At 41.4% G+C, this 288,358-nt stretch overlaps 2 protein-coding genes across 5 annotated transcripts; one reads left to right on the top strand and one right to left on the bottom strand.

The window, feature by feature from the left end:
- The first annotated feature begins 31,335 nt into the window (after positions 1-31,335).
- LOC144272245 (testis-specific serine/threonine-protein kinase 6-like) lies at positions 31,336-32,169 on the top strand. Its single transcript, XM_077830201.1, has one exon. The coding sequence runs from the start codon at positions 31,336-31,338 to the stop codon at positions 32,167-32,169; it is 834 nt and encodes a 277-aa protein (XP_077686327.1).
- A 28,024-nt stretch (positions 32,170-60,193) lies between these two features.
- On the bottom strand, positions 60,194-210,183 carry MYO1B (myosin IB). 4 transcript variants are annotated; one of them, XM_077829809.1, is made up of 30 exons: positions 210,049-210,183; positions 187,793-187,908; positions 153,071-153,165; positions 146,609-146,713; positions 143,086-143,132; positions 137,169-137,232; positions 120,630-120,728; positions 120,132-120,235; positions 119,311-119,458; positions 118,409-118,527; positions 114,668-114,754; positions 114,274-114,339; positions 100,887-100,991; positions 98,186-98,248; positions 96,058-96,258; positions 93,576-93,802; positions 92,429-92,629; positions 91,856-91,949; positions 91,074-91,223; positions 88,716-88,784; positions 85,977-86,063; positions 85,600-85,686; positions 82,667-82,753; positions 79,100-79,174; positions 78,584-78,718; positions 77,287-77,393; positions 73,313-73,445; positions 72,253-72,405; positions 70,884-71,011; positions 60,194-60,317 (listed from the first exon to the last, which is right to left on the bottom strand). In XM_077829809.1, exons 1-30 carry the CDS (start codon positions 210,181-210,183, stop codon positions 60,194-60,196), a joined length of 3,411 nt encoding a protein of 1,136 aa, XP_077685935.1. The 4 variants fall into 4 exon arrangements, with proteins under 4 accessions (XP_077685935.1, XP_077685937.1, XP_077685936.1 ...); XM_077829811.1 differs by lacking the exon at positions 82,667-82,753; XM_077829810.1 differs by lacking the exon at positions 85,600-85,686.
- Between the last annotated feature and the right edge of the window lie 78,175 nt (positions 210,184-288,358).

The raw sequence follows: 288,358 nt of genomic DNA, 5'->3' as shown, positions 1-288,358 counted from the left end.
GCAGCAGGATCACAGACTGCTGCTGCAGCCCCTGTTTAACTGCCCTCCCTCCTCCCCAAGTTCCATAGCCTCCTCACCCAGACACCCAAGAACGCAGGGGTGTGGGGGAGGCTCCGGGCACCAAACCACTCCACCTCAGTGGACAGCCCAAGCAACAGAAGGCTATCATTCAACAAGTTTTGAAGTGGCCTTTTCCTTCCCTTCTACCCTCCTCCCACACCCCACCTGGGCTACCTTGTGAGTTATCTCCCTATTTTTATAATCAATTAATAAAGAATACATGTTTTTTAAACGATAGTGACTTTATTTCCTTTGCAAGCAAGCTGTGATCGAAGGGGGGAGTGCGGGTGGCTTACACGGAATTTAGTGGCAACCAAGGGGGTGGGGTTTCATCAAGGTCAAACAAACGGAAGTGTCAGACAGTACCCTGGCCAGTCATGAAACTGGTTTTCAAAGCTTCTCTGATGTGCAGCGCTTCCTGCTGTGCTCTTCTAATCGCCCTGGTGTCTAGCTGTGTGTATTCAGTGGCCAGGCAATTTGTCTCAACCTCCCACCCCACCATAAACGTCTCCCCCTTACTCTCACAGAGATTGCGGAGCACACAGCAAGCAGCAATAACAATGGGAATATTCGTTTCACTGAGGGCTGAGCGAGTCAGTAAACTGCACCAGCGACCCTTTAAACATCCAAATGCACACACTACCACCATTCTGCACTTGCTCAGCCTATAGTTGAACAGCTCCTTACTACTGTTCAGGGTGCCTGTGTACGGCTTCATGAGCCAGGGCATTAAGGGGTAGGCTGAGTCCCCAAGGATAACTATAGGCATTTCAACATCCCCAACAGTTATTTTCTGGTCTCGGAAGTAAATTCCTTCCTGCAGCCATTTAAACAAACCAGAGTTCCTGAAGATGTGAACGTCATGAACCTTTCCCGGCCATCCCATGTTGATGTTGATGAAACGTCCCTTGTGATCCACCAGTGCTTGCAGCACCATTGAAAAGTACCCCTTGCGGTTTATGTACTGGCTGCCCTGGTGGTCCGGTCCCAAGATAGGGATATGTGTTCTGTCTGTAGCCCCACCACAGTTAGGGAATCCCATTGCAGCAAAGCCATCTAGTATGACCTGCACATTTCCCAGAGTCACTACCTTTGATAGCAGCAGCTCAATGATTGCGTTGGCTACTTGCATCACAGCAGCCCCCACAGTAGATTTGCCCACTCCAAATTGATTCCCGACTGACCGGTAGCTGTCTGGCGTTGCAAGCTTCCACAGGGCTATTGCCACTCGTTTATGAACTGTGAGGGCTGCTCTCATCTTGGTATTCCTGCACTTCAGGGCAGGGGAAAGCAAGTCACAAAATTCCATGGAAGTGCCCTTATGCATGCAAAAGTTTCGGAGCCACTGGGAATCATCCCAAACCTGTAACAATATGCGGTCCCACCACTCTGTGCTTGTTTCCCAGGCCCAGAATCGGCATTCCATGGCATGAACCTGCCCCAGTAACACCATGATCTCCAAATTGCCGGGGACCATGGTTTTAGAGAAATCTGTGTTCATGTCCTCATCACCGCACTGCCGTTGCTTCCTCGCCTGGTTTTTCAGGTGCTGGTTCTGTATAAACTGCACAATAATGCACGAGGTGTTTACAATGGTCATAACTGCTGTGGTGAGCTGAACAGGCTCCATGCATGCCGTGCTATAGCGTCTGCTCGGGCAATCCAGGGAAAAGGGTGCAAAATGATTTTCTGCTATTGCTTTCATGGAGGGAGGGAGGGTTGACTGACGACATTTACCCATAACTACCCACAACAAATTTTTGGCCCCATCAGGCATTGGGAGCTCAGCCCAGAATTCCAGTGGACAGTGGGGACTGCGGGAACTGTGGGATAGCTACCCACAGTGCACCGCTTGGAACGTCAACGCTTGCCACGGTACTGTGGACGCACAGCGCCAAATGAATGTGCTTGGTATGGATGCATGCACTCAACTTTATACAATCTGTTCCAAAAATTGACTTCTGTAAAATCAGAGTACTGTCGTAGTGTAGACATGGCCTGAGGGTGAGATTTCCCTGTATTCAGTTTCTTAAATGTGTTAGGCTTAGACTTGCGTGTTTTGCTTGGTAACTTATTTTGTTTTGTCTGTTATTACTTGGAACCACTTAAATCCTACTTTTTATATTTCATAAAATCACTTTTGCTTTTTAATTGACCCAGAGTAAGTAATTAAGGCCTGGGGGAGCAAACGGCTGTGCATCTCTCTCTGTCAGTGTTATAGAGGGCAATAAATTTATGAGTTTACCCTGTATAAGCTTAATACAGAGTGAAATGGATTTATTTGGGGTTTGGATCCCATTGGGAACTGGTTGTCTGGGTGCTAGAGACAGGAGCACTTCTTAAGCTGTTTTCAGTTAAGTCTGCAGCTTTTGCAGGACATGGTTCAGACCTGGGTCTGCGTTTCCAGCAGGCTAGCGTGTCTGGCTCAACAAGACAGGGTACTGAAGTCCTAAGCTGGCAGGAAAACGGGCTCAGAGGTAGTCTCTGCATGTCAGGTGGCAGTCCCAAGGGGGTCTCTGTGACCCAACCAGTCACAGGCATATTTTACTTCATTCTTATTTACACAAACTGAAATGCATAGACATCCCAATTCCCTTGCAGTGCTAGGCACAATGGCATGGACTGAAGGACTTGTCCTCCTAACTTTGAGGATGAGTCCTGTCTCCACACACTATCTACCACCCATTTCACATCCCAGCATCTCCTCACACCCAGTTCCATGCCCTCTGTACCCTTTTTCCACCTTTCAAGCCCCTTTTTCTCCCCAATTAACAGGACATTACAGGCTAAGGGCCTATGAGTTGGGGCTGAAGGATCGACTTTTTTAGACTACTGCCTGGCCTCATTGCTAACATTTTAATGTAGGATAGCACCCTAGAGAGTCTTCCTTTTTTACAACATATACCAAAAGCCTATATTGGAGGTGATAAGATGAGAAAGGTTTTATCAGTCGATTGCAGATACCGTGTGCTCATTGCATTGGCTGCTTTTCCTCTAGCCTGTTTGTACAGATTTCACATAGCCGGTACGGCATTTTAGTTCCTGGGGGGAAATAAATAAATCACTCCAATCAGCTGCATTTCTTGAGGTGCTGAAAACAAACTGCAGTGGAAATGTTATCATTTGGAACAGATTTAGCCCGCAGGATCATGTGTTAATTTAAACTTTAGCATTTAAAAATAGCTTCCCATGGCACCATGTAAATACAGGATGTGGCCAGAGCAAGCAGATACAAATCAAGTGAAGTTTTATTGCTTGAAGTTGTTTATTTCTACATTTGACAGTTACTGAGAAAAACTCACCTCTTTATTCTCCTGAGCCCCTCTGTGCAGCCAGGCACTGGAACAATACTCTGGAATACAACGGACAGTATACAGATGTATATTATCACCTCAGTGGTTACTTTTCTGTCTCAAACTACTTCCAATGCAAATGTCAATGGCAAACAGATTGGTTACTGTTTGATAAACTCATTGGGCCTGATTTAATGCTGCTAACAGCATTGACCACATGGCCCCAGTTGCAGAAAGCTGGGCCACTGCGCTCGCACTCTGGCTGGGAATCCCTGCAAACTAAGGCTGATCACAAATGTTTTGCTAAAACTGTTTTTTTGATGGAAAATTGGGTTTCTTACCAAAAACATTGTGGAAAGTGGCTGTTTTCTGTGTAAATCTTAGGGATTTATCAAAATATTTTGGCCAAAAAAATAGAAGTAATTTGTAAATATAATTTCCTAGGTTTTTAAAAAGCAAACTAAAAAAAAAAAAAACCAAAAATTCCATCATGGGGCATCATATATTGACACCCCCATGGGTCATCAGCAGAGTTGGAACCTTTAGATCCACCACACAGACCTGTGCCACTTGCAGCCAACAGAGTAACCGATAGCAATAGTAGGCTGTCATTCTCTATGTGGACCAGCACTGCAGATGGCTGACACTCATGTTTGCTGGTGAGTTGCACAGATATTTGCTGACAGCAGAGGAATGGTGAGCCTCGGTGTGACGGGTTCGGTCACAGAGACCGCCTTGGGACTGTCACCTGATGTGCAGAGACTACTTCTGAGCCCGTTTTCTCTGCCAGTTTTGGCCTCCAGACCCAGCCTTGTTGAGCCAGACACACAAGCCTGCTGCAACACAAACTCAGGGTCTGAACCACGCCCCCAAAGCTGCAGACTTAACTGAAAACAGCTGAGCAAGTGCTCCTGTCTCCAGCACCCAGACACCCAGCTCCCAATGGGATCCAAACCCCAAATAAATCCATTTTACTCTGTATAAAGCTTATACAGGGTAAACTCATAAATTGTCCACCCTCCATATCACTGATAGAGAGATATGCACAGCTGTTTGCTCCCCCAGGTATTAATTACTTACTCTGGGTTCAATAATAAACAAAAGTGATTTTATTAAGAATAAAAACTAGGATTTAAGTGGTGCCAAGTAATAACAGACAGAACAAAGTAAGTTATCAAGCAAAATAAAACAAAACACGCAAGTCTAAGCCTAATACATTTAAGGAACTGAATACGGGGAAATCTCACCCTCAGAGATGTTCCAATAAGCTTCTTTCACAGACTAGACTCCTCCTTAGTCTCGGCCCAATCCTTTGCCTGGTACAGTTCTTATTAGTTCCAGTTCAGGTGGTAACCAGGGGATTTCTCATGACTGCCAGCCCCCTTTGTTCTGTTCCACCCCCTTTTATAGCTTTGGCACAAAGCGGGAATCCTTTGTCTCTCTCTGGGTTCTCACCCTTCCTTCTAAATGGAAAAGCACCAGGTTTAAGATGAGTTTCAGAGTGGTAGCCGCGTTAGTCTGTATCAGCAAAAAGAACGAGAAGTACTTGTGGCACCTTAGCGACTAACAAATTTATTTGGGCATAAGCTTTTGTGGGCTAAAACCCACTTCATCAGATGAATGGAGTGGAAAATACAGTAGGAAGATATATATATATATACACACACACACAGAGAACATGAAAAGATGGGGGTTGTCATACCAATTCTAATGAGACAAATCAATTAAGGTGGGCTTTCTCCTGCTGATTTGATTTGTCTCGTTAAAGTTGGTATGGCAACCCATGTGTGTGTGTATCTTCCTACTGTATTTTCCACTAAGTTATATATTCACAGCTGGGAACTGTGACAGGGTAAGACCAGATGGCTATAGAAAAGTAGTGGGAGATAGATATATCAGCTGGAGGCTAAACAAATCCCTGGTACCAGGATAAGTGAAATGGCAGCTGCTCCAGGTCAATTAAGACACCTGGGGCCAATTAAGAACTTTCCAGAAGGCAGGGAGAATGCTAGGTTGATTGGGACACCTGAAGCCAATCAGGGGCTGGCTGAAACTAGTTAAAAGCCACTCAGTTAGTCAGGTGGATGTGCATGTCAGGAGCTGTGGGAGGAAGTTGTGCTGTTGGAGAGACTGAGTAGTACACACCATATCAGGCACAAGGAAGGAGGCTCTGAGGTAAGGGTGAAGTGGAGCTTGAGGAAGTGAGGGCTGCTGTGGGGGAAGTAGCCCAGGGAATTGTACATGTCATGTTTCTAAAAGGTCAGCTACCATAGCTGATACTATTATGGTCCCTGGGCTGGAGCCTGGAGTAGAGGGTGGGCCCGGGCTCCCCGCCCCAACCTTTGCCCCCTGATTAATCACTGAGACTGGGAGACAACAGAGACTGTGCAAGGAAGGATAACTTCTCCCCACCTCCCTCGCTGGCTTATGATGAAAATGGCTCAGCAGACTGTGACCCTTGTCTCTAGAGAGAGAAGGGTTACGTGGAGGGCCACAATGAGCCTCTGAGGCTAGCGAAATCCGCCAGGAAAAGCGGGACCTATGGAGGCAAGGACAGAGCTCTGTCACAGGACATAATTTGGTCTGCAGAGGTTTTATTACTCGTAATGATTCAGGAGAAGGAAAAAGAACAGCTTGACTGCCAGAGCCCAGAATGAAATTTCAGACCAGGCACTTAGGAAATCTTTTTTTTTTTTTTTACTTCTACAATAACCAGACTAGATCTTGTCCATGGAGAAAGAGACATGGAACCTCTCGATGCTATTTGTACAGTCAATCACATTTTAGGGTAGAATCACACTTCAAGGGCACTGTGGACTTAACTATGAATTCCTTTGCGATTCAGCATGTATACTTCATCAGTATCATTACCATGATTTGATTTCCCCCCCTAATTTGTTCAAATAAAAGATACCATCAGCTTTACATGCAAATGTAAGAACAATGAATTTCACAATCTTGTTATTTTCTTAGATAAAGATACACGGCTGCATAGTCATCCCTAACAGGCTGCAAAAATAAGAAATTTTGGCAATGATGAGTCCACACTAGGATAGAAGGATTTGGGAGGATGGAGGAAGGGAAAGCATTTGTTTACATGTCTTAAGCAAGTCAAACTAGATATGAAAAAGTGTGTACCACATATTTATGTTTTGCGTTAAATGTAACAGGGTTAAAGCTAAAAGGAATTCTATAAAGAACGAGCTATCAGAAAAATGTCAGAGTATACAAAAAACAAAGAACCACATTTTCTTTGATATCATTGAAAAGAATCATTCCAACACTCAATGAAAGTGACATTATTTATTTGAGTTTAACTTCTTCGTGTGTTTAAGAAAAGATTGTGCTGCGAAAACTACAGGAAAAAAGTAACCTGCTATGTAACCCCCCGTTCCTCCAGGGATGGTTCTAGCAGTCTGCAGGGAACAGCCATACCTATTGAGGCCCTTATTTACTGCTTCACTCATTCCTCACACTCTTTTGCAGGAAACCGCAGGGCTTCAAGTGAGGTCTACCAGCAGGTGCACTGGGACTTGAGCAGGCTGCAAAGGAATACAAACACCAGCTAATTAAGTCTATTGTTAAAACAATGTGTTTCTTGCTGAGACTGAGTCATCTGAAAACGTTGCAAGATGACAGATTTCATTTGTGGGGGCAGAGTGCCATCTTCATTCTGGAGCTGTCCTTTCCCCTCCCCCACTCCATTACTCTTTCATTGTAGAACTTACAGTTCCCAAAATGAGCGAGCAGGGCAGTGTTGGGTTTTTTTTAAACAAACATTTTTCATGGCCACATTTCTAAGCTCTTCCTTAGGTAAAGTCATTATTGATGGGAAATAGCCCGTCACTAATGTTGGGAATATTAGCTCCTAAAAGAAATAAAAGTAACAAAGAAGATTTGTAGCATCCTTATCCAAAACTCTATTTGTAATGAACACCTGCCCCCAAGAGGCCAGAGGGGATATTTTTAACTTGTGGGTACCAACAATAGATAACCACAAACCATTTTTTCCATTCGGTATGCAGCCCTGCCAGCAGAACCCCGCACCCTGGCATGAACAGCTTGAATGGTGACTGTTGATAAATCAAGCAGTATATTTACAACGAAGTTGACTTTTGGACCCTCCTGGGAAAACAGATGTGCTCCACAGCAATGAGAAAAGTCAGCTTATTTCAACATCTATATTCTCTATGAAGCAACATCACAGATACTAGTATAACCTTGATTAGCCAGTTAGGAAGGACACCCCAAACTTCAGATAATTGAGTGAGCTGAATCTGCATTCAGGATCTCCTGATCCAGTCTACTTCTCTCAGAAGTTTCTTTACAATAGTCTTTTATGAAAATGAGTAATGAACCTTCTTCCAGTTACATTATAACATGCATACATTTATAAATGAGAATTCTAGAACACAAAATTCTTTACTCAGCTTTTGAATTCAAATAAAATTTAACACACTATTAATATAATCCCATGGTGGCCTTTTTGCTCTCAAAGTTACACCCCTCTCTTTGTTTCTCAGAAGTTTTTTTTTTTTTAGATCTTCTCTGTATTAGCTCAGAATACCCTTTAGAAACAGGAATTGTCAATATGGTACCTGTAAGCACATCGAGTTCCCACCTTCCTCCCAACAGGATGCGCGCACACACACAGCCACACAGCACATAGTCCAAAATTTCCCCCTTCCAAGAGTTTGGCTTTATTGATCATCCAAACTAGCCTACACCTAAACCTTATCACCATTCTCGACAGATCCTAAGCTAGGCTTTCCATGTAGGACCTCCTCTGTCCCAGTCCATAGCTCTTTTTACCTCACTCTCTCTAAACCCTCTTCTATTTTGGTTGAGGCTAATTAGATCCACTTATCAGTCTCAGTCAGTAGTAATTACTCTGAATCTATAGACAGGGTTCTAGCACCTAATTTTAGGGCAGCTCAGCAAAGGAACCCAGTTACCTTCCACTGTTCCAAATCCCATTGTACCATTTTAAAACGTTTGAAACATCTGTTCTGGGAGTCCATGACAGTGCATCTTCCCATCAATTCTACAAATGCTGTGTACAACAGATTGCCATATCCTAGTTAGGGACCAAAATCTGAAAGCCTTTAATTGAGCAAAACTTCCATTACATTATTATAAAATGTGGCCAGTTATAATGTGGGAGACAACAAAATCTCCTTCATATCACACATACCACTCCATAAAAAATATATTTTGGTTTGGGATAATCAAGTAAGTAAGTAATATGCGGAAGAAATGTAAGTGGTATTCATTAGGGATGGTTAAAGCACAGCTCAAAACACTCACACATTTCTCTGAATCAACCCCACATTGATTTTACACCTCCTTTAACTATCATAATTTATTCTGTTAAGAACCGTTTACTTCCTGATTCTCCTCCTTCTGATAAAGCTCTTGCTCCATTTCTATTCCCATTCTACTTCCTGTACCTGTAAAGGTGCTTTCCCAGGTCCAGTTGTGTTGGGTCCTGGCTCTCCTTCAATTCTCATGTGCTCTGCAGTCTGATAAAACCCAAACTGCATTGTGTACTTTAGTATATTCACCAGATCTGTCTTTGCATGACTGTCTTCTGTCATGCATTATTTAGTTCTGCAAAACACTTTGAGACACACTACTTATGAAAAGTATTTCACAAAATACAGCTATATTCTAAGTATATCCAAAAAAACTATGTTTTGCCTCCGTAAACGAGTGAAAACAAGGAGGAGTACTTGTGGCACCTTACTAATTTCCCCATGCTAATTTGCCCCTACTGTTACTCACACCTTCTTGTTAACTGTTTGAAATGAGCCGCCCTGATCACCACTACAAAAATGATTTTTCATCCTGTTGATAATAGCCCACATTAATTGATTTGTCTCGATCCCTCGCAACAGGGTAAGGCAACTCCCATCTTTTCATGTACTGCTATATATATCTTCCTACTGTATTTTCCACTCCATGCATCTGATGAAGTGGGTTTTAGCCCACGAAAGCTTATGCCCAGATCAATTTGTTAGTCTCTAAGGTGCCACAAGTACGCCTCATCATTTTTGCTGATACAGACTAACACAGCTACCACTCTGAAATCTGTCACCAGTAAATGAGTAGTTATTCAATATTTCTTTTTATCCTTCTCATTCAGTGTGGCCACAGGCCTCACTTACCATGTACCATCTATATCCTGCTCTGAATACAAAATTATTTATTTCCTTCCGGGTGTTTCTGTGGCACTCATCACTATAGTATCTGAATGCCTCACATCAATACTCCTGTGAGATTAGGTGAGATTATCCCCATTTAACAAATGGGAAATGGAGGCACAGAGAGATTATGGTCAACATTGTCACATGTCCACTAATTTTAGGAGGTCAATTTGAGATACCTAGGGTGACCCAAGAACCTTTTGGTGACAACTAGCAAAGGTCCCAGGAGATACATAGGGTCAGTGTGATGAGGTGTCCTCCACACACACCTGGAAAGGATTAAAAGAGGCCAGATGGACCAATTAACCTATTCGACTGAAGGCTGAGGAGAAAGCCCGAATTAAGGGAAGCTCACGTGTACGAGAACAGACAGGTTTCTATAAAGCCAGGGAGCTGATAGCAGGAAGGAGGCTGCAGGGATCTAATCTGCGGTCATTCCCTGGGAGAAGGGGGGTGTGTCTGAGGGCTTTCGAGACAAGTAGCCTCAGTTGGAGGAGGGAGTAGAGAGGCTGGCAAACCCCAAAGAGAGGGGAGTGCTGAGGTAGGAAGCAGCCCAGGGAGTAAGCAGCAAGGTTGGGGACTGAGTTGACCTTGGCTGCGTGTTGTAGGGTCCCCGGGCTGGAACACGGAGTAGAGGGTGGGCCCAGGTTCCCCTACCTGCCACTGGGGAAATGGAACTGGCAGGGCAGTGAACTGGAAGATTGCCTGGATCACTGTGGGAGTGGCAGAGACTTTGAAGGATTATACCCCAGAAGGGGGAAACACAGATAGCGACATGGCTGGAGGGTCAAATCATGATGATGATGCTGTGGTTCCTAGACTTAGAGATAGGCTGCAGACCAGAGAGAGAGATGGCGTGCAACTGTGGGATGGGACATCGACCTTATGAGCTAATCCCCAGAGTGACCAGGAGGAGGCACCACCTGCAGTGAGTAGAGTACCCTGTGACAGTCAGATATATGCATAATTGTTCACCTACAGGTGGCATGTACCAAGAACCAGTAGCCCAATGGTTGTCAGAATCACTGCAAAATGTTCATACAGATAATATTGAAGGAGTTAAGTGTCTATATTAAAATGCATGTTCTTAAGGTCTTGGAATTAAGGCAAGTCACCAGGAGGTGACATGTCTTGGATGTGTTCCTTTCAGACAGGAGGTAGCAGACGCTTATCTCCCTGTCTGGTCACATGTGTACTATATGCTTCACAATGTAGGTCTATCTGCATACTGAGCCACAGGCAAAAGAAGCAACTGTGAAATCTACAAGGGAGGGTTGCCAGTTTATGACAAAAGACAAAGGATTGTTGGGGTATATCTGGGGATACAAGGAAACACACAGGGTCCTTCACCTGCGAGAGGCAAGCTTGACAGCATACTTCCTTATGAAAGCAGGATCACCGCCAAGCCTGGCTGTAAAATGCTGCAAGGACTTTGGGTAAGTGTCACTCTACAAGTCAGGAAAGTATCTAGTTAATTAAGTCAAGGTTCCAGAATGCGTGTTATGATTTTATTTTATATGTAACCATTTGTTTCTAATACTTTCACTTGCTATTACTTGAATCTCTTGTGCTTTGTTAAATAAGCTTATACTTGATTTCCCTATAAACATATCTCAGAGCTGTGTGTTAAGTGGAGCAGTGACCCGAGGTGCAACTGCTAAGCTGGGGTGTACATTTTATTTGGAAGCAGTGAATCTGTTAATAATGTGAGTGTCCAGTGATCAGGGGATGAACACTCCAAAGAGATGCTCGGAGGGCTTGAGGGGTGGGGTTTGCCTAACGCTAATCTATAGAGAGAGATGGGGTCTGTGAGGCCTAGAGGAGAGCATCTTTTGTTTCCCGTGACCAGTGGAGCTGGGGAGCTGACCCCCCACAGGCATAACAAGGCTGCCTCATGCTAAGGGCAGATGGTCGTGCAGTACATCACAACCCTTGGTACCCCCAGGAGGCATCACACCTAGGACCCAATTTTTCATCATACTTAGCATTTGTATAGCATTTTATATGTTCAAAACACAGCTCCCGTTGATTTCAGTTGCACCCGTGAGTGCTCTGTATTTCTGAAAATCAAAATCGCCCCCCAGGTCTCAGGATGGACACCCAGAAGCTGAGGAACACACAATGAGTGACTCCCTGTGAATAGTTTGGTTTAAGTGACTTTGCACAGAAATTGTGTGGCAGAGGCAGGGATAGAATCCAGTTCTCCATCATTGAACTGCCTTAATCATTACACTGTCCTCTCTCTTCCTCTGTGCCTATCTACACCACAATACCCAGTTCCTACCTTCTCCCCCGCCCTACACCCAGCTCCTACATGCCTCTCCTTCTGCTCCTATCCAACACCCCTTCCCACCTCCGCTCCTGGCCCCCTCCTCCTGAGCTTCTATTCAACCCTCTGCCCTGGCCCGCACTCCCTCCTCCTGAGCTTCTAACCAGTTCTGCCTCCCACATTTGCTCCTCTCCAATCCCCCACTCCAGCTCCTGGCCCCTTCCCCTGTACTCCTCTCTCCTGCCCTGTCCACCCCCAGTAGGCTGGCTCCTGGTCCCACCACATCTGCTCCCCCCTCGCACTCCATTGACTTTTCTCTTCCCTCTGCTCCCCCGCAATTTCTGGCTCTTGCAACCCCTTTCCTCCTATTCCCCCCATCCGAAAAAAAATCATCGCCACCCCTCAGAATTCAAGTCAGGGTGATTCCTCTTTCTCCTCCACACTGCCTGACCTCTAACAATAAGCAGTAACAACATAGGGGAGACTGTCTTCCTGTTCTTAGTTCTTGTGTCCGGCACCAGCCCAGGACACAGTAGCCAGAAGTAATAACTGAGGGAAATTGCCTGCTGCCCTGGACTGGAGCACACTCAGTGCCAATTGAATCTTTGAAGAATTTAGATGCCAAACTCGAACAAGTCTCTACTGAGCATGTGCAATCTGAGATTTTGCAGAGGCTCATAAACTTGGTCAAATTAGGGCAAATTTTTACAGGGATGGCAAAAGGCTCATCCCTGACCCCCTGCTAAATTTCATGTCCCTGCTCTAAACCCAGAGGCACTAGAGCAGGGGTGGGCAAACTTTTTGGCCTGAGGGCCGCATCGGGTTTCTGAAATTGTATGGAGGGCGGGTTAGGGGAGGCTGTGCCTCCCCAAACAGCCAGGTATGGCCTGGCCCCTGCCCCCATCTGACCCCCCTGCTTCTCACCCCCTGATGGCTCCCCCAGGACTCCTGCCCCATCCAACCCCCCCGTTCCCTGACGGCCCCCCTGGGGACCCCTGCCCCATCCAACCACCCCTTCTCCCTGACCGCCCCAGACCCCTCACCTCCACCATCCCATTCAACCCCTCCTCTCCTTCCTGACTGCCCCCATTCAACCCCTGTTCCCTGCCCTCTGACCACCCTGACCCCTATCCATGCCCCTGACCACCCCCCAACTCCCCTGCCTTCTATCCAACCCCCTGTTCCCGCCTGCTTACCATGCTGCCTGGAGCACTGGTGGCTGGCAGTGTGGCTGCACCAGGACAGGCAGCCGTGCCATGCAGCACAGAGCACTGGGTCAGGCAGGGCTCTGCAGCCCCGCCGCCCAGAGCATTGTGGGCCAGGAGCTCAGGGGCTGGACAGGACAGTCCCACGGGCTGGATGTGGCCCGCGGGCCCTAGTTTGCCCACCTCTGCACTAGATTTTCTTAATGAAACAGTGGTACGAATGTTTTTTAACATGGCAAAACAATATATGTTTCTTAATCTCATTCTGACAAACAGCTTGGCCGTTTTAGCTGAAATTTCCCAGAACAAATCAGCCTGAGGTGGACACCTGCCATGAAAAATTTCAGCCTGAACAGTTAAAGTTTGGCAAAGTTATAAACAGCTGAAACAGGGCTTTACAGTGGGGACTGTCAGGCAAGCTTAACTATAGGCAGCACGACCAACCCTGCCTCTAATAAATAATGAAACACCATCGGTTCCGTATGTGACAATTAAAAACAGGACTAACACGGGTAACCTACAATGCCTTATGGAGAGAGACATCTCATTGTAAAGCCTAATCCTTCATCACACAGTTGTGCTGTCAAGGTCTGAAGTGAGGAGAGGCTCTTGCTGGACCAGTGTCACAACCTTAACAAGTTTTGAATATGGACATCGATTCTGCAACACATACTCATGCGCTTAACTTTACTACTGAGAGTATTCTATTGAAATCAATGGAACTACTCGTGGTAGTAAAGGTAAGCACAGGCATAAGGGTTTGCAGGATTGGCACTGTGTTTTAGGTCCATTTTTCTACATTACGCTCCATGATAAACATTAAATAGTTTCCTGTTAATTACATGTTTTCAAAATCTAATCTATCATGTATTTACCAGAGACATGAACAGCCCAGGGAAAGGAGGTAGTTGGCTTAATAAGATAGCAGTGAAATTTGCGATAAGAATCTGTATTACCCAATGTATTTCAGTACTAAAAATCAGTGAATGCTTAGTATCTGTTCACTGTATACAATACTATATTCTACATCTTGTGAAAAGAACATTGTTTTTGCCATGTGGTATGTACATTTCTTAAAAATACATTTCACCATCTAGGTCACTTTCTTAGTTAATGTATTTTATTAATTATGTGTCTCTCCTATGTATGACATCTCATAGGGTGAAATCCTGGCCTTATGGGAGTTTTGCCATGGACTTCAATGGGACCAGATTTTCACCCATAATGTGCCTCTTTAACTTATATGCAATGCAGACATTTGAACACCAGAGGACAGTGTTTGAATGAATTAAAAAATACAGAACAATTGAAATGCACTTCAAAAACATAATTTAAAATACCTACTACTTATTACCACACATATTCCTGGAAGCAGAGTTTTGTAAGAGACTGACACAACAAATTAATGTAAAAGATAATGAAGACTAGAATGATTTAGGAATAATTAATAAGTGAGTTCATTCTGTATGAACTTATATTTGAGTATGTATTAAACCTTCTTACCATGATTCATTCTTTTACTGATGATTTTAAATATGCTTCTTTCTCTTTTAGCTGTGAAAACCCAATGATGACTATAGTTTTTTGACTCTTCTCATCATTTGAAATCATCTCTCTTTTCTTCTTCATGTTGATTCTTATGAAGATTCAATATCTCTTCCTAAACCCAAGAAACTTTGTACACATAATAGACAGTCACTGCAATAACATGAAAAAACAACAAAGTCAACAACTTGTGACTCTTATGACAGCAAAAGGCTGAGCTTACAAAAAGAGGAGGAAAGATATCAACTCTTCTTGCAGGTCACTGCAGAAGGGTCAAAGCTAAATGGATATGAGCTGTAGCTCACAAAAGCTTATGCTCAAATAAATTTGTTAGTCTCTAAGGTGCCACAAGTACTCTTTTTCTTTTTGTGGATATGAAAAGAAAATTACACTCATCTCTAGAAGCTGGTTCATCAGAATTAAAGCATACTGGTGGTATGGTGTGGGAGAACCCTTTGCCCATACTGTACCTGATCTGTGCCTAAAGAGATGCCCTTCAGTCTCCAGAGATATCCATCTACTGTATACACCAATTATAATGGGAAGTGTTAGGCATCTTTAATAACAAGCAGCACTATCAACCCCACCTATCATCCAAAGACTATAAAAGGTCAAATTTTGCCCTCAGTTTTATCTATAGAACTGCACTTGAGTCAATATACTGAAGTGAGGCCAGCAGCTGAAGTCAATCTGCTGTTGAGTTACCAGATTTAACTCTACCAGGCTCTAAATGGAAGTTAGTGGGGTGTACACATGTAAGCTTGCCCCAGAAGATTTTTGAAAACAGACAAATTGAGTTTAACCCTTCAGTCTGTAAGAACCTTTTAAGCCTTGATCCACAATTCACTGGGATGGGTCTGTCATACTAACATCAGCTGCAGTCACTCAATGGATCGTAACAGGCACTTCAGAGATATTTCAGTCAAAGCAGTCAGTAATGTTGTGCAAAGCAGTCAGTAATGGCTCAACTGGGTAAATCCATAATTGCATGTAAAATGTTTCTAATTTCATGCTAGCCCATTCCAGCTCCATAGGAAATACTCCTTTTAAGTTAACAGGACACACTTCATGAATATTACAGTGAGCACATATTAAGGATTAGACCCATAATGGACTAACAGCTAAGGAGTCATGTCCCAATCAGCTGGATCAACATTTCTCTTTCATGCTTTTTTCATTTTTTCCTTTGATTACAGCTGTAAAAGAGAGTCAGAACAAACGAACCTATCACAAGCTTATTCAAATAACACAAAGAAACTACATTAATGTCAGAAAATCAATAATGAAGCTTAAAATCCAGGCTCTTGCTCTGGCATGAATTCCCACCATTTTATACCTTTTTAGTAGGCACAAGATGGCAGTGAAAAGCTCAGATTTTCAGCCTTCTCCCTATATTTTCTGCATTTTATGAGAAGTAACATTACCTAAATATTCCAGGAAACAGAACAACATGTTGAAGACATCCCCACACTACCTGTAAGCATTATATGGGAGAAGCAGCATTCTCCCATGGCTAGAGCACTGGACTGGAAGTCAGGAGACGTGGGTTCTAGCTCCAGCTTTGCTGATGACCTTGGGCAGGTGACTTTTTCTTTTATTCTCTTCCCACCACTGTGTTTGTCATGTCTATTTTGACTGTAATCTCTTCAAGGCAGAGACTGTCTCTTGCTATGTGTTTGAATAGTACCTAAGACAATGGGGCCGTGATCTTGATTGGGGCCTCTACGTGCTACTGACATCCAAATAAATAACAAATAACTTTTTCCTCAGTCTTCTCCCCTGCACCACCTACCCCCAAATCATGTGCCACATGACAACAGCCTTTGTTGCCCCTCCCAGATAATATTTTCCCAATATTTCCACTCCAGGAGTGGAAATTCTATACCTAATTCTTGCAGCTAAATCTGGATTCCCCAAAACAAATTTCTAAATGCCTCAATTCATTTTTGCTGCCTACCTTTTGAATTTTTCTGCATGGGTTTTTGCAACAAGATGACCAAAACTAATGCAAGGAGAAAGTGCACTGGCTTTTATATAATGCTACTAAAATCCCTTGCATCTTGTTTAAGATAGCTGAATTTTCTTTTTTGGCTTCCCACTCAAACTACTCACATTGTTGTTTAGATATTTCTCCTGAGAAGTTTTGACTAATTTGTAATCCAGGATTATGTACAGTGTTTTAAATTATTGCTCCTGATGTGCATAACTTTGCCCTTGACTAGATTTCATTTCGGTCAGACTGCTGCCATGATGTCCAGTTGCCTAATTTTATTAAGTCTTTCTGGAATTATTCACAATCGTCCATAGTACCGGCTGCAATAGCTAACCTAAATAATCGTGCACTGTCAGGAAATGTCACCACTTCATTATTTAACCCCACTTGCTAGAGAATTATTGAACACCAGAAGTCTTAGTAATGATCCCTGAGGCACCACATTGTTAACTAAGGCTAAGTGTGGTTTTATGGGAACCACAAAGAAACTGATCCAAATCCTACAAACCCCAGTAATGCCCTAGAAATAGATTCAACTCACTTGGATGCTTCACTCCATATGTCCGCTTCACTCAGGAGGCCCCAGCACCTTTTTGCTTACCTTTTGTACTCACCAGTGGTGCAGAGGAGAGGCTGGTGGTCTTTATATAAGCACCTCTTGAAGCATTTCAGGTTAGCCAGCTAGCCCACCTCACTAGACATATTTTGCAGGATGGTATAGTCACCTACGCCTACTACTTTCCCAATCTACAGGAAGCATTTCTGGAAGAATGGCCTTGAGCTCACCCTGCCATTCTCCACTTGCAAGACCAGAACATGCTGCTCCAGTCCTGCAGCTGGCTCTACTAGTTACTCCTGAGGGAATTCTGTGCCCCAAAATTAGAAATTCTGCACACAAGATTTTAAAATGCTGCAGATTTTATTTGTCAAAATAGCACTATATAATCATGCCAGTTTCAATTATTTTGGTAATTGATTTCAAAATACAGGTCAGCAAGTCTGTCTGTAGCAATACAGACACAAAAAAATTCCACTAGGAGTAGAGTGGTAAAGAAACCCCTACGACAACCCAGTTCCTGTTTCTCTGCCCCCACCTCCCCAGAGCCCAGCCAGGGGGCCTGACACTCACACTCCCTCCTCCCCAGAACCTAGTCACAGCTTCTGCCCCCAGCCCAGACACTCACACTCCCTCCTCCCCAGAACCTAGTCACAGCCCCCGCCCTCAGCCCAGACACTCACACGCCTAGTCCCCAGAGGCCAGCTGTAGCCCCCACCCCGCCCAGACATTCACACGCTCTACCTCCCATAGCTCAAGGATCCAGAAGGAGAAATAACCTGATTATGGGTCCTGGGGTTGCATGCAGTTTCCTGCATGCTGCCGCCTCCTTCCTTCAGGGTGTGCTAGGAATGGCAGCTGCTGGGAACCCTCCAATTCCCTCCCCCTTCCTTGTCTTCTGTTTGCAAGCTGGGCTCTGCTGGGTCCAGCAGCCCCTACTGATGGCCAACATCTCTGCAGCCCTTTTCTGTGGGGGAAAAAAGGAAATTCTGTGCATACATTAATTTCTGAAAAATTCTGCATTGCGCAGTGGTGCAGAATTCCCCTGAAGTATCTAGTAGCCCTTATTTTACTCTGGGGTGGAGATCCCCAGACTGAGATAAGAGCTGTTGCAGAAAGAGCACAGGAGCAATTATTGATCTTGCTGCTATAAATGGGGGATGGGTGGACACTTCTGAAAGAGTTCAGGAGGTGGGTTGGTAAAAACCATTGCCTCTCCACCTCAGAAGACCACTAAGAGGTATGTGAGTTGGTGGAGAGGGGTAGAACCTAGGACTAAAATTCTCAGCCTTAGAGTCGAAGGTTCATGTGAATAGGGCATGGGTCTGGAAATCAGGAGTCCTGGGTTCTTGTCTCCTCCTTAGCCATTGACCTACAGCAACTCCCTTAATGAAAAAAATTCAAGTCTTCACTAATTTTAGGTACCCCCAATTGGAGTGCTCAACCAGAGACACTTACTGCCTGATTTCCAGAGTTGCTGAGTGCTCACTGCTGCCACTGAGCTTTGGGTGCTGTTGCTGTTGGGGACTAAAGCTGTGCAAATAATTGATATTTCAGTTTAGTGGCTGGAGTGAAAAAAAATAGGATCAGGTCTACCAAAAATAATCTTATTTTTCAGGTGAAATGAAAAAGTTAAAAAAAAATGGTTTCAGGTCAAACATTTTGTTGTTCAACCCAAAATGAAACATTTAATGGCCATTTTAATCTTTTTTAAAAAAAACTTTTTAAATAAAATTGAGTGAAATTCCAAAACAAAATAGGTTTCTGAAACAAAGAGTCAAAACATTTCATTTGGGGAAAAATATTTCGTTCAATTGAAAAAATTCACCAAAATCAACCCAAATTTGTGAATTGTCTTCGCATTTGTCAGCAAATTAATGATTTGCACAAAAAAATGTTTCCTTGCTCTGGTTGGGACTGTTTTTCTACCAGCCACTTTTAGATCTCCATTCTGTTGACACTGGGCAACTCTTCCCCTTCGCCCTTGGGGAAGTTTGGTAAAAAATCCCACTCCAAGTACCATGTATGCAGGAGTCACTTCAGGGAAAAGCCAAACAGCACAGCAATAGCTAGAAAGAAAACCCATCTCAGCATAAGCTAAGGGGGAAACCCCTCTTTAAATGAAATAAAAATCAAAAGGTCAATACCTGAAGTCTGGAAAGGACAGGGGTCAGCTCCTGAGAGGCAAACAAAACCTCTCTTCCCTTTCCCTCAGCGAGGCCTGAAGAATCTTTTCAATTCAATAGACCTTCAAACATTCAACTCAAAAGGGAAAAAAAACATTTACAGCTGGTCTCCCTTAGCTCATAGGAATCTGGCCTGACTTCCCACTCACCACAGGGGTGAACAGCTTGTAGCTTCTCTTTCCCAAGAACCCTGTAGCTCTTGGGCCTCAGGGCCCCTGATCCCTTTCAGAACCACAAAAGAAATCCTCCCCCTTCCAAGGCAGCCAGCCTGCTGAAGCCTGCATCCTCCCTTTTGTCTTCTGTTCCTCTCTTGATTATTTCCCCAAGTCTGGGCATTTCTGGCAGGTGTTGTGGGGTGAAGCCATCATTTGCCTGCAGGTCAAATCATTAACCCCTTACTGCCCTGGCCCAGTGTAAGATTTGTACATGCCATCACAGGCAAACCAGAGCACTGGCTGTGTGGCATAGTACCAATACCATTTAAACTGGCCTATGATTCAATTCTATATTCCTGGAACACATAAAATTCCCATTTGTGTGAATAGGAGTTCTGGATGCACAAGGAACACATAACCAGGCTCTTAATTTGCTGTTACAACAATATTGTCAATAAACTTGAACATTGGAAAAGCAACACCACCTCCCTGGTCAGCCCATGCTGCAGAATTTACATTGCAGCAGGAGAGTGATTACCAGTTGTGACGCTTTGGGGTTCAACCCAGACCAGTAAGGTCCTGTGTCACAGCCTGCCCTGCAACTATGGGTGCCTGCAATAGTATGCTGCTGTGGCTCACAGCCCTGACACGGATGGGTCACATCCTGGCTTCCACTGCCGTTACTTTTTACAGAGTGATGCCAACACACTCCCCATCCCAAATTTCCCCAAAACCATCTGTCCTGTGATGTCCAGCCCCCTACTGAAGAGCCTCAGAAGTCATTATGTTTGTTGCTCTTTTAAAGAGACAATATACTGCAGCCTGTTAGCTTAACTGAGGATAGTATACCCTTCCCTTCAATCCAGGCACTGGATTGGTTTATAGTAAAACTAAAACAAGTTTATTAAACAACAAGTCATGGGTATAAGTGATATATCCATGTATAGGTACATCAGGTAGAAGGAGTAAGGATAGAAATGGTCACAAACAAACAAAAGTAAAAATACTCTTCTAAGACTAAAATTTAACTTCCGCAAGTTCCAATCTTTGCCTAACCAGGTTTCTCACCTATAGTCAGTTCTCGGAGACTTCAACCCAGATGCACTTTTCTCAGCTGTAAAAGGGCCCTGGCCATGTGTCTCTGCCCAGTAAAGGATAATCCTTTCTTTTCATAGTCCCAGTGAACCTTAGAAATGTATTCTTTGGAAAGTAAACCCAGCCAATGCGTCTCTCTCTTGTTGAGGTGTAGATGCCATGCTGTCTTCCCAAAGTTCATTGACCCTGCTTCAAGAAGCAGGAAGGCTTCCTAGGGTACAGTCTGCATATGTTAAGCATTCAGCTTTCCCTGCTTACTCTTCTGATGGCTTTGTTTACTATGCATGTCAATGTACTTTTCTTTGCCTTTGGTCACACCTTGCCTAATTTACACTGGAGACACGTTCAAGCAGGTGGAACCCTATTCCCTTGTCTGGAACAAGAGTGGCTTAGGCATTGCTCGCCACATACACTTTAAGAACACATTTGCAGCACATATCTGTAAGGTCCTGTGTGGATGTACATATTTCACACAAGAACATTAATGATCATTGAGTTACTAGTGTTCCAATGACATATTACATACCACCTTTTGGGTATACATCATGACAACAGTATGCCAACTGGCATTGGGGAGGTCACAGCAATTGGGAGGTCACAGTCGCTCTTACTCCTTTTTAGAGAGAGGCTGAAAGAGAAAAAGACAGCCAAAAGGGACAGAAGTAGGATGAGGATCACATCTACTTCTGAACAGTAAAAAAAAAAAAAAAAAAGTTACAAAATCTTTTGATCTGCATAGGGAGGGGAAAAAACCCAGCTCGGAGTATTTAGACCATCACCCAGTTCTTGGGCAAAAGAATGTAAAATTATACAAAATGACCATATCTATCCTACCTGTATGACTTTCAAACCAAACCCAACCCTGCCTTTCTCTACAATCACCACTGCTGTCGCTGCTCACAGGGAACGGAGAGCCTCCAACAACACCAGACTCTGTCTCAGGCTGCTGCCACCTCCACACACAGATTCATAAAACATTCATAGACAAGGCTCTGTGCTCAGTTATGTTTGTTTCTGCTTCTGCTTCTGCAAGTACAGCTCTGCCAAACAGCAGCGTTACTGGGCTAAAATAAACTAGCAGGAATAATCACACCTGCAGTTACAGTAGATTTGGAGTAGCCGTTCTACTACAGAAAAGGGACCCAGGCAATGAAGCGTCTTTGAGCAGTCTGGATTTGTTGTTTCTCTGGTACATCCCTTTTAAAGGGCCGGCTTGCTTTCCAACCGCACCAGACCAGCACTGGGCGTGCTCAGTTATTCTAACAGTTCTGAGATTGGTTGCTGAATAGCATTTTGCAGTTTTAAAAAAGGGAGAATAACATTTTTGAAAGAAATAAGACCTGCTGCTATGGGCTGTGTTGCTTCCTTGTTATCTCCTATCAAAACATGCCTGCCCTGTGTTACAAACCGAACCTCACTTGTATTTGTTCCATATGGTAATAACCTGAGCGTGCTATTGGACTCAAAAAGGTACAGTATGTGATTCTGGCTGCAGAGCCAGACCAATACAAATCTTAGTGCCAGCACTAACCTAGTCACAATGTTTCATATGGACCATCAATAATGAAGACAACAAGCTGTTTTCTTTTCAGCCCAGGGCTCTCTTTCCAAATGACCAAAAAAAAAAAAATCAAATACATTCAGAAATACGAAACACCAGAAAAATGTGGGAAAACTCATTTTAAAAAGCTAATCATCCCATTTATGGACAGCAATAGGATCCAATTATTCAAACACAGATGAACAGGAATAATTTATGGTGCCCATTTGCAGTCTGAGACAAGGTCTGTAAGTCAGAATATTAATTGTCAGCTGCCTTTAATTCTTATGTATATGTTTTATCTACATATATACGTGCTGATCAATGAGATACCACAAAGATTAGATAGAGAGGTGACAGGTGCCTTAGAAATACCTAAGGCCCTGATCCTGCAAGTTACAACATGGGCAGAACCCCCTCAACTCACCTGAAGCCTCACTGAAGTCAAAGGGGCTCTATGCAAGTACGTTCACGCATTGTAACTTGCAGGATCAGAGTTCAAGGTATAGCGCAATAGAACTAGGTGCTACAGTTCTTTCATTAATAGAAATTGTTAGAATTAGGTTTCTTTATGCCATTGGTGTACTAGGTAGTGTTCACGCACACAGGAAATCCCCCAACCCAACAGCCCTGCAATCAGATCCTTGCCAGCCAACCCCTGAGCCCATGCAGAGCCCTGTTGATTTCAGTAGGACTCCACATGGCCCTTTACAGGGGTCTGATCATAGGACTGGGACATAAGACAAGCAACACATGTTGTACACATTTCTCATATATTGAATACACCCAAGCTAACTTTCCACAGTAGTTTATAATGCACTTAGTCCTAAAAGCTTTGGATATTTAAAATAAACTTTAGGTAAATATGCAAGCTGTAGTGTCCTTATCTGATTGACCAGAAGCCCCAAACCTTTTGAGGTTTGCCTATCATTAATATGGAGAAACTGCTTTAGACACAACCCTTGCTAATGGTGTGATTATCCTAAAATAAGTTTTTACATATTATCATCTCTTTAGTATGTGATGCCGTGTGTGAAACTTCCAGGAAACACTTTACTAAATTATTAATTCCAAATACAGGGCCAAATGCTGCACTCCCTGTTCAGCTACACCATGCATTGTCTTCACCTAAGGACAGTAAAGTTTGGCCCACAGTACATAAAAATGTTGTTCATGATTAAAAAATTAGAACATTTTAAAACTAAATGGAAAACAGAGGTTTCCTTTGAAATAAACCACAGTCAATCATAATAGGGACTTCAGCGATAAATAAGAATGCAAAGAAGTGGACAAATGATCCTAAGTAAACAAGTTCTCATGACTGTTTTGTTAGCTCAGTTGTTTGCTGTAGTGAATGACAGCTGGTACTTCACAGTCCAATAATTAAACTGACATAGCTCTAGCAATCCGGGAGCTCAGGGAAAGGGCAGCCACAGCAAAACACACAGCACAGAGACATGTTTGATTAGCTGAACGTTGAGATTAATCTGCTTTTGAATTCCCAGCAACTAACTCCACCATAGGAGAGATCGTCTCACAAGGGAAGCACCTCTCATTCCCTAATGAAAGGAATATACATCTGTGCGGCCTCCCTAGGGTAAAATTACAATGATTACCTAATACAGAAAGTCAAAACATCCTCCAGCCACATGACAGGGGCCTCCCAATTATACCCCCAACTTCTTTCTCTCTCTTTGCTCTGAAGCTCCTCCAAGGGGCCTAAGAGGCACTGATTTGTTTGTTGGTCAAGCTCTCATCAAGATAAAACTGTTTTGGGTTTACAAAATACCTTGCACTTATGCAGTGACTGTCATGCAAGTGTAAACAGAACTCTCAGAGGATGGTTATTGTGTTATAATTTGTAATACACCTGAGGGTCACCATGTCCCCAAACTACTGAACAAGATTTAGTAATGATCCATTACAGTGGTAGTATAATTTAAACAGCAGGAGAGGGCTGGTGAGGGGGGGCAGGTTTTACATCATAATAAAGGGTTATTTAATGGTAGCCAAGATAATACAACTGCTTGTCAAAAAAACGAGGATTTTATTAACTAGAACAAACAGAACTCGATTCCACCTCCCTACAATAACATTAAATTGATTAATACATATAATAAATAAATTTATAATGGTTCAAATATACACACACACCATAACTTACTGCTAAGTGTACTTAACGAAATATAACCCTCTTAATAAAGAAATATTCCTATAGCTATCTTTGTATACACAGGCTATTATTTTATAGGTTATTTTTTCCAATTTAAGGTTCCCCTTTCCCCAAATATCTCACTGGATGCTGTCTAGCACCCAAGTAGTCTTTGAGCCTCAAAATGCCTCATGACTTCTTGAAGAGATGAACTCGACTCCAGTGATTCTTGCTTGCATGACTGCACGTTAGACCAAATCACTGGATCAGAAGGACCTTTGGATCTCCTGTTCCAGATCTCCAGGGCCACATGAATCAATGATAGGAGATGACTGGAACCGATGATTAGGAACAAAGAGGAAAGGATGCTCAGGAACACACCATCCAATGTGGACTGACTTGACCAGCCACCTTTAAACTAAAAGAACCCTCATCTGCATGTCTATCTTTCCTGCCCAATCTTAGCCTCTCACTTACTCTCGGTTTCTCTCAGTCGGGGTTTCCCCCCATCCCTCTGGCTGCTCCCTGTTTGACTCAGTTTACTCACAGAGTCTCTGTTTCTCTCAGGCTCCCACACTGCCTGCCTCTATCCTTCAACCATCCCTCTCTTCTCCTCCAACTGTCACTTCCCTCTGAGAAAGTGAGAGGAGGTGGCTGCTCACCTCAGAGGGCGGAGATGGCCTACCTCCTCTCCACAGAACAATGACAGTGCATTCACCCTGGACTTACCCTAAATCATATGTCCCCATACAGGGTTGCATCCCTTTGCCATATTTACACAAGGATCTCAAAGCACTTTACAAAACAGTGCATAAAAAGATTCCCCATTTGTAAAAAGGGGACAATGAGACACAGATTAAATGACTTGCCTGTAGCAACATAAAAAGTCACTGACAAATCCAGAGACTAAATCCAGGTCATCGGAGTCCCAGATCTCTCTCGTACCCCCATTTCTGTTCCTGCTATAAGTTAGGTTACATTTTCAGAAGTGCCTCTATGACTAAGGAGTCAAAATCCCATATTCAGAAAAGACTTGAGCATTTAGGAACCTACAGGAACTTTTTTAAATGAAACTTTGGAGCCTAAGTCATTAGGTGTGTTTGAAAATTTTAACCATATGTCTCAGAACAACAGTATTGCAGGCTTATTATTATTTAGTGAGGAAAATATTCTTTATTCTTTACAAAAGTTTGGTTTAAGTTCTAACTTAAGTTAGAACTCAGAGCTCTTTCCTCCTCCTCTGTCTAATGGTATTCTCCAAAGAAGAAATATCTCATTCCTTCCTCTTGCTGTCTCAGTTGAGTGCTTCTTCTGAAAGTCACATGTCATACTGCAGACTGTGGGTTAGGAACCAGGCTAAGAATAGAGCTGAACAAGAACATCTGCACCATGAACAGCAGCAGCTAACATCAGTTTAGCCTTGGGTTTACAGAAAGACCAGAAATATATGTTAGTATCACATTGGATACCCCAAGATTCCCCATCTGGGGAAGAAGCCCTTCCCCACCCTATTCTTCAGCTGGGCTCTTCTCTCCTAAACATCATGGCATCGCTTTATGGGAGCTTGAGATTTATAACGCATCTATGGTTTCTAACTGGTAGGTATTGTTCTGAGTAGAGCATGGCTGAGAGAACAGCTCAGTTGCCAATTTGAACCTGCGTAGAGCAGCCTCAACCAAGTTTGCTGGAAACATGAAAACTGGGAGCTCACTTCAGCAGATGTAGGTTTACCAGTATTACAAGGTACAAAGCCACAGCAACCTTTACCATTTGGGTATCGTTCATAGCAGCTACTCCATTTTTTCTCCCACAGTTCTTTGGGCCACATCTCTTCTAGGAACATCACAAACGGGCTTCCCCTAAAAGATGATTTTGCTATGGACCCCCTGTGATCACCATGTATTCCACTACTTGAACTACAGTTCAAGCCCTGCTTTAGCCCAAAGTACTGTGCATCATCAGAATCACTATGCTTACACACATATGGAATGGTACCTACCTATTCACTGAGAGATCTGAGGACTGCTTTTCTCCCTGGCACTAATATAACAAGAAGGGAATCTATGTAACCAATGGGAACATGGGGCATCATCTTCCCTCATAAAAATTCCTCAAATCTACTACGTCAGCTCAGTGGTGTTTAGTCACCTAGGAGTGCTCACTTCTTACTGAAAGTGCAGCCTGAACCTCATCTGAAGTCACTGTGGTTATGAATCACAGTCTAACTGCAAGTGCCAGGAATTAATCTGTAGCCCGCAGAAATAAATGACTTTCCACAGCTCTCTGGCCTACTGAGTGCTGTGCTGTTTTTCCTGTGTTTAAATAAAAGCATTCGTGGCATATGGTTCAAGCTGCAGTTCTTTCCTAACTTGAATTTTTGTCAGTTTTTGTTCCTGGATTTCTTTTCTTTTTTTAATTGTCATCTTCAGTAGTTTGGCCAATTGTTTCTTCTTCATGCTCTCCTTCCCCACCCCCATGCTGCCAATGTCATCCAGTGAAACCAGGAAACTGGGCAAATTCTTCTGCAGAAAGAAGTTTATGACTTAACCACTTCAGAAGCAGGAATTCTAGGTTTGCTCGTTAGACTGCCTGCATGGAAAGAGTCTGTGGGCAGTTTGCATCTGGCACCACATGGACATAGGAGACAAGAAACCTCCTCCCTTATGCCTCCATACAGATGTGATCCCCTAGTAGCTATACTGAATCCACACTCTTCAAAGAAGTTGAGGACGGAATGGGAGTAAGGGACCCACTTCCCACCCCACCAGCCAGCAGAGTTGTCCACACACTGGAGGAAGCAAATGTTCCACCTTGTAACTGACTGGTGCAGCATTTATATCGCTCCTCTGTCTCAAGGCATTTCAGGCAGTGTGGTGCCTGGCTAACGCTGGATGACTCCTCCAGCTGTTACTGGAGTGACGCTTCTCTGCATTAAGCCTGATAAAAAGCTGTGCTTTCAAGGCACAGTGAATTCCTGTATTTGCAAAAGGATTTAGAAAAGAAAAGATGGCTCTTGGAGAGAGGGTTTGGTAAAGCCAGCAAGTACTATAGCAGATAAAAATTAACATTGTGCTTATAATGCAGTAGGTGCCAGCAAACGCACCACTGTAACCAAAGCTGCTTTAATAACTACTGTTTGTTCAAGTGGTTATATAACTCAGTGACTTTAAAAAATACTGAAATGACTGAATAAGGGAAGATAGTGCTCAGTCCTGGACTGATTTTTTTTTTCTTTCAGCACTGATTGGCAAAAGTATTATTAGAACCATGAAGGGTTTTGTGGTTTCAGACTTTTTTTTAACAAACTAAATAAAAAATACAATTTTCAGGCAGCTGTTCCCTACCATGGATTAGAACCTTGGAATACCTTGAAAAACCAATAGCGCTTAAGAACTGAAGGTAGGTAGCACTGTTTCCTCTGAGTCAGTTACTGGATCTGAAATCCGGCAGGCTGTTTGAGGGGCATTTTTGCTGATGTCTTTCATGAGAGACCCAAAACAGAGGTCATTAAAGATCCCACTTCACTCTTCGCAAAAGTAGGGCGGCTAATGCTGCAGTTCTCACCAAGTCCCAACTCAGGCAATTGCTTCCTGCCTCTCCAAATACCTCCTGCCCCTGCTGTTTCAGTTAGATATAGTGTTCTTCACTTCCCTTGCTGGGGCCGTATTTTATCCCCCTCCTCCCTGCCCCATTGAGTTAGTAACAAGTGGCCCATGTGGGTAGCTGGAGGCATCAGATGCCCCTTTTGTTGCCCTTACTTAGGGCTACCAGTGACGTTATGCGTGTGCAGGCAAGGACTCCATGTGATTGCCCAAATCCCTTATTCTCTTCAGTACCTAGGGCTCTCTTGTCGCCTCCTTGGGCTGTTCAGAGTGTCTAATTAAAAAATTAGAAAATACACACACAGAATCCAGACAAGCTACATTTATACCAAGAACCACAAAGACCATTTACCTTCAGCAAACAAGTGCTCAAGAAAAGAAAAACTGGAGAGGGAAGTTAAAATATTTCATATAAATATACCCTATCAATAGTACGTATTCTAAAATACATGGTACATTTATTCAAATGTAACCTCAGAACAATGATCATTACCTGCAACAAAACTAAAAATCTAAAATTTAGTAGATCTCTAAGAGGCCTTTGGTCCGAATTTTCTTATGCAGCCCCAATTATCATCTTTTTAAAAATTCAAAGGACTATGATTCCAAGTTCAAGAGCTTAGGCGAGAAGGAGTTCTTTGGGGATTCTTCACTGGAAGATAAATTGAGAGCCCTCCTCTAAACCCTTAGGAGGAACCACTATAGCTGTAAATATGCTCCTCCAGCTGTGACCAGAGATTTTGTCTCAGTTGCCTGAAATGCCTTAAAACACTTTAAAATGGAAATTTGCAGAAAAACTTCAGGATAGGGTGTAAATTTGGAAAAATTATAAGCTGCTTAATTGAATGTAAAAGGAGTGGTGATCGTATCAGGACCCTTTGGAATGCTCAGAACAGTAATTAGTTTTAGGAATAAATCTGTAATTAAATAAAAATTAAGAATAGTTTAAATTAGAAAATCTACTAATGATGACTGTAGGCTGATGTAATATAGTGAGAGATCCCATTTCTAGGGCACACAGGAGTCCATTGCCTATGATGCAATAATTCCACTTCCTGTGGGGAATGACTCAGCAAAATCCCATAGAGATACATTGAAGCCCATAGGAATACATGGGACTTTCAAACAGGAAGTAGCTGTTCAGCTGCAAAACTCCATAGGAACACATTGAGCCCATAGAAGTCTATGAGAGGAGGAGGAGCTACTAGGACACATGACTAATTAGCATACAATCAACATATGCTAATCTCTAGAACCTGATTGGCTGAGCTTGAGTGTCAGGTTGGTACACATGACATAATTTAGCATATGCAAATCCCTGAAAGCAGATTGGCTGAATTACGATAATAAATTATAGCTAATGCGCTGCAAATCGTATATAAAGGCGACCGCCAGCAGGCTAAAACCTTGTAGGGGACAAGGACCTGAAGGAGAGCGGAATGCTGCAGGACACGTGGAAGAAAGACGACGCTCACAGAGCTGCAGCAACCACGCCCGTGGAACTCTGCTGGATAAGAAAGCTAAAGACCCACAGTCACCAGCATCAACAGCACTCGCTAGCCTCAGACAATGCTCACTGGCGGCCATCGCTCACAAAGCAGCTACTACTGCAGCAGCACCACAAGCCATAGCAAAGGCTTCTGTAAGGAGCTAATGGCCTTTCCACCCTAGCAAAGCAACTAGAACAGCACCGCGACCCACGCTCGCTGGCATCGTTCCCGAGCGGCCACGACCGGCCCGGGACCCACGCTCGCTGGCATCGTTCCCGAGCGGCCACGACCGGCCCGGGACCCACGCTCACTGGCATCGTTCCCGAGCGGCCACGACCGGCCCGGGACCCACGCTCGCTGGCATCGTTCCCGAGCGGCCACGACCGGCCCGGGACCCACGCTCGCTGGCATCGTTCCCGACCGGCCACGACCGGCCCGCGACCCACGCTCGCTGGCATCGTTCCCGAGCGGCCACGACCGGCCCGCGACCCACGCTCGCTGGCATCGTTCCTGAGCAGCGACGACAACCCTGCGACCCACGCTCGCTGGCATCGTTCCCAAGCAGCTCTTGCAGCAGCAGTAACAGCAGTCCACTGAGGGTTCCAAGGTTGCCCCTGGCAATGGCCGTTTCTGCCACCCAGCCAGCCGAGGCCACTGCAGCAGCTACCTCCCGTATCTGCTCCCTGAGGAGAAGCTTCTCCTCAGTGGAACAGGCAGCTGCTTGAACAGCGGCACAGATTGCTACCAGCGCTCCCAAAACACAGACCGAGCAGAAGGCCCTCGAAGATGGTTCAGAGGGATTGTTAAGAAAGCCCTTGTAAGTCCAATCTTCCTTTTATTTTACCATCCCCTAGAATGTATGGGCTGCAAGTGTAAATAAAGTTGGATTTTGTGTCTGAGTGAGATCTGCTTCTACCCATTTAGTAACCACCAAGCCAGCGCTTCCTAGATGCTTATTTTTAAGTTTTTAATATTGACCGGTTAATTAATATATTGTTACATGTTTAACTATTATATTGTTATAAGGTATAGAGTATTAAGTGAATGATCATATTGTTATATGCCATAGAGTTAAATTGAAATTATTATTGTAGGGTTGTGTTTTTATTTGTCGCGTCGCTTCATTCCCTTTTTAACTGTAACCTTATTTTATCTATCTCTATTCTTTTACTGGAACCACTCATTTCTAAATAAATATTACTTGTGTTTTCAAAGATTCACTGCCTGGACTGTCTATTCTTGATCAGAGGGCTGTATCCGTGTCCTTTCAAGGGAAAGTTAGCTAGCTGCCGCTTTCCCTGGAACCTCCTTTAGGGCAGGCCAAAATCTTAATTACCGGAACAGATAAATTCAAAATAAAGGTTTTAAATTAAGAGCTGCATTTGTAGGCAACATCACTGGCTAAATACAATTGGTTTCAAATCTTCTGGTAACACAGCCTCAGAACTACAAAATAAATATTCACAGCCACCCAAAACAACTTGCAGTTTGGCAGGGTATAAAACCATTCTTTTTGTACCACTTTGTGTAAATCCTGACTTGAACATATCTAGTTTTCTGTGCAGAATATGCATCAGTCTGGCAAAACCCAAAAATTGCTCCTTCCAGGATGCTCATGACTGAGCTCTTATTATTTCAAGGAGCCTATCCCAAACTCAAGTGGAAGAGACAATAACCTCAGGAAAATTAACATGAGGAGCTTTCCCCCTTGCTTTTGTACATGATATGCCCAGGATCCCAAAGAGGGGAGGAAGGAAAGGGAGCTAACTTGACACCCTTGGCAACGCACAAAGGGAGTGGCCCATGACACTCCTAGCACATCACAATACCCGGGTGAGCAGGGATGGCCCTAGACCAAGTACCCAGTGGGAACATGGGAGGGGGTGAAAGTCAACAGCTGCCACGCACAATGGGTTAAAGCTTTCAATCCCTGGAGCAAACACCAGCCCCAATCAAGCCCATCAGAACCCATCAAGCCACACTGCACCATGTCAAGAACCTCCGGAGGAGACAAACTGCTTAACGAGCTTGGCTACAAGCTAGGCCAGACCCTGGGTGAGGGCAGTTACTCCAAGGTGAGGGTGGCCACCTCAGCCAAGTACAAGGGCTCGCTAGCTATCAAGGTGGTGGATCGGTGCCGGGCACCCCCCGACTTTGTACACAAGTTTCTACCACGGGAGCTCTCCATCCTGCGGGTGATCCGGCACCCCAATATTGTGCGGGTCTTTGAATTCATCGAGGTCTGCAATGGGAAACTCTACATCGTGATGGAAGCAGCGTCCACTGATCTGCTCCAGCTGGTGCAGCGGCTGGGGAAACTACCTTGTGTCCCTGAGGCCCGGGACATCTTTGGACAGATTGTGAGTGCCGTGCGCTACCTTCATGACCGGAACCTGGTGCACCGGGACCTTAAGTGTGAGAACGTCTTGCTCACCTCTGATGGCCGCCGGGCAAAGCTCACTGACTTTGGCTTTGGCAAGGAGGCACATGGCTACCCAGATCTGAGCACCACCTACTGTGGATCAGCTGCCTATGCCTCCCCTGAGGTGCTGCTGGGCATTCCCTACGACGCCAAGAAGTACGACATATGGAGCTTGGGCGTGGTGCTCTATGTGATGGTGACCGGCTGCATGCCCTTTGATGATACCCACATCCACAGCATGCCCCGCCGCCAGAAGAAGGGGGTCCTGTACCCTGATGGTCTTCCCCCTCTGCCTGAGCCCTGCAAAACCCTCATTGCCCAGCTGCTCCAGTTCAGTCCAGCCTCCCGGCCTGGGGTGGGACAGGTGACCAAGAACAGCTGGCTGAAAGGGGATATCTAAAAGGGCAAGGCTCCCCCATATATTCCAGCCCTAGGACATGTGCAGGGACAGCTGGGGCACCAACCCTGTGAAGCTGCATGTTAAACAGATATTGACAATGAGGAGCTGGAAAGGACTAGGGTCATTTACAGGTGCAACAGCCACATGAAGCTGATAGTAAGATTTAAAGTGATGATGTGACCACATGTTGCTAGAAGACGGTTAAAGGCCCAACCACCCTATGCAGCTGCTGCAGGTTGGATTTCAAGGTACCGGGACCATGCTGAGCTAGTGGCAAGAATGATGAATGGGGCTGTTTAAAGAAGCATTGACCACAGGGAACATTGGAGTACCATCAACTTGCCAGTGGCAGCAGGAAGGAGATGGTCTCCCCAGCAGGCAGGTTTGGACTTCATCACAAAGCCTGAAGGCAGCAGTGTGTGGATGAGATGGTGGGACAAATAGCAGCAAAGATCTTTGTGTCACCTACTCCCTAACGGACAATAATAAACTCTGAAGTTCCCATGTGGCTGACTTTCTGTGCTGCTCCCTGATTCCTTTCTGCCAAAAAGCATCTTGAGTCTGAGTCACCTGATAGCATTTATAAAAGGGGCCATGGCCAGGGCTTTGCGGGGGCTGGAGGAGACCTTTTTAATCTCTTTCCCACTGCTCTTCAGCCTGTTTTCAAACACCATTTCCTAGGTTGCTCCTTACCTCACTCATTTGGAGGGAGATTCCCTCTTTTTGGAACCTGGGATCTGAACAGTCTCCAACTTTGGTGATGTCCAAAATCCAGATCTGATTCCAGGGCCAAAACTTTGGATTGGGCTCAATCAGAGCTGCATAAAGCTGGAAAATGATAGCTATTTTGCTAAAAATGGGGACTTTTGCATTTCCAGCTCCAAAAGGAACTTGAGAACTGCACATAAAAAGTTAGCAACTATTCTTAAACCAGGCCCCAAATCTCTGCTATAAATCTCCATAGCCAAACCCCCACTTGCAAAGACTCTTTCACTTATGGGGGAAAGCGCCTAAAAGACCTTTTAATAAAATCTTTAACGTTTCCCTTATTCAAATGAAGCCTGACTCAAACTTCCACTGAAGTAAATGGAAAGGCTCCCATAGAGACACGTATCAAGCCCACAGTCACATCCTGTTAGACAAACGCTTCTGTTGTTGTTTAAACCAACCAAAATCAATGATAGCAGCTTCACCATCCAGGATCCATCTTTCACTAACCAGTGCACATGGCTTTGCAAGAAGCAAGGTCAATTTTTTTGTTTGTTTAAGAAACAAATTTTGATTTCAAGCTTCTGAGCTTTATAAAAGTAGGGGGTTAAATAAAACCACACTTAGCAGTGTACATTTCAATCCAAAAGGGTTGTCCAGAAAATGGTCTCTCTGCTGCATGATGGAAAATGCGTTCCTTGTGAGATGACTGTCCCCTCATCTCAATAAAAATATAACCTCTTGAGTTTCAGCACCGGAGGGCATGGATTTATGGAGTCATTAGTGCCTCTGCACATTTCAGCTTTTTTTTATTCTCAGCAAAGAGTGCCAGGGAAGATCTTTTATGGAGATCTCACTGCAGGAGGTAAGTGCCTCCAAAGGTGGAAAAGTCCCCGCAAGGCAGTGCATCTGTAAAATTGCAAGGGAGCAGTCTCCATTAGGTGGCTATTCATACTGATCATCTGCAGTGGATGAGAAAACCCCAGCATGGATGCAACCACCTACATAAGGCGGGGATCAATTCTACAAGGACATGCTGTCCATGGGGTATTCTAGGGAATTCTCAGGCGGTTTGAGGTTTGGATAAAGATCCAGAGCGTGGATGCTCATCTGAACTTCCAGAAGCCAACCACCCCCCACCCCATGACACTCTCCTATAATCTGTCCCTAAAGAAAACCACCTCCCCTATGGCTGTCTTCATTGGGGAAGTAGAAAAGGCGGTCCCCTCCAGGGTGCTGAGAGGGCAAATAGCAAATCTGTCACCACACGTACGCTGCAGCTCCCCTCAGACAGCAGCTCCCCTTTTGTTTTCTCAGTGTTGACTCTAGTTTATCCCCTTTCCCTCTCTCTCTTCCCCTTGGCGACCTCCAGGTTTCTCTCCATTTGACTGTCCACTGGGAGTTAAAGTAGGAGGTTTGGATAAACATCCACAGGTCACACTCTACGGCACTCCATAGATGGCCTTATCCTCCAGTGAATCCTTCTGTGCTCCCTGCCTAGCCCCAGGGTGGTCTCAGTTTCCCAGCTCAAGTTCTTAAGGGCATTTGCCTTCTAATGCATCCCCTCATTGTCCTCAAACAAGTCTCTGCTGCCCTCTCCCCCATTCCCCCGGTGTTCCCAATTCTTTCCCACTCAGTCGTGAGGTGGGAACCTGGTAGTGTAAGTAGGGTGGAAGCTAGGGAAGGAAGCAAGGCTAATGGCATGAAAGAGAAGTAGAGAGACAAGAAAGCAGGAGGCTGGGTAGGTCTTCAGGGAGCTGTTAGGCAGGAAGAGTGATTGGGTATCCGGCAGGATGGGAGGCACAATGCCTGGGGAGGTTGCAGGCAGAGAGGGGCTGGGTTACCCTTTGCTGGAGAGTCCCATCCCTATTGGATGGGATTTCTCAGCACAAGGAAGGTTCCTTAGCATGGTCGGTCTGTGGGCTGGACCATGTGGTAGTGGTAGGAGAAAGGAAGACAGCTGTCCTTCCCATGAAGATCTGCCGTCCTCAAGGATTGGGAGGGAGGAAGGGGTCCCCCTGTGGCAGGTGGGGAGCCAGTCAGCTGTCCTCAGAAGACAATGGGATGGAACGGGAGGCAGGAAGACACTGCCCTTCTCTTCCAAAGATCCCAAAGTTAAGTGGGGAGCAGTGGGAGGCCCTGGGAATAGGGAGAGGGGCTGCTGGGGGAGGAAGAAGAAAGGAGAACATCTTGGGGTGAGGAGCTGGGACAGCAGGAGGAGTTGCTGTGTTTGGGACCAGAAGGATTCCCTGGGTTGAGGAGAGCTGGGTGAGGTATGAGAAGGGCCCACTAGGTGAGGAAGGGGTTACTGATTGCAGGGGCTGTTGGCCTCCCTGGCCACTTTCCCTTGTGCCTCTTCTCCTCTGTGCCAGGCTGCCACAGGCCCCAGCTTAGGTGCTCAGAGAGGGATAGGCACCCTCAGGCCTCCTGCCTGCACCCCACATGGTGGCCACTGCTAGCTGCAGCCCAGAATTTCCCTTTTTAAAATAGTTCTGCCAACTGCCAGAGCCCCTTGGACAGGGGGTTCAGAACCCTCTACAGAGGAATGTGCCAGAGAGTGTAATTTTACCCAGACCACCCCAAGGATCCTGGATGCTCAAAGCATTTAGAGGAAGCAGTGCTGGGAATTTTCCAGAAGGGCCACACCAAGCTGAAGATCAGTGAGCTGTTGGAGAGAGAGACAGACATGTTTAAGAGCAATATGTAACACCATGGTCTGAGCAAGCCCATAGGCTCTGATCCCAACACCAAATATACATGCCCAACCCCACCCAGCCATTACACTGTCCTCATTTCACATCCCTCCAGGAAACTCACATCTTCTCTGAGGCCTACAAGTCAATGTCATTCATTACTTGTCCCATGACATGCACATCCCTACATTGAGCTTCATGTGATTTTATTGCTGTAGCCCTCATCCTTCCCAACCCTTGCCTGCTGTTTGATCATCCTCATTCACTTTGCCACATGAAAAAATGTAAACTGAAGTTATCCTAGGCAGAGATTTTGTCTGACCTCTGGGAAGAAACTAGCACTCATTTCAGATGCTATAAAATAGTAACGTACATCGTTCTGTGATATCACAATTATCATGTGTGATGTCACATTGTTCTGTCAATCATGACATTTTACATAGGTATTTGATGTGGACACAGTGGCAAAAGGAGGACAGACACATGCATGGAATTAAGTGGCAGGCTGAAAATTTTATTAAATTTTAACACGGGGAGAGGCATTATGCACCCATCACCCATACTCTCCTGTACCAGGCATTTAATTGGTTTTAGTGCAGAGATTACAGTGCTCCTTACCATACAGCCCGTAATTGGTGCCAGGGTTACAGGGCTGCTTACCATATAAGCCATAATGGAGGATAGGCTCTCCTCAGCCTGGCCCCCAGCACTCAGCTCTCTCTGAATCCTCGTTCCCCCTTCCCCGCACTCCCACAAGGTGCACAGAGGGTGCAGCAGGATGGGGACCTCAGCCCGCAAAGGCCACAAGGTCTCACCTGTGACATGAGCCCAAAGCCCATCATCAAAATCCCAGCTCTTTTTCCTGTTGGAACTGTTCATTTTACTCTCCTAACCGCACTGGAAACTGGCCGCAAGTTGCAATGAATAACCACCACCAACCCAATGCCTCAGTTAGGTACTAAACGTGTTCCCTACTCAATCCACCGTCACTTGCAGGTTCTGTGAGGAAGGCAAAAAGATCCCTGGTCCTCTGCCAATTAGCCCCGGGAGAAAAAAAAAATCCTTCCAGACCCCCTGAACAGGCAATCGGCGAGACCTGCAGCAACTATCAGGCTGGGTTCCCATTCCTAGTTCAGGTGGGAAATGTGGGCTGCTGGAGAGGAGCCAAAAGAGGCTCCACATGGCCCCCACACTGAGTTAAATCCTGGGAGCTGGGGAATGCTGGCCAATAAGCACCTCTCCCTCAGCTGGCCAATGGATGCCAGCGACTCCCAGGGGGAGGAGCTACCCAGGGGCCTTTGGCAAGCGTCTTCCTCTCTTGCTACTGGGACTGTCCCCCTTTCACAGCCAGCCTCATCCATTTCCCTCACCCACTGATGTGGGTGGATGTCATTTCTCTGAGTGGCATCCTCAGCCCGGGTATGGGGGCATTCAGTGCTCACATTTGTACTTAACTGGATTTCCCTTTTTTCTCCTTCAATCTCTCTGACTCAGAGTTCCCATCTATGAAATGAGAATACCTACCTACCTCACTGAGGAGTTTTGAGCATTAGTGACTTTGTAAAGTGGTCTGAAGATGAGAAGAGCTAAGTGATAGCATTGCTATTACTTATGACTTATTATTGAAAGATGCTGAAGATTTCCCACTTAGCGAAACATTTACAGAGTTTGTACTTTCACATTCCATCCCCTTATAACTTACAAGAGGGTTCCAAATTCAGTGGCAGCATCTTGGAAGCTGCTAGCCTTGTTTCAGTTCAATCCCCATTTACAGTAATTTGTATACAAGGAAAAATCCTAGCACTTAAGAAGCCTTCATGTTTCAGCACATGAATGGGAGATCTTTATAAATCCATGCAGTGCCTTCCTATTTGTTGTGATTCATCTCTGAATTCAGTGCTGTCATGAATTACAAAATAACTGTGTTCTCCAGTCCGTGCAACAATTTTCCTTGTGTAAGCCTTCTGCCAGGTGATTAAGGCCAGCAAAGAGGGCTGAGTTTAATATATCTAAGGTTCCTCTTGACAAATAACTAAACTGGCTTGAACCTCAGTGCCCCGCCCAGAGGGAAACTAAAAGCACTCTCCCCAGCTGCCCTTAACAGGCAGAATTTCCCCACTCACAAGCACTCAGACTGTGTACAAATAAGGAAATCCTTACTAGTGGAAAGGGAACACAGCCAAACCAAGCACAGAATATATATGCAAATCAGAAGTAAAATATATTCCTCCCTTCAGGAATTTGGCAGTAGTAAGTCTAATTCCCTCCCCACCCTCAGGTGAGAATGTGATAATCCCTTGGCTAAACCACCTCACCCATCCACCAAACCCCTCTCACAGTTTGGATCAGCTAGTAGCTGTAGTTCAAGTGCTTCTTTGTGGGTTTCTCTGCAGTCCCAAGGGAGCTGCTTGCATGGTCATGCCAGGAGGTGCTACCACCTGACCCGGCTTAGTGATTGTCCACGTGTTTGTTGACCCACTCAAAGAAGTCTAATAGATTGAGGCTGCATGATTTCCCTTTACAATGCCGTGTTGACTCTTCCCCAACACATCATGTTGATTTATGTGTCTGATAATTCTGTTCTTTACTATAGTTTCAACCAGTTTGCCTGCTACTGAAGTTAGGCTTACTGGCCTGTAATCAGGGCTGTCCTTACGCATATGCAAAGCATGCAAATTTTCTGGTGCCCTGCGCAGCTGCTCCAGCCCCTGCTCCAGCTCTTCCCCAGGCTCCTGCCCCTGCTCTGCCTCAGCCCCGCCCCCACTCCCCTGAAGACTGCAGCCAGGCTGGACCCTGCACTCACAACATGGTAAGTGGAGTAACCCGGCCCCAGCCTGCTCTGCTCCCCTGGCTCCCAGCCGCGGGCCGGTGAATTCCCTCTCCCCGAAAGCCTGGGAGCCAGGGCAGCAGAGCAGCCTGGGGCAGCAGAGCAGCCTGGGGCCCCAGGCCTCTGCGGGTGGGAGTGGGGGGGCTGCGTGGGGCCCTGCCCCAAGCCTCTGTGAGGGGGGGCCTGGCCCCAGGCCTCTGCAGGAGGGGTGGGGGGCTGGCCACTTCCTGCGGGAAGTGGAGTGATCCGGCCCCAGCCTGCTCCACTCCCCTGGCTCCCAGGCTTAGGAGCCGGGGCGGGGGCGGGGACCGGCCCCAGCACTTGCTGGGAGCCACGGGAGTGGAGCAGCCTGGGGCCGGGTCACTCCACTTCCTGCGGAGGGGCTGCGGAGGGCACCAAAATAGCTAGGGGATGGCCCGGCCTGTAATTGCCAGGATCACTGCTGGAGCCTTTTTAAAGATATCCACCAATCATCTGGTACAGCGGCAGATTTAAGAGATAATGCAGGTAAGAGAGATGTGTGTAGACCTTTTGTTGTTTTGAAATCCTCTTCTCTTACGTTATGCTTTGTTCCTGCTGCTAAACAATGCTTGTGTTTTAGGAAACTGTTTTGGGTCACTATAATCTACTGGTCACAGACCCTTGCAGGAATGCACCGCAGCTGCGGAATCCACTCCGACCTGCTGAGGAAGCGCCGTCAATACACAGGGTCCTGTAGCTTAGGACCTGGTCTAAGTGTGGAAAAACAGGGTGATTCCATCCCAAGGAAGGTAAAAGCATGAGGTCTGACATGCACAGTTCCAAGAGGAAAAGGAGCTGGGATTTTGATGGTGGGCTTTGGGCTCATGTCATAGGTGAGACCCGCATGTCTACACTGCTCTCAGAGGTGTGACTGCAGCACAGTTGCAATACTCACGGTAGCCTTAACCTAGCTAGAACGGCTATAAATAGCCATGAAGACGCAGTCGCATGGGCTGTGGGCTTCAGTGCTGGCTTACACCCAAGTATGAACCCAGGGTCCTGGATGGACCTGTACTGCCATGTCTTCAGTGCTATTTTTAGCTGCACTAGCTAGATTAAAGCTAGTATGAGTATGCCAGCCCCTGCTGCAATCACACCTCCGACTGCAGCACGAACACACCCAGGGAGAGGTCGGAGCGGCAGCTGGCCCTGTAACAGTAACAGTGATTCATTTTTGTTAAGGTGTTGGGTAGGCAGGGCCTCACCTGAGTCCACACAGCTCAGCTATGGTCCTCTGCAATGGCTCTTACAGTGAAGCAGTAAGGTGCCATCTCTTGCAGTGACACCTTCAGTCTGCATGGCCTCTCACAGTAAAGTCCCCACAGGAGGGGAGCCAAGAGCAGGCAGGATCTTTGAGCAGTCTCGGCCATCTTGGAAACAAGCTCTTTGCCACAAAGTAATAATTCTATCCCTACCTCAGAGCATCTTTGGGAGCTCACTGCCCCCAAAATCCAAGCCCATGGTAGTTATGGTGACTCCTCAATGCCACTAGAAGAATTGTGGGTAGGTAGCCTATGCAAATGAAGCTCTCTATGGCATAAATTTTCACCAATAGACAGAGTAGACAGCTCTTTCCATTCTACAACTTCTGGCCATAGGGTTATAAATTATAAACAATTCGTCTGGGTGAGAGGCACACTTCTCCAGAGCTTGTATGTTTTGTTTTTTATCACAATTGAAAATTGATGCTGCACAGGCCTTTCAGAAGAGTAGTCATGCAAAAATCAAGGGTGAGGAGAGGGAAAGGGGCCATATCAGGGCACTGGAAAATCTCTCCGTGCGCAAAAAAAAAAAAGTTGCACACATGAGTACATGTGAAAAGCAAACCTATGCCGCTAGATAGGCTGGGTCAGGACAAACTTCAAAGGGAGAGCTCACAGTGAAGGAAACTTTTCCCATGGGGCCAGGGTGTGGACCCCAGTTCCTTTTTTCAGTAACAAAGCAACTTTGACAGGGGATTTTGCCCAATTGCTTTCTTCCTGGTAAAAATGCAGTTTACTCCGGCAGTCAGTGGTCTAGTTTGCTCTTGTAACAAACACTCCCCCTCCCCCAAAAACCCCCAAACCCTAATACGGGTGCTGTTTATTCAGTTTAGATTTCCATGCACAGAGCAGAGTAAAAAACCATCCCATTTCCACTCTACTGCAATGGATCATGAGCAGTTTAAGTTCAAAAGAGTCTGTTCAGGCTCTGTAAGACCCATTTGCATTACGTCACCTCTACTCCTTTAAAAAAAAAAAAAAAAAAGAACACAGCTAATAAAATTAAAGGTTCAAAACCCAGTGCTATTCATCTGACCTCAGCAACAAATTCTCCTAAACATTTGCATCTGTTGAGGATATGGGTAGATGGGACACATGACTAATGTTTCAAGAGGATGTTCCCCCTTGAGTAACTTGGGAAAGCAGCTGGGGTTAAAAGGACACGGATACAAATGAGACGCACGAGGCTTGTAATGCTACCCTTCAGTACTCTTTTCTTTCTCCATGCAGTTGGTAATCTCAGAGGGCCACTTGCTCATGATCTCGGAGTAGTGGGTGGAGTCATGAGACCATAAAAATCGTCAGTTACAAATTGGATAATAACTGATTTTTAAAATAAACGTCATAAAAGATCCCCATTAAAGACACTGAACTTGATTCTGATCTCACTTAAACTAGTGGGAGAACGGTTGTGAATGACATCAGAATCAGCCAAAATTCAAGAGAGACTTCGCCAGGCACTCAAAAAACAACAGAATCACTTGCATAATTACTGCTAGACTCTATGACTTACTTGTTGGTCTTTCATACATTCCTACCCTTCCTTTTAAAATACTCTTGTATTTTTCCCAGGTTTGTTCTCATTTTTATTGTCTGCCATGTTTTGAGCTTTTCTCAAACTGGGCATATTTCCTCTTTAGGAACAGAAAAATAATTCAAACACTTCTCAGAACTGCGCAATAAATATATCCAACGGCCACTTACCAGCGCCTCTGCAGATCGGTTCCATTGGTCTAAGGGAATCGTGTAATATTATGTCACAGAAGTTTCTTGGCAAAGGGCCCATTGTTCTTTGCAAACCGCTCTCAGACCTGACAAGCTCACTGCCCCAAACACGTCGTATGGATATTCATCTATATAACATGTTAGGTATCTACAGAAAGCTGATAACTTGTCAAAATTCATAATCATTGTGAGGCGCATGTACAGGTAATATTTAAAGAATAATGTATTTATATGGAAAGTATGCCTTATGGACTTGAAGTAAAAGTTAATCACCAAGGGATAATATGTCTCCATGATGGCCCATTCAGTCAGCAGGGAATTGTCACCCCGCCTATTAAGCCAGGGATGCAATGCAAGGCTCAATTGTTTCACCTTGCTCAGTTGCAAGACTTTCAGTGGAAGACCATCAGAGACAACTGGAAACAATCAAAACCTCTTGAAGGTAAAAAAGAAAGGAACAAGAGATTGTTACAAGACAAGAGATTCACAAGCTTATCCTTCACATCAGCAATGACCTAAAATGACACAAAAGGCTTTTTCAGTGTAACACAAAGGAGAGAGATGTCCTCTAAATCCTTTCCCTGAGACAACATCTTGAGGAGCAAGGTGTTCTAGTGAAAAATTGAATCCTGGTTCCTGTGAAGCCAGCCAGTTCTGGAACAGACTGATCTTTGGGGAGAGACCCACTTTACTGGATAGGAAAGGTAACTATGAATAAGTGTAGACCCAGGTTGGTGATTTATGATTTTGTTTCATATTGTAACCAGTTGTTTCCATCACTTTCTCTCACTTGTAGTTAAGTCTTTACCATCTCTTAAATAAACCTACTTACGTTTAAACCTACAAGTGCAGCGTGGCTTATAAGTAAAACTGGGGTGCACTGTACCCTTAGGATGGAATTTCTGTGAGTAGCCAGAGTCAGGGGCTGGATATTATGGGGGAACGATTCAAAGGGATTGTGTTGCACCTATCGTTAACCTGCAAGGTGAAGACAGGACTGGCATAGCCCAAAAGAGAGTACTTGATTGGCTGAAAGGCTGGTGGTGTCCGGGAGTTGACACCCAGCCAGGCACAGGCAAGACTCACTCACACCAGAGGCAGGGGGTAACAAGGTGACTCCCAGTCTTGAGTGCCCTGAGAATCATCACTGTATGTACCCGCAAGTGACAGGAGTTTTGCACTGGGAGAGAAATCCATGCTGGAAAATCCCACAGGATTCACACTGTCCAAGTCAGATCTAAAGCTTTGGCTACACTGGGGTTTTAGCAACTGGGTATATTGCATGCATACAGACCCCTAGCATAGACACAATTTACACAGGTGCCGTGAGATTTGTACCAGTTTAAACTGTATCTACAGTAGGGGTTTGCACTGGTACAGCTACAAACCCAATGTAGACAAGACCTGATTTGGGCCTGATCCTGTGAGGTGCTGAGCACCCAGTGTTTGATGAGGGCACTTACCTCCCTGCCAGATGGTGTCTTATTTTCTACACATAACCTCCCTACGAATCTAATTCTGAATATACACCAATGTAAAACATGAGTAGCTATATTAGTATCAATGGATTAACACAGGTGTTGGAAGAAGTCTCTTTGTATTATAGTTCTGTCCTTTCTACGGTGTTTGCAACATTTTAGTTTAACTTCCTCTGCAAAGGAAGGGAATTCTGAAGATCTACCCCATAATTAACATGTTACTTATCTTCTCTTCCAGCTCAGTGAGAAAGAAATGTAAAGACAGGACGGAACATTTATCTGTGCAGCAAGCCCCAATCAGCTCCCTGCAGCTTACTAAATTGTCCTTTAATATCAGCTGTTATTAATGGCCCACCAGTCACTACTAGTTGCCACCTATCACCCCAGCTATGCAAACACCCCTAGCAGCATTGCCAGTTTTTAAAAAGTCTACATCTGTAAATGAGTTACACTGAATCTCAGCATTTGGGGGGGAAATAAAGAACAGTGTTCCCTAGGCTTCCTGAAGCAGCTTTGTCAGTAAAGAGAATTCGCATAACCATTTCAGAGAGACCATTCCAGACTGTGGTGTAATTTAGCTCCTGCTACTGTGTTGTCTCTGAATTCATCTGCACCGGGCATGAAACAGTCTTAATTTCTTTCCAGTCCTGCAAACAAAAGGAAATGGAAATAACGCACTCAATGTTGACATTGAGTCTCCCTTCCCAGCTAAATAACATTTGTTTACAAGATTTTAGGTCATTGCTGATTTGAAGGATAAGCTTGAGACTCAGATATTAAAAAGTCCAGGTTTTAAAATCACATTGAAAAATATATTAATGAATTGTGGGAAAACACTGCTGGGTAATCAGATATCTTGCGGGTTTCTACATCAAATCCAAAGCTGACACTCTCAGGGGATGGTGCAGACTGAACAATTTTCCTACAATGAGGTTGGACTGCCAAAACGGCAGCTAATGATATATTTCAATTGTCCTTGGCCAATTCTGTATGGATAGATTGGTATTAGCAGTACCTGGGTGACCCTGCCCTTCCTTGGCAGGCAAAGCTTTTAGCAGGCAATATAACAAATAACCCAGTATACTTAACTCTGCTTGAATGCATTAACCTTTTCATAATTACAGCTTTCAGTGTTGGCAGCCTTTTATCCAGTTACCTAGCATCCAGCACTCCACTTTCAAGTCACCTATTGTCTTGAATTGTGCTGCTCCTGGCTTACTTTTTTTTAAAAGAGTAATAATGTAACCCTTTATCAGGTTAAGAATTTGTACCTGTGGAGAGGTTATAGACAGGCTCAATCTGAATTTGGATATTTCTCCCATTTTATTGACCATTTCAGGCTCATAGACCTAGCTGTCTGATAAAAAGGCAGGGCAAACATTTCCTTCTCCTTAAGCCATCCAACCAAGCTCAGAAGCAGAAACTCAAACAATAAATTCTCACAGGAGTCGGAGGAAAGCTGAGGGCCATTTGTGGGCATGATTTTCATCTCAAGCAGGAAGTGTTCTCTGGGAATAATGCTTTTCATTTTCAGACTGCTTTACAAACGTTAATTCTCACAATACCCCCGGGCAGTAACAATTACTGTCCTCAGTTTGCAGAGGGAGAGATTGAGGCAGAGAGACTAATGGACTTACCCCAAGCCGAAAGGATTCAGTGGTACATTACAGCTCAGGACAGTCTTGGCTCCCAGTCCTGTGGTCAGACCACCCCTCTTTCTTGAAACAATAAACTCAAAATTAGACTGTGAGGCAACCTGTTATTGGTATAAAACAAAGTAGGAGGCATCTGTACATCAAATACCTCAGAAGAAAGACAGAACCTGGAAATAAATGTATGCTCACCCCATAGTCAGTCCCCCAACTCAATCCGATTTAGCTCATGAATCATTAAAGAGAACATGCTAAAGGGCCGATGACTAGTTCTTATTAGGTTCTCCAGACATGAGAGTGTGTTTCAGGAGTTCCTGCAGATAAGGGTACCACATTTCTCATCTCCTTTGTGTATTCAAACTTACTTTCAAAAAGATGCCCTGTCCACAAAGTAAAACTTACCCAAACTTTTGCACTGAAGGGACAATAATGATATCCTTTGGAGGTAAGCAGACCTTGCTGTTAAGGAAATTGACTACAAGGAGCATAAATATCTGATTTTCCCCAAACCTAAACCCATGTGCACAGACAGAGTACAAAGCATTTGGCCCATAAACAAAGTCTTTTCTGATGAATGGGTGGAGACTTCTGCATCCTTCCCTGCCAATCTAAGAGTTGTTCACAGGTGGGAAAGCATCCTCTTCAGTGAACCAATTGCTACCAACCAGCTTCTGAAAATAATTAAACTAAATTAAACTAAATAAAAGAACTTCACCCAGAGGAAGACAGTGCCACAGAAACAAACTGGTGATGGGGCAGTTAGATACCTAAAAGAACAAGAGCCCTAGTTAAAACCTGTGTCTGGCAACTGGATTTTATCGTTGGTGGGTCTATTTTCTCCTCCCAAAGTGATGGACACTGTATAAGTGCCTAAACAGAACACACACGTGTAACACTATTCCACATTTCTCATAGGATTATAGAAAATGTGGGAGCAAGTACCAGTCCTTTCCCTTCACGCATTACTGTAAACTGCAATGAAAAAAAGTGATTCCTTGGAAGACATTTATCTGTGCTGCTTGTTGTGAATGACCATCTGGCCATTATTTATATGGCAGTAACATCTAGAAGGCCCAGCTGAGATTGGGGCCCCCTTCTGTGAGGCACTGTACAAAACCAGAGATTGTCCCTGCCCCAGAAGAGCTAAATAGACAAGACAGACAAGGGCTGTGGGGGAAACCGAGGTGCAAAGAAGTTCACACAATAGGTCAGTGGCAGAGCCCAGCTACCTGGCCAGTACTGTCCTCATATAGAATAGAATAGAAGCAATGCTTCTTAGAACAAGGCTTTCAGTGTGTTTCTTTAATACCATCTACTCCGCCTAATGAGAGCAGGATTAATCGGGAAATCCAATTAACTGAGCTACCTGTCAGCAAATCTATTATAATAGTGTGAAACAAGGCCAGTGTTGCCAGGGATATTCCAGTGTGAACATTAGGACCAACATGGTAGATGATAGATAAGCAAAGTCACTTAGTTGGAAAATAGAAGAGCCCCATTTATAGGGCCAGATCCTGCCAGGCGCTGAGTGCCCTCATCTCCAACAGAAGATCAAGCCCTTTATAAACACATCTGTATTTACTCACAGGGTGACATTTGCTTAATCATCATCTACCCTATTGGTCTGACTGGAACATCACTGGCAATGAGACCTTGTCATAGCATGTAGCACAGCATCGCTGACCTTGTCGTATCAAAGGGACATGTTCTCGGCAAGGTGTTGGCTGTGCAATTGCTCTTAAACACGCAGTCAATAATATACCCTCATACTGGCTGTAGCTGACCTGGCTTTAACTTTAGCTAAATAAAATATTTACTTCCCCCTTAGAATGATTCTAGCAGGAAGATTGGTAAGTGTAGAACACTTCAATGTAACAAGTATGGAGTATTCTGTGCTCTTTTTATCACTGAATATGTTTGCAAACATCCTACCAATATGATGACTACTGCTACGATGACTGCTTTTATTCCTTCTCTAACATATTATTGCATTGACGCAACATGGAAGACTATTGCAGTGAAGAAATACATTAGTAATTGCACTAAACAATACTAATAAACAATACTATCAAGCTACAGTCAGCAGTCATGCACAGTGATTGAGATCAGCAACAAAAGATGAAACAAGACTCACCAAAAATGGAGCTGGTACATAGTCAAGATGTACACATTCTTACTATCTGCCATTTCCTGTGAGTAAAAAGAACTTAACTCCTCAGCGGATTCACAACACCTCTGACAGCATTTGTATTAATTTCATGCTAAGAGAAATTATATTTTATCTCAAATATAAATGATAATTGCTGGTTCCATATTTGTTGGAAACAAAAACAATTATTTATTAGAGTGATATACTTTGAAATGCTTTCATTATTCTATCTGAATATTTTCCCCCACTCACAAAAAGATTTTGAATTGTGACTATGTGCTTTGGCAGGCCTATATGAATCCTAACAACTGAATACACCTTGGGAACGCTAAACTGTGTATTCTATGTTACGTAGCCAATTTGCCTGCCTGGAAACAGGAACCATGCTTATTTGCATAGTAACAGACCATTCAAAGAGAGAAGTATTGAAAGAAAAAACCCATGGATGTTTTAGACCTGGTTTAGTCAGTAGATGTAAAATGTACATTAGCATCCTTGTAAACACTAACAAGCAAACCAATTAAAAAAAATAATCCCAAACAAAACAATATTAGTCAAACATCCATGTTATAAAAGAAGAAACTGAGGTTAAACAATGGAAAGGAACAAATGTTATTAGTGGCCATGGAATCCTATGTTAAAATGAATATATCCTTCATTTCTATATCAAACAAATGAGATAAAAATGGTACATCTATAAGAGAGAGAGAGAGAGACCATGCTTGCCACATGTTGCCAGTCGGAAAGACATTTTGTCCATCTGTGTTGTAAGTTATATTTTCATACTTCGCTGCACAGGGTTGGTGTCCACCTAACAGTATATTGTCACAGAATCTGTCTAGAAGTGAATATCTTTGTGATTTTCCCTTTAATTTCTACCCTCTGCCAAATAAACTGTGCTCTCCGATGATGAGGACTGGACATAGCAATTTACATTAGCGTAGCATAGTGATGTAGCATAGTGAGGTACGTTAACGAGAATGAACTCTGGATTCAAAGGAGAGTGAGGGTCTCACTGAAAATAATCCTCATCCTGGTCTCATTGAAATTAATAGGAGTTTTGCCATTGACTTCAATGGAGCCAGGATTTCACTGAGTCAGGAGTAAGAAGAGCTCTGAACACGGTCAAGGAAAGAAAAGGTTGCAATCATCACCTGTAACCATCTGTAAACGAGCAGGCCGGGGGCAGTGTGGGCAAACGGAGAGCCAACAATAAACCTCAGTTCCCTGCCACAGAATATGCTCTATTTAAGGCAGCATCTGAGTCCTTAGCAGGAAGGCATTGAGACTGACCGCTGTGTTGGTGGGTTCAGAACTATGAGTCACTTTGCGAGCAGATTACATTGTTAATGGGCTGCCCTGCCCCATTAGCCCTACGAGCACTGCCCTCAGGGCCCTATGTGTTCTGTGCCAAGCTGGGCCTAAATTCCATGGCTGCTGCTCAGCAAACGGGAAATTCTGCATCAACTTCATTTCAGAGACTGGAGCATTTTCATATTTAATTCAATAACATGAATGACACACGATGGCTGGATTACTCATCATACTACCATCAAGTTATTTCAATCGGCCTCTAAATTTTCTGTGTGCCTCAGATTTTTATATTGACAAGACTCAAGTGCACTGCAGAGGCTGGAACAGATCCTTAGCTAGTATGAATCACTGTAGCTCAATTGAAGTAAATTGAGATATACCGTTTTACACCAGCTAAGGATCTAGCACTTAAAGCATGAGAGGTGATTCGGGACTGTCAGACAAGCATGTGAACTAGGTATTTCTATTAAAATATTTAGCGGTGAAATTGTTAGCTATGTTGATACAAGCTGCCATTGTTAAGTTTCAGCGTTAACCCCTACGTGAAATGAATGGGGCAGTTCACACAGCAGAGTTGTTGGTTTGGGCTGTCTGCAGACTCAGGCAGACAATGCCTCACTTACACGCAGTTCGTGTTTTAATGGTGCAAACACAGGCTAGATATGTTGGGGGGGAGGGTTTAAACATAAATTTAGATTCTGGAGGACATTCCTGTGCCAGGTGGTGGATTCTGTGGCCAATTCCATGACCAAAGAATTGGGGGGTGGGGAAAAAATAGGGCCAGTAGGGGAAGGTAGTTTTTGTAATGTGGCCACTCACTAGTAGTTGGATTGGAGTCAAACCACCAACACACTTTACATCTCACTGAATGGCAATCAAATGGGAACAACTCTTGGTCACTACTAACATGAGCTGAATTTTGAACTCCACAGTGAACATCTCTACAGTACATTACCACCAATTCCCTATACCACGTCTTCCACCAAGCCCGGATTAGTGCGGGGAAGGTGGTTGTTTTGATTTAGTTTGGGGTTTTTTTGTGGTGAATATCTATTAGCAAATTCTCTGCTACTATACTGCAAAAATCCCTTCCTCTTTTTTATTAAAAACAAAAAACAAAAGAAAACCCCAAACCCCTGAGGTGGGCCCTCACTCTTCACTGTTGTGGGGAGAAAGCCACTGTCCAACTCATGTAATATTTACCTCTCTGGCTATTTAAGGAGTAACATATAATGTACAAATGCCAAAAATGGTCCCATTCAATCCTGGCTGGACTGAAGAGTAATAGGTATAATGTATTCTCTCAAGGGTGAAAAAACAAGGAATTCTGCTGTGACTGTTTATTTTTATTCTGTGGCATGAAACATCTGTATTAAGATGCTGTATTTTAGCAAGTTTTTTCTGTCTATTTCTCATACATTTCCTACAGTTTAGCTTTCCAAGAAACAGAAAGGCTTCCTGCCACAACTGCAAACTGATTGCAAACAGCTACATTGCTTGAATCTAATAAGTGCATTTCCTAATGTGCGAGATTATATTATTTTTCTAAAAAAGTAAAAGAATGGTAAATTCATCCGCTATCTGCACAGTAAAGATTGAGGACAGGGTTACTTGGAGCTAGTAGAAAAAGAAATGATTATAAACAAAGAGGAGGGGACCCAGAAAGGTTGCAAGAGCAGGGAACTAGCACATTGTGTCCAAAGAAAGTTCAACAATTTTCCCAGCTCACTAAATTGTGGGAACTCAGCTTTTCCAGGGAATAACTTGCTATTTTTAGCATTTTTATTACACAGTTTGTCACAAGCTGTCTCAGGAGACTATCAACAATTCGTTTCAAACAGAATCTGGCCACAAACACTGCTCCACATGTGATTTAGAACATCTGGACTGAAGGAACAAGCTTTCAAAGCATGCCAGGGTTGCGCTGGCTGTACAGTCTTTTCCTCACTTCTGTCTTCATGTCAATTGTCACGGTCTCCGCATAACGCCAATTCAAAGACTAAAATTATAAAGCTGTTAACTTTTCCCTAATTACATATCTGTGCTAAAGGAATGGGCACGCGCACACTTTGTTCTTTGGAGAGAGCGCAGTTTTGGGTCACATTCCAGGCATTGCAGAGTTTCAGCGATTTAGACGTCATTTTCCCCATGAAATTCTTGGCCTGGAAGGATGCCAGCATGAAAACCCATGCCAGAGTGTTCACATCACATATCATATCTACAGATCTTAAAAGGAGGTGCCTAATGCTCCCAGCTATATTCCTGCTGCACATGCTGGCAGCACATGGATTTCTCACAGACGCAGGGGGAATGTTTGCAACACAGAATATAGAAGGTGAATTGTGATCTCTTCAAACTGGTTTTCAGGAACGCTGAAAAGGGAGTAGAAGAGGAAGTCACGTTATGATCCCAACCGGAGTCTGTAATGATCTGTTTGGTGTCTGCATAGCAGATTGTAAACTGCATGAGACGGGAGAAATCCTGGCCCCATTGAAGTCAATGTGAGTTCTGCCATTGACTTAAGCAGAACCAGGATTTCATCCCAGGACTGTGTCTTTAATGCCTATGTACACTGCATGCACACGTGAGCCAATATATTTAAAAAAAAAAAAAAAGGTAAATACTGGAATACCAACTTATTTGCAAGTTTGACTTTCCCACAAAATTCCCAAACCTATATTCATTAAGACAAATGTTCGTAACAAAGCCAAGACCATACAATAATGGGTGCATTCTTGTTTATATTCATAATACATTTATACATTTTAGTAGGAGAAGGAAACTATAAACTGCACTTCTTATGGGGCCAATGTCAAGTAATTTTAGGCCCCAAATTTATTTTATTTTATTTATATTTAAGGAAAAGAATAGGCTGGTAATTCAGAACTATTTCTCTTTTTCAGTTCAACACAGTTCCTCTTTTTCATTAAACATTTTCATTAAACTTTAACAGATTTTACATTTCCACTAAGTGGCCATTTGACTTTTTTAAAATTAATTTTTACTAGGGGACCTCATCCCTCCTCCTTCCCTTCCTCTGAGATCTTTGCTTTTCATCCCCACTCATTGCCAACAGTCTTATATTTTCCCATAAAATGCCAGCAGACCTTCTGCGTCAGTGGCCTTTGTTAGCTTATGAATGCAACAGTACAAAAAGTAAAACAAAAGTAAAGCGTCCACGAGCAAGCACAGTGTCTTTCTCCTCCAACAGTCTGCACTGAAATCCAAGAACAAAATGGTTGCTGAATTCCTCACCCATGGAGAGGGCTTAGCATTTAAATGGAACTGGACACAAAAAAGCCACATCACTGTCACAGATATTTATGCATCCTCCAAGGATTCACGGTTTTAAATGTCATATTCAGTGAAGGCTTCTTTTCACATATAAAGAAAAAACATCCCAAATGGAATAGTAAGGGAAATCTAGTTGGGCTAAATAACAGAGGACTGGACTTGATGACTCAGGACGTCCCCTCCACCCCTATGTCCTTCAGTCTCATGGTTTCTGAACACAGATTACGTGCCTTCCATCTATTAAAAGAAAGCATGGTGCTACCACTTTCGTACTGACCGGGCATACATTCCACAAGAATCAAATTCCAATCCTTTCATCTCAGCTGGAGGAGCTACAGTCCCCCTATTTCTGATAAACTACATCTGTGACAGCCACCATCTTGGCCAACACATGAAGGACTGAACCAGGGACCTCCTGAGCTCACATTCCTTCCTCCCCTGCTAAGGTAAGTATAGGGAGAGCCTCTGTTGCAACCCCTGACTCTCCAGGGAGGGGACCACTGCTGCTCCCAAGGAATTAGGAGATCCAAGCTGCTGCCATCTGCCTATCTGGGAAGGGAGGAGATCATGATACTCTGGGTGGATGAAGGCTTCAGGGGGACCCTGTGTCATGGTGCATCTAGGGGCTTGGATTGCCTTAATCCAGCCCTGGCTACACATATTGAGAGGCACTGTTGAGTTCCAGTTCACACAGGGATTCACAGCCTCACTGAAGTTGGTAAAAGAAAAACCTGCAAGGCAAAGCAGTGAAACTCACTGACTCTCAGGGGCTGATACTCTCCTGTGGCTGAATACTGCTCCAATGACTTGATTCCGAGTGCTGTGCTAACCCCAGTTATGAGCTAGGGCAGCCATGGAGTTGCTCTAATGGACTTCAGTGGCATATAGTTCCAATTAATCTGCTAAAATGGCTTAAAGTGGCATAAAGACATCAGATCATACTTACGGAGCACCTGACCCTACGTGTTTTGCCACCCAACTGTGCTTGTGGATTTACGACAAAGAAGGGACACACAAATGGCACCTTTAGAATGAGCAGGAGTGTTCCGACATGGAGGAATACATTTTTCCCCCCCTTAGGGCATTTATTCCCTAACGTCAACATTGGATTTACGTGATTTTTTTCCAGCCATAGACTGAACCAAGAATAGAAAAGCAAAGTGAAATTCCCAGGAATCCTACCTTCTCCTGGACAAAAAGAGAGGGGGGAAAAAAGTCAGGTCTGAGTATAGATCACACCTAAAAATTAGTATAAACCTGTAAGGTGCTCAGAAGTCATGCTGATAAGAGTGTTATTCATAAAAGACAAGATGTCATAACTTTGCCAACATAAAAAATTGTGAGTACATAATCCATTTATTTGGTAACAAAGACAGGGACAAGTTTTGAGCCCAAGTTGATGGACTGTCCAAAGGGAATGCACATGTTGCAAATAGTTTTGAACAAACAAACAAACAGTTTAAAACAAAGATTCTTTCCTAAATTGGTAACTGAACATTGGTAACATCTACTTTATTTTTCATTAGTTTCACTTTCTGCATTATTCTAAGGTTGTAATTCACATCCACTTCTAGGCCCCTTCGCTCTGCCAGAATCTAGTCCTAAGTGCCTTCGTTTGTATGCTACCTTTCACACTTCTCCATTTTCCTTCTTTTAGCCTAACAGGAATTTATTTTGTAGTCCTGAAGACTGGGAGAAAGGAATTAAGTTGGTGTAGGATTTATGAGAGCATCAGCTCACTTGGTTGTGAAAATTTCTCATGCTAAGAGAGAGTAAGATTGGTGAAAGATGCCTGGAGAGCAAGAGAATGTTTTCATGTCTCTTCATCTGTGCTTATGTTTTTCCTTTTGCTCCAGTTTTTGGAAATAGCTGGGCTTTAGATATGGTTAGCAATCTGCCCCTGAAAGGGGAACAAAGCATCTTTCAGTAAGGTCAGCTCTTAATTAGAAACTGAATTTAAAATAAAGAGAGAGAAAACACTCACCACATGCTTAATTAAATCCAGAAAAGCGCAAGACAAAGCAGTATTTAGAGAATCTTTGCTAATATAGCAAACTCTAAAATGATAGATTGCAATTTTATTCTTTATCCTCGAAGTGCATATGCTCCCAACCACCACTGAGCAGTGCAAAGAGCTGCGAATAGAGATGTGGAGAGTGACTACTGTGATACTAGCCTGCACAGAAGGAACAGGGTTAAGCACTCTTCCTGGAGGCTAACTTTCCTCTTCACCAAATATCACTACCTTAACTGGCCTCAGCTGAAAATGCAGGTGGGGTAGGAGGTGGAGTCACACTCAAACCTGACGGGCCTGCAAGAGTCAGCAGGTCTTGCTGCAAAATGCATCAGTTCCTACTTACCTGCTGCAGAGGGACAGAGGACAGTTGAAGTCAGTGAGTCAAGGAGCCTGGCTACTAGGCCTGCAGCATTGCTACACCAGAGGGGTTGCTATGGGCTGCAAGCCAGTGCAGTGGAAGACTCCATCCACTGGGCATGGTCTGCAAGATTCTGGGCCAGGATTCCACAGATCCCCAGCTCTCCATTCCATTTTCCAACCCATAGGATTTCACAACCGCAGACCAATATGTAGGGGTGGAAGAGTCACTGAATGTAGACTCTATGGCTCCTCTGTTCTCCACACATTTTGCACGGGAAGTGGTTGGTAGGGATCTTAGGTACGTGGCACTCCTAATGACAACCTAATAGACTTTATCTGATCCCTTGAGCTGTTTCGACCATTGAGCTATCCTCACAAGTCAAAGCCTGTTATTTAAAATACCACCAAACAAATGGAACTTAAATTATATTAAGCTTCTTAAAGTGATAGGATGGCACAAGGCTTCAGGAAGTCTTGAGCTAAGTTTCTTTTCCTGCATGTTTGCCATACACTCACACCTCCCCTCAGGGTTTGTATTAAGTGAGCACTCAATGGTGCTTTTTCCTTCTCTGCTCTAGAAAGTTAGGAATTGCCTCAGGTTCTACTCCCAGTTCTGAGAGTAAATTGGGGTGTGAACGTGGGCAAGCTCACCTACCCTCTGATCTGCAGCTTCTCCATCTATAGGACTTATCTTATCTTATCCCAGTGAACTCTACCATACTGTCCCCTTGCCTACAGGGCACGGCCCTCCTGCAGAGAGCGTTGAAGAAGAAATTAAAATACTCAGCCACCACCTTCTAGAAGGGATGTTAGATCAGACAACCACCAATGACAACCATGTCACACTTGTAAGCACGGTCAGCCTGTCCCCTTTGCAGCATGAGTGACAGCAGAAGAACTTTGCTTGTTTCTTGTCTCCATCTATGGGTACGAGAATTTGTACACACTTACCTAGGCTAATAATGGACATGTTGGGGAATGTGTTGAAACGGATGGGTCAATGGCTTTGTTTCTGCAAGATCACACCCCTAAGGTGCACTTATTTCTTGGAATAGAGGTTTACTTTTATTTTAGATTTAATTTTCAAAGATTAAGCTAAGTGCCAAATGCCTAACAGCCATAAATAGGGGAAAGCTAAAAGCAGGTACCATTCTAGGAAGTATATAAAGGTATGATGATTTTTAGAAATGACATCTCTGTTTTTCTTTTTGTTGGTGTCAACTGTTTTGTGCAGCTCTGGTTTGTATAATGTAATTTTGTCCTGTCACATTAAAATGTTGACATTTGATAACAAGAATTGGCGGGGGGGTCTGTTTCAAAAAGCTTTTACCACACAAACTTCATCTGTTGACGATGACATCAGTCACGTCCATTTCTAACACCCATTTTTGAGTTGTTTTAAAGTTGAGTGTTTCAGCCCATGAAGGAGTAAGAGTTGGTTTCAGTTGATGTGGAGTCTGGATGCAGTATGATGTTCATTTCACAGCCGTTGTTTAGGCAGGCTTACTCTAGGCAAGAACAGCAAGCCATATGGAGTATTCATCTGTGGGTTTCGTTACTAGAAAAACCAAGTTGCGTTTCCTTCCCCTTTACTTTCAGTTTCCAAATGCATTCCACTAAATCTTCCCAGAACTCCTGATCCCAAGCCATCCCACCATACAAGGATGATTTTTCCAGTTTTATTAGCAGCAGTTCAAAAGGATCAGGATCACCGCTAATCCTCATCCTCCATGTCCTCCTTTTAAGAAGCTCAGATGGCTAAGAGACCCCACCTTATAAATCCTCCATCTCTGATGCATAAGCTAAATGCCAAAGTTAATGTTGAGGATTAATGTAGAGGATACGGCTTGTGTGTATATATGGAGACAGAGAACAAGCACCTCTATTGATGTTTCTAGCAGAAGGAAATGCTCTTGTCCAAACACACTCCTTGCCAATAATGTTTTTCGATGTATTGAACAGCCTTTAGCACAACCTCTGGAAGAAACTACCTCACTTAACAAATGGGAAAATGGAAAACCTTTGATAGAAGTGACGTATAGCATATTATTGTCCTCTTGTAGGAGCACGGTACCCCTTGGGCTCAATCCTGCAGACACTCAGGTGTTTGGATAACTTTACTCACATGAAGTCCACAGTATTATTCACATAAGTGAAGTTATGCATGTGCTTCAGTGTCTGCAGGATCAGGCCCCCTGTCTGTAACCTGAATTACAAAAATCCTGTGCTACTGAAAGAACCCTCTCAATAGGAAATCTACTCAGTTAAAAGTAGATTACTTAAAAGTGGTTTCACTTACTACAATCTGTGCCAGAGACCTTTGTTTATTTAGGGGATTTTACAATAGTTTTTTAAAATGTTTTTCTCTCCCTTATTCTTGTGTGCCAAATTCCAGGGGAAACTGATTATACAACGGAAACAGTGAAATTGACCATATGCAAAATATTGTCAAATGCACAGAAATAAAGATGCCGAAGGAGCAAAGATTACAGGAAAAATTGTTTTCCTGTTACAGTGATCATGGGTGTTACTTGCCACAACACAGATGTGTGTGAAGTTTAAGTTGATGGTATCCCCTTTAAACTGTTTAGTTTTTCTTTTCTGTCCTTGAAACATTTTAATGTCCAGAGAAGCTTAAATATTTAATTTGTGTTGCCCTTCCTCTCCTCTTCAAATAGCAATTATACTATAGTGCCATTTGCAGAAATAAACTATATCATATCCTACAGAACATTGAAATAGGTTTTTCAAAAGTAAGGACTTAAATATTTAAAGGCTTAACTATTAAATAATGAAAATTCAGCAGAAGGGGAAAGATATTTTATATTTAAGTTTAGGCTTTTTAACTGATTCCAGAAGTGTTTAGAAAAACAATACTTTCACTTCTGGCAAAAGCAAAACAAAACACAAGCAAACCTGGCCTAATACGAATGCTGTTCTTTATGCTGTACATCTTAGTTTACTTATGACGTGATTTGTATAATGAAAAATCAATTATATAATTCAGTATAAAACTGTAAAAAAAACATAAAAGGAAAATCTCTTCTTCTCTTCCATAAAACAAAAACAAAAAACAGGTTTGTGGCTTGATGCCATTTTATGAAAATCAAGTTAATCTGGCCTATTTACACTATTCCCTTGGGCAGCCAATCCAAATCCTGGCAACAGGAACGCTGAATTTGCAGAATGTTCAAAGAAAGCAATGTCTAGAGAAAGGTTTAACTCATTCACATCACATTGCACACAGTAGAACGTCATTGAAAGAGAGAAAAAAAGGTTATTGTGAAATCATTTGGAAAGAGATGTTGCTTCACAAGAAAATTACACATAAAATTCAGATTTTATGTTTCCCTAAACCACTCATCAATATCAGGTTAACCTGAATATTATGTTTAACCTGAAATCTGAACTTCTTCCCAATCCCATGCAGGTAAAACTTGTAAGGAGTACAAGTAGCAGCTTACAGATTTAGAGAGGATATGGGTCTAGGAACAAAGTTTTATTTCTTATTTGGTGAAGTCTCATGCAGGGAGTTCCCTCCAACAGTGATCCTTGACTGAGAGTTCCAATGATAGATGAAAAATTACAGATAAAGGGATACGTAAGTTCAGCACCAGCAGGTTTTTGCCCCTTTTTACAGTTGCACCAGAGTAGGTTAAGAAAGGAAACGGAAGGAAAGGAAACTAACTACATGACCGTATATTTTCTTTTCAACACCCTGCATACTTATTCTAAACTTCAAAATATCATGACTAAATGAACATATCCAAATAATGTATGTTCAAAAAAACCTCTCTGTACATTTAGAATCCAATAATTTTGTAGGTGTCCAATTGCAATATATGACGAAGTATGAACTAGTTCACAGGTTAGAAATGACCACAGTTCGGGAGAACAAACAACACAATAGAAACCAAGGTAAAGACCTTCATCTTCTTCAAATATCTCAACTATCTTTTTAGTATAATCATTTTAAATACACACCAAGGATAAAATTGAAGTCATTTATATAGTGACTTGATGCCAAAGTGAAAAGGTAATATTGATTCCATGGGTCAAGTGTTCAAATGCTCCTGAATTCCACCACTAATTTTCCACATGCAAACAATTGCAGGAACCAATGACATAAGAACGGCCATACTGGGTCAGACCAAAAGGTCCATCTAGCCCAGTAGCCTGTCTTCTGACAGTGGCCAATGCCAGGTGCCCCAAAGGGAATGAACAGAACAGGTCATCATCCAGTGATCCATCTCCTGTCGCTCATTCCCAATGACAGAATTTACATGTTTGCTTTCCTTATTTCCAGGTTATTTTTTGAAAATTTGGCCCTAATAGGTTCCTACTGGAAGCAGTCTGAAAGGTTAAACAACTTTACAAGCCCTTGTAGCTTTAACTGGATTACACTTTGCCAAGAGGAAATTTTAATTCATTGTATGTGAAGAATGGAGTTTGAAACATTAGATCACCACCTTTGTGCTATGTTTTCTGGGCAATGACTTCATAATCTGAGTGCACCCTAATATTGCTCTAGAAATTGGAGGCTGCTTTAAAACTTAAAATTAATTAATCTGACAACACAGATTTATTTCGAGCCTTTAGGTATTACTAAAAGATTACGAGAAAGGGGTAGCTTTTGTCTCATTTACGAAAAGTTTAACACACAAGTTTCACCACTATTGCCATTCAAAAAAAAGTACACCTGGGTAGCATTAAGGAGACAAGCGGAAGCAACCATTTTGTGCCCCAATCACAGCTAAACCCTTTTATTTTATTTTAACCCAACCCAAAAAAAATGTGACAAAAATTTCAAAAGTGGAACAACTGTTTTTCTGGACATGTAAGGAGTGCGTGTGAAGCCCTGATGACTGCTGCAATAAATAGCAGGGTTTTAATATTGAAAGTCTACATTACAATAGAACAACAACATAAGGAAACCTTCACAAATACTACATAACTTCACCAACAGGAGACTAATGAGACTCTGAACTTTGTTTATCTTTACTTTATTTATGCTTGGGCTTTCAGCATTGCATATCTGGTGTCTTAACCTGTCTTTGAAGGCAGGGATTTGTATCAGCCTGCAAGCACGCAGTACTTCTCAACTGTCCTTTCATCAACAAATCAAACAATTACATTCAACAAACCCTTCACTTGAATAGTTACCCCTATCTAAAAACTCAAAAGTGTCCCCATAAATCCATGCTTTCAGCTAATGCTTCTGGTTTATAAAAGATTAATTGCAGTCAGTTACACTGAAAGTTTATAATGCAGTTCTTGATTGTAAAGTGTTTCTGTGCACACATTACATCAGGCACAAAAAAACTTATAAAAAACAGTTTTGAAATACAAAAATACGGTTATAACATAAGAGTACCAATCATCAGAGAATTAGGACAATTTTATTATTATATCAATTTATATACATCATCCCCCAGCATCACGAAACTTTTTAATTCTAAGTACTTTTCCCAAATTGACAACTGTAGTGTACATTCTAAAAAACTGCAAATTAAAACCACAAACCTACTTTCATCCCTACATCATCTATGCAGGCTGTACCAATCATCTCTCTCTTACACACAAAAGTGTATTATAAATAATTTTTCACAAAATGTCATGGGTGTTTTATTGCACATTGTACATGCCCATATCTGAAAAAGACTAACTCTTCAAATAACTAACCAGTTTAAATACCTTGCAGTTTTCATTATTCATGCTACTGCATTTTTCAGGATCTAATGTTAACCAGTAATTTAAGGAAAAAAGCAGAATAGAAAATATGCTTTGAATTATATCGCTTTTGTGAATGAAAGAAATATGTTGTTGCTGCCTTAATTCTACTCTGCTTCCTACTGTATAGTCATTAAAAATATCTGACCTAATTAGAAAGCCTGTTTTGAAACACCAGCTTCTTTACTGCAAATAAAAACCATATGCATATGCTGCATAGGCAGTTGTACATTCCTTCTGCTTTGCAGAATTAGGTTCCCCTGTGCTATATTCTGTTAAAGATCAAGTTACATACCTCTTAGAGCTGTTTACAATTAAAGTTACTGTTTCAGTCTCATAATTTTACCAGTCTCTCTAATGGTAGCAAACAATTAACCTTTTAGATCACCAGCAGAGATTGGTATAAAAATGCAATGGGCAGAAGTTACCAATAAGCATCATGTCTTTTATGATGCAATCTATATATCTTCTGTTAGGCAGATTTCTACTCCAATGAGTATTAATAGTTTTTTCATTAATATGTGGGTTTATGGTATGCTGTACTAAAATGTGATGGCTAAACAAAGAGCACATATCATATGCAACAGATATTTTGCCAGTTCATAAAATGCTGCCACTGGACAAAATGTACATTTTGAGGGTTAAAACTACTGCATTAAGAAAGATTTAAAAGCTTATTAGTCAAATATTTTGCCAAGGGTTTCTACAGCTATTAGCCACTAGCAGCCCAAAAAACTAAAAATTGCACTATAACAAAAAAACAAGTCCATGAAAGGTAGAGGGATCAACTGCAGTTAAGGTACAGCAACTTCAAGGAGCCGGTTGTTTTTTCGTTTACAAGTTGGGATGTTGCCATTTTTCTGGTTGCCCTGTATAAACTTCACACATACTTTGTCTTGTCTGAACTGAACCAGGAACCTAGGAGATGGAATAAAATGGGTTTTAATTAGGGGTGGAAAAACCACATGTACATAAAATAGTCCTTTGTGCAAGAGTCTCTTTCATTAGCTACTGTAACAAGAAAAAAGTATATGATATTACCTCATGAAATTGTTTATGGTATTAGTAATAAAAGAGGGTTAGAAACTAGAAAATGTTCTGTTATATATTATTTTTGTCCATTTATGCTCCCTTGTGTTCAATTATCTTCCACTGTCAGATTTTCAAACTCTAGATTTTTGCAGTACCAGTTTAGAAAGGAAACATTCAGAATGGTCTGTTTGAAAAAGCGTGATTAATACATGAAAATATCAAAATGACAGCAACCAACACTTAGCATCATTCAAACACTCCTGTTAATACACCCCCAGAATATTAGCCTGAGAAACACCAGTCAAGGATGGTCGAGATATATTTAATCCTGCCTCAGTCCTAGAGGAGGGACTAGATGACCTCTTAAGGTCTACGTTTAAAGTACAGTATAGATATATACCGATTAATCCTCAAATACGCCTCACTGAAGGCGGGTAAATAAGAGCCCCATTTTACAGGTGGGGAAACTGAGACAAATGTGGAAGGACTCACCTAAGAACACACGAGTAAGTGGCAAAACAAGGACCTGCCAATTCCTAGCCCTGTGCTCATTTCTCCGGACACCATCTGATATTTTAACAATGGTCATGTGTATACTATAACTCTACAGACCCAAGCATCACTACCTTTCCCCCCACAATATTTTATTTCTTCCCCTTTCTCACTACCCTTTAGATCAGGCAATCTAATTGCCTATAGGCGTGATAGGAATTATTGTGATGGATATCAGTATATTACATCCAATGTAAAACAGGCACATCAGAGCCATCACATCTGATTGTGCTCTGTCAGCAGATTTGGCAGGATGCTTTCTAATCATAGTTTCAAGAAAGACAAGATTGAACAAGTTTATCCCTAACCATTTCAAAGAAACAAAACATAAAATGTCTTCTAAATTGAAAGAGAGGATGACCTACTATGAAGGGATTTTACAATCTGCTGAAGAGCAACTTGCTTTCCCTGTTACTGCTGATCTTCATGATAGTAAAACTCAGGTATTCTGACTGCCCGCACTGAACATAATTTCAGAAATGCAAATCCACTTTCTACCAAAGGTTAACGTCTAGATTACATGCACCGAATAATAAAAAAGGTCCTGTGATGAGGCCACTTTTGTAAACAAAGTTTTTAAAAATTAAAACAGGATGTATAGATGTATATTATGGGATTTCTTGAAAATATCTTGTCTACATTGTTCCTTGAGAAAACTTCCTAAAATAAATATGCACTGTTTCCCGCCACTGCTAGTAGTTTCGGGGTATAGAATCTACACCCACTAACTATTTGCTGAGACTGGGTCACATGGCTAATACATAGAAATCTTAGTCCAGGGCAAAATTGATGTGACAACGTATCGAGGGCAAAGAGATCTTGTATTTGAGACATTTACAATTATTCCCCACTTACTGCAGCACTGGAACAGATCTTCTTGCTCTTCTACTGGTTTTCCAAAATCCTTCTCTAACTATATCCATTGCCATAAATGCTAAAATATCAAATTCCCAAGGTCTGCAGACTGTTTCAAAGATGATAATGTTGTTCAAGGAGCAAATAACCTTAAAAATATAGTTAAGTGTTGTGTGGCATAAAACTACCTTGCATAACCACTATACAATAGATTTCTGTCTGGGGAAAAGTGGAATAAAGATTGTGTGTATCTAACAGTCAATACACATACTGATAAACACTTTAGGGTTCCAGAAGTTTTGCCCAACAGTATTCCCAAGTAGCCATTAAGACTGAAGTTAATACAGAAAAGGATCTTTCTCATTTTACACCAGGGTGTAGCATTAGAACTCTGACCTGTAGAAGGTAACCCAACCTGCAGATGGTTTTACTGAGTATCATGAAACAATCTGGAACGCTCAGTTGATAGGGAAACTATTCTAGATGTACAGAACTTATGATTTCTGGAGAATTTCTCTTGTAGATAAATACTTTTATGGCCACCATTATTGTAGTATCTGAGTGCCTCACAATCTAATGTATTTATCCTCACAACACTCTGTGGGGTAGGGAATTGCTAATATATCCATTTTACAGATGGGGAATGGAAGCATAGAGAAGTTCTAAGTGACTTTCCCCTGTGTCATACAGGATATTTGTGGCAAAGTGGGGTTTCCTTGAACCCAGGTTTCCCAAGTCCCAGGCTAATGCTCTAACCATTGAACCATCCTCACCAGAAATATAATAAAGACCATATCCAGCTGCTTCCTTCCCCAGAGGAACTGTTGGTTACATGAAATTAAATGGCACAGACTGGCTGCGGTTTGTGGCACAGACTGGTCAGGCACCAAAATTATGAACACTCGGAGCACCTTTGTTCTGGATTGCTTCCATTCTGTGTTTCTGGAGTCTAGTAACCCTCATATTTCTTACTCTCAGTCAGTTTTCACAGTTCTCTATTTTGTGATTACATAAATTTCACAGCCCCTTCTCAGCCATCTGCAAGTTTCTGATAGCTATTTCCTGCAGTCCAGATCGATTCAATTCTGCAATCTGGTGTCTCTAACCCTTCATTTTCCACTGAGAGTAAAAAAACTCCCTTGCAATCATCCAGTTGCTTAAAAACCATCAATGCATCTTTATTAAGTCTTTCTGAATTTCACCACCACCACATGTAGCAAAGGGGTATCTGAGGCTAACAGCAGTAAACAAGACAGCACCACATCACTGCTTGGCTCTTCCACAACTCCCATTGACCTAAAATAGGTCTTTTGTAATAGGCAGATTTTCCTTTCAGCATCTTTAAGAAGTCTTCCAGTAGAGGCCAAAAACTTCAAAGAAGTTTCCCCTTCAGCTGGAAAATCAAAATCAAGCTGTCTGCAAAGTTCAGGGGAGGAAGCAGCCTGAGCTTTGCAGAGCTTCCACTCAGTATATTCTTCCTGCTGTACAATACCAGACGCTGAAGAGTCACTTGTTCAGAGCTCCCAGCCACGCAGCATCCAGAAGTGCCATTAAGTGCCGACATGCACAGGCTGTGTCATCTGTGCTGCCCTTTCCTTGATGTTCTGACCTCCTGAAACAACCCCCTGTAGGGTGACCAGACAGCAAGTGTGGAAAATCGGGGGGGGGGGGGAGGGGGGAGAGAAGAGGAGGAGATAGGCGCCTATATAAGACACAGCCCCAAATACCGGGACCTCTGGTCACCCTAAACCCCTGCAGCTGGCTCACCATGTCTTGTGAGAGTTTTGCTGATAAAAATGACAATACAGAAGATAGATAACCCCATTTCAGCACATCTGATTGGCTCAGCAGTTAGCCTGTGACAATAAATAAATGCAAATACACTACAATGGAAAACTATCCTACCCCCCCAGCCTGCCCCGACTGAAAAAAAAAAAATGATTGACTGGGCATAAACACAGGTCAATGGTACTCTTGCCTGCAGGTACTCCCTTCCCAAGGAGCAGTGCCCAGCAGAAACAGCAACGCCAAGGACGTGGCACATCGTTTTTCCTCGGTTCCTAATCATGCAGCTGTGTTTAGATCTACACTTGAGAAGGGACAGCAAAGCAATATTTCTCCATCACTAAACATGGTGGTACTATGAAGTTCTTCACATACTTTTGTGTGGATAAATACAAGGACAACATATGCCTGAAGGGTTTTAATTTCCAAGACAACAGATCCACAAGCAAACATGCAAGCCTCTGTGAAGACTTAGATTGTTAGCAGGAAAGATGACAAGATCTCAGTCATCAGACAGGCCACACAAGTGCACTAAACAGTCTAACATGCATGCTGAAATGTGATTTTGATAGCATATGCCTCTCCACTGAGCATTACATGAGATCCTTGTTTTGGAATTGCCTCAACATTTTAAAATGCTCAGGGCACCTATACTTATGGTTGAGTAAATTTAATTGCACTTTTTATAGCACTAAGAAAAAAGTTGATATTTTCAGATGAAGAGCAACAACTGAGGAACAACATCTGAAGAAGTGGGTTTTTTACCCACAAAAGTTTATGCCCAAACAAATCTGTTAGTCTTTAAAGGTGCCACCGGACTCCTCGTAGCAACAACTCTAACTTTTTAAGTTAACCCTACATTTCAGCATCTATCAGATCCATAAACCGCACTCACATTACAGGACCTTTAGGCAGCAGCCTATGCTTAAGTGAGCAACAGCACATACAGGGTCCACGTTTTGCCTAGAGAAATTGTTAATTTCACTAATGCTAAGAGAAGGTTACTCACCTGTGCATTGATTGCCGCGAGATGAACTCTGAGGGAGCTGAGTGATAAACCTTTGTTTTGAGTTCTAAAATGTAGTCTAGGATATTGGGAAGGGGTGTGGTGCAGGGTGTGAGGGTTTTCTGTAAGCACCACATCGAGAAACGTTTCCACTTTTGGAGGTAAGCATTGTGGATGGAGTTGCGTCTTCTGTGTCATAACACGTGTCTGACTTGCTCCAAAAAGGCCAGTTCGTGCAACTGGCACCAAGGAGGAGCCAGGCCATCAAATGAAGTTTCTCCAATTGTGGATGGAGGATGCAACCATCACTCTGGGAGAGGAGGTCCAGTCTCATCGGGAGAGTTCTCGGAGGGTAGATCGACATGTGAAGCAGGTAAGGATACCAGGTCTGTCTGGCCCATGCCAGGGCGATAAATATGAACTTGGCCTTGTCGTCCCTGATCTTGCAGAGAACACTTTATTAGAGGAATCGGAGGGAATGCATACATGAGTGTCCTGTTCCATGGGATTAGGAATGGGTCTCCCAAGGAGCCAGTCCCGAGTCCCGCTCTGAAGTGAAATAATTGGCATTTGCGATTCCTTGCTCTGGCGAATAGGTCTATCAAAGGACAGCCCAAAAGGGAGACTAGGTGGGATTCAATTACAGGATTTAGTTCCCATTCGTGTTCCTGTGAAAAGTGCCTGCTGAGGGTGTCGGCAGTGGTGTGCTGACACTCTGGCAGGTATGAAGCCGTGATGTCTATGCAATGTCGCATGCACCAGTTCCAAAGTTTGATGGCTTCTATGCAGAGGGAGCGTGATCTTGCTCCCCCATGCATGCAATGTTGTCCGTGAGTACTTGAATAGATTTATTTCGAATGAGTGAGAGGAAGTGAAGGCAGGCATTCTTGACAGCTCTCAGTTCTAGGAGCTTTATATACAGATGGGCTTTTGGTGCAGACCACCTGCCTTGTGTCATGTTGTGTTGCAGGTGTGCACCCCAGCCTATCAGGGAGGCGTGTGAGGTGAGCATGAGTGCTGGGGGATTTTGGCAAAAGGGAACTCCTGTGCATATATTCTCCCTTTCTGTCCACCAGTGCAGTGAGTTCAGCACGTTTGCGGGTGGAGTTACCATCATGTGGAGGCTGTGCTTGGTGGGTTTGCATACTGAACTCAACCAGCCCTGTAAGCACCTCATGTGTAGCCTGGCGTGTTTCACCACGAACTTGGCAGCTGCCATGTAGCCCAGAAGTTGCAGACCCATTCTGGGGACACCATGTGTATGAGGTGTTTGATGGTGAGGAACCTGGCCTGCTGGAGGAAGGCTCTGGCGAGGGTCAAGTCCAGGTAAGCCCCAATGAACTCCATTTGCTTGTAGGTGTCTCAGTGGACTTTTGGAAGTTTATTTGCAGTCCGAGCCTTTGGAAAAAAGCGATGGTCGATAGCATGGCCGTTGGCGTTTCTTCGTACGATCGGCCCTTGACAAGACAGTCTTCCAGTCACGGGAAAAATATGATCCCTTGTTTGCGAGGTGGGCCGCTACCACCGTGAGAGTCTTGGAAAACACCTGCAGTGCAGTGGAAAGACCGAATGGGAGCACTCTGTATTGGAAGTGGTCGTGTCCCACTGTGAACCGTAATAATTGTCTGTCTGCTGGGTATATGGAGATATGGAAATGTGTGTCTTGTAGGTCGAGGGGTGAGAACCAGTCCCCTCGTTCCAGCGCCGGTATTATTGTGCTTAACGTGACCATTCTGAATTTTTGGGGGCGGATAAATTTGTTGAGTTGTTGCAGGTCTAGAATGGGTCACCATCCTCTGCTTTTCTTCTGGGTCAAGAAATAGTGGGAGTAAAATCCCTTCCCTCTGTGTTGTGTTGGAACTCATTCCACTGCACCTAAGAGGAGTAGTCGAGTTACTTCCTCCTGAAGTAGGTGTTCATGAGAGGGGACCCTGAAGAGGGATGGAAAGGGTAGGGGGGCATGAAATAGCCCAACTGCACTATTTCCAGGACCCAGTGATCATGTGTGATGTTTCGCCAAGGGAAGCATTGGAGGCGATGGCGGTAAGGAGTGGTCACTCAGATCCTCAACCAAGACTTCAAAATTGTGGTTTGTTGCCTGACTGGCGGGACGTAGGTTGTTCCGACTGGGTTAGTTGACATCTGGTTAGACCTGCTGTGGGACTTCCCAGTCTCGTACTGCTTGGACTGTGGGTGGTTGTATTGCTGCGGGTGAGACCTCTGGTAAGGCTGGTATCTCTTTTTCTTGGAAGGAGGGGTGTAGATCCCTAGTGTTTGCAGGGTAGCCCTGGAATCTTTCATCGTGTGAAGGATTTCATCGTTTTTTCCATCATTTGTCTTTGTCGAACGGTAAATCCTCCACTTTGGTCTGCAGCTCTTTAGGGATGCCAGATGAAGAGAGCCAAGAGGCCCTACGCAGTGGCTGTGGTGCGACCTGCCATGTCAGGCATGTCCAGAGATGCTTGAAGCGCCGTTCTGGATACTAGCTGTCCCTCTGCCAGGACCAATTTAAAATCCGCTCTTCGCTCCTCTGGGATGTGGGAGATAGATTCAAAGAGTTTGTTGTAATTGTCAAAGTCATAGCTAGTGAGAAGAGCGGTATAGTTGGCAATTCTAAATTTGAGAGTAGAGGATGTGTAAACCTTGCAACCTAAGAGGTCAAGGCGTTTGAGGACTTTTTCCTGGGGTGTGGACCGGTAATGAGGTTGCTTAGCCCTATGATTAGCCGCTGCAACCACAAGGGAGTTGGGCTGTGGGTATGAAAATAAAAAGTCTATGCCCTTAGCTGGGACATAATATTTCCGGTCAGCCCTTTTACAGGTTGGCGGGATGGAGACTGGTGTCTCCCAGATAGTGTCATCCGGTTCTAATATGGCGTTGTTTATGGGGAGTGCAATCTTTGAGGACGCTGAGGGTTGGAGGATCTTCAAGAGTTTATGTTGATTCTCTTGTACTTCCTCCACTGGAACGTCCTGGCTGATTGCAACCCTCTTCAATAATTCCTGAAATTGCTTGAAGCCGCCTGCCGTAGTTGGTGGGAGTGGCACGACAGCTTCATTAGACAAAGAAGAGGAGTTGTGTTCGGGCAACTCCATATCAGGTGTGGGCTCTTCCTCCACTTCCTCATGTGGATCCTCAAAGGTTCTAGACGTGCATGGCATTGGGGATCCAGCTGGAGAGTGGATCTGTGCTCTATGGGGTGAGGAGGTGCAGGAATAGTGGGCCTTATAGGGTGCCCATGGGTCCCACGGTGCCCACTGCATGGAGCATGGTAGTTGAGGTCCCATCCTTGGTGGAGCAAACCATGGGAATTGGGGTTGGTCCTTCTGATGCATGTTCCTGTGAGGTGATCTTTGTTGTGGTGGAAGAGAGAGTCAGGTGGAGAAAAGACTGCACCTCTGTGATCATCATTATCGTCGTTTGTGAAGACAGAGCGTTCAGTTGGAGAGGATGGCTGGATCAAGGGTGAGCCCTGAGTACTGAGTAGATGCGAATCTACTGAGATGTCTTGATGTGTTAGAAATTGCATCTGCACCAGAGCATGCAGCACCGAGGATTTAGTCAGAAGCCGTTGGTTTAAGCCAGAGGTGGGAAAACCGTGGAACCATCCTGCCTGGCCCCTGAGCTCCTGGCTGGCCTGCCACCCCTTCTGGGCAGTGTGGCAGGTTCCGCCAGGTGGCGAGCTCCTGCCGGGCAGCGCGGCGGCGTGGCTGGCTCTGGCATGGTAAGGGGGTGAGGAGTGGAGGAATTGGATATAGGGCAGGGGGTTCCTGGGGGCAGTCAGGGGACAGGGAGCAGTTGGATTGGGCGGAGGCTCGGGGGCGGAGGGTGGTCAGGGGATGGGGAAGAGGAGGGGTTGGATAGGCATGGGAGTCCCAGGGGGCCTCTGAGGGGGTGAGGGTGTGGACAGGGGTTGGGGCACTCAGGGGACAGGGAGCAGGGGGGATTGGATAGTGGTTGGGGTCCCAGGGGGGGCGGTTAGGGGCGGGAGGTTCCAGGAGGGGTTCGTCAGGAGACAAGGAGAAGGGGGGGTTGGATAGGGGGTGGGGTCCCGGGGGGGCAGTTAGGGGTGGGAGGTTCCGGGAGGGGTTGGTCAGGAGAAAAGTAGCGGGGGGAGGGGGGGAGTTGAATAGGTCGGAAGTTCTGAGGGGGGCAGTCAGGGGGCGGGGGCCAGGCTGTTTGGGGAGGCACAGCCTTCCCTACCTGGCCCTCCATACATTTTCGCAACCCTGATGTGGCCTTCGGGCCAAAATGTTTGCCCACCCCTGGTTTAAGCCGTTTGTCTTTGGTCTTGGCTGCTGCCGGTGGCCCCATGGCAGCACCAGCAGCCGGTGCCAGATGGTGTGTCGGTGCCGGGGCTCTGTGAGCGGACGGCGCCGACTCCGGCGCGGATGCCAGTGCTGAGGAGGAGACCTGGCCATGATGCGGTCTTGACGCCTTACTTTTCTGCACCATATGCCCAGTGCCAGAGGTGTCGGGAATGTCGCAGGTGCTGACCCCTAAGGCAGCTGGACTGCTGGCAAGGACCTTGCTGGGGACCGTTTGTTTGTGCCCAGTTCTCTGTTTGTGGAGGTTGAGGCTCTCTTCCTCTTCTCGTGAGATGGTGGAGCCATGCTCTTGGTCGGTTCCAAACTGGTCAGAGAGCACCTAGGAGAGGGTTTTGTTCTGCCCATCTCCAAATCAGGTTGGAGGGATTTCTCCAGAAGAATCATCTTTAAAAGCAGGTCTCGGTCGCAGCAAGTTCTGGTTTTTAGAGGATTGCAGTGGATGCTCTTAGGTGGGACGTGCGTCTCACCGATGCATTTGACACACCAGGATTGTCCGTCCGAGCGTGGTATGGGGTCCTTGCAAGAGTCGCATTTTTTAAACCAGGAAACCCCGGCATCTTTAATGTGGCCCACTGAAGAAGGTCTAAGAATGAGACCTTAGTGGGGTTCACTCCCAAAGGGGGAAGAGGGGTTAAGAAAAACTAGGTGTTTTGTTTTGAGGGGTGTGGGGGGGAGGTTGTTTTGTTTTTAGTGAGGTCTATGCAACCGTCTAAAGGTAGGGTAGTAACAGGGAAGGTTTTATCTAACTAAAACTAATTTTCTTTCAAAATGGGGAAGAGGTTCAGCGCTGCTCCGAGTTCCATCTTCAGCCAAGGACAGTTGCGAAGGAACTCAGGGGGTTGAAACGCACGCGCGCCAAACAGACTCCAAAGACGCCACAAGACACCAACTGTACACGCACGTCCCGACCGGGCACTGCTTCCAAAGATCTCCGATCAATGGTGCCTGGACACACAGATACCTGAAGTGGAGCACCCACAGGGACACCACTTGAAGAAAAAAGGACAGATTCTGCCTCCTTTATTCAAAAGGAACAGTACCTTACTCTATGAGCAGTCCCACTGTAATCAGTGGCATTACTCAGACTATGTTTCTACGCCACATGAGCAAATGTGGCAGAATCAGGCCCTAAGTCCGAAAACAGTTGGTGGTCTATTTCTTAACAGACTTTGCACTTAATCAGTAAAAGCTAATTTACAGGGCAACTTTACTCTATGCATTGATAATAATAACTTTACTCTAATAACATTGATAATCTGAATCTTACTAAAGAGACCAAAACATGAAACAGAACCCAGTGGACACAATTTATAATTGGAGATTCCAGTTTTCTGCTTAAGCCACAAACAACTCATTAAACATCAACAGGAATTTTAAGCAACATACACTGAAAAGAAAGTAGAGGATCTTTCAGATGAACTGACATCCTTTTAACGTTTTGTTTCTGTCAATTGCAGCCTGTATCGTTTTCTGCTCATGTTCTCCATGATTCACTATTTGGTCACACAGAGTAGCAGCATGTAACGCTGCTTATGTATGTGGGTTACACACAGTGTGAAAACAAATGTATACAAGTAAAAGATGGTTTTACATTGAATTTTTGTTTATTTAATTTCACTGATAATGAAATACGATTTCTGCTCAAACGTATACAGTCTCATTTCAAACAAACCTAAAAAACAAAGAATTTCTCTGCTGAGTTTCAAGGCTCTAAAATAGCCAAAAACGAATACTGGAAATGAGCACAGATAGAAACAGAAAACTGGAATTCCTCATTACAAGTTATTTTTCTGTCATCAGAAAAAAAAATCCCAGTTACACAATGCCCTTTTGTTTATCCAAGGTTAGATTTTTTGACTGATGAACCTATCAGCATGCTGCACTGAAGGAAATGTCCTTTTAAAAACAAGCAAAAAATAAACATACTCATCAGAAATCTCGATGTTGAGCTTCTGTTTGGTCTGGCTGAGAGTGGTGCGGTAAAGCTTGGTGGCCATTTCAATAAGGTGATCACTGCTGAACAGGAAATCCCCTTTACCAGCTGCTCCTGAGCCCTGAAACAGAAAGAAATGTCGTTAGTATCACCACAAATACACTCAGAGGAATCCTGTAGCATTTTATATATATATATAGGTAAGCAGACTTTAGACCCCCTCCTTCCTGTGCCACCCCCCAAAATGCAAAACATAAGGATCAAATACCAGTAAAGCACACCACTGGGCAAGACAGAGTAGCAAGGAGGTTTCCTGTCACCAGTATTTTGACTTCTAAGTTAAAAAGGAACACCGTTCAAGTTTTGGACTTCATATATGACCCAATTTTAAACCTGTTAGAATCTGATGAGAAAGCTCCGTGGGATTCTAAATATCAAGGTAAATTCCCCCTCAGCCCAAAGGAAAGCCACTAAACTTTATAGATGCTACAGAAATGCACTGTTTTAGTCTCCCTCTGCTGGCTACATCACAGCAATTCACACTATATCAGGAACTGAAACCAATTGTTGATACTAGCGCACAGAAAAAGATGTTCTGGCATGACAGGGCACTATATAAATGGAATTTGTTCAACAAAACAGCTAGGCTATCAGCTCCATTTAAGAAAAACGCTGACAGAATAGATTTTTAAGAGGGTTCTACAAACAGTGAAGAGAAACAAAAGTACCTGTAGATTCTTTTAGATTGGTAACTAAATTAGTGATATAATAATGTAAATTTCTTTGAGCTCCCATCCAGTGGATGAATGGTAAAGTTAGTGATGATGAATGCAGGGAGTAAGATGAAGTGAACAATAAAAATGTGGTAAAAATATTATCGAAGAGTTTTTAGAAGCCAAGGTATAGAAGCTAATAAGTTTATTCAGAAGAAAAAAAGGGGATGATATTTAATCTAACTTCCCACTTTCCCTAAAGAGCAGAAACATATTTACTAATCGTTATACTTCAGTTACACTGAAGAGTCAGGGAAAACTATAGGAGGGGTTAAAAAGCTAAAGACAAGTTTTCACTATGAATAAAAACCAGACTAAAGGGCCATTTCACAAATGGAAAAAGTCTAATCCTGAAAAGGCTGAAGCAAATCACTAGGTCTCATTTTCACAAGTGAATTGTCACCCATTATTTAACAGTTCCACTACATGGTCTTTAGTAATCTTAAACCTACCACTTCATAGGTGTGGGAAAGGCTTAGACAGCTTTTTTAACCTTACACGCTAGCAACACAAGAATTAATGTTTTAAAATAATTTCTTCTCATACAGTATAAATTTGCTTGATAATTTATTACAGATTTAAACTCTACCTCTTTGAGGTGCACAGCAAAAAAGCCATCATTTTGAGAGCTCATGGACACTTTAGTAACATCACCCAGAGGGACCTCTGACTTGATATGTCCAGACTTTTGATCAGCAAGGAGGACATTATTTTTTGTTAGCAAGAAAATCCTGGATGCACACTGTAAAATGAGAAAATGAAAAACATTATCTATTCAAACACACAGAGAGGAAGACTCTACAACATAGTAACCATTAAGAAAACAAACAGTTCATACAACTAAGAACTGTGGCTCAAATTTTCAAACCTGAGTGTCTTAAGCTCAGCGAGAGCTGCAGTTTGATCAACGTCTCTGAAAATGTGGTCACCTTTATTTAACTGCCTTCTTATGGATCCAGAAGCCTAATGCATCCCCAGTTCTTCATTTTGCCCTCTATGCTTACATGTACAAACACAATGTTTTTAATTATAAGTTTATAGATGTACAATCTGAAAATGGAAAGTCAGAATACATCTATAAATGAGAATGACCCTGATTCTTCGTTCCTTGTGCACTGCAAATGTCCATTGAAATCAACATAAATTTTGAGTGCAGAATAAATGCAGTATCAAGTATATATATTTGTGTGCACACATACTATATGTACCAAAATGCTTATGTATTTTAAATACTATGTTGTCCTCCACTACCATCTCACAGAACTATTCTCCTAATACGCAGCTAAGCATTGATTTTTCTAAATACCAACATTTTTTGGAAATTAGAAATATACTTATCCTAAAAGAATTCCACACTTCCACCGTGTAAAATGGATAATTTAATAAAAACAGTTATGAAAGAAATTACCATCAATTAATAAATAATACCTGCCTCTTATACAGCACTTTTCATCAATAGATCTCAAAGTGCTTTACAATAGAGGTAAGCATCACTATTCCCATTTTACAGATGGGAAAACTGAATAAATAAGCATTTTAGTACCTTCAGAACCATTGAAGGGAAAAATAAAATTGCCCTATATGTTAATTTACAACAAGACCTATCACATCAGAATGCCCTTTGGGATTAAACAGTGCCATTTTATTACCTTCCCATTAGCTCTATTGATTTTATTCACAACTTCAGCAATAATGATCTTTTCTTCCACGGCATCTTTGAGTCTTTTGTACTTGGGGTTCTTGCTGATTTCCAGGTAAGCCCCCTGGAATGGTTGCCCAACACTATGGAAGGACAAAACAATACAGAAACACTCAAGTTAAGTTTGACCTTTGGGCACAAGTAAAAATCCCAGAACTGTCACATTCTGGTGCAGGCTTTGCATTGGTACCAATGGCTGTCCCAAATACCTTATTCATGGGTATTGTATTTACTTGCATATACTTCCCCACCATAGACCTTTGTTAATTGCACAACGTTTAACACAAGAATATATAAAATATCCCAGTCTCAGCACTTAGGTAGATATTTTCCCAGGGGCCTAAAGCAATTTGTTAGGCATTCAACTCCCACTGATTTTCATGGGAGTTGGGTGCCTTCCAGTCCTCTGTGCCTTTGCAAATTTCTCCCTGAATATATGTCAGATTTGGATTTATCTCCTACTTAGTCCTATCTGACAGCATACAGACTTCCAAAACCTCAACTGTACATTTTAATGCATAATACTGCACTCTTCAGTCTTGAACTGTTTCTACATGAGAAGCACCACATCAGAGATACAGCGAACACTGCTTCTTCCTTCCTGCAGCACAAAAGGGATTCTGGAGTTCCACAGGCAGATGTCTATTGGCTGGAGGCAGACATAAAAAAAATGGATGCGCTAACCAAGATCCAGGGGACAGCACCCTCACAGAAATATGGAAGCCTCCATTAAAAAAACAAGAACAAAAAACTATAGAGGAGGAGATCAAAAAGAGTTAAGAAAAATAGAAAGAGCTGGTAGAGACACAAATACAATGAAGAAAAAGATATTCCAGGATCTATTATATGAAAGAAAGGAGAAAGACTGAGCAAAGCCTGGGATGGAAAGGAAGTATAAGAAAAGCAAGAGAGATGTCATAATTAACATATTTTTAAATGTATTAAATATAAAGTTGTTGGCTGCTGATAACCTTACCCATTAATACACAACTGTTGTATGCCTCTAAAATGCAGGTAGTGTCAATTTGGGGGCCTTCGAAGACAAAATTTTCTCACCCTGGCTAGTGGACTTAATCGGTCTAGGTTCTTAAGATAGTAAGTACTGGATAATATTTTCAAGCCCTGCTTCAGGCAACAATGCTGCACGACAGTATATTTAGCCAAATAAGTTTTCAAGAAACACTAGCATCTCCCTCTCTGCTGCCACACTTAAACAAATTAGCTGAAAATGTTTTGTAAGTCTTTAAACAGTGTGGTTTCATTTCATTCTGAATTTAGGAAACATTTTGGTTGAAAATATGGATTCTGGCTGAACCAAGAGTTGAAGATTTAATTATAATGGGTATTGGCTTTCATTTAATCAATTACCCATTGCTCAAACAAGAAATCTCTCCACATTCAGATTCTGACTAGCAGGCTGGAGAGAACAGTCTAACACAAGCTACATTTATACAAAAAATAACGACACTCCACAAGGTTTGTTTCCTCTGAAAACTGAACGTCTAGTTTCTCAGCACCAGTCGTGACTTAAGCTTAAATTTCAATTAAGCTTCTTTGAAGATCTCCAAAACTGATTTTTATCAGCTTTACTACACATGACATAAATATGCAGCCCAAGGAAAAATGTAGCCATTCTTGCAATTACTTGAGCAACGTTAACTGGGCAGATAGCACCAACTGGAGACGCATCAGAAATTCCCTGATATTTTCAGGCCTCTACCTGTCTGAAATACTGATAAGAGTATTTGTAGAAATATGTAAGGTTTTAGCCAGCCTAGACACTATCACTGAGTAGACAGAATCTCTGGAATAGAAATAATTACCAAACAAACGTGGCCTTGGGAAGATAAAAAGCTTTACAAGTTTCATTATTTAAAGGTATTTCTTAACAGGCTTAACTGCAAAACAGCCTAGTCCTCACATTCCAATACTGCTCACTTATTTCATTAATATTTTGGAATCAATTAAGCTTAAATAATGACCACAGCAAATCTGCTAGCAGCAAGTATTTTTGTTTGCTTCTTATTGTCCAAATCCTGAACAAGTGAGAAAGGCCTACATGCTGCTGCAAAGATCATTTCCCTTGCATGTCTCTTTGCCCTTGCTACTCCTCTCTTTGCAGCCCTCCACTGGCTAGTCCCTTCTTTGCTGCCTCAGACATAAGCCACTTGTCTTTACTTTCAAGGCCCTTCACAACCGATCCCCACCAGAACAAGAGTCCTAAAATAAATAAATAAATTAAAAGCCAGAATGCAGGGCAGTGGGAGGCCCCAAGAGTGAACAATGGGGTGCAGGGAGCTATTGGGGGGAACTGGGAGGAAGATAGGGGCAATGGGGGAAGTTTGGGGAGCAGGGGTAACTCCCTGCAGAGCCTGTCCTATCTCCTTCTCCACCTCCCCCCCCAGATATCTCCTCTTCTCTTGCTAACGTGTCAGTTTCCACAAGAGATATCTCTCCTACGTATGCCCAGCACCTGCTCCCTGTGGAGACTCTGCTGACCAACTCCCAACATCGCCTGGCTCTCATTCCGCCTCAGGCTCCCAGCAGCTCTACCCCCTGAGCTCCCCTGCCCAGTCCTCGTTGCAGCACCCTGGCTCCCTTCATGCTGAGTGCCCAACCTCCCACCTGCAAGCTCAGTTGACAGCCTGCAGCCAGAGACTGAAAGGAGCCACCTGGCCCAGGACCAGAGGAAGTACTGGAATGCCACTCCCGCATGACTCAAGTGTGGATACCCACCTTCCCTGTCATCTCTCATTCACTATCTAAAGGTTGATGCCTGTCTCTGAGCAGACCATGATGCCAGCCTCCATCCCCTACTTGTTACATTTTCAGACAACCACTTTTGTGCTCTGTCCTGCTGCCCCACATGCTGGGAAGGAGATCCCTGTAAACATTCACAAAGCCACCTCCTTCAAACACTCCTTTGCCGTGACGCCTCCAAAAAACTTAACAGTTATGCTGCTAGTGTGCTGAGGACCACTGCTTACCAAGCTGACCAATACTGCCTCCTTGTTTCCTTGTACTCTCCCCTGGATCTATCTATCTGCTGTCCCTTCTCTTACACTTAGATTAAGCTACCTGGGGCAGTGACCATCTTTTTTATTTAGTATTTGTACAGAACCTAGACCAGTCAGCTCCTGGTCCATGACAGATACTCTTTCATGCTAGGGTAATACAAATAATTAATCATAATAAATCTGCACCGTGTTACAGCAGGGCTGGGAGATGGGATCCTTAGCTCCAATGTGTATTGGATGCTCAGATTTGGAGTAGCCAAGCCACGCTGGATATTGCAGGGGATGGGGGGAGGGAGCAGTGGACTCCATTGGTTGCTCTCTCTCATGTGGGATGTAGGCTACTTAGCTTCGTGCAGAGTGTGGGTTCCCTTGCCTTTTCCTCATTTGTGAGTGAGACTTAATTCCACCCCTTCACCTTGTTCCGTGGCACTCACTTCCAGATCAGCAAGGCAAGAGAAGGAGGCATCCATTCCCCTGTGCAGGTTCGCCACATGTTTATTATTCAAAGAAACATCCTTTCTGCTATATTTGGGGTCTTGGCACATGAAAACAGTCCTCAGTGTTTACAATGACAAAACTGGTGGCAGTTTCTGGGTATAATGATTCTAACAGAACACGATCAAAAGTCAGCAGTTTAACATTTAATTTAAAGCAAGTTGATTTCACTGTGTAGGACTGACAAAATAAGCTATGACACCTCCATGATTTGATCAAGCCAGTAATCCAGAAACAAAAATTTCTCAAGGCATGTAGGATTGGCAAATTGGTCCACAAAAAAAGTCCACAACTAGCAGTTTCTCCTGGTTAAAATAAACAAGGCGTTGTTTTTTAACTCCCTAAATCTATGTAAGGGTGCAGATTATTTTTGTTTTACACTGTGAGCAGTGGTACCAGAATAACTCATTACCTGGCAGGATATAAAGCCTTCTTGTCCTTAAAAAGTTCACTGGCTTCCAGTTTTTCTTCATATATAAGCTTCTGTTGATCTGTGAACTGGTCTCTGTACTTTTTACACTACAAAACATGACATTTTAGAGGAATCATAAATCAATCTTGGAAATCTGCTTTAATGCAGCAGCCATCACTGATCACTATCCACTTATTGCTTAAGATACACATTCTTAGTATATTTCTGGAGTGACTCAACTCCATCCGACATGCCATGGTAACACAGCAACCACTAGCAGAGGCCCTTCAGCCTTTGCCTGCTCTACACACCTCTGAATTATATTAGACACATTAGAGATGATTTCAAAGAAAGTATTTCATTTAAGTATATATAGTTAGCTGACTGTACTGTCAGCTAAAATCCCACAGTACTCCTCTGTAGCAGTTCACAAGAACAACACTTCACAGGTGTGGTTTTTTGTTTTTTGCTATGATGTACCACAACACAGCCACTTTACATAATTAATACAATAATCAGGATCCGGCTGTTCCTTTTAGCAGGCAGAACTGTATTGTTGTAAATGTTTTATCCTGGAGGTGCTTTGAGTGGGGGCCCCCTAATTTCAGCATTAACTCAACTTTCTGAAAGCAAACACAATTCAGAATATAAACAACATCAAATAATTACCAATAGCTATTAATACACATACATAAATATACAGAACTATCAAAGTGTAGCTGAAGAATTTAGATCTGTTTGCAGAATTCAGCATGTTCCCAATTTACCATGTTAAAAAGTTACAACAAGAGAATCTTTGTCCTTGACAATTTGCAGAAAATGGCATAGTTGCAAAGAGATCATCACGGATGCTGAGTGCTCACCAAGTGTCTCGGCAGCACTTAAATAGATTCTCGCCATTTTCTCCATTAACGGGTCCAAAACAAATTTCAGCTAACCACAGTTCACATGCATAATATTCCACTGAGTATTTCCACTGTTAGACTGAGCAAACACCAGTTCTGGATATGAACATAAGTATTATAAGCTACCAATTAAGCATATTCACTTCATATTAAATTAAGAGCTGGGGGGGCGGTGGGGGGGAGGGGAAGCAATACACTTTGCTCTTTTTTTCCCCAACCACCGAAAGGACTAGATAATATATGGTTATGTCTGGAAGGCCAAATAGAATGATAAAAACAAACAGCTTATGCAAAAAAATTAGTGGACAACACTGTAGTAAATATTTCCTAAAAATACATCCTCCATGAACAAAATTGAGGCACTCAAATCATATGATCAAAATGTTCCCTACCCTCCACAAGTGGAAAATCCTCTTCATTTCCTTGTGAGTTGAATCTAAGAAGAGGTAAGGCCTTGCTGGCCAGTTTTTGTCTATTGGTGATAAAGAAGGCATCTTATTCTTCATTTCCAAGAAGTACTTTTGCATCTGTGATAAATTTGAAGCAAGATGTTTTATTAATCTCAACCAGTAAAGCTATTAAAACAAGCTAGAAATGACAGGTGCTCTTCAATAGTAAGTGTTGTTATTCAACTGCAACTCCCACACTTATTAAGCCTGCTCACAAGTTTGGGAGGCTAAATTTATTGAGAAATGCTGATGCTTCTTTAGGTGTAGGCTGCCTATGCCCTTAACTTCAAAACATGTGACTATTCCTTCTTTACAACAGAAAGAACTCAATAGTCATGCTATCACCTGTACAGTATGATGACTCCTTTACAAATGTTATTAAGGCCCTCGCAGCTAACACTTCTGGCTATGCTAGAAAACAAAATTTTACATTAACCTATAAAGTATATAGGTACTTACAATTTTCTGAAGTGTAAATTCATAAATTTTCCTTCCAGCATTGGCTCGGAAGAATTTCCTGTATTCTCTACGGACCTGAAACATTAAACAGGCCTTCAGAGTGAATATGTATAATTAATATTTATCCATGAATGGTTTTAACAAAGCATTGTACACATTAAGAAAGTGAAATATGAAGTTACAAGCATGGCCAATGGAAACCACAGAAAAATCAAGCACACTCAAGATGTGGGAAATAGGTCACAAAGACCAGAGTTGCCTAAAGCCGCAAAGAACTACATTAAAAGTGATACGGTAAAAAAAAAAAAAAAGAGGACTTTCCATTATCTTTACAACTGTCAAATATGATCAAGTTGATCGCATATTGAGAATATTTCCACAGCTTTTTTGCTGTAAGCCTGGGATAAAGAGAGTGAAGCTCTTTTAGTGATAAGGATTTTATTGAATCGTAATTGCCACTGGGTTGATTTGTGAATTATTTTTTTAATTGATGGGAGGATTTTTTTCTGTACATGCACTTGGAGGTTTTTTGATGTGTGTATTTTATAAACCTAAATAAACAGAGATAATGATAAATATTAAGAAAGTGAAATCAGAAGAAAAGTTCTGTACATCAAATTTTTCATACAAGTGCTCTTAGAAAAATATCAAGAAAATGAGCTACTGATGACTGAAAGAAGCAGAGAAAATAGATTAATTTTGCTTAGGGTCAGACACATGAAATAAAATTTAGCAGAACAAATCATGAGTAATCATTAAAAGCCACTTTTAGAGGAGATTTCTGATACTACTTTACATACATGATTTTTAAAGCAACTCTAAGGTAGAAAACAGAGAAATTTCTACCTACCTCTGGTATTACCACTACCATGGTATCTAACCTCTCCAACTATTACACACTTGAAACCAAAATTGAGACAACACACCTTATTTGGACTTTTGTGAAATGCCCAAAATTCACGACAAGTTAGCTGAAATTCATTATCTTTTTTGCATGCCTTGGCTGAGTTAGAAGCAAACCTGTTAAAGTTTTTAGTGGAAATCAGGGAAAACGGCTATGGTCTTGCATACTTTTCCACACAGCAAGCTCAGTGGTTTTGGTGAATTTTGCATAGTGTTCTTGGATTCATCTGAACCAAAACCAAAGTGAAAGCCAGCAGGTGAAAACCCACATTAGTCAAAACACAAAAGGTTCACATAGCCCTGTGCCACCAGCCCTCGCTCCCATCCCAAGCATCTCACACAGCTCTTCTCTAAGCCACCATTTTGAAAAGAAGAATTTCTCAAATGTTCTCATAAAAAAACCCCAAGATTAGGGGGGAAAACACACACATTAATCACACATTACTGAGATACGTTAACAGCATTAACAATATTTAAAGTGCTTCATTCTCACCAAACTTTCTCTGTTCAAATTTTTCTTTTCCTCTTCAGTTAATAAGAAAAATGTTTGAGTCTTCAGATGTTGACTTTTACAAGGGTTTTTTTTTAATGAATTGCAGAAATTTTCAGTAAAATCTATATCTTCCTTATGCTGTTAAAGTTTAGCCCTCTCTTAATTAGCACACAACCACTATCAGCACGTTAGCAATGGATATTATCCACCAATAAACAGATTAACACCTTCAATCCCAGTCTGACAATATTCACTGAAAAATATTAAAAAGGTGACTTCCTTGTAATATACGGGTCCCATAGCTCACCAAGTTCTCACTGGTACTCCTTAAAAAAAAAGTTGTTATTACTCTTCATGAGCAGCAGTCTGTGTGAGCTTAGTTTTTAATGAGAATACTGCAACACACACACACTCACTCACTCTCTCTCTCTCCTGGCACAATAGGAAAGCCAGCAACAACATAATTCCTTGGCAGATCAGTACTAGAGAACCCCAAATCTGGGAAGTACTGTACATACTATTAAAATCCCATTTATTTACTATAAACAGAAATATAAATCAAAAATAAATTTAGAAATCTTGATGCAGCTTTATTTTTCAAAATACTAATGATCATGATTCAAATAGGTTGAAGTGCTTTGATTTAACAGCTATTAACTCAAAAGCTTCCCTCCACAAACATGTTGGAAGAAAACAAGCAAACAAATCACACAGTATCTAACCAGGCAAACAAATCACACAGCATTGACATAGAAATGATTATACATAGCTAGGATCTTGCCATGGAACTCACAGTGCGCATTCATATTCCAAAGAATTGTGTGCTTTACATGAGTCCATTTCTGCTAGAAATAAAACCTTCAAAACCATAGCATATACAGACAAAGGCATGTCCTTGCTGTATAACATGTTCAAGGTTTTGGCTTTAATAAAGTTAGTTTTCCTTTAAAAAATAATGCTCAAAATACAGCAGTGTTCTTGACTTCTTAGAACGGACATTTTCTTGGTTTCTAATCATAAAAACTGACCTACTTTGACAGCAGTAAAGCATGATTCTAATCTGAAGAGTGACTTCTTAAAAATGGCACCTTCATATCCCCTGTTCTCCTTCCCATATGTATATTGAGTCACATTTAATTTAGTGACAATATGTTTTCACTACATTTTATCCATGTTAGCATGCAATAGAACACCTCTGAAGAGTTATGACTTATACATCATCAACAGAACTGTCAGTAAAGTTTCAACTGTAGAGCCAAATTCTGTCCCCATTTACACTTGCATAATCCCGGTTTGGCCCAGAGCATCTCTATTAGTGGTGATGACGATCAAGCCAAAAAACACTCATTTGGACTCTCAGATCTAAGTGCTCAAGGATAGCAGCTGAAAACTTTTTTCTTGTAAATGAAGCAAAAGGTGATATGCAAGTACTGTGACACAAACATGGAGGCCCATAAGATGCCATTTTCACAGTCTATTTACAGAACAGAACTACACTTTACAGATTGCAAATGTATTTTCTTTTGCCAACCAATCCTCAATGTAGAGGGATATAGAAAAAAATGGACAGACTGTAATCATTTGACTTTTCTAAGAAGGCCTGGCCTCCACTGAATAGATGTCACAGCATCAAAACAACTCAAAGGAAAGTGACTGGACACTATGCTTAGCTCTAAGTCACACTTTGGCCATCCCATATACATCAGTAGGTCTAAAATGAGCAGCAATGACGTCAAATAGTCACACCCTGCTTCCCACTGTAACAAGAATAGGTCAGGAAAAGAAAATACTTGTTTGTAATCTTTCCAGATGGGATCCTTGCCAATGTAGGTCAAATTTTAAGTTAACAACCATGATAGTGTCCCTTTAATTAAAAACATTTTTGGCATTTTATCTTCCACTTGAAAATTGAAACTTCTGATAAGACAAGGAATATCTTCAGATTAAAGACAGCTGTAAATGTAACAATATTATTAAAAAGTTTACAAATGTCTCATTTAACAGACATTTTCGGATTAAGGATTTTTCAATAAAAAAGTCCATGACAAAACTAAGCAAAACTAGTATCATGCTCGCTAGTGATCCCACACAATTAATAGTTTATTATGTGTTAGTAGATGCCACGCTTTATTGAGTTCATTGTTGACACAAGGGAGTGGTTGAGAAAGTACCTTCAGTCCAAGCCAGTAAGCCCAAATGACTGCAACAGCATGCTTACGCCTAGCCTCGTCCTTCAAGCGTTTCAATTCCCTTCGAGCCTAAAATGTTTAGATAGTGAATAAAAGAGACAGCCCGATGCAGATAGCACAATCACCAGGAAAAAGATCCTCCCAGACAGAACAGCTGATTTATGAATAAGATATAGAAAGATGGAAGAATAGCATATAACCATTAAAACCCAATGTGTCAGTGTGGAAATGGTGTTAAGGCACAAATGTGGTCAATACAAGCCTCTAAACTGCTTCACTAATACAAAAGGTAAGAATTACACAGGCTCCATTATTTGCTATGAACATTTGTGTAATGTCTGCCATGTGTGTCTGCAAATCATCAATGCTGAGTGTCTGATACTTGATTTTAATGGAAAGCTTTCCCTCCAGTTACAGGACCAAAGTGATATTTATGAAAGTGAAGAACTGAAGTCACACTATACACTCAACTCCTCCAATGACAAGTGCCTCAGCATCGTATGATTAACTCTAACAATTAATTCTAACAATTATTTTTGATCCTAGTCACAACTTTAAATAAAAGAATCCTTCTCACACAATTTTACACACTATTTAGAACTTTCGTTTCTGGGGTTTAGTTAAGATTCCAGTATATATTTTTCTCCAGTCTGGCAAATGATCTCTTTCTGATTCTCCACACGATGAAGACATTGGTGATGTCATATCACCAAAAAGCATGACTTCATCACATCAAAACAAGGAGAAATAAATTTCATCTACAGTCTTTGTTTAGGCAACCAAAATTCCAAGGTACTATACATAAAGATGTGATATTCTGTTAAGTTACACTTTTTACATTTCAGAAGGTATTAGTAAATTTATTTGTTCAGTTATTTAAAGACACAAGACCAACAAATAAGTAGCTTCAACTGGCTTGGAAAGGACATACCAGTAATAGTAGTTATAGCTATGTACTTGCAGTATTCATATCTTGCCAAGTATACTGAAGAAACTGTGAATCCTCACCCAACTTTGCCAGTTGCACTCTTTGGATACTCTTCCAATTTAACAATAAAGGCTATTCTCCATTAATTTAAGCCTTTATAAAGGATACATTTTAGTTCATTTGAGATGATACACAAATTCAAGTTCTCAGCCTATGACATGCTAATGCTAAAGACACTGCATTGTCAATATCTGCTTGAATTTTGAAGAGGAAGGAATTTGAGTTACATTTCTACAGTTTTTGAAAAAAATTAAAAAAGTATTAAAATAATCACTCGAGATAGACGGATCCTGAAGCTTTTGCTTTAATTTCCCTCTTAGGAAAAGAGAGAGTTTCCTAAGATGACAGGAAGTTACCAGATACTGAAAATTTCTTATAACCCTGATGAGCCAAATTAGATTGGTTACTATTAAGTTTATGTCTGAAGGCATGGTAGGCACATTTTTATTTAAATACATTTGACTCATGTTTAACCAAAAAAAAAACCCCCAACTAAAATGTACAATAACGATATAAACCAATATGCAATATATCTTAATTAAGTACTGTAATATAGAATTTATGTTGCATTTTTGTTTGTCATGTCCTTTTTTAATAGAAAAATCCATCTTTACATCAGTTTTGCCAATACTGCTACTGAGCTATTACTTTGCATGAGGGACCTATCACTAAGGCATTAACAATTTAACCAATTGTTTTATATGTTGATACCAAGCACCATAAACAAACATGATTTTTATATTTATATAATTTATACTACCCTAGTTAGGACAAGATAGTGAGACTTCATCTTTACATAAAATAAATAGAGAAAAAAACTTTGTCTGATAATGACAGCTTTTTAACAGTTTATTCTGACACCTGAAGATCAAACTAGAAATAAAAAGATCTCTTATAAGCTAAATTCTGTAGATGTTTATATGTTGATTCCCAGGGTTACCTTTCCATTCGAAGAGATTTATTTCTTTGACAAAATAAAATGGCTAAGATCAAGTTCAGCATTGTACTTCTACTGTATTTTAGCATGCTACTAGAATCAGAGATATTTTTTTCTTCATTTAACTCGCAAGGTGTTTTGATAGCATATATAAAGCGGGATCCAAATAATAATTGGGCTATATTAAAATTTTAATTGACTGAATAAAATATTCTAAGTCAAAGAGTTTTTGTTAATTGAAGCAATTGTTTCAACATTATTCCCTAGAGTACAACATTTCAAATGTTCATATAACCCAAAACTGCAGCCTGCGATTAGCGAGAATCTTTCAGTGGGACTTCGCTTCTGAAAACAAACAGCTGATGCTGGAATTCCTGGGATTTTTCTAGGGCCATAAATTGAGAACTGCATGCTAACATCGTTTTCTCCTAAAATTTGGGTCATATTGTACTTAATTTGCAATACTGGACTTCTCCTACACAACCAAAGAAACAATCAAAACTGATTTCAGATTTTGTACAAATTATAAATAAAAGTTGTTTACACTTTTAAAATGTACTATTTTGAATTGAAAAGGAGCCTGTTTAATTTAGGTCACAGAATATACAACAATTAAAAGGAATCTAGACGTGTATCACTGCAAGCACTTAACAGAAAAACACGTGTGGAACATTTACATTTAGTTCAAATGCATTTTCTAACTTGACCTTACTGCAGTCTAATCATTTTTAATCTAGTCTAATGACTTGTTAGTAAGCAATCAGTACTATTTGGCTGGGCATGCTTAGAATTTTCTAATATACAAGACAAACATTTAGGATGCTGTCAGGTTTATTAAGTGTGGCATAAATAGAAATGGGAAAAATCAAGGATCATGCTTTAGTATCTACTAGGTCACTTGTATTAGTTATTAATCCTCGCTATTTACTACTGATTAAAGTTGGGTATTGTTGGGTAATGAAGGAATCATGGAACATGTGCATGAAGTACCTTATATCCAAGCCAGTAAGCCCAAACAACAGCAATAGCATGTTTATTTCTAGCCTCCTCCTTCAGTCGTCTCAGTTCCCTTCGCGCCTGTGGTGTATTTGAAAATGGGTTATAGAAAAAGTTTAGGGCAGAAGAGGTTACTGCAGGTCCCAATGGGGAGAGAGAGAGAGAGAAAGAAAGAAACCAGTCACTACAAAACCGTAAATATAAAAGCATGTCCTGGCTTTCCAGATTGCAACAGTTAAAATGTGTGCAGCGAAGAGAAATGGAAGTTAAGTAATTTAAGCCATTCAAAACATTTCTCTCTCTCTTTTCTGGAGGACTTTTGCTCCACACACTGGCTTTGAAACACTGAATGTTTTCTGGCATTTTCTTACCTGGGTACCATGCCAATAAGCTGCAATGGTTGTGGCTGCTTCCTTACAGCGCTTCTGATGCTTAAGTTCTCGAAGAAGTTTTCGAGCCTGTGATCAATCAAAAGAAAAAAAATAGTCTTATTTCTAACCCAAACTTAATTTCAAAAGGATTTATACCCTACTGTGCCTTTCTAGTTCAAATCTGAGAGGGAGGAAAACAAAACAAAACAAAAAAACCCAAAACACCCTCAAATTTTGCAGATGCACACGCAGAACAACATGCAGATCTGAGAGGATGGGTCTTGTGCTTACCCCCCAAAGCCTCGAGCACTGCAGGGGGATGGGATACCAAGGCCACCGGCCTCTCCCAGGCTCCCGACACCGATCGGGCAGCCTGGGAAGGCTGGGTGAACACCCAAGGGTTCCATGGGTACCATGGCGTCAGCCACTGCACTTGGGGCCATGGAACCGGTTTCAGTGCCGTCGATGCCGTCATCACCATAGGTACCGGGGCTTGTCCCGCAGTCAGGGAACATCGCTCTGTGCCGGACTGTAAGTGGAGCGGTTGGTACTGGGTGACCAGGAATGGGCGGAGGGATGGCTCCTGTCCGACTGGTGCTGGTTGCTGCGACCCAAAGCCGACCCGTCCAAGCGAGTCAGGTGTCTTGTTTGGGGTTTCAGAGCCTGACGGCGTTCAGTGGATCTGTATCGGACACGGGACGTCAAACAGGACCGGGAGCCACTACAGGCCAGGTGCTGGGAGGAACCTCCTAAGAAGGGAAATCTCCTAGGAGACGGGCGACGACGGCTGGGCGATCAGTGGCCTCTGCTCCCTGACTGGTACTGGGCCCTAGGAGATGGTGAGGGCCAGGCCCGGATATCTTGCTGGGCGGCACATGCCCCAGAGTGTCTGTGCCAATCCACCGGCGAGGAACACTTGGAATCCTTCGATCAGTGCCCCCAGTGCGGGGAGCAAAGAGGGCTCCACTGAGCCTGCCTCTCTAGTCCCGAGGCATGATGGCTTCGCACAGGCGACCGACGGCACAACGTCTCTCTCAATGGGGAACAGTGCCACTGAGGCGGGGAAAAAAGCATAGGTCCCAAATCAGGTTTTCCTCGAGACCGGGGTATTGCTGGAGCCAACGTGGGCAGCGTCAGGATCTCTTGAGCTGCTTGAAGGGCTTCGGGCGTCAATGGCACCTGAAGCTTGCTGGGGCCTGCACCGCTATCTGGAGTCTCAGGCGAAGTACAGGATGCGCTGCACCGCTCGACTTGAGCTGGGGCCCGGGAAGGGGACACTGAGCTGCCCAGCATGGGTCGTGGCTCGCCCCCAGCCTTCTCCTTTCCCTTGCGGGAGGTAGATCATCCCTTCACATTCTTCTTCAGCTTCATGACCGGGGCCGTGGAGGGAGAGCGGTGCCAGCTCGCAGACAGTGCCACTGTGTGTGGAGCACTGCACACGGAGGCCATGGTGCTCGGTGCAGAGTCGGACCACTGCTCTGGCGCCGGAGTGAGTGCCGACTCTATCAGGAGCGCTCTTAGACAGATATCGTGCTCCTTCTTCATCCTAGGTTTAAAGGACTAGCAGGTATGGCACTTATGACTTACGTGCCCCTCGCCTAAGGATCTTAAGCAGCTGGTATGTGGATTGCTGACGGGCATAGGCCGTTTACAGCGATTGCAGGGCTTAAAGCCTGGGGACCAGGGCATGCCCAATCCCCCAGCTGAGTCCCGTTTGGGACTAACGAAGAGTAGAGAACTACTACTAAGGGTTTAACTAAGAAACTACTAACTATATACAATTATTTTGCAGGTTTTCAAAGTTTGCAAGAACAGAACGAAACAACGCTAGCTGAAGCAGCAGAGTTCCAGCACCGTCACTGGCAGCAAGAAGGAACTGAGGGTAGCGGGAGCCAGTGGTTCCCCTTATAACACACCATGCAGGTGCCACTCCAGAGGGCACCAGAACCAGTCCCCTACGGATACTGCTAAGGGAAAAACTTCCAGCACAGGTGCATGTGGCAAGCACACACACCTCATATGGAATGGACCAGCTACGTAAATATAAAGAACCAAAGTTATATCTGGGTTGCCAAACCACTATTAACCTGAGTTTGCATAAATAATAATTTAATGTTCTCAATTCTTTTGGGACAGGCAATAGCATAAATGTTAGGACTACTCTTGTAGTACACAAAGAGTTTAGTTTGTGAGGGATATAACAGTACTAAGATGCCAAGATTTTTTCCCCACAAGATAAAAAGTGGGCTCACCCCTTTCCTGAAACTAGGTTTTACGTGTAAGATTTTAGATATCCTCCAGTCCCTGTCTGAGCACTAAGGAAATCTCATTTTTCTCTCCTTTTACCACCTTGCTCCTTGTAGTCTCTGTCATGGTCACAATTCTTCCTTCAAGAGCAGTGGACAGGATTCTTTGAAGAGAGGCAATGCCACAACAAGTTGGGGGTGAAGACAGGGTGGGGTAATGAGACACTCTCTCTCCAAGGGCCAAGTATACTGTATCAAGAGCATTCCCACATCCCCAGGAGGCACAGATGACTGAATTCAGGACAATCTGACCCAGGACCTGGCAAACCCATAAACTGTGTTCAGTTTTGTCTGTGATTTGAAAGTCTCTAAATCAGAGAGTGAATCTGCTACTTACACTCATCTCTCCTCAACTGAGCCCAACATCCTCAGATTTTATTAGCCTAGGCTAGCAGAACCCAAGGCAGTCGCTGATCAGTGATGTCAAACTCACCTTCCATCCTCTGATGTAAGACTGTACTACAATGGCCGAACTCTTTATCCTCTGATACTTCTTTTGTTGCTGTATTAAAAAATCAATAAATATAGTTCAGCAGAGAAAGACATAGTTTTAAAATTGCTTTACATCAAAACATTCTTTGGTAACATCTAACAAATATATTCATATGCAATTTAATCAAAAAAAGTAATGGAGAAGAGTGGATTAATTTCTGAACACACAAATGAGGGAGTGGATTTCACATCTAACTCAAGATGAAACAAACACACAGACAGGGCCACTTTATACACAAAGAAAGACTAACTTTCTGGCCAACAGAGGAAAGTTATGTGAATTAAATATGAACAGCCACTGTTTTGTTGTCTTTCCCACCAACAAAATAGTTCAGATTGTCACAAACGCTTTGCTCCAGTTTGTCAGCTGAGCTTGCCATTGACAATCATAAGGCTTCTGTTGTTCTTCACACCCACTGCCCTCTTATAGTATCGGTACTGATAATAGCTTATAAAAGATAGTTTGTTGAAAGCCGGACTGGAATGCTATCCACCTAAGTCAGTTTGATGTACACCCTCATGACAATTTCCTGAACTGTAGAACATTTTCCTCTTAAGGTCAATAAGATCCTTATTTTTCTAGTAAGCTGCTGGTTAATTTAATACCCTATCAGCAACAGGCTGAAGGTTCGGCAATGCAACATGAAGGGCCAAATACTCAGCTCAGCACCCAGTCTGAAAAAACTGTGCTGGTCAGCTCTGCTGAGGGGTGGGTATGGATATGGGTGTCAGAAGCCCTCCCTCAGATGCCGCAAAACTAAGGAGCCATTCCATGGCCACTACTGTAGCTTCAACCTCCTCCCCACAACCCTCTCACAGACAACACTTTGTGATGGGAGGGTTTGGTTCTGTGAAACAGCCAATCCCCTCGCCAGACCTTAAGCACAGGGAATTGTCACAGAGCTTTACTCAGCCAGGGGATGCACGCCCTTATTCAGCCTCCCAAACCCTGACCCTCTCTGTGCCTCAAATCACATTAGTTCTGATGCAAGAGTGCTCTTTATATTAAAAAAAGAGGGGCAGGATTTTCCCCCAGGTAATTTTTTGGGCACTTCAAAGAGCCAAATGACTGCCCATTCTAACAAAATAACTGCTATACGTTTTCAGAAAACCAATAGAGCTCTACAGGTTAGGAAATATTCTTCCTAATGTTCATACAGGTTTGGTCAGGTCAAATGTTGGTTTTCATTTGTTCTCATTTTCTTATATCAACAGGCCTGCAAATTATGTATTTGACAACTCTATTTTTAAACCATTAAAGCTCCACTGGTATACTCAGTAACGTAGATACATAGCTGTAATGCAATCCAATCCTAATGTTGGCTGAAGAAAAGGAGTGAATTAAACTGGACAAGTTTGTATTGGAAATGAATTTTTACAGTGGTAACAAGACAGTAAATGAGTTATTTTGAGATATAAATAGCCACATATTTTCTAATTTCCAAGACAAGTTAATCTTTGACTGACCTCCATGTTCAATTGAATTGAATACTAAAGGATTTCAAGGCCACGTAGAAGATTATCAAAAACCATACATCATCTGAGATACGCTAATTTAACAATATCGTAACATTTATTTAAGGGGAGCTCTCTTTCAGTATGATATGCTATTTCATCAAACCGTCTCTTGGCCTTTCATAAGTCTTGATAATGTATATTTCTTTAAAAAAGGAAATTAAAAACTTCTCTTACTAACTGGAAAAAAGATTGAAAACTATACATCATTTAAGTTCAATTCATAATGATGTGGAAGATCCTGTCTACAACAAAATTTGAAACAGTCTTAGAACTATATTAGTAAGAACCATTTAAATATAGGTCTTTACGAGTTGTACCTAATAAGATAAATCACTGGGACCCTCCCAAGTATTCTTGTGCCTCAAATTTAAAGGCTTCAAATAAGGCAAAAGACAAAAAACATCTTATAATGATAGAATTTCACATACAGTAAACATACACATTACTAAACTTTTGTATGCATTGGTTGCCCGTTGGTACATGCTACAAAGTTTCGCCCAATGCTTGAGTCTGTTGAACTATAGAGAGGTCCCACCATTAGTGCTGGGAAATCCTGTCTCCAAACGGTTGAACCAACCAGGATACCCTGACAATCCTTTTCACACAGATCATGTACTTCATCGTGAGCCTATTTAACTCAGTTTACTTGGTGGATATTTTTGGTGCCAAAATACAGACATAAAATTGAATAGTTGCATCACTTTCACCAAGGCTGATAACAAAGAAAAAGAATAATTAAGTACTAATAAGAAATCCCTGTTTAATAAAATTTGCATCTTACTGCATATCTCCTGTACCAGGAAGCAATCACAATCTGGCTCCGTTTCATTAAAAGGAAACGTGTCCGACATTTCCAACCTCTGTAAATCTTCTGAATGAGTGTGGCCAAGTCCTCTAGACGTTGCTTTCTCAGGTCTTCTAATTTGAAGAGCTGAGTTAAAAAAATAAAAATAAATAAAAGACAGAAAAACAGAAAAGCGTAATTAGGATAACAAAAAGGGATAAATTCCCTGAATCCCATGCTTCGCCTCTTGAGAAATCTTTGGCTGGATCATGATTACTGTACATGGCACATAAATGCGGTATTGATGCCTTACATCCTGAGGTTATTCAGTAGATGAAGACTACATTAGATATTGGACTGTTGCTGACAATTACCTTCATAGGCTTTTAATTCCCTCTCAGCCTCACTTAGGTTTATTTTTAATGCCTTCTTATAAGCCTGCAATTAATCACTTTAATTTCTATACAATGTTTATCATTCTAGTACCAGAGCATTGTGTTTGGCGAAACCTGCACTTGTCATCCAGCAAATTCTTCAGCATTATTGATGGGTAATCATCATGCAAGCTGCTCTTTGATTAGTGCTTAAAAAGCAGTCTGAAAAAAGTGGGCACTATCATAATCAGAGAGCAGCAACTTTGGAAAGAGAGAGTTGAAAGTGCACCCCTCAGCAGCCTGGCTCAATTTTATTTATTTAATGCCAGGTCTGCAACACCCCATGCCCTCCCCCGCAAACAGCACAGTCTTTGATTCTATGGTGGAAAAGATTTGTTCACACACCGTTCTTGGGTTGCGGATGAATATCTTTGATCGGCCAAAGGAATATTCTTCCTCAGGGATTTCCAATTCATTGAACAGTACCTCTACACCAGCCCTAAGAGAAGAAAACGAGCTTCTTGTGATATATTTAAAACTCTTCAGACCAAAACATACATACTACTTAGAGTTTACACACACACAAATTAATAGGCAGCATGTTAAAGGATGTTTTAAATCCCTAGTGTTTAATATGAGAAGAACGGAAATGTAACTCTTTTATTCATTTTTTTTTTTATTAAGCTCTAGACACAAGAATCATATTTGGAAGGGTATGGAGCAATTTGTGTACAAAGGGAACAATTACCATTAAACAGTGCCAGTGATGCAATCCAATCCTAATGTTGGTTGAAGAAAAGGAGTGAATTAAACTGGACAAGATTGTATTGGAAATGAATTTTTACAGTGGTAACAAGACAGTAAATGAGTTATTTTGAGATATAAATAGCCACATATTTTCTAATTTCCAAGACAAGTTAATCTTTGACTGACCTCCACTGAGCTATGAAGGAATAAGAATACCAATGTTTTTCTTACCTAGCAGGTCCTCTCCAGTGAGGCCAGGTCTGCTTACAAAGCATCTTGTACCTTTCTAGACAAAGCTCATAAGGCTGTCTGAACGCATAGCCTGCCCTTCTAACCCGGACATTCTCTAGGAGACCTAGGTACCGGACCTGGTGACACACTAGCGCTTCATTGAAGATATGTGCAGCTTTTTTGTCATTGGGCTTGATGCATCTGGAAATTGAAACAATATTCTGCATTTTGTAGGAATACTTGTTTATAACATAATAACTTTACATGTACAATACAATAGTTTAAATTTTACAAGCCAGGCACGATCAGATATTAGTTCATGTTTAATTTACGTAAGTGCATTGGATATCACCCCATTTTCAAATTTCATTTCCTAAAAACCTACAATGAAACAAAACTTGCCATTCTAAAATATTAACTATGTACACGTGAATTGCTGATGTACCAAATTCAATGCATACACAATTACAACCCAGTGAGATATGCAGACAGGCTATGATCCAGAAAAACACTTAAGTATTTAACTAACTTTAAGCACATAAATAGCCCCACTGAAGTCAATAGCACTATTCGAGTTCTTAAAACCTAAGCATGTGCTTATGCACTTTGCTAAATTAGGACCATAATTTTATTCAGTTTCTCTGTTTTTTTTTTTTTTCCATTTACACTCTTTTGTTTAATGGCCTCCTTGTGAAAGAGATGTTAGAATGAAGTCCTATTTATCCACAAACAATTATGTGGTATAGACAGCACCAATGCAAGCTTCCTCACACTGTCCCTACCAACGTGCCCCACCCTTGACTCTACAAGAGTAAGGGAGCAGTTGCATTTCTTGGCCAATTCATCCTATGAACTCTCCAAGAATGCCCAGACTCCTGTTAATGCCAGCTCTAGTGGAGGATTTGGGGAAGTGCACTAAAACCACCAACTCATTTCATATAGACAATTGAACAAGCAGGACAGAATAACAATTTTAAGTCACTGCTCACCTGGACTGAATTTACATCAATAAGCTACAAGAGAGAGGTTTCATTATCTCTTGAACTACTCTCTGGAGCCATCCATTCTCTGGTTTTTTGCTATCACATTTGGTTAAAGGCAGACATATTCATTATCATTTTTTAAAAGCTATCAAAGAATAACTTACCTAATATAGTTTGGATTTTTTGTCTGCAAGTTCTTCATCAGAGTAGCTACAGAAGCCTTGAATTGTGAACCTGCTGTTGGGGGTCTCTTTAGATTAATCTTGGCAGGGTTACCTTCTGGGAATAATGCTTTAATGAGGGAGTGGTTGGCCTTCCACATGGCCTGGGAGAGGTCACGGTAGAGTAGATCATTATTCTTGTCAACAAATCCTTCTACCTGGTACATAACCTAAACAACATAGAAGAATCTCATTGTCTGATATTTTGGGATATAATATAGGTCAAAATTAGAGCTGGTCAGGAAGTCCCTCCTCTCCCCGTAACCATATGATATTTTCCAAAAAAAACAACCCCAAAATTTTTCTCAACATTTTTTTGAATGTTCATAACACAAACGAACAACTTTGTTGGAGGTTTTTGACTTTTCAATAAAAGCCTAAAATGTTTTGAACAATATGGACATTTTCCGTAAAAATTTCTGTTTTGTCCAAAAAAAAAAAAAAAAAGTACATTTTCAGCCAACACTAGTCAAAATATTTAACAGAAACTAATATTCTTTAGTGATGGCCTGGGAACTTGATAAGCCTCCTCACCCAACTAACACGCCAACAAACTCTCCCACTCCAGCCAGATTAATAATTTCTCGCTTTGGAAAAATGCAGTGATTATTTCCTACTGTTTTAAATCACTATACCAAAAAAACCATTCCAAAATAGCCAACCAACCAACCACATTTATTTAAGTTTACTTAAGTAAAACAGCAGTTCAAAATAATATTAAAAATTACACAATAAAATTCCTAAATCTCAGTTGATATGTACTAGCTAGCTGTATACTCCCCAGGGGGCTGACATTTTAAAAATAATTCTTACATGGAAAACAGCCTGATGACATGCATGCACAGGAAGATCTGAGCTGCACTTGCAGACACAGGAAGCCTCCAGAAGAGCTTTACCCATCTCTCCATAGGAGAATATTCCAGTTTTTGGGTTGCCTTCTTTTTTAGTCTTTAATATCTTGGCATATGATCTCATCGATAATACAGATGCCTTCAGTTTCATGATTTCATTTATTTTTATGTCTATATTACATTTAATAAAAACTAAATATTAATGTTGTTGCCATATTTTACAGTGGATCAAGTGACTGGAAACATTTCATTTTCCTTTACAAAATGCATTTCTGAATGTAATTGATACGGAAAATATTGGCAGGCATTACTACTGAAAAACATACAAAGTAACTTAAATAATTATATTTTGAGGCAAAAAAGTCACCAACTTTCGTTAGTGATCAAAATTGTCTTCAACTGGGCATGGAAAAACAATGCCAAAATAGTATGTACCGACTGAACTTTCTGCCCAGTTAGTAAATGTCAGAACAAATGAGGACTCATTGGCTGCTAGTGCAGACAAATCATCTGCCCTAATCCCATGCTGAGTGTCGAGAGTTATCTCCAATCAAATTAAAAAACAAATTAAAATGCCTTAAATAGTATTCTAGGGCAGATTACAATCCAATACAAAATATAACCATCAAACACAAAATATAAATGTCATTAGGCTATCTACTATGCCAGTTCGGGGAAACCCTGCTCCCAGCAACTTTACTGCTACGGACTAAGAGACATAACTGTGACGTCAAGTTTGTGATACACAGACTGGTGAGAAGTTAAAATAATGTTAAAAAGGATAAATACATTGTTCTAACCAATGATGGGTGAATTTTTTTTTAAACCTGTCCAAACCTTCACTCATGCCCTGAAAGGAATGATTTTTCAGGTTCAGATCAGTGGCCTAGTCTGTCACCGATTGTCTTATCTTAGCTAATGTAATGATCATGATTTTTAAAAAGAAAGTTATATGCAAAGAAAATATCAAGAACTTCAAACTGTGAGGCCTGTATTTATTCATGCTGTTTATCTTAGTAAAAAGCAAAATACATTTCCAAGCCTTCTGTAGCGGTTTATCTTCCATCTGTCTAAACAACAAGACTTCAAAATAAACTCGGCTACCCTCAAATTTATAAGAACTCCACTTTCTCAGAGTATTAGCCATTTCAGTGATAGCAAACCTATTTTCAAGACAACATGTCACCTTCAAATGTGTGTTCATCTTTGCATCTCCAAACAGGACATTTTTGGTTTCACAAACTATACACTTTCAGTGATTAAGTCAACACGAGTTTTGCCATTGACCTCAATGAGTGCAGGATGAATCCTCAAAAATTAAATACACTGTCAAATAATTAACTTGTCACTAGTTCATTAATAGGAAGATTAAAAAATATAGAAGTAATTTTACTTTATATTCTGCATTTGACTGAGACAACTTCAAGCTTCCACATCATTCCTTCATTGTATCCTCATTTATTATTTAAAAGAACATAGCATTGTTTCGCTTCCCAAACCTGGAGCCCATGCAATTTGGCCTCACATGCAAAAAACACAGATCAAGCTATGGGGATGTTATTTCAATACAGTACCTTGCCAGCATAATGCTGAATTCTAAAGCAACTGTGAGGCAGCGATGTATCATTCAGGAAACGTGAACACTTGCTCATCCTACTCTCAAAGTGCTGATGAGTGGCACAGATTTGGTTCAGTTTCTCTAAAAAGGTGTCATCGGTAACGGTGCCTGGCCTCAGACATTCTTCATCTAGCATAGCCAGAATTCCAGTTTGATTCTGTAGTTTAAAAACAAATTTCCTTCTTTCCTTAATGCATTGTTTTTATCTTTTTATGGAGATAAATAACATTGTGCTAACTTATACAAACAGTAACTAAAATTGAACTTTACTTAATCAAAATATACATAGAAATGCAGAAGTCAGAAGTAAAGATCAGCCATATTAGTGTATTTTCTGCTGTTGTTCAGACCCATTAATAAGTCAGAACTTTGCAATTAGCTTTCCAAATTTCCAACCTCCACATTACAGCTGAGTTTTAATTAGGAGCCAAGAAGCCATTCCATTCTGAACCCCTCTTTTTAGCCATTTGTAACTTTCTCAAAATTCTTCTTTTTGGACACACAGTTCGCAAGCTTGATATCAGCTTAAACCTGAATTTTATTTTGAAACTGTGAAGAAAACTTGTTCAACCATTTTCAAGACACCTGAGCATATGGGAAAAAAACAGGTTTTGTCTCAAAGAAAAAAATTAATTTTTGCATATTTTTTTTTCAAAATGACATTTTCACAAGTTCAAATTTACGATTGAATTCTTCATTGCGAGCTAATTCAGCTCTTACATCTAAATTCACCCCCCAGTGTGAGCAGTAAAATTCCATTGACTCTGGTAGAGCAGGACCTGTAAAAGCCAACTGTGAACACACCTCAGTGTGAAAGTGTTTTTTAATTAATTGATAATACTAAAAAGAAAAGGATTACTTGTGGCACCTTAGAGACAATAAATTTGTTAGTCTCTGAGGTGCCACAAGTACTCCTTTTCTTTTTGCGAATACAAACTAACACGGCTGCTACTCTGAAACCTGATAATACTAACAAACTCCTATATAGTGCTCAAAGCACTTCATAAAGAAAGGTATCTCCCGATTTTACAGATGGAATATAGAGTTCCAAGTCACATAACAGGTCAGCAACAGACCTAGGAATTGAACCCCAGCCAGTCCCCCTACTCCCAGTATAGTGACTTATTTCACTTGACTAGAATACACAATCTCCACATTCACACTTATGAACTTTTGAAGATGATGCACTAACCATTCACAGTATGTTAATCAACATTTAAAGTGTGCGACCTAGAAAATGGGCCCTTCTTCACAACAACTCAAAATCTGTCCAGTTCCCATTTTCCTCACCCCTTCTCCCCAGCACACATGTGGTTTCTGTATTTCTGAATGCGCATTCTTCAGATTTGAGTCTTCTGACTTGCACTTTTAACTTTCAACCTAAACGTCATTCTCCTATTTCATTTATATAAGAGGCTAATCTATAGCCTTCCACTCAAAAAGAGGTAAGGTAATCAATTTATGGGCAAAGCTAGCATGCATTTTGTATTATTGGTTAAACAATGTTTCAATTTGCATTGTTGTTAAGGAACTAGCATGATGTGAAACATAATGTGTGTTAAATCATCAGGAACTACTGTGATTAAGTACAAGTACAAGCTGTATCAGAAGCATACAATGACTCAATAACTGAGTTGCCTGGTTACCATTCAAAAGAAAAAGTTATTTACAGCACAACTGGCAGCTGCTGCTGATGTCTTTTAATAAAAGCAGCACTGCATCAAAACATTGATTACGTGAAATAAACTGATAATGTATTTTTGTTATCTAACTAATAAGTGCTGCACACATCTATAAGAGAAAATGCAATGACATATAAACTCTATCTTTGTCCATTCCACACTTCTGAAATATGCTAGCTCTTTAGTATAATAAAATAAGTGAACTGTAATTTAATACAAAGTCAGAGGGTCACTTGTTTCTGAAATCAATATGCTAAAAAGCTCTCATTACAAACTAATTTTAATTCAACGCAGTTACGATATCATTTCTATTTTAGGCATCTTAATTTTCAAATTTTAATTCAAATTTTAGAAGAAGAATTCACAAAGGCAAAATCTTTGAAAGTAGTAATTGCAACTTACATTTTCTATTAGGTCACAAATTATGGCATTGTTGAAATATTCAATGTGAGTCCATTCAATATCCTATAAAAACAAAAAGCATATAATATATGAACAGAGAAATAACTGCAGGAGTTCTCTCTATTGGCATGTTTTATTGCATTCCTATTTATTAAAATACCCTTTTAAAAGTCAGCCCTATATATGTAGATTTTGGGACCCTAACATTTTATTTAAAAAAAATGCAATCTACCACTAACATTATTTGGCCAAAATGAATGCCCTTGAATGGTTTCCAGACTTGCTTTCCATTCCCTTCTTCAATCTGTGTCAATTTCCCATGCACTCCATTGGAAACAAGCCAAAATTTTATACAGCAAGGCCTTGGGTCAGTAATGCTTTGTGTAGACTTGCAATGTTTATAAGGAAATAAGTCATAATTTCAGTACAAAAATCTAAGACCAAGATTTTTCTGTTCTTAATTTTCATTCAGGACAAAAAAAAAAAAAAAGGCTAAATTTAGATGAGATCATCTGAAAAACCCACTGAGTCTGGCTGTTATTCAGATATTTGAAAAAAATTAACATGTTAAAATCAACAATAGAACTTCCAAGTATGGAATAATAGTCCTACACCAGATGACAATGAATGACAGAAAAAACCAAGAGAGTTTCAGACTTGGAGGGATACAGCCAAATGTACAAAGTAAAAATACAAGCATTTCAACTCCATACTTAATTTGTATTCTAGAGTAACGTCTAATATTTTAGTTTTTTCAGAGAGGTTGAAATTTAATTCATAAAGTAAATTACAGTAATTATCTTTCAAAGTGCTTGACCAATCAATGCAAAAAAAAAAAAAAAAAAAAGGGTTTGTCAAAGCTCCACATTGCCTTCGTGATTATAAGGCAGGAAGAAAGTCTACCCAATTTTCAAAAACATTTACACAACACAATAGTGCCATTCAATCTGAATACAGACAGCACACAAGTTTCTACAGTTTTGAAAGATATTTCCTATGACCTATACATATAGTAGTATGGAATATTGCTAGAATCAATAAAAACTTTGTAACTTTAGGCACAACCACTGTACACCACCAAACCATAGTAATTTAGGCTCCAAAACTCATCTTCACAGTTTATTCTTAAAATAGCATGTATGGCTCATTGTAAGAACTCACAGCAGAAAACTAAGGGCATGTCTACAGAGCAAACAAAGACCTGCAGCAGCAAGTCTCAGAGCCCAGGTCAACGGACTCGGAATCACAAGGCTTGTACTGCAGGGCTAAAAATAGCAGCGTAGCTGTTGGGGCTCGGGTTGGAGCCCGGGCTCTGCAACCTTGCAAGGGGGAAGGGTCTCAGAGCCCAGGCTCCAACCCAACCCTGGTCGTCGAGACTATTTTTCGCCTCGCAGCGCAAGACCAAATCAGTTGGCAGGCTCTGAGACTCACTCTCGGGGGATGGTTTTGTTGTTTAGACATGGGGTTCTCAACATTTTTCTTTCCGAGGCACCCCCCCCAACATGCTATAAAAACTCCACCGTCCACCTGTGCCACAACCACCGTTTCTCTGTGTAACCAGCAGACAAAAAGGCAGGACCGGCGCTAGGGGGCAGCAAGCAGAGCAATTGCCTGTGGCCCCACGAAGCTTAAGTTGCTTGGGCTTCAGCTTCAACCCCAGGCGACGGGACTTGGGCTTCAGCTTTCTGTCCTGAGATCCAGCAAATCTAATGCCGGCCCTGTTCTCGGCTTTATTTTGACGGACCCTCTGAAACCTGCTTGCGGCCCCCCAGGGGTCCCCAGACCCCTGGTAAAGAACCACTGATTTAGACATACCCTCAGAGAAATCTATATGCAATTATTTCCACCACACTTCATCCCATTTCATCCACCTTACTGATCTTAGAACTATCACTCATCTGTAACTAAGAATGCATCTATTTGAAAGTTCAGTGTATTTTACGGCCGACAAGATTATACCGTGAAATAAAAGTGCATTTTCTTTTGTATTTTAGCTCTATGAGGGAGCTAAAGGGTTTCCTGGGAAAATTGCATAGACTGGTTCAAGAGGCCAGTCAAAAGACTGAAAACTGTATCAAGTGACCAGCCTGACACTGGGGGATGTAGGAGTCCTGTGTCAGACATAGAGAGATACACACACACACACTTTTACAGAGCTATCATGAGACTGACGAGAGGGACAGGCCCTGTGAGAGGACATGAAGGTCTCTGAACCTGCACCAGGGTCTCCACATGGAAGATGCACGACACTTTGTAAGCCAGACCTGCATATAAGCTGTTTATTGTTTTTTAAGGTATATTTTCTCTGTAACACTTTTGCTCTGAATAAATAATACTTTGCTTTATGAAGGGTGGTTGGTCACTGTATAACCCTGTCATCTCTCAGAGGACAGGGCTGCAGGTAGTGAACTACCATTAAATCTGCTAAGGTGATCACAATGAACCATAGCCTAAATCCCCAGTCTAGAAGGGAATGTGTCATGGGACCTGCCCTGAGAAAGGTAACAGAGGTTTGAGACCTATCGCGGGGATCAGAGGTGCAGTTACCTTGGGAACTATGATAGCAGATGGCAACAAACAGTGCTACTCTCCATGGCAGGCTCAGGTTCAGAAAGAGAGCTCTGGGTACTGTGCCCGGAAAAGGTGTGTATTGGTGAGTGAGTAAGGAGTGATCATACAAACAAATGAATTTGAACATTACCTCTCGTATGTATTCCTCCTGTTCTTCTTTTAGGGTGAGTTCAATGAAGATCTGCTGCAGCTTCTCATTACAATAGTTAATAATGAACTGCTCAAAGCTGTTGTCCTGTAAAACAAATCAACACATTTCTGTTCATTTGTTGCATGTAACATGCTCTGGAATTCAGTTGGAGTAAGTTACGGCAAAGGCCTTGAGTCTACAAGCAGCTTTACTGGTTTACTCTCTGGTTTTAAAGGTGGCATTTCCATGTATACATTGTTAAAAATGGATTATAATTTCAAAATTTAGGATCAAATCTTCTCATGTGATTTTCCCCACTATGAGGGACTGCAAGTTTGACTTATGGTGTTTCCTCATCATTTCCTCAGGGTGGGTGATAATATGGAGCTATTATAATATGATGTGGCCATTTCCCATGATGCCAGAGCAGAGATCATGTAGAGAAGACTTCCCCCTGAACAACCCACTCCTAGCATGTGGTACATTGGGAGCACCTAAAGGGAAGTTTCTGCAGGCTCTGAAACATAAAACCATGAAACCCCTATACCTTGCACAGCAAAATATAGATGTCAGTCTACTCTCTAACATTATGGTTTTTTAAAAAAACTGATATGCCTTTGCATTTACTGACTAACCAGTATTGCTTGAGAGAGCAGATATAGAAGTAAAACAAGTGTATTATCAGTATTGTTATAAGGTCCATAGTAAATGAAATATTACATTTCCCTATGGATTCTGATTAGCAGGGTGTGTGGCCACTCAGAGGCACTGTGGTACATATCAAACTACAGAATGTCATATTTTGGATATCACCAAAGTACATTTCCAAAATAATACATTTCAGACTCTGCGAAGCTATCATTAGGACAAGTTCCTAAATACTATGGATGAAATTGCAGCTCCATTGAAGTCATTGGTATAACTGCCACTGAATTCCAAGGGGCCAGGATTTCACTCTAAAAGGTTTTAGCTTATATCTTTATTCCAATTATCTTAAAATCAGGGCAACCAATGTCCAGTTACACATTTTCTGATACATGCTTAAAATGTGTTTATTAACAAAAAGACACATTCTAGGCTCTATTTTCTCCTTAGTAAGTGTTCATAACTCATTAACACCTTGAATATGCATATCTATTAGAGCGATTTTACTTACAATTATGTAAAAGTAGTTTTAGTTATTACTACTGTTCTTTCCTTCTTAATTAAAGACATTCCAACATGTTACTTTTTTACAAATATGGCTATGTCTCTGGTTATTTTGGAGGACTGATATTTGCGTAACAAACTAAACCATGAAGTTACACCTGTCAACAAATCTGCTGCACAATACCTATGAAGCTGAAGTTACACTTACAAATTTCTTGATAATAAAAAAACCTGCAATTTTTTAAACATCGTTTAATCAACTAGCTGCTAAAACACTAAAACCATGATTAAGAACACACTCAAGCAGATTAGGAAAAGCTGAAGTAGCATAAAGAAAAGGAATACTTGTGGCACCTTAGAGACTAACCAATTTATTTGAGCATAAGCTTTCGTGAGCTACAGCTCACTTCATCAGATGCATACTGTGGAAAATACAGAAGATGTTTGTTTTTATACACACAAATCATGAAAAAATGGGTGTTTATCACGACAAAAGGTTTTCTCTCCCCCAACCCCATTCTCCTGCTGGTAATAGCTTATGTAAAGTGATCACTCTCCTTACAAATAAATTGGTTAGTCTCTAAGGTGCCACAAGTACTCCTTTTCTCTTTGCGAATACAGACTAACACGGCTGTTACTCTGAAACCTGAAGTAGCATAGTTACCTATATCAACTTGGATTTAAGCTAAAGCAAAATCAAAGCTGATCTCTCAGGCTATGTCTACATAGCAACTAGACACTTGTAGCTGGCCAATGCCAGCCAACTCCAGCTTGCCGGGCTCAGGCTGGGGGGCTGTTTTATTGCTGTGTAGACTTCCCGGTTTGGGCTAACTCTACGACCTTCCCACCCACCTCACAGGGTCCGACAGCCTGGACTCCAGCCCTGACTCCAGCCCAAGCCCAGAAATTCACACAACAATGAAACAGCCCTACAGGCTGAGCCCTGTGAGTCCAAGTCGCCTGGCACAGGCCAGCCATGGGTGTCTAGTTGCTGTGTAGACATACCCAATTTTTTTCTGCAGCCCCTTCAGATCCTGACGTCCTTCAAAGCTTAATTACAGATCAGGGTTTGGAAATTTTTCATAGCTCTAGAAGAGAAGTTTAAAAATGTAGCATGCATAAAAACTACACTGCAAACAAGTCATACTTACTGCATTCTGTTTCAAAAAGACAAATTACATAAATTGCAATCAGTCATACAATTTCTGTAGCACTACAGTATACAAAGCTACACTGAATGAGTGCTGACAGATATAAACACAGTAGTACGGTGGCATCTTTTCGTTTACATTTCTATAGCTGGATATAGATTCATGTTTGTACATCACACTGAAGATGTAAAATGCAGTATGAATGTTAAATGTTACCTATGTAGAGATGCATGCATAGTTATTTTAGTTACTTGGCAACGTGACCTAAAACAGGAGTTCTCCCATGCTAAACTTCTCTCTAGTCAGTGAGCAGCATTTGACTTGGACAGTCACATATATGACCCTATGACCATTAATCAATAAATCTTGTTACAGGGTAAGGAGCTACAACACATTTAAGGAAGAATGGGTAAAAGTTTGACATATGTAGATAAACTAAATATATCAAGAGTGATGTCTTTGAGGAGAACAGAGTCAAACTGACATATCTCCTTGGCCAAAACAGTGATGAGATACAAACCATATCCCCAAGTCAGGTAACCCTATGCACCACCAAAAGAATGTTCTTCCTGAGGGATTATTTTTGTCCTTTTACAAGGACAAAGACAGGACTTTTAGTTCACAAACTGTATTCCATAATCCTTAATATAAGCATCTCCATATGGAAAAGTGATTAGTACTAAATTCTACTGACTAAAAGTGTGTGTATGTTACATATATAAAATGTTTATTATTATTCACACATTGAAACATTTTTCAGATTTACTTTTTTTAAAATCCATCATATTGATTGTCTGTTAAAGAAAAGCAAACCCAAAAATCTACATATTTTTTTCCTTTGCAAATCACCAAAAATAGAAAATTAAATTTTATTTAAAACCATCAAGATACTTGATTTTGCCACTCTAGCAATCAATTTAAACAGGACATCTTTATTATTATTGACATTTGCGCGTATGACCGAGTCAATGGCTAAAATTTAAATTACAATAAAGGATACAAGAGAAAGTGTACTTGAACTTCCACAAGCACTAGTGACTATTAATACAAGATAACTGCAACTACAGACATACATCAAGTTTTGTTTTTTTTAAGTTAATCTAAGTTATACTTTGAGGAAAGACATTTCTTTTCACAGTTGTCTGAAATTCTACCCAAACAAACCAACTACAGGATATTGGCTAAAAGGATATTGACCTAAAAGGATATTGGCTTGAGTAGATACCACAGACAAGACACAAAAGAATGAGATTTTTACCAAAAAGAGTTAATTGAAGCAAAGTTTACAGAGTGGCCTCAGGCAGAAATGCCTTGGAATGGCTAAACTGAAAATGGTTGTCAGATTAGTAAAAGCAGGAAAGACATTGATAGGTTTAGACAGGATTTGCAGGAGTATTTCAGGTATATTATGGCAACTCACCATGAAAATGTAGATGTAAAAATAACTGCACCTATGATTTCTACCAGCACTATGAAGATGGGGTTAAGCTAGAAGCAATGGCGAAACAAGACAAGCTTTGTACTCCTGTTGAAGACAATACAGGCTACTTTCTTAATTAAAGGAGTTGCTACAGATTATAAAGAGAGGGGATATTCTTCTATCAAATTATTTTATACTATCACATTTTCCCTCATCATAGGCAACATATGTGTCTATTTTTGAGGTACACTACAAGAGAAATTTTTCAAAGGAACCAAGGACAGTTAGCTGCCTAACTCCCATTGAAAGTCAATGAGAGTTGGATGCCTAACCCACATTTGTGCCTTAGAAGATCTTCTCCCCACACACACTCCCCAGACTGTTAAATTTCAAAAAGGTTTTGTTTGTTTGTTTTAATACATAAAACACAATAGTACACAAACAAGACTACTTTATAGGAAAGTTGAACTTTAAAAAAAAAAGTTCAGAATTGTGCCAGCTTGTATCCAAAGCAACAGAACTGGCTCCTTTAAAATTAACATATTAGTTAATTTTTTTTAAAGTAGCAGGTAACTGAATTCTGGTCTCTTACACTCCCAAAAATGTGTAATTCCTTTTATCTGTACCACAGCTCCTCTGCCCCAACTTAAACATCAAAAAGCGTACCCCCCTCCTCATGGTAGGTGGAGGATCCAGGGCAGCTCTGGCAACCAGTGTAGGCTACTGCCAAAAATTGCAGAGGAAAAAGAGCTGGGAAGGGAAACCATAAAGGAAAGCCTAGATGCTTGGTTCACTGAAAGGAATGACGTGATGAACCAAGCAGTAGGCCTGAAGATTTAACCTATATCCAGATGTGAGGTCCTGCTGGAAGGATGGAGATTTTAACAGATGTGCAAGTGAGACTTGATTTGAAAGGAGGAACTACATAATATAGATACTAGGAAGGTGGGAATGTTGCCATAAGAATGCAAATAAGAGGGAAAGGGATGAAAGAGATATCATTTCTTCCTGCCACAGAAAATGGTTGTTTACATGCAATTAAGGTCAGAACAATCTAACTTTTTCACCCCTGAGAAGTTTCCACAGGTATTTGTTGTTCAGTATTTATTCCCTGAAGTCCTTTAGGGATTGAAGTTTCCCTGGGAAAAGCTTATATACTCTGGTGGTGGACACTGTAGAGAAGCTATATACAGACTGTTGTGTGTTTATAACACATCTATCAATACAACTGTTGATTTTTTAAAAACCCTGGACTTTTTCTTTGAGAGGGGAAAAACTACACTACCACAGTATTGCTAAAAGAGTTTGACAAATTCCACAAAACATGTCCACAAATTTTTACTTGGATGTCAAGATGAATTCCCTTTGGTCCCACTTTTGTGTTCACTTTCATGAACATTCACGTGATCAAACTTTACGGAAAAAATGCTCATGGAAAGCAGATTTTAAGCGCACATATTTCTGTAAAAATATCTCTCTAGGCAAAGAACCCTAGAAGCATGACATTTAAATGTACATATTTCAGATATCCGTAGTCACAAAACTTCCAAAATATAATTCCCATTCATTAGTTACACCAAAATGTATAATTAAAGCAGTAACAACAACATACGCCCAAATCACATGGATTTCACATTTCCCACAGTCAGTTAACTGGGCCTGCCCCTGCTCCTATTAATGTCAATGACAAAACACCCAATGATTTCAGGGGCGAAGGAAGATACTCAGGCCCACTGAACACATCTTGTTCTCATCTGCATTTTTTGGCATATGCAGGCTAAAACCAAGTAGTGAGTGGGAGGGGCAAGAATCAACTGTGTCTCCAACAAACATAACGTGTGTGTGTTACACAAAGAAAACTCAGATATAATCACATCACAAACACAGGTTAGCAAATTAATCCTAGAATCACAGATTCTAGGACCTACTAAATAGTGTTGGTCCATTTGCACATCATGGAACTAATCACTGCTTTAGGGGAAAGCCCTTTAGCACACTCAGAGTTTCTCTGTATTCTATATTTTGCTCATCTTTAAAATTATGATGTAACCCATGAAAAGCACGCAATCAACATGTTTTACAGCAGTGATGAATATTACATAATGAGCTTCAATTATTTCTTAACCAAAAAAGTTAAAATTCAGTAAATCAATTATTTTATAAAAAGTATTTTAAAAGCTCCTCTCTGACATCTAGAAATCCAACCAAAAAACAAAGAACAAGCAATACTCTTTATGTAGGGCTTACCATGTTGTGTGTTCCACTTTCACAAAGCTAGCCAGCAGATGCACATGATAAACAACAGATTTAAGACTTAGTTCTACTCTTATATACTTGATTGAGCTTTGCTCTGTAGATTGCACAACTGGCTGAGTACACATACACCAGCACAGCAATCAATTTTTCAGTACCCTTTCTCTGTTGATGGGTATCAGAATAGACTTGTGTATGTATAAAAAATGAAACATTTATATCTAGAACTGAGATTTATATATTTACAGTATATACACAAGTTGTGTTTTCAGGTGAATTGTTGATACAATGCTTCCATCTATTAGCTAGCCACCTCATAATAAATTTTAAAAAACTGCATGTCTATTGAGATCTCATAACATAATCACAATACCACTGTAGCAAAGTGTGCTGGGCTCTTTAAAAGTGGACACCATTAGCCTAGATGTTACTGGGACTCAAGCCTTCATGGAAGAGCATGCGGGGAGATGTAGTTCATAGAAGAGATTGTTGGAAGGCGTAGTATCAGAGGACTCATGCCATTGCCAGGACTATACAGGAAAAAAGCCTTTGGGGTTCATTTAGGGAGCGCTCGGGTGAAGGAAGGATTTGGAGGAAGCCTATCTAGAGGCCTGAAGGGAATAAAAGGTGGTGAGGAAATAATTTCTTGCAGGCATTGTCTGTGTCTGGACTCTCCCTAAGTAGCATGCTTCATCTTACATAGTCCTGGCAATCACGTGACTCCTCTGGTACCACATTTCCCAGCTTGCTTTTCTTTGAAGGAGTATGCCCTTGTATCATCTGGGCTAGCAGCAATTACTCTTAAAGAGCCCAACACATTCCACTACAACCACCAAGCGGTAGGTGTTATTGTTCCGATTTTACAGAGGGAGAAACTTAGACAAAGACAAGTTATGAGACTTAGGCAAGGTGTCAGAAAGCTTGTGATGGAGCTGAGAATAGATCTCATATCTTCTGAAGCCTATTTCTCTGCTATAAACACAAAACCACCCTTCCTTAATATAATTCTTCACCCTCTTATTTGAGCATTTCTCTTAAAAAAAAACAAAACATTCATTGAAAACACAACTCTAAGAAAGAAAGATATGTTGCCAATCATGACATTATCTTCTTTTACATTTCTTATGGCATTATCTCAGCACAGATGTTATCTACGTTTAAAGCCAGAATGATGGCTTATGTAATTATATTATTTACATTTACAGAAGTGAATCCAACTTAATTTTTTTATGTGATGATGGATGGGACCATTATCAAGGTGTCACAATGGTAAAAAATTGTTTGTGGGTAGCATAATATCAGCTGCCATTCATGGTGGAAACCAAAGAGTTCTCTGAGAGCATCCGATTAAGTGTTTGTACTCTGCCACAGACTCTCTTACTTGTACGAAGAACTGCTGAATGCGAAATGCTTTCTAGCAAAGTATAAAGGAGCATGTTTCTTACATGATTTCAGGTAATACTGAGTTGCCATGCAGTCTGTTTGGATAGAATATTTCAAGGGAAAATTGCTAGGGAATTTACACATCTCTCTCAACGGTGCTCAATTTTCAGCTATCAGCATATGATGTTTGAAGTGCATGAATATTCATTTGGTCCTGATGATGGGTCATTTACCATGTGGACAGTTTGCAGTTTTCTGGAGTTGATTGTTTTGTCCAGATTTTAATTCAACCACTATTATACTGTCCAGATGACACATGATTTTAAAGACACCTGTGCAAAGCCTGGTAAATTATTCTAACTGAATCGGAGAAACCAAGAGAACAATATGATGTGGTGGTAATATTTTATTCTGGTTTCAACAACACGGTCTAGCGTTTGGGGAAATACCTGTCTATTTCCTTCCATCTCCAGTCACAGTTATCAGATTAGCACCACACTTTCCATGCTTTATAATGGTCCTTAACCTGGAATTTGTGACTTGTCATGAAACGAAGTCTTTGCTCTGGCATATATTTTCCATTGACTTCACAAGCTGGTTTCTTCTGTGAGCTAAGATTGAAGGGATTTGCACAGACATTTCTGTAAGGGGCAGAATCTAGAGATGATGGGTTGCAAGAGAGGACTATAGGAGTTTATTCCCAGAAAGAACGGCTATGGGAGGAGTCACTCAGAATTTTAAATGTTTTTAGCTCCTTTTTCTGCCAACACTGAGTATATAAAAATGGATAGACATTGCCTAAAGAATAATGAAAAGTTGCTACATTCTGTTTTGTTTTAGCAAGTCAGTTTTTCTCACAGTGCAAACACGATCAACTGAACAAAGCCCCAAGAAGCAACCCAGCTAGCTTTATATTCAAACTTCTCGAAAGGAAGCTAGGGGGAGCTGGGAGAAAAAGCATTAGAAATTTTCACAAAAGTTCCATTGTATTTTGAAAAATTAAACCCAGTGATGCTGAATAAGAGAAATTACTTTTTAACAGGAAAAATATGATCAGCCAGGGAAATTTTAGCAATGGAAGTGAACTGTCAGATAAGGTATTCCAAAAGCACTGTAATTAGAATCTAAACAGGTAGCGTTTTACAAGCAAATTAGTCTGATACTCTCATAGGCCCTCATAGGCAATTTAAACATTTGAGGTGAAACCGTGCCCTGCTGAAGTCAATGGAAGTTTTGTCATAGACTTCAATGGGGTCAGGATTTCATCCTTCATCAGTAAACACACAGAATATATTGGTTTGTCAATGGTTGGGCAAAAGTTAAAAAAATAAGTACCATGCCTCCTGTAGTTTCTAACACGTATCTCTCCTCCTCCACCTTCCTGCCATTATTTCTCATATAGCTGATCTTATAAATGTAACAAAGCACATATTTATATTTTGTCATTAACTAAAGATAAACAGGAAAACACATGCAACAGAAAATACATCTTGTGGATTAATGCTGCACTTTTACAAGGCAGTCTAAAAAGGTATCCAAATCAACAGAAGGTGCACTAATGCTAACCCAAGTGGTAGTTAATTTGGTTTGAGATTAGTTTAAAATAAGCAATTATACTTTTAACACACTGAATCAAGTTTCAAATTTATGTTACAGGTTTGCAGGTGGAATGGCACTCCCAATGCACTTTTATCATCAAAATCCATCATGTACATTACTGTAGTTCTAACCTTCAAGACGGTGCATGTTAATTTAAGAGATAACAAAACATGTACTAATTGGTTCTTAAGGGGAATTTATAATCACTTCCTGGAAATACTAAGAATAATAATTAGCTCTGTAAATTCACTGCCATTAGCTATATGTCAGCTAAAATTCTACATGTATAATAATCCATTTGTAAAATATCCATCCAGAAGAAGAACTCTGTACCATTTAAGCTAGAAAATATAAAAGATGTTGCTGATGATTATCTCACTTCATCCGATGTATTGTACTGCATATATTACATAATATTTCATTCAATTACAGCAGATTAGTTTACTATTTGATATATAACTAGTTTTACCAATATGTATTTTTATTTGATGGTGGCTAGATTTTTTTATGCAACCATTTCTTATAAGCATTTCCTTAATTGTCTTTGACTGCACATGTGCAGTACCATCATTTATAAAAAGGCTCCATAAATTCAGGTTTTGCCATATATCTTTGTTATTTAATTGAACTTACTTCATGCAGATTCATTTACCTGACCATAAAAAACATTCCACTATACCTGCACAATGTTTGACTAAAACCTGTTTACCAATTTAATAATTTCAGTGTTAGGATTTTGTTCCAGTAAGAGCCAGGTGGGAAATGGATTGGTCTTTTTGAAGGAAAATACACAATTTTGAAACAGAAAACAGAACAAAAATTTTTTGAAATGTCTCAGAAAATGAAATTCTGGACAAAAATTAGTACCAGGTCAATTGAAACATTTTGTTTTGACAAAACTGAAATGTTTTGTTCCAATTTTGATTTTTTAAAAAATTTTATATTACATAAATACAAAATAAACCAAAAACTATTTTGTAAAAGGAAAAAAATCAAAACATTTCATTCCAAAAAGCTCAAAACAGAACACCTTCTCCCTACCAAAAAAAAGTCATCAAAGTTGACTCATTTCCACAACATTTCATTGTCCACTAATCAGCATTTTTCAATGGCAAAATATTCTATCGAAAAATTTCCTGACCATCTTCAGTTCTGATATCAAGCCACCCTTGTTTCCTGAAAGGTTTCTGAAGTTAAATTTGATATTATTAATATTTGATCATAGTAGCCCCAAGAGGCCCCAGGCCGGGATCTGAACCCCGTTGTGCTAGGCATTGTACAAATGCATAACAAAGAGATACTTAAAAAGAAAAGGAGTACTTGTGGCACCTTAGAGACTAACCAATTTATTTGAGCATGAGCTTTCGGGAGCTACAGCTCACTTCATCAGATGTATACCGTGGAAACTGCAGCAGACTTTATATATACACAGAGAATATGAAACAATACCTCCTCCCACCCCACTGTCCTGCTGGTAATAGCTTATCTAAAGTAATCGTCAGGTTAGGCCATTTCCAGCACAAATCCAGGTTTTCTCACCCTCCACCCCCCCACACAAATTCACTCTCCTGCTGGTGATAGCCCATCCAAAGTGACAACTCTCTACACAATGTGCATGATAATCAAGTTGGGCCATTTCCTGCACAAATCCAGGTTCTCTCACTCCCTCACCCCCCTCCAAAAACCACCCCCATACACACACAGACTCACTCTCCTGCTGGTAATAGCTGTATACCGTGGAAACTGCAGCAGACTTTATATATACACAGAGAATATGAAACAATACCTCCTCCCACCCCACTGTCCTGCTGGTAATAGCTTATCTAAAGTAATCGTCAGGTTAGGCCATTTAACCTGACGATTACTTTAGATAAGCTATTACCAGCAGGACAGTGGGGTGGGAGGAGGTATTGTTTCATATTCTCTGTGTATATATAAAGTCTGCTGCAGTTTCCACGGTATACATCTGATGAAGTGAGCTGTAGCTCACGAAAGCTCATGCTCAAATAAATTGGTTAGTCTCTAAGGTGCCACAAGTACTCCTTTTCTTTTTGCGAATACAGACTAACACGGCTGTTACTCTGAAACCTGTCATTATGCAAAGAGATACTTGTTGTCCCTTCAGCATCTCCTCAGCACATCTCCTCAGAAATACAGGCTACAACTGGCACATCACACCTGTTTTCTGCTCTCTCCGCTGGCTTTTAATAGAATTTCAAATCAAGCTCAAGGTCTCGTCCTTATCTTCCAAGTGCCCAAAGGCCTGGGCCCAGGATACCTAAAAGACCATCTAATACTCCTGGATGACAACTATAGTTGACAGCTTCACTCCTCTGTCACAATGGCACTCTCAACAATAAGAGAAAAGCTTATCTGTGGAGGAGACAGAACTTTCATGACTGCAGGATGAATTCTTCCACGAATTAAGGAGCATCACAAACCTCAACTCTTTCTGCTTCAAGTGCAATGCACGTTCTTTAACCCTGCCTTCTTTAATACAAACACATAGCAACACAAATATTTGTTTAATAAATAAATAAAAAACACTGCCAAAACAAGACACACTACTGCACACACTTCTTCCTTTAGGGAGAAGATGAAAGAACAATACATGACAGATGTGTAGTCACACTGCTTAACACACTACTGGAAGTCACTCAGATACTATGGTGATGAGTGCAGTACAAAAACCTCTATAGAACAGAATAGTCCTAGATAGCTTACAATTTAGAATTTACACAATCTAAGCCATATACTAGGACCTGACCCAACACTCCTCATTGTTAATGGAAAGGTTCCCACTGACTTCAATGAGCATTGGATCATGCCCTTAATATACAGCTGTATATCTCGTGGTTCCACTGTGACACTTACATGATGCAAATGACTCTTGATTGCCCTGTGTACCTCGGTGAATTTCACCCTATGAGTTTAATCCCGTGAGGTAGAGTACTTTTTCTCCCATCTGCTTAAATAGAAGTTGAGGTTGCTCAGCATTTGGTAGGATTGGACACTAAATGAACAAACTTGCTCCATTTTCAAATTTATTATTTTAAGCATTTTATAAACTATAGTATAGTTCAATATACATCTGAGAGGAAAAAAGCATGTAGTCTTCTATTTTGCTGCTATGAAACTGTGTCCTTACGTCTAACTACTTGTTTTTATGGCTTTATTTTTCTAATGTCAAACTTCTTAAAAAAAAAAAAAAACAACAAAAAACTTGTTTCTTTGCATTCAATTTAACAATCCATAGACAGTCCACAAACTCAGATTTACTCCAGCATTTTTAAACTCACCCTCACCCTACACTTAATCAAGTGCACATACACAGCTGGTTAAAACAAAATTTCTGCCAACAACAGTAACATTCTACTGTGTAACTTTCTAAAGGAATATAACCACCACTATCTCCAAATAGTCCTACTACTAAGAGTTACTTCCAGATTGATCCCATACTGTACATTTTCCTAATTTCTTCATATGTTCAGGAAACTAAATATTATCTTTTTGAGTAAAAACCTGTTTCAAATATTAGCTGTATCTCTTCTCTTTACAAAACTGTTAGACTACTCTGATTCATTATATATCTGAAATGAAGCATATACTACCTTCCCCTTTCTAAGTAACATTTTAAAACCTCTTTGGGAAGAGATAAATCCAGGTGGATTGTTCCTACCCTCTATTGAGAGTAACTGCACTTACTGGTCTCCTAGAGAAATTGTGAGAAAGTGGGAAAGGAGGAAATAGACAAGATGTTTTTCCCCATAGTTTCTTAGCTGGAACATTAGAGTACAATATTTAACTAGATATTCAAATCTCCTGAAATAAAGTTTGCCAGAATAAACAATTCAGTCATGATCTCTGTACCTAACAGCATCAGGCTAACTCACTTGATATAACTGAGAACTTTTGATAGTACATTTAAAAACACTTCAAAAAAATCTAAGTGTTTAAGTGTACTGAGATGAAATGAAATATAATTTATTTTTAGTTCTAGCAGAAAAGATGTCTTCTTTTGTAAAGGAAAAGAACCTTCTTTGCAGATATCTATAAGAAGTCTCAAGGCCACACACAGAACATGTACTATAGACAAATTTTGTATGAGAGCATGGACATTACCACAATATTTCCTATGTTCAGAACGGTACCATAGTAAATATTTACTTTTCAGTGGTACCTGCTGTATCAATGCAACATATTCAATTTGGCTTTGATAAATTTGTGCTATAATTGCAAGGCATACTAAGATGACCACCTAACTTCAGTTTACATTTATCGTGTGTACTTAGAAAGACACACTAGACTTAACTTACAGAAGGTGAAACTGTAATTACACATACATGAACAACTAGATTTAGCTTTAGTAATAGCTGTAAAGTTTGTTATAGATATGCAAAATTCTATTTAAATTGTATTCTAAAGCTCTTACCTCAAAAATTTCAAAGCCATAGATGTCCAGTACTCCCATGACCTTCTTTCTGACTTTTGTTTGTGCCTTTTAAGAGAAGATTGAGTTATTGTTCTGTATATTTAGCATTTGTGGTCAAGATACATTAAATGCGCCTTATAGGCATATTGTTTAGGCTAAAAAGTTAGGTTTGGTTTTCCAAAAATGGTTAATATAAATATTTTCATAAGTTTAAAAATGAAAACAAGCACACAGATTTTATTTGGATACAAATATTCACCTCCAGCACTGGCAGCCCTGCAACCCTGCACTAGTGCATAAGAACAAAAAAGTAAAACAGACCAGTATAGTTTTACTGTCCCCACTCACTTCATCTATTTATATTGATTTCTTTATGGGCATATAAGAAAATTACCTTAATGCTCTCATTGATTCTGGTAACAAGCCAGGAAAACAGTCTACTGTACAGATTCTTAGCCAGAGCATCACGGGCATAATATGCCTAGCCAAAAGAAAGAAAGAAAACATTAGAAATACTGGGCTAATTCTGAACCATGTGCACTATTCCAGTGGTTTAAAAGTGCTATAAAAAGGGTGGAAATGACTTCTAAGGAATATGTTCAGCATGAGAGGGCTACCTGGTCAGAATAAGGCTGCAGGAACAGCTCTACAGTGTTCTCCCTCCCAACCTTTGGCATAGGGACTTGGTAAGGGCTAGAGATGGAGACAGTGTAGCCAGAGCACATTGCATTCTGCTAGTCTCAGCTGGCCAACAGCCCATTACAGTATGTCTTTACCACAATAAAAGACCCACAGCACCACCGCAGCTGGCCCTAGTCAAATGATGTGGCTCAAGCTGTAGGGTTATAAAATTTCAGTGTAGACATTCAAACTCAGGCTGAAGCCCAGGCTTTTAGACCCTATGAAGATGGAGGGTCTCAGAGCCCAGGCTGTCTACACTGCAATTTTTAGACCTGCAGCCTGAGCCCCATGAGGCCAATTCAGCTGACCCAGGCTCAGACTGGGTACCAAAGGGATTTATTCACAATGTAGATATACCTTTAGAGTATGCCTACTCTGCAATGTAAGCCCAGGGTCAGCAGAACCCAAGCTAGCAGACCCTAGGTTTGTTAGCCTAAGGTTTGAGTGTCTACACTCATTTGTAGGTTAGGAATTGTTGAACCCTTGGGTCCCAACCTGTGGTGCTAGTCTAACCACCCATATTACCGACTTCCGAGGGTCCTCCCAAAATGTGGCTGCTCTAGCCCTTTGTTCGTGGAGCCTGTGGGAAAACTTCTTTGTCCTCTGACAATTTGAAAGTTGGCCTGTGGAATTGTGGGATACTTTCAGCAGACTCCCAGAGCACAAGTCCATTGGGGCTGCATTGACACTGCAAACCAACAGGGCTTGAAACCTGGGTCCTGGCTTGACGCAGGCTCAGATGCTCCACATGCGTGGAGTCCTGGGACCAGGGGCCGCTTGATTTGTGTGTAGATGGAAGGGTTAGGCTTGAGCCTGAGTTGAAACCCTGGTCTTACACTACAGTGTAGGCAAATCCAAAGAGGCCTTGCAGCCAGAGTTGCCTTAGGGCTGCTTTCACTTATGCCTGCAGTTTGATAGGCCCAACAGAACCAAGAATTCAAGAGGAGCAAAGTTGGCTTAAAGACATCTTTCCCAACCTGCCCCCTCCCTTACTCCACTGCAGGAACAGAGAACTGAAGCCAGCGGTTAATAGGATTGCCTCGAGTAGTCACATACTTAAGAGATGCCCGAAGGGACCAGAAAAACAGTGGGTCTAATAAAACTTCACATTTCTGTCTTTGATAAAATGACTCTACAATTTATATATCCCCAGTGGGTTCCTCATTCTTTTTGAGGAACAGGCTCCTGGGAACCTTTATAAGAGGTGAAACTTTATGAATCTAGTTATTTGTGGACCAGGGGAATATAGCAGTCCTCACACTAATGTATTCTGAGAAAGCAATAAGAGGAGTTGAGAGAAATAGGAAAACAGATAAGGGATGGCAGAGGGAGAGAGAGGAGGCGGTAAGGAAAGGAGAGAGAGATGGGCAAAAGCAGCAAAGGGAGAAGAGAGGAATGAAAAGCAGTCCTCAATTTGTCTTAAAAACTCCAAAAGCATGGTTGTTTATTGAACATTTTGCAGTCTCCCTTCTTCTATCTGTTTCTGACAGGTTCCTACTTACGTGCTCTTCTCAGATATTTTTTCAGGACCCCATAAGTTAAGTTTCTAGTGGAGGTTCAGGGCAGCAGAAATGCACATTATCAAGCAGACTTGATGATGTTGAATAAAATTAAACAGGAAACAGCGAGGGATGAAATCAGAATTTTTATCACTTAAGTGAATAACACAGAAGATAACAAATTCTCAGGTCAAAATAGAAAAATACACGTATGCTCTATGTGGACAAATTGTCCAGCACATCAATTAGAAGCGTTTGGAGTTTATTAGTTAAAAAAAAAAAAAAAAGGAGAGAGACACATTTCAACCATCAGCCCCATGTAAAGCAGCAACAAAACACGAACAAGGAAGATGAAAACTGTATCAACAGAAAAATACACTACAAGAGGTGAGATAGTCACTGTAACATGCTAGTTAGACCGCATCTGGAATACTGTGCTGTAAGAGGCACAGTGCCACCAGGAGAATACTAGTGCCTTCAGGAGGGTGAAGCATCAGACAACAAGGACTTTACCAGTTCTGAAGAATTTAAGTTATGAAGACAAGTTAGGGAGTTCAGTTTATTCTACTAGAAAAAGAAAGGATCCAAGCTGACTTCACAGAAGGTTTCAAAACTAGTAAAAGCATTCAGAAAGTGATTTTTATCTTTTTTAAAAGCCACCCTCACTCCCTTCCATGTCCACCCATACAGACTGGTTTGGGCTTCTAAAACTAGATAATCTAAAATAAGGAGTAAACAGAGAATGTAAGCAGAACTACTCCAGGACAAGAGAAATAAGAGAAATAAGCGTATGGAATAAGCTATTGGGCAAGTAATTAAAACAGTGTAAGTGATTTCAAGAGACACCTAAATTTGTTGCAGGGGAAGGACTGAAGGTTATGGTGAAAAAGCAGGAAGCTTGGATTAAAATAAACTAAGAATGAGGAGTGGCAAATGCAACCAGACGGCCTTTCCTGTTCCTAAAATATCTTACATTCTTCACGTACAAACTTCCAAGCTGGCTCGCCACCGATATCATTAGCTGAAGCAAGAGGAGAAGGAAGGGAGAGGTGCTAAGAAATTAAGAAAAAAGGAACAATATGAAAAGTTGAATTTATTCATTTTAGCTGAAGAAATGTCAGAACAGCTCAGAGCGCATAAATCCTGTGAAACCAAATGGGCTGTTCAAAATGAAAGATGGTCTGCCACAGCAGGATATTTTAAGTTAACCACATTTCTGCACAAAATGTAGGAAAAGCTTCCTACACCCTTTTCTTGTGGACATGACTCTCATAAAAGCAAAATGTTCATCAAGTGTGTTTGAACATTCAAAATGTGTGTTGAAGGAAAGAAACTGAAAACAGTGATAAGTTTTACTAGTGAAATATTTTATTTGGAAGTGCTTTGTGAGCAGTAACTTTATTTGGTTGCTATGCAGAAAGCACTTATTTAAAATAATTCTTTCCCTTAAATAAAGAATGTTGCCTCAAGCATGTGACATAAAATAGTGTTCAGTTTTCTGGTTAAAAGTAAAATTTTCAAAAGCAACTAAGTGACTGAGAAACCTAAGTCAAGAATTAATGATCTAATGAAGTCACAGGAGCCAAGAGAACAAAAGCTAAAGAGGTGAGAGGGGAAGTGACTTTTTGTCAGACTGTCTGAAGCCATTAATTTGTTTTAATAGCACCATTTAACTTCAATTTCTGAATAACGTTATGGAGAAAGTAAGAGATTCAGCAACTTTTAATTTCCAAGAGATAACAACATACATCCTCTGAGACCCACAAGCAGCAATCCAGAAATTACATTTGATATATCTGAAGTAAAATCAGAACAAAACAACCCCTTAAAATAACCTTTCAGGTCCTTCTGATACATAAAAAAATAAAAACCCACAATCCTTATTATCCTTGTGGAAAAGAAAAATGTTTTACATATTTCACAAAAAAGAAAAATCAATAAGAATCTGCTTTTACCTGAGCTACATTTAGCGTTGTAGAGACTTTTTCTTGCTTGGCTTCAACCGTTCGGAAGCTAAAGGCTCTTTCCAACACTGACTGATCGATCCCTATCAACTCACAAATTTCTTTGAGCTCTATGAAAGCAAAAAGCCAGAGTGTGACTACAATTAACACTTTCATATCACCGTATTTGTATTGGCTAACCTTACCCAACACTACCTCACACAAAAAGTTAATTATCTTCTTTAACTTCGAAGCAGTGGAAAGTTTGTTCAGAATAATTTTTTGTCAAGTTTTGGTTGAGTGTTACCACCACCCCATATAAAGTTGGCTGAAAACCGTAACAAAAAAGATTCCATAAAAATCTTAAGTCTGAAAGCATTTTTCGTTTCATTATACTTCAGTAAGAGGCCATTTTTTTCCCTATCTTCTGTGGAATCTTTTTCCTGAAACAGAACTTTCAAACACACAAAAACAAATATCAACTTTTCAAAATGTACCAATTACAAAAAAAGGTCGAAACAAGTGAATAAGCACCACTTAAGTTACACATTGGCAGTACGAAAGCAAAAAATATTAACTGAAAACATACTGTGGCACAACCAACACGTTATATCTGTTTATAGTAAATCAATTTCTTCCATTTAATATTACAGAAGAAAGCTTTCATAAAATGGAAAATCTAGAAAATGTTCATGAAAAAGACATTTTTGTAAAAAGCCAAATTTTGACTGAAACACTACATATGAGAGATCTGAACCAAATCTATTTACAGATGATGTTCAGAATAAAAAAGGAAGTAATGTACTTTAATTCAGCTACAAGAGCAAGAGTAAATCTTGTGTCTTTACAAGAAACAGAATTTGCAATGAACTATTCAAATATTAGGTTTTTTCTTAACACCAGTGTCATCTTACCGTTTTTATCTTTGATTTTACTTTCATCTAAACCATTTACTCGAGATTCAGGTTTGAATTCAATGTTCCCCAGTTTTAGAACTGCTGCTACCACCTCCAAGATGGACTGTGTTTCATGATCCATAAAGCCAACAATCTGCATGGCATTCTGGAAAAGGGGAAAAAATCATGAGACAAAGATATAAATTTTTAATCAAATAGATCATACTTGCAAAATCCACCATTTATATACAACAGCACAGAAGATAAACATTTTCCAAACATATATAACAAGAATATGAAAAAATTACTGGGCTTGGATAATTACACCACAGGATACGAAGTGAGGTTTGCTAGAATTGTGTAACTCAGTTGGCATAAATGTTAATCTGTCCCTAGTGTCCATACCAGAGCATTGAAGTAATTCATGTTTTTATAAAGATTTTTTTTCCTAACTGCCTATAGACCAATTACTCTAATTTCAGACTCATAACAAATTTGAAAAGCTAAGATAAATGAATAGATCAACAAAACACTGATGGATTAATTTAAATTTAGCAACAGAATAGGAGAAAAATATCACTGGAGTTCACGCTTTTCTTTCTTAAGTGCATATATACAAAACCAAACCATTCTCTATCAAGACTTTGGTTAACCAATGTTACATCTAAAACTCATTGCATACTATACAGCTGCAAGAAAAGTGCATTTAACACTGATTAAGGCCCCAGTCCTGAAAATGGCTCAGCAGAGGTGGATCCCCTCTAGTACAGACCCACTTGCAGAATTGAGGGTTTCGAATTTTGAGTTGTGTGTCTTGGATTAAACTGGATTAATCTTACCCTAACTGTTCTGAAGTTCACTGCATCATCCACTCCATTTACTCGGGCAGAGTCCAAACTCAGGTAGTTATATCTGCTGAAATCCCGTTCAAGTTTAAGTTTGTCTAATGAATTGAATGAAAATAAGATCAGTCAGGTATCCTTATTAATGGCTCTCTTTCACCCTTACGGACAGTATATGAATAACTGCTATTAACAAATAGTTAATATTAAATTGACCTAGTGATCTTTAAATTACAAGCCCTTTAGGGCAAGGATGGTCTCTTTTCTGTGTTCATACAACATCCTGCACAAATGGGGCCCCAATCCTGACCATGACCTTGATTACGACAATGTAAATATTTACTACTACTAACAGTAATAATAATAATAATAATAAATAGTAAGTTAAAAAAATACCTTTCTTCACACAAAACAAAAATATTGGTTGAGAGTGTTTTATTAGGAAAACAAAAAGCAGTAATAATGTCTGATAAACACCAGAGGTGTAGTACTTACTAAGCAGGTCGTCTGATGCACCAGATAATATCTGATAGAAGATATGAAAGTTTCTTTCACCTCTTGGCTGTTTAACAACACGGGACTTCTCTAACAGATCTAAAGACAAAATCGTCAGAGTTAATTTCTGCCACACCATTTTCTCTCTATTTTAACATCATTTTTTAACTGTTTCCTATTAACCCCAGAGCTGATCAAATAATACTTATTGAATAATTTAATAAGGGGCGATATTTCTTAACTAAGTTATTGGCAAAGAATTTCGTTCACTATTTGCCCCGCTCAACCTACAATAAGCTAATGATTTTTATAAATTGCAGCCTTACCAATTAGACATGATGGGCCAGATTTTTAAAGGTATTTAGGTGCCTAGTAGTATTTTCAAAAGCATCTAGGTGCCTAATATCACCCATTGAAATCAATGAGTTTTAGGTGCATAGGTGCTTTTGAAAATCCCACTAGGCATCTAAATACCTTTAAAAACCTGGCCCTATATTTTCAGGCATAAACAGCACTGTGGGGAGTAACCCCATAGTGCTGGAAGAGAAAATAAGGTTTGGGGAGGATTGTTATATGAAGAAAGAGCTTTAAAAGGAGCTGAGGTGTGTTGAGGGTGGAAGCAGCAAAGAGGAACAGAAAATTTTAGAGCGGAACTAAGAAGTGTAACTGGGAATAATGGGATGAAACAGAGTAAGGGGAAATTGGAGATGAATAGTCAGGACACCTTTTATGACAGTGAGGCCTATCAGATTATCCCCCAAGGGACCTGATAAAAAGTCCATCAAATGAGGCATTTAAAACTAGACTGGGAAAAAGCACTCTAAGTTCTATAGGAGCATACACTGCACTGGCAAGTAGTTTGAGAAGGTTATTAGCTCTTTTCCACCAGTGACATCTATGATTCTTGCAATGAGGACAAGAATCTTGCAAGACCGTAGAGCTGGATTGGCTCAGAACAAAGAAGATTCTGGAGAGCTCTATCACACTTACTGCTCAGATGGCAATGCAAATTCAGCTCGTGGTTGAATTGCACTGAGATGGTTTTGGTGGCTTTGGGCTCAGCGCAGCATGAGAATGACGGGAGATGTGAAAAGGGACGTTCCGGATGGTGAGGGCAACATTCAGTGTGGCACAGAGCTGCTCACCGTTTTGTGAGGTTGGAGGCTGAGCTACATCTATTTTTTTTTAAATGTCTTTCATTCCTTGTTTTAGTGGCATACATGAGGGGTCAACACCATTGCCCCAGCCATGCCTTGTGTACAACCCCACCTTTTCCCGGACACGCCCTTTCTAGGTCCCAGGCACCCTCTGGGGTGAAGGTACAGGTGCCAGCACATCACGCCAAGTACAGTGCAGAGAATGTGCTAATGCTGTGCGTGCACCTGCTGAATAGTACATGCCACTCATCAGGTGGGCATGCCCTTTTGCACCATGTTAGTGCGTGAAAGATCAAGCCCTTTAAGAGTACACATCTCAACATGTTAAAAGGAACATGGTTGCTTGCATGCCTAGTCTAAGTCACCCAGTTAATTTACAAACAAAATCCAGACAAAGCTTTGTCATTATTTTTAATTCAGTGTTTAGAGTCACAATTTGAACAGGCCAAAACTTATGTGCAGTTAAAAATTCCAGCTACATTAAAGGCAACATACTCAATTAACATCGAGCATTAGCTTCTTAATACGTTAAGAGTTTCATTAGGCATCTGTGGGAGCTTGATAATCATTGTGTAAAACTAATCAAAACGAAGGTTGGGTATACTTTCTTAATGTCCCTGCAGCAATAAGAAAGAATTACTTAAAGTCACACTCAATCCATGCTGCATGGGTGAAGGTTCCATAAGGCACCAAATACCTAGTCAGCAGCTACTTAAATTTTCTTGTCAAAAACTATCAATGAAGCATCCTGCATCCTGTTCAATGAGTTCTTTAAAAAAAGTTAGACTAAGCTGTCTCTACACTTTCTATCCAGAAAAGGAAGATACAGAAGACAAAGGAAAGTTCTTCAGAAATCACCAAGGTGACCAGATGGCTGACATGGATAAGAGATGGATGTAGACATTCTGGGCCAAATTCTGTCCTGTGTTACCCCATGTAATTCCAAAGCAGTTGCACTGAGACTGCTGGTAGCTGTGATGCTACATTCTAGGAGAGTTTGGTGGACCAGTAATTACAGGTAACACTTCACAGAAGTCAACTATTGGGGTTTTTGAGTTGGATAAAATGAATTTCTCTGCTAAATATCCCCACAGCCTGGCTAATGTGTGGACACTGAGTGCATAATTCAGCTCCTCATCAATTTTCATTTTTACTTTGAAATGCAGCATGAGGAGTTAACAGGCTACCCACTATCAAATTCAGAGCTCTCCTTAACTTCCTAACTGGTTTGAGGACACTTACCTTACTGGAAAGTGACTGTATGTCCCTTGGCACTTAAACATTTATATTCTTATTAATTTTGTGTCTCTAAGAACCATTTGCAGCACTAGTGTTACACAGAAAGATACACAGAAAACTGCTTGGCTCCACTGTAATTTTCTAAGCATACTATGGTAGCAATAAGCCATATCAGTGTACACATTTATTTTGCGCTGAGCTGAGAGGACTCCACCATTGTGTTTTGTGTATGTCCCTGCATGCTGCCAGACAGAGTGCTATGTGGAGAGCATTAGAGTAGGTGCGACTAGAGAATCCAGTACTACATAAATCCTCCAAATCCAACCCTCCCCCACTCTTGGGAGGCTGCTCTAGTGCTACATAGATGACTCCAACCCTTAAACTGGAGTAACAGCTGCAAAGCAGCTACATCTTTCCCCATCCCAGCCTTTGGATGAGAATTCTTCTCTCTTCTGTGTCTGTAATTTCCCACTGCCCAGCTCAGTTAACAGGAGGATTATTTGGCCCTTGGTGTGGTCGCTGAACGGATGAAGACACAAGGACATTCAGAACTCGTGGGAGTACAATAGAACTTATTAATATTTTAGTCAGTTACAAGCACTACTTTGTCTCCATGCTGCCTGTTGTAATTATCACAGTTCAACCCACTTGCAAACACAGCATAAATCGAAGATAATACTTTACTTATTCTATTAATATGCAGCAGGACTAGGAGAAGGGATTAGATTAAAAAGACCATGCTAGCAAATCAAGTCTAAAACACAGGGACATAAAAATTGAATTTACTATTCTAGTCCTCCCACAAAGACATTTTAACATCTCCCACTCCAGCCCATATTAAGCCTCTCACAAATATATCAGGAACAAAGTAAATTACATTGTGCTCAAAATAACCAAGTGCCAAGGTGAAGAATTTAAAGCACCACACAGACCTGGACTGCAATTGGCAAAATCCACAGCAAGCACAGCATTTCAAAGGCTGAAGACCATGGTAAGGAGAATTTCACTAATTTCGGAGGTCTCAGTGGCACAGTTAGGATGATTTCAGTCTTTTTTTTTCAAGCAACGTCTGCATTTTTATAATCTAATAACCCTATAATTTGTCTTCTCTGCTTCCAAATGTGGCTGTATTTCAGCATATTCAGCAACAAGTAGTTTTGCAAAACCTTTTAAAAAACAATTGCTATCCACCGATGCAAACCGCAGTAAAACTTCAGAGTTACGAACACCAGAATTACGAACTGACCAGTCAACTGCACACCTCATTTGGAACCAGAAGTACACAATCAGGCAGCAAAACAAAAAGGAGCAAATACTGTACAGAACAGTACTGTGTTAAATAAACTACTAAAAAATAAAGTGAAAGTTTTTTAAAAGTTGACAAGGTAATGAAACTGTTTCTGTGATTGTTTCATTTAAATTAAGATAGTTAAAAGCAGCATTTTTCTTCTGCACAGTAAAGTTTCAAAGCGGTATTAATAAATTTTTGAAGGAACATTTTGTTCAGAGTTACAAACCTTTCAAAGTTAAGAACACTACTGCATGACTTTAATAAAGACGAAGTGCAATCACTTATCTTATAAACATGTCTCCTGTGGCTTGATCACATATTACAAAATCAAATTACCTATATGGTTTAATACAGCAGGAAACGGATTGTGTGTGTGTCAAGGTTATTAAGTGCAAGAGACTGAACCTGAGGGGTTCTGAACATCCACAACACCTAGCGATGACAGGCTCTAGGTTTTTTGGAATACAGCACACATACAGAAATGTGTCATTTATAATAATTTTAGATGAGCAAAGCTACAATCAATGACAGCACACCTCCTATTTATTTCTACATCTGGTTCAACCCATGTAGTTTATTTCTGGTAATCCATAGCATTTCTGTATGTGTCAAAAATATCTATTGGAATAATATTTAAAAGTGTGGAAGAATTGTCAGAAGTTGGGTTTTAGCACAAACTATCTGAAGCACTGACTTCTGAATGACTAAAGACTGCATTCACGGAAACTTTGAGAAAGGTAAAGGAAAACAATTACATTTTAAAACTAGACTGTGGAATATTTGGAATATAATCAAAACAAACAATACTACAGAACACCATTTTGTAATCTGTCTAAACAATTTAAAAAAGATATCTCCATAGATTTATGACCCAATTATCTAGTTCTGGCAAATCTGAGACTTAACATGCATCTCAGCAATATTTAAAAATCACTTATAAATATGATTTTTAGGCATACATAACTCTTCTATATACCACCCCCAGACCTTCGAATTTTTAAATTATATTGTAGTGCATAAAAACAACTGTAACCATATTTAATCCCTAATTCAGCACAGTTTTTGAGCACATGCTGAAATTTAAACACATTAGTAGCCTAGAACTACTCATGAATTCCAAGTAAGGCATGTGCTTAAATAGCTTGCAGAATCAGGTCCATTCTGCTTTTTTAAGTCATATCTCCCCTAATGGGAAGCTATCCTGTCAAATTAATATTAAGCTTGAGTCAAGAAAGAATCAAGAGTTATCACAGATAAATTAACTGAATAGACACCTTGCTATTGACAACCTAAGATTAAATTTGCATTCGCCGGGATAGAGTAGGACAGAGGTTCTCAACCGGGGTCTGGGGCTCCCTGGGGAGCCATAGGCAGGTTTCAGGAGGTCTGCCAAGCAGGGCTGGCATTAGACTTGCTGGGGCCCAAGGCAGAAAGCCACAGTTCCCCTGCATGGGGCTGACGCCTGGGGCCCCGAGCCCTGCCACCCAGGGCTGAAGCTGAAGCCTGAGCAACTTAGTTTCATGGGGCCCTGGGCAATTGCCCTACTTGCTACCCCTAATGCTGGCCCTGGCTTTTATATGAAGAAAAACAGTTGTTGTGGCACAAGTGGGCCAAGAGTTTTTATAGCATGTGGAGGGGGTGAAGGTTGAGAACCCCTGGAGCAGGGGACAATTTTAGGTTCAGTCTTACTTAATATAGAATCATAAAAATGTATGGCTGGAAGGGACCTCGAGAAGTCATCAAGTCAGCCCCCTGAGCTGCAGCAGGACAAACTAAACCTAGACCATCCCAATAGGTGTTTGCCCAACATATTCTTAAATACCTCCAATGGCAGGGATTTTACATCTTATTCCAGAGCTTAACTACCCTTACAGTTAGAAAGTTTTTCCTAATATCTAATCTAAATCTCCCGTTTTTTCTTCTGCCCCACTAGTAGCTGCAAACCCTTCCAAAAGTGGCTGTATTTTAGAAGCGCTGTTGAAAGTACATAGTTTGTGAAGCACTTTGGGACCTTTTGGGTTGAAAGGCATATTTGTTACTTCAATACAGCTTTAAAAGCTCAGCTACGGAGCTCTGGCAAAATAGGAGACACATGGCTTTTTCTAATTACATGCATGCTTTCAGAGACTTTAATGTAAACAGTTTCCTGAGCATATGTTAAATTAGTTGTGAGAGAGGGATCGATGTCTTAGATTTTTCTTCTGGGGTTTTGTTAAGCAAGGAAGTTAACTAAATTAGTTATCAGATTTCCAAAGTGCAATGTTCACTGCACTGTCTGGATATTTAGTGGAGAAAAGTGTCAGAAAGGTATGATAGTCAGAAAATCAGGTATTTACCATAACAACAGAGCCACAATTTACAATCCTGTTTAAAGCTGAGTTTATGCTCTGCTATTCATTGTCCAAGTGCAGGCCACAATGAGACTGAAAAAAGTGATCCAAATCATCTGTCATATTCTTAGAAAACTCTGTTTTTGGTTGACCTCCCTTTGGCCCTCTGTTTTAGCAGCATTCTAACAAATCACCCCAAAGTACAGATTTAACAGTCAGCATAACCAACACATTTTTCACTAACCCCTGATGACTATAAATCCTGCAGACCAAATTTTCAAAGGAAACACCACATAGGTACATATTTTAGGCAGGCACTGTCATTTTGTTCTATTATTGTACAGTGCCTAGCACAATGGGGTCCCAGTCCACAGCTGGGGCTCCGAGGCACTACAGTAATACAAAAAATTAATAGCAATACCAAATTGCATCCACTTGTTGCAAAAAGTTCACTTCAGCATATTCAGTGTAGGCAATTCTGCACAGAAGTGCTGGCTGTTTATGCATATAGATGCAGGTACAAACAATGTATGAACATTTTGTAAATTTTAGTGCTGTATATAGAAAATACTCACAGTGCACACACATACATTAGGCACATGTATATTTACCGGGTACACACAGTATCCATCAGTGCTTTTGTCTGGATGGAAAAGAATCCAAAGGTTAACACCCATTAAAACTGGTGTTAAGGATAAAACCTCTTCAGAAAGGTCATTACTGTAAATACATATGGCTTAAAAGTCAAATACTTATTGTTGTTTCTCAAGGCACAACATTCCAATATTCATCCAGTAAAAGGCTCCATCTGATATCAGAATGTTATGGAGATAGTGAAAAGATAATTTGTACTTCCTAGTTGACTACGCCTTTAAAAAGTTACAGATATTTAAACTGCTTAAATCAGCAGCTGACCAACCATTTGAATAAAATGGACATTTACTATAAAATGAAATTTTTCAAATCACAGACAACTAGTAATGCTGTACAATACATTTGGCAAGCTATAATATACAAATGAATTTTTCTGGTTTCTGATCAACAGAAACTTTAAGGTTGATAGATGCAGAAATATTTGGTCCTTTCTATTTCTCTAAATGTACAACAAATTGACTTCAGTGTCAAGAAAGGAATGAGGATACATGGCAAAACACCACAAGAGAGGAATAAATGTCACTAGCCTAATCCATTCTAAATTGTCCAGCAGAAGTTATTTTTAGTCCATTCCTTAGCTATGCAGGCCAAATCACAAGACATGTTCCAACCACTAGGCAGCTGAAAATTTTTACAGATAAACTTGCAGCTTCTTGACATGCCATATTTTCCCCCTCCTTGATTCCCTTCTCAGCCATGAGAGAACACAATAATGGCTCTTCAACAGGACCTTCCAATATTAACCCAATATTTGGAACTATGTTCCCTTTAAGTGAAATGAGCCCTCAACACATCAGACTTATTTGGAGTATCTGCAGTCAGTCACAACTAATACACATTTTCAAAAGGAGTTAAAGGCTGTTTACACTAGCTAGTAAGTGGTGTTTGTCATTTTAAAAAAAAATTTTGCTAACAGAATTTCAAGCTTTTTACCTAGTTTAGAAAAGTTTTAACGCTACATATTTACAATCATCAAAAAGCGACTGCAGAAACAAACAAAAAAAACCACCCCAAAATCCATCTAACAATGGAGTTTGAAAAACTTCAGATGTTTAAAACAAGATTTTTAAATGTCTAGTCATAAGAAATGCTAGTAACAGTGCCTTGACCAATTGAAATTCCACAACAACAATCATAATACATAACCAGAGTTCTTTGCTCTTACTGCTGATTCTTCACTGAATACACAATTACATATACCTTTCAAAAGGCAAAAATCAAGTGTTTACACTAGCATAAGATAGTTGCTTTGCTAATCTAAAAATTATTATTTTTACTCATATGTTTCTTTCATATGGTTTCTGAAGGAGGTGAAAATATAGATCTTATTCTTAATTATAGTCATAAGCTGTCATTTGGATTGTAAGTCCTCGTTGATTAAAGTTCTTTTCTAAACCAGGCATTACATCTACTGTATCTAGATTCATAGTTATTTACTAATTTATCATTAAATTAGGGTGAGGTTAGGATACTGTTAGAAAAGACTACCGTCATGTTAAGAAGTGTGAAGGCATTCAGCAGGTGATTCCCTCTACTACTGTCTTTTTTAAATCAGTCAGAAATATTTGTTACTTAGTAACAGATGTTTCTCATTGGCTAACAGGATTTTTTTAAAACATTTTTTCCTAACTTTTTAATACCTCCAGCCTTTAACTCCAAGCTGATTTTTTTTTTTAAATGGACAACAAAGCATTTGAAGAATTTCTGTTACTCATCAGAAAAATTACTCCCAAAACTGTAGCTACCATCTCAGTATTGTTTGTATGTCGCTAAATACATTATAAATCTTAAAAATTCACACTTGAGTAAACTATTCTGGAATAGGATGCCATTAGGGCACGGATTTTAAAACTGAGTATGCAATTAAAAGTGCAAAATGTGTCCAATTTCCATGTACAATTATTGCACCATGAAAACTGAGTATAAATTAGTAATTTTAAAAATGACTATACCTATTCCTAAGAAACAACAGTAGTCTACCTTATGAACACTTTAAATACAGATTTTTTTTTGCATGCTTTACACAGAGAAATAAACAAAAAAAGTGACAGCTTTGGTTTGTTTCATGAAAAGACTGACCATCTAAACGTACATCATTTTCCTTTCACATGGGAATAAATTACACTGCTAGATTCTCCCTGGACTGCCTCAAGAAAGACTACAGAAGGCTGGGGAAGATGCGTAAAGTAATGAAGGCTCATGTGCATCTTCAGTGGGATTCTACCTGTCCCTAGAGAAGGAGAGCAAAGGTGCTACCAGGAGGACTTTGGTATGGTTGACCAAAGCATTCATGGAGAGATGCCTGTTCTCATGGGATGGATTCCATCTGAGTAGGGACAAAAATACACTTCTAGGATGGAGGTTGGCACAACTGATTAAAAGACCTTTAAACTAGGAGTTTGGGGAAGGTTGTTGAGAGATGCACATGTAATCGCCACATCTGATTCTAACACTGAGCAAGAGGAAAATCAAGTAAAAGAGGATACAGGGATAGAAAAAGGAACAGAGGGTAGGAGAACGGACAACATGAGGAAAGACAGCGCCATAACCACTGGCAGTAACAGTCAGGCAGGTGACACTACCTCATCAGGCCAGGAATCTGGGTGAAGCCAAGCAGAAACAACTAAGATGTCTGTACTCCAATGCAAGGAGCCTAGGTAACAAAACAGAGGAACTAGAACTACTGGAGTAGGAAGTAAAACCAGATATTATAGTAATAATGGAAACATGGTGGAATAGTAGTCATGACTGGAATTCAGGTATTGAAGGGCATGTGCTGTTCAGGAAGGTCAGAAATAAAGGTAAAGGTGGTGGAGTAGCATTGTATATTTATGACGAGGTAGACTGCAGAGAAATTTAAGTGAAATAATGCATAAAATGGAATTTGGTTGGACAAAGATCACTTTGGGGAAGAAAGGCAACAGAGGCTCCACTAGTTTAGCGCCTGGGGTCTGCTACAGATCACCAAGAAACAATATGGATATGGATAGAAACTTCTCTAATATTTTTAATGACATAAACACTACTGGGAATTGAGGGATTATGGGAAACTTTAATTTCCCAGATACAGGTTGGAGAACAAGTACTACTAATAGTAGTAGAGCCTAGGGATGTAAATATCGGTTTAAAAAGTTAACCAGTTAAACGATTAAAATTATATCGTTTAACCGGTTAACTGAGGTCACTCCAACGGGCGGGTCCCACTCAGCCCGCTGGGCTCCTGCCCATCCCATCCCCATCTAAGCCAGCTTCTTCTAGTCACCCTTTGATTCAGGTAGCTTCCCCTCCTCCCCCAAAACCCAAAGACAGTGAGGGGAATCTTAAAAGAGACAAAAGCCCTTTTCTTCCTGCCCGTCAAACTCCTACTGCTTTTTAAGCTGCAATGAGCTCTTGCTGACCCCATTCCAACATAATAGGTCACATGCAGGAGTTACAAACAGTTATACCAGTCTCATGAGTGGTCAATATCAGACTCAAAGGTCAGAAGGGATTATCTAGTCTGACCTCCTGCACATTGCAGGCCACAGAACCGCACCGACAGTGGCTACTGTTACAATTAGGACCTCATCTACTTCTCAACCAAAAGATGAGAAATTCCAGCACCACCCATGTACCAAGTTGGGACATTAGTGGTCTGCAGTCACTAAGAAAAGAATGCCACTAAATCACACCATAGCCTCCTTAAGAGTTGCTTACCATCCTGGTTACTCACCTGACTCTACAACATTTGGCTTGTGATCAAGCAAGAAGATACATGGCTACATAAATTGAAAACCATTTACTGTTCTATAGTCTAAGGCCTGGTCTGCACTAAAAAGTTAGGTCGAAGGAAGCCGCCTTAAGTCGACCTGTTAATGTATGTGTCTACATTACTGGGTCCTTTAAGCCAACCTAAGTCGCCTCTAATGTTGACTTCTGTAATCCACCTCTGTGAGAGGCGTAGCACTTAGTTCGATTTTCATGGGTCGACTGCGAGGTAGTGAAGGTGCAGCATTGTGTAATTCAACTTAATTGGCCTCTAGGTGGTGTCCCACAATGCTCATCTGTGACTGCTCTGGAGATCATTCTCAACTCTGCTGCACTGCAGCCAGGTACACAGGAAACAGCCCCGCCCCGAGAACCCTTGAATTACCATTTCCTGTTTGATCAAACATTGGGAGCATGCCAGCTTGAGAACAGCTGATTATGGAGACTACATGCCCCAAATGTGCTCCAGCCTGGTCTGCACAGGAGGTGGTGGATCTCATCGCTGTATGGGGAGAAGAGTCTGTTCAGGCATAGCTCCGATCCAGCAGAAGAAAGGCCGACATCTATGCAAAGATCAATCGTGGAACGGGGGAGAAGGGCTACATGAGGGACATACTGCAGTGCCGTGTGAAAATAGAAGAACTTCACCAAGCGTACCAGAAGGCAAGGGAGGCGAACAATTATTCTGGCGCTGAACCCCACACATGCCGGTTCTACAATGTGCTTCATGCAATTCTTGGGGGTGACCCTACCTGCACCCCCACAAGCAACGTGGACACCTCACAGGTGTGAGAGTCTAGGGACAACAAGGATGACAATATGGTGGATAAGGAAGAGGAGGAGGAGAATGGGAGACAGGCGAGCCGCAGATCCATTCTCCCCGAGAGCCAGGAAATATTTTGAACCCTGGAGGCCTGTGGGTCACAGGACATCACGGAGGCCAACTGCGATGCCGGGGAAGGCATCTCTGGTGAGTATACAGTTACAATCAAAGTCCAGTTAAACTTTAGCATGCACACACATTCGGTGGGATTGCATGTTTACTGTGAAGAAAAAAGCGAGGTGCTGTGGTTTTCTGCTTACAAGAGGCTGCTCCAGCTATGCAGAGGGTGGCCCCGGAAAAGACTGTTTATGTGGACTGGGATAGCCAGGGAATCCTTCAAGGATATCTCTCGGAAACTTTCGTGGAGGTACTCTGCAATCCTTTGCAGAAGGTTTCTGGGCAGGGCATTCTTATTTCTTTCATCATAGTAGGACACTGTCCCACGCAACTCCTGAATTAATTCTGCTGGCATCATTGTGATACACAACATAGCAGCATAAGGACCGGGTCTATACACAGACAACTTTCAGCATCTCCTTCCTTTCCACTTCTGATACCCTCAGAAGACTGATATTACATAGGGTCGCCTAGGAGAAACGGGGGAAGTTTTCATTAAAAGTGCTCTTACACCAAAAAAAAAAAAAGGGCATATAGACCCACCCTACCCCCCACATTCTGGATCACCAAACCACATGGCTGCTAATGTGCCTTTACTGTGCTAAGCATGGGTCAGCAAGTAGTTTAAAGTGGCTGATGTGGGGCCCCAGTCCCCTCATGAGAGATTCCACAATTTGGGAATGAAAACCTTCCCTCCTGCCCCGTTCATAAACGGCTTCCCGTGGTGCTATGGGGAATGTCCATTGTTTGACCAGCTACCTCTGCTCCCGACATGAGCCTCCCGTAAACTTCATTAAAAGTGCAGTCACCCATGACCCGGGCGTGGTGGGCATACTCACCATAGCTAGAGAAGCAAAACAGCACAGTGAATGGTTACGGATTCTGATTATGTTATGGCTTGCACCTAGTGTAATAAGAGTTGTTGGGTTGGTTTTTTTTATGAAATTGGCCTTGCTATGGAAACATTTCATTCATGTACTATGGCTCCTTTATTTTTTCCCATGACTGACAGCTGGAAATGTGTCCTTCGGCGTGTCATCAACACCTGAAAGTAGACTTTTGCTGATTAGGAGGAGTTGCTGATTAGGAGGAGGAGAAAGAGAACATGGGAGAACATGTTCACCAAGATAATGAACGCCTCTGGGACAGCTCACACAATGCTGAGAGCATGGAGGATTTCACTGTCCGAGAAGTTAGACATGGACATGGAGAGCAGGAAAGCTTCCAATGAGCGAGAGCGTGCGGTGCAGGATGAGATGCTTCGGATTATGAGGGACCAAGCAGACATGTTGAGGCATCTGGTTGAACTGCAGGAACAGAAGCAGGTGGGTAGAGTCCCTCTGCAGACCCTGGTGGACAGCCAGCCAGCATTGCCTGGTGCAGAATCACGCTCCCCTAAGTGTTCCATGAGGCATGGATGAAAAGTCCAATATCCCTTTAACTTAACTCAGGGGGTGGGTACAAGGAACAGAAGGTGCCCATTCACAGACCTTTGATGGTCTGGAATGCGTTGTTACATTACACAGCTGAAAATGTTTCTCCCGTTGCAACTTTACAACCCCTTTTCCTCAAGGTTACCTTTTCTTTCTGTTCTCCCTCCTTATTTATGTTTGTCAAATAAAGTAAATGGATTCAAGAAATAAATGTCCTTTATTGAGTAGAAGCAGTGGGCTTGGGCAGGGGTTGGCTTTACAGGGACAGTGATACAAACCAGGTGAAGGTTTGGAAAAGCACAATACAGACAAGCAGCTCACATTACTGCAACTCATTATTGAAACAGCTTTTCAAAGCCTCGCGGATACACAGCACCCCTTGCTGTGCTCTTCTTATTGCCCTGGTGTCTGGCTGCTCAAAAATGGCTGCCATTCGATCGGTCTTAACTGCCCACCCCTGTGGAAAGATTTCCCCCCTGTTTTTCCCCACAGATATTACAGAGCACACAGCAGACAGCTATAACCATGGGGATGTTCTCCTCATTAAGGTCCAACCTTGTTAGTAGACTTCTCCAGCACCCGTTCAAATGACCAAAGGCACATTCAACCACCATTCTGCACTTGGTGAGCCTATAGTTGAACCATTCCTTACTGCTGTCCAAATGGCCGGTGTATGGCTTCATGGGCCATGGAACAAGGGGTAGGCTGGGTCCCCCAGGAGAACTATAGGCATCTCAATGTCGTCAATGTTCATTTTGTGGTCTGGAAAGCAAGTCCCAGATTGCAGCTTTGTGAACAGACCCAAGTTCCTAAAGATGCATGCATCATGAACCTTTCCCGACCACCCTATGTTAAGGTCGGTGAAACGCCCCCCATAATCCACCAGCGCTTGCACCACAATTGAAAATTATCCCTTTTGGTTTACGTACTCTTTGGCAAGGTGGTCTGGTGCCAAGATGGGGATATGCGTGTCATCTATCGCCCCACCACAATTAGGGAACCACATCGTGGCAAAACCATCCACTATGTCCTGCACATTTCCCAGACTCACTATCCTTCGTAGCAGAAGTCGATTAATGGCCCTGCTCACTTGAAGCACAGCAGCTCCCACGGTTGATTTACCTACTCCAAATTGATTCCCCGCTGACCGGTAACTATCTGGTGTTGCAAGCTTCTAAATAGCAATCGCCACTCACTTCTCCACTGTCAGAGCAGCTCTCATTTTTGTGTTGCTGAACTGCAGGGCAGGGGAAAGCTCTGCACAAAATTCCTGGAAGGTGGCCTTCCGCATTTGAAAGTTCTGCAGCCACTGCCCATCATCCTGTACCTGCAAAACGATGCGGTCCCACCAGTCAGTGCTTGTTTCACAGGACCAGAAATGGAACTCAACAGACTGCAGCTGCTCTGTGACTGCCAGCAGCAACCGTGGATTGTTTTTTCAATGGCTTGCAGCAGGACGGCTTCCAAGACATTCCTATGTTCCGCATGGCGGACCCTACTTTGGCTCTGGAAATACGGCAGGAGAAGGTGCGAGGTGTTTGAGATGCTCACAGCAAGACTGCACAACTGAGCAGGTGCCATGCTTCTGGGGTTATGGCATACACGTGGCAGTTATAAGGTGCAAAAATCACTGGGTTGTTTGCCATTGATATGAGGGAGGGAGCACAGTGCATCATGGGATGCCAACGCAATGTTCCCATTTTCCTTTGCAACAATGTTTTGATCCCATGAGGCATTGCACAAACTTCCCAAAACACACTGTGGCAAGTTGCACTTTGGGATAGCTACCCACGATACCCTGTTTTGTGCATCGATGCAGGCACGGCTAATGAGGACCACTCCGTTGAGACAATGAGCACAGTGTGGCCACCCACAGTTGACTTACTTCAAAGGCTCAAGGTCGAATTTGATAAAGTCGACTTAATTTTGTAGCATAGACAAGCCCTAAGTAGCTGATCACAGTCAGTTTCAACACACATGCCTAGAGATGAGATTAATAGGATTTATCAGATGAACTTTTCCACTCACCATTTCTTTTTCATGATAGCATTCATGTAGTAAGGTGCCAAATGCATGAAAAAGTGTTGTTAGACACTTCAACACAGATATATAATTTATAATTATCAAATATAAGCTGTCGTCAATTTGGAAACAGACCAGACCTGACTAGCTCAGCAGGTGTTTCAGTTGCTTCCATTTTACAAGATTTGCTTGAAGGCTTTTATTCCCACATATGGTACACAAGACATTACAGGTCTGATCAATTCCCACTGAAGTTGATGGACGTCTCTCTCTTCAATGGAAGACAGATGGGATCTACATGAATCACTGTGCTAATTATACTCTCTAGTCCCCTGTGGGCAGCTCCTTGCATCCACATTGCCCCACTGAAGGGGGCCACAAGGGAGATCATTGTAAGATATGGTCCTATAGTAAAGGGATTATCAAAGAAGACTTTTTCATGCTTGTCGGCATTTAATAATTCTGTGCTTCCCAAGAGTTGGATTCCCTAAGAACACTAATTAGTCAAAGATCTTCCTTCTGAAGTCATTATGAAGGCAATAATATTTAATGGCAATATAAGCTGCAATACAGTCCATCTAATAGAGCATGTAACAGCATAAAAACAGGGTTGGTGAGGCCTTCCTCCCTATTGAGATTTATAGCATTACGTATTAGTATAGTTCAGAATTTTTCAAGCAATGAGTTGAAGGCTTGACATAATCACTCAGCTCACCTAGACAATGTGGTACAATTAGTTTCTACTTCTTAAAAAGAAGAGCCAGAACCTCTATCACTCTATTTGCAACATTCACATAGGAAATATTTTGGCATGACATGAACCCTAGAGCACAAAGGATTAAAAACTACACCCTTCAGAGGTTGCTTTATAGGTGAAAAGGAAAACAAAGAATTACAGAACTACTGTGTTGGCCTCCTTTTGACAAGATACAATATTTTAATCATGATAATTAGTTTGGCGTTTTATAGACAAAACAGATGAAAGTTCACATACTGTATTAGAGAAATATATTTTTTGGATGCAAAACATTTTCACTATTAGATGAAAAACAATACGCAAAGCCTGAATGATAAAAACTGTGTCGTCTGTATTTATGTTTTGGTGAATGCAACATTAAACAAACATAATATCTTTTGGCCTCAAACTTCTTTAGTTGCAAAATTTCAAAGTTAATGGGTAATAAGTTTGTAATAAACTCTTCCAAGCACAGCCTTAAAAGGTGATCTGCAAAGAAAATCAAATTTGCCCTGTCCCCTTTTTGCAGTCTATACAAAAAGGGTATTTTTGTACTGCTCCATTACTGTCAGCACAAACTAATGACTTCTTACTTTTTATTTATTTTTTAACAATTTCTCAGCAATAGAGTGCTACTCTGATAAGAAAATGACATACTTGGAATTTGATCACCACACCAAGCTCCCTCTCAGATAACAGCTTCAAGGATGGGCGATATATGGCTCCATAAACCTGACTTATCGACCCGTTAAGCAATACTTTTAAATAATCCTGGTCCATATTTCCAAATGCATTTTTACTTTGTTTTTTATACAATTCAGTACCAAAGAAAAAGTAACGACTTTTCCACCTCTTTATCACGTAACAAATACTGAGTTATAATTAAAAATAAACACTATCTCCTCATAACTCATCTCCCCTCTTTTTACTGCACATTTTGAATAAAGTGCCTGTGAAATGTTTTAAGTCAGTACCAAATGTAATACTCACAGTTACTTATAACTCCGCCAAGTGGATCACCTTTGAAATCAAACTCAATATCCATATACTTTCCCTGTGGAAACAATGGATTTTAAGAATGTTAGATTTGCCTAAGGAAAACCATTCCAGACCTTTTCAAAGTTGCTTGGTCATTTTAATGTACTACAGAGAAATTCAGTTGCTTCTTTGTGGTGTGTGTATTTAAGTTATAACAAATAGTAAATAAGTCTATGTAATAGCTTTTAAGATATTTTTATTATCCCTTTTGGGGATTTTTATGGTAACAGGCTATAATCTATAGAGGGTGCAGTTTTCTCATGCAGGTTAATAGGCTTTGTATTTTTTAAATTTGTAGAAATAATTGTGATTGTTTTTAAGACCCAAGTTTGTTATGCAGTCTTGGTTGCAGTGAGATGACCATCTCCAAAAGGGATACTTAATGGATCTGAGGAAAATGACAGGACTATTGGGGTATGAACTGCAGAGTGCACCGACGTGTTGTGATCATGTGTACGCTGCTGGCATGACTAAAAGGTACCTAGTTTGCATTAACATAATCCTCTTTCAAATGAGACTATGTTAACATGAACAAGGTTCCTTTCAGTTTGCTCCAGCAGCATACACACTGGGCAGTTAAGTCTGCAATACTTTGGTGCACTCTGCAGTTCACACCTGCAGAACAGTGTAGACATATAGTCTAAGAAAACAATACTTGCTACCTTTTAGGCATTACCAGACCTAGTAGATTGGGGAATTCAGGAACCTGTTTTTTTGGCCTTCCCGGATTAATTATACTGTTAAGAACAGAACTCCTTCTGGGTGTAGGTTCTTCCAGAAGTGTGGATCAGAGCACTCATAGGGTATTACATTCTTTGGGATTATTAAGGACTAGGATATGCTGTAGTTGCTGATGTGTTATACGAGTCTCTTGCCTTAATAAAGCTGCAGCCTTTTCCCACTAAGTTGTCTGCCTCATCACTCAGATGTTTGGGGCAAAGATTTGAGCAGCCTGTTACCACAGACTCAATTTAACTTTCAGCAGTACAAGTGTAGTCCCTCTCCTTGACGTCTGTTTGACTTTTCCACATCACAGAAGATCATTTCATTCTGTGCGTTACTTTAATTTGTGTGACAGGTGTTCAATTTAGTAACAGTTACTTTCAACAGCAACAGCAAGCCATGGACCCTTATTGTTTATGAAGTCAACGACAGTACAGCTCACGGGCAAACAGTTCAAGGATAATGCATTTTGGCAATAATTCAAAGAAACTCCAAATACATTCCCGTATAATGGATTATTCTGTTTCACCTCCCCCCAGTGCTTACTTAATGGAGCCAATGAGTTGAAAAGGAAGGTCTTGTGTTTACACATTTCCACTCATTTTACTTAGGACAACTTTTTCCATCACAGAGCAACATAAAATTGAGTATCATATTACACTCCTAAAGCACTGCCTTAAAGATACATTCTTATTTACAGGGTAACTTTGTCAGGATTGGTTTATTAAGTGTCTAGCTAAACAGTAACAAGTAACTTTTTTTCGCAATATTGGCAGCCATGTCATGGACAACACAGGACAGTACTTGTATTTTCTTGTTTGAAAAATTAATTTGGTACTGGTAAATTCAGGCTTTTTTCAAAATTACATTCAGTTTTTAAAGTAATTCAATCAGAGAATTACCACAATTCCAATTTTCCAATTACTGGACCAGCAGAATGTTCCCCAAAGAGCATTTTAGCTCTGGATTTAAAAGCAAGGTCTGAAGAGAGAAAGACAACTGGTTGTTCTCTCTCCCCCTTATATTCCTGATCTCCCAAATTCAACCTTCTACACTTCCCAACTCCTCGCCGTCTCTTCTTCCACTCCACCTTCCTTGTTTCATCCACATCACCTTTCAGGCACCTTTCCTTCCCAACCCCAAATACTCCAATATCCCGTAAACCTTGTACCTTGCCTCACTCCTGGAACGTCTTGCGACACTCTAGAGCCTACAGTGCCTGCGATAAAAACACTTTACTCCGTTCAATTCAGAAAAACCAACAGGGTCAATCGGAGGAGCAGTCAGAGCAGACTCAGCTGTGTGGAAGCAGCACAAGAATCTCTCACCAGCTACTGAGCAAGAGTTTGCGGGGGGTGGGGGGGTGGGGGTTTGGGAAGGCCTTCAACTGACAAAAGCAGCTCTCCAGCAACCCTAAGTTCTATCCAGGTGGAGGACCACAATATGAATGTGCCATCCTAACCAACTTTGGGGCTCAATTTAAAGCAATAAAGATATTCTAATGAATTTGAATTCAAAGTCAGCCCATGGAATTGTGGGATACTTTCAGCGGACACCCAGAGCACAAGTCCAGTGGGGTTGTGTCTACACTGCCAAGCAATAGGGCTTGAACCTTGCATCCTGGCTTAACTGAGGCTCGCACCCTCCACCCCGTGGGTCCTGGCACCCTGGGTCTGAGCCCTTGGTTAGCATGATTTTGTGTGTAGAAGGAAGGGGGATTAGGCTTGAGCCTGAGTTTGAACACTGGGTTTACACTGCTGTGTCAACACACCCTCTTTGTGGTTTTCTACTTTCAGCTCCTAAGAGAAATTTGGGGATGGGTGCTCAGTCTTTTGGGTCACCAAATATTTAGTTCCAGCTTATTAGTAGCAATAATATTTATTGCCAGTCGCCAGCTCCTATACAGTTTTGTTAGGGGGCTTATTCCTTCACCCACTTACTTCCCTGGTCCTTCTCGCATGAACAGAGAGCAACAGTACCCGAAGTCCAAAGGTGCAAACAATTTGAGATTTATTGGGGTGAACTTCCAGCAAGCATGATTCCAGTTTCCTTCCTTAGTGTCCCCCTTCCCAGCTCTGACACCACAGAGCCTTATACCTGTGTCCCTGTTCCCATTCCTACCCTTAGCCAAACATGATTCCAATTTCTGCACCCCCATTCCCTGTTCCCATTTCCCCCTTTAGCAAAACATGATTCCAATTTCCCCACCCCCATTCCCTGTTCCCATTTCCCCCCTACACACCCACCCACTTCTTGGTTGACTGCAGACTATATAGTAAAACTTGAGTTCTGCTTAGCTATACCTTAACCAATCATTTTCCTGAAATTTAACTAACCAATCCTAACATATTGTAACATGATTATTTAACCAATTATATCCCACCACCTTAATTAGTTTACACCCAGCAAAATTAATTATACAGCAGACAGGAACAATCGCAGAACCAAGACAGAGATTATACAGACAAACAATAGCAAAGTGGGAACGATCATGACAAAACAATACAGAAGTGAGGATTTCACATCCCAGCTATGGATAAGTGAGTTCTTGCCAGACAGGATGCTACCAAACTAAGTTTCCTTTTACATTTTCTAGGCACTTCCCTTTCTCTGGAGGTGATAGGAATACAATCCTGTCCTGATAGTGCCTAACAGCCCAATAGCACCTTATTTCAATGTGACTAGTTTGGAATGTGAGGATGTCACCGTTCGCTTCCCAGCTTATGGCTGCCTCTGCTGCTTAGCCAAAGATCTTAGCCTAAGCACAGGACCTCAGTCTGTCACAGTAAGAGAAGGACCTTACGCCGGCAGACAGTGATTTTGATTCTTTCTTTTATACCTCTATAACTAGCTAAGCGATAAGAATACACCTAAATTCTTAGAGTATAGGCCTTTACAGACAGGCCTGAATATCTATATCCTAACAAGTTTCACATTTGGTTTTATGCTGAAATCTTTCCTTAACAAGTTATTTGCAGAGTACAAATCTACTAACAGAAAACCAGAACAGCTAACGTGGTATTCATCGCAAAACTGAAGAGTAAACACATGTAGAAATTTCATGCCTGCAAAATGAATCTGAATTAAAGATGCAGAGTTAAAAAAAAAAAAGAAAAAAAGAAAGAGGGGAGATGATATCATGCAGTGATTAACTTGATAAATAGCACAATGCTCCTTGTCACATGACCGTTTAGGCAACCAACTGTGTCAGGAATAGCATCAAATCTAGCTGAGGTATAATTATGTTTCGTCCAGCCAGATAAGTGGCAACTCTCAAATTTAGCACTCTCTTGCATATTTTGGTTTTCAGTCTAATTTTATGTTAAAGTCAGAAAGCAACAAAAACTCTTACCAGGAGACTAAATGCATTTGTAGAACAGGAGTCACAACAAATCATGAATTAAGCAATTATTCAGAAGGGAGAGGTGAAATGTTCTATTGGGTCAAATGAAACATTAAATGCTGTACATCACAGAGCAATGTGGCTGGCTTCATAAGTAGTGCTATGACAAAAATGTTTTCCTTTCAAATGACATGGTCATTACTTTCTTACAAGAAAAGCTTCTCACATAAGATGAAAAAGAAAGGTGATCTAACACCCTCTCCCCTTTTGGGATTCAAGTTCAGCCTTGTAAAAATGTCATGAAAACCTACCAATGCTTGCAAAAGTATACTTGCCCTCCCTTAGTGCTGAAGATGATTTAAAAAATCTTTTAATCCTTCATTAATATTATTTGCCTTGGGCAAACAAAGGAATAGAATCTGACTTCGACTTTAGGAACATAAGCAGACAAGAGAACCAAGTTCCTCCCAACATACTGTCTTTTCATCTACTTACTAGGAAGAGCAATTATATAATGGGAATAACAACAACTCTGAAAAAGAGTCATTGCTGTTTACAGGTCTCACCTAACAGGAAATATCTGTTTTCTCGCTGTGCAAGTCCCAAATTACCACAGATCTAGCTCCTATGGTGGGTGTGGGGTAGTTTAAAGTATTCAGCAGAAATGTTGGTCTATTTAAAGGTTTCAGAGTAACAGCCGTGTTAGTCTGTATTCGCAAAAAGAAAAGGAGTACTTGTGGCACCTTAGAGACTAAATGCTCAAATAAATTGGTTAGTCTCCAAGGTGCCACAAGTACTCCTTTTGGTCTATTTAAATAGTTCCAGAGGTGAAAGATGCAGATGAAGAAAGATCCCTTATCCAAGTGATCCCTCTGCTTCTGCTCAAAGCCACTAACCAAGCAAGAGTTAGCCTAGCTCTAGAATGAAATGACTCTCCCACATGCATGCAGGTAATTAGGGAGCATGAGAGCTACGTGCCATTCCCCATGGGGCAGACTGAGTTTACAGAAACCTACAGTGCTGGGATGAGGCCTCCTATCCCTGATAAAAAGGATAGTTTTTGGATGTCTAGTTATATTTACACAGCAGCTAGACGGGTGCTTCCCAGTACAGGGTATAGAAACAGTAGCTCTGCTTAAGCTAGTCTGCTAAAAATGGCAGCGTGGCCACAGCAGCACCGGCAGCCACTCAGGCTAGCTGCCCAAGTACTTACCCACCAGTCAGGTGGGATTTCAAGTGGCCCTTTGCCTCCTGGTGTACAGCTTGATTCTAAAAGGAAGATAGACAGTGCCACATGGGTTACTCACTTGCTACAAAGCCGTAGAATTCTGGGAAGTGACTGATGGACTCATTTCCTCCTCAGAATAGGGATTAACCTCCACAGCAACAAACCCCTGCCTTCTGGAGAACCAGCTGGTGCTGGAGTAAGTTTTAAAAGCTTGCTGTGAAGCAGTAAGCGAAGGATCTACATGGGATCGGAGAAATTCTATGTCCCATGTTAAGGAGAAGGTCCGATGACATAATTTAAGGAAATACCAATAGATTCTAAGAATTTCAAGACATGACAAAATTTGGTTTGGAACAAGTTGACACAGTCCACTTAAATGTTTTCTTAATTAACACAGATTTTAAAAAATATACTGCAGATGAGCAATAATGCCTATTAGAACATCTACTCCAGACACGCATGATACTGCCCAGGCTTCTGTAACTACATAAAAATCTATCACACTCAAAACTTTGATAGGAATTATCTCCTTTACACTATATGTACGATCTTCTGTGCCTTGTACATATACTTACAAATCTAGAAGAGTTGTCATTTCTTACAGTTTTGGCATTTCCAAAAGCTGGTAGGAAAGAACAAAAAATAAATGAAACATGGTAAAAACATTTAAATACTAAAAAACAAGTCATGACTGTATGTTATGCAAAAACAAAAATAAACAAATCGATGCCTGATGGAAAACAAAGCACTGTCCTGTGTTTGAGACATCATTATCAGTTGCTGAAGATGGATTTATAAAAATCAGTTTAGTTGGAAGTTTTCTAACAATAAGAGCCAGTGAAGAAAAAACTTTCCCAACATTATGGTCAACGTGGTTTTGAACTATGCCTGGCAACTACCAGCTTACATCGTGCATGCAACATGAACTCAAAATAAACTGCAGGGCAAGTTAAGGAATTAGATTTCATCCTGTAAAGCTGTGTTTGTCAAATGGAAGTGTGTCACTCGCTATTATGAAATATAGTGCTCGTGCTCATTGCAGAAGGCTTTGAGCTAACTTGTCACAAAATATATATCTATACTTTCAGTACTCAAGTAAAGTTGACACTGAGTGAAAAAATATATGTTTCTCAGCTTTAACAAATTTGCATGGAGAGACTATTCTGCGTCAAAGAACTGGAGCCAAAAGACAGAGTTTGTTGCTCTTGGAGGCCAGGGTTAAAAGTGACAGAACTGTTTTAAAAAAAAAAACTTTATACAGTGGAATAAGTCACCTTTTTAACAAACATATAATTAAATACAGTGCTACACACGAGACTCATCTGTAATCATGCACAGAACTAAAAACAAACTTTCCATTATAAAGAATCAGAGACAGTTTTCTCCTAAATTCACTGTTTCTCATGTTAATTTACATTAGCAGTATAGTTAAAAAGCAGAGCATTCCCGTAAGATAACTTATGCAAACATAACATATTTCTGCCATTTTCTTGCATTACAGCTTAGTTTAAATGCAACTGCACATAAAGGCATAGAATATGATCTAAGTTGTAAAAAATCTAAAATGCAGCAGCTGGTACTTGGTCATAGCATGGTTACTGTTAATCATGGGAAGATATGGTGTCTTCTCTTTTACAGGAATGCAACCAAAAGCAGGACAACACAGCAACAGGCAGCACAAACAGCAATGCTAAATTCTCAAAAGAAGCAAGAAGTGCCCATACACATCATGATTATATAACATCATACTTTTAAGTCAGGGTTTCTCAAACGGCAGGTCCTGACCTCCCAAAAGAGGTGGATAGCTAACCCCACTTGGTACCAGATACTGTTTCAGCAGCACTAACAGGACAATTGCATGGTACACTGACAGATCTTGCCTGTGAGAGGACATTCATTATCTCTTAGCACATTTCCTATTCCCCTCCCATAGTAAATTTTATGTCCTCTTCCTTCCTTCACTTCCATTTGCATGCCTTTTTCCATAATGCCTCAATACACAGAATCCCACTTTGTTTGCAAAAAGAGAACCCACTGATGGACACGGAATTATATCATAATAATTAAAGAATACGGAGAGAAAATAACTTGAACACTGCATGTAATCTGGTCAGCAAGGTGAAATTATTATAGATTAGACTATAACACTTCCTTGTATGAATGTATTGTTCTATCTTAATAGGGGGCCATCGGAAGGGCTAGCAGGGAGACAAGACAATGAATCTAGATAAGCAACCTTCAAACAAACTCTTGGGGGTAGGGGGAGGCAGCAATTACAACACAACAGCGAAACTATTAACTTCATGGCTCCCTATGTCTCCAAGGAAGATGCAAGTCTTGCTTTCCCAGGGTAGGAGCCCAGAGAGCAAAAAAATACTGAACAGTTAAAAAGCCCTTGTCAGGAGAGGGCTGGGGGAGTCAATTGTGAGGGGCTATCAGGGGAACAGGGGTGGACACAGTGAGCAGCTCTACAGAGAAGTCAAAGAGTTAGATCTTTCTCCAGATCCAGGGACAGGCAAGCCTTAGGAAAAGAGAGGCAAGCATATATCCTGGTTTATTGTTTTTAACATCTGTTGTCTCTGAAATCAGGGTGGATAACGTGCTTGTTAACAGCAAAAATGTTGAGAGAGAGAGAGAGAACCCTATTGTCCCTCTGCAAATTTGTGTACACAGTCAATCCCTTACCTCTCTCTAAAAGCGCAAAGTTTCAAAAAGTTCAATGAATAGAAGATTGGTGGGGGCAGAATAGATCTGGACAAGGAGAAGAAGTCTGGAGATAAATGTGAGAAGGGAGGGACAGGCAGTAGAAACAAAAGTGAAACTGTTTGAGCACCATATTCCAGAAGTCTTGAGGTCTTTCTGAGTGTAGCCTTCATTGATTTGAGATCTACCATACCATTCTCTCACTAGAAGGGAAAACTTATAATGGCAGCAGGCCCTAAAAGAGACCCAGTTTGGGAATATTTTAATGAAGTTCCTCTGCCTGTGGGTAAGACAGGCATGCATGCAAAATGCAAACAATGCAACAAAGAAATGCAAGGTCTGGTTGCCTAAATAAAACAACGTCATGGGAAGTCTTGCTTGTTTTGTTAAAATATTATATGTTTGCTGTTGAAGAAAAAATCCAGAATACATAACGTCGTTGTTTTAGTTAAATAAAACAATTTAAATGTCTGTCTGGTGATGTTCTCCTCCTAATACAGCAAGGCAAGAAAATCCTCCAAATATTAATGATTAACCTGTTGAATTGGAGATAGTTCACCTCCCAATGGTTTCATAAATATCTGCTTCAATTACCTTTGGTAAATGAAATAACCAAACAATCATTCATTTTCTGATATAGCTGTAAAACTAATCTGAAAAGTTTTCTAAATAAATCACTTAAAAATATATAGTGTGTACCTTCTAAAAATGAAACCTACATCTATCTCTGAGTAGTGAAGAATATATATTAAGGTTATAACAACCAACAAGAATGCACTTTTATGTAGAAATCCATGATTACATCAAGTTTTCCTGACCAGTGATTTAAATCACCCTGTCTAAAATCCTTTTGTTCTAAATAAATACTTGGCTTTATAAGGCTGTTTGGTCACTCATTACCACTCCCATAGCTCCCTAAGAGAAACAAACTGCAGACAGAAAAGGAGTACTTGTGGCACCTTAGAGACTAACAAATTTATTTGAGCAGACGCTCTGAACCCAAGGTACGCAGATCTACTAAGTTAATCATGGTTGATCACAGCAGACTGCAGTCGGAGAGTGAAAGACTAGCAGGTGACAGCTAGATACCTGAGACACATTCACAAAGAAATCAGAAGGGAACAAAAGTGCAGTTAGCCCAGAAGCTGACATCCTCATTTGCTTCCTTACTAAAAACCCACTCTTTCAGTATTGCCAATAAAGAATCAATTTAAACAAAAATAGTTCTATTTAAAAAGAACCTTCCACAGCTGAATAATTGTAAGGCTTATTTCTGGAATCCTATAAAGCACCAACTATGCTTTCAGATACTGTAAATAACAAAGCCAGCTGACCTGGTAGGAGGATGCAGTACAGGAAGCAATGTATTTTCTACACGCATTATTAGATCCTTACCTTCAAGCACTGGATTTGACTGTAAAAGTTGTTCTTTTACTTGATTAACTTCTGCTCCTTTTCCACAAACAGCTGCTACATAAGACATAACAAGCTTGCTGGCCTCTGAGGGGTGTAGATTAGAGGATAAAAAAAGATCAAAGTGAGAAATAGTCCTGAAAACTGGCACAAATATTTTATTTATTATGCAAATATTTTATTTATTATGCAGGCTTGTGTACCTTAACATTTTTACCATTCCAGCAGGAGTTAAAGACCCCAGTCCTCCTCCACATATCTCTTTCTTCTTGCTACTACTCAGGCCCTGATGGTGTGATGAGGCCCATGCACTCAGACCCCTGTGCGCACATTGAGACCTAATGATTTCAATGGCCTGGACCCAAGCAAAACGATGCTGAACACTAGTGAACCAAGCATATATAGGTTCTTTTCCATTCGGCTTGAGTAAAAGTGACTCAACAAGCTAACAGTATGAAAAATCATCTGCAACATGTCAGGCTACGGACAATGGGCCTTAACATTGCAAAATGCAAAAGCCAAATAAAACTACTAAATCAATCAGTCAGTCATTAGATTTAGTAGATTTATTTGGCTTTTGCATATTATATATCAAATCACACACGTACACACACATCACATAACGGTAGCTATAAAAGTCTAAATAAGTAATTAATGCAGTCTATTTTAAAACAGATTACAGAATACAAACCATTAATTTAGTCAATGAACATAATTTCACTGTGTTAATTTTAACATAAGCAAGTTTGAACAAGTTCTGAAATTGTTAAAATCCCAGTTATGTAAACATCAAATCAGTGTCAATGACCCATCCAAATAATATAAGTAAAGATTACATAAAATAAATAGTCTGGATCTTATGATAATATTGTTTAGCAAAGAAAGCAGCTGTGACAGGAGCTGAGCAAGTAAGGTTTAAAACAGGTATGCAGTGTTTAATATGATGCAAGATTGCCCAATTTGGGGTAACTCACAGGATATGCATTAATACAACTTTAAATACAACATAATTACTAACAGCAGGAATCCCACTCAAATCAATACAATGATCATAAAAACTCATTTACTTTCTCCTTTCAAAGATCTGGTACATATTTAAGGGTCTGATTTCAGCAAAGAACAAACAAACGAACGTTTCTCCTTGAATTTTGATGCTCTTCTGTTTAAGCAAAATTTGCTTAGTATTAACTGGTTGTTTCTGTCCCTAAGTTGAATTCAGCAAACAGACACAGATATGTATGGCAGGCCTGTGCCCAGGGCCTCATCTCCTGGAATCACATGAGTTCAGCAGAATCTCAGCTTTCATTTTTACAAAGGTTCCCAGCCCTCACCGGTTGCAAAGAAAAGCGTGAAAATGGGACCCAAGTCAAACCAATGCAGTGATGCCTACCCCAGTCCGCCAATAGCCTGAAACAATAGCTCTTTCCAGAAGGTATCCTCTACAATTGACACTGCTCTTGCCAACCCTGCCAATACCACAGCAACATTGGAAAGTATTGGGAGAGGGGATGATGGGGAAAGTGGGGGACAGGGGCGCACAGGCTGCTATTCCAGATGGAAAGGAGAGCAATTGCCATCACCCCAGCGTCTGCGGTGCGGGAGCAAGACTCTAGCACACAGACTAGAGTGACTAGACAGAAAGTGTGAAAAATCAGGACAGGGGATGGAGGGGTAATAGATGCAAAAAGCCCCAAATATCGGGACTGTCCCTATAAAATCGGGACATCTGGTCACCCTAACACAGACAGTTACACCGTCTGCTTCAACCACAGCTTGCCTTTACAAGGCTTCGCAAACACGTAATATTTCGAGATGTAGAGGTGTAAAATAAGATCAATCACAAAATTCTTCAGGATTTGGGGGCTATTTGGAGTATTTTTAATAGGCTAAAAAAGAGCAGGGCCATTTCTCCTTATAAACACTCCACAAAAAGCTCCATTTTCCTGAGTGACAGGTTTCAGAGGGCTAGCCATGTTAGTCTGTATCAGCAAAAACGAGGAGTCCTTGTCGCACCTTAGAGATTAACAAATTTATTTATTTCGCGGGCTATAACCCACCTCATCAGATGCATGGAGTGAAAAATACAGTAGGCAGGTATAAATATACAGCACATGAAAAGATGGGAGGTTCCTTACCAAGTGTGGGGCGGTCAGTGCTAATGAGGCCAGTTCAATCAGGGTGGATGTGGCCCATTCCCAACAGTTGACAAGAAGGTGTGAGTATCAACAGAGGGAAAATTACTTTTTGTAGTGACCCAGCCACTCCCAGTCTTTATACCCACCTGGGGAAGTGAAGAAACAGATTGACAGAGGCATAAGGGTACTGAGAAGTCACCTACTACAGGAGAGGCCCAACAAAGAAAATAACAGAACGCCACTAGCCATCACCTACAGCCCCCAACTAAAACCTCTCCCACGCATCATCAAGTATTACAACCTATCCTGACGGACGATCCCTCACTCTCACAGACCTTGGGATACAGGCTAGTCCTCGCTTACAGACAACACCCCAACCTGAAGCAAATACTCACAAGCAACTACACACCACACAATAGAAACACTAACTCAGGAACCAACCCCTGCAACAAACCCCGTTGCCAACTCTGTCCGCATATCTATTCAAGGGACACCATCATAGGACCTAACCACATCAGCCACACCATCAGGGGCTCGTTCACCTACACATCTACCAATGTGATATATGCCATCATGTGCCAGCAATACCCCTCTGCCATGTACATTGGCCAAACCGGACAGTCTCTATGCAAAAGAATAAATGGACACAAATCAGACATCAAAAATTTTAACATTCAAAAACCAGTAGGCGAGCACTTCAATCTCCCTGGACACTCAATAACAGACTTAAAAGTGCCCATTCTTCAACCAAAAAACTTCAAAAACAGACTTCAGTGAGAAACTGCCGAACTGAAATTAATTTTGAAACTTGACACCATCAAATTAGGCTTGAATAAAGACTGGGAGTGGCTAGGTCATTACAATAAGTAATTTTCCCTCTGTTGATACTCACACCTTCTTGTCAACTGTTGGGAATAAGCCACATCCACCCTGATCGAATTGGCCTCATTAGCACTGACCGCCGCTCCAATTTGGTAAGGCAACTCCCATCTTTGCCTGCCTACTGTATTTTTCACTCCATGCATTTGATGAAGTGGGTTATAGCCCAGGAAAACTTATGCCCAAATACATTGGTTAGTCTCTAAGGTGCCACAAGGACTCCTCATTGATTTTTCTGAGTGTCTCCCCTGTTACACCTGATGTACAGACAGGCAAACAAATTAGGGCAAAAATAAGAACTGACTTGAATCTTTGATGGTCAACAAAATTCAGGTACTTTTTTTAAAAAAATGTACATGCTTCTGCATGTCCTACTTGCAGATTAGAATAAAAACAGAAGTATCAAAATACATGAAAAGCTATTCTCTTGGTCTCTTATTCCAGTCTGCCTCAACCCACTATGTACCAGAAACATAATGAAACTCCCAATCAGCTTTCTAGCCAAAGAAGTCTGGATAATTTTGGATATACATCCAAACTTTTACTTTATTTCAACATATGAGAAAAACCTATGCAAGTCTCCAAGTACCTTTGACAGATTAGAAATATTAGGACAAAAAAAGCAGTAGCAAGACATCCTCTTTGTACAAGAAAATGCAATCCACAAAACCAAGAATATTTCCACACCTTGGGGAAACCCATGAGAATGCCACCAGAGCAAATACTCCTGTCTGTCCAAATATTCTTCTCACAGAGATCTCAGAAAGGACAAAACATCTGCAACACAATCCTGTCTACTACACACACTCAAGTCTACAAGACAGTTGACACCACCTCATGGTCAATGGTATGAAAGGCTTCTGATAGATCTAATAATACCAGCATAATCATTCTCCAAATCTTAACCAAAACCAAAAGATATCAGCGTCAAGTGATGTTTTTTAGCAAATGTTGAACAAGTCTTTTCAATGCTACATGTTAACTTCATATTAATACCTTTTATACATCGGAAAGGGAAGCCATATTGGAGGTGAAAGCAATCCATTTATTTAACTACACTTATTTTCCCAAAAAACTAAAAAGAGGCTGATCTAAAGAGTTGACTTAATGCAGTAATATGAATCTGTCATAGAAAACGTATGAGCAGAAGTGGCTGATGAGCTAAGGGATAAAGACTGATTTAAATCTAGACTTGCTGTCTGAACACATGCTCAGGTTAGGGTTGCCAATTTTGGTTGGACGTATTCCTGGAGGTTTCATCACAGGACAATCTTTAATTAAAGATTATTTTTTAATTCCTGGAGACTCCTGGACAATCCTAGGCAACCCTAGCTCAGCTGTTAAGTGGAATGATATTCTGTTTCTACATGGACGTTCTTAAGAGTCTCAACCTTAGGCTCTAATTTCCCTCCCCCGTGAGTTGGGTGGGTGGAATGCTTGCAATCTTTCTGGGTGAAAAAGAGCTTTTGGCAGTTGGACTAGTGATCAGATGAGGTAGGACACGCGAGTTGGAGCTTCATGCCCATCCTCCACAAAAAAGATCCCTCAGTGCTGAAGGAGCCATTTTCAGTGGAGCAGTAGAAGGGGAATGGAGACAAGAAATGGAAAACTGTCAGGCCTTTCTGTGGAGAATAAAGTACTGTGTATCTCTCTGTTTACAAAGCACCCATTCTGTATGGTATGAAGGCAGTAGCAGGGCATTACAAATGATTGTGTCCCTTTTTTATCTGTTCAGTTTTAAAACAAAACAAGTTAAGAGTTGTTTCAGGTTTTACGCTTCCCTCCCAAATCTCCTGAGCCAATCAGTTTTTCTCCCCGCCCTGTTGGGTTAGACCTTCGCAAAAACAGGGGAAAGCTATGAAACTGGTTACATACAAAGTGCTGCTGAAAGCACAAAATAAACAAATATTCTCTCTAATCTCTTCCAGTTATTGTAGTCCAAAAGGATCCACTTGAAACAGCAGGGAAGAAATTACTGAGACAAACATGATTTTTTTGTCGGCAGCATCCCCTAAAGGATCACAGCTAGGTTTAAACTGGACAGTAGCTGTGAGGAAATGGAAGATCTTTACCATGGATCAAAGGCTCCTAATGATGCTGAGACAATCAGGCTGATGTGCAGCAGTGAAATAAGAGACTACTCTGCATGCTTAAGTGTTCCTCAGCTATCTGATCTGACAAATCTCCCTAAACAGTCCAAATTCTTTGGGAAGGGCTACTCAAGCTTTGAGTGAAAAAAAGAACTAAAGCAGCAAATAAGTGAATGTAATGTAATTTAGGGTAAGTGTGCACTTTCTGATGACATCAGGATAAATCCGGAGCAATATAATATATATATATTATATATATCACTAAAGAATTCCTTTCAACTATTAATGAAGTTTGAACTACTGTGCAGTGAACTTGTTTTAAGGGAATTTAAGATTATTTTTAATATGCTTATTTACTCAGTAGACCACCCATCACAGAACTGGAAAAGGAAAGAATTACAGAATGTCAAAGCCTCTCATTCAGGATTCACAAAAGGGGCAATAAAGAAAAGGACATAACTTTTGAGAATGCACATTAAGAATACTAAGGTGCAAAACCCTTCCAACCCTATGTCCCCCAAATGAAGCAACTCTCTATGCAGTCTTACAATATGTACACTTGGTCGTTTAATTTTCCACCAATTTTACTTTTGTTTACTGGATGCATAATAAGCCATTAGTCTTCCTGCCTTCAGAAACAATCGCTCAGATGATGTAGAAACAAATTTAAGTGTTCTGTACCTGCTGTTTCTTTTCCTCAGCAGCTCTATTAAATTGCTATTTGAGACTATAATGCAATTGATTTTTTTTTAAATGAGCTTTCAAGGTGAACAGTTATGAAAGTGACATTTACCCCCACACAATTCCATACTTTTCAATGAACTGAGAATTTTCTCAAATTATTCCAGCTTTGCTTGAGAGAAATGCAGTTATCTTGTACGCTTGCCAGTGTACTAAGTGTAGCTGAGCACAGCATGAGAGATTTCATTTCCAAAGCCATCACCATTATGGTTTTTATATAAATAGTGTATGAAATTAAAAGTCCTATATTTAAAGGCTTTAGTGAATGCTTTCCAGGGTTTTCAACCAATCCCAAAACGGCAGGGGAGGTCCAGTTTTCACAGGCTTGGAGTGTATTCTGCAAGGCAAGTGAATCCTGAATTTATTTTGACATTTGCAATATAGCGTCACCAAAAGGATGATTTGCACATCGATATCATGACATCGCACCAGTACAATGGAATTGCATTTATGCAACAACACTCAATGCAATGTCACACCTGCACTAACACATATCATGATGCAATTAGTTTACTGCATGGAGCAACTGCAAAGAGACAACTCCAACACCCTCTCATATTTTTGGAGGGGAGCATGGAGAAGACAAAGCTGTATATTACCTGTTTTTCCAGCTCCACTCTCTCCAGTAATAAGAATACACTGATCTTTATCCTGGTCCCTGAGGGATCTGTATGCTTCATCTGACAGAGCAAAGCTGTAAAGTAAAAGATGATGAATTTAGCAGAGAAATAAGCAAATGTCATCAAGACTATATATATATATCATCAAGACATTACTGTAATTATGAAATAAATCAGTAATCACGAACATCCATGTTAGACTTTCTTGGCTCATAGGATTCCAAAGAAGCTTCAGTTCTCCATTCATCACTTGGTATAGTGCTTAGGAAGCTACATAGCATTGTTTTAATGCTATCTGAACCTCAAGGACATATTTTATATATATATAAATTATATATATATATATATAAAATATGTCCTTGAGGTTCAGATAGCATTAAAACAATGCTATGTAGCTTCCTAAGCACTATACCAAGTGATAAATGGAGAACTGAAGCTTCTTTGGAATCCTATGAGCCAAGAAAGTCTAACATGGATGTTCGTGATTACTGATTTATTTCATAATTACAGTTCTAGAATGGGCCTGGGAAAGAAACAGAAGTTACTTCCCTCCACCACACTCTTTTAGAGACTCATTAAAGCCTTCAGAATTTGCAGACATACATCCGTCCATGTAAGTATTCATTTAGCTGCCACTATAAGAAATGCCAGTATTTTCAGAGTCAAGTAACAACGTAAGTTTACAACCCACAATCAAAGCACTGCAATGAGATATTGTATCAACTTGTTATTTCAACTATATTTGTGGTTAGAATTTATCTTATTCATATCACTACTAACATGCAAGAAGGGGGTTGATGCTCTGCTCTTCCACTGAGAGGAAGATGCTTCAGGCAGGAAATCAGTCAAACCTCCATTGTGATCTTATACTTTCCCCTGGCACATACTTCCCCAATTCCACTCCTTCATTCAAGCAAATTTCCTCCAAACCACTGCATGTTATATTCCAAAACAATTTCCCCTCTAAAGAAGTGGGATAAACCCTTAAAAATCTTATTAAAATATTATGAATATAATTTGAATGGTTAAAGTACACACGGCATGTTTAAAACATTAACTATCAGTCCGTGGCTTGTCATTGTTCCTCGGCATATTTTCACGTTTTCTGATTAGCTGAATTACTGACATTTGGAAACCAAATTTAGGGTGGCGTTACATAATTTGGAGCTAAAAAACAGATTAAGAATTGACATCATCTTCTCTGCACTAGCAGAGACTTCAGGCCTACTATACAGGAACATACACACACACAGGCCACGAGACAAAATCATAGCAATTTGTCGGACAATTTGGATCTTTGGCTGACAATGAAACTGTATACAGCACATCATACAGTGCTATTAAGAGTGCTATCTATTGTACTGCCAACATTATTTCCTGCAGCACGTGGTTGTTCCCTGAAGATCTCATTCAAGTGCTAACTAGGCCTGATCTTGCTTAGTTTATAACATTAGACACAGCTCAAGATGGTTTGGAAACATCCATGCCCAACAAGACGCAGAAACAAGACGCTAACTGGTAACTCATATTTAAGAACAGATTGATGCACTAGCCACTTTAACCACAGCAAACCAAAGATGTCCAACTCCTCTTGATGTATCTGGCATTGATGAGGAGATTCCTAAAACTTTTAATTCTGCTCTGGAGACCCATTCATCTTTAGAATTTGAACTCAATGATTCAACTAGATGTGAAAATTGTTTAAAGTACAAGAAAGTAGAGAGCTCTAATGTGTTTAACACTGAAATAGAGTTGATTTGCGATATGGCCAGCATGTAACAACAGTAGCAAAGAAAAGACTCCACTGCTGCCGAGAGACCATGATGCAATTCCTGGCAGCAGCCCTATTGTCACGTATCCAAAGTACAGTTGCTAGATTCACAAGATTCTCTGGTAGGACACATTCAGGAAGAGAATAATATTCCTTAAAGGTGCTGCAGATACACTTGCAAAGTTGAGAGTGTAACACATGCCTCTTAGACTTATCTGTGTAAATATGTTCATCATAGTTAATTTTAAGCAACATTCTTTCAAAGCAACCTGTGAGGGAAGAAGCAAAATGGGCCAAGGGCCTTCAGGCAGCAGTAGGGGTCCAGGGAGGGGGCAGGGAAGAGATCACAGAATCATAGAACTGGAAGGGACCCCAAGAGGTCATCTAGTCCAGTCCCCTGCACTCAGGGCAGGACTAAGTATTATCTAGACCAGTGCTTCTCAAGCTATCTGATGTGAGGGACCGGCAACTTTTTTTTTTTCTAATGTGCGCGCAAACCGGCAGCCGATGGCTCATGGACTGGCACCAGACCGCAGACCACCACTTTGAGTAGCACTGATCTAGACCATGTCCCTGACAAGTGTTTGTCCAACCTGCTCTTAAAAATCCCCAATGATGGAGATTCTACAACCTCCCTAAGCAATTTATTCCAGTGCTTAAATATTCTGACAGTTAGGAAATTTTTCCTAATGTCCAAACTAAACTGCCCTTGCTGCAATTTAAACCCATTGCTTCTTGTCCTATCCTCAGAGGTTAAGAACAACAATTTTTCTCCCGCCTCCTTGTAACAACCTTTTATGTACTTGAAAACTGTTATGTCCCCTCTCAGTCTTCGCTTCTCCAGAGACTGAACAAACCCAATTTTTTCAATCTTCCTTCAGAGGTCATGTTTTCTAGACCTTTAATCATTTCTGTTGCTCTTCTCTGGATTTTCTCCAATTTGTCCACATCTTTCCTGAAATGTGGCGCCCAAAACTGGACACAATACTCCAGCTGAGGCCTAATCAGCACGGAGTAGAACTGAAGAATTATTTTTTGTGTCTTGCTTACAATACTCCTGCTAATACATCCCAGAATGATGCTTGCTTTTTTTGCAACAGCGTTACACTGTTGAATCATATTTATCTTGTAATCCACTATAACCCCTAGATCCCTTTCCACAGTACTCCTTCCCAGGCAGATGGGATATTAACAACTCAAGCTGTGGTTTCCATGGGTTTGTTTCTGGAAGATAGCTTTCATATAAACACTACAGTGTCATTTTTTAAGTGAAGTCACAGAATGGTTAGCTCACCAAGCCCATCCAGCCATAGAATCCAGGGCCGTTTGTCCTTCAAACTGTCTCATCCATCATCTCCAAGAATACCACCCCAGCACAAACAAATTGGTATTTCTACTACTGAAGTACCAGGTTTGCAAACATCAGTCCTCACTTGACACAGGGGGGCTGGAACAATTTGTATAGTGGGGGTGCTGAGAGCCACTGAAGCAAACTGTAAACAGTGTATATAATGGAAACTACTTTGAGCCAGTGGGTGTAGCAGCATCACCAGCACCCCTAGTTCCAGCACCTCTGCTTGACAGTATTACACCAGAAAACAGTGTGGAGACCTCATCGGCAATTTTAGGGCAACCAACACTTTCCTAATTCATATCTTGAATGTGTCACCTTAAAATCATTCACCTCTAACAAGGCTACTGAATTCTCTAGTGCTGAAATGCCACTATCACTAGCCCTACATGGATTGTACAGCATTAGTGATTGTCTTCAAACACACACAATCAATCACCTCAGAAGAACAATTCAGAAGCAACGAAGTCTTTCTTCACACGGAAACTTGAAGTATAAGGTCATAAACAACCAACAGAAATTTAAAAGAAAGGAAAACAGTCATTTTTATCCAAATCACCTGGCCTTGCATAATTCAGCCAGGGCTGTTGTGTGTTTATTTGGAATGTTTTCTTTTTCTGAGGAAACCTCACCACTATACAATGCTGGAAAGCCTAATACAATCTTCAAATAGCATATCAAAGAGTATATCCAGACACACAAGACAAATCAAGTTCACTTACACTGACAAAAAATTCACACACACAGTTAATAAAACTTTCCTCATGCAAGTTATATGTTTACCCTAAAGTTCAGGCTATGCCTTTCACAAATTTAGTTCTAGAAGGCATAGCCCAGGAAGTGTTTTAGTAGCAAGCCTTTTAAAGAATTTTCTGCATTCGTGGCACTGCCTACACAGAATTAGTGCCATCTGTGTCAGAGTTTGGAACATAAATGTTTATTTAAAATAAAAAAAGCAACAGATTCACCCATCATGTCTAATTTAACAATACACCATTATTGTAGAGTATTTTATACATTTTCTATCTTCTTCTTGCTGTGTAATAAAAATTAGATCCCTACCCCTTTCCAGGTACATCCTCTATTCGTTATAAATTATTAAAAATGGTCTCATGCTCTGTAAAAACAGATCTCAGTTTAGTTTTTATCATAATTTAACGACCACAAATAATCCTTCTACTTCTCCTTTTCTTTTGGTAGCACTAACGTGTACTCCTCAGTGATGTCAACATTCATAAACCTAAACCACATGCCACTCTTCTGAGCCACCATATAATTACAGAACCTAAATAGATCTTTAGAGTAGTTCTTAGCTAAAAGACAGTTGTGAACCGTATGATTTGAATTATTTTATGAGTGTGTCAGCAATGTCATTTACCACACTTTATTATAAACTCTTCTTTCATTTGTAAGTTTTAATATAAAAGTCAACCATGTTATTCTCCTACCACATCAAGGATACAATATTTACTGAAGTTCTCCCTTAGTTGAGATCTAAGTATAGGAACAATTTGAATCCTAAATGCTACCCATATCTAGATCAATCACGACGTTCCTTGTTCTATAGCCCTAGTACTTTTCATAGCACAAAGTGTTTAGGCTGTGTACTTTCAAACAACTGGAATTATCACTGATTTTGAAAAGTTTGTTTTGACCCCAGTATTTTGTTTTGTTTTCTTTACATCCATTTCATAGAATCATAGGATATCACGGTTGGAAGGGACCTCAGAAGGTCATCTAATCCAACCCCCTGCTCAAAGCAGGACCAATCCCCAATTTTTGCCCCGGGTCCCTAAATGGCCCCCTCAAGGATTGAACTCACAACTCTGTGTTTTTATGCTGGAGTACACGTTCACTGAGGACTTGCTAATCAGAGAAATAAAACTAAAGAACATAAATATCTGAAAGTTAATCACTACATTGAGACTACATCCATGAATGCAAAAAGCATTGACAATCTTCATTCCCCTACCAAGCTCTATGCTCCACTTTTACTTGCAAGTTTCAGAGTACTTGCAAGGAATTTTCAATTTTAACTACAATGCATTACTGCCCACCTCCACCAACTATTGTCTTCTATCCCCATCCGTAGTACTCAGCTTTCCCTTGCTTCCCTCCCTCCAGTCTCTTAGACATCATCCTTTTAGCAAAGGACACTTAGGGCCTGATTTAAAATCCCAACAGGCACCTTTCCAAATTTGGCCTTTAATGACTGTATCCTGTCTCTTCCTGCCTCCAAACTTTTATTCCCTTCCCAGCAGTAATCACTCACCACCTACCTGAGTGCTCAAGATTGCCACCACTGCCCCCCCTCTAAATTCCTTTGCTCTTGTTTTCATAACAATCATCTGTCATCTTCCCTTTCTTAGCAAAACCTAGAAAAATGTCATGATTTAAATAAAACAATGTCATTGTTTAAATAAAAATAGTCATTGTTTGTTTAAATACCACTCCCACAACAACTTCTTTGATCATTTTCATTCTGGCATCTGTCCCTTTCACAATAGTAAAATACCCTTCTACATGTGGTTAACCACCATGGACTAGCTGATGATTTTCTCTCACCTCAGCACTAACCAGGGCCGGCTCCAGCTTTTTTGCCGCCCCAAGCGGCGAAGAAGAAAAAAAAAGAAAAACCCAATTGAGCTGCCGCCGAAGTGGAAGAGACAGAATGAAGGACTCGCCACTGAATTGCCGCCAAAGACCCGGACGTGCTGCCCCAGGCATCTGCTTCCTTGGCTGGTGCCTGGAGCTGGCTCTGGCACTAGCTACTCTTTCCTCATCCTTCTTAGTCCTCAAGGTTTGTCTTCGTAATTCCCCCACCTTATCTCTTCCCCTGCTTGCAGTTACTTAGAATGTTCCCCATGCTAATCAGACAGCAGTGTCTTCTGTTTCCTTGTCTCTCCACAGGAGGTGGCAGATCCTCCCCTCCAAGCTGCCTCCACCATCTGGAATAGACTCCATGTCTCTGAGCCTAACTGAATCCTTGATTCTTTTCAGATCCCATGTTAAGGCCTATTGCTTTGTCTTGGAATGTAACTTCTAACTCATTCTCTACTTTAAAAAAATTCTATTTTTTGAGTCTTCCAATTTACTTATACTTAGTCACTCTCCTTGGAACTCAGCCATTGTAATCCTCTTCTACCCCACCACAGATAAGCATATTGCCAGGCTATACTGTAAACGATATGCAGTTAATTATATTTGCACATGTAGAGGATAATCTGTTTGATATTTTTATGTTAATACAGAAGTATTAATAAATTAGTAAATTGTAATTTATCAAGTTTGAGTAAAATTCAGAGTAACATTCATTATTTCCTTGCTGCCACAACATCTAAATGGATACCAATCAGAGAGAGATTCAAAGAAAACAACAATTGCAAACAAATCAGCGCTTCTCTCCCACTCTGAGTTGGGGAAAACAACAAAACCCAGCTGGGTATCAAGAATCTCAGTGCCTTTAAAGACTGGGATCAACATGGAAGAGTGCTGTGTAAATCGTTTTTGAAATTTTATTTTGCTAAACATTACTCTATTTTTGGGAAGGGAATGAAGCTATTCAGCTATCCAGGTTTAAAAAAATACTATCACCATGTATTAAAAAGGTATTCGCTTATATGTACTGAAATATCATTTAATCTTAATTGCCCTAAAATAAAATGCATTCCTCAGCTCCCATAAGACTATTTGCAATTTAATTCTTTGTGTTCAGCACTTTCCCTTCCTTGGAGAAGGTTGATTAGCTTGCTGTTATATTAAGCGAACAAAGCAGGGGACTACAAAATAGATGTAGCTTTGCCTAGGCGAGGTCTTTACAAACGAGCAGCTATCATTTTTTAAAAATGCCAATCAAAACAAGAATAAAATCAACTGATGTCTATACATGTGGACAAAGAAAATTGAAGCTTGTTGTGGCAGAAGGAATAAATCACAAACAACTACTCCCAACAACCCTGCATTTTACAGAAGTTTTGTTGTTGAGAGGAACTCTGAAATCTGTTGTATCAACAATGGTGTGTGGATTATATACACATCAGCACGAGCATTTTACCTCAGTATACCTTCATATATTATGTTACTTATGTGGGAGACTGCTAACTGTGTGATAGTATTAGACACAGAACAACTCGTGAAGTTTTATACACCGACCCATTTGATTTTAAAAGTAGCCATGGTTTACAGAAGAAAAATTCTGTTCATTGGTTACAGAAAGAGAGCTAACTTTTAACAGCAGAACACTTTAGGCACAGTCTTCTTTCAGGGTCAGAGGAGCTTATTTGAAAGCCCAGTGTTGGGAAAGTTCTCACCCATACTCAACCTCTCTACACTCCAGATTTTATCCATCATCAGTTATTTCAGGCCTGTTCTACTCTGAGACTCAGACACTTTTCTTATCTTCCCCAGGACAAGGCACAGTTCAGGCATGTTCTGGGTCAAGAGATGCTTTTTAACTTTGCATCCAATCTCCCTTGACAGAGGTTTAACTCGCTCTTTTTCCCCAAGGGCAGGGCCATCTCATTCTCCCCAGCACACTATACCCAGATCACAGCCTTCAAGCCCCATGGGAACTTCCCCACGTGAGGCAAGTCAAAAGAGACTATGGGTATGTGTGTACACTGCAATTAAAAACCCACGACTGGCCTGTGCCAACTGACAGGCTTAGGTTAAGGGGCTGTTTAATTCAGGTGTAGACATTTGGCCTTGGGCTGGAGCCCAGGCTCTAGGACACTGCTTGAGCTTGAGCTGCAGTCCGTCCCTGAACGTCTACACCACAATTAAACAGCCCCTTAGTCCCAGCTCCATGAGTCCGGGCCGGCTGTGGGTGTCTAACTGCAGTGTAGACATACCTTTTGTCCTCTCAGGTATGTCTATCACCTCTATCACTGAATAGGGACTCTGGTACTGAAAAATGCTCCAAACACACCAACTTCTAAAAATCAGGAAGAAATCTCCTTAACACAATCCACATGAACTACAAACTGAGTGTATGATATTCCCCATCTTTCAATTGCATCTAATTCATCTCTTCACATTTACCTGGTTTCGGAGTAGCAGCCGTGTTAGTCTGTATCCGCAAAAAGAAAAGGAGTACTTGTGGCACCTTAGAGACTAACAAATTTATTTGGGCATAAGCTTTCATGAACTACAGCTCACTTCATCAGCTGTAGCTCACGAAAGCTTATGCTCAAATAAATTTGTTAGTCTCTAAGGTGCCACAAGTACTCTGTTTCTTTTTGCACATTTACCGGTAATTATACTAAAGAGCACAAAAAAGGTGAGAAGTCATCTTACATCTTACGCCTCCATCCAATGCTGACCATGCACAAATGCCTGCTGAAAGGACTGCTCAGCATTTTGGGGTTGGAGAGCGGGCAGTTTGAAACTGTCACTAAACTCCCTTTCTCCCCCCGCCAGTTTTTCCTTCCACCAACTGCTCCCGCCCATCCAGTCTCTCTGCAGACATAAAGCTTCCTTTTACCTTTACCTCCTCATCAACTTTGTCCTTACTTATAATAGGAAAAAGTTTTGCCCTTCCATAAAGTGGAGATCATAGCTTTGTTCCACTGGGAGTTGATACACAAATGTGACATCAAAAAGAGACAAACAGCCAATCAGAATATGGCTTTGGCTAGTAAGTACCCCTCGGCAAATTCAAATTTGAAATCAGAAATGAGTCGCCCAGCTGGATATTAGTGTGCTTTGTAAAATATACTGGTGGTGCCCAAGTGACAAAAAACACCTTTAATCGGCTCCCTTGCTGACACTTTTCAACAGACTGGCCAAAGAGCTGATTGGCGGGGGGACTGAGATGTGGTCCCTCCAAAATATTGTTGAAGCACAATGGCAGGGCAGAGCAGTAGGGAAGCTTGAACTGTGCTCTTGTTGTACCAGTTCTGTGGATAAACAAGATGACAGGTCAGTCGCCTGTGCTGTCAATACACACAAGATCCAGAGGAATGAAAGCACCCATTTTTATATATTAAGTTGAGAAAACATAGGCTGGTTCCAGTTCTAAACATCCCAAACTTTTTTAACATGGCTGCAGTCACAAAGGAGTTAAATATACTTTGTTTTACATATGGAACAGGTTCCTTGTTTGCAGCTGGAATGAATCCTATTTCAAGTGAAAAATGCAAAAACTTTATGAAATGAGCTTTTCAGCAAAGCAGTTTGTTTTGTTTTCCTCTTTCCATAGCTCTATTAGTGGAAACAATGCTGACAAGCTAGATCCCACGTAATAGTAGTACTCATTACCTGTAACACTACCTACCCTCTGGATTTAGTGGTAAAGGATGACTCCCACTTCAAAGGACAGTTTCAGAGGCACAGCATTATCCAGTGGCACCTTAGAGACTAATAAATTCTTTGTTAGTCTCTAAGGTTCCACAAGTCCTCCTTTTCTTTTTGCGAATACAGACTAACACGGCTGCTACTCTGAAACCTAGCATTATCCAGGTCAGTTGCTGACCAAGGAATCTAGCTCTCACACACCTAACATGCAGGAGTGGTAGCCATGCCAGCCAAACTGACACTTCGCCATTTGAACACACATAGCTGAGCCTGTTAGAGTATTAGCAAAAGTATTTGCAATGATAGGTATTGCAGGGATTTGAGACAGATGCCTTTTTCCATAGAACTCCAGGAAGAAAAGTTGTTTGACTGCTTGTTTGTGGGTTTTAAGACGCATTATAGCTCTATTGGGCTGTAGTTTATTTCTGAGAGGAAAAAGTTGCAGAAGCCAAGTTGTTACAGCCAGGGCCAGCTCTACAGTTTTCGCCGCCCCAAGCAGTGAAAAAAACTGCCGCTGGACAGCAAAAGGAAGAAGCTGTCGCCGAACTGGCGCCGCTGCAGGAGGAACTGCCGCCCCTTTCTAACTGCAGCCCCAAGCACCTGCTTGGAACACTGGTGCCGGGAGCCAGCCCTGGTTACAGCCCTTAGCTGAAAGTTATACGTAATTGAATAGTTTACTTCCTAATACAGATCTGCTCTAGTGGTATCTGTGTTATTGCCTAAGCAGCTACAGTCTCTACTCTCTTTTATTGTAGAAGTATATTTTGGATTTTTTTTTTAAATAAGATATGGATACTTTAATAAAGCTATATAATCTGTGTACCAACAAATTGCCATTGCTTACTCCACTGAGCTCTGCATGTGAGTGATTGCAGTCAAAGGAAAAAATTCAGTATAATATCAGGAAGGCTAGTGGCTGAAGTTGTGTGTTTTTATTTAACCTTTTGGAGCTTTGTTATTCTAACAGTTGGTTTGTAAAGCTTCACATTCACTTCCCTGACAGACACACTCCACCATTTACTGGCACATCAAGATACATGTGTATTTGTTGTGCAACAGCTGAATAGGGCAGTAATGAGGAAATATGAAAAACAAATGGTTTTCCCTGCTACATTTCTAGGAGTTTAACTACTCCTTTGTGTTAGCTACATATCAATGGTTGGATCTGATTAACACCTGTTGAATTATAAAGATCTTGCATTTAGTTTGAAGAGAAACAAAGCCTTTTCTGTACTGGAAGTTTCAAAGCTTGAACCTTAAAAGCACCCGTACATGGGCTCTTACTCAGGGTTTCTGCGAAAGTTCTGTATTGAACATAGTACATCTTTGAAAATTATTCAGGATGGTAATGCTCCCCAATTTCTGACTGAACAAGACACATTAAATGCAAGTTGCCTAAACAAAACTGACATTCATTTAATTTGTGCAGTTCAACGTATTTATTCCATTAAAAAAAACAATATATTTTAAAGCAATTAGTTATCATTTTATGGCAAAGTACAGAGTTAAGCAAAATCCTCCAGCTCGGGGGAGAGCAATATAAAATATCCTGGTTTTCTCTGTAGATGGGATCATCGTACAACTTTTTGAAATGGGGCATATCCAAGACACTAGCGTGGTTCAGATACACTGTTAAACACAATTAGGGGCTGTTTATAGTAAAAGAGAAACCCCAACATTGCTGCGTGTGTAGTGTAGACAGGCTTTAAGCATATCTCGCAAAAGGAAAGGGTGCTTTTCTGGAGGTTCTGCTCTGGAAACTGACTTGGCAAGGGGTTGCTTACATGAGCACTTGATTCACGGCAAACTGGGCTGCAAATCTACTCCACACCATGACCTGAAAGTTTCCTAGTGTGCTTTAATGTACTCCCATTTCAAACCTGTGTTGATCAAATCATACTAGGGAACTTTTAGAGCACAGCAGCAGGGCCCACACACACAGTGCGTGGCAAGCTAGTGCAGGCTAGATTTATACCCCACCTTCCCAAAAGCTAAGCGTTCATGTAGGCAAGCCCTAAAAATGTGGGATTCCACATATACTACCTCAGTGATTTCTATATATACTATGTTCTGTTTAGAAGACGGGAATGCGGGGAGAACACTTCTAATTGCCAGCCCCACAAACTCAACCTTGGAATCGGACAATAAAAGCAGCTTTTCTTTCTTTCTAATGCACCACCACCAGCAAGAAGTCATAGAGGCCAAATTCTGCCCTCTGCAACAAAACGTACATCACCATTAGTGTTCACTGAAGTTTGCCCAACTGTAACTGAGTGGAATTTAGTCAATAATTCTGTTGATGTACAAGTCGCAATACACTCCAGCTCACTCTCTCTTAGGTGAGCTCATCCTACAGTCTAAATTGGAGCAAAAAGTACTAAACACTTATTTTTATCTCTAAAATAACTAGATATGACCTTTAATACATATGGGAAACAATTGTTGAGTAAGAAAGTCACTTTTCAGAGTGCAACCACACTGTAAAGATTTCATCTCAAAGGACAAGAGCTTGATTTAACATGAGTGAATCCCAGTTCCCTGAACATATCCATAAGAGTCATCTGATGCAGAATGTCAACTCTTAGCATGCAGCTTCTGTAGTTCTGCCTAGTGGCACCTCTAAAAATAAAGAAACATTGGACTTTGCCAAATATAGAAGAAGGAAAGCAAAACAATTCATTAGAAAACCTATGATATGTCTTTGGTAAAGTATTTACACAGCACTGTATAAACCTCAACTCTAACCACAGGAACCATTTCTAGGGACAAGATAGCTGTTACTATGCCCACCCAGTCCTTGACTTCTCTGCTGAGACTCAACAAAGATGCCAAATAGAGTGGTGAGTTTTTGTGATGTGAACAACAAGAACTGGAGCTGGTCAGGAATTTTCCATCTGAATGATTGCTCTCATTTTCCCCTATGAGCTAGGCTCCCTAGCTGGACTACATCTCCCATAATGCACCCAGAATCATGAGACTCCCCGCTGGATCATATTGCATCGTGGGAGACTTAGTCTTCCAGGTAGCCCACCCATGGAAGATAATGCAGGCCTGAACTACAATTACCATAAGGCAACAAAAATTCAAACTAATGTTGATCTGATTGTAAACAAAGTGCTTTGGTTCAATTCAACAAAAGGAAATGAAACATTTCAATTTCAGAAACATCAAAATGTCTTATTTCAGCCAAAAATATCAAAATGAAATGTTTCACCATTTCTGAATCACAAATTGTCAGAATTTCCACACACACAAAAATTCAGCTTGGTATCCCAATTTTGGGATGAAAAAAGGTAGTGAAATAGTAGAAATTCTTAGGTGAGTTCTCAGAGCTGAAATGACTTTTTCTATGTCAAACTGGAGGGGCTTGATGGGGGGGGGGGAGGGAGAGAGAGAGAGTCCACCCAAAAACAAGCAGGACTTGGTCAAAAGTTTGTAGGTTCTCCAAAATACAGTTCGAAATTTAAATCACACTGGACAAATTCATGTCCTCAGGGATCTCCAAACATCCAGGTTTTTGTTCCAACTAGCAAACAATTGTTTTTATTAAAATCCACTAGTTTGGATTGAATATAGAATTCTCACATGCCCTAGACATTTAAGAAAGAACGTAAGAACAGCCATACTGGGTCAGACCAAAGGTCCATCTAGCCCAGTATCCTGTCTTCCAACAGTGGCCAATGCCAGGTGCTTCAGAGGGAACAGAACAAGTAATCATCAAGTAATCCATCCCATGTTGCCCATTCCCAGCTTCTGGCAAATAAAGCATTTCATATGCAATATTAAGCAGTGTATATTTTAAAATAAACTATTAAGTGCTCGTTGGATTAAAAACCTGGACTACTGGCTGTCGCCAAAGACCAAAGATGAGAGTCCCTGTCTCAAGCAGTGACCTAATATACCACCTGAAAAGTCTCACTCTTTGGACTTGGAACTCACTCTTTGAGGCTGTAAATCTCATTCTTAAGGACAGCCATCTCTGTCTTTTGCAGGAATCTGACAAATGAAAAACATCCAATCTCATGATCAAACACTTTCTGTTCCTCCTCCTCCTGCCCGCAAAACACAGAAACTTCCCTGGTTTTACTTAAAGATACAATGATTTGATATTTGCAGGGTCTAGCAACTAAAAATCCCCTCTTCAATGTGCAAAAACAAAACAAGAAAAGTGTAGGTTTAAAATAACTTATCTCACTGCAATTTAATTCAATGGTTTTGGGTAGCTTAAATCCCTATTTGTACATCCTAAATTTGTCTCTCTTATTTACCCAATATATAAAAGTGAACAAGTGTACTGAGTTTGCTGTGACAGTAAATTGGAAGACTGTTCATCTTTTTATTCCTACCATATCATAAGAAGGGCTGTGTTTTTCCAAACAATTGTATTACTCAAATAAGATCCTGACGGTTGAGAAGAAATCAGATGGAGCCTAGTGTAGGAAGCTGTATATGGAGGATAAACATTTGATGGGGAAAGTCTTGCCTGTAAGGTTGCAGTGGAGATGGAATTATTCCAAGAGTTTGCTGCCAGTTTCATTTATGTCATATTGTTATTTAAAATCATGTCAAAGGTTCCCAGGATAGCAGATGGGCACCCTGTTTGCGTGTTATAAATTGCAAGAAAAAAAAATGAGACCATTAAACACAATGAGACATTTTTAATGAAAAAAAACGGCAGCTGTTCTTAATTGTAAGGGAGATCCCAGCCCTTAATAGTACAAATTGCCAGTTTAGGAAAGGCTTGATGCGAAGACTGATCCATCTATACACTAAGCGCAAGCTGGGCTCTGTGTCTTTTTTTTTTTTTTTTTAACTGATATAGAAACTACCCACCTATCTTTCAGTTTTGGTTTAAAAACCAAAACCACTGCTTTAATTCTCCTGAGCTTCCTCATTCATTTTTGTTTTTAAAGGCTCATTTTTCATAAAATGCCTTGACACAAAAATCCTATAGAAACAACTGGAGCAGATTTTATAAAAATGAATTAAATATATATTTAAAAGATGCATGAACTGTTTTAAATTTCAAGACTGATCAGAATGTCAATCAATTCTTTACACAAAAGAACTTCACCTTGCATAACAGTACAAAACAAGCTGGTCTTGCTTTTAGTACAGATTTAACAGCAGAGAGATATTGGGAGGTCTATTAAAGCTTTGCTATTTCAAATATACTGCAAAACATTTACTCACTATTACATTATGGAAATCACATTACGAATTGTCAAAGTTGAGGTACATTTGTGCTACAGTTCCTTGTTTCTAATCATTTGTCCATTTCATTCATGAAATTCTCAAAGGTTAGATAACTAAATAGAGAGAGTCTACTTTATGTGGCTATGTGAATCAAGAATAGCTCAGCATCTTATTGCCTAAAAATCTTGAGAGCTGTTAATAACTCTAGCCAGATGTTCTGGTTCCAGGAAAGTCAAGGAAATGGGATCTGGCAAGAAGTGCTACCATTATTTTAAACTACTGTAGCCTCAAAACACATCTTCAAATAGCCAAGATATTAAGTTCTTTTTAGAAAGATCTTGGCTGTCTAACAAAATAATCTAGCCTGAAAGCAGAGTTCTCCATACTCACCCTGAATACAGACCACCCCATTCAACTTGATGTGCAAAAGGGAATAGAGAAATTGTTGTCACGGTTAAATAAAGTATTTTCAATATTTTTGATTTATAATCCATATATGATGATAAAGTCAAGTGAACCAGTACACTGTGTACAGAAGACATGAATTAACATTTGAAAATATTTCTAAGAATGAGTTATTCTGATAGGGATCTAAACTACAAGCTATTTCATTAAGAATCAATACAAGAGGGTATTTTTCATACATAAAGATGGCCACCTAATTAGAGATACGCCAGAAGCATAAAAAAGATTGAATCTTGATTTTAACATTTCCATAGTTAGGGTATATTGAGTTTTTGGTCAATGATGAGCACTTTTTACATCCACACAAAAGAGAGTCATATGCACAATGAAACACAGTCAAACACCCTCCATGTTATATATGCACTTGATTCTTGCACTGATTTTTTTTGCCAGCGCACTGCTTCAAAAATGAATGTGCACCAATGGCGATGTCAACTGATAAATCCCCTCTGTCTTAGCCACTAACTGCACAAACCACATCAAATGTGAAACACAGCTTTTCAAGGATTCCACTATATTATGGCACTATTTTGTGTCAAAGTTAGAAAGGATGTTTTTAAGTGTTGTGAGTAAAGATGACTTCACTACACAATAATCAAGTACATATATGTCAAGTAACATTTTCAGAAGTGCTGAACTGATTTAAGAGTTCAAGCCCCACTGTAAATAAACGACAAACACTTCTGAAAATCTCACCCGTTACAATTTGCACCACTGTAGCATTGGCCCCTTTTGAAGAGAAAGAGCAATGCTCAGGCATAGTCCTAGACCCTAATATTAATTGTAAAATTAAAAAATAGAAGATTAGACCTCAGATTTATTAACTCTTTGTAGCCAATATCTGCATTAGCAAACAGCGTTGAAGGAGTCAGTGGTTCCTAAAACATTCCCCATATATACAATTTAAAAAAAAGACAATGATTCTGCTGCACCCCACCATTACCCAACAGGCTCCCAACACTCAGGGTTATAGCACTAGCCATTGTCTCCTATGGATCTGTATGTGGGAGCTAACATAAAAGTTACATATATTCCCTAGATATATTCTCCGTTCTAAAAAATGCCGCAAGTCCTTCAGGGACTTTGCTCAATTTGGCAGCTTTTAACTTGACCTACAAATCTATGTAGGAGAGAAGTCTTTTGAAGTAACTATGGATTAATCTGAAGCAGCAATTAATGATTTAAAAAAATGATATTAAAAGATTTCTCCTGTATTAAACTCTGCTGTGGAGTACAAGTCAAATGCTAGTCTAGAATCTCAGTTATAAACCATTTTAACAACAAACACCATTAGATTTAAATTTGTGAGAATTGACGTCCATCATAAAGGCCAGAATTTCAAATATATGTACCTAATAGGCTATCTGCATATGCATTACCACCAAATTGATGGATTGTGTTTTCATTCCATCTTCACAGACAAGACCAAACTCTGTTATAACACAATCTCTAGACTCAGTAATTTTGTTTGTTCATTTGTTTTGGTCTCCACAGATGGATCTTTAGCAACCTACCATGCAGGCAGGCACTGTGTTTACATAACACTGTGCTAAAAAGGCCAAGTCCTGTATACACTAGCATTTATAAAATATTGACAGCACAAATGCACTCCATAGTTGCTGGAAAAGACAAGTGCAGACAAAACTATGGAGTAGCTGCTGAGTGGCCTATTCTCGTGAACACAATGAAGACTTCAGAATCCTGTGGCCTCTATTGTTTTCTACTGACAACAAAATCTTTACAAATTCAATTCCACAACCATTTTTAAAATTCAGATGCTTTTTAAAACGTTTAAATTTGAAATGGAAACCCATTCTGTATGCCTGGTTTCCAGAAAGCTGTACTCCTTGGACACTGGATGCATATTTTCCTCTGCCTCTCAAAAACCGCACATCCTCTTATGCATCAATTCCTGTGTTATTACATTTTTAAAACACTGACTGTGTGTGCTCTCAAATACCAATGACAAACCAGCAACTATTTTTCATTTTACTAAGATTATAATATTCACTGCCAATAGCTGTTTGATTGTTGGGATGGAAAGTTTGCATTATATGCTTTCCAAGATTCAGTTAACACAATTCCTGCTCAAGATTTGAAAGCAAATTTACTGCTACATGCAAGAGAAATCCTAATTTACATCTCGATCAAGTCTTGGAGAAGCTTTTGAGTCACTTCTTGAATTCTCTTCAAATAATCAAATATGTCACGTCAACTATTTTACATCTACAAGTGGAGAAAGGCACAGTTACGGCACCCAAACTTTAACTTTGCGCCCAAGCCTCCCATTTCCCTTCATATCTGTCCACTGTGTAAAATGGGTTAATTTTGGATTACAAATTTATTCTAAGGGGTTTTAGATGTCCAAAATCTATGGGCACTAATCTCAAATTCTGAAGAGCTGCTATTCTGATACAGGTGTCAAGTCAACACAACTCTCCCAGCTTCCCACAGCTCTCTTTTCCCCAAAGGAGTTTAACAAGTCTGCAATCTAGTGAGGCAGATGTCTTAAGTTTAAATAAAATGTAGCGATATAGCTCCTAGGTGGAGTATGAATAGCCTAAAACCCACAGACCACTGGGAAATCTGAATAGAATGAGAGAAGGGGGAGAGAAGGGGAAAAGGCTCTCATTTTCAGCCTCTGGTGGTGAGGACTCTGTCAAATGGTTCTGGAAACCACCATCCTCCCCAAGAGCTGAGCTGAGATTGCTGAACAGCGGTCAGAGCAAACTGTTGGCAGTGGACAGCACAGAGCAGCAGAGGCAGACAATACAAGACAATGGATGGCACAGAGTACCAGCAGCAGCTTCTCAAAGGTGAGACAGAGCTCAGAAACAGCGACACCTTTGAGGGTATGACACAGAGAAGTGGCAAAGCCAGAGAGAGAGAGAGAGAGAGCGCGCAAGCAGCAGCCTACCCAGGGATGTTGGTGCAGACCTCCCTATCCAGCAATTAAAGAAAAGTCATGCCAGCTGGATCAGGTAGTCAAGCCCCCAGAACAGCCCAGGCAGCACTGTCCTTCAAGAATCCTTGGACTTCTCCAACCCACAACTAACCATGAGTGGGGAGCTGGAGAGGAGGGAAGTGGGCAGAACACATCAGTCACTGCCAATGGCCAAAGGAGAATGAATTTGGGATTACTGTTAAGACACCCTGTGGGGTGGCAGTCTTACAGCACAGAATTTGTAAATTGCTGGTTTTCCCAAATTCATTCTGTCATGTTCCTCCCCAATAAATTTCTCTTTGTCATAACCCCTGGACTCAGCGTTTGTGAGTGGAGAAAAATTGCCAATCAGGGAAATGCCCAAGCTGGTCTATATAGTTTCACAGGTTTCAGGATGGGGGTTTGAGTCTGTGTTAGTTAAGTCTTTAAAGAAACACCTAGTAAATTGAACTGTATGTTTGTTGAGAAATTTCACTGCCTAGTGAGGATATTAATAGAAATATGCCACCCATCATGATACCATATGGCTATATCCCTGCATCCACATCTCAAGAAGGCATGGTTAATCTGAAAGGGGAAATCCATTAAGGATATCAGACAGTAGTGATCTGGAGTTGTGGGGCAAAGATGAGCACTTCTCCCGCTCCCTCTCTGCTCCTGTTGTGGCCTTTAATGCCATTAGCTGCCATGAAAACAGTGAATGTAAAACAGGGCTGTAGGACTGGAAACTGTACTAGAGCACAGGAGGAGAAGTCTATAAACTATGGTGTATACTGTACCATCCCCCACTTGTGAGGAACAAGACCAATTACATTCTGTCCTAAAAAACTAAACAGTATGGTATTTATAGGAAGAACATTAACTTTAAATGTACAGGCAACAATTGCCCTTCACAGCTGGGCCTTTATCATGCCCTTGGAACAAAAATATTTGCTTTGAATCCAGGAGGAAAAAAGTTACTGTAGCCTTGGCGTTTCTGAATACATGCAATCTTGGAATGCAAAAAACAGAAGCAAATACAACATTTATATTCGCTGCTTACATTGGCTCTCAGCAGCTATGACTTGAAAGGGGAGGAAACAGAAAGCGTCACAACTATCAACAGTAGTTGTCATTGTGGTGATCCATCCAAATAAAAATAGTTATTAGAAATACTAATGTGAAGGTTCTTCAAACAGGAAGGGGTATTCGTTTGTTCACCCATACAAATGTAAGACACATCAGGGCCAATGTTTTCAAACTTGGGTACGAAATCAAAGTAGGGTGATTTTCAAAAGTGCTGAGCTCCCACAAATCCCACTGACAGCAACAGGAGCTGCTGAGTGTTCAGCATTTAAAAAAAAAAAGGCAAACCGATTTCCAGGTTCATGTAGGAACCCAAATATGAATGTAGACACCTAACTCCAGGCACCAGTGTCTGAAAGTTTTGGCAAAAACGACTAATTTTAAACTGTTTTGTCTCAGAGAATACAGAAGTAATTTTCTTTAAACACCAATTTTAAACAAGCAGCTGTACTTTTCAATTGATTGGAAACTTGATAGCACTACTCGAGTACTTAAGAATTATATGGAGATAAAATAATTCCCTCTAACCTGACGTGGTCTGACAAAAAACTTCTGTTGAAAAAAGTCTGCAGATACCAGTACAGATATCTTTGCACACATCTCAATTACTAACCCTATTTTGAACTTCTCAGAGTATATGCAAGAAATGCAACCAAATCTAGGTAAACATGCATACGGAGCTAGAAAGCAGGACTAGGGTACCACTGACATGTAACTTACTGTTAAGCAGTACAGCTCCCACCTTTTTTTGTTGGGGGAAAAAAAGGTAAAATCAGCCTCGTCTCCCCTACCAACCAACTCATCTTAAAATAAGCCACACCTCTTCTAAAACGTGGAAGAACAATCTTTCCAGGGGGAGGGAGAACACAAGCATAAACATGACACAAAGGTTACGGCAGCTGAGGGAAGTAGAACAGAGCCTGCAACCATGCTTGGGGTGCTGGGGGTGCGGGAGCACCCCCTGGCTTGAAGTGGTTTCCATCATATACACGGTTTACAGTTTGGTTCAATGGCTTTCAGCACCTCCACGATAAAAATTGTTTCAACGCCACTGGCCATGCTTCCTCCACTCTCCAAAAGTGCAGATGGGCTTCTGTTAATATTCAGGAGATTGTGGCCAAGACAGGAGGTGGAACCAGGGAGCACCTACTCTACATTTCCTTAAGGAGACTGTTACCTTTACCCACACAGTCCAATGGCTCAGAGGCTGCAGCCCCTGCTTCCTCCCCTACCCTCCTGCCCCAAACACCTCCCCTCTAAGAAGCAGTCATTGGAAACTCCGCACGCTTCCCCCCGGGCCATCTGGCTCCTGCAGCTTTCACTACAGGAAGACACAGTATGCTTCTATGTCATTTCTTTGCATGGTTACAGGTTTCAGAGTGGTAGCCGTGTTAGTCTGTATCAGCAAAAAAAAAAAAAAAACAAGGAGTACTTGTGGCAAGGCAGCTCTCTAACACCACATTCTACAGGCCATTACCCTCTGATCCCACTCAGGGTTTTCAAAAGAAACTACACCATTTGCTCAAGAAACTCCCTGAAAAAGCACAGGAACAAATCCGCACACACACACCTCTAGAACGACAACCAGGGGTATTCTGCCTGCTACCGAAGATCCATAAACCTGGAAATCCTGGACACCCCATCATCTCAGGCATTGGCACCCTGACAGCAGGATTGTCTGGCTATGTAGACTTTCTCCTCAGGCCCTACGCTACCAGCACTCCAAGCTATCTTCGAGACACCACTGACTTCTGGAGGAAACTACAATCCATTGGTGATCTTCCAGAAAACCCCTTGCTGATTTTTTCCCCCTACTGTTACTCACACCTTCTCGTCAACCTTCTCGTCATCATGATTATCACTACAAAAGGTTTTTTTTCCTCCTGCTGATAATAGCCCACCTTAATTAATTGGTCTCATTACAGTTGGTATGGCAACACCCATTTTTTCATGTTCTGTGTGTGTGTGTGTGTGTATGTGTATGTATATATATATATATATATATATATATATATATATATATATTTTCCTACTGTATTTTCCACTGCATGCATCCGATTAAGTGGATATTCGCCCACAAAAGCTTATGTCCAAATAAATGTGTTAGTCTCCAAGGTGCAACAAGTACTCCTTGTTTTTTTATGTCATTTCTATCACTTACCAAGTTCTTCTCTGGGTGAGTAAAGTGCCAATTAATTGCCTGAGCTGAATGAGCAGACTAGCAGAGAGAGAACAGAACAAACAAGCACTTCCACACTGCATTCAAGAGTTCACTGCAATGGCATGTTGTGCCCCACAAAACTAAGGACATATCTGAAGATCAAGGGACCAGACAAAGACGACAGAATGTGGGCAAGGTTAGAAATAATTAAATAGCAATTTTTTAAGAAATCCATTGATCAATCCCATCCAAACCCTATTTAACAGCCTCAATCACATTCCTAACAAAAAACAAAGATGCCACGATGGGCCTTGAAGGCTAGCATGTTAAAAAGGTGTTAGGACCACACAAACACACATGGGGAGGTGTGAACAGTTAGAGCCAATTTGTTCACTCCAAAAATCACTAGTTTAAATTTATCCCCATGTCATGTCTGTGAACAGAAATTGCTACTCCATCCATTTGGGATATGTCTGACCTGACAAAGGATCAGCTGACTCAGGCTTGCAGGGCTCAGGCTGAAGAACTAAATATTGCAGTGTAGACATTCAGGCTTGGGCTGTCACCCAGGCTCTGAAACCCCGATAGAGGAGTAGGTCTCAGCCCAAACATCTACACTGCAATTTTTAGCTCTGCAGCCCAAGGCAATTGACCCGGGCTCTGAGACTCAGTTATTGCAGTAAAAACAACGAGGAGACTAACACAACTATCACTCAGAAACCTGTCACCATGCAAGTTATTGCAGTGTAGATGGAGCCTCAGTGGCCTGTGTGAAATGTGTTTGTGATCTCATTCCAGTTTCTAGTGGACAACTGTCAAACACCAAAAAAAAAATCTCTACAATTAGCATTAAATAACACCACTGAAACTGTTACTCTTATAGGCTGTTTTATGCAGAGAAGCCAAGGAGACTGCACTACCCTTTTGCCCTTTAGTAAGCTTTTCTGATTAGGGTTAAAGAAATATTGGCAAGTTTGCACATCCATCATTTCTCACATGGGCCTAGATAATCCACCTCCACAAGAGGCAGTAGCTCTGCCGGAGGGTAATAGCACTGTCCACACCAGCTCTTAGGTTGGTATAACTATGTCTCTCAGGGGTGTGGATTATTGTCACCCCTGAGCGATGTAGTTATACCAAAGTAATTCTGTAGTGTAGCCAGGGCTCAGTAGGTTAATACTGTGCTGTCGCCCAAAAGCCTTCAGACAGCTTGAAACAGTGAGGTGTGAACTGCCTTCATATCACTCAGGTGATGACAGTTAAATCTGTTGGTTACACACACTCATTCTGAGCGTGCTTTAGTTTTACTCATCAAAACTTCTGTACTACTGGAAAATCTGCAAGGCTTCAACCAAGATTCTTCCCATCCAAAATCCTGTGTGCACTTTCAGCACAGGCAGAGAATAGGATACATCTGCGGATGTAGAGGATATGAATAGGATAAAAGAAAAGGAGTACTTGTGGCACCTTAGAGACTAACCAATTTATTTGAGCATGAGCTTTCGTGAGCTACAGCTCACTTCATCGGATGCATACCGTGGAAACTGCAGCAGACTTTATATACACACAGAGAACATGAAATAATACCTCCTCCCACCCCACTGTCCTGCTGGTAACAGCTTATCTAAAGTGATCATCAAGTTGGGCCATTTCCAGCACAAATCCAGGTTTTCTCACCCTCCACCCCCCCACACACAAACTCACTCTCCTGCTGGTAATAGCCCATCCAAAGTGACAACTCTCTACACAATGTGCATGATAATCAAGTTGGGCCATTTCCTGCACAAATCCAGGTTCTCTCACCCCCTCACCCCCCTCCAAAAAACACACACACAAACTCACTATCCTGCTGGTAATAGCTCATCCAAAGTGACCACTCTCCCTACAATGTGTATGATAATCAAGGTGGGCCATTTCCAGCACAAATCCAGGTTTTCTCACCCCCCCACCCCCATACACACACAAACTCACTATCCTGCTGGTAATAGCTCATCCAAAGTGACCACTCTCCCTACAATGTGCATGGTAATCAAGGTGGGCCATGTCCAGCACAAATCCAGGCTTTCTTACCGCCCCCTTTTTTCCCGGGGACACACATACACACACACACACAAACTCACTCTCCTGCTGGCAATAGCTCATCCAAACTGACCACTCTCCGAGTTTAAATCCAAGTTTAACCAGAACGTCGGGGGGGGGGGGGGGGGTAGGAAAAAACAATTTGCAAATGAATTCCAATTCAGCAGTTTCTCGCTGGAGTCTGGATTTGACGTTTTTTTGTTTTAAGATAGCGATCTTCATGTCTGTGATTGCGTGACCAGAGAGATTGAAGTGTTCTCCGACTGGTTTATGAATGTTATAATTCTTGACATCTGATTTGTGTCCCTTTATTCTTTTACGTAGAGACTGTCCAGTTTGACCAATGTACATGGCAGAGGGGCATTGCTGGCACATGATGGCATATATCACATTGGTGGATGTGCAGGTGAACGAGCCTCTGATAGTGTGGCTGATGTTATTAGGCCCTGTGATGGTGTCCCCTGAATAGATATGTGGGCACAGTTGGCAACGGGCTTTGTTGCAAGGATAAGTTCCTGGGTTAGTGGTTCTGTTGTGTGGTATGTGGTTGTTGGTGAGTATTTGCTTCAGGTTGCGGGGCTGTCTGTAGGCAAGGACTGGCCTGTCTCCCAAGATTTGTGAGAGTGTTGGGTCATCCTTTAGGATAGGTTGTAGATCCTTAATAATGCGTTGGAGGGGTTTTAGTTGGGGGCTGAAGGTGACGGCTAGTGGCGTTCTGTTATTTTCTTTGTTAGGCCTGTCCTGTAGTAGGTAACTTCTGGGAACTCTTCTGGCTCTATCAATCTGTTTCTTCACTTCCGCAGGGGGGTATTGTAGTTGTAAGAAAGTTTGACAGAGATCTTGTAGGTGTTTGTCTCTGTCTGAGGGGTTGGAGCAAATGCGGTTGTATCGCAGAGCTTGGCTGTAGACGATGGATCGTGTGGTGTGGTCAGGGTGAAAGCTGGAGGCATGTAGATAGGAATAGCGGTCAGTAGGTTTCCGGTATAGGGTGGTGTTTATGTGACCATTGTTTATTAGCACTGTAGTGTCCAGGAAGTGGATCTCTTGTGTGGACTGGACCAGGCTGAGGTTGATGGTGGGATGGAAGTTGTTGAAATCATGGTGCAATTCCTCAAGGGCTTCTTTTCCATGGGTCCAGATGATGAAGATGTCATCAATATAGCACAAGTAGAGTAGGGGCTTTAGGGGACGAGAGCTGAGGAAGCGTTGTTCTAAATCAGCCATAAAAATGTTGGCATACTGTGGGGCCATGCGGGTACCCACAGCAGTGCCGCTGATCTGAAGGTATACATTGTCCCCAAATGTAAAATAGTTATGGGTAAGGACAAAGTCACAAAGTTCAGCCACCAGGTTAGCCGTGACATTATCGGGGATAGTGTTCCTGACGGCTTGTAGTCCATCTTTGTGTGGAATGTTGGTGTAGAGGGCTTCTACATCCATAGTGGCCAGGATGGTGTTATCAGGAAGATCACCGATGGATTGAAGTTTCCTCAGGAAGTCAGTGGTGTCTCGAAGGTAGCTGGGAGGGCTGGTAGCGTAGGGCCTGAGGAGGGAGTCTACATAGCCAGACAATCCTGCTGTCAGGGTGCCAATGCCTGAGATGATGGGGCGCCCAGGATTTCCAGGTTTATGGATCTTGGGTAGTAGATAGAATATCCCAGGTCGGGGTTCCAGGGGTGTGTCTGTGCAGATTTGATCTTGTGCTTTTTCAGGAAGTTTCTTGAGCAAATGCTGTAGTTGCTTTTGGTAACTCTCAGTGGGATCATAGGTGATCATAGGTGAGAGAACCTGGATTTGTGCAGGAAATGGCCCAACTTTATTATCATGCACATTGTGTAGAGAGTTGTCACTTTGGATGGGCTATTACCAGCAGGAGAGTGAGTTTGTGTGTGGGGGGGGTGGAGGGTGAGAAAACCTGGATTTGTGCTGGAAATGGCCCAACTTGATGATCACTTTAGATAAGCTATTACCAGCAGGACAGTGGGGTGGGAAGAGGTATTGTTTCATGTTCTCTGTGTGTACATAAAGTCTGCTGCAGTTTCCACGGTATGCATCCGATGAAGTGAGCTGTAGCTCACGAAAGCTCATGCTCAAATAAATTGGTTAGTCTCTAAGGTGCCACAAGTACTCCTTTTCTTTTTGCGAATACAGACTAACACGGCTGTTACTCTGAAACCTGTCATGAATAGGATAACGCCTCTGGGTAGTTACTAGAGCTGGGTGGAGAGAGGTAATTCCATTTCATGTAGGATTTCAATATTTCAGAACTTGGTTTCATTCCAATTCAGCACAAAACCCAAACATGCTGAAGTTCTCCACAAAAGCGAATGTAGTCCTGGCTCTGGGAAAAATCCACTCGGTGGGACTGGCCTGCAGCTGCGGGTCTTGGAAGCCCTGTAATCCTGAATGCGAGACAGGCTGCATGGCAAGCTGCCCCAGAGACCTGGACCCAAGGAGCTTGCACTGCTGAGGAGTTGAGCAGGCAAGTTGGCAGGAAAACAGGCAGGTTTCCAATGGAAAGGTTTTGTCGGAACCCTGGCTGGTTTCTGTAACGATCCTGGGGTTCATTAAGTAACAAACTAGCGAATGAGAAAGGAATAAAACTTTAATCAAACAAACTGGAGAATGTCTCTGGTGAACTGCTGCATGCAGCCAGATGGTGTTTCCAACCCTTGCCATCAGGGCACATCTCCAAATTCCCACACTCAACACAATCCCTTATAAGGGAGCATCTCCAAATGGCAATCTTTCATAAATGTATCTCTACATCTTCCCTCTTAAAGAAAACGAATTAACTCTTATATAAACAGTTAACAACTAATAAAACATACATTAAATTCTCAAACCATCTAGTACATTTCTATAAACCCAATGTGTCAACTACCTAGAGAGGAGAGGTTACCAGCACATCACTCTGGAATGAGTCTTTATCACTTACTTTCCTCAAATATCCCCTCTCCAGGCAGTTTAACAAGTCTCTATAAGTCTTTCAGGATTTTTAAATCTCCCACTCTGATCCTCTCAGTATCAGCCTTTCATTAGAGTCTGAGGGCAGGTCTACACTAGAAGCGCTACACCGATGCAGCTGCGCTGCTGTAGCGCATCTGATGAAGATGCTCTATGCTGATGGGGGAGCGCTCTTCCATTGGCATAATTACTTCACCTCCATGAGAAGCAGAAGCTAGGTCAGCAGGAGAGCGACTCCCACTGATATAGCGCTGGTGGGGACAGTGCTTAGGTTGCTGTAACTTGCATCACTCAGAGGGGTGTCTTTTTCACACCCCTGAGCAACGTAAGTTAGACCAACTTAAGTTTTAGTGTAGCTCTTCCCTACGTTGTTCTCTTGTTCCTTGACAGTTTCTCCTTTGTGCATTGACGATAAAGGATCAGTTAGATGGGAAATGCCAGAGTTTATATCAGCGGGCAATGTGTTGGAACCTTCTGCAAATATTTGTAGATCCTTTCTATGATGCTGAATTGAAAGGTCTGTCTGTACTACATAAGACCTTGGATGCAGCTGTTCTTTATGGTATCTCTTTGGCCCCAAGTATTAGAGGTGTGATTCCTCAGGCACACTATCACCCGGGTTAAGAGATGGAAGATCACAGGCCCTTTAGTCAAAATAATATTTCTGCTTCCATTTTGGATTTTCTCTCATCTAATATATCGTTGCATTTTTATGAGATTTCATCAGGTAATTGGTAAATTACATCTGATCTTTCTTTCCATTAACAGCTGAGCTGGAGAAAAGCCATTCTCCAGAGGTGTACTTGAGTAAACCAATAAAGCTTTATACAAATCACCCCCACTGTCACTGTCTTTTTCATAAGGTTCTTTACTGTCCATATAGACCTTTGCACAAGTCCATTTGATTAGGGGTAATTTGAATTTGATGTTTTGTGATGAAAATCCCAATCTATGGCAAATTGCCTAAAACCTGCACTGGAAAATTGTGGCCCATTATTGCTGAAGACTTCATCTGGAATTCCATGTCTGAAGAAGATTCCCTTCAGGCTGGCTATCACTGATTTCCTATTAGTACTGTGCAAATTTCTGGATACAGAGAATAATCATTTGTGATTTAAATAATCCTTTGATTGCCAGGTAAATAAATCAGTGCCAACATTCTCATAAGGAACTGGATGAGGTCTCAGTGGCTCTGCTTGTTGGCATGTCTTGTATTTCAAGCATAAAAAGTTGTTTCCTACCACATTAGTGATGTTGCGATTGATCCGCGGCCAATATAGCACCTCTTGTGCTCCTTGTTTGCACTTCTCTATTCCTAAATGACCCTTGTAGATCTTCTGTAGCATTTCTTTTCGGTGGCTCGTTGGAGTTACAACCTTACTGCCCTTGAAAAATCACCCCATCTATCACAGTAAGCTCATGTCCGCAGTTCCAATAGTCTCTTATACTTGGACAGTAACTGCTTATTTCTTCAGGCCACCCTTTAATTATTACTACTTTAAGGATCCCCAACAATTCATCTTTCTCTGTTCCCTTTCTTATTTGTTATAGTTTCCTGTTGACTATGGGAATTGACTTTAGAATCAGATCTACCTAGTCTTGCATCTAAAGTCTTCTCTGGTTTCGTGGGAGTCACTGCTCTGGAAAATGCATCTGCAATGAACATGTATTTACTGGGTGTGTAGGTCACAACCAAATCATACTTTTGCAGATTTATCATCACACTCTTGAATCCTTACGCTACAATCATTTAGCAGTTTGCTAAATAATGCTACCTGGGGCTCGTGATCCGTTTCAACTTCCACTGTCTGTCCATAAATATACTGAATCTCTCACAGGCAAACAATATTCCTACAAGCTCCTTTTCGATCTGTGCGTATCTGGTTTGTGCCTCAGTGATTTGGATGCATATGCCGGTGGCTGCAACAATCCTCATGCTTCTGTAAAATCACTGCACCTAACCCAGACTGTTAAGCATCCGCCAAGATTTTAATGTGTCTTCCTGGTACATAGAACTTCAACACTGGTTCTTGTATCAGTTGTTGTTTTAAACTTTCCAATGATTCCTCCTGTTCTGCACCCCAATACCATTCACTTTTATTTTCTAGGAGTTTTCTTAATGCTACTGCTTTGGTAGATAGATTAGGTATGAATTTTCCAAGATAATTAAACATTCCCAGGAACGATTGGACATCTTTCTTTGACTGGGGACGTGGCATCATTTCAATGGCTGAAATCTTATCAGGTTTTATACCTTCTTTGGAAATAATGTCCCCCCAAAATTTGCAAATTGAGCCAAAATTTCTTATCTGGTTGGTAGTTTGAAATGTTCTCTTTTTATAGCAATGTTGAGGTCCCTGGGATCTAAGCATATGTGTAGCTGGCTGTTACTTTTCTCCACAACAAGGGAGCTCACCTATTCTGTTGGCTCCTCAATTTTTTGTATTATTTGCATTGCTTCCATACTTGCAAGCTCAGCCTTGAATTTATCATGAAGTGCAAATAGCACCTTTCTACATGGATGGATAACTGGAGGGACCTGCTTGTTTATCTGGATTATATGTTCACTCTGCAAGCAATCCAACCCTTGAAACAGGTCATGATATCCCTTAAAGAGTGCCTCATAGCCAGTTTCAGTATGATCTTGTAGCGAGAGTACTCATTTCACCAGACTGAGTTTATCACATGCAGCCAGTCCTAAAACTGGTGTCATCTCTTTTGACACTACAATGAATGGGAGCCTGTTCATGGTGTTTTTATGGTTGATGTTAGCAATGCGCCTCCCCTTCAGTGGTATATTTGTTCCAGAATAACCAGTTTCTTTTACTTTTGTTAGCCCCGGTTTTGGTCTTATTTTCAGTCTCATTATCTTGTTCAGACAGAATATTAACATGAGCTCCTATATCCAGTTTCAGTGGAATAATAGTATCCAGTCCCTCTCATCAGGCTTGCTAGATGCCAATGCATCTATGAAAAACTCCTCAACCAGATTGTCTTTAACTGAATACACTTGACCTTGCTGCATTTGGGATCTGCAGCATTTTGCAAAATAATTATTTTTCCTTCATTTATGAGAGAGTTTCCCAAAGATATCACACTGTTTGGGGCCAGGCTGCCATCTACACCTTCTACATGATTGTCTGTACTCAGTCTTCCCCCAGCAGCAGTTTTCATAATGAGTGGTTCCACTCTTTGATTTGACCTACTCTGGCTATTTTCTTTTGTACTCAGTACATGAATAACCCCTTGTGGTGAGTCCAGCTCTTTGGCTTGTGCTTTCACAGTTTCTGCAGCCCTGCATATTTGGAGAGCTTTTTCTAAAGTTAAGTCTCTTTCACAGAGCAGTCTCTCTAACACATAGTCTTTAATGCCACAAATGATTCTATCTCTAGCCAGAGACTCTGTCAGCTCACCAAAGTCACAAGTTTTACTAAGTTTCCTTAATTCTGAGACATATTGCCCTACCATGTCATCAGTTTTTTGCATGCATGTAAAAAATGTGCGTCTCTCAAAGGTTTTGCTGCTTTTTGGCATGCAATACTTCTCAAATTTAGTCAGTATTTTACTTAACTTCATGCTTCCACCTTCCTCAAACTTAAAGTTGTTATAAATATCCAATGCTTCTTCCCCAACAACATGCAAAAAGATAGATGATTTTGCTTCATCATTTTTCTCCTCTGTCCCTATGGCCGCTAAATACAATTCAAATCTCTGTCTGAACTTTTTTCCAGTTCTCTGCAACACTGCCTGACAATTGCAGACTGGATGGAGGTTGCAACACATCCATTTTTGGCTAGTCAAGCTACTATTGTGCTCACCAAATACATGCAAAAGCCTCTGTGCCACCCTCCCTGTGCTTCTCTGGTGCCTCCCTTTGTCTCTGTTTTCAGTTGCAAACACAGGAGTTAACTTCAAAATGACTGCAGTTTCCTTCTCATTCAGCACTTCTGACACCATGTAAAGATCTTGGGGTTCATTAAACAAACCAGTGAATGAGAAAGGAATAAAACTTTAATCAAACAAACTGGAGAGCTTTGGTAATCTGCTGCACACAGCCATGCGGTGTTCCCAACCCCACCCTCCCCCACTCACAACACAGTCCCTTACAAGGGAGCATCTCCACATCACAATCTTTCATAAACGTATCTCTATAGCTTCCAGAAGAACTTTGTTGAAATTGAACTGAATCAAACTGAGGCTGCAAAGTCTTTTCCAAACCAGGGCAATTAAACTGTGCAGAGGGTTAATCCATGAAGCCACAGTTCAATCATCTTTTAAATGTCAAAGGAAAACGAGTCTGTAGGTCTCAACTAATCAGTATTTGTCCACATCAGAAGAGATACCACACACTGAAACCTTCCGGATAGCGTCTCCTCCTCAGAGTTCCAGGACCGAAAAAACACCTGAAGACTGAAGGATATCTACCAAATTATATAGGGAAATTACCATGGAATCTGCCCATTGTATGCCTAAACACATTTCTTTTAAAAGTTGTCGGTTACTTTTAAACTGGAATCAATTCTAAAATGAGACTGCAAACTCTTTGAGATAGAAACTGTCATTCTGCTCTCCTTAAATTCTCACTTCACACCCACAACTGTGGTACGTGAGCACCTAGCAATGGTCTTTCCGTTTCTTCTGTGTTGTGCCTAGTTTATTCCTTGCCACAACAGCAGCAGCACAACATCCTACAACTGATCTGGTTTCCACTGTATATCAATATTTAAGTATCAGTTCCAGGCACAGTGAATGGTTGGTTTTGATCTGCCAAAAGCCCTGGAACCCTAGCCATGTTTAAATGACAATACATTATAGGGAGGAAAAGTTGTTTAAGATACGAAGAGTGACCTGAAGAAGAGAAAAAAGGTATTAACAATAGTTAACCTTACATTTAAACATTTATTCTTTGTGTCTACAATTCCAAAATGACTCCATAAAACTGGTCAGAACTCCACCATTTTAACAAGTTTGACAGCGTTTTACAGTTCTCATTACAATACAATCACCATATTTAAAAGGAATCATATATTCAGCTCTCATGACAAGCAGGCTACCAGTACAAAGCACAAAGTGACCGTGTCTACCTAATGTGTCTACAATAGAGGTGGGCAAACTACGGCCTCCTGCCGGGCCCCTCAGTTCCTGGCCTGGGAGGCCAGTCCCCAGCCCCTCCCCTACTGTTCCCCTCCCCCGTACCCTCAGTGCGCCACCAGCGCAACGCTCTGGGCAGCCGGGCAACAGAGTTGCAGAGCCACAGCCTGACCCCGTGCTCTGGCTGGCATGGCTGTAGCACTGCCAGCCACCGGTGCTCCAGGCAGCGCGGGTTGGATAGAGGGCAGGGGAGTTCATGGGCTGTGCTCAGGGGTGTGGATAGGGGTCGGGGCGGTCAGACGGCAGGGAACAGGGGGTTGGATGGGGCAGTCAGGAACGGGGGGCGGGGTTGGATAGGGTGGCAGGGGGCAGCCAGGGGTGGGAGGTCCGGGGGTGGATGGGGTACGATTCCCAGGGGAGCCGTCAGGGGATAGCGGGGTCGGATAGGAGGCGGGGCTGGGCCACACCTGGCTGTTTGGGGAGACACAGCCTCCCCTAACCAGCCCTCCATACAATTTTGGAAACCTGATGGGGCTCTCAGGCCAAAAAGTTTGCCCGCACCTGGTCTACAATCTAGTAAAATATTTGGCATTTCCTCAGTTTGAAAAGAAACCATCTGATATGCAGCATAGACAATTTTCAGTATAATCCTCTGTGACACACTTAAAAAATTGTGTAACATGAGCGGCAAAATGTAATTTTTATATAGGAGAGGAAACAAGTAAGGCAAATATTTGGACACACATCATCTGTTCAAGGCAGAAATTTTACTTATCATTAGTTGGCAGTGCATCAAAAGTTGCAATGAAAATCTTAACATTACACAATTAACATTCCACTGGCATTAGCTCATGTTCAATGCTCTTTCACCTCAGTCTACTGCTAGTAAGTGGATTTAAAGTGTTTAAATTCCAGAAATTATTGCCCTAAGTCAACAGTTGACCATTTGATTATGCCTTTTCACATTGAATATAATTTGCCAATATTTTCTTGTCAGTGTTTCAAGTTACTATTCCCTTCTGTATTTTCCATTTTAAACCATTCATAACCACCCCTATTATCCTGAAACTCATTGCCTTCTGAAAGTTGACAGGTGAGCATTTCTCTAACCAGGATAGAACTTCTACATACATTTGAGATTGACTTGATTAGGCATTGCAGAGAGAGTGGGCTTTCAGGAAGTAGTGGGTTTTTTGTTTGTTTTAAATAAAACCTATTTGTGTAAAGCTATCTCCCAAGAACAGATGGGGCCTGAAATATAAGATTCATTATATTCTAAATAGGACCTAGTACATAGTCCTATTTTTCAGAATGCAGAGCAAGCTTGAGGAGTTATTCCCTTCTCCATGCCTCAGCTCAAAGGATTAACAGAATTAGAAGCTCTGTTGGCATGCAACTGTTCCAAAGTTTGTAAACTTAGGCCTGGTCTGCACTTAAAATTTAGCATAGCAATGGCACTCAAGGGCATAAAAACAACATAGCAATGGCACTAAGGGGCATAAAAAATCCACACTTTGAGCACCATAGCTATCCCAACCTAATCCCCAGTGTAGACACAGCTAGGTCGATGGAAGAATACTTGTGTTGACCTAGTTTCCATCGACTGGGGAGGTGGTGTTCCCACAGTGATAAAAACACCCTTCTATCCCTGTAGGCTGTGTCTACACTACAGAGTTATGCCAGCACAGCTACTGGGCTGTAGCTAGGCCACTATAGTCCCTATAGCATACACATGGCCTTAGTCAGTCAAACAGTTCAGGTCTAAGGAGGTTCCAAACTGAGAGCAGAATATTTGATTCGATTATTAGGTTAGTTTGCATGTCAAACAAACATATATGATCTTTATCACTTCAGAACAAAACAGTATACAGTACAATTTCCACGTCAAAGTTTTAAAATGTGTTCTAAAAACTAAAACCAAGATTTTCAAAACAAGGTGCCTAAAGTTTTGTTTAAGTTCATATTTAGGCACCCAGAGTGGCCTGATTTTCAAAAGCACTGCACACCCAGCAGCTCCCCTTAAGTATCAAACTGCAAATTGATCAGCTTTCTAGTACAATACCACAATAGGCTGAAATCTCATCTACCTCACTTTTGTCAAGAACTGAAGGTGGCGCGGGGGAAGGCTGAGTTATTATACCTTGTTCACATGACAATATTTTATCTTGCTTTAATATTTAAACAATCAAGCTAGCTGCTGACATCTTGTTGATCATGATAAATTGTGTTCTATATAATGTCTGCTAAATGGCATTAATTCCTTATCCCAGCACATAAGAGTACAGGTGCAGGATTTAACCACATTTAATTGTGGGATGCCGAACATGGTGTGTCTTAATTGAGAAGGACTAGTCAGATCTGCACCAACTAACTTATTTCTTCATAATCACATTCAAAACACAATAAAGACAAGGCCTTAAAACCTACTGCAACTTCCACCAAGGAATTACAAAAGGTGAACGCAAACCAAAATAAAACAGGCCTCTAACTATTCATTTTCATACTTTCAAATGCTGTATTTTAGCCTTAATGTTTCAGTTATATAAAAAGAAGGAAAAAGTGTGAGAACTGAAATGTTCTAGTAAGATTTTAATTCTATGTTTCACATACATACACATGAAAAGGAAAAAATCAAATCCCCAAATCTTGCCTCTGAGAGAAAATTTTAAGATTAAGGTAAAGCTGTAAACAACATCAAAGTAAAGCCTTACTATATTTATGTCTTTCCTTCTCCTCACCTCTTTTTGGCCACAGATGTGCGTCATTTTCCAAAATACAGGCTCAATGCTGCAGAGACTCATGAAAGTAAATACAGTTTACTTGAATTACGGACATGAGTGGTTATAAAAAGTTTCTTCCATTCTGAAAGCTCCCCCTGCTCTAAGTGACATTTGCTACACTCAAAACAAGGAGTACTGGTAAAACTGCTAATCTCTCCACACAACAGAACTTTAAATGCTTCCATTGTACATCAATAGTATTAAGTTAACTTATTACTGGAAAATATTTAACATTTAGGGGCCTCTGTGGTTTTATTTGTTTCACAATGTTGTAACAGAGGTTACCACTGCACAATTACCAGAAAGAAACTTCCCCCCATATAGCGTTTAAGAACCTAAATATGAAATACAGAAATAGGCACTAAATAAAATATTTCAACTTTTCTCTTAAAATAAAAATCTACAATTAAACTTTGCATACTTTGAGCTCATAAAATCCAGAGCAGATAAAAAACATCTTCTATGACATAAGGAAGACAGCTGGCCCCATCTGTTTCAAAGTAGAGTGGAAATCTAAAGCTTCTGCACTATACTTACATGTGAGGACTGAGTTCATAAAAGTTTCTGTTCCTGTATTCTTCAACTTTCTCTGGTGAATAAATGGGTAGCGATCTATATGGGTTTATTGATACAACCACACTGCCAATGTATGTCTGTAGGAGAAAAATAATGCAGAATACAGTGTTTTAATACTCAAAAGTGAGATTTTATTATGACCCGTCCTTTAAAAAAATCCATTTTTGCTTTTATATTTAATTCTTCAGTTCTATATGTCAGGAAAACATTCAACATTTGCTGAGGAAAAAAACAACATTTTTTACAATGAATACATTCAAAACATGCATTTATATACTAAAAGCCCCTCAAAATCTCTCTCAGTTAAGGGCTCTTAGGTACTACAGAGATAAAAATAATAAAAACAACAATACTGGCAGACTCTTTAAGCAGCTCCTTCTACATTGTACAGGCAGACTGCTCCTAGTTTAACTAAGTGGGGATTAATTTTTGAAAGAATTATCAGGGATCTGCTGCTCTGCATAAGGGAACGATGTGTTTATATAAAATCAAAATGAACTAGTTCTATATATTTTCCTAAACAATGTTTAAATGTTACACAATTCCAACTAGTCTTCAATATTTAAACGGAAAACAAGACAATTTAGTTTAATTTTTCAGTCCAATAAGCCAAGCTCAAAGTAATTATTTAACTTTTTTTTCATTAATAGAAAGCCTTATTATTAATAAGGTGCATCGGTTAGCAAATTTCTCCATTATGTATGTGAGTGCACATAAAGTGAAGATGGCATAAAACAATGAGCACTTTGTTACATGATGTACAAAACAGAAATTACTTATTGTTCATTAATACTTTATGATGTTCTGTCCACAGAACAAACACACACTAAAGCTGCACAAACATGATTTAAAGATCAGAGTATCAAAAGGTTTCCACTAAGTGTTTCAGATCAGCTACTTACCAATATTTCCAATGTTAATACTGCTGAAATGACATAGCACATGGCAGAAGCCAGATTATCCAACAGGTTGGGTGATACCAATTCAGTTTGAAATGGAGACCGGAACTCAAACTCTGGGAGTCCAGTCCTTAGGAGCCCTTAACTTAACCATACACAAACTCCTCAAGAGCTTTAAACTCTCCTCAGGACTAAAGTCTACAGCAAAACTGTATCAGCAGAGCTACAGCCCTATGGTACTCCTATAGCTGTGAAAGACCTTAACGTCAAACCCTTGCGCTATGCCTACGCTAGGAGCGAGGGGTGTGATTCTCCTGCTCATGTACACAAACTCGTGCTAGCTTTCATCAAGCTGCCGCAAGTATAAATAGTGACGTAGCCACGGTACCACAGGCAGTGGCAGTGGAGGCATGGCAAAGCCATGCCGAGTATATACCTACTGGTTTCAGGCAGACTGGTACCCTGCATTATTCAGCCATATATCTCCACTGCTGCTACCCTGATTTTTATACTCACAGTAGCTTGATGAAAGCTAGTATAAGTATGTGTATACAGCGTAGAGGAATCGCACCCCAGGTCATAATGTACATGTAGCCTCATAGGAGCTTCAAAGCTACAGCAACCTGCTATAAATGGGGAGGTCTGTCAAGTCAGGATACAAATAAGTCAGAATTCTTCTGTAGTTTTTCACTTCAAGACTTAGGTATAGCTTTTATTGTACAAATTCTATGTGTAGTTGCAGTCATCCAGATAGACTTTGAGAGGAAAAGTAGGGACAGATCAGTCTTATCTCACGCTGTTTTGTTTATTACAGCACTCTTAACATAGCATGATACAATATAACTGTAGCACCTGGACAGAAGATCAGGGCTCCCATCCACGTAGTGCACAGCAGTCTGCATCTAAGTACTACTGCAAGATCACTGGATTCTGATGCACTGGTGTGGCAGACTGGAAATTTTGCAAAACATATCGCAGACTCAGCAAGAACATACTACTTCAGCGTGCACTGAAACTCAAGTTTCCGGTATCCTTCTTCACAGCCATTAAACATAATTTAAACAACAATAAAATTATATTATGGGACATAATTATCCATCAAGTGGTGGATTCCACAGCAAATTTAATCAATGCAGAATCACAGAATATACATACTCCAGGTAGTGGGTGTCACCCTTGTTATTCACCATTCAAGAACAATAAAAATAATATATATAAATATCAGTAGTATTGTCATAAAAAAAAAAAAAAAGAGGCAAAAGATTTCAGACCAAGATTTTAAAGACTGATGAGGGATTTTGGGTGGTTCACCTTAACACTGAAATGGGCCTAATTTTAAAAAAACTGCTGATCACACACCATCCGAAAACAAGGTCCCTTTAAAGCATCACCGGTTGAAAACCGAAAAGCTGATGCAACCAAAATCAGTCACTTCTTTAATATCTTCTCCATCTATAGTACTTATATGCCCCTCCGTATTGGAGTGCCTCTCAATCTTTAATGGATTTATCCTATGAGATAAGGAAGTACTATTATCTCCATTTTACAGATTGGAACTGAGGCACAGAGAAACTAAGTGACTTGCCCAGGGTCACATAGAAAGTCTATGGTGGAGCAGGGAATTGAACCTAGGTCTCCCCCATCCCAGGACAGTACCCTAATCACTAGGCCACCCTTCCTCTCTGGCCTTATATGTTGGTCTTTATGCCCAGGCTGATACTGTCCTTAACTTTGCTCTTATGCGAGATTTAATCAGTGGGTTTTTTTTTTTTTTTATCTCTACAGAGGCATCCAAAACAAGTAAATGCTTTTCCCCATATTAAAAAAACTAAATGTTTACCATCTGGCAAAAAACAAGTTCACTTTTAAGCAGAAATCTTGAATGTCATGTTTCACCACAGACCATATTTGTATAGTCATTGTAAATCCGTGATAAAGGTTGCCAGCATCTTTCGCCCCATTTAAAATGGGGTTGCACAAATGACACTGCCTACATAAACAGAAAGTTTCACTTTGTGTCTTCTAGACACTCTTGTAGTTTATCTTTGCAATGCTTGTTGCCTACAGAATGAATCAGTAGAAACCACTGTTGACAATTCATTATACAACTACAGCTGCCCTGAGATGTAATACTTCACTAATTGTGCGTAAAACTTACTATTTCTAAATAAACCCATACCTCATCTGTTTTAGAGCTGAACAGATTACTTACCAACAGAATATTTTTCCAGTCAGAAAATATCAATTCATCAAAAATCAGTCTTCTGCGGGAAGGTGTTGATTTGAACAGGCTTGTCTAAACAAGACGTTACCGCACAGCAAGCCAAAGCGTGAACCCTCAGTGCACTAGTTTGACGCGCAGTAACTGGATGCTGCTACAGCACCCAGAAAGTTCCAGAGCAGTAACATCCTGTGTAGATAAGCCAACTGAAATTTAGAACCAACATCCCTGGTTTACTGCCAGGTCACCCACCTTCCTCCCCAGTTCCTAGGCAGCGTACCTAGCAAGCTATTAGGAAACATGGGCACAACTGGCTGCCCGGTCTCATGGCAGTCCTCCTTGGAAGACAGGCAGCAGATCAAAAAAATTCCATTCTCCCACACCAGAATCTTTTCCCTCCGGCAAAAAAAAGTTTCACCATTTTCTTTTCTTTTTTAACCCTTTTTCCCCGATTCAGGATGTTGGGGGGGAGGAGGGGAAGGGGGCGCGGCGGAAGGGGAGACACAACATTTCCAAGTTTTTCACAGGAGGGAAAGACCGTTTTCTGGTCATCTCTAATCTGTTTGTGTTGCCTTGCAATAAAAGGCAAACAGTAATCTTCCACCGTATCTACTCTGCCCCCTGCTTACACAGAAGTTGGGAAGCCCACCAACTGGTAAGTCTATGGATCCTTGCTGAGAGTAACCAAGTAATCTACAAGAGTAACAAGCTCTGCGCATATAGTTCTATACAGACTCCGGGTGTAAGATTCTTCATTGCTGAATTATTTAAAGTTTCCTCTCATGTCTCAAAGAATTCTAGAAGATTACTAATGGTAGCAGAGCTCACTGCAAAACCATTGCCAAAAGGCAGTAAAGAGGTAGGCAGGTCTTGAAGGAATTCAGCTGGATATCCACTGTATTATCAACAAGGGTCCTCAAGAAACTGAGGAGAGAGCCCTTTAAGCTATTTCATCACCATAATAATATGCAGTTTAGCTGCTGGAGTTCCTTGAAAAGCTTTAGGATGCCAAGGTAAGGAAGGACAGGTCGAAGAAAGAAACCTTTGATTTTTTTAGTTTTGAAAATAGATATTTAAAGAACATTTATTTAGAACCAGCCTTTTATAGTTAAGAATTGCTTAAATCATGTGTTTTGGGAATGGAAGTCAGCTCTTCATTGTCACACATGTACAAAACCAGACAATATAATCCTAAAATAACCAATATTTCAAAAGGTCAAGCAACTATATACAGACAAGGACATACACATTATGCCCATTTTAAAAACTAAGCACGCCAAGAAATCATTGCTTTGGACTAAAAGTGGCTTAGATGAGCTAAAAAGTTTCCTTTTTTTTTTTTCCTCCTTTAAATGAATACCAGTACAGCAAGAAAGATACCTAATAGTTATTTGCCAGTGGTGGTTGATCAGATTCCACATAACCAGGATGACCACCACATAACATCTTCGTTCCCACCAGAATTCTACTATTAGCAAAAAAAAAAAAAAGGGCTTAATTCCTTGAGCTTGAAATGAATGTAGTAACATTCCAGTGATGAAAACAAAGCATATTTGATGTTTCAGTATAATACGAAGGCTGGGGAAGGTGGGGCCTTGGCTAGAGCTGGTGAGAGGTCAGGGACTGCCTGAAATTACTGTGGACACCTGCAGTCAAGAGGGGCAAAAGTACTTTTCACAGAACCTTGCAGGAGATCTGTGGAGGACCCTTGCTGCTGAGGAGTGATAGAACTGCTGTGAACTCTGATACCCAGGAAACGAGTATGAATGTGCAGGCCTCCTACTAGAGCCTGTGAAAGACTGAGGATGAGACACAGAGAGGAATGGGTTTGTGGTTCAAGTACTGAAGTACATATATTGGTAAACCAAACCCCAGAAGGGGAGATTTTATATTGGAACTCTAGTCATATGATTTATCCCAGAGGCACAGAGAGGGGGAAATTGAATCATGGCCTCACACCTGCAGAGAGACAGGTTGAGGCAACCCTGCAAAAGTGGGAAATGTCAAGGAAGGAATCGGAAGCAGAGGAAGGGAACTGGAGCAGCAGGGTAAGAATTTGGGGGGTGGTCTTCAAACTGTTAACAAGAGCACTGGCGGGATAGCCAAGTTGAGATCTGTGCAGGAGGATGCATACTGCCAATAGGGGTTAAGGTTAGGGAAGAGTGGAGATGCAAAGCGCAGCCTGCCACATTGCTCTGTGGCCTCCCTTCTCCACAGCAGTAATGAAGACTTAACCTCAAGCAACTACACACGAAATAGCTACAAACCTTTATACTGTACATGGTAGCCATTTTACAAGAAAAACTGTGTATTGTTTTAGCCTATGCTAGCTTATAACATTACAAGAAAAGTGCTGCGAAACTTGATCATGTCGTGATTAGTTCTTCCACTATTTCTTAAAGCACACCAGTCGCTCCTTGGGACATTCCCCTTTGCTACAGGACATGGCATTTATGCTGGGAATTGTAAACTGTGTTCCCAGGGGATGGTATACTTGCGTGGCTTTACTATGCTGTTGTGTTTGGCTGCAGAGAACTCCAAATGAAGGATTGCTAGTGTGGACACTAACATTTCCAAGAATACAGACCAATTCTAACATTTTAACTATACAAACAAGGTCCAAGTGTACAGAATTCCTTTGATGCTTACTTCTGGGTGAATTCTGCGCCAAAACATTACAAATTCTGTGCACAATATTTTAAAATTCAGCATATTTTATTTCTCAAAATAAAACAATATAATCACACCAGTTTCAATTATTTTGGTAATTTATTTCAAAATACCTGTCAGCAACTAGGTCTGTAACAATACAGACAACAAAAAAGATTCAGGAAATGTTATTTGACAAACAGATTCCTTACTAGGCATATTAATAAAGAACTATGAGTAATAATTCATTTAAACTACAATACAGAAACATATTTCCTGCACCTTTCAGAATCAGTGCGTAAGTTTCTGGGAGTCAGGGGTAATGAAGGATCTAAGGGAGATGGAAGTAATGGCTAAGAAGGAGCCTGGGCGTGAATTTGGAGGGTTGTGTGTGGATGGTAGACACATAGAAGAAGTTAGGATTTTAGGGGGTGGGGGTCAAGGGAGGGGGATTGTTACGGAGTTGGGAGCCTCCCCCATGGAGAACCTGGGTCACCCCTAGCCTCTCCCATTCAGTCAGGCACATCTGCCCCCGTCCCCATGTCCCTGCATCCCCATTCAGCCACACCTTTGTCCCCATTTGGGCCTTCACCCTGCCAGGTCCAGCCCCTTGTGACCCTTCACCCCCACTCACATTCAGACCATAGCTCAATGCTGTCACCCACTAGCTCCTATACCCTCACTAGCCCTTCTGAACCCCAGTCCATGTGACCCCCCCAGAAGCCCCATGTGCACCGCTCTGTCTGTCCCCCCCATATCCCTCCTTACTTGGCCCCACTGGCAGGGTGCTAAGGAAAGGCAGCCGCTGCTCTGGCCCTGAAACGGCTGCCCTCTCTTCTGGTGCCACAGCACCCCCTGGTGGATGAAAGGTGTAACTGCAACGACTCCCCAGCAGAATCTATTTTCTGCGGGGGAGGAGGGAGAGCTCTGGGGGACATGAATTCTGCACATGTGCAGTGGCACAGAATTCTCCCAGGAGTAGATTCTGAGCAGTTCCTGACATTCCACTAAAAACATTAATTGAAATTAAAGGGATTACTATATATCAATCAAACAAATGCCTGACCAAGACTTGCATGGAATCATTCCAGAATTAAGTCACTGATACCACTTTTGACATAATCACAATAAAATGCCAGATCATCATAGCACAGTTCTTTTATGGCTGTCTGCAATTCTGTAGTAAAACATCTCTTCGCTTTATCCCCCAGTTGCATGGAAGATGGCACAGGATAACAGCAGCTCTGGTCCATTCAGTGTGGCCAACTCAACTTATCAGATATCAGGAACTGTGATTTGCCTTGGTGACAAGAATTAAGGTCATATTGACGTAGCCAACAGAAGGAAAAAAGGCAGCAGCTTTACCTGGTTTGTCAACTTTTGACACAAGCACAGGATATTGTGGAGTTGGATGGAAATGGAAAATTTGGGTTTGTAGATGAGATGTTGGCTCTAAAAAAACCCTGAGAATTGGAGGAGGCAGTCCTTGTTTCACTATGCACCTGAAGAAATATAGGACGTTGGACATTCTACCAAAATGCTCTGACTAAAGTCACTAATCTGCTGACAGTACTGTAGCCCAAAGCAAAATACAGAACACATTGTCACTGGCTAACTAAATACTGGATGAAAGTATACCTGCTTGGTTTTAAGAACACTATCATACATGTTTAAGACAGCTGGCCATGACACGCATAAAACCTGACCTTGAAGGTAGACTGTACAAGTAAGCTGTGTAGAAGAGCACCAAGAAAGATCCAAACAGACCTTAGGGAAAGACAGTCAACTTAGACAAAGGAATGGAATTGTTAGGCAAAAAGCATCAGAAATTTAAGCAGGATTATCTCCTACTCAAAATATCACAGTCCAAAGGGCAGTGTAAAAACAAAATCAAATATGCACCACAGCCCCCTAACTACAACCATGAGGGATGATTTAAATACCTAGATAAACAGGAATCACCCAAGCAATACAAAATGCAGAGGGGTGTAGAGGTGCATAGACACATACTGAAAGGGGTGGGGGGAGTTACAGCATGCCCTATCTTTGGTAAATTACTGAAAACTAGTCATTTAGGGTTCAACCTGTGAGCTAGGCATCCTCACCTCCTATTACTGAAGCCAAGGAGAGTTATGGATGATCTGCACCTAGCGAGACGGGAACCTTATTCATTTTGCCACCTGTTGTAGATCCAAGCACTGGAGTGAGAGCAAAGTGTTGTCCTTAGACAAGGTACATATTGGGCAAGAAGAAACAAGCTCTGATTTCACATATTTTCTCAAGAGCACAAAACTCTCTCTCTGCTGTAACATTTCTACTAACCTCAGGACCATCCTGACAGATTCGAATGCCAGTATTGACAAAATAGATCAAGTGCATTATCTGGATTGGCTTCAACAATACACAGCTGAAGATATTTTTAAATTATATATTTTATACATATGAATATAGATTCTATGCACAGTACTCACAATTAAAAATTGAGCATGCAGTGCAAGTGGCAAGGCAGTCAAGCCAAAGAAAAGTCAAGCAATGCAAAAGAAAATACCATCTAAACACATCTGAAAATAAAAGTTTGATAACTTTTTTAAAAATAAAGATTTGTTTTCATAAACAGTAAATGTAGATTCAATAAGTGTCTGTTCCAAGAAACTTCTTCACTCAATATGAACAAGCAACAATGGATGGAAAACTTTAAATGGAAACATTAAAAGTGTGTTTTAGCCGGAATGTTTGTCATTATTTAGGTAGAAATAGAACATAAAAATACTCATCATTGTACTGGAACTTAGGTTAATTATATGGAATTACGTTAAAAGTTCTACATGGTGAGAACCATGTGTTTACTTATTTTTAAAGTGTTTAGCAAATTTTTGGGTTCTTAAAAATTACTCAGTTAACACTTTATGGCATTTATGAAATGGAAAAAAAAGGGAGAACAGACAGCCTGGACTCCAGTGGTTGTGCCTTCGCCATATCCTTTTAAGTTCCCTCCACCATTTCCACAACAATCTCCAGGCAACCATCTTATTTACAGCACCAACAGTGCTTTTTTGTCCTCTGCCCAGGATCTATGGGGAACAGAGATGTCCCCTCCCTTGAGGCCTCCATGTAACTGAGCTCAACTAGCCCTGGTCCCCTCTCTTTTCTCTCCCCACGGGACTTCCTTCCTGCCTCCTTATTAGCCTTGGGCTAATTGGCTCCTTAACCCAGCCAGCCAGATTGTCTAATTACCTCCATCAGCTTTCTGAAGGGAAACTAACTAACATCTGCGAGTTCAAAGTGCACGCTCACCTGGGTAAGCATGGTGGATACTCTGTATCTGAGTTCCATAGCCCAGAGTCTGGTCTAAGACTGGGCAAACTACATGCTTCCACCTCAGAAGAGGTCAAGGCAGGAGGCCTGACACTTAAGGGGGTGCATTCAGAGACCATGAAGGGGACAGAGGCGCAGCCGGCCCTGCAACTGTGACATATTGCTCCATCTGGGTAAGCTGTATAAAGCCACCAGCAACCTTTGAGACTTATCAGGGGCTCATATTCCCTACAAGTGCCTTGAATCCCCTTTGAGCCTTAGGAAATTCAACAGCCCCCTTGGGATGCCCTTAGATGCTTTTTTTAAAAAAGGCTCTCTTTTCTCTTGACAAGCCTCTCTAGTGTTCATGTTACACTTTAAGGTCTATCTCTGCCAAAAAGGGAGCAAAAGATTTCTTTTTTCTAAATGAAAGCTAACGTCTCCAGCAGTCATTTGACACACTATACTAAATGCACATTTTCTAACATTACTAAAGTGGTAATCATTTTTACAGTTTCACATTAAACTAAATTTTGATCCTGAACACCAACTAGTTTGCAGATTTTTTCCTACAAAGTGGGGACAAAAGTTAGAAGAATTTTGGAACTTGTATGTTTAACCGATCTATTTTTACAGGTACCTAAGTCAGAGCTATTAAGAGACAAGGCTTGTGATATTAGCTCGTATCTTATATCTCTTCAAATTTTATAGAGGACTTCTACCTCTACCCAAATAAAACTTGTCAGTTCTGAGGTAGTTATGACTATGTGTCAATTACAGAGTGCGAACCAAAACCAGGCTTAAAAATGGAACCTCAAGAGCCACTGCCGTTGTTCCATAATGCAATTAATTGTTCCCATTAAGAAAACAATAACAGGAGCCAATAATCAAACAGCTCTGTTCTTTATAGCGGCAATAGATAGTTGAGCTCTGACTCAGAGGTTGAATGAGGACTCAGGGAGAGAAGACAGATCCACCAAGAACATTTGGTTCAATCTTCCCTATGTCTTCATTACATCAGGAATGAGTACTGAGACACAGTCTTGCTGTGCTAGACAGCAACGTGGGGAAAGTCCTGAACATTTCAAGATGGCTAGGTCAGAGGTAGAAGTACAGCTGAGTGGAAAAGTAAAACTTTACTGAACAAACAAGCTATATATTACAAGGCAAAAAATAAGGAAAAACAGGAAACACCCTCAGGTTATGAAATAACCATACAAGCCAGGAGCATATGACTACTTATTCAATTTAGGTTATGACTATGACCTCACAAAAGAAGTCCCCTCAAGTTATTATACTGAAACATCAAATATGCAAGCTTCAAAAAAAAGTAAAACTTCAACATGTGTTCAGCACCATACAAGTTAATTCCTGATCAGAGTTGCTCACACATGTCATGCACAAACAATCCAAAGCAAACACTAAATGCACTGGGAAACCCAGAGGGAGATTTTATTTTAGAGTTTTAAAAAAAATGATGAAGTGAGAGGGGAACATTAAAGCTGACTTCAGTTAGCCTTTGAACCCAAGGAAATGGGCTTTCAAACTGCTAAAATATACACTGTTTATAAGTTAGAAAATCTTGTGGCCCTGTTTCATTTCTACCTTCCCTCCTTTCCCCTTCTTACAGGTGAGCAAACCTCTTTGCTGCTGAACTGTAATAATATATTATAGGTTTCAGAGTGGTAGCCGTGATAGTCTGTAGCAGCAAAAAGAACAAGGAGTACTTGTGGCACCTTTAGACACTAACAAATTTATTTGAGCATAAGCTTTCGTGGGCTAAAGCCCACTTCATCAGATGCATGCAGTGGAAAGTACAGTAGGAAGACACACACACACACACACACACACCCCGAACATGGGAAAAAATGGGGGTTGCCATACCAACTCTAACGAGACTAATCAATTAAGGTAGGCTATTACCAGCAGGAGAAAAAACAAACAACTTTTGTAGTGATAATCAGGATGGCCAATTTCAAACAGTTGACAAGAAGGTGCGAGTAACAGTAGGGGGAAAATTAGCATGGGGAAATAGCTTTTAGTTTGTGTAATGACTCATCCACTCCTAGTAATATATTAGTTCCTGCTCTTTGCTGTAATATATTAGTTTATATTGCAGTTCAAATCTGAATTTGGGGAGAGGACGAGGATTTTGCCAATAAGCAAATGGAAACAGGGCAATGGAAAAAACAAAGAAAATCTATATATTACATGATGAGGAGAAAAGCTTCTTTTACCTGAAATAGAGGGTGGGAAGAAGGGGAGGTAACAGGACTGAAGGAGGATGGAGGGAAGAGAGGACTTAGGTTCAGGTTTCAATATTTTATTTGCACCTCTCCTAAGAAATCTGATGGCCCCACTTTGTTTGATTTTTTTATTTTTTTTAGTGCCATCAAACGTTTAAAAAAATTAATCGCACTGTTAAACAACAGAATACCATTTATTTGAATACCTTAATTAATTTTAAATATTTTTGGATATTTTCTACATTTTCAAATATACTGATTTCAATTACAACATATAACACAAAGCGTACAGTGCTCACTTTATATTAATTTTTAATACAAATATTTGTGCTATAAAAACAAAATAGTATTTTTCAATTCACCTCATACAAGTACTGTAATACAATCTCTTCATCATGAAATCTGAACTTACAAATGTAGAATTATGCACAAAAAAAAACTGAATTCAAAAATAAAATGTAAAACTTTAGAGCCTACAAGTCTACTCTGTCCTACTTCTTGTTCAGTCACTCAGACAAACAAGTTTGTTTACATTTGCAGGAGATAATGCTGCCCGCTTCTTGTTTACAATGTCACCTGAAAGTGAGAAAAGGTGTTCACATGCACTGTTGTAGCAGGCGTTGCAATATATTTACATGCCAGATGCATTAAAGAGACATGTCCCTTCATGCTTCAACTACCATTCCAAAGGACATGCATCCATGCTAATGAGCGGTTCTGCTTGATAACGATCAAAAGCAAAGCAGACCCGTGCATGTTCACTTTCCTCATTTGAGTCAGATGCCACCAGCAGAAGGTTGATTTTCTTTTTAGTGGTTCGGGTTCTGTAGTTTCCACATCAGAGTGTTCCTCTTTTAAGACTTCTGAAAGCATGCTCCACACCTCATCCCTCTCAGATTTTGGAAGGCACTTCAGATTCTTAAACCTTGGGATGAGTGCTGTAGCTATCTTTAGAAATCTTACATTAGTATCTTCTTTGCATTTTGTCAAATCTGCCATGAAAGTGTTCTTAAAATGAACAACATGTGCTGGGTCATCGTCCATGACTGCTATAACATGAAATATATGGCAGAATGCGGGCAAAACAGAGCAGTAGACATACTATTCTCCCCCAAGGAGTTCTGTCAATTTAATTAATCCTTTTTTTTTTTTTTTTTTTAAACGAGCGTCATGAGCATGGAAGCATGTCCTCTGGAATGGTGGCAAAAGCATGAAGGGGCATACGAATGTTTAGTATATCTGGTACATAAATACCTTGCAATGATGGCTACAAAAGTGCCATGTGAATGCCTCTACTCACTTTCAGGTGACATTGTAAATAGGAAGCCGGCAGCATTATCTCCTGTAAATTTAAACAAACTTGCTTGTCTTAGCTATTGGCTGAACAACAAGTAGGACTGAGTGGACTTGCAGGCTCTAAAGTTTTACATTGTTCTGTTTTTGAGTACAGTTACGTAATTTAAAAAAATCTACATTTGTAAGTTTCAGAATAAAGAGACTGCATTATGGTATTGTATTGAAAAATACTATTTCTTTTCTTTATCATTTTCACAGTGCAAATATTTGTAATAAAAATAATATAAAGTGAGCACTGTACACTTTGTATTCTGTGCTGTAATTTGAAAATGTAGAAAAACATCCAAAAATATTTAATACATTTCAACTGGCATTCTATTGTTTAACAGTGCGATTAAAACTGCTATACACTTTGTATTCTGTGCTGTAATTTGAAAATGTAGAAAAACATCCAAAAATATTTAATACATTTCAACTGGCATTCTATTGTTTAACAGTGCGATTAAAACTGCTATTAATCACGATTTTTTTTTTAGTTAATTGCGTGAGTTAACTGTGATTACTTGACAGCCATGGGCTCTTTTTTCTTTTTTGGTTAAGGTCCAGAAGGAGGTAAGAAGGCAGACGAGTTAAAACTCGCTGGGTGAAGTTAAAAGGGGAGGGAGAACAAAACAAATCAGGGGTGATATCACGGAATGAATCTACTGTAGACCACCAAATCAGGTGGAGGAAGATTTTAGAACAAATAGCCAAAACACAGCACAGGGTAGTAATGGGGCATTAACTACCAAGACAGCTGTTGGAAAAGCAAAATGACAAAACGTCCAATAACATCTTGTTTCAGAAAGTGGAGGAAGTAACCTAAAAGGGAGGAATTGGTTGCAAATCTAAAGGTTGAACTCAATTCGATGGAAGTGATTATGTAACGATAGATTTCATGATTTTAAAGAAAGGAAGGAGTGAGAGGAGCAGAATAAGGACATGGGACTTCAAAAAAGTAGAATTTAACAACCACAGAGAACTGATAAGTAAGGGACCAAGGGAAGAAAACCTGAGGGGAAAAGGCATTCAGGAGAGCTGGCTGCTTCTTAAAAAGACAGTATTAAAGGCATAACAGCAACCATCTCGATGCAAAGGAAAGACAGAAAGAACAGTAAGAGGCCAATATGGCTCCATCAGGAGTTCTTTAATGACCTGAAAATCAAAAAGGAATCCTACAAAAATTGGAAACAATCACAAATTGCTAAGGATGAGTACAAAAGAATAGCACAAACATATAGGGCCAAAATCAGAAAGGCTAAGGCACAAAATGAGATACACCTAGCAAGGCACATAAAAGATAAAAAGAGGTTTTTTTAAAACATTAGGAGCATGAAAGAAATTGTAGATCCACTACTTAGCAGCAAAGGAAAGCTAATATCAAGAAGGCTGAGGTGCTTAATGCCTATTTTCCCTCAGTCTTCACTAAAAAAGCTAACGGTGAACAGATACTCAACACAATTAATATTAAAAACAAATAGGAAGGAACAAAAGCCAAAATAGAGTAAGAACAGTTAATGTATTCACATCAGCAGGGCCTGATGAAATTCATCCTAGGGCATGCAAGGACCTTGCTGAGGCAATCTTTCAGTCATTAGTGATTATCTTCAAGAACTCATGGAGGACTGGCTGGGTCCTAGAGGACTGAAGGGCAAACACAGTACCTACTTTTAAAAAGTGGAACAAAGGGACCTGGAATCGAAGTTAGGCTGACACCTGGAAAAGTGCTCGAACAAACAAACAAACAATTTGTAAGTAGAGAGGATACTAGGGTAAATAATGAACAGACAGCATGGATTTGTCAAGAACAAATTGTGCAAAAACCAACCTAATTTCCTTCTTTGACAGGATTACTGATCTAGTAGATTGGAAGGGGGTGGGGGGGCCTACAGACATGATACCTTGATTTTAATAAGGCTTTTCAGGTCACACAGCCCCACATGACATTCTTGCAGGCAAACTAGGGAAATGTGGTCCAGATGAAATTACTATAAAGTGGACACATAGCTGGTTGAAATACCATACTCAAAGAATAGTTAACAAGAGTTTGCTGTCAAACTGTGAAGATGTCTCTAGTGGGGTTACCCAGGGGTCCATCCTGCGCCCAGTACTATTCAATAAGTTCATTAATGGCTTGAATAATGGAGAGGAGAGTGTGGTTGTAAAGTTTGCAGAGGACACCAAGCTGGGAGGGGTTGCAAGAACTCTGGAGGACAGGATTAGAATTCACAATAACCCTGATAAACTGGGGAATTGGTCTAAAATCTACAAAATGAAATTCAATAAAGACAAGTCCAAAGTACTATACTTTGGAAGGAAAAAATCAAACACATAGCTATAAAATAGGGAATAACTGGCTAGGCAGTCATACTGCAGAAAAGTATCTGGGAGTTACAGTGAATCACAAATGGAATACGAGTCAACAATGTGTTGCAGCTGTGAAAAACACTAATATTCTGGGGTGTATTAACCCCAAAAAGTCTTATCTAAGATATGGAAAATAATTGCCCTGCTCTATTAGCACTGGTGAGGCCTCAGCTGGAGTACTGTGTCCTGTTCTAGGCACCACGCTTAAGAAAAGATATGGAAAAATTGGAGACAGTCCAGAAAAATGCAAGAAAAATAATAAAAGGCTTAGAAAACAACCTGTGGGGAAAGATTAAAATAACTGGGCATGTTTAGTCTTGAAACAAGAAGGCTGAGGAAGGACTTGATAAACAGTCTTCAAATATATTAAGGGCTGTTATAAAGAGGGTGGCGATCAATTGTTCTCCATGTCCACTGAAGGCACAACAAGACGTAACCAGTTTAATCTGCAGCAAGGGAGATTTAGGTTAGATATTAGGAAAAACTTTCCAAGTATAAGTTGGGTGACCAGATAGCAACTGTGAAAAAAAAAAAAGGGGGGGGGGGAAGAGAAGAGTCGCCCATATAAGAAAAAGTTCCAAAAAAACTGGATTGTCCCTATAAAAACGGGACATCTAGTCACCCTAAGTAAAAGGATAGCTAATTTCTGGACTAGGCTGCAAAGAGAGGCTGTGGAATCCCCATCAGAGGTTTTTAATAAAAGATTAGATGAACATCTGTCAGGATTGGTCTAGGTTTACTTGATCCTGCCTCAGCACAGGAGGCTGAACTAAATGACCTCTGGAGGTCCCTTCCAGCCCTATAGTTCTAGGATGATATTGTTTCTTCCTCTCCCATGAAAAGTTTAAAGGCTACTTCTACTGAAGGAAGTGAAGCTAAATCATCATCTTTGTTGCTGATTAATTCCAATTACAGGAACAAATCAGTGCAGATTCAAGTAGCCAAAGTAGAAAGGTCTGTATATTCACAATATGGTTAGAGAATAACCGTTTAGTGTTTATACAAGTGCCTATAGTCTGATTGGCTAGTAAAAGACATCATCTAATTGCACGTAGTTCATTATGGTGTTATATGAATATTAAGAAACAGACATGAAATAATTATGCAAGTCAGACAAAAATAAGAGTGCACTGAATTGCAAAACTACAAAAAACTGTACAGTTATGCATCAAACTGTATAGCATTCACTGCACTCTGACTGATAAACCCCATTTCAGTGTACCATATATCAGCAATAATCAGATCAACGGGTCACAGTAGTCCGCTTGTACCATGTGTATTTTGCACCAAAATATATTAAGGAAAGTTTTGAAGTTACAGTAAAAAGGGGTTCATTCTTGTATTAAGATGCGCCTCCTAAATGTACGCCATTTCTACTCATTCAAGGAGGAAAAGAATATTGTTCAAACTACACAAGCAGACAAAATACAAGTAGTAGGGGTTGAAGTGATTTTGACTCCTCAGCAGATCTGTGAATGAGTAGACAGGGTAGAGGGACACAGGGAAGCCTTGATCAAAGCAGCATGCTTTGGGAACTGAAAAAAATGTGGCTCCAGATTTAGCACTTGGCCCCAAATGCCACTTAAATGATGCACCTGGATGACAGACTTTGAAAGACTGGAGTACTCAGAGTTGAATCCTTTCCTGTTAGGAAAAGTAGGCCAAGATCAGGCCCTGCTGATAAAACTCCCACAAGCACAAATACACCTGGCCCCCTTGTCAATCATTTCCCACTTCCCCTTAACATTTCTGGATTTTAAACACGAGAAAAAGCCCACCCTGTCCAGGAATGAGGTTCAGTTTCGTATGCAAACACATACTCAACCAAGTCTTTGTTATCCAGTGAACCGCTAATGGCATATACCATTTGTAGTCATGCCAGAATATAAGAGGAAGTTACTGTTAGAGCTGGATGAACAATTCACAATAATGTATTTAGGGAATGAAGCTGCCTCCCCCACAAATTACCCACAGACAGATTGTGACTTTTATGAATTAGTTCACTGTTTGAAGGTGTTCAATAAATGTTGTGTGAACAAACTTTAGTCTGAGTTGTTCACAAACTTGACTGGAACCTCCAAGTACTCAGTATTAGTGATCAGATATTCAAGCTATGTGACTGGCCAACTAAATTACATCTTCTGTTTACTGATTGGCTAGCCTAACCTTTAAATTTTTGCCCCTTAAAACAAAGGTTAGTTTCATCATGAAATTCATTTGGTTGATTAAAAGAATCTCAAGTTTGGAGTTTGCTTTCTGTAAACATCTGTACCGGCAGAACTCTGCTCAGATGTTTGAAAAAATGTGAATAAAAAGGGATGTAAACTTATTGGATGCAAAATTTTCTTTAAAAGTTGCCAAAAATATTTACCAACAATTAGAGCTTTTAAGTGAGAAAAGAAATGCAGAATCATACCTCACACCAGCCATTTCCAGGCACAATTAAACTGAGTTTCTCATTTTCAATCAACACATGCACTTTACCCAGTGAGCCCCAGAACCACTCAACACAAGATTACTGCAAAATCCTAGAGTAATTATTAGAACATTTGGCCTAACTCCAATTAAACTAGCCTTTATGCTTATTTTTATAGGCACAGTCTCCAGCTTTGCACTCTGAAATGCAACCCAACACCCGACTCCATTAAACTTTGTAAAAAAAAGGAAAAAAAAAAACTTATGAAAATGTACAACATGTAACCAATTCAGTAGCCAGTGCTCTATTATGAGCACTCTTTTTTCCTCCTGTGAGCCCAAGAACATGCTGTTTTTGAAACACTGAATTGTCTCCTATTTTTTTCTCTAACAACTTAGATACCAAAATACAAATTTTCATTTCTATGCTTAAAGAGGGACTCACTTGTATGCAAACACTGAATATGTGAATTTGCAAAGATGTGTTTTAAAAGAAGAAAGAAAAACGGGGATACAGTCATTTCTCCCTTCCCAACTCCTGAATTTTTGTAACAATCCTGTACATTTATACTTCCTACTTTGGAAGTAAACATTCTACATGCACTCAGACCTAAATCCTGACTCAGCCCAGAGGCACATAAGCATGGAAGTTCCAACTTATTGAAGGCGACACAGTGCCTACAAAGGGGATGGTATACACCCAATGTCCTGCAGAGTTGAGCTCTTAGCAGATACCATTTGTAGTAGTGATGAGATGGAATTTCAGAGACGTGGAAGGAGACAGCCATTGGATCGGCAACAACTCACATCCACCAACCAAACATCTGAGGGGAAAGGGCTTTGAAGGGGAGAAGAGTATTCTATTTCTCCCTACCACCCCAGAAAGAACCCTGTAAAAATTCTATTTACTTTGTCCTTTAGCACTGGATTGGTTAATTACGAGCTTTAAATTATGAGCTTACCTAAAAAGACCAGCTAACGCGTCTATGTAGCAGACTCTGCTCCCTGCAAAAATTAACTTTAAAAAATAAATACATAGTCCATGTTAGAGAGTCTATTCTCCACAGGCCAATCCCTTTGAGAGTTATAACAGGATTTTTTAACAGGGTTGTAAAACTGTAACAAATAGGACGTTCAGACACAAACCATATATGTTACTTTACTAAAAACTGTTTAAAAACTGATGTTGACAAAGCCTTAGTTAACTGCTGTGTAGGCATAAAAGACAGTAGAATGGACAATGCTGTTTGGTTGGTTTTGTAACCCCTACAGTTGAACACTGAAATGAGGGAGGAACTTGAATCTACAAATTAATCAGGAAAGAAGACGTTCATTCCTATTGCCCTGTGAATGGACCCTGCAGGGCCAGGTTCATGCAACAGGCATGAACTGAAGTCTGCAGGCTTTGTTCAACTCTAAGAGTAGCTCTTCAGTAGTCTCATTTTGCTCCCCATGATAGCATGCAAAACGTGAGGTCCTATATGTTAAAACATATATTACTTCCAGCTGTAACAAGGGATTCATTGTGTTCAAGCTTAAGTCTAAAAAAAGAAGTGAAAAAATGTATTTCGTGGGCTTCAGATTTTGTGATGGGAGGGGAGAAGTGGGGGATGGTTTTTTGCTGTTTAAAAAATAAACAGGAAATGCAGTAATAAACAAAACTCTGTCCACATGCAATTTTAAAAAGCGTCAGGAAGCAAAATTGTGGGGGTGAAATTTACATAGCTGCAAAATACAATTGATCTGGACCTGAAATAACATTCCTTGAATTGCTTAATACATAAAATTATTAAATATCACAAACCAGATAACCAGTCTACTCAACAGTACATTACTTGGCACTTCCTTGAAACAGCTATTGCTTTTATTGGCTATGAATTAAATATTTTAATATAGTAAATGCTCTGCTTTCATCTAAACGGTTCCATCTTTAATAGGTGGATTAGTAAACTGAGTTTTTTAAGACCAAACAATAAAGTGATAAGTAAAGTCAAATAAAAAGTAAAGTAAAGTAAAGGTTGAAATATCATTTATCCTTCCTATCCAGCCTACAAAAACAGGAGTTGAACTACCTGTTTGAAAGGTCTTTTTGCTTGGCAGCAAACTTTTCAGCAAAATGTATTTAAGTGTCAGGATTTTCCACCTGGAGGCAAATGTTCCCATACTACTGAAGAAAATGACACCTTCCTTTATTTGCCAAAGCAAATAATACAATTAATTACTCTGCACTAATACTTTATCACCTTAGCCAACAGAATTAGAATTTTGAGAAGCTAAATCTCTTGATGTAACTGCCTCAAAGAGTGCATTTTTGAAGTGACTGAAAACGGTACATAATTCAGGTAGTTTTTATTCCATACATTTTTTAAAAAAATTAAATTAGACATTTGGTATACAAGTCTGACTTATCTCCAGAAAAAATGTCCAATCTCCCAAAGTTGAGTAAAAATACACAAACTTTTTCTATTCTATATTCCCTAAAATTGAGGTGCTTCAACAATCCACTCCCTAATGGCAAGCAAGCATCTTTCCTAAGCGAACATCTGCGGCAGAATCTAGGGTTTCTTCACAGAATAAGTTTCTAGCCCTTATAGTTAAGAAAACAACCTTCCAAACATGAACCGAGGATAAACCAGCACTGTACTATGTTCTTAAGTCTGCACACAAACAGTGACAGCACCTCTTCTGCTCTTCATGTTTTCACTTTGCTCTAACAGAGTGAAAACTGATCAGGCTAGTTAGTTTTCACCCTACTGTTGGGAATCCATGGTCAACGCTGAAACTGACAAGAATCAGGTCAATTACACGGTGCTACATCTTGAGAAAGCTGTGAGCAGCAGCAGGGTACTACTAGCCAGGATGGGCAAGGAAGCACTAGACTTGCTATTCACTGGGGAGGACCACCCAGAAAAAGGCTAGGAGAACGGCAGATTATCAGAGTCCCTCTCACCCACCCTCCTCCATCTGGGGATGGAAGGGAGAGAGGGGAAAAAATACATCCTTCTTCAAGGAGCCAAAGGAAGCTTCACATTTTAGTTTTTTAATGCCTGATTATCAGAGACTACAAATAACAGAGCTCCCTTAAGGAGAGAATTCCTCACACAGCACCTTGAAAGGAATCCTTCTCCTCTCCCTGCATCTGGGGGATCACCTTGGCTCCTCCTCTCAACACTACCTGTGACAATGCGAACTACTTATCTTACTTGAGTCCTCAGCTATCAGGTGACTAGTCAATTCTTCAAGCCCTACATGTGAAAAGAGTGGATGGATATGGCTAAGTGAGCAGATGTGGGCAACAGCATGTGTGTGGATATGGGTGGGAGAAGAAAGTGAAAGAGTGATTTTGGAGGAGAGAGAAGCAGTAAAGAATATATAGTGGAGCAGGGAGAACACATAACATAGGGGAATAAAGAGACACATAAAGGGAGTGGAAAGAGAGGAAATAAATACAGAAAGCAATGCAGATAAACCACTATCTGTTATAGGATAGAAAGGAGAAAGTGGAATGAAGTCATGGAAGGACTGAATGCATAACAATCAAGAAACATACTATAAGTAACATTTTGAACAATTAAATAGAAAATGGATTGAGGATAAACTAAAATTAAATATGGTACACAACTCTTTTATTCCATTAAGTTGCAGGTGCTATGGCTTAGAGAGCTTGGCTCCACTTCGGCTCATAGCTTTCATCTTCTATCTATTAAGTACATTTTTCAAGCACTGCCTTTCATTCAGTGATCTAAAAGCTCTTGAATCACATTACACACACATTGCCCCAGTGACATAGGTATACTATATACATTTTAAAAAGGAAGGAACTAAGACACAGAAGTAATGCATCTTTATAAGCCCACTCAAAGAACCAGTCGTAGAACTGGGCTCAGGACAGGAGTCCTATTTTCAATCCCTGATGTAACCATTAGAACATACTTCTGCTTCCTAATTTATCACCTCTCAAAGATAAATACACATGAAGATTTTGATTAATCCCACACATATCCAAGTTTACAAACCACTTTTCCAGCTGCAAGCAGAACCACAGATGCTTGTGTACATGCTTTGTTTGCAAGCGACAACATTTCATGTTTCAGCTAATCCCTATAGAGTAATTCCACTAAGAAAAGGAGTACTTGTGGCACCTTAGAGACTAACCAATTTATTTGAGCATAAGCTTTCGTGAACTAGAGCTCACTTCATCACTTCACTTCATGCTCAAATAAATTGGTTAGTCTCTAAGGTGCCACAAGTACTCCTTTTCTTTTTGCGAATACAGACTAACACGGCTGTTACTCTGAAACCAGTAATTCCATTAACACTCTAAATTTTTAAGGTTTATATACCATATCAATGATACTCATCCTGTGGATCATGAAAAGAGATGCCAATCAGACTACTTATATCCTACCTTCCATAGAAGCAGATTTGCTTGAAAATGTGTCTTCTTGATACAACTGAGGATCAAACTATTTACATTGTTAATTCCCAAAGTGTCTTCTTTTAAAAGTGATGGGATCCAAATCCCATCTTAAAACAACATGTGACCTGTGCAAAGGATTCTGAAACACCTCTGAGGAAGAAGAGAAGCAAGTGACTGAATACAGGAGGGCCTAGGTCACAATTTAAAAAAAAAAAAAAAAAAGAAGTGTTAAGTACCTCCAGCTAACGTAATTTATACATACCATGGTGTGCAGTAGACACGCACGCCCTACACAACATAATTCTAAACACTTTTTTTAAAAGGACGATTAAATAGCCCCCCAACAAGATATTTGTGCAGCATGTACTTACATATATTTCACTGTGGTCAAAGCGCTTTTTTAGGTTGTTAATGAATGAATCTTCACTGAGAGGTTCTAAAAGGACCATATCTCCCACTCCAATCATGTTGTCTAGAAGTGACGTCTTCACCTCCATTTTGGCCATTTTCCTCTATTGGGAGAGGAAAAACAATTTGAGCACCATTAATTTGAAAGGGGTCTATTTATTCACATTTATAGGAGCCATCCAGGAGTTTGGCTGAACATCATGCAGGAACATAAATACATCGAGTGTCATTTCTATTCAATGTTTTTCAAAATGTTATATTTTTAAATCTAGAAAGGTCAGAATTCACAACAATTCAAAGCAATGTGGACATAAAACAAAGGCACCCAAAACAGCCCACAAAGTCCTATGACGCAGCCCTTGTTTGCTATATATCAGATATTGAGAGGCAATTCAAGCTAAAGATTCCAACAGGTCAGATCCCAAGATTCCTTTATTTGTTTTCATGAAAGATGAGCTAGAAAGTAAATGTTTTGATTTGCAGTTAATTCATATGGATATATTTCAAATTTAGGTCCCAATCCTGAAGTTCCTATGCAAGCAGATTTTCCAGAGACTTAATGAAGAGTTCCCACTTTTAAGTCAATTGTTTTTAAAACTGAAAATCAACAACTGAATTGCAACTTATGCATACAATCCAGATTTTTTGATTACAATAAATATGTTCAAGTGTACGCAAACCCAACTTTCTACTGACTTTTAGAATGCCCAGATATTCATAAAAAGTCACTGCTTTTTATGGGCTTACTCTCCGTATTCTAATTTGATTCAACTTTTCCCATCTTTACCTTCCCTCCACTACTCCAAACAATCTTTTAGATTCTTAAAAGTAAAACCACTTATTTGACTTAAGTCGGACAAGAAAGCTATTCTAAACTATACATTGCATTTCCCATGTTTTTGGCTTTATTAATAGAATCTTTCCTTAGTATTCACAACATAATAGTCTGGATTGTCTACTACCCAATCACTGTAGAACTATAGCTTTACTGTTCTTTGTCAAATAATTAATTTTCTTAACAACTCCTTTCAACTGGAGTGCAGACATTCAACAATTTTCTTCCAACTTCATTTGCTGAAACCATAGATAATTTCCTGAACAGATCTTTTCAATTCAAATAGAAAATAAACGGCTCCGAAACTATGGGCATGTCTACAAAGAAAGAAAAACCCACAACTGGCCCATGCCAGCCGACTCAGACTCACGGGGCTTGGGATGCGGGACTGTTTCACTGCCATGTAGACTTCAGCTACAGCCTGAGCTGTGGGACCCTTCTACCCTGTAGTCCGAGCCCCACAAGTCCAAGTCAGCTGGCAGAGGACAGCTACAGGTTTTTCTTTGCTATGTAGACATACTCTAAACTTCCCTTAGTAGGGACAGGAGAAAATTGAGGAACAGGGTCAAGCTGAGGAATTCATCTTCACATGTAAACGTTTTTACAACAAAATTAAATAATTTATCATAGACTGCATTGTAAATGCTGAGCTCCGGATAGGTGAACAGCCTTGCGACATCACAAACTCAAGTAAGTTTTGAGATTATTGTACAGCCATGCAAATTGATAACAGTAGAATGAATAGTCATACTAATGAGCAGTGACCAGTCAGTAATAAGTATCTGGACTGTCATCTTCTATCGATTCCTCCACAACGAATTATAGTTTTGTGTTATTTTTTCTTGTTTTCTTATGAAAGCTAGTTTAAATAAAGTTTCTGCAGGGGATTAGTAGTTTATATGGTCAGTGGTAAGCAAACTGTTTGCATATTTACTACTATCACATTTACATGATTTCCCATAAAAAATAATCTGAAACTATTCAGTCCAGACTATCCCTTTACCTCCTATTTGCATCTATGACCACCGCATAATTATGCACTATTTGATTTTTGAGTTGTAGTTCAGATATCCACTCAAATCATCAACCCAGACTCAAGGCATGTTTGATGTTATTCTAAGTTCAACCAAGAAAACTTGCAGCTGCACCGGAAGTTAACAGAAGTAATAGTTACAAGACTCCCAACCTTAACCAAACCTGTGAATCTTCGAAATTCACATGGATATGTGAAAGCTGTCTCATATTCATGCTGGACTGTGGTAGACAACTGTTGGTAGGTCAGTCTTGCTAAACAAACAAGAGAGCATTTCCTTGCATATTGGAGAAAGCCATTTCATCAAAATCTTGGTTTAGTCCTAAAAAAAACCTTAGTTCCTGAATTAGTGTAAAAAGTATATTAAAATGCCCCCCAAAAAGTCATGCCATAGATATGACTTAGATTTGTAAATCTTTTCCACTCATCCCCATCAAACTACTTTTTAGAAACCACTGGTCTGACTTTAAATTGTATATTTACTCTCCATGGAATTTTTCTCTGCAACTAATGTTCAACTATTTTGTATGAGCTGTTATTAAAAAAAAAAGTCCTCTCGAATATGTAATTTATTAAATATTGAGTCAGTACCAAAAAAAAAGTTCAGCTAGCACAAAACCCTAATATGGTCAACTGTAACCTAAAATTTAAGTCTAGCCAGTAGATCTCATTTACCACTCTGAAATTACAAACCACCTACCATGCTAAACGCATCATTGCTATGGAATTTCAAGACCAGGAGTACACAAGCCGTTAAGCCTATTCATATACTGCTCACTTACAAGAGGCACTTACAAAAGGAGGGTACCAAGTCACCAGTCCCAGTATTCAAAGCAAGAACAGTGCATGACTTACAGAGATCAGTCCACTGATAGTATTTGAGAAAGAAGTGAATAAACCTTGTGAACTCCTAAGACTTTTTTGCAGTAATCTAGCATCATAGTATCATTGGTCATTTCTATCAGCTTTAGAACAGGAAGATATTACTGACCTAGATAGTAAAACTGAGACAATATGCTGGCTACACAGTGTGATTCAACAATTTTTTTCTAAATCAATCTCAGTAATTTAAAGGACATGTTTGAAGGCCAAACGCTTGCCTTACATTGAAAGTGATATGATCCAAAAATATTCTACAATCCAAATGGTTTAAGCCACCATTTTCAGATCCTATCGGCAATCCTTACTCTGGCACAGTTGTCACAATAGAGGATTTAAGCAAGCTTGCAGGATGGATTTAGTTTAGAAAGAGGACAGAGAAGAAGCAACTGGAAAAGGATTTTCAGTATACAGATATTGTTAAGAAGAACCAACCATAATGCAAAACACACATTAAACAATTAGACTTATGCTAACAGAATAGAATGGTGGGGAAGAGGCATTAAAACAGAATCATTAAGGTTTGTAAAGCAGTTTGAAAGCGCATGGTGCACTGTAAATGCCATGAATTATTGCTAAAGAAAGAGGACTTTGGAGAAATAATAAGAGCCAACGCTATATATCAGTAGAAAACTAGAAGTCCTCTGTTGCACTGGTAAGGGAATAAGTTTCAGCCAAGACATTCATAAATGGATCTGTAAACTTTGGAGCTCAAATCCATGTTAGGCATCTAATTAAATTGCCTCGTTTTTAAAGGTGCTGAGCACCCAGCAGCTCCCATCAACCTGAAACAGAGCTAATGTGTTCTCAAAGTCACCCAACTTCCTAAATAGAGACTTATTTTTGAAAGTCTTTGCCCTTCAACTATAAAGCAATGGTACCCTTCTGGAATGGATTAGGTAAAGCTAATGTTGCCAAGCTTAAAAACAAAACCTCACTGCCACTAGCCAGCATTAGCCAGTGCTGTGGGTGGCACTTATAAAAACAAAACAGGCAAGTTGGTTAAACGTCAGATGTGTTAAAATTATGTTTTGCTTTTTTATATAAACACAAGAATGACTTTTGCTTATTTGTTATTGGTTATTTCTCTCCGCAAATTACTGACCTGAGAAAGATTCATAGAGGTACTGAAATTGTGTAGTATTAAGATGGTAGAAAAGCTTAATAAATATAACCTAAATAGAAATGGCAAACCCCAGGTTTACCTAACCCATTTACAGCTGTATCAAGCTTGTTTGGATACACTGTATGAAACAGAGTTGTGTAAAGTTTACAGTTGTAAATTATTAAGTTTTAGTACAACAAGAAGTTGGCTCAGAACAAAACACTTACACTCTGCTAATCAGATTTTTCCCCAAATATTTTCTGAACTCTCCCACGCCCACTTGCTAGTTCCCTCCCCTATTAATCTTCCTCATCATCCCCAGAGTATACTCCATCTCCATCCCACAATACCATCCCTGTTCTCTTCCTATTCACTGGCAGCTTCCTCCTTCCTCACTCTTCCTCCTGGCCCTGTTCCCACTTAACTTGCATAGATTTCAATGAATTTTACATTATAAAAAAGCATGTTCAATTGTCTAGAATCTTGTCTATATTAGATAAAAACATGCTGCAACAAGCCAAGAAAACCTTGGGCTTGCAATACTAGTTCAATGTTTTGTGTCCACACGCTGTTGTGATGCAAGGTGTTTTCGACCCACTGCTTTTATCTAGTCATTACAATGCCTGGGATAACTTTATTCATGTCTAGCTGGAACACTGAAGTCAACAGTGATTCTCTCCTGTCCCCACGCAGTCTAGGAAAGAAGCCATAAAGCTTTGCAGTCTAGCATTGGCTTCTAGTGCCCCTATCCAATGACTCCTCCTCTATGTTCAACTTACTCTCTACTCCCTTTATGCTCCTGTTCTTCTCTCATAGACCACTCTTATTAGATCAGAGTCTTCCCTTCCATTGCAATAAATTCTATTTGCTTGGTCAATACAGACATATTTGTTCCCTGAACCCTAATTTGAGTGTTAGCACAGATTTTCGCTTAAAAATAAAAAAAATAAGAACTGCCATATTGGGTCAGACCAAAAGTCCATCTAGCCCAGTACTCTGTCTTCCAACAGTAGCCAATGCCAGGTGCCACAGAGGGAATGAACAGAACAGGTAATCATCAAGTGATCCATTCCCTATCGCCCATTCTCAACTTCTGGCATACAGGGGCTAGGGACACCATCCCTGCCCATCCTGGCTAATAGCCATTGATGGGCCTATCCTCCATGAACTTACCTAGTTATTTTTTTAATCCTGTTATAGTCTTGGCCTTCACAACATCCTCTGGCAAAGAGTTCCACTGACTAACTGTGCGTTGTGTGAAGAAATATTTCGTTTTGTTTTAAACCTGCTGCCTATTCATTTAATTTGGTGATCCCTAGTTCTTGGGTATGAGGAGTAAACAACACGTCCTTATTTACTTTTGCCACAGACATGCTTTTATGGACCTCTATCATATCCCCAATTAGTCATCTCTTTTCCAAGCCGAAAAGTCCCAGTCTTACTAATCTCTCCTCATATGGAAGCTGTTCCATACTAATCATTTTTGTTGCCCTTTTCTGTACCTTTTCCAATTCCAGTATATCTTTTCTGAGATGGGGCAACCAGATCTGCATGCAGTATTCAAGATGTGGGGGTACCACTTCAGAATAGGAATCTTGTCAAACTTTAACTTCCAACCAGCTCACAGTAACAGAACTGGCAGATAACTGAGGAATAGCATGAAACTTACATGTATGATCAAATCCTGCATTCTAGTTTTCGTGTTACTGTGCTGCGCAGCCAGGAAATGGAACTGAAACGGTTTTGTTCTGCATTCTGAAGCTTAATTTATATTTTTTAACATTGAGGAAGGGGGCATTTTAAAACCCAAAAAAATACTTTTCCTATTTTTGAAAGTAAGATGGGTGAGGCCCAAAGTCACCCACCCATAAGGGTGTCAATTCATAAAAATTGTGACGGATATTACCATAATTTTGCATATTTAGACAACCACCAATAATCAATTAATACAAATTCCTTATCAAAACAAAGACTATTTTATAATCTAGACAACATTGTGCATTAAGACTTCAAGTGCAAAATTTAAGATCGGATACACTTCACAAGACTTACAGTAAGTTTACACATAGATGAACAGTCTTAAAATACTTAAAATAATAAATGATAGACCATTTCACAAGCATTTTTAGGAACCAACTAAAGGAACTGCAGCAGAACTGAACGTTTTAATGAGCGCCAAATAATACTGTAAAAAGAAGCCCAACACAACAAAAGAGGCTAAAGCCAAGCAAAACGTGTACAGTTAAAGTCACTCACCCCTCTTCAAAGGAGGAAGTATAATACTGTTTGTATTAAGGACTCCCATACATAATGACACTGCCAGAGCTTTCCTATGCCATCCACACACCCCAAAATATGATGTAATAATCAAGCATTGCACATCTACAGGAAGTTGGTGACAATTAATATACCTCTTCACTTATTGCTAGGGCCCTACCAAATTCACAATCCATTTTGGTCAATTTCACTGCTGGGGAAGGAGGGTGGTTAAAATTAGTCAATTTCATGTTTTCAGACATTTACATCCGAAATTTCAGTGTTGTTACCCTAGGGGTCCCAAAGGCGGTCAGGGTCACAAGGCTATTGCAGGGGAGTCTGGGGACTGCCACCCTCATTTCTGCCCTGCTGCTGGCAGGGACCGTTGCCTTCAGAGCTGGGCAGCCAAAGAGGAAGGTTGCTGGCTGAGCACCCAGCTCTAAAGCCAGCACCACCACCACCAGCAGCACAGAAGTGAGGGTATGTGGAGGTGGGTTACCATATGTCTGGTTTACCCAGCAGTCTCCCACCTGACAGCTGGAGCCACAGCCACCACGTTGGGGTGGGGGGGGGGGATAGCTGGAGCCACAGCTGCCCCTGTGAGGGGTGGGGAGAAGAGCACACATAACAGCTGAAGCTGCAGAGCTTCCTGCAGCTGGGAGATATCCTGGAGGTGTGTATGACCCGGCCCTGCAGGGGAAAAGGGAGTCTTGTTCCTCCTCACCCTTGCAGACTAGCAGCAGGAGCCCTGTGCAGGGTAAGAGCCCCTGGCTGGATGCCAGATTTCACAGTCCAGGATACATTTTTCACACCTGTGAATTTGGTAGGGCCCTACCTATTGCACAGCAGCTATTATTGGCAGGGTATATCAGTTAATTGTTTTCCTCCTCGACTGCTGCTGCAGTGAAAGACGACATTGTAGTGCCTCAGTACCCAAAGCTCTCCTGACCACGTATGTAGCGCTGGACTCAAGCACACTTGCAGTTTCAGGATGGTTAAAAAAAGTAGTCCTTGCCATCTAGTCTACTCTCTATAGAAAATATTTGTGAAATTAAAGGCCAAGTTATCAGCGACACCAACAACTTGAAATCTAGGAGGAGTCAGAAGTAGCTTTAGGTACCATACCTGGCCCTCAGCCTCCCTGTCAGTTTTTGTGATTTTGCAATCCCACTTACATATGTTTCATTTCCCTGTCACTGCATACTAGACCCACACAAATAAAGTAAACTTTCTGACCACATTCAGGAAACAGTGAAAATGACTAGATACACAATGCTGCCAAATGGACACAAGTGAAACTGAGAAATGGGGAAAATGCTAATCTTTTTCTGTCAGAGTAATTTTGTGGCACATCTGACAAAAGCAGGCAAAAAAAATTCAGAAAGCAATAGGATTTGGAAGTTGATGATGTTCCTTTATACAAAAAAACCACATGCCACTGCCCTCAAGCTGATGCACAGAATACATATATACAGGAAATAGAGCATGCTGACAGGGAAACAGCCCCTGCTGGGCACAGTGACGACAATCTAGATTCGTGGCACACTCACTAAGAAAACTATGGTGCTCTGTTCACCCAACATCAGAGCACTCAGCATCCAGCATATCACGAACTGCTGATTCTAACCCAGGAAAACATTAGCAAGGGTTGTTGACTCCCCAACTCTTCAGTCTTTGGGACAGAGCAGGGCACAGTGGAGCAGCAGCATTGTGGATGTAACCTTTCTGTTGCCTGGAACTCTTCTTCAGGGAGAGAGCCTATAGCCTCCTGCTTCTCCCAAGATTGTTCAAAGATGCTGAGATGTGGCAATGAAAGGACTGAGAAAAAGAGCAGGGGAGGGATGACAACTGCCAAACAGCAAGAGGACTTTGGAGCCCAATGACTTCCTGCTCGAAGGAGAGTAGGTTCAAAACTCTCTGACAGGTATGTTGTAGACCAGGGATCAGCAACCTCTGGCACGCGGCCCACCAGGGTAAGTCCCCTGGCGGGCCAGGCCAGTTTGTTTACCTGCCCCGTCCGCGGGTTCGGCCGATCATGGCTCCCACTGGCCACGGTTCACCGCTCCAGGCCAATGCAGGCTGCAGGAAGCAGGGGCCAGCACATCCCTCGGCCCATGCCGCTTCCTGCAACCCCCATTGGCCGCAGTTCACCGCTCCAGGCCAATGGGAGCTGCAGGAAGCGGCATGGGCTGAAGGATGTGCTGGCCCCTGCTTCCTGAAGCCCCCATTGGCCTGGAGTGGTGAACTGCGGCCAATGGGGGCTGCAGGAAGTGGCATGGGCCGAGGGATGTGCTGGCCCCTGCTTCCTGCAGCCCGCATTGGCGTGGAGCGGCGAACTGCGGCCAGTGGAAGCCGCGATCGGCCGAACCTGCGGACGCAGCAGGTAAACAAACTGGCTGGGCCTGCCAGGGGGCTTACCCTGACGGGCCGCATGCCAAAGGTTGCCAATCCCTGTTGTAGACCAAGGATATTATACAAGTTAAAACACTTCCTTTGATCCTGTACACTACCTTAAGCTTTGGCCAACAGATGACCATTTTATGAACACCTTTTTCCCCATCAGGCAATAATTTACTGCAGTTACACTCTGAACCAGTCAATATTTGCCATTTTAAAGAAGTTTGCAATTTTGGCTTTGTTTTAAAATTAAACAATGCTTGTTATGTCTTATCTAGAATTGAAAAGACACTTCTAAAACTTTGCTCAATGTTTTGTTAGTTTTCAGTAAGCGTCAAACATTCAGAGGACTTCACAGATTCCTCAACTAGTTAACCACAAACGGGTTCAGTGAATTATGAAAGCTAAACAAGAGATAGTGAGGTATATTTATTTATATTAAGAGTGAGGGAATGTTTTTATTAAGAGTCAATTAAACAGCAACAATTTCTAATGCTTAGCCATGTTTGTGTCAGCATAAAGACAAAACACTCACCCCACTCATCCAAAAATATTGCCACAACAGAAAAGGCAACAACAGCTGTTGGCTGGTACTATGAGATTCTCCACGTTTCTCAAGTGGTAGAAAAGTTATGCAATATTATATTGAGGAAGTATGTTTAAGTATGCATTAAAATGAAGTCATGAAAGGGGACAGAGAACAACTGCACAGGGAAACAATCTCAATTCCCAGCTACTGAGAATCCAATGTCACAACATTAGTGGTCAGTTGCCATAAGAATTCTATAGCAAAAGACACACTAAATTCGGTTAGTGTAATGTTATTTTCTTTGTTAGGCCTGTCCTGTAGTAGGTGACTTCTGGGAACTCTTCTGGCTCTATCAATCTGTTTCTTCACTTCCGCAGGTGGGTACTGTAGTTGTAAGAAAGCTTGACAGAGATCTTGTAGGTGTTTGTCTCTATGTCTGAGGGGTTGGAACAAATGCGGTTGTATCGCAGAGCTTGGCTGTAGACAATGGATCGTGTGGTGTGGTAAGGGTGAAAGCTGGAGGCATGTAGGTGGGAATAGCGGTCAGTAGGTTTCCGGTATAGGGTGGTGTTTATGTGACCATCATTTATTAGCACTGTAGTGTCCAGGAAGTGGATCAAAGAAAATAACAGAACGCCACTAGCCATCACCTTCAGCCCCCAACTAAAACCCCTCCAACGCATTATTAAGGATCTACAACCTATCCTGAAGGATGACCCAACACTCTCACAAATCTTGGGAGACAGGCCAGTCCTTGCCTACAGACAGCCCCGCAACCTGAAGCAAATACTCACCAGCAACCACATACCACACAACAGAACCACTAACCCAGGAACCTATCCTTGCAACAAAGCCCGTTGCCAACTGTGCCCACATATCTATTCAGGGGACACCATCATAGGGCCTAATAACATCAGCCACACTATCAGAGGCTCTTTCACCTGCACATCCACCAATGTGATATATGCCATCATGTGCCAGCAATGCCCCTCTGCCATGTACACTGGTCAAACTGGACAGTCTCTACGTAAAAGAATAAAGGGACACAAATCAGATGTCCAGAATTATAACATTCATAAACCAGTCGGAGAACACTTCAGTCTCTCTGGTCACGCGATTACAGACATGAAAGTTGCGATATTACAACAAAAAAACTTCAAAACCAGACTCCAGCAAGAGACTGTTGAATTGGAATTCACTTGCAAATTGGATAAAATTAACTTAGGCTTGAATAGAGACTGGGAGTGGCTAAGGCATTATGCAAGGTAACCTATTTCCCCTTGTTTTTTCCTACCCACCCCCACCAGACGTTCTTGTTAAACCCTGGATTTGTGCTGTAAATGGCCCACCTTGATTATCATACACATTGTAAGGAGAGTGATCACTTTAGATAAGCTATTACCAGCAGGAGAGTGGGGTGGGGCGACAGAAAACCTTTTGTAGTGGTAAACACCCATTTTTTCATGCTTTGTGTGTGTATAAAAAGATCTTCTATACTTTCCACAGTATGCATCCAATGAAGTGAGCTGTAGCTCACAAAAGCTTATGCTCAAATAAATTGGTTAGTCTCTAAGGTGCCACAAGTACTCCTTTTCTTTTTGCGAATACAGAATAACACGGCTATTACTCTAAAACCTATATTTTTCAAGATATTTAAGACCTATTCACTTGCAAACAATTGATAGTAGCTCAGGTAAATTCCATAACTAGAAGTATTTAACTAAACTCTCTTAAAGTTCACTATCCTATGTGCTTGAAGTACCCTGCAACCCCTCTTCTGTCCACCTTCGGGGTTTCAAAGCTCTCAAGGTGCACCAGAAATGGGCTGCCTCCTGCACATCTTACAAAAACACAGAAGCCCAATTTAAAGTAGTCCCCTGCACATTTTGGAAGGTAAATGAAAGAGGAGTAACAGCTGTACTATGTAAGTTATGGACTCACTATGTGCAAAACACAATTTATCATCATTTGAAGAACGCTTTACAAGAATAATGAAAGAACAATGCAAAATGTATGGACAGTATGCATTTTTCAGAGGCTCGTAACTTGCTCTAATCAAAACTAGTTTTCTTCTCAGTGCAAGTAATTTCCATGTCAAACTTCAACTTTTAACCCATTTTAATCACAGAGCTGTTCAAAATTGCATACGTTTTTCTGAGCGAAAAATATACTTTCTATTCATAGCAGAACTATTGTATTCTAAGTTTTAGAAAGTTCTAAGTAAATGAAAAGAGGAGATTAGACTGAAAACTGCTATGCAACCTTGACTATAATCAGTGATGGCTACTTATACTACAATTCTTTCAGAGCCACAGAGAAAATTACTCTGCAGACCATTAAAGATTCACAGCAGCCCTTTAACTGAAAAACAAATCTCTATAGCCTGAAAAAAATTATATGGCACTGATTAAGTAATTTGCAGGCTTACATGTGCTTGTGGTTTGTCATATACATGAGAGGCCAATTAAAATATATATTACTGACCACAGGTCTGCAATTATGAGGAGTAATATTACCTTCCCAGTTGCTAAGGAACTGAATCATCCTTTTAAGTAGTTTAAATTTTATAGGGACTGAACATATTTGGGAGTTTAGAAAAACTAGACTTCAGAGAGAAGTGTATTGGTTATTTTACTGAAAACGTATGTCACTCATTGACTTTAATGAGGATTAAAACTTAACATCTTTGAGGTGATTCAGGTTATCGTAATTTTTTATTTAGAATTTTAAATTACATTGGATAAATAACTCCTACTCCATTTAACTTGTGATGGCAGACTCCCCAAGAGAGTTGTATGTTCTCAGGGATTGCCCCTGGGTGCTTTATTGATATCTTTTTGTGATATAAACATGTTGAGAAAAATCACAAGATGTTTTTTATTTAACCACAAAAGGCAAAGGCCATGAGAGTTATATGTACTAAACAAAGGTTTTTTTCCCTCCTGCTCTTAACTGACTGAATATTAATTGAGTGCTTAAGGGTAAACAATGCTATTTACATTTGTCCTATGCTTCTTTCTGATATCTGTTATATAGATTAATATTAAAATGGATACTCCTTATAATAAGATTACTTTTTTGGTCTAGATAAAACACTTTCATTTTATTCTCCTGTATGTGTAATTTTTCAAATTACTTGCATATTTATTATATGTACACAATATCTAGTTACCACCAGTTACTATATTAGGTTGTTGGTCCGTTTCCTAATTCAGTGGTTTGTATCTTTACTTTAAAAGAGATCTCTGCTGGTTACTCTGGCTTGGGAGGCTTTGAGGAGGCTGCTTGCTACTGAAATATCAGCCTGACAGCCCTTTTTCAGCACCTATTAAAAGGTAGTCTTAAAATATCAAAGATGTTTTAGGCTCTGCTTACACGCTGGGTAAATTCCATTTAAGTTTTGAATTATACCAATAGATTTAAAAGATTGTAGGTGTGGTGTAACCTTTTTTTGCAGCAGCTTATTCTGAACCCTGAATATAGTTTTTCTATTTTAAGTTACCCCAAAAAGCAAACGTGAGTGCATTGGTTACTTTCCCTCTCCCCCTTCCCATTTTCTGTATAGCTGGGAACAGCTCCCTAGTAATGGGCTCAATCCTGCTCCATGGACCATGGCAAAATTCCCACTGACTTCTTTAGGAGCAGAAGCCATTCCACAGAGAATATTTACTTTTAAACTTTCTTTAGCCATATTTTAACTGAAGAATTTTGTAAACATTCTAATCTCCAGTAAATAAACTTGACATCAATTTAAAAAAAAAAAAGTATATGCATTTTTAATCCTACATTGTTAGAAGCAACACCTCAGACTGGAAAAACATTAAAAGAATATTTCTCTTTTTTTAATGATAGCAGTTTGTTTTCTTTGTACACTTAAATGCATTTTTAAAAAATATAACCACTTCCCTGTAGTCTCAGTCAATTTGTTTATGTGGGTCTCTCCACTTAGAAAGAGTCAAAAAGAAATCCTTTTAGAGAATAGCAAAATGAGATTATAAAACTACATTAGGGACAGATGTCAAACCTAAAACTAACTTTAAAATATGTGTTTTTTTAAAATTACAGACTAGATATTTGGTTGACAGTGCCATTTGAACTACGCAATTTTTTTAGGCCAGACAGGTATTTAGTATACAACATTAAACACCTGGAAGACAGTCAGTTAAGAAAATACAAATACTAGTTTTTACTGCTATTGGTTGTATAGCTGAATTGCAGTACAGAGGGGATGCCCTTTTAACTAGTTACCTTAATCTTTCAAACTGCTCTTAAATTTAGTGCTAATTTTTTATTTCATGCCTGATTCAAAGGTTATGTTTGCATAACTGTTGAAGAACAGAGCCACATACACCAAGCTAGGAAACCTTTGTTTATTTTAGGTGTCATAACTTTGGCCTGCTAGCAGGCCAGAGTTCATGTTCAAAGACCCACCAACAGCAGATCCTGGCACATTATTATATATTAATGGCCAGTCTTCACCACACACAGTCAACACATTTTTTCCAAGTGAGGCCTCCCTCCTTTGGGAGACATATTACATTCAACATGAAGCCATATGCTTCACTTACACTCCTACAATAATAAAAATTAATACTTTTACTTCCTTTTACACACACATAGAGAGCAAATCATTCCTTTATCCATTCAGTGCTAACCGCACACCTCTGTGCAACACGGGATAGCTGGAATTAATAGTTTCTATTTGCCATAGAACAACAGTGACAGGTCACTCAAGGTAGGTCCTTATATGATAAAAGTGTATTACAGTCAGTGGCAATCTTGCTGTCAAATCCATGAATGTTGTTTTGAAACATTTACTCTTCTGTCAAGCGCTAAGTAGATGACAACAGTCAAAGACATCTGAGGAATGTGAATGAAGATGACCAAAAAAAAAAAAAAAAAAAAGACAGGCCACAGCTGTAATAAACATCCAAACACTGAAGCCATCTGGGGATGGGAGGGAAGGATACCACACGCATAAACCTCACGCTGCTTAATACCTTCAGTGTACCAATAGATCAAGCTTTTCTCCCCATTGGACACCAAGCTAACCAAATTACTGATCCTTCAGAAAATCCATATCCCATGGAAAGATATTGATCCCTCTCTGAGCACGATCCAATCCCTCTCACCACCAGTCCTTGAATGGTGAGCTCTGATCTCAATCCGTCCCAGCTATATGAGGGATTGGACGCAACATGTCCCTCATCTCCATTTAACTATACACTTGTGCAAGAACTAATTGTCCAAAGTAAAGCCAGGAACTTACACAGACACAAGTACCTTCTGACAGTAGCTTTTCAATTGTTCATTTCCACATTTGGTATGTATAACATAAGAGGACAGACAACCACCAATATCCTGACACAGCTCCCCACCAAAGATCGTTAACAGACTTCACATTCATGCAATCCAATCTATCAATCCTGAAACACACCCACTCCCTGGCAACCCAGCCCATCAGCTCTAGTGGGTACCTGCAGTGCCATCCATCTTCGAGAGGGCAGGTGGGACAGATGAACTGTGGAGTAGGATGCAAGAGGCTAATTCACTGCTTCAAAACAGTTCAAACGGCTTCGCTAGCTGCAAGGAGAGCCAAATGGGGAATCTGCCCCTAAAAGGAGCACACTGATTGGCCCTTCGCTCCCTCCTCCCAACCCTCAAGAACCCAGAACTCTTTTCAGCTCTTTCCCATGGACAACATTGGTTATAAGAGACAAGAAGGGTTACAGGGGTGGGGAAGGAAGTGGTTCCCTCTCCATGGCCTGAGCAAGTCAGGTGCTGTGCATAAAACCAGGATATTACTGTCAAAGAAAGACCACAAACATCTATGACAAAAAAATTCTATTAATCTATTAATATATTTTGACACCTGGACAAAATTGGTCCCTTTGTGAAAAAGCCAATGGTTGAACAGGCATTGGTTATGAGCACATCACCCTAGTAGATAGGTGACTTCAGAAACATTACAGTTCAGACATTAGTTTTAAAAGCTATTACAGATCTGTTTCCCTGCCATACTTTTCCATGACTGTTTGTGCTGCACACTGATTTCTGTTCCATGGAGGTTGGCAGTCTTGTGACTACACTACCAGTTATGTCAGTATAACTTATGTCATGCAGGAGTCTGAATAAGCCACCCCTGAGCGGCAGAAGTTACACCAACCGAAGCAGTGGTGTGAACAGTGCTGTTGGCGGGAGAGCTGCGCCACTGTAAGCTCTCGAGTGTACCTGCAGCCTTGATAACAGAAAAGCAGAGCGGGAAGAAGACTTTATTCTTGTTTGTTTTTTTAAGGGTGCTATGAGATAGGGAAGAGATTTTGCAAACAGATTAGCTTTGAATTTTGAGCTAATAAAGTGAAGTGTCCCTTTAAGAAAAAGAGAAAGATTAAGTAAATTGTAGGTTTGTTTGTTTTTAACACAATACAGAAAGTTGTGTTTCAAGAACATTTACAATTTAGACTTTGGGTTTTGCTTCTCAATTATCCATTTTCACCAGTACATCAGAAATCATTATACAATAAATCAAGTTTTCCATCAACCTAACTGCTTTATCAACAGATGGCCTCAGACAATGGAGAGAGCTCTAAAACTGGCAATTCAAACCCACAAAGATCACTGGAGTCAAAAGGCACATGTGGCTAAGTGTCACGTTAAATTTAAACTCCTTTGTTTATCTTCCTGGGCTTTAATAGTAGTTTTAAAATGTACATTTCACAATTTTAGTGTAAGATACCTTCCTAAAACAGCCACAGAAGACACAGCCCTCAGGGATGGGGTGGGAGCAGAGAGAGTCAATCTCACAGCACACAAACTCACAACTATACAGAGACACTGAGCTTTTCCAAATTTTGTTTCAGCAGAAACAAAAGTCAGTTGATGGCTTTCATAATGAATACATCTGCAAGCATCCCCTTATCTTAGAATTGTGTTACAAGTTACCAGGAACTCTTGAAATGCATGTGCACTAAATTCTTGTGCTCTCAGAGATTTGGGCTCATCTCAGAAATCTCATATCCTCAGATTTAAAGAAAAAACAATTAAGGCATTTTGCACCTTTTTGGTTGCCAAGGTAACCTTCAGAGTCCTTGTCATCACTACACATAACAGTTTGTAACCAGGCAGAGACCAGGGTAGTTCTCAATCCGCTCTGTGTCCGCAGAGCACAGGGTCAACGCCACAGCAGCTAGTCACATTTTGCCCCTACTAGATAGAGGGCTTCCCAGTGAGGAGACACATCTCATTGGCTGCCTTTCCACTCCACTGCCTCCTGTGGCAAGGTAGGTAATCAGAGCCGTTCCACATGCTGAGGGCACTTCTTCCTCACTCAGCACATGGAACAGGCAGAGCTCTCTCTCTCCCCCACCCCTCCCTTGAAGAGCTGGGAGTGTTCCTGAAATGCTCTGCCTCACAGCTGGCTCTGCAGTTCCTACTCTGGCTCCCATCACCACCATGCCAGGCTGCCACTCTTCCCCACCTTGCACTGGGACTGGAAAATAAAGACATTCCTCCAACTCCCCCGCAACACCGCACAGACACCAGACAGGAACGACAGACTCCCAGCTGACCCCTCCAGCCTCACCCAGCACCCGGAAAAGAAGCAGAAGTCAATGTAAGACAGAGCAATAGGGTGGGGAGCACCAGCAGCATCTGAAAACAGCATTACTATCTATATTATCAAAAAGAAAAGGAGTACTTGTGGCACCTTAGAGACTAACTAATTTATTTGAGCATAAGCTTTCGTGAGCTACAGCTCACTTCATCCGATGACGTGAGCTGTAGCTCATAAAAGCTTATGCTCAAATAAATTGGTTAGTCTCTAAGGTGCCCCAAGAACTCCTTTTCTTTTTGCGAACACAGACTAACACAGCTGTTACTCTGAAACCTATCTATATTATGTTTAGCTATCAAACAACTTTCTATTCAACTGGTCTTTTAAAAACATCAGTTACCTCTTGTATCTTCTTTCCTTCCCTGCCTTCCATCTACTTTTCTCTTTCTTGCATTGTTTACAATGTCTATTTCCTCTTTTCATTCTCTCTCTCTCCATCCTCTTAGATAAGAGGATAATTATCCTCCAAAAAATCTCACCCCCAAATACATACTTCTCTGTTGTAACGTCTCAATTACCCCCGTGCACCCACATGCATCCACTCATCCCCTCACACATCAGTTGCTGAGGGACTGGTAAAATTTTGTGGACTATCTGGCTAAACCTACTAGCCAGGTCATAATCTAAAGAGACCCTTCTCTCTATCCCTACCCCCTTCTTCCCTCCCTCCATTGTCTAGAGGCAACCTCCCCACACAGTTCCATTGCTGGAAAAGAGTTGCTGGGATTCCTAGCAGGATGCTAGGCTCAGGTGCATCAGTAGGCATCTGGTAAACATGAATCCACTGCCCAATCTCTCAAGTAGCTAGAAGGAGCATTCCTGTCCTATTTTTGCTCCCCACCCTAAACCAAAAGACTTCTGGTAGCTTCCTTGGAGAGTGGGAGATCTTCACTACATTCCTAAGCCTGGTAGCTGTAGTAATGGGAAAAGAGGGTGTCTCAAGCAGCCTCTTCATCCCCTAGCCTCAGTGATTATGTTGGATCATATTAAAGAAGTTCTGTATTACAATCACAAATGAGTTTGATTCCCCATAGTTTAAATTCCAGGGTATTACTAATTAAGAGGTCTCTTGGTTTTTGGTACTGTTTCTCTCCCTCTATGTGTGAAACTTGCAAGCTGCTAATTGTGTTAGTACATTCTAAGACAGAGCCTGTTCTCAAAGCAATTCACAGAGAGAGAGACTCAAAGCAATACTCTAACAACAGAAACACCACCCAGAGACTCCCCGCCCTTTTGTTGTATTAACAATTGTGATTAAAATAGAGATAGAGGATGTATGTGGATGGATGCTCGGTGTGGATAATAAGTAAATGATCAGGGAGGTGCCAGCCTAAGAATCCAGTGTCCATCGGCTGAAGAAGGTGTCAAGTGGAAATAACCAGAGGACCCCCCGGAGGGCAGACTGGAATCCACCCAACAGCCTCAAGAATGGGAGAACCAAAGAACAAGATAACATCTTGGAGCCATCAGGAATGTGCTATCTGCGATTGATTCAGCAACAGCATGATGAAGCAATTCCCATAGACTGGCATAGGAAGAAATTCCTATAAAAATAGACTCTAAAAAGTGAGAACTTAGGGGTCTGATTCTGCAAACCAACTTCCAGGAGCATCAGATGAGCATCTGACAAGGCCCTGCTCCCTCCTCATGTCCAGGCCACCTGGCCAGTGGCTTGGCATGAGCAACTCTAAGGCTGGTAACTATGATAACAACCTTGCAGAACCTGTGTGTGTGTATTTGTATGAATGAATGTGTGAATAAATATGAGATTGAATGGAATGTTATAGCTATAACTAACTACTTACTATGATTCTTTCTGTATTCACAATAAATGTGGTATTTTGCCTTTTTCCCTTTAATAAGATCCTGCTGGTTTTTATTTTATTGGTACAACATTTATTGCTTTGCAAAGCTACAGAAGAGGGAAATTGACCAGATTATTGTCAATTTCACAGCAGGACAAGATTTACCTAACAGCAGCAATACTAACTTTCTCTAATTGTGGCATCCAGCCAACCCCTTATTCAATGATCTACTAGAGGCCATATTAGGCTCTAACTCTAGGAAGTGGTTTCAACACAGGTGAATTAAAGTACTGAATCAATTCCTTCTACTTTGCTCGAAAGTTTTTCAGAAGCCTTTGTGCAAAAAGTATCACACACAGGTGTCTACAGTTGGTTATTAAGTTTCAGGTTAATAATTTGCAGGATCATCTAAATGACAGATCATCTCAATACAGTATCAGCATAATATATCCTCTCCATTTCCTGTGTTCACTGGAAACCTTACGGCTGCTGCTTTTTAAAAATATAAACAGTAACCTGTACTTATGTTCACATGCTAGGGGAGGGGAAAACATTTTAAGGACTCCAACCAAGAAAGAAAAAATTGGCCAGGTTTTGGGTCTATGAACCTTAATCTCTATTTATTTGATACAAGTTTTTCATTCTTATAGTCATTACTTCAGTTTAATCTTTCCTGTTAATAATTCTTAGTGCCACTGTAGAAGGTGCAAGTGGTAGAGAGGATGAGTAAAGTGATAGAAATAAGGAGAGGGGAAGGAGGACAACAGAGAGTTTCCAAAGCAGATCTGTGGGCTGGGGTAGGGAAGCTTGTATTTTTCCAGACCATGCTGTAGATTAACACAGTCCAGTGCAGTTAATCTGGCACCTTTCACAAGCAACTAAAAACAACAGCTTTCTGCTGATGGTAGTAAAAAAATAAGCACCTCTTGGTTTTCCATTGTTTGAATATTGAGAAATTTTCACTGAATTGTTTCAATACTATTGTACCCACTATCGCACCCTTCTGCTGAGCTTCTCTAATTGTCACCTTCCCGTTCTGTCTCCCACCACACACACCCTTGTGCCTTTATCACACCCACTCTTTCCCTATCTCCGGTCATCTTGCCCAATGGCACAGGAATGCTACTTATGTCCACTCCAGCAACATTCCCTCTTCCGGGGAGAGGGCAAGGCAGAGATTATGAAGATGTTTAGGACTGAAACGAGCAGTACACCTACACCAAAGCAGTCAGAGGCAGCATAGTATAAATAAAGGAGCACTCTGCTCCCACCCTCCACCTCCAAATCTCAAAAAGCCTTTGACATGCTAAACATTTCTTGCCTTCACTGTTGGCAAATTCCGGATATATGGGCTCCCTATCTTCATCCTTCAGTTTGTTCACTGAATTTTCTGTCTGCTTACCTAGATTTCAACCCCATATGTTGATTGCTTTCAATCCAAAGTGTGGAATTGTTAATTTCCTTCCAAGTTTTTCATTAGGACAGAGAGGATCCCATCCTTTCCTCTTGTCCACACTATTCCCAAGTGAGTCTTTCCTGCTATTCTGTCTAGACCAGGCTTATATTTTAGGTTTTTCGCTTTAGAATTACCTCTGTCAGAAGTTGCCAAGTGTATCCATCCTTCGACAAAAACAACAGGGAGTCCGGTGGCACCTTAAAGACTAATAGATTTATTTGAGCAAAAGCTTTCATGGGTAAAAACTCCACTTCTTCAGATGCATGGAGTGAAAATTACAGATGCAGACATAAATATACTGGCACATGAAGAGAAGGGAATTACCTCACAAGTGGAGAACCAGTGCTGACAGGGCCAATTCGATCAGGATGGATGTAGTCCACTCCCAATAATAGATTTGGAGGTGTCAATTCCAGGAGAGGCAAAGCTGCTTTTGTAATGAGCCAGCCACTCCCAGTCCCTATTCAAGCCCAAATTAATGGTGCTAAATTTGCAAATGAATTTTAGTTCTACTGTTTCTCTTTGAAGTCTGTTTCTAAAGTTTTTTTGTTCAAGTATAGCTACTTTCAAATCTGTTATCGAATGTCGAGGAAGATTTAAGTATTCTCCTACTGGCTTTTGTATATTACCATTCCTGATGTCCGATTTGTGTCTGTTTATTCTTTTATACAGGGACTGTCCGGTTGGGCCAATGTACATGGCAGAGGCACATTGCTGGCACATGATGGCATACATAACATTAGTAGACATGCAGGTGAATGAGCCTCTAATGGTGTGGCTGATGTGGTTGGGTCCTCTGATGGTGTCGCTAGAGTAGATATAGGGACAGAGTAGGCAATGAGGTTTGCTACAGGGATTGGTTCCTGGGTCAGTGTTTCTGTGGTGTTGTGTGCAGTTGCTGGTGAGTATTTGCTTCAGGTTGTTCGTCTCTGTCTGAGGGATTGGAGCAAATTCGGTTGTATCTCAGGGCTTGCCTGTACACAATGGATCGTGTGATGTGTCCTTGATGGAAGCCGGAAGCATGTAGGTAAGTATAGTGGTCAGTAGATTTCCGGTATAGGGTGGTGTTTATGTGACCACCACTTATTTGCACTGTAGCGTCCAGAAAGTGGATATCTTGTGTGGACTGGTCCAGGCTGAGGTTGATGGTGGAGTGGAAACTGTTGAAATCCAGGTGGAGTTCTACAAGGGCCTCCTTCCTGTGGGTCCTTATGATGAAGATGTCATCAGTGTAGCGCAAGTAGAGGAGGGGCACTGGGGACAAAGCTGAGGAAGCATTGTTGTAAGTCATCCATAAAAACGTCGGCATACTGTGGGGCCATGCGGGTACCCATAGCAGTGCCACTGACTTGAAGGTATAAGTTATCCCCAAATCTGAAATGGTTGTGAGTGAGGACAAAGTAACAAAGCTCAGCCACCAGGTGTGCCATGACCTCAACAGGGATACTGTTCTTGACAGCTTGTAGTCCATCCTCATGTGGAATATTGGTATAAAGAACTTCTACATCCATGGTGGCCAGGATGGTGTTTTCAGGAAGATCACCAATTCATTGTAGTTTCCTCAGAAAGTCAGTGGTGTCTCGAAGATAGCTAGCAGTGCTGGTAGCATAGGGTCTGAGGAGAGAATCCAAATAGCCAGACAATACTGCTGTAAGAGTGCCGATGCCTGAGATGATGGGGCGTCCAGGGTTTCCAGGTTTATGGATCTTGGGTAGCAGATAGAATACCCCTGGTCGGGGCTCTGACGGTGTGCCCGTGTAGATTTGTTCCCATGCTATAGCAGGGAGTTTCTTGAGCAGATGATGTAGTTTCTTTTGGTACTCCTCAGTGGGGTCAGAGGATAGTGGCCTGTAGAATGTGGTGTTGGAGAGTTGCCTGGCAGCCTCGTGTTCATAATCCAACCTGTTCATTATGACTACAGCACCTCCTTTGTCAGCCCCTTTGACTATAATGTCACAGTCGTTTCTGAGGCTGTGGATGGCATTGCATTCCATAGGGTTGAGGTTATGGGGGAAGTGATGCTGCTTGTTCACAATTTCAGCCTGTGCACGTCTGCGGAAGCACTCTATGTAGAAGTCCAATCTGTCATTTCGACCGTCAGGAGGAATCCACGCAAAATTCTTCTTCTTGTAGTGTTGGTAGGAGGGTTCCTGTGGGCCAGTGCACTGTTCAGTGTTGAAAATATTCCATAAATTGGAGACGACGAAAGAAGGCTTCCAGATCACAGCAGAACTGTACCATGTTAGTGGGAGTGGTGGGAGAGAAACAGACTAACACTGCTACCCTCTGATACTTGACATCCTTTGACAGACTGTTAGAATGAAACAATGCTTTTCATCACCACTACAAGGTTACTAGCATGATCAGAACATACCATGAAATAACCACAAGTTTAGACACAACACAGATCACAAACTTTCCCTGACGAGAAGGGAAGACACAGGTTACCAGTTTCTGCAGGATTTATGCATTCATCAAAAAGAAAATTACGTTTCTTGTCCTCATGGGAGAAAAAATTAGATCTGAGGCACATCTGGATGGGTAACTGGTATAACAATTGTCTTCTTGAATCTTCAGACAATTCCATGCAATAACTGAGTTGAACTAGTCAGCTTTACAGCTGCTCTTCAAAGCTTGAGGACAACCATGAAAGTGGCAAGAATCATGTAAATTTTACTCTGCTTCTTGGGAAACTAAGTAGAAGCAAAATCTGGACCTATTCAAGGAAGAGCTCCGCTTTCAAAGGCTGGGCTGGCCTTTTAAAAGGAGCTGGGCTCAGCCCCATCTGTTATGGAGTTATCTGCCTGCTAGTGATGGGTGTGGGTTAGCGGTTGGCTCAGGTGATCAAGCATCATGTGCTAACAGCCTGCATATGGTGTTTCCTCTAAGGGTATGACTACACTACGGAATAAGGTCGAATTTATAGAAGTCAGTTTTTTTAGAAATCGGTTTTATATATTCGAGTGTGTGTGTCCCCACAGAAAATGCTCTAAGTGCATTAAGTGCATTAACTCGGCAGAGTGCTTCCACAGTACCGAGGCAAGCGTCAACTTCCGGAGTGTTGCACAGTGGGTAGCTATCCCACAGTTCCTGCAGTCTCCGCTGCCCACTGGAATTCTGGGTTGAGATCCCAATGCCTGATGGGGCTAAAACATTGTCGCGAGTGGTTCTGGGTACATATCGTCAGGCCCCGTTCCCTCCCTCCCTCCGTGAAAGCAAGGGCAGACAATCGTTTCACGCCTTTTTTCCTGAGTTACCTGTGCAGACGCCATACTACAGCAAGCATGGAGCCTGCTCAGGTAACCGTCACCCTATGTCTCCTGGGTGCTGGCAGACGCGGTACTGCATTGCTACACAGTAGCAGCAACCCATTGCCTTCTGGCAGCAGATGGTGCAATATGACTGGTAGCAGTCATCGTCATGTCCGAGGTGCTCCTGGCCACATCGGCCAGGAGCGCCTAGGCAGACATGGGTGCAGGGACTAAATTTGGAGTGACTTGACCAGGTCATTCTCTTTAGTCCTGCAGTCAGTCCTATTCAACCGTCTTATGGTGAGCAGGCAGGCGATACGGATTGCTAGCAGTCGTACTGTACCATCTTCTGCCAGGCAGGCAAGAGATGAGGTTGGATAGCAGTCATATTGCACCATCTTCTGCCGGGCAGGCAAGAGATGAGGATGGCTAGCAGTCGTATTGCACCATCTTCTGCCGAGCAGCCATGAGATGTGGATGGCATGCAGTCCTTCTGCACCGTCTGCTGCCAGCCAAAGATGTAAAAGATAGATAGAGTGGATCAAAACAAGAAATAGACCAGATTTGTTTTGTACTCATTTTCTCCCCCCCCCCACCCCGTCTAGGGGACTCATTCCTCTAGGTCACACTTCAGTCACTCACAGAGAAGGTGCAGCAAGGTAAATCTAGCCATGTATCAATCAGAGGCCAGACTAACCTCCTTGTTCCAATAAGAACAATAACTTAGGTGCACCATTTCTTATTGGAACCCTCCGTGAAGTCCTCCCTGAAATACTCCTTGATGTAAAGCCACCCCCTTTGTTGATTTTAGCTCCCTGAAGCTAACCCTGTAAGCAGTGTCGTCAGTCGCCCCTCCCTCCATCAGAGCAATGGCAGACAATCGTTCCGCACCTTTTTTCTGTGCGGACGCCATACCAAGGCGAGCATGGAGGCCGCTCAGCTCACTTTGGCAATTAGGAGCACATTAAACACCACACGCATTATCCAGCAGTATATGCACCACCAGAAACTGACAGAGCGATACCGGGCGAGGAGGCGACGTCAGCATGGTCACGTGAGTGATCAGGACATGGACACAGATTTCTCTGAAGGCATGGGCCCTGCCAATGCATGCATCATGGTGCTAATGGGGCAGGTTCATGCTGTGGAACACCGATTCTGGGCTCGGGAAACAAGCACAGACTGGTGGGACCGTATAGTGATGCGGGTCTGGGACGATTCCCAGTGGCTGCGAAACTTTCACATGCATAAGGGCACTTTCATGGAACTTTGTGACTTGCTTTCCCCTGCCCTGAAGCGCATGAATACCAAGATGAGAGCAGCCCTCACAGTTGAGAAGCGAGTGGTAATAGCCCTTCTAGAAGCTTGCAACACCAGACAGCTACCGGTCAGTTGGGAATCAATTTGGAGTGGGCAAGTCTACTGTTGGGGCTGCTGTGATGCAAGTAGTCCACGCAATCAAAGATCTGCTGATATCAAGGGTAGTGACCCTGGGAAATGTGCAGGTCATAGTGGATGGCTTTGCTGCAATGGGATTCCCTAACTGTGGTGGGGCCATAGACGGAACCCATATCCCTATCTTGGCACTGGAGCACCAAGCCCGCGAGTACATAAACCGCAAGGGATACTTTTCAATAGTGCTGCAAGCTCTGGTGGATCACAAGGGATGTTTCACCAACATCAACGTGGGATGGCCAGGAAAGGTACATGACGCTCACATCTTCAGGAACTCTGGTCTGTTTCAAAAGCTGCAGGAAGGGACTTTATTCCCAGACCAGAAAATAACTGTTGGGGACGTTGAAATGCCTATATGTATCCTTGGGGACCCAGCCCACCCCTTAATGCCATGGCTCATGAAGCCGTACACAGGCAGCCTGGACAGTAGTCAGGAGCTGTTCAACTACAGGCTGAGCAAGTGCAGAATGGTGGTAGAATGTGCATTTGGACGTTTAAAGGCGCGCTGGCACAGTTTACTGACTCGCTTAGACCTCAGCGAAACCAATATTCCCACTGTTATTACTGCTTGCTGTGTGCTCCACAATATCTGTGAGAGTAAGGGGGAGACGTTTATGGTGGGGTGGGAGGTTGAGGCAAATCGCCTGGCTGCTGGTTACGCGCAGCCAGACACCAGGGCGGTTAGAAGCGCACAGGAGGGCGCGGTACACATCAGAGAAGCTTTGAAAACCAGTTTCATGACTGGCCAGACTACGGTGTGAAAGTTCTCTTTGTTTCTCCTTGATGAAACCCCCCACCCCTTGGTTCACTCTACTTCCCTGCAAGCTAACCACCTTCCCCTCCTCCCTTTAATCATTGCTTGCAGAGGCAAGAAAGTCATTGTTGCTTCACATTCATGCATTCTTTATTCATTCATCACACAAATAGGGGGATGACTACCAATGTAGCCCAGGAGGGGTGGTGGAGGAGGGAAGGAAAATGCCACACAGCACTTTAAAAGTTTACAACTTTAAAATTTATTGAAAGCCATCCTTCTTTTTTTTGGGCAATCCTCTGTGGCGGAGTGGCTGGTTGGCCGGTGGCCCCCCGACCGCGTTCTTGGGCGTCTGGGTGTGGAGGCTATGGAACTTGGGGAGGAGGGCGGTTGGTTACACAGGGGCTGTAGTGGCAGTCTGTGCTCCAGCTGCCTTTGCTGCAGCTCAACCATACACTGGAGCATACTGGTTTGGTCCTCCAGCAGCCTCAGCATTGAATCCTGCCTCCTCTCATCACGCCGCCGCCACATTTGAGCTTCAGCCCTGTCTTCAGCCCGCCACTTACTCTCTTCAGCCCGCCACCTCTCCTCCCGGTCATTTTGTGCTTTCCTGCACTCTGACATTATTTGCCTCCACGCATTCGTCTGTGCTCTGTCAGTGTGGGAGGACAGCATGAGCTCAGAGAACATTTCATCACGAGTGCGTTTTTTTTTTCTTTCTAATCTTCACTAGCCTCTGGGAAGGAGAAGATCCTGTGATCATTGAAACACATGCAGCTGGTGAAGGAAAAAAAAGGGACCGCGGTATTTAAAAAGACATTTTATAAAACAGTGGCTACACTCTTTCAGGGTAAACCTTGCTGTTAACATTACATACATAGCACATGTGCTTTCGTTACAAGGTCACATTTTGCCTCCCCCCACCGCGTGGCTACCCCCTCCCCCCTCCCCGTGGCTAACAGCGGAGAACATTTCTGTTCAGCCACAGGCAAACAGCTCAGCAGGATGTCTGAATGTCCCCTGAAGAAAAGCAGCCTATTTCAACCAGGAGACCATGAATGATATCTCACTCTCCTCAGGATAACACAGAGAGATAAAGAACGGATGTTGTTTGAACGCCAGCAAACATACACTGCAATGCTTTGTTGTACAATGATTCCTGAGTACGTGTTACTGGCCTGGAGTGGTAAAGTGTCCTATCATGAAGGACGCAGTAAGGCTGCCCTCCCCAGAAACCTTTTGCAAAGGCTTTGGGAGTACATCCAGGAGAGCCGCGAATGCCAGGGCAAATTAATCCTTTCACATGCTTGCTTTTAAACCATGTATAGTATTTTAAAAGGTACACTCACCGGAGGTCCCTTCTCCGCCTGCCGGGTCCAGGAGGCAGCCTTGGGTGGGTTCGGGGGGTACCGGCTCCAGGTCCAGGGTGAGAAACAGTTCCTGGCTGTCGGGAAAACCGGTTTCTCCGCTTGCTTGCTGTGAGCTATCTACAACCTCATCATCATCTTCTTCGTCCCCAAAACCTGTTTCCATGTTGCCTCCATCTCCATTGAAGGAGTCAAACAACACATCTGGGGTAGTGGTGGCTGAACCCCCTAAAATGGCATGCAGCTCATCATAGAAGCGGCATGTTTGGGGCTCTGACCCGGAGCGGCTGCTCGCCCCTCTGGTTTTCTGGGAGGCTTGCCTCAGCTCCTTAAGTTTCACGTGGCACTGCTTCGGATCCCTGTTATGGCCTCTGTCCTTCATGCCCTGGGAGATTTTGACAAAGGTTTCGGCGTTTCGAAAACTGGAATGGAGTTCTGATAGCACGGATTCCTCTCCCCATACAGCGATCAGATCCCGTACCTCCCGTTCAGTCCATGCTGGAGCTCTTTTGCGATTCTGGAACTCCATCATGGTCACCTCTGCTGATGAGCTCTGCATGGTCACCTGCAGCTTGCCACGCTGGCCAAACAGGCAATGAGATTCAAAAGTTCGCAGTTCTTTTCCTGTCTATCTGGCCAGTGCATCTGAGTTGAGAGTGCTGTCCAGAGCGGTCACAATGGAGCACTCTGGGATAGCTCCCGGAGGCCAATACCATTGAATTGTGTCCACAGTACCCCAAATTCGACCCGGCAAGGCCGATTTAAGCGCTAATCCACTTGTCAGGGGTGGAGTACAGAAATTGATTTTAAGAGCCCTTTAAGTCGAACCAGAGGGCTTCATCGTGTGGACGGGTGCAGGTTTACATCAGTTTAACGCTGCTAAATTCAACCTAAAGTCCTAGTGTAGACCAGGGCTAAGGGTATGTCTACCCTGCAACACCTGCAGCTGGCCCATGCAAGCGGACTCCAGCTCAGGGGCTCCAGCTAAGAGTGTTTAATTGCAGTGTAGAATTCCAGGCTCTGTCCACAGCCTGAGCTCTGGGATCCTCCCACCTCATAGGGTCCTAGAGCCCAGAACTCTACACTGCAATTAAACAGCCACTTAGCCTGAGCCCAAGTCAGCAGACATGGGCCAGCCACGGGTTTTTAATCACAGTTCAGATATACATACCTTAAGAGGCAGCCTGCTGAGTTGGTTAGAGGACAGGCAGACCTACAGGGGATCCAAAGTCAGAGAGGACTGGAAAAGGGGCTCCACGCTAGCCGAAGCTCCCTGCAGTGAGGGCAGGAACAAAAGCACGAAGGCGCGGGGGACCCTTAAATGGGAATTAGGGGGCCTGTAGTAGTAACCCAGATGAGGTAGTGCAGACAGGTATTGATGGGAGTTAACACACTTGTTTAAGGTTCAAGCTAGGAATTCCAGTGGGAGGGGGGTGTTAAGTTCCCCTTCTATTGCCCTGCAGTCACAGGGTACAATGGTGAGCGCAGCAGAGGTGCCCCTAATCAAAAAGGGAAGGATTACTAGACAGCTGTTTAGATGAACTGCATTCTTTTAATAAATAAGATTGCAGAAATGGTGTTGGACTTGCACAAGTATCTCACACAATTGTGAGAATCCTAAGAATGGGGGAATGGAGGCAGGAGCCTATGGCAGCTAAGAGAAGACCCGGTTACACCCACCACAAGAAAACCTGGAGGATCCACAGGAATAGAAGAGCATAGCTTCCCCCACCCCCATCCCTGCAAAAAAATACACACACATCTGCCTACAAACAATAAGGCATTTGGGAGATGGGTTTAATATTGAACATACATACACCCTGTGGTGGGAAAAGAAAACAAAAGTTCCAATCCAGCATCCAGAAGCCGGATCTAGGTGCTTCACATTTATCGAATACCGAAACCCGAAGCAAAAGATGGGAGCTCCAAACAGAATTCAGAGACAGCCCCCTGGCAGGAATCCCAACGCTCTCCATAACACCTGTGGATTTGGACTGTGGTGATGACCTATATAGCTTGTTCCAATTAGCATCAGTACAAAAGAAAAATCTGCACTTCTGACCATCTGATTCTGGAAACTTAAGCACAAATTAATAGGACTGTCGATTAATCGCAGTGAACTCACACAATTAACTTAAAAAAATTAATCGCGATTAATTGCAATTTTAATGGCACTGTTAAACAGAATACCAATTGAAATTTATTAAACATTTTTGGATGTTTTTCTACATTTTCCAATATATTGATTTAAACACCACAGAATGCAAAGTGTACAGTGCTCATTTTATATTATTTTATTATAAATATTTGCACTGTAAAAACAACAAAATAAATAGTATTTTTCAATTCACCTCATACAAGTACTATAATGCAATCTCTTTATGATGAAAGTGCAACTTAAAAATGTAGATTTTTTGTTACATAACTGCACTTAAAAATAAAACAATGCAAAACTTTAGAGCCTACAAGTCCACTCAGTCCTACTTCTTGTTCAGCCAATCGCTAAGATAAACAAGTTTGTTTACATTTACGGGAGATAATGTGGCCACCTTCTTATTTACAATGTCACCTGAAAGTGAGAACAGGTGTTCGCATGGGACTTTTGTCGCCAGCATTGCAAGATATTTACATGCCAGATATGCTAAACATTTGTTTGCCCCTTCATGCTTACCATGCATACCATCATTCCAGAAGACATGCTTCCATGCTGACGACACTCGTTATAAAAATGATGTGTTAATTAATTTTTGACTGAACTTCCTGGGGAAGAATAGTAGGTCTTCTGCTCTGTTTTACCCACATTCTGCCATATATTTCACGTTATAGCAGTCTCGGATGATGATCCAGCACATGTTCGCTTTAAGAACATTTTCACATCAGATTTGACAAAACGCAAAGAAGGTACCAATGAGAGATTTCTAAAAAAAGCTACTGCACTTGACCCAAGGTTTAAGAATCTGAAGTGCTGTCCAAAATCTGAGAGGGACGAGGTATGGCGCATGCTTTCAGAGGTCTTAAAAGAGCAACACTCCAATATGGAAACTACAGAACCCGAACCACCAAAAAAGAAAATCAACCTTCTGCTGGTGGCATCTGACTCAGATGATGAAAGTGAACTTGCATCTGTCTGCACTGTTTTGGATTGTTATCGAGCAGAACCCGTCATCAGCATGGATGCATGTCCTCTGGAATGGTGGTTGAAGTATGAAGGGACATATGAATCTTTAGCACATCTCGTACGTAAATATCTTGCGACGCCAGCTACAACAGTGCCATGCGAAGACCTGTTTTCACTTTCAGGTGACGTTGCAAACAAGAAGCAGGCAGCATTATCTCCTGCAAAAACATAGGACTGAGTGGACTTGTAGGCGCTAAAGTTTTACATTGTTTTATTTTTGAATGCAGTTATTTTTTGTACATAATTCTACATTTGTAAGTTCAACTTTCACAATAAAGAGATTGCACTCCAGTACTTGTAGGAGGTGAATTGAAAAATACTATTTCTTTTGGTTTTTTACAGCACAAATATTTGTAATCAAAAATAAATATAAAGTGAGCACTGTACTCTGTGTTCTGTGTTGTAATTGAAATCAATATTTTTGAAAATGTAGAAAACATCCAAATATATTTAATTAAATAGTATTCTATTTTTTTAATCGCTTGACAGCCCTACAAATTAACCATTGTTGCCCTTTACTGCTGCTTTGTGATAAAGTGTCTTGAAGTTTTTAAGAAAATGTTTTCTGTCTGAGCTTTACATTAGCAATATCAGGTCTTCATTTCTAAGGATGTAAGCAGAGCTGTTACTCCCTTTCTCCTCCCCTTCCCCCTCCCTGTTTGCGGAGGGGGAGCTGCAGATCAGGTTACAGCTTTCTGGGCTGGGACATCACTATTGTGGTCCTCCTAAAATAGCGCCACTGTCCCCCAGCAAAGTGGGGAAAAGACTCATGTAGCTGATATTTTAAAAGGTAAAAAGGTGGAGGGAAATAGTGAGTCTGCATATTCATAAAGAAGCAGTAAAGCTTTTGCCTTTCCTGTCATCTTTTAGAAATCAGAACATTCCCCACCTCTTGAAACATAAGTCACTAAAATGTTGTTTTTCATTTCAATTTGGTCTTTGTTAACTTAAAAAAAAGGATTAATGAAATATAAGGTAAGATTTATAGGACAATTTCACATTTGAGCTGCCATAAATATGATCAGTGCTCTACTGCCAGACTGTTTAATGTTCCCCAGTGTGTAAGCATTTGTCCAGTTTCTGACCACATGTAGTGTGAAATCAAGAGGTAGATGTGCTATACCAACCAGCTCATTCTACGGTTACAAAAAACTATCCTGCAGACTGTTCCACTTTACCTTTCTTCCACTTTCCTCACTGATTCCCAAGCTACTCCACTTCTGCTATTACTGCTGTTGGGGAAAGATGAGATCAGAAACCAGCATGGAGAACTTCTGTTCCCACAGAGCTGAGAAATTTGATGATCTCAGAGGATTGTGTGAAAGAAGACCCCTGACATCTTCTGTACATTGCCAGCAGCCCTTTATGAGTATGCAGTGGGAAAAGTTAATGGCTTTGCTGAGGTTTCCAGTGTCTCTCCCCCACTTCCTCTTCTCATTTGCCTGCCTCTCTTCTCCCATCCTCCTACAGAAGCACAAGGCCCAGAGATGTACACTTGCTCTCCTAAATTTAATGTAAAGCAAAATCATTTTAACAGGGCTAATGTAATTCTCTAGCTAAACTCAACCACCTTAAATCCATGTTCTGTCATCTCTTCTCTGGTCCCTGTTTCCTCCTCATAGATGTGATCTGAAGTGGGGCTCTTACATCAGAAAACATTACAGGCTTTAAACCAGTGAGTCCCTGTGCTTCCTCTTGAAGATATTTTAAGAGTTCCTTCATCTTCTGCTTAATCCTGTGAAAAAGCCATAATCCTGTTCATAGTATCCATATAGAGAAGAAGCTATTAAAATATCCAATACACACCAACAATTAACATGTAGTTATCAGCAACATCTTCTATTCTAAGTATGGGGGGGGAAATGTGGTTCTCTAAGATACCATGGTGCGGTAACTGTTGGAAAATTCTGACTTGAATTTTGACCACCGTATATTGCTATGGGAATAACTGTGATGGTACAAAATAGTAAGTTTTACCACAGAATCAAGCCAGAAACAGTATGCTTCATAGAACACTATTATAAAGTCACATATTTATAATCAGAAGGAAGACTGGAGATAGTTGGAAATAAAATAAAATAAACAGAGGAATTTTATTATGTTTTAATACACTTCAAAGTGGCCTACTTTTGAAGTCCAATTTAACAAACGTGTCAGATTATTTTTACCTCCTGGCAAAACGTGGAGAAAACCTTGCCTTTGATACAGGACTTGACAAAGTGATGATTCACCCAGGGAAGGATGGGCAGCCTGATGCCACCCTTAATTCACAATTAACAATAGGATAGCAGGATATGGTAAAATCATGACTCAACACTAAAACTGAAAAGTCAGCCACTTTATTGGACCTATGATGTTTGCCAGTAGTAATTTCTAACCTAGACTTATTTCAAACAACCATTTCTTTCCAATACACAGGCTAACAGCTCTTGAAGTATATTTTATTTAATATTCCATTAGCTCGTTGGGCCAATGACCATGCCTTATCAACACAGTGGTGTACCAAGCATGCTGTCAGCGAAAAGTAAGTGCATATGTGTACACAACTAATATACCAAAGATTATTTTAAGTGTAAGGAATAAGTGCAAGGAACCGCTAAATGCTGTATCTGTGCCTTTACAGCAGTGTTTGCCTCATTATAAGAAGATCCTGCTAAGGGTAGCCATTGTTTCTGAGGGAGTAGTCCTATTCACTTAGGAAGGAGCACTATGCCCTCCTTAAAAGCCACAAGCATAACAGATGTACAATAGTGCATCCTGGTATATCACAACTTAATATGCACAGGCAATTTTTATCATGACCAACCTGCCCTTTAAAATTCATGTCATACCTAAATTACAGTCTGTACATTTGGGATATTTCCACAACCGTGCAGGTCTGGAAAGCCCTTCCCAAATAATAGTGTGCTCTCCTAAAGATTATCTGCTCTTGGAATTTTAAATTCCATTCTAAGATAATGACAATCTCCTCCTGCAATTCTCTCTCATAGATGTATCTGTATAAAAATTAGTCTAAGCCTAATTATTCTCATTTGAATTAAATGAAGCTTTCCACACGAGGTAGCTGCTTTAAAAAAAACAAAAAGCAGATATAATGATCTCTCCAGAAAAGCAATACACACTGATTTTGGATTTGTTTTTAAAATCTGGACCATCTTTATGCTTATGGACACCAAAGCTCATGGTTAAATTGGGCTCCCTAGAGGTCTATAACCATCCACTACTTGCTAACGAAAGCCATAACACATCTATATCATTTCAAACAAAATACTTTTATTTGAAGGAGTCATCTCTGGAAGGGATTTCCAATGAAACGTTACATATTGTGATTCATGCATTTAGCAATCTAGTGTTCTTTTAGGGGTTTTTCCCAGACATTCCTTAGAGTGGGTTTTTCGCTCTAGTGTCACAGTTGAAGTTAACCTTATGGACACAGTTTTGTAACAGCTGCCTCTATCCGTCTAGCCCAAGTCGCCACAAATATATTTGCCTCTTCCCTTCCTTTTAAGAATACAGAGCCTGCAAAGCAGTCTGCTATGTGAGTACCAGGTGGGTTTGATCTCAGCAGCCACAGCCGGACCGAGTGGCACATTAACAACATAGCAACGATTAGGTAACTTGTTGCAACAGTAAATATTCAGCCACATTCTTCACAAAGGAGCAAAGACCCAAGGGCGCTGAAAACACACAGCCCTTTTAACAGACGACTCGTTACAACTCACAACCCCACCTCCCCCGCGCACACATCCACACCATGCACCCCAGGGTCCGGAGAACTCTGATGCATGTCTCCTCTGGTTCTCAATCTGGTTTCAATCCCAGCTGAATCCATCCCATCTCCGCGGGGAAACAAGAGCCGGGACACACACAATCCCTTTCACCAAGGCTAAACAAAGAGGGCAGGCGGGAGATGGGGGGTGGCAGCTCCACGCAGAGGGAGCTCCCAGCTCCCAGACACACACAAAACACATCGCTTCACCTGGAAGCGTCCCGCCTGCCCAGCTCCCCTCCCCTCCGGGAGTTTTGTCCTCTCAAGCTCGGCAAAAGTGTCTGTGCGGGGTGCCCTGTGCTCATGGGCATGGAAAGCCAGGTCGGGGCAACGGAGGGATCCCCCAACCAGCGCCGGCATTGCTGGCTCCGTAACCTCTGACCCCGTTGCCCAAACCCTAAAACCATCTTTTCCCCTTGTTCCCTTCTCGGCCCCGTCCCTGGCCCCGGCCCCGGCCGCGGCCGCGTTTCCCGCGCAGCAGCCCCAGGGCAGCGGGGCCGGGGTCGCTCCCAGCCGGCCGGCGGGGCACGGCGCGAGGGGGACGCACTGTACCTCTCCCCTCAGCGGCGTCTTCCGTCCCTCCCGCAGCCCGGCGCGCGGCAGCCGCTCTCCGGCTCTGCCCCTGCGAGTGAACGGGGCGCCGGCCACGCCCCTCCCCCTCTCCACCCCGGCGCGGGGCGGAGGCAGCCGGCGGCCGAGATTGGGCAGGGGCTGGGGCGCTCCCAGCACCTCCGGCCGCCGCCCAGCCCGGCCGCGGCTCGCAGCGCCCCCCGGCGGCCTGACTGCGACGCTCACCCGCGCTCCAGCCCCACACGCTGGGCGGCCGGGAGCCCGCGCCGGGAGCCCGGGGGGGAGCTGCGCCCCGCTGTGAGGCGGGATGAGGGACGTAGCTGACGCGTCTCCCTGCCGCGGAAACCCCGCTCCCCTCCGTCCCGGGGGCGAGGCGGGGGGCCAAGGTTTCCAACGGGGGCGCCCCCAGTTCGGCACCTGCCGTCCAGCCGGGGGGATGCTCAGTAGCTGGGAAATAAGTTAGTCTAGGGAGCTCCCCCTGCCCCCCCGCCGGACTCTGCCAGTCCTGGCCCCGCCGCAGGGGCTGAGGGACACTGGTCACATGTCCAAAATAGAAATAAGGACAAGTCGAGATGAGGTTTGCCCCGGTGCCCCCCTCATCGGGACTAACTGTAGAAAGGAGCAAACATTGGAAAAGTGTAAAAAGGGGGAATTTCCCTCTTGCCTTCCCCTCCGGCTCCAAAGTGATAAGACCTGCTCTGGACAAGGGCGCCCTGCAGCCTGCCAGCGTGTGGCGGAGACTCAGGGCCCGTGGGTCTCTCACTGCCACTAGGTGCAATACAGGGCATCACCGCAGGGTTTGGTTCAACTCTAGTGACTATTTGTCAGACAATAATGAAATACCAGACACTTCCACCTCAAGGAGGAGGGAAACGCAGTCACAGCTTCAGATTCTTTTATACCAGCAGTTCTCAAACTGTGGGTCAGGACCCCAAAGGGGGTCACCACCCTGTTTTAATGCGGGCACCAGAGCTGGTGTTAGACTGGCTGGGGCCTAGGGTCAAAGCCTGGGGTTGGACTGGCTGGGGCTGGGTGTGGTAGGGCTCAGGCTTTGGCTTCAGCAGTAGGTGGCAGGGCTCAGGCTACAAGCCACCCATCCAGTCATTTGGTCATGTAGTAATTTTTGTTGTCAGAAGAGGGTCACAGTGCAATGAAGTGTGAGAACCCCTGTTTTATACTAACCTAGCAGAGATGACAGGTTTCTAAAAGATAAGGACCGAAGCTTGCACCCATTGAAGACAGTAGCAAAATTCCCCTTAACTTCACACAGAGCAGGAACAGGTCCCACTGCTTGGTAGAAGAAATCATTTATTCCAAAACACGGCTTGATTCCTTCAGTCTTTTACCCAGGGAAAACATTCACTGAACTCACCTGAGCTCAATTCCATTTTATTCTGATATCATAACAGCTCAATTGTGACTCAGATAAACACATTACCAAAAAAACAAAACCACTGCCCGGCAGGAAGAGAAAACAGGTCATGCAGTTGGAGAAGTATTTAGGCCTAAGTATTGCATTCAGACTGCCTGACAGAATTCCCCAAAACAAAGTTTCACATCAGATGCTCTTTCATAAAGAATGGTTAATAGATTAGCCCTGGATTCTTACTATATGAACACAGTTTGGCTTTTTAAGTCTACCCAAATAATATGCAAAATAAAGGGAAAATGCTGAACAGGTGTATAAAAGAATTGTAAGGTCAAAACCTCAAAGAAGGAAGTGAATGGGTTGTGGGACTCATTCTCTACTAATTTCCACTAGTATAAGCCTGAAGTAATTCATTTACTTCAGTGAAATAGTAGTGGTATAAAAATACAGTGAAAGGCAAATTATACTGTATTTTCTAGTTAAATCTAGAACATGCCACCTCCATCTGAGGTGACTGAAAAGAGTTGAACTATTCAGTTCTGTCCTGGCTGGGGCAGTTTTTAAACAGGCCAGATTCAGTTTTACGGTGACCCAGTCTCAGATATGGCAAAGATAGAGTAGATTACAAACACATTGAAGTAAAGTATAAGCTTCTGGTAAGCATGATATAGAAATCCTGTCTCAAACCTCATTGGAAAGATGTTACCTTAGCTGTGATGCAGCCAAGGATAACACCCTCAGAATCACATAGTAAAGAGAGGTTTCAGAGTAACAGCCGTGTTAGTCTGTATTCGCAAAAAGAAAAGGAGTACTTGTGGCACCTTAGAGACTAACCAATTTATTTGAGCATGAGCTTTCGTGAGCTACAGCTCACTTCATCGGATGCATACTGTGGAAACTGCAGCAGACTTTATATACACACAGAGAATATGAAACAATACCTCCTCCCACCCCACTGTCCTGCTGGTAATAGCTTATCTAAAGTGATCATCAAGTTGGGCCATTTCCAGCACAAATCCAGGTTTTCTCACCCTCCACCCCCCCACACAAATTCACTCTCCTGCTGGTGATAGCCCATCCAAAGTGACAACTCTCTACACAATGTGCATGATAATCAAGTTGGGCCATTTCCTGCACAAATCCAGGTTCTCTCACCCCCTCACCCCCCTCCCAAAAACCACACACACAAACTCACTATCCTGCTGGTAATAGCTCATCCGAAGCGACCACTCTCCCTACAATGTGCATGATAATCAAGGTGGGCCATTTCCAGCACAAATCCAGGTTTTCTCACCCCCCCACCCCCATACACACACAAACTCACTCTCCTGCTGGTAATAGCTCATCCAAACTGACCACTCTCCAAGTTTAAATCCAAGTTAAACCAGAACATCTGGGGGGGGGGGGATAGGAAAAAACAAGGGGAAATAGGCTACCTTGCATAATGATTTAGCCACTCCCAGTCTCTATTTAAGCCTAAATTAATAGTATCCAATTTGCAAATGAATTCCAATTCAGCAGTTTCTCGCTGGAGTCTGGATTTGAAGTTTTTTTGTTTTAAGATAGCGACCTTCATGTCTGTGATTGCGTGACCAGAGAGATTGAAGTGTTCTCCGACTGGTTTATGAATGTTATAATTCTTGACATCTGATTTGTGTCCATTTATTCTTTTACGTAGAGACTGTCCAGTTTGACCAATGTAAATGGCAGAGGGGCATTGCTGGCACATGATGGCATATATCACATTGGTGGATGTGCAGGTGAACGAGCCTCTGATAGTGTGGCTGATGTTATTAGGCCCTGTGATGGTGTCCCCTGAATAGATATGTGGGCACAGTTGGCAACGGGCTTTGTTGCAAGGATAGGTTCCTGGGTTAGTGGTTCTGTTGTGTGGTATGTGGTTGTTGGTGAGTATTTGCTTCAGGTTGCGGGGCTGTCTGTAGGCAAGGACTGGCCTGTCTCCCAAGATTTGTGAGAGTGTTGGGTCATCCTTTAGGATAGGTTGTAGATCCTTAATAATGCGTTGGAGGGGTTTTAGTTGGGGGCTGAAGGTGACGGCTAGTGGCGTTCTGTTATTTTCTTTGTTAGGCCTGTCCTGTAGTAGATAACTTCTGGGAACTCTTCTGGCTCTATCAATCTGTTTCTTTACTTCCGCAGGTGGGTATTGTAGTTGTAAGAAAGCTTGACAGATCTTGTAGGTGTTTGTCTCTGTCTGAGGGGTTGGAGCAAATGCGGTTGTATCGCAGAGCTTGGCTGTAGACAATGGATCGTGTGGTGTGGTCAGGGTGAAAGAGAGGAACGAATAAAAACAAAGAGGAGTCCCTGTGGCCTATTCATGTTAGAACAGGGGTTCTCAAATGGAGGGTTGGGACCACTCAGGGGGGTCGCAAGGTTCTTACATGGGGGGGTCGCGAACTGTCAGCCTCCACCCCAAACCCCACTTTGCCTCCAGCATCTATAATGGTGTTGAATATATTTTAAAAGCATTTTTAATTGGGGGGGTGGGGTGTCACACTCAGAAGCTTGCTATGTGAAAAGGGTCACCAGTAAAAAAGTTTGAGAATTACTATGTTAGAATACCTTTCATCTCCTACATTCAGGGCCAGATTAACTCTCCTGTAGGCCTGGGGCAATTAGATTTTTGGGGCACCTGTCTACAAGTCTTTTTCCTGGGATGGAGTTTGGTGCAGGAGGGGGCAAGGGAGTGGGGTGCAGGGTCTGGGAGGGAGTTTGGGTGCAGGAGGGGGATTCTAATCTGGGGTAGGGGGTTGGGGTAGATGAGGGGGTGCGAGGTACAGGCTCCAACCAGGGGCAATTACCACAGGCAATTCCCGGCCCATTGCGCAGCAGGGCTCAGGCAGGCTGCGTGTCTGCCAGCCATAGTCCCATGCCCGGGAAGTGGCTTGCTACTAGCACATCTCTGCGGCCCCTCAGAGAGGGAGACAGCGTGTCCCCATGTGCTGCCCGCACCCGCAAGTGCCGTCCCCGTGGCTCCCATTAGCCAGAAGCTGCGGGGATGGTGCAGGGAGCGAGGGCAGTGCGCGGAGCCGCCTCCCTCTCTCCCCCACCCACCAGGGGCCACAGAGACGTGCTAGCAGCCAGCCGCTTCCAGGAGTGTCGTGTGGCCACGGCATGCAGAGGAGCCTGCCTGAGTGCCCTGCTGCACTGCAAGACTTTTAGCAGCCTGGAGTTGGAGACTGCTGCCTGTGATTTATTTTTGCGGGGCCCCCTTTGAGCTGGGGTGCTGGGCTGCAGCCCCTGCCGTAATCCGGACCTGCCTACACTACCCTTGACACAATGCACTTTTTTTAAACTTAAAAAGAAATATGTTGAATGTTCTAAGCTGTGTGAGAGGTTCCCATGTAGTCCTTCCATTTGCCTTTTGTCTAGATAGACTGTAGGTTAAAAAATATAATGAGAACAAGTCTTTCAACTGTAGAAGTATGCAAATGCTAGAGCACACATCACTTCCAGCTAGCCTGCAGGTACTGGTCCACAAAATCTCTTAATTCTTCCAGTATCAGTCTGACAGTTTCATAATTTTATTCTCCCTTTTACTGTCTGCAGATTTTCAGTACAGATGCTTGGTTCCCAAGATCTACTTTGCCCCTAGGCTCATGTCTGTAAAAAGCACTAAGGCTTATTATTAGAGTTAATCACCAATATTTCAATGAAACTTTTTTCCCAGCAAAAAACACCATTTTGTTAAAACTTAAGTGGTTCCTGGAAACATGTAGGTGTCATCAAAAATTCTCAGAGACACCTGCTACAGAATAGTCAATAGCACAGTAGTGATGTGGGAAACACAAGTTTATGTCCCTGTTCTGTCTAATTTGGAGCAGGGACTTTATCCCGTGTCTCCTACTGCCTAGACAAATGACCTAGCTACTGGCTGTTCTGAAACAGGGATCTCTCCCAGCATGACTACTATGTTTTTCCATGAACATTTGTGAAAGGTTGTTTTTGTTCTGAATCAAAATGAAAAATTTTGAAACCCTGAAATTTTTCGTGAAACAGAATTGTTTTCCAGTCAACCCTAGTCATTATGAATGTACATAACACTATATGCAAGCATCATGGGTACATTACAAGATGAAGTCAGCTAAGTAAACCCTTACAAACATTTCAGAAAGAAAAAAGCTTTCCAGTTTAGATATTTAAATAATTGAATCTAGATATTTAAGAACTAGACAGACTTCTTTCAGAGCTTGCTACCTCTTATCTTAAATCAGTACTGCTGCCCTAAATAATGTTCTATTTTCATAATCTTCAAGGTGGTACCAATCTATAGATTTAGGCCTAGTTTACACTACACAGTTAGGTCGATATAAGGCAGCTTATGTCATCCTATGTCAGTGTACACACTACAGCTTTGTCCCACCAATGTAAGTGCTCTACTATACCAACAGGTTTCAGAGTAGCAGCCGTGTTAGTCTGTATTCGCAAAAAGAAAAGGAGTTCAATGCATCCGATGAAGTGAGCTGTAGCTCACGAAAGCTTATGCTCAAATAAAGTGGTTAGTCTCTAAGGTGCCACTAGTACTCCTTTTCTTTTTACTATACCAACATAACTCTACTTCTATGAGCGGCGTAACGCTTATGTCGGTGTAGTTAGGGTGATGCTCTGTGGTGTAGACCCTTACATGGATTGTTGGCTGTCTTGTCAATTTCACAGCTCCAGCATGGAAACTGACAAGAAAGCTGGGCAGCTAGAGCTCAGCTGTCCCCTGCTCGCACTCCCAGCCCAACTGCTGCCTGGAGGCTCCCTGCTCCCAGAAGTCCAGGCAGTTGCCCACCCCACCCCCATTCCCAGCCAGAATGGGGAGCTGCCTGGCTCCTGGGAGGAAGCTACATGGAGCTGAGAGCCCTGGCTCTCAGACACCCACACTATCCCTCTTCAGTCAGTGGAAGTATTCCTGGTAAGGACACATGCCAGCGACAGAAAGAGGGTAGGTAATGTGGACATCAATTAGTGCCATGGCTGTAATTACTACAGTGGCTGTAAGTCAACTAATAGGTTGACTTAGTCTGCTTTTATCTCTAAGGGCATGTCCAGACTACAGCCCTTAGAGATAAAAGCAGACTAAGTCTACTCTAACAAGATATAGCTCCTACAGCCTAAGCACCTTATACTGTTGATTTGATCTGGGTGAGTACATGGATGAGAATCCAGCATGGAATGAGTAGGTATTGAACTTCTGAAGAGGAGCTGGTGATCCAGAAAGCAGCAAACTTACCTCTAAGTCAGTACTGAGCCAGTCCCCCAGCATGGTGCTAAGCAGCAGTGCTGCTGGGAATGCCTTTTTTTCTGATGAAAATCAAATTAAAAGCTCTGCCCACTTGTACTCATTAAGAATCTCATGGCATTTTCTGAGTGTCCTGGCCAAATTCCAACTCTGGTGTTTACATTCTGCCCAAATAAACAGCTACTGAGTGACACCACAGAGGTAGGTACATTTCATGAGTGAATGACATGAGACCCACATAGTGTTTGCATATCAGATTTTTTAAGCTGTTCAAGCAGTAGGGAATCCTTTTAAAAACCACAAAAATATGATGGAACAATTCAGCCTTATCATAAACAACAACTTCCATTGAATTCACAGATCCAAAAATCCAAGCTGAGACTGCTTCTCTGAAAAGATTAGCACCAGATCTGCTGTTGGTGTACCTTAGCATCTCTGCATTGACTTGACACCAATTTACACCATCAGAGAATAAACTCATGTGCACTAGAGAAATCTTAAATGGAGTCTCTTGGGAGGTAGGGAAGAGAAAAATTTGTGACTGGTGACATTTTCTTAATCCAAGTATAGCATCATAATTCTGTTATAAATACTATGAAATAATTCTCTCCCTTTGGCTCTTCAGGTCACATCCTTATGAAAGCTAATTAAGAAATTCACAAAATACTCAAATAAGTTTTATGAGCATTTGAGAGTTGCAGATTGCAGAATTAATCAATCAATGCCCTTGGATAATTAGAAGAGCTGGCCTTGAAATGTGGTCTCATGGACCTCCAACCCCCGCTTTGAACCTGGGTCACTGGAGTCAATGGGAGCATTGCTTCCTATATGCAGGATTTAAAGCCTGTTGGGTGGTAACAGCTTGGAGAATATTGTACATATAGGAGGGGAAGGGAGGAATGAGATTGGGATGGTGGCTAGGGGGTTCTTAATGCTATAAGTCATCTGCAGCATATGTTTTAAGTAGTTCTGTTTCTACTGTGTATTTCTTGTGCTTTGTTCTCACCTGTTTTTGTTTTGATTGCTGAAGACTCTGCTCTTGCAACCCAAGCAAGCTATTAGAGATAAACACCAAGCATATTTGGATCTCATTTCTTCTTCTGCTAGCCTAGTCCCATCTATCCGGGATCAGCTCTTCTAGTCCTCCATTCCAGTGTGTCTTGAAGAAGTTCCTTTGACACTCCACAGCTAATCAAATCCTTTTGCATGACATCCATCTCTCTAGTTTTGGGTCTTCCAACCCTTCCCTTAGCCCTCCACTTCAAATCAACACCCTGTTTCCTATATATTCTTCCAGTCTTCTTTTCACATGCCCAAACCATTTAAGCCTGGCTTCCCTCGCCTTTTCTATCATTGGTACCAACTTCACACTTCCTCTGATTCATACATTCTGAGCCTGTTCCATCCTCCTAACATTTTCATTTCTACTTTATGCAATAACTGCTCCAGTCTTTTCCTCAGTGCCCAGCATTCAGAGCCATATAAAAGTACAGGCCTATGTACTGTCCTGTAGATCTTAATTTTCAATTTGATAGGCATTCTCCTAGAGCAGATCACTCTGTTCGTTTCTCTCCATTTAGTCCATGCCTTTCCTCTTTTGCTTATAAGTTTGCCATTAATCATCATCCTGTACTATCAAACATACATACTTGAACCAGATTTAATGTCCTATGGTCTTCCTGCACACTACCATGGAATCTACAGACTATATAGTCTGTTTTCTATCTGCTTATTTTCATGACATTTCTTTCAAAGACACACCTACATCTCTCAAAATTTTCTTCCACTTCCTCTTTGCTCTCCCTCACCAGCACTACTACATCACCTGCAAAAAGAGTGCACCACAGTGCCACTCTCTGGATGTTTTCTGTAAGTGCATGTGTTCACATTGGTGCTCAAAAGCAGCCTTATGTACCCTGAGTCTCCATGTAGCCTTCTATTTGTGTCTTTGAGTATTTCTTTCATTCTCATACACCATCAGATGACTTCTCTCTGAACATGGTCATAAGCTTTCTCAAGATAGATGAAGAATATGTGTAGGGTTTCCCCTCTTCTCTATTTTTCTCCCACAAGTAATTTTAATGCAAAGATTGGGTCAGTTGTTGACTTGCCTGACACAAATAAAACCTGATCATCACTGACCTTTGTCTTTGTAGTCTCTTATCAATAATTTTCTCCCTGATTTTCCTTGTGTTGCTCATGAGTTAAATGCCGTGGTAGTTACCACAGCCCTGGTCTACACTAGAAAATTAGGTTGGTTTAACTATATCTATCAGGGGTATGAAAAATCCACAGTCTTGAGCGGCATTAGGCCAACCTAAGTCCCTGCGTGGACACTGCTAAGTCAATGGAAGAATTCGTCCATCAACCTGACTACCGCTTCTCTGGGACGTGGATTACCTACGCCATTGGTAGGTAGTGTCTACACTGAAGTGCTGCAGTGGTGTAGTTGTAGCATTTGAGTGTAGGCAGGCCCATAGTCTTGTGTGTCTCCTTTTATCTTAAATACTGGTACTCGTGCTTTTCCTCAGGCATCTTCTCAGTCCTCATGATGCAGTATGTTCAAAACTACTTGCCCCAGGCAATTGCATACTTCTGCTTGTATGCTGAGAGCTTTTATTTTTCATGCCATTCAGTGCTTCTGCAACTTCTTCTGGGACTGGTGCCACCAGACCTTGGCTTGGATCTTTCTATTAAGAGTCACTATTGCTTATGGAAAACGATAAATTGTCTGCACTGGAGACTAAAGTCCTCTGTTTATCCACAGATCTGGTACACCATGAGCAGCAGCACAGACTTCCCCACGCTATCCCATCAGTATGCCTCAATCAGGTTAACGAGGGACCACTTGTGGGCTTTAAGGATAGTTCAGATTCCATGCCCACCTGATGACTGGTCTCTTTATTAAAAGGAGTACTGGTGGTTAGCACACTCACCCGGGATGTGGGAGACCCAAGTTCAAGTCCTATTCTGTCAGATTCAAATGCATTAATAAGGATGCCAGTAGTAATTGTTGTTGTAGCTGTTGTTATGCAGATGTCTATTTAAGGTCCTTTTAGGGTGCTGGTCACCATAGTATCTAGATGCCAGTTCTGTCCTATAGAAAGTAAATGGAGACTGTCTTCTCATAGCCACTAACAACTTTCAGCCTCTACTACATTCAAACCATTGTGAGAAAAAGCTTTCCATTATCAATCCTCATAGCTGAGCATTTCTACATTATTCCTCTGTCACTTTCTCTCCATTTATAAATAGGAATCAGCACTCATTCATTTATTTACTCTTCTTTGACATGGCTTAATTTATTGCCATTCAGCCCCCCTTCATCCCACCCTAAAGCAAGTTATCATAGTTTAAAGATATCACAACTCCAAGTGTATTTTTTATTCTGTCAACTGAAATACCGCAAGAACTGCTTCCACATCCTTCAGTAAATAAAAAGTTTTAAATAATCCCTAAGAGAAGCCTCAGATATACCAGCAGGAAATTGGAAATTATGTTAATTGGGAAGCAAGAAAAAGGTCACAAAACAGACTCAAAGGTTTTAAAGCAAAATGGTAGGCCTTTGTCCATAGGCATATACAAACCAGAGGATAATTCTTGCTCATTACATGTCCCAGTCTCTTGAGAATGCCAAGCATATCCTAAAGAATATTTCTTAAGGGGAATCCATGGATGCATTGAATGTTAGATATCCTATTTCTTTAAGAAATGCTTCTCATTGTAAAAGTGGCTAGAAACAAAATATCTAGATTTTAGATTTGTGTCTAGCCGTGCTCTGGACTGTTTGGGAGCTAAACTAAGCTGAGGGGCTAATCTGGCTGTGTGTCTGTTTTGTGGCTCCAAAATTATGGAGCTGACCAGGGTCAGGAGCAGACCTCATCATAAATTAGAGCAGTCCAAAGAGGCTGTTCTAGGAGCTGGAAACAGCCAGAATGCAGAGATGCTCCAGCCATGCCCAGTTTCCCCCAGCCACACACACTATGCCAAGAGCTGGGAAACAGATCACGAAGAATGACAGGTTTCAGAGTAGCAGTCTGAAATTAGTCTCAAATAAATTTGTTAGTCTCTAAGGTGCCACAGGTACTCCTTTTCTTTTTGCAGATCATGTAGAGCAACTAGCCAGCTCTATATCACCTTTCACCAGGGGAATTCCCAAGCAGCAGGATAAGCTGGCTCCCAGAGCAGAGAAAAGCAGCTGGACTGAGGGGCCAGAATCTGACCCATAACGTGTAATATACTAAATTTTAAAATATAGTTTGATATGTAAACAAACATACCCTATTGGTTACAATCATTCTTGAAAAGCAATGTTATAAAGTAATGAGTCAGGATAAGAAATTCCCAAATTCCCTGTACATAAGGAAGTTAAGCATGACCTTGTATGGTCCTGAACTGGTGCTTAGAGTTTATAGGTCCACAAGCCAGACCAGTCAAATACAAACAACTATAAATATAGCTGTTGCAGGTACTGTAATTACAATACTGTGGAGAACTGCGGCCCTTCCTTATGATTTTATTGTTACACCCAACAAATGTTAGACATTAACATTCCTCAGACTTGCCTCTGACAGTATTAGTATACTTCCAGTTGGCCTAATTAATAGACTAAGAAATATAACTTAGCCAGCCTTACTGAAAAGGGAGAAGAGGATTGGCTGAATCAAGCACTTTATACAACAGAAACAGAACTACCATGAATTATATCATCAAACTGCAGGTCTGTCTGTATAATGGAGAAGCATATTAGCATATCAGCCCACTTTGAAGCCTGTCCAAAGTTCTGGAATAACTAACTACAAATGCATAGACAACACTGAGAGCTTATATAGTGTAGTACTTTATATTTTGGAAGTGTTTTAGAAATACTTCCAAATTAAACAACTTAACAAATCAAATCAATATTTCTAAACTCCAGATATTTCTGTTATTTGTAACTGAAGTTACTACAGTAATAAGAGACTGTTCTAGTTAAGGAAGAGCCTGAGAATAAGTTAAACCTCTTGTGTCTCAAGCCTTTATCTCAAGGATGAGAGAGAGAGTTATTGATTGCCTTATTTATAATTAAAATGTTTTCCCTTTTATAGAGATGTGCTTTCCAAGGGTTACTGAATTTAGCCTTACATTAACCTACCAAGTAATATTCCTGTTTTATAGATGGGGAAACTGAGGCAGCAGCAGGTAAGTGATGTGTCCAAAGTAACAGTGAGGCTTTGGTGGAGCTGGAAATAGAACTTAAGTGTCCTTACTTCCAATCCCATGTGTTAGCCATAAGACCAAGTTTACTCTATTTTCCAGCATTTGTACAGGAAATTCTGCGCGCTCATGAAATGTTGCAAGCAAATATATATTCTAAGTTAGAAGGGCTGAGTGTGTACCAGAGAATTATGGAAATACAGTATTAATTAAAAAAACAGTATGTATAAGAAGCCTTCAGGAAATCTTGATCCAAGATTAAACACCAGCATTTAAGTGTTAAGAATCTCCAGCTTTTTCTTCATGGAAAAATTGTAAGGTGTTCACATCTGGGCTGTATTTGCACACAGCTGTGCAATTCTCCACAAACCTGATGGTGGTCCAGCCGCTAAGTCATGGAAGGCTGATGGGAGCAGGGAGCTCACGTTAATACAGGTCCTCATCTTATGCTCACCTGTAGAGCATTAAGCCTTATTCAGATCAGAAGGAACAAAACAGTGGTTTCGTGCAGCCAAAACCTAGGATTTTTCTTAAAGAGTTTTGTACTGTATCAGCTAATTCAGCACTGAGCTAGGATTATCTGCCTCCTCCAATAGGGGATTTTACAGAAAGTTTGTGTTCCGATCTGTCAAAACACTGCAAAGTTTCCATTTTCCAAAAATGTCTCCCTTTTTGGCCAAATAGGGTCTTTGTCTGAGAGCAAAAATATGTCTTTAATTAACCTGTTATTTTTTCCTCTGCCGGTGTTCAAGGCCTGGATAAGGTAGCTTGGGCATCTAGGCCCAGAGAGAAAGAAATAAAAGTCACTTAAGGGGAAATTCATCCCTGCACTGGTCTTAAGGGTGGTACAGGAATTGAGAGGAGCCATCTTTCTCCTCCTCTGTTCAGGGGCTGACAAAAGCTTAACTTTTGTATATTCCACCCCCAGTCAGACCCCATATGGGACCTGTGGTAGCAAGGAATCACCAGGGTGTAGGTATGCCTAGCCACACCCCCTATCACCACACTTATCTGGTCCTGTGGAATGCCCCAAACATGCACCGAGCACTTAGGCCTCTTTGAAGCTCCGGTTGAAAAGGCCCCATGTGCCAGTGCTATTCTTGGTGTGGATCCTTATGCTGGCATAAAGAAACCACAGAACAATTAACCCCTTAGATCTTCCAAACAAGGCATATAGAAGCTATTTCAGAACCACAATTGGTGATAAAGGTGCTTTTCCAAATACGGACAGAAAAAGTGGGTGAAGTAATATCTTTTATTGGACCAACTGCTGTTGGAGAGAGAGACAAGCTTTCAAGCTACACAGAGCTCTTCAGATCTGGAACAGATACTCAGAGTGTCACGGCTCAATACAAGGTAGAACAATTTATTTAGCATAAATAGTTAACACATATTCTAAGAGAATATTCAAGGTGATGTGGCCCGTTAATACCTGTGCAGTGATGGGATCAACAAAAAAAAAAAGGGGGGAGGGGGGAGGTTTAGTGGGTTACAGATTGTTGTAATAAGCCATAAATCTAGTGTCTTTAAGAACATGAATTTTAGTGTCTAGCAAAGTGATGAATTTAAGCTCCCAGACTCATCTTTTGAAGGATTTTGCAGGTTTCTTTTGAGGATGAGGACTGAGAGGTCACCTATGGAGTGGTAATTTTGTGAAACGTATTCGCCCACAGGCAATACGGAGCTTTTAATCATTTTGCTGAGTGAGTTTATTCAAGAGTGTAATGATTGTCTGAGTTCAGCCACATAGCTGTTATTGGGGCATTTAGTGCACTTGAGGCACTAAATCTCATGGAGGCACCAGGGATCTCAAAAGGTGAGTTGCGGGAGGTATGGATCATCATAACAGTGCAGATAGGCCTGGAGGTTTTGCATCTGATGTTATGGCAGGGTCTAGTATTGCTTCGAGTTGGTGGGACCTAGTCTGTCGGGAGCTTACTTCTGATGATGAAGAGCTTGGTGATGTTAGGGGGTTATTTGAAGGCCTGAAGAGGGGGGCTCAGGAAAGGTCTCTTTCAGGTTGTGGTCCCCATTGAGTTTTGGTTGTAATTGTTTAAAGATATCTCATATGGGTTCCAGTGTGGAGTGGTAGGTGACAACTAGGGTGCATGTGGTCGGAAGGGGGTTTCCTTTCTGTATTGAAGAAGGTTCTCTTGAGGTATTTGGATGGCCCGTTCTATAATGTGATCTACTTCTCTAGTGGAGTGTCCTTGTTTGGTGAAAAGAGTTTTAAGTATGTTGAGGTGTGTATCCTGTACTTTCTCCTCAGAGCATATTCTGTGGTATCTGAGTGCCTGGCTAGATACCAGTTTTGATGTGTTTGGGGTGATTACTGGATTTATGAAGGCAGGTGTGGTGAAGCGTGTGTCTCTTGTATACAAATGTATGTAGGGTTCCATTGTTGAAGCTGATTGTGGTGCCCAGGAAATTGATGCTGGTACAGGAGTTTTCTAGGGAAAGTTTGATGGATGGGAGACAGTTGTTGAAGTTGTGGTGCAATTCTTAGGAAGGTTAATTTATCTCTCCAGAAGATGACAATATGATCAGTCTCAGGTATATCATTAGTTTTGTGGTGCATTTATCCAGAAATTCATCCTCAAAGTGATCCATAAAGAGGCTGGCATATTGGGGAACCATCCTAGTACCCATGGCTGTTCCCATGGTTTAGACAAAATGTTTGTTGTTGAAAGTAAATTTTTTATGGGGTGATGATGAAATGGATGAGTTTGGTGATGTGTTTGGGGGTGTATATCTGAGTGTTGACCTTGTCATGTAGATATTTGAGGCAGGCAGTCATTCCATCACTGTGAGGGATGTAGGTATAGAAGGAAGTGACATCCATGGTGGCAAGGATGGTGTTCTGAGAGAGGTTGTTAATGTTGCAGAGTTTCTGAAGGAACTAGGTTGTGTCCTGGAGGAATCTGGCCCTTTGTGCGATTTTTGAGTCCTGATATTCCTTCAGTCAGACTGCCATAGCCAGATATAACGGGTCTGCCTGGGTTTCTTTGTTTGTATATCTTAGGAAGCATATAGAGGGTCATGGGATGAGTTTGTGGAGGATGAGATTATAGAGTTTCTCTTGGAGTAGTTTGGGGAAGGATTTGAGGATATCCTTAAATTCCTGGGTGAATTATGATGTGGGGTCTTCTTTGAGTCTTTATAATAGGTGGTTGTCAGTTGGCCTCATTGACATAATCATCAGGGTTGAGAGTTATGACAGCACCCACTTTATCTGATGGTTTGGCCACTAGGAACTGTATAAGCTATCCTCTCAACAGTGCAGAAATTTTGGAGGAAGTTGTGTTTGTTAATGATTTCACAGTCATTTTTTCCCCTGAAGTAATCAATGTAATGATCAAGTATTTGGTTTTGTCCACTGTGGGTGTCCAGTCAGATGATTCACATCCTCACTGACAGTTATTAGACAAAAAAGAGTTGTGTGTGGTGCCATCATAGTTGTGAAAGAATTCTTCTGGTTCTCCACCTGTTAGTATGGTATCAGATTCTGTGGTAGGGCAACAGTTCAGTCCCATAGAGAGAGTACCGATTATCAAGACTACCCCTACTTCAGCTGAATTAATTGATGATGTTGGAATGTCATGTAATAGGTCCTGATGGCATGGTTTTTCCAAGAGGTGGTGTTCTGTGGGTTGTGGAGTTGTTTAGTTGACTCCACTTCCTGGTTTTGTGTTGGATGCTTGTCATCAGGCTTTTTTGATAGCTGTTTTGGGTTTCTTGCATGATCTCGAGGTAGGTTTCCTGAATATTTTTCCTTTCCAGTGTGTAGGAGTATGTGTCGATTTCTTGTTGGAGGTGGTCCTTTCTGGAGTGTGTGATATGCAAAAGATGGTTCCTCAGTTTCTATGAGGTCCTTCTGCAAAGTATTCCGTACAGCTTGAGCTGTATTTGGTGGCCAGAGGGTTGTAAATGGTGAGTTCTCTGTGGATGACGTTTTGTTTCTGGCCTTTGCTGAGGAAGTAGGTGCCACTGTTAAGTTTTTCTTCCTTTTTCTTCATGTTGTGGAGTTTCCATTTCAGATGGCAAAATTCAATCTCTTGCATTGTTTGTACTGTTGTTGTAGCCCGATTGGTCCCGGGATATTAAAGAAACAAGGTGGATGAGGTAATATCTTTTATTGGACCAACTTCTGCTGGACAAGGAAACAAGCTTTCCTTTCTTTTTGTCTTGTACACTGAGTTCCACAGTGTCTTTCATGTGGAAGTCTGTTTGGTAAGGGCCCCAAAAAAAAAAATATATATAGGACCAGATCACATCTCTATGCATCTGTGTAGGGGCCAGGAAGTTCTATTAGGCTTTACTTGTGGGGTTTCCTGTGAGTTCTTCTGTCTTCTTTCCCTGAAGGCTGCCAGCCATCTTTCACTAAGGGTTTTGTTTGTTTGTTTTTTAAACAGCTGCCATCCCACAATGCATGGATGACCTGTTTTTAAAATGCATCTTGGAAGGCTGATTGCCCACCTGTTGTATATTAATTTGATTATTTTCTAAGTGCTCTTCACAAGCAAGTGGGATGTTGTACAGTTTTTAAGAGAGAAATGAGAAACCTGGATTCTTCAGAGGATTGGTTATTATAACACATAGCACCGCATAAACAAAAACAGTGAGCCAAGAAACTAGAAATCCCTAAATAGATTTTTTCCCCTATATTTTTTATGAAACTTCATAGAACTCTATGACTTTCTACTAACAAACTGTCTATGAGACTTTCCAAGATAGAAGTGTCAAACTAACCAGATCTCTCTTACTCTTCACTTCAGGAGTAGTGCATCCACTAGGTATTAGAAAAATAAACCCCCCAAACAAGTTATGCAAATATTTTGAGTTAGCCTCCCCACAGTTCCACAAAGTGGCACATTTTGCAGGAGACTTAATCATATAGTAGGATAAGTTTTGTCAGAGGCAACACATGTAATTCCAAACTCCATAATTAATCTCTCTCTCTCTCTCTCTCTCTCTCTGGAAGGACTATGTAGGTGATGCTATGGGATGGAAGAGGGGCCAATTTCTCTACTAAAATGAAACTAATCTCTCCTTCATCTAAAAGAAAAACTCTTTGGAGACATATTAGGATATGTTTCTTTATGGATACCCTTGACCAAATCTTAAAGGGCATAACTTAGGTGGGGAGAAGGCACCTTGTTTCATGAGATTCAAAGTTCACATCAGGTAAACTCTCTAGAGTACGTGGTGGGGGGAACAAATCCACAGTTTATATCATGAGACGTAGTTGGGGAAAATGAAAATAAGAAAAAGGACAAAGCAAACATTGCAAAGCAGTCTCTGTTGCTCTGGACTAAAAACAGCAAGACAAACAATACATCCTTTGCAAAATATTTGCATTGCAAACTCTTTGCATACAATGATGTACAGCCTGAAAAAGTTTTTCAGTTCGGTAGTCTTTTCTTTTTCTGCAGTTTTTAAAAACAAAAACATTGCCTTGGCTTGTATCTGCTTTGCATATAATAATGTGATGCAATAATGATAGACCTGCACCTACAAATGCTTCTGGTTAGAATCAGAGGGTGGTGTTGGGCAACATTCTGTTTATTAATAAAGTTAAAGGCAGGCTTGCTGTGTGCCTCATGTTGAGCTTCTATTCAAAGAAGCATGTTAGGAGATCCACCATCTTCACCAGTTCGATGCGTTTCCCTGACTATTATGAGTACACCCACCCCTAACCATGGAAAGAACAGTGGTTAGCAGCAGTTTTGTGAAGCTGCCTGTATTTCAATTAGTCCGTCCGATTTTTTTAGGCTTAGATAGAATGAACGGATTGAGTGGCTGAATGAATGCACACAACGAATTCTCCAGGACTGATATTTTAAAAGACTGGCTAAACAGAGGACTTACATCTTTAAGGCTACCATTTTGGAGCCTCCATCAACTACTGTGGGGATGACAATGTATTAAAAATACACAGTCAGATAAGACAGGCTTCTAGCAAAAGGAAATTATTTGGTTGCAGAATATGAATTAAGAGGCAGCCTGTGCCATGTTTCATATGGCCAGGTCTTGCCCTCACCTCCAGCTGTTTCACTAAACTAGGAGTCATGGACATCCCCGGAGGACAGTTTGCATATACATAGCTGTTTGCAGGATCAAGCTTTAAGTGTAATTCAACTTGTTTGTAGGGAAAAAATGAATACATTATTTATTATATTATTAAATTTTGCAGCCAGCAGTTTGAAGCTTTTAAATACTAATGCAGAACCAAAACAGTCATTCCTATCTGCTAGTATGAAAAAGCACATTTGATACCGTATCTTCTGGGTTATCACTAGGGTTGCCAACTTTCTAATTGGACAAAACCGAGCACCTTTGCCCCCCCCCCCCCGTCCCTCCTCTTCTCCGAGACCCTGCCCCCTGCTCACTCCATCCCCTCTCCATCTGTTGCTCGCTCTCCCCCATCCTCACTCACACATTTTCACTGGGCTAGGGGCAGAAATGACGGGTTCAGGGTGCAGGAGAGGGCTCTGGGCTGGGGCAGGGGGTTGGGGTGAGGGAGGGTGATGATGGCTCCAGCTGGTGGTGCAAGAGCGGGCTCTGGGCTGCGGGGTGGGGCCAAGATGTTTGGAGTGTGGGAGGGGGCTCCAGGCTCGGGAGGGGGTATGGGCTCTGGGCTAGGGGTGCAGGCTTTGGGGTGGGGCCAGAAATGAGGGGTTCAGGGTGCAGGAGGGGGCTCCAAGCTGGGGCCAAAGGGTTCAGGGTGCAGGCTCTGGGTGGTGCTTACCTCAGGTGGCTCCTGGAAGCGGTGACATGTCCCTCCAGCTCCTAGGCTCAGGGGAGGCCAGGGGGCTCCATGCACTGCCCCTGCCTGCAGGTGCTGCTCCCACAGTTCCCATTGGCCGTGTTCCTGGCCAATGGAAGCTGCGGAGCCACTGCTCAGTACAGGGGCAGCACATGAAGCCCCTGTGGCTGCCCCTAGGCCTAGGAGCTGGAGGGACATACCAGCTGCTTCCCAGAAGCCGCGGAACCAGGTAGGGAGCCTGCCAGCCCTGGCCAACCAAACTTTTAAAAGCCTGGTCAGCATGCAGTCAGAGTCCCTTTTTAACTAGGTGTTCCGGTCGAAAACTGGACACCTGGTAACCTTAGTTACCATCTTGATGTGTGTCAAAAGCAGACTATAGGCGTTCTGAATCCTCTTCTTCAAGCCATTCCTTCTGTCCATCCCTGCTAGCATACGATCCCACCAGATTGTTTGTTTCCAGTTACTGTAAAGGATGCATTTAGTACCACTCTACTGAAGACTGATACAGTAGAACCTCAGTTACAAACACCTTGGGAATGGAAGTTGTTTGGAACTCTGAAAGGTTCATAACGCTGAACAAAATTTTATAGTTGTTCTTTCAAAAGTTTATAACTGAACATTGACTTAATACAGCTTTGAAACTTTACTATGCAGAAGAAAAATGCTGCTTTTAACCATCTTAATTTAGACAAAAGAGGTACAGAAAGTTTTCTTATCCTGTCAATTTTTTTAAAAATTTTCCTTTATTTTTTAGTAGTTTACAGTTAACACAGTACCGTGCTGTACAGTATGTGCTTTTGGGGGTAGGGTTCTCTGCTGGTGCTGCCTGATTACATACTTCCGGTTCCAAATGAGGTGTGCGGTCGATGACTTTGTAACTCTGAAGTTCTACTGTAAATGCATATAAAAAGATAGACCCAAAAATAATTATGGAGTGTAAATCATTTCTGAAACAAACAGTTAAGTTAATTTACCTTTCATAGTCAACATTCTCATGCATCAAACTTTTTCTAAAGAAATGTTTTCTGCACTGCAGACGCTGTTCAGAGGAGATATATGGAGGCTCATCAGAGAAGTGGTTAGATTCCCTAATCTTATTCATTCCCATTGATTTTTTAAAATATTTTCTATCCCTCCTGATGCCTTGTCATGGAAGTTAAAGGAGACAAAATTAATTTAATTTCTCTCATCCTAGTTTATAAATACCTTATAGATAAAACAGATTCAGCACTGCACTGTAAAGCTCAGGGGTTAGATTGCTCAATAATATCAACCACCCTCAATAACTAAACAACAAGTGGAGGGAAGAAAAACTTTATATGATGAAAACCAAATTAGAATATGGAAATATCTTAGTATCCAGTGAAGTGCATAACCTTCCAAACATGGACTAGTGGGTCACAATCAAGGAAATATGACTGATCTGAGGCTAAAACTGGTTAGGTTTGTTATATATTAACAGGTTGTGTTGCTTTATCCATTTTTACACAGTACTGTGAGAAATATTTAAGCATTTGTACTTTTTTCCCTTTTCCACTTAAAAAAAAAAGTCTCCCTTCAAGAAATCAACCCATACAGATGAGGAGTTAGAACCCAGTCCTGCACATTCAAGTCAATAGGAGTTTCAAACTGAGCAGGAATGGCTCCTTCATGAGAGAGTAGGCAGTCCTACTAAGGATGTGATGCATGGGCATCATATGCAACAGGGCTGAACACTGTAAGAGGCACAGAAAATCATTTTTCTATCTGTCTCTTCCTTCCTCTTCACCTCAGAGTGCATCAGTTTCTTTTTGAATGATGTAATATTCTCTCACCATCACTCTTTGAAGAAGAGGTTAAACATGATCTGATTATGTAAGACTCAGTCTCAAAACCTTTTTGATCTTGAAGCAAGAGCACAGGCAGATGGAAAACTCCATCATCCTCTTTGATGGCTATTTGCCATTCTGTGAACGATGGCAACAATGAGAGCAGCATAAATAATTAAAAGAATTGCAGAATGGGAAAAATAGTAGCTGAAGCGCTCAGAAAGAAGACATTTTCAGAAGCTTTGTCCTAAATATTCTGCAAACAGGAGAGTTCTTACACTCATCCCGATCCCTAAAGGGACAAAAAGGCATAAGCAGTATGAGTACAATTTTCTCCACATGTACTTCCTACTTCCATGCAGGAAAATACTGCAGATGGTAATCCAGTTATGATGGATATGACTACAAGCACCAGGCAGATGTGCAGCTTTGGGGTTCTCCACGTGTCTCCTAAGCTTTATCCCAATATGTTGTTAACAACCCCCTTGAAATAATGAGTGTTTTATATGCAGAGTAGTTGTCATTTTTATTCTCCAACTTCATTATGACAGTGAACTTTTTCCAAAGCAGCAGCAAATTAACATCAATGCCTCCTTGTTTCCATTTATAAATGAATTTTGTGTCACAAGCACCTTTCTGACACAAGGAACCCGAATTCAATGTCATCTGCATCAGAATAAATCAGAAGTAGCTCTTTTGAAGTCAATGGGGCTATACCAATATGAGATCTAAATCATGCCCAAACTCTATTTATCCACAAAACAGGAACAGCATCAGTGCAATTGTTTTCACACTGCTCCACAAATGTACTTCAACTCCAGTTGCCATGGAAATCCACTTGTCTGCATCCACCAACTCTTTTCACTTAACATCGACAGACCATAGGTGCTGGAAGCGCTACTGCACCCCCTGCCTTGAGGTGGTTTCCATCATGTGATGAGTGCCCCCCCCCTTAGGATGCCACCTGATGTGCTGAGATACCACTGAGCCTGCCTGTTATGCCAGCCTGGGCACCCTTTTTTACCTGTCTTGCTGAGCTAGGCTATTAAGCCTCTGCCAGCAAACACACAGGTAGGGCCACACCCAACTGCAGAACAAAACAGACATGGAGATAAGTTCTGGGTAGGCTCAGCTTACGGGATTTGCCCCAGCACTCAGGTGTCTACTTCCCTTGGAGTGCAGACCCAAAGTTATGTTATGAAATCTGCCTCCTCCCTCAATGTGGAGGAAGGTACACACAGGCTCTTATCCCCCCCAATTATGAATTGCATAAACTGGGTTATATTATAAACAAGAAATAAGTTTATTAATTACAAAAGGTGGATTTTAAGTGGTTAAAGAGATAGTAATCTGCTTTGTTCTGTTTGCTAAGCAAATAAAACCAAACATGCAAACTAAGCTAGTTTCACTAAAGAAATTGGTTACAAATAGTAATTTCTCACCCTAGATATTGTTAAAGGCAGATTACAGAAAGTCTTGAAAGGTAGCTTCACTGGTCTGCAGCTTGAGACCTCAGATATTATTACTCACAAGCTAGATGTCCTTCCAGCTTGGCTCAACCCTTCTCCACCCAGTTCAGTTCTTGCTTCCAGGTGTTTTTCAGTGTCCCTTTGGGTGGGGAGGCAGAGGAGAACCACGGCGTCACTCCCCTGCCTTATATAGCTCTTGTGTATGATGGGAACCCTTTGTCTCCCAGTGGAAGAACACTGGCATACCTAGGGGTGGGTCCAGTACCAGGTGACTCAGACCCATGTCTCTGCAGGGCTGTGGCAGCCATTACCCGTTGGCTGTCTGGAGCGTCCACAGGAAGACTAAGCTCTTGCACAGTCCATTGTCTTTGCTAATGGGCCATTCGCCCTGTCTGGCTTTTCCATTGTTGTACCTGAAGGGCTGGTAGGGGTTGACACCCAAAGTAACATTTGAAATACAGATACATAGTCAATATTCCTAACTTCAGATACAGAAATGATACAGGCATACAAACTGGATAATCACATTCAGTAAATCATAATCTTTCCAATGATATCTCATAAGCCATCTTGCATAAGGTATATCATAAGTATATTTTCATAAAGAATATGGAGTGAAACATCACACATCATATACAGGGGTTACAGTTTGTTCAATGGCTCTCAGCACCCGCACTGTACAAATTGTTCCAGCCCCCATCTCAGACTGATCTACAAGATATCCATTGATATATATTTTACACAAAAATCATTTACATTTATGATCACACTGAGGTGTCTGGTATTGAGATTTGAATACATTGTTGTAATGATCCTACAATTCTGGTAATAAGGAAGTGTAAATATTAAAAATAAAGTTGTGCACAGAGCAAGACGCAGAGCAAATACACATCAGTGTTTATGGAAATGTACTTACGGTCATCTATCATATGCTTTCCCAGAGCTTGTTAGTAGATGGTAGATTCCATGTTCCCTCCAAAACACGTGGCTTGTTACGTTGGAGTCCCTCTTACCCCACAACAGTAGCAGGTTCCTTGAAGAGTACTGGAGGTAGGGTAGATTTAACAGACTGCCGACTTCCAAAGCAACACTGCTTCAGGTTCTGATTCAGCAAACCACTTAAGCCCATTTTCAACTTTAAGTACCATTCATATGCTTAAAGTTCGGAATGTGTTTGTACCTTGCTAAATTAGGGCATCGGTCACTAAAATGCTCCTTTTAAAAATGTGTAAATGGTTACTCAACAGAAGTGGCCATTGGAATCCACCAGGTAAATATGCATTTACAAAACACTTCATACTGGGTGTGGTGCTTGTTGCCTCACAGTAGCAAAAAAGGCAACTACTTAACTTAGCAAGCTCTATTCCACATGGCAAGTATTTATAGGATCAGGAGGACTCACATTAGTTTGAGCATTTCAGAACACACCATTAATCAACAGACCATAACAGTTCTCAAAGTCAGATTAAACATACACAAATTCACATAAGGGATTCAGCCAAAAATAATACTTATTAAAAATGCTGACTATTTTAGCCAGACCCTAAATAGGTATTAAACAAGCTTGTCTGTAGATGCTGCTCGGTCTTATCTGAAGTAACTAAAGATGTGGGAGTTACCTTGGGACTAAATTGGCTGATGGAGTGCCTTTAAAAATAGAACAGGTGCCTATATGAAGTGAACTGTCTTACCCTATTAGTATAATGTGACGGTGGAGGATGCCAGCAGGTGATGCTCTGGTTTCTGTGAGGATTCCCTTAGGGAAATACTATCAGAAAAGGGAAGAGAGAAAGAAAATAGCCATAAAACAGCTCCATCTTATCAGTGGTAGGTGCCTAGTTTGTCTGTGAGCTCTGCAGGCTCTCCTACTGAAGGGCCAGGTTGCTCCCTGTGGCATGGAGGATAGTTCAGAAGAGAGGGCACAAAGAACCATTTGGTCTCCCACACTACCCACCTCACACTGGGGTGGGGGGTGGTCAGCGAATGTTGTAATCCTTGTACTTAGGAGTGTAGAGAGTCTGCTCTATCCAGGCCTCCCAAAAGGGGCAGGGGATGGCAGAGGTGTATAAAAAAAGGGTTCTGTCTTTCCCTCCACACCACCCAAATGTAGATGTGACTAATGTGCTTCCCCTGCAAGGCAGAGAATTAGGGGAAGGAATAGTCTCCCGAGGTATAGCCCTTTACCAAGTTCCTCCAGAACAGGGTGTCTCTGCTCATCCACCTGATAAAGTTGTGACTAAATGCCACAGTATAGCCCTCTATGTGGAAACTCTCTCTGACCTCATTTGTTCTGCTACTTTTGGCCACTGCAAGGAGAATGAAAGGAGTCAGAACTGGTCTTAGGGCCAAGTCTGTTTCCTTGGTATGTGGCTTTTTCTATGGAACAGTTACATAAACAGAGGCAACGACAGTAACAGGTTATGTAAGGGATGCATGCTCTGAGTTATTGCACCATTTGGAAACAGGAGTGAGCATGCTGCCCAGGACACAGCAAGTGTTAAACAAAGTGGCCAATGAGCAATGTGAGGCCTAAAGGGCAACGCAGGTATTGTTGGCCTGCTCCACAGCTCATTCAAATCAATGGAAGGATTCCCAGTGGCTTGAATTAGGCCCAAAATGCATTCACAGAGACGTCAGGATGCCACAAGCAGGTTTTCAAGGATATTGGTGTTAATGAACAACCTCGACTTATTTGAACAACCAGAGTGGGATTTGGGTAATTACCCTGCTTCCAAGTTTATTGGTTTGGATTTGATGGTGGTGGTTTCAAACAAAAAAAACCAAAAACACATACCACACCACACGAAAAGCCTGTGGTTTTTATTTGCTAAGTGTTGGCCAGGCAGGGATAAGGGGGTGTCAGCCTGAGCCTGGGGCATTGAATCCAGACAGCACAGCGTTAGGGTTCTGCTGCCCTTTTGCTTGACTACATTTATAAGCAGGGAAATGGTGCCAACACTGTAAACACAAAGCCTACTGGGAACTGGACTGGTTTAAGGAAGATTGACAGGAAAGCCAAGGGACAACTTGTGACCATATAGAAGACTATTGTTACTGTTGGTTTAGTTTTGTAAATAAATGTTAAAAAGCCAAGAGCTGAATCTTTGTAGCAAGAAAGATTGATGTGCTAGGACTGACTACAGCTTTGGTTATTTTGTGTCTGTGTTAAGGGAACACTGTCAGATTAAAAAGCATATATTTAAAGAGTCAGAATGGGTCTCCTTATCTGTTTGAATATGAACACTTCTGAGCTGAAAGAATCTTATTTTCCTGTATCTCTTTTAGAGACAGGTGCCATCCCAGAGCTATAGGTGCCAGAACAGTGGTGCTGCACCACCAGCTTGAAGTAGTAACAACAACCCAAATACATGGTTTCTGCCTTCCGCATCCCCATTATAAAAATTGTTCCAACACCACTGCCCAGAGCACCCCCTCATGGTTTGCAATGGCCCTGCAGGCACCCTGCCCTCCATTCCCTCTCACATTCTTTGCAATAATTGATTCGAAGACCAGAATCCTTACAATAAGATTCCCTTTTTTGCGATCTCAGTTATTCAGTCATTTACCAGCTACAGATCCTTTGCCCCTACTAGGTCTTCGGCTCATTGGCTAAGGAGTCCCACAGCCCTCCTTCCTACAGCCCCGTAGCTTTCAGCTCAGTGCCTCCTGGGTTCCTTTGAGTTGCCCTCTAGTGAAGAGCAGCTTCCAGGGCTTGCTTCCTTCTCTCTCCTGCCAGTCAGGGCTCTCCATTATTTGCCCCATGTGATTGGACCATGTGACCCATTCCCCCCCTCCCCCCCCACAACTAGCTGAAGGGGGAGGTGAGTTAACTATGACACAGGTAGGAGCTGAAACCCATCGCCCCTTAAAGGGCCAGCCACCCTGTAACACCATTTATAAGGTGTACTTTCTACACTTCAATCAACTTGGACAATTAAAAATTAATTAATTTCACTTTGTGATCCTCATCCGTTAGTACAAAGCTGCAATGTTTGCTTTCAAAGACAAGGGAATGTTTACATTCAAACAAAAAAACCCTGTTCATTCTAATAACAAAAAAGTAAAATGTTTCTTTTAGTATTAGGTTTCATACAAGCTTTTTTGGTGGGGAGAAGGCTTATCCGTAACCTAAGTGTTTGGCCTAAACAACCTGACAATATCCTTTTAATAAACTGCATTTGATACCCCATATTCCTGACTTCTGAGATTTAGGGCTGTCCAATAATGCGATTCAACTTCAACCCCACACAGAATGTGAAGTATTTATTTTCAGAATGTTCAATAAGAGTGAACAGTGTACTCCTAGGGGAATCTTGTCATGCTTTAGATGTATTAACATGTGAAACATGAGCTAGTCCTGAATATACAGAGACATTCCAGGAGGTATGATATTAAAATAGCCCTGTGTAATTAAGAACAGAATAAAATAGGGTTCTGAAACTGCATTTTCATCAATCTACTCAAGGTATTGTTACACAAATAGAATTAAATTCCTCCTTGTTAACTGCAGATAATTAAATAAAATGTGGATATATTACCCCACAAATTGCTTAAAATGTATCATTAAGGTATTTATCACAGGGCAAGCTTATGTGGCCACCATACTCCGTGCCTGCATACCTGCAGCTTGTAATAATTCTGCAGCTGTACATGTTTTAGCTTTGTTTTTCCTCAGAAAAGCTAAATCAAAAAGCAACGTATGCTGTGGTATAGCGAATACTCACGGTCTCTGGAGGTCAGAGTCAACTAAACTGGAGGGGGATTTCCACCAGGGTTCTGTAGGAGCACTCCCAGCTGAGGCTGCTGAAAGGATGCATTGAATCAGTGCCATCCTGGCCTGTGTTACCCACTTAACTTCCTGTGCCCTCTCTGACCCCAGCAGAAAGAAGTTTGTGGCTGCCTCCTATTGCTGTAGCTTCCTATGATTGTTCACTTTCTACCACCAGAGACAACCTCCATGACCCTGAGGGGAATTTAGCCCAGTTAGCATTCAACAAATGAGTGTTTGGTTAGATCATGCTCATCTTGTGTTTGGTGACCCAGTATACTCTTAGGGTTGGAGCTTTTCTTAGCGATGTCTCAGTTCTGCACAGATGCACGTCCTCTGCAAATCTAGGGCAAGGCAGGATTGGCACCTCATAGTTTGATCCTGCAGTTGAATTAATTTTCCTTAATTTAAAATTCTTCTAATGCCCCTCATTAGCCATCTCTCCAAACACACAGTGTGTCACCTATTTTTAAATAAAGTGTTGGCCATATAGGTGTCAACATGGCCGCCCTTTAGGTGCTGTTTACACCTTGCTGGCTCCAACATGGCTGTTCCTACCAACCATTTCCATGCCTATTGGGAGGCTGAACGAAGGTACCATATTTCCCACAACCTAGATAATAAAATAAGGAGCAGCTATTAGAAACTTTGTACATGTAACAAACTGACCAAAAAAAAAAAAAAACCACCAGATATGGTTAGGAAGAATGCTGTATGTGTAAGTCCCTTTAAGACAAAGTATGCTCTTCGGGTAAAATTCACACACCATGCCTTCTACTTACTGAGAGACCTACGTGGGTTCAGACCATGCCGCATACAGGTGGACATTCACCCCTGTGCTGATGGCCACCAGCACAAGGTCAATACACCTCTCTATTCCCTCTTACATCCCCCTGAATTTCACCCTTGCAAGACCTATCCCTTGGCCTTCCTCAAAATTATCTTCCCCTCCAAAAAGTGCCAATAAAGATACAGCCTAAGGAGTGGAGGAGAGGGGAAGTACTGAGGCCTACTGATCATTTAAAATCATAGCATCTAGCTACTACAGCAACAGGTGCATTAGAGTTAGATCTGTTGGATCTAGAGCTAGTCCGCTGAGCATGTGCACCTCTTTTTTAATATTGGAATATTTTTAATTGGGTAGCAAGTGTTTATCTAGTCATCCGATTCAGCTTTCCAAATTAAAAAAAAATGTAATAATACATTCAGCTCAACCCCATCATCTCCCAAATGGCACTCCAAAAAGGTTAAAATAAAAAGGATTTTAAAAAGAGGGAAATTCTGCTACCCTGTTTGTCATTCCACTCACTGTACTAAGGGTTCTTTAACTGAACATTACACTGATGGCACCGCAAAACAGTTCACAATATCCTATTTCAAACATAGCTGTTATCTATAACAACTTATTTTATGCTCACAAGGGATATGTGAGGTGCCTCACTTCACACACAGTGCTAGAATATGTAATGTTCTCCTCTTTTACAGAAAGAGAACATTACATATTCCAGCTCCACAGGAGGGGGACAGCTTACATATCTTCTGTGCACATAAATCACCCTGTATAACTTGTACATAAAAGAAGAAAATATAACATTAAAGAAATCAGCCACTACACAGCTAGAAACAGTAACTGAAAAGCTTAATAAACACCAAAGTGACACTTCTGCACTGGGTATATCTACACATTTTCTGCTGTCATTATTAAAGCAAGCAGATTTTTTGGGGGGGAGAATTTGTATACCAAATTTCTCTCCCCTCCCCCCACTCCTTGCTTTGATAGCTGGAGATGAGAGCCAGCAGTCACTCAGCATTAACACTGTATCATGTGTCTCTTGATTGAATGTCTGACATCCAACAAAATCAGAAGCTAACAGCCTGAGAGACTCACTTTGGCAGGACTAGAATCACAAAGAGCGACCAAACACACCACTGCTGGCATCCATGCATGGAAATTTGAAGCCAGCTAAATCATAGTTTGCTTCAGCATAATTAAGGCAGACATTCAAAGGAGGCATTGCCAGGCTAATTTAAGAAATTATAAGAAACATGTTTTAGCAATCAAAAATGTCTTCAAAGACCAAGGAAGAGGAGGAAATGGCATTTTCTATATTTTGAAATGAAATAAGGAAAATTAAAAAGAGTTATGCATATATTGCTGTGATTAAATGTTGGCTCTTCGTGGAGGCAGTTGTTTCAAACTGAAGTGTTTGGTGGTAAAACTTTCATTCCTACAGCCCTGAGCCTTTGGAAGCCATGTGCCAGCTGTACAGCTGTCAGCAAGAGGGGTTGGCTGCTGCTCCAGTGACTTTATTCATAGCATTTTGCTGCCCTGGCACCAAACCCAAGAAGATGGCAGTGTACACTGGGCACAATCAAAGATGGCTGCAGATGGTTTCATTTACTGTTTACCTTGGGCCTCATTTTCACAATTCTGAGTATTCACAATTCTGACAAAAGCCAGTCGGAGCTGTGACCCCCCCCCCCAAAGTATCTGAAAACATAACAATAAGGCTCTTTGTGAATCTCCGCTTCTTGCTAAGTATCCAAACATCTGCTTGCTGCTCTATACTCAGGCTAGGTCACTGATATGAGGAAAGGCAGCTGCTTTTTCTCAAAAGTTTGGGGTTTTTTAATTTTTACTGCTGAATTTCATTTAAGAAAGCAGGTCTCATGGGACCCTTCCCCCAACCCTCTTCAGGATTCCTTGCCTCTTTGCCTACAACTAGCCTGCTCTGTGAACAAGTACCTATGCATAAGGTCCACTTCTATCTGATCAGTCAACTGGGGCAGGGTGGCATGGATCAGCACACACGTCCCACTCAGTCAGTACCCGGCCTGGGCTGGGGAAGCTAATGATCCAACCAGCAGACCAAATTCAGCGATGAATCTTGGTCATGTGCCACCTGAGGCACATTGCACATACACTAAGAAGTCAACCAGGGACAATGGTGCGAAGCAATAACCTGCACAGCCTCCGCTGTAGGGGATATATTACTGGTTAGGATAGGAGAGCAGAGGAGACTTGTTTATCATTTAGGGATTTACACAAAATCTTTGTAAAACTCATGGCACTTTACAGAATTGGAAACTGTGGTCCTGACCTTGTACACACTTGAGCACATACATAACTATACAAAAAGAACAAAAAATCAATAGCATTGGTCCATTACCAGACAGAAATGGTGGAATTATCAATAATAATGCAGAAAAGGCAAAAGCGTTTATAAGTATTTCTGTTCTGTATGTGGCAGGGGGATAGAAACAGATGTAGTGGGATCATATGTTAACACTATTTTGCTAGTATCTCAGAAGAACATTAAACAGCAGCTATTGAAGTTAAATGTTTTAAAATCAGCAGATCTGGATAACTTGCATCTAAGACTTTTAGAGGTGCTGGCTGAAGAGCTCACTGACCTGGAAGAAAGCGAATGCTGTGCCGATATATAAAAAGGATAAACAGAATGACCTGGGAAATTATAGGCCTGTCATTCTGATATCTGGGCAAAATAATGGAGAGGTTGATAGGGGATTGGATTAATAGAAGAATTAAAACAGGGTATTATAATTAATGCCAATCAACATGGGTTTATGGAAACTAGATCCTAGCAAACTTGCTCTCTTTTTGATAGATTACAAGTTTGATGAACAGATGAAGTACTAAACGGCTTTACTGAAAAACTTCCAAAGTTCTGCCTGCATATTGAATTTAGCATCCTGCTGTTATAATATTGCTATAAACTAGGTGAAACTTTGTGATGGATTGAGTTAAAACTTATTTGAGATTGATGGGTGTGAACTCATACTTCAGTTTAGACAAGGATAAGCCCCCTCCTAAGACAAAAGAAGTATGTGAACCCCCCCTCCCCCCCGGAGCTTTGCTAAATACTGTTTTAGATGGGGGTGTGGCAGGCCATCCCTACGCATATGGGTAGGGACGGCCCTGCCACACCCCCATCTAAAACAGTATTTAGCAAATTTCCTGGTGCCCTAGGCAGCTGCTCCAGCCCCTGCTCCCCCTCTTTCCCATTGCCCCCGCTCCGCCCCAGCCCTGCCTCTTCCACCCCTGCTCCACCCCTGCCCTGCCCCCACTCCACCCCTTCCCCAAAGCCCCTGGCCTGCTCTGCTCCACCCCCTTCCTGCCCCAACCCCGCCCCCACTCCCGCAAGGAGTGTTGCAGGGTCGGGCCTGCACACACCAGTAGTGGCAAGTGCAGTGACCCGCCGCACTGCAGGTGCGTGCTGGGGGGCAGTTCCCTCCTGCCCCCAAGCCAGCCTCCCTCCCCACAGAGGCCTGGGGCCAATCACCCACCCCTGTGGGGGGGCTGTATAGCACCCCAGAATAGCTAGGGATGGTCCTGGGGTGTAGGGAAGGGGAAGAGGCAGAAAATACAATAGCCAGGAAAGAGACAAACCGCCCGAAGGAGCAGCTGAAAGCATGCGATCTGACCCTTGAAGAAACCTAGGGAGAGGTTTTTGGGTCAGGGGTGCAAGCTGAAAAAGCGTATTCTTGATGCTCTTAGCAAAAGAAGCTGTTTGCTATTTGATTCCTTCTGTGCTCAGAGACACAGACCATCAGTGGCTATTGGTGAAAATAGTCAGGGATGCAACCCCATGTTCCGGTGTCCCTAAACCTCCAACTGCCAGAAGCTGGATTGGATGAGAGGAGATCAATCACTCAAAATTACCCTGTTCTGTTCATTCCCTCTGAAGCATCTAGCATTGGCCACTGTCTGAAGAAAGTCTACCGGGCTAGATAGACCACTAGTCTAACCCAGTTTGTCTGTTCATATGTTCTTACAACTTCGTAAATAAACAAAACTGCATCAAAAGAAATACCTATCATCAATTTCTTGTCCTAACTGGAACATTCACTAGACCCCACATTTTTGATTAGCCACTTGAATCAAAAAGGGTAATAATATTCATATAGCTTAGAGTTGCAAAGTCATCTAGTCCAGCTCCCTGCCAGTGAGGATAGTCCCCTATTGTACATTTACTAGTAGTTTTTCCAGTACGATTTAAATTTGCTATGTGATGGAGCTTCCAATACTTCCCTTGGAAGATTATTCCCTAGACTAATAGGTTTCTTCCATGACCTGAATATATCTACTTTGTCTTCCTACATCCTGAATTTTGAATATTCCCACACTTGTTTTATTGTAATAATTTATTTCTTCTTATAATTGCATGTATTTGCAAATATCCCTTAATTTCTTTTTATGTTAAATAATGATGAAAAACGAACCTGAAGAGGATTCGTGTGACTGCTATATCTGATGTAAAATGAATCTCTGCAACGGAAACCAATTTTTCAGAGACAGAGGAATACTTGGCCTTTCGACCCAAATTAAAGCTTTGGCATAGGAGGGATTCTGTATGTGTCAGATGGATTCTGAAAGGCTGTAAGTGGGTATTTTCTGTGAAATATAAACATGGTGGTGAAAGAGACTAACGCTTTATTTGCAATTGTTATTGTTTCATTTATTTTTTCACTGACCATTGATCAAATCTAATTTTTCCATGTGTAAAAAAGAAACAGTACATAGCATACATTCCCACTAGCGACTCCAACAGCCTGGCAGTTAATGAGGATCTATAGTTGAATCGTGATTCAACTATGAGTCATAAACACAGAAATCGATCTAAACACTTTCATTAATCCTTGTTGCTTTTATTAGATACAAAATCCATGTAGCTTAAACGCTGAATTATATGATAAGCTTTCCAGTTTCTGCCATGACTCCCTCTTGAGTCTCATTGGCTCAAGGAAGTTCAACCATGTCCTCTGCTTTCTTAGTCAATAGAAGATTGAGAAACTAGTTTGGGCAAGATATTTTGTAAGACGTTACCACTGAGTCTGAATCAACAAAAAGCACATTGAAGGGCTCAGGTAACTGCCTCTTTCTGTGGGTGATGAACCATATGCCTTTACCTTATAAAATCCATGTTATGCAACTCATCTATGGACCAGCATCCCCAGTGGTTAACACAGGCAATTCTAAGAAACCGTAAAATAATAAGAGAAAATAGGGAAATCACAATTTCATGTGCTAAAACCAATGATACGTTCAAGACTGGAATGTTTTCTTGTCATTCACAGATATTCAGCCATAATTTATACAAGTATTACCTTTAGTGCATTATTTAAAGCACAATTTTTTTTTTACTTTAAAACCAGTTTTTTGTGGTAACAAGTAAGAGCTGGTTGAATAGTAAAAATTAAAACAAAAAAGGGCGCTAAAACTAGCTACTTATGATACATAGAGGTCAGTTGTTAGTCAGAAACATTTGGATGATAGGTTTGTGAATTCCAAAATCATGTATTACTATTGGCCTAGAAAAATTCATTAGAAAGTTGTATTATGCATAATTCATTGTTCTTTTAAAAAAAAAAAGAAGTTGTTATCCATTCAGGGAGCAGAAACAATACCATATCATATCACCCACCATGAAAACCAAATACTTGACATGACCAGTTTGCACAAACCAAGAAGCTAAAAATTATTTGTTGAAACTAGTGAATACATATACTGTAGCGAATAGAGCTATTCATCAAAGTCAAGATTGGACAGCAAACAATTTGTTAACCAAAATGGGATAAAATTAATAACAAATATTTCAACCAGTTCTAGCGTTATTGGTTGATTCCTGTGATGTAGTCAAACCTTATCTTCATGGATATGATTCATGTCTCACTTATAATTGTGTGAATAAGAAGAACTCCGTGAAGTGAACGTAAAACCAGTGTAAATGAATCAGGGCCACCATTTGAAAAAGGCTGTTGGGATTTATATATCACAAATAGCTTTTGATCTTGTCCTGATACTTTGGTATTGTTAGGAGTGTTATTTTGAAGTTAGAATTAAAATAAAATGTACAAAAGTCTCTAGTGTGTTCCTATATGTGGTAAAAACTACTGCAAAAACCCAAGAGGGTTGATTATAATGCCATTACATCTCACTCCTTTTCAGCCTTGGCTCTTGTTCAGATCTAGAATGCTCTTGTTCAGATCTGGATAGGCCTCTTTGTAAGCCAATCCCATCTCCAGATTAGTATGTGTGACCACATAGACATGGATCAGACAGTAATTCAGGCTGACATGACCAAAGTGGGGAGGAGGTACAGTTTGGGGAACCTCGGTGTTAGCAAACTGGCTTTGGGAAGTATAATTAAACACTAACACTTCATTAGAACAAGGTTTTCCCTTTATAGAAGGCTAAAAACCAACATGCAAACTCAGGCTGCAGACTGGCTGTTACAAAGGTGAAAGGCTGGCCACCAGAGGGGTAGGGTAGATATTTCCTTGTTCTAGTAGTAATTGTTGGAATGCAAGGGCAGGCAATCCACTGCCAACGGGGGCTATCCCCCCCCCATTGGGCCTATGTTTGCCTTTGTCACTAGTATTATGGTAAATATAGTTAAGGGATAGATTCTACTCTTTATGTTTGCACAAAGTTCTCACCCGTGTCAACGAGTTGCACGTGCAGAACAAGGGTAGAGTACAAGGCTAAGGGACCTTGAGTTGAGGTATCAATTCTGCACTCCCCACCTCATTGAAAAGCAGCCAGCTCCAGCATGCCCCCAGCTGCCCCGGAGGTGCTTCTATAACACTAGGAAATGGAACTGGATTTTCCCATAAACATAGTACCAAAAACCAAAAAAAGAGAACATTTGATTTTTATAAAGTCACTTTCAAAAAGAAAAAAAAAAGGGGGGGGGGAGGGGGAGCGGGGCCAAGATGCACATAATCCGTGTGCCTCCAAAACTCCATGTGTGTCACTTGCCTTTGTGGTACACAATGAAATGCAGTTGAATTAATTAGAAAATTGCAAAGAGATATGATTCGCAGAGCTGGCTTTCAGTACTGCAGCCAAGAGCCATTCCCAGACTGGATCAAGACATGCTCTTGAAATGCTTGTGGCTCTCCCTAATTAATGGTGATCATTTCAACAGTATTTGTACCTGTTCAAGGCAGGGGTCGTGGCTTTGTATGCATTTGTACAGGGGCTCTAGCTGCTACAGTAATGTAATAATTATCAGTGCCTTTTGTGACCATCTGTGTAGCGCTGGAGAGAGCTGAAAAGAAACGAGTTACAAGATTCAAGGAAGGGGCAGACCAAGAAGTGGGAGAGTTTGGCACTTGGAGCAGGTTGGTCAGTTACCGATGGGGATGATGCAGAGAGCTTGCAGCAGTGAGCGGGGAGTCAGAGCCACTTTCCAGCAGGGTGGGAGCAGGGCCAGCCTTAGTGAAAATGGTGCCCTGGGAGAACTTGTATTTTGGCACCCTTTGAGTCTGGATACATTGTGGGGAGGGCAGTTAACCATACAGTGACCTCTTCTCCTTCCATGGCTGGGGAGCAACGGGAGCAGGAAGTGGAGTAGGGAGCTTCCTGCAGCCAGGGGAGGTTCTCGGAGGTGGGTCTGACCCAGCCCCAGGAATGGCCCGTGCAGGGGAAGAGGATGTCCCATTCCTTCCCAGTCCAGTCACGACTAGCAGCTGGAGCCCCCAGCCATGCCCCTCCCTGGCTCTGTGCCCAGGGTGTTAAAGGGCCCTTGAACTGGCTGTGGGCCAGGGGGGTTGACAACAGTGCCCCCCTCCACATCACCCACCCATAAGGCCAGCCCTCGGTTGGAGGACCCAGGAGTGTTTAACAGCTGGGAGTGTGCTGGAGCAGGCTGCTTGGCACTGTAGGGGGGAGTGCTGACAGGTTTAGAAAAGGGCTGCACCAATCTTAAGACCATCTCTTATTATTGGCGTTTGCCACATACTTTTCCCAGTTTGAGAATCATTTAAGAAATGTTAACATGTATTAATTGGCAACTTGAGGAATTGAGAGAGAGACTGACTCTCTAGAAAGGAAGTTAAGAGCAAAGCCAAGGAGAGCAGAACATTAAAGCAAAGAGCTGAGAAATCACCCTCTGGAATACATGTAATTAGGTGAATAAATAACCCTAAAACAATGGCCTGGCTTTATCCATAGTACATTCTCACACTATGGCAGAGTGAAGTCTCCCCACCCTGCAGCATTGTGCTTTCTGTCATAGTGACAGGTTGGCTAGGAACCAGGAACATTGTTACGTTGAACTAATACAGGTTATAGCAAAGGCACAACCTTTCTTAACAAGTCAAACCCTTTCTGTAGCAGGCGTATTTTCTAATAAAGTTTACCACTAACACTAGTTAAGGTCCATTGCCACAAGCCCTGTTGCCAGTCAGTGCAGGTGGTTTGCCAGCTCTCGCACTTTAGCACCTTATTGAGTAGGCCTATTCCAAGAAATTACATGGTAGTTTTTAAACACACTGGATGTTGAAACTTTAACACTGAAATAGTTTCTCCAAAATGTTCATTAGTCACTAGACTCAAGCACCTGTTAACAGAAAGACAAAATGTTAATCTGCCCTGTTGAAGTCAATGGGAGTTTTGCCATTGACTTCAAGGGGGCCAGGATTTCATCCAAAGAATTTTAAACCATCTGACTTTAAACCGTCTGATTTTAAACCGTCTTCCCATCTCAGGCTATGGCTTCAGTGCCAAAAAGATGGGTTTCTAAAGCAAGATAGAATGCAAGTTAGGATTTTTACAGCAGGATAGCTAATGGACTGGAGACAAGGCATAGGTCAGTGGTTCTCAACTCTGGTCCACCACTTGTTCAGGGAAAGCCCCTGGCAGGCCAGGCTCGTTTGTTTACCTGCCGTGTCTGCAGGTTCAGCTGATCGCGGCTCCCACTGGCCACAGTTAGTCGCTCCAGGCCAATGGAGGCTGTGGGAAGGGCGGTCAGCACATCCCTTGGCCCAGCCACCTCCTGCAGCCCCTATTGGCCTGGAGCAGCGAACCGTGTCCAGTGGGAGCCGCGATTGGCCGAACCTGCGGATGTAGCAGGTAAACAACCCGGCCCGGCCTGCCAGGGGCTTTTCCTGAACAAGCAGTGGACCAGAGTTGAGAACCACTGGCACAGGTAGTTTTTACCTGAATGTAGCTAGTTGAGATCAAAGACTATATCCCCTCACTGGAGGTTACCTCCACTAGCAACACGGAGGTAAAAACTATCCAGGCCTTGTCTCCACTAGGATTTTGCAGTAAGATAGCAAACTCAAGTTATGTCTTGCTGCAAAAATACCCCGTTTTTGGCAGCAAAAGCATTCAGCTGCTCAGCTTTCACTCTTGTTATGTCATTGTTGTTACCAGCATCCAAAAATGCAGTCACCTTGTTAAAACTTTTAAAATTTGACTACAGCAACTTTAAATGGATTGGACCATCACCAAGGACAATGCCCCCCCCCCTCAAAAAAAAAAAAAGTGTAACAGATCAAGTTTGCAAACGAAAAGGTTACTTGTTTGTAAACTGCCTTGAGCCTCATTTCAGTCTCCAACCAACTTTAGCTCTTCCAACAGACAAAGCACTTTTCAAGTCTACCAGCCACACAAAATATTCCAGAGACTTTAAAGGTGCAGTAAACACACAGTCACAACCGGTTTTGCAGGTCTATATACCACAATAATTTTAGTAGTGTCCAGTGACAGTCTTTTAGGGCAGATAACGCATTAATCTATCATTTAAAAAACAAAGCGTGCGAAGTAACTTCTTGTCCACTTTATGCAGTATATAAAAATAAAAAGCGCCAGCACAAACCCTATTTTTCTCCCCTTTGCAGGCCAACTTCAAATTAACCAGTATGCTGTAGAAAAGAAGTTGGAATATTCAGCCTCCTTCCCAAGCTCTTCTACTATTAAAACATAATGATATTCTCAGACTTTGGTTGTCCGTTAAGCACCACGGTTGATTTTTAAAATACAAAATTTTCTGCTGTCTGACTGTCTATAGATTTGCATTCTAGATGAAAAGTCTTGAGATTGGCAGGCTGAATTTATAGTTCATCCCAGTGCGGTAGCTCACCGGCTGGCAGCGCAGTGTAGGCATGGACGTGTTAAAAAGTGCATCTTTGAAATGCTCGTTGGAATTGATAGATCAATAGAAGGTGACACACTGAATTCCACACTCTTATGACTGTGACCCCTGCATCACATCAAAAATAATGTTAGTAGTAACAAATAAAATGACTTTATAGGACTGATGGCAGATGAAGAGGACCTTACATACTGAGGCAATCTCAAAAGACAAGAGAAGCTAAGGCTATCAACTCAAGGATGTTGAGAGTTGGTATAATACTTTACAGGCAAACACTCAGACCTTTTCTGTGTTTAAAACACTTTTTAAATTAAGTTCAGAAAGTATCCTGTCGGTGATATGAGATGACTTAACTGGGCCTGTTTTTAAAGGGGTACAGGCATAAAAGGTGCTAAGAATTTATTTTCAAACAGGCCAAATGATTCTTTTATTCTGATGGTACATTTTGCATGGCATAACAGAGGGCAGAATGTGGCCCAGAGAGTTTAGCATGGCCACACAGGTCCAACTAATTGAAATAATCTGATGATTTATCAATGTTGAGAGAGGTGATACAAAATTACCAGTTAAGCCTATGAAGTCAGCATAGCCAGAGTTGTATTTGGGGAAATATCTAATGTACTTAACAGGGATAGTTTAGGGTTTGAGACACAAATAGTAGGTGCATTATTCTTCACAATGATGTCAGCTTGTGCTTTTATGAAAATATTTTTACAGGATATCCCAGTAAAGCTAGACAGCTTGTTTACAATGGGGTCTTGTCCAAGGGCAGCTCAAAGCTATTATACAGTACATACAGCAGGACAATACAGTTACAGTATAAGCTACCAGCATGCAGTAAATCATGTCAAAGCTTCATGTTACACCTGATTAACCAGCTGGCTCCAATACTACAAAATGATCCAAGACTGTTTGCTTTAAAATAGGTAAGCATGGTTGGACAATTAATGTCATCTGAAAGTGTTATATAAGATAATGTCTGTATCATTAGAGGAGCATTACTGGGACTGTGTTTGAAGAAGATGCGGATCATACCCCCAGTATTCTCTGGTGCGTTTTCTTCTAAAGTAGATTCCATTTAGGTGCTTCATTTACTGGAGCAAATTCACATAACCTTTGTGTCTGTACTGCATCACTTAAACTTTTATTACAACTACTGCTGAATTCTACTTCACCAAACACTTGCAAAACGTTATCATAGAGTCAAATAAGACCTGAAAATGGTCTGTGCCAGTTGACTCCATTTGCTTAGCATGTTTTTGTGCTTCTACTTAATGCTTTAAAGCAAACATATCCCCTTAAAATCGAGATAGAGCACATACCTCCTGCAAAACATAAGGCCCTACAGGTGGGCCAAATACCCAAATTTGTGCATGGACAAATTGCAGACAATGGGAGCTTTGTCTGTGTGAGACTATCAAGATGTGCTCATTAGCAGTATATATATACACACATATATGTACACACATGCATATACATATATATATATAGAGAGAGAGATACACACACACGTACACATACACACTCTATTATTACTGCTGTAGCACATAAATCCATCTATAAAACAGGCAAATTCCAAAAACATGTTAGATTTTCATACAATGCAGCAAAGAAAATGAGTCTAAAATCTGATATACAATGTAATAGACCAGCCAAACTGTAGACTCAGTTACATTACAGCCTCGGAAAATAATGTGACAGGAGAAGGGCTGGTCACATTATCAATAATTTAATGTAGGACTGCTTATATGATTTTTATTTGTCTAGTTGTCAGTTGAAAAGCCTCATGTCTACTGAACTGATTGGTACATGTCACACCCTAATCAAAAGCTTAGGTGTTGTAGATCAAGTTCTTTTAGTCCTTAAACCAATCAATTGGTGGTAACAGAGCATATGGGCACTGTTTCTTTAAATCCATAGCAGGAAGCAGCTTTGGAAAGTTTTAGCAGCAGCTTTACGGTGGAGCAGACAAGGAAAGGTTCAGCTTTATGGGCAATACTGGTTTTATGCTAATAAAACTCCTTTTGTGAAACCCCAACTGCCAGACAGACTCATATGTATTCTTCCTTACAGATACTGAAGTCACATCCATTCCTCCACACTCTATGGGCTTCTGGGCATCCTTTCCAAACAGCACACCTGTTTGCATATAACATTCCGATTTGATATGAAATGCTCACCACACTTTTTTTTTTTTTTTTAAGTGCAACATCTCATAATTATCAAGCTCCATGCTCAATAAAGGCAAGTGATTTATAAATAGTTCAGCTTTATTCCTTGTTGCTTACATTAATGAGCCAACATGCACTTCACCACTCTCTGTATTAAGTTAATTGTAGCTTGATTTGGTGAAATGCTCCTTCCACTCAGCCCATTTGTTGGCTTTATCAAATTCAAAGCCTTACAGAGAGCTTAACATTAGCATGTTTTCCTTTGTTTATTCAGGATGAGTCAACTTCTGACTTGTCACTTACAATAACTATGGTGAAGAAACACAGAGAGTCACTTTATTCTAACACCAAAGAAGGAAGTTTATTAGAACAAGGAGAACAGGATTATTTCTAAAGCTATTGGCAGAATGGCCAGGCCACATGGATTTTCTTACCTGGAAAGCCATGTGTTTGATTCTTCACTTTCCCGCATGTGTTTCTCCATGGCAAAGCTACAAATGGCACAGCAACTGGAGTTCCCTTTATTCCATCTCCTTGTTTTGGTAGAAACCCGTGGAATGTGATTATCTTTCCATTACAATGCAATAGGAGTGACAACTGTAAAAATAAGTGCTGAGGAAATGGGATGATATGACAACAAGAACATGCAAACTCTGTAACAGTCTGGACACTGTCACGTCGGTCATCTGTAAGCCAGTGACCTGCAAAGATGAGGTGGGGGTAGGGGAGAGGAGAAGACAGCATCTGGGGGAAACAGTGCATTGGTGATCATGGACAAGGAATTGTTATAACAGACCATCAGTGAACGCAAAGTCCTGTGGTGAGACAGTTCAGTAGTGTTCACAGGTAAGCCACCAAAACGGGTTCAGAACCCTCATGGCATAAAGAATAGACTCTGAGCTCATCCTGAAAGCGCTGATGATTTGACCAGGATAATGATATCTTCACCAGGATACCAAGGGATAGCTCAGTGGTTTGAGCATTGTTGTGTTAAACCCAAGGTTGTGAGTTCAATCCTTGAGGGGGCCATTTAGGGATCTGTGGCAAAAATTGGGGATTGGTCCTGCTTTTTGAGCAGCGGGTTTGACTAGATGACCTCCTGAGGTCCCTTCCAATCCTGATAGTCATATGATTCTATGAATCCTGCATGGCTGCAAAGGATTGTGAGGTGGGTGTCATGGTAAGAAACCAGAGTATTTTCTTGAGTAGAGGGAGGCTAGTGGGCTTATTGCTGGGAGACAAACTCACTGGGCATTAGAGTGGGGATACTGGCTGCCAGGTGAGGGGTGGGGACTGGAGGTGCTAGAAGGGCTGTTTGTGGGCAGAATCGCTGATGCTTTCTGAGGAAGATACTTCTCTTCTTGGTCCCCAAACTACATAGTGCTCAGCTCTGGAGACTGCACTGCTTTGCTTGAAGAGGTGGTAAATCTGTTTCCCCAGCCCCTAATAGTGCCAGCTTTCCTGCCCCACAGCAAAGCACTGAACAGGTGAAGGGAAGAGGGAGAGGTCCACCCTAATGGCATTTGGCAGTAGGAGTGATCAGAGGGTCAGCAGGGCTGGGTGGGATCAGGGGATTGTGCTGATTTTACAGTTAGTGGTTGGGGTATGACCTAGCAGCTGTGCCCTCATAACATGCTCAGGGAGACAACCTACCTGTTAATACTGCACAGAACTGCAGAAGTTACTTCCTCTTGTGCTATGGAGCCAACCCTTGTGGCCAGAAGTTATACTGGCAGCTCAGAAAAGGAGCTGTCTCAGCTACTGACAGAACTAGACCTGACTGGGAGACTGCTGGTTGTCACAGCCCTAGTGCCATTGGTAGCAGATGTGATCTGGTGTCTTCCTAAAAGTAAAGGACCCACAGCCATGTTTTTTCCAGCCCTAGCTCTGAGGAAACTGTGAATGAATGCCTTGACGTCTTTTGGGCACAGGCTGGGGGTGGGTGGGAGGGAATTATTTAAAAAAAATAAATCAGACTACTTTTCAGTCTGCAATCAATCACATTTTCAAGACCATCTTCGAATGGAAAAGGACTAGGAACATAGGAGGCTTTGTTTTTAAAACAGATTCTGCTTTAGATTTCCTTATCCTCCTATGGGATGTATTGGTGCTGTAAATATGAGCTTCGCAGGATCTCACAGACTGGCTTTTAACCACACGATTCAAATTCAGCCAGTGCTGGATGGAACAGAGCAGATGCTGAACAGTACACAAAAGAGTCAGAGGGGTTTGGCACAGTGAAGGAGCAGGTCACATCAAACTGATGCTGCAGGCGAAATTTAAACAGGAAGAAAAACAGTTCAAGTAAATCGGAGTATCCCTGTAAAGCCATTTGACTGGAAGTCCAGCTACAAGGCCCAGGCACATGACATACATTTTCCTTTCAACTAGCACCAAAATGCCCTACTCTCCTAACTGAGGTGTTCAGTCTTGATCACAGTGGATGGAGCAAGGTTTTTAAAAAAAAAAAAAAAGTGGGGGGGAACCCAAGACTGTGTCTGCATGAGTTCATCACAAGGTTCTTTACTCACCACTAGTGCGCCTCCTTGTGGCTACAGCTGGGGATTAGCTTCATACAGTCTGATATACCCCTTTTCTATCTCTTGTTCACACTGAGGCTCTCTTGTGCTCCAGGAGTTACAGTGCTCCCTCTTCATGGTTTGGCTCTCTGGCCAGGACGCTACAGTTTCCCCCTTCCAGGGTATCAAAGGATCACTGGACTGGTTGACCCAATATTGTTCCTGGCAGCCCTTCAATCCAAAGCTATGCCACTTCCAAGGTGGCTGGTAGGGGAGCCTGAGCCCACCCACTACTCCAAGTTGTAGCTCAGGTATCCTTGAATTAGCAACCAAGGTCTGCAAGATCCCAAACCTTCCTGCCATTTCCCTGAGCCTTTTCCTATTCCACAACTATTGGGCTTCTGGTCCAGCACCCTTCTGGGTAAACCCTTCCTCCAGGGCTAGGATCCCAGGACTTTGACTTCTACTCTCCCCCTAGCTCTCCTCCTTTCCCCCACCTAAGCCCAGAAAGCAACTGAAAGCTTCTACACTACAGCCCCTTCTGTCCTCACTTGGCCTTGTACCAGCCCCATCTGCTCAGCTGGGCTCCATCAGGAAGGGATTGTCTGTCAAGCCTAACTCTCCCTCAGGTGTGGCCTATCAGGTTACATAGCCCAGAAAGGGTTAATGTGGCTCAGAAGGGGCTAGTGTGGGATGAACACCCCACCATAGGGATTTAGGGTGAAGGCTTCCTGTCAAAGAGGAAACCTTGTGACCTACTCCAGACAGGGGAGAAATTATGATTCTTCAGTGTGTTTAAGTGTGTTCAGCGGAACTCTCATTTAGCATACAACAACACCTTTTGTTGCACATTACCTGGCTCTGGAGTATGTACTATAAACATCTTGCTGCTGGTGGGGTGGGCCCTCTTGACCTGGGCCTGCCTAGAGCTGGAGATTTGGCAGCCTGCCTGAACTCACATGGGGTAGGAAGAATGTAATCACCTGTGTTGAAATCTTACTAGGCCATCAGGACTAAAACACAAAGTAGTGCTGTCTTATCACCACAAGTGGTCACAACCTTAGATACCAAGTATCAGTGCTTAGGAACAAGGTGACCGTTACATTATAAATGTCAGAGATGAGGTTAGAGCTGTCTAGATTAAATAGAACCTCAGTTTTAAATCATAGCCAGAAAATAAAATAGTGCCTCAAGCATCCCAAAAATGAGGAGTCCTTGTGGCACCTTAGAGACTAAAAAATGTATTTAGGCATAAGCTTTTGTGGGCTAGAACCCACTTCATCAGATGCACGGAGTGGAAAATACAGTAGAGGGTATAAATACACAGCACATGAAAGGATGGGAGTTGCCTTACCAAGTGGGAGGTCAGTCTAATGAGCCAGTTTAATTAACAGTAGGATATCAGTCCACCTCAGCAGCATGCTGGAGATTTGTTTAGTACAGATTCATGAAGGATACTCACTAATGGCAGCACTAAACACTAGTCTGCAAGCTTTGGCGGCATCATTCAATAGGGTGAGACCTATTAATCTGTTTTAGGAATTTATAATTTTATTTAAATTGCTATCACACCTTACAGCCCAATCACACTATTATTTTTCTGTCTGGATAGAATATATTAACTTGCATATAGAAAAAAAAAGGGGCAAAACAGGAGCAGAGTGGGGGCAGGAAAGACATTGCAGAATTAATGAACATCAGATTCAGCAAAGACCTTTCAGTCTGTTCGGCTCTGAAAAATCTGTAAATCTCCTCAACAGTACAGCATCATTCTTCAGCAGCCAGTCTTGATGAGCCTCTGACT

This window comes from Eretmochelys imbricata, chromosome 11 (genome assembly GCF_965152235.1).
Source record: "Eretmochelys imbricata isolate rEreImb1 chromosome 11, rEreImb1.hap1, whole genome shotgun sequence".
NCBI classification, from domain to species: Eukaryota; Metazoa; Chordata; order Testudines; family Cheloniidae; genus Eretmochelys; species Eretmochelys imbricata.
The sequence above is the reverse complement of the archived record's forward strand: the minus strand, read 5'-3'. Positions and strand labels throughout refer to the sequence as shown.

What these genes read in the sequence shown, in the direction of transcription:
- MYO1B (XM_077829809.1), bottom strand. Translation starts at nt 210,183, where the DNA reads ATGGCCAAAATGGAGGTGAAGACGTCACTTCTAGACAACATGATTGGA. An exon ending in TATGAACTCAGTCCTCACAT is followed by an intron (nt 153,166 to 187,792) that starts GTAAGTATAGTG and finishes TTTACTTTACAG; the next exon opens with CTTTGCTCTGTCAGATGAAG. An exon ending in TCAATAGAGCTAATGGGAAG is followed by an intron (nt 72,406 to 73,312) that starts GTAATAAAATGG and finishes CTCATTTTACAG; the next exon opens with TGTGCATCCAGGATTTTCTT.
- LOC144272245 (XM_077830201.1), top strand. Translation starts at nt 31,336, where the DNA reads ATGTCAAGAACCTCCGGAGGAGACAAACTGCTTAACGAGCTTGGCTAC.